Source organism: Scyliorhinus canicula, chromosome 17 (genome assembly GCF_902713615.1).
Source record: "Scyliorhinus canicula chromosome 17, sScyCan1.1, whole genome shotgun sequence".
NCBI lineage: Eukaryota > Metazoa > Chordata > Chondrichthyes > Carcharhiniformes > Scyliorhinidae > Scyliorhinus > Scyliorhinus canicula.
In genome coordinates, this window is record NC_052162.1 from 97,734,968 (window position 1) to 97,975,406 (window position 240,439).

At 49.0% G+C, this 240,439-nt stretch overlaps 3 protein-coding genes and 1 pseudogene across 8 annotated transcripts; 2 read left to right on the forward strand and 2 right to left on the reverse strand.

Annotated features, from left to right (window-relative positions):
* The first annotated feature begins 14,919 nt into the window (after positions 1–14,919).
* Positions 14,920–19,039, forward strand: LOC119951488 (interferon-inducible GTPase 5-like). The gene is made up of 2 exons (XM_038774700.1): positions 14,920–15,924; positions 18,826–19,039. Exons 1-2 carry the CDS (start codon positions 14,927–14,929, stop codon positions 19,037–19,039), a joined length of 1,212 nt encoding a protein of 403 aa, XP_038630628.1. The 5' UTR covers positions 14,920–14,926.
* A 60,491-nt stretch (positions 19,040–79,530) lies between these two features.
* LOC119952069 (interferon-inducible GTPase 5-like) lies at positions 79,531–86,775 on the reverse strand. The gene is made up of 2 exons (XM_038775605.1): positions 86,595–86,775; positions 79,531–81,188 (listed from the first exon to the last, which is right to left on the reverse strand). The coding sequence occupies exon 2, from the start codon at positions 81,179–81,181 to the stop codon at positions 79,991–79,993; it is 1,191 nt and encodes a 396-aa protein (XP_038631533.1). The 5' UTR covers positions 81,182–81,188; positions 86,595–86,775; the 3' UTR covers positions 79,531–79,990.
* A 17,081-nt stretch (positions 86,776–103,856) lies between these two features.
* LOC119952363 (sodium- and chloride-dependent neutral and basic amino acid transporter B(0+)-like) lies at positions 103,857–213,461 on the reverse strand. Of its 6 annotated transcripts, none has more exons than XM_038776064.1 (14): positions 213,355–213,461; positions 203,264–203,417; positions 183,280–183,411; positions 176,359–176,526; positions 163,530–163,668; positions 162,362–162,494; positions 157,154–157,294; positions 156,147–156,375; positions 133,133–133,258; positions 128,420–128,538; positions 116,372–116,471; positions 115,790–115,899; positions 115,512–115,682; positions 103,857–104,044 (listed from the first exon to the last, which is right to left on the reverse strand). In XM_038776064.1, the coding sequence occupies exons 3-14, from the start codon at positions 183,383–183,385 to the stop codon at positions 103,907–103,909; spliced, it is 1,680 nt and encodes a 559-aa protein (XP_038631992.1). In that variant the 5' UTR covers positions 183,386–183,411; positions 203,264–203,417; positions 213,355–213,461; the 3' UTR covers positions 103,857–103,906. The 6 variants fall into 6 exon arrangements, with proteins under 6 accessions (XP_038631992.1, XP_038631987.1, XP_038631986.1 ...); XM_038776059.1 differs by lacking the exon at positions 213,355–213,461 and adding an exon at positions 204,350–204,429 and having other exon boundaries at positions 128,420–128,535; XM_038776058.1 differs by lacking the exon at positions 213,355–213,461 and adding an exon at positions 204,350–204,429.
* Positions 213,462–213,531: 70 nt separating this feature from the next.
* LOC119951489 lies at positions 213,532–227,263 on the forward strand (annotated as a pseudogene).
* Positions 227,264–240,439: the final 13,176 nt, after the last annotated feature.

A 240,439-nucleotide genomic window follows, 5' to 3' on the forward strand; every position in this document is an offset into this window, starting at 1 on the left:
CGGCGTCAGGCCTAACGGAGAATTCCGCCCATTGCCCTCTGCTTTTGGCAGATTTCTCCCAGGGTACTGAGTATGGACAGAGGTTTCTCGGCCGGGATTCTCCCCTACCCGGCGGGGCAGGGGATCCCGGTGTAGGGGAGTGGCGCCAACCACTCCGGCGTCTGCCGGCGAATTCTCCACACCTTTGGGGGTTAGGCCCGCGTCGGAGTGGTTGGTGCCATGCCGACTGGCGCCAAAACCAGCACCAACGCCCTTTGACGCTCGCCGGCCGGCATCGGGGCTGGCCAAAAGTCCTTCTCCGGTTGGCGCATGCGCCGGTGCTTCAGCTGCCACTGACATCACCACCGGCGCATGCACGCTGGGGGATTCTCTTCCGCCTCCGCCATGGTGGAGGCTGTGGCGGCAGCGGAAGAAAAAGAGTGCCCCCACGGCACTGGCCTGCCCGCTGATCGGTGGGCCCCGATTGCGGGCCTGACCACCGTGGGGGTACCCCCCGGGGACCGATCATCCCGCGCCCCCCCCCAGGACCCTGGGGGCCCGCTCGCGCCGCCAATCCCGCTCGCACCAGAGGTGGTTGAAACCACAGCAGTGGGAGAGGCCCATTGCGGGCTGGAGAATCGCCGCAGTGGGCTCGCCGATCGGCGGGGCACGATTCCCGCCCCCGCCAATTCCCGGCTGGTAGAGAATTCCGGCCACGGCGGGGCTGGGGTTTTCGTCGGTCCCGGGTGATTTCACCCCTCAGCCTCTAAGCAGTAATCCCAGTGCCTCCAGTTCCTGCAGCAACAGTGGGCATGCTGCCCCTTCAGCATGTGGGGCTCACCAGGCCTCAGGTCTCCCTCAATGGGCTCTCAATATTTAAGTAGGCCATTGTGATAGCTCAGACAGTCATGCTGGTGACTTCAGTATAAAACAAAATGGGTTTACTGAAAGTGAATAAAGGCAAGTATGCTACAGGCACAGAGTGACTATTTGCAAATACCCGCCAGCTCTGGATTTCACGCTGCCCGGGCCCCCAGTAACCCGGCCCCACGCTGGCATGCCATTGGCTTATGATCATGCGCTCCTATGCCCCAGGCCCATCACATGGGCATTCAAACCCGTCCCTTAAAGGGGCCGTGCTACTACATCCCGCTTCCCTGAAGTCCCTCACAACAGAGCCCATGCAGCTATTTAGAACACTGCATATATACACACAGTGAAAACAAATATCTGAAGGGAGAGACAGAGAGTCCATCAAAGAGGCAATTGGACTGCAAGCTCCTAGTCCGACCGAATCACCACAGGTTCAGTTGTTTCAGAAATAATCGAATTAGCATGAACAGATAAAGGTTCCTGGGTGTCAATCAAGAACCTCACCATTGGCCTTGGCAATCTCTGCCGGCACCACCTCCAATGCCCCCGATTCTCCTTTCACCAGGGTGCTCACTGAAGCAATCACAATCCTAGCGAGATCCACCTGTTCTGGGCTGGGTGTCGCTGCCCTGCTGCTCCTTAAGTGGTCAACGTGTTTACTTAGAAACCTGCCATCCAGCTCCACAACATATGACTCAGTAAGAAGTCTTACAACACCAGGTTAAAGTCCAATAGATTTATTTGGAAACACTAGCTTTCATGCGTAGCTCCTTCATCAGGTGAGTGAAGAGGTAGGATAAACAAACACAGCATATAAAGACAAAGCCAATAATGCAAGATGATACTTTGAATGGGAGTGTTTGCAGCTAATTAAATCTTTACAGGTCCAAACGGTGCGACTGGAGAGAAGGGTAATTACAGGTTAAAGAAGCGTGAATTGCCTCAAGCCAGGACAGTTGGTAGGATTTCGCCAGCCCACGCCAGATGGTGGTGGACTAAATGTAGCGTAATGTAGTGAGACATGAATCTAAAATCCCGGTTGACTTGAAGGAGGTTGTTCATGTTTTTCCGGTATTGCATGTTGGGTCTTTTGGTGAAGCTGCCAACATTAACTGCCTCTGTCACCTCCTCCCAGGCATTGACTACTGAAAAATGTGGGGCGGGATTCTCCCCTACCCGGCGAGGTAGGCGGTCCCAGCGCCGAAGAGTGACGTGAACCACTCCGGCGTCAGGCTGCCCTGAAGGTGCGGAATCTTCCGCACCTTCAGGGGCTAGGCCGGCGCCGGAGTGTTTTGCGTCCCGCTGGCCAGAGCGGAAGGGGCTTAGCGCCATGCCAACTGGTGCCGAAGGGCCTCCGCCGGCCGCCGTGAGTTGGAGCATGCACGGGAGCACCAGCGTGTGCTGGCGTCATCCCACCGCATGCGCAAAGGGGTTCATCCCTGCGTCGGCCATAGCGGACTTTTACACCAGCCAACACGCAGGAATAGAGTGCCCCATGGCGCAGGCCCACCCGTGGATCGGTGGGCCCCGATCGCGGGCCAGGCCACCGTGGGGGCAGCTCCCGGGGCCAAATCCTCCCAGAAATACCTCCTCTAATTTACGCCGGCGGGACCGGCCATAAACGGGCGGCCACTCGGCACATCGCGGGCCGGAAAAATCACGGGCGGGGCGCTGCTAGCGGCCGCCGACCGGTGCTGTGCGATTCACGCCCCAGCGAAATTCCACACCACCGGAGAGTTTGACAGCCGGAGAATCCCGTCCGTGCTGTTTGGTAATTTGGACATTCTGAATTCTCCCCCTGTGTACCCAAACAGACACTAGAATGTGGTGACCAGGGGCGTCAATCCCGCCCCCGCTGTTTCCCGAATTCTCCGCCACCCGAGATTCGGCGGGGTCAGAAATAGCGTCGCGCCGGTCAGCGGGCTCCCCATGATGGTCGGTGGGCCCACCGCGGCGATTTTCTGGCCCGCAATCGGCCAAAGTCCCGCCGCTGACAAGCCTCTCCCGCCGGCGTGGATTAAACCACCTCTCTTACCAGCGGGAGCAGGCGGTGCGGGCGGGCTCCAAGGTCCTGGGGAGGGGGGGGGCACGGGGCGATCTAACCCTGGGGTGTGCCCTCACGGTGGCCTGGCTCGCGATCGGGGCCCACCAATCAGCGGGCGGGCCTGTGCCGTGGGGGCACTCTTTACCTTCCGCCTTCGCCATGGTCTTCACCTTTCCGAGGCGGAAGAGACCCCCTCTCCTGCGCGTGCGCCGGTATGACGTTGGCAGCCGCTGTCGCTTCGGCGCATATGCGGACTTACACCGGCTGGCGAAGTCCATTCGGCCCAGGTTTGTGTGACGCCAAAGGCCGTTCACGTCAGCCGGTGGAGTGGGAACCACTCCGGTGCGGCCTAGCCTCTCAATGTGAGGGCTTGGCCCCTAAAGGTGCGCAGACTTCTGCACCTTTGGGGCGGCCCGACGCCAGAGTGGTTCACACCACTCCAACACGCCGGGACCCCCCCGCCCCGCTGGGTAGGGGAGAATCCCGGCCGAGGAGCTTTTCACAGTAACTTCATTGCAGTGTTAATGTAAGCCTACTTGTGACAATAAAGGTTATTATAAAAAAATTAAAACCGCTCCAGCTCATCAGCCTCTCTGCGAGCTTCCTGACGCTGGCGAATCAGACGCCTAGAGATTTAGGACTTGGGTGAGATGAACGTGGGCAACTTGCTGGCCATTAACATATAGTAAATAGCGACAGACACACACACACATATATACGGCGGCATGGTGGACAGCACGGTAGCTCAAGGCAGCACAGTGGTTAGCACTGTTGCTTCACAGCACCAGGGTCCACGTTTGATTCCTGACCTTGGTCACTGTCTGTGCGGAATCTGCACGTTCTCCCCGTGTCTGCATATTGGTTTCCTCCGGCTGCTCCTTTTTCCTACCACATGTCCCGAAAGACGTGCTTATTAGGTGAATTGGACATTCTGAATTCTTCCTCAATGTACCCAAATAGGCACCGGAATGTGGCGACTCGGAGATTTGCACAGTAACTTTATTGCAGTGTTAATATAAGCCTACTTGTGACACTGATGAAGATTATACACACACAGGCAATTTTCCAGGTTATTACGGGTGGTTTCTCAGCACTGGTCTGGGGATCTATTGGGGATGTCTGAACAATTTTGAGGCAAACTTTGAGAATATCTTGCAGGCAGTTGATTTCAGAGTTGACAGTGACTGTGGAGCAGCTTCTGGACTGGGTTTTCTCTTTGAGGAGCGATGGTTATCTTTGCACAAACTATCCACTTCCTTCTCCACTGCAAAAACCTTCATCAGCCTTTCAGACTGTGGGAGGAAACTGGAGCACCCGGAGGAAACCCACGCAGACACGGGGATAACGTGCAGACTCCGCACAGACAGTCACCCATCAACCTTTCAAAATACGGTTTTCATCGCATTCCTTTGTTCCAAAGCCACAAAGCACCATGTGATCTTTTTGTAACATGGTGTTTTGCAGCTTCTTTTAAAAAAACTGTTTAATTACTTTTCCTGCAAAATGCATTTCTCGGCACTTGTCTGGGGAGTTATTTCTCGGCACTGGTCTGGGCATTTATTTCTCAGCACTGGGCTGGGCATTTATTTCTCAGCACTGGGCTGGGCATTTATTTCTCAGCACTGGGCTGGGGATTTATTTCTCAGCACTGGTCTGGGCATTTATTTCTCAGCACTGATCTGGGCATTTATTTCTCAGCACAGATCTGGGCATTTATTTCTCAGCACAGATCTGGGCATTTATTTCTCAGCACTGAGCTGGGCATTTATTCTCAGCACTGGGCTGGGCATTTATTTCTCAGCACTGATCTGGGCATTTATTTCTCAACACTGATCTGTGCATTTATTTCTCAGCACTGGTCTGGGCATTTATTTCTCAGCACTGGGCTGTGCATTTATTTCTGAGCACTGGGCTGGGCATTTATTTCTCAGCACTGGTCTGGGCATTTATTTCTCAGCACAGGTCTGGGGATTTATTTCTCGACACTGGGCTGGGGATTTATTGGGACTACTGAACAACTTTTTAGGCAAACTTTGAGAATATCTTGCAAACAGTTGGTTTCAGAGTTTACAAGTGACTGTGGATCAGCTTCTGGACTGGGTTTTCTCTTTGGAGAGCGATGGTTATCTTTACACAATCAATCCATTTTCTTCTCCGCAGCAAAAACCTTCACCAACATTTTTAAAACACGGTTTTCATGGCATTGCTGTGTTTATAAAGCCACAAATCACAATGTGATCTTTTTGGAAACAGTCCACCAGGGTCACATGGTTTTCTCTGCTTCTTTAAAAAAACTGTTTATTACTTTTCCTGTAAAACGCTGCCTTTTCTGGGAACAGTAGCAACTCGAGTCCCTGCATTAACCCTTTAAGGGTTAGTGTCTTTCCAAAACCACAAATTCTCCCAGAATCTCCTTAGTCCTTGAAGATCAACCATTTCCCATGATTGACGTGTTTATACAAAGAACATACAGTGCAGAAGGAGGCCATTTGGCCCATCGAGTCTGCACCGACCCACTTAAGCCCTCACTTCCACCCTACCCCCCTCAACCAACAACCCCTCCTAACCTTTTTGGTCACCAAGGGTAATTTATCATGGCTAATCCACCTAACCCGCACATCTTTGGACTGTGGGAGGAAACTGGAGCATCCGGAGGAAACCCACGCAGACACGGGGATAACGTGCAGACTCCGCACAGACAGTGACCCAGCGGGGAATCGAACCTGGGACCCTGATGCTGTGAAGCCACAGTGCTAATCACTGTGCTACCGTGCTGCCCACAGTAGCACAGTGGTTCTATGATACAACAGAATGAATAATGTTGGGCAACCAAATTGACTGCTGGGTGTGACCAAATGAGCTTCTTGCAGAATCTCAAATTGACATGTCCTCAGAATGATTAACCTGTCATTAAAAACAAAGGCTTCCTCTATGATTATGAGATGCTTTCTTTGCTCCGAGTGCTAGTGCAGTATTGGATTCATTATCACAGTATATTCGGTCATCCTTTCAGACAGTATTCATTTACCTCTCGGAGTGAAGTGAGGAACTGCTGTCTGCTCTGCTTCACTGAGACATGGCTTACTCCGGCCACACCAGACTGCGCCATTCAACCCGAAGGCATCTCGATCCACCGGATGGACCACATGATGGCCTCAGGCAAGGCGAAGAGAGGGGGAGTTTGCCTCCTCATTAACATCTCCTGGTGTTCGGATGTTGTGTCCCAGCGTGCCACTGATCCCCAGACCTAGAATACCTGACGGTGAAGTGTCGTCCTTTCTACCTCTCACGTGAATTCACCTCTATACTCATCACAGCTGTCTACATCCCACCCCAGGCGGAAGTGAAGAAAGCACTTGGCAAACTAAACTCCACCATCAACAACCAAGAAATAAATTGCCCTGACAATCGAGGCTGGAGACTGTGGTGATATGCATCACTGTAAATACACAAGGTGTTAATGTAAATACATGTAGACTAGGTCAACACTAGAGGGAGCACCAGAGACATCATGATACACAGACATTCAACCAATAGGTCATTAAGATAGGACACGACCAATGGGCAGTCAAGACACACACAGAGGTGACACTACCACAAGGGGGATACCCATATAAAGGACAGGGCACACATGCTCTTTCTCTTTCCAGTGTAGACTCTTAGTGAGTACAGACAGGTTTGATTGATACACATCACACCCACCACATGGATTGTAGCAGACTGGTTAGTTTGTCTGAGTAGCTATAGCAGGATTAACAGGTGAGTCGAATCCAAGAAGGAGCATCGTTAACAGTTTAATAAATGTGTTCAAGCTACCTCCAGGTCTGAACCTTCATTTGTCAGAGTGTACATCAAGGAAGCAGCTTATGCTACGTCAAGAGCATAACAAAACAGAGACTTCAATCATGTCAACCACAGGAGGGTTCTACCTAAACTCCATCACCATATCTCCTGCTCCACTAGGGGTGCAAACACCCTGGACCACTGCTACACAAGCATCAAAGGTGCCTACCGCTCCATTCCCTGACCACACTTTGGCAAATCCGACCACAACTCTTGCTTCCGGCTTACAAACAGCAACTCAAGCATGCTGAACCAGTCAAGAAAACCATGTAGCAGGCAGCACGGTGGTATTGTGGTTCGTGCTTCTGCCTCACGGCGCCGAGGTCCCAGGTTCAATCCCGGCTCTGGGTCTCTGTCTGTGTAGAGTTTGCACATTCTCCCTGTGTTTGCATGGGTTTTGCCCCCACAACCCAAAAGATGTGCACGGTAGGTGAATTGGCCATGTTATATTGCCTCTTAATTGGGAAAAATTAATTGGGTACTCTAAATTTATTTTTTAAAAACATGTAGTGCCGGTCCGAGGCATCCTCTGTGATTGCTTGGAGTCTGTGGACTGGTCCATATTCAAGGCCATGGCAGCTAACCTGGACAAGTATGCAAACATCATCACAGACTTCATCAGTAAGTGTGTCGAGGACTGTGTACCAAAGAAGACAATAAGGGTGTTCCCCAATCGGAAACCCTGGCTTAACCAAAAGGTCCACTCCCTGCTACCGTCCCGGACGGAGGCATTCAAGTCTGACGACACTGACCTACACAAGAAATCCACGATGTACGTAAAGCCATCAGGGATGCCGAAAGACAATACCAGACCAGACTAGAGTTCCATGCCAACGACTCAAACCCACGACGTCTATGGCAGGGCTGAAACAGACTACAGAGTAAAGCCAGGCAGAATCTCTTGTGCTGGAGTATCTCTCCCCGATGAACTGAATGAGTTCTATGCCCGCTTTGAATAGTCAGCCAATACATCAGTGCCATCTGACCCAACAGCCCTGGACACACCCATACCCCCTATTACAGCCCCAGAGGTAAAGAGCTGCCTTCTTGAAAGTAAACCCGCGGAAAGCGATGGGCCCCGACAGAGTCCCTGGGCGACCACTCAGAGCCTGCGCAGGCCAGCTGGCAAGTGTGTTCGCAGACATCTTCAACACCTCACTTCTCCGCTCTGAGGTCCCTACCTGCTTCAAGAAGACCACCATAATACCAGTACCAAAGAAGAACAAGGTAGCATACCTCAATGACTGCCTTCAGGTGGCCCTGTCACCCGTTATCATGAAATGCTTCGAGCGGCTAGTCATGAAATGGATCAATGCCAGCCTCCCAGACATTCTTGATTCATTGCAGTTTGCTTATCGCCGTAACCGGTCCATAGCAGATGCTATCTCCCTTGCCCTACAATCAACACTCGAACACCTTGACAATAAGGACACCTATGTAAGACTACTGTTCATGGACAACAGCTCAGCCTTCACCACCATTATCCCGACAAGACTAATAACCAAACTCCGCAATTTTGGACTTGACCCCTCCCTGTGCAGCTGGATCCTTGACTTCCTCAACAACAGACCGCAATCTGTCAGGTTACTAGCAACACCTCCTCCACAATAGTCCTCAATACCGGGGCTCCGCAAGGATGTGTACTCAGTCCTCTACTATGCTCCCTATACACACACAACTGTGTGATTTAACTCCAATTCGATCTGTAAGTTTGCGGATGATACAACTGCAGTGGGTCGTATCTCAAACAATGACTATCCAGACTACAGAAGGGAGATAGACCACTTGGTTACATGGTGTACCAAAAACAACCTCTCTCTAAATGTCAGCAAAATCAAGGAACTGTGCATCGACTTCAGGAAGCGTAGTACGACACGTGCCCCCGTCTACTTCAATAGCTCCGAAGTGGAGATGGTCGATAGCTTTAAGTTCCTGGTCATCTTCACCAATAGTCTGTCCTGGTCCACTCACATTGATGCAACAGTCAAGAAAGCCCAACAACGTCTTTACTTCCTACGGAAGCTAAAGAAATTGGGCTTGTCTGCATCGACTCTCACAATCCTCTACAGATGTGAGAGCATCCTATCCAGCTGCATCACAGCTTGGTATGGCAACTGCTCGGTCCAAGATCGCAAGAAATTGCAGAGTGTGGTGAACTCAGCCTAACGCATCACACAAGCTTGCCATCCTCCCAGTGATTCAGTCTACGCCTCCTGCTGCCTCAGGAAGGCAGACAGCATTGTCAGAGACCACTCCCATCATGTTTTGCCCTCTTCCAGATCCCTCCATCAGGCAGAAGTTACAGAAGTCTGAAGACCCGCACCTCCAGACATAGGAACAGCTTCTTCCCCACAGCTACTAGTCTCCTCAACGACTCTCTCTCTCGGACTGATCCATTCCCTGTAAGACAATATTCATGATGCCCTATGCTGCTCTTGCACATGTTGTATTTACTTTGTTTGGCCCCTTGTTCCGCACTGTAACCAATTACTTATTTGTCAATGTACTCTGTTGATTATTGTTTTTGTCTATTATGTGCATACTGTGTGCGTTCCCTTGGTCGCAGAAAAATACTTTTCACTGTACTTAGGTAGATGTGACAATAAATCAATCAAATAATCAATCAATCAATCAATAGATTCTCAAGAAAAACCACAAACAAGAGGAAGACGCTTCCAAGGTGTCCTGGAGGCAGATTCCAGAATGTTGAGCATTACCTAAAAGTTACGGACATCCGTCTGAGAGACTGTCTGATTGAGTGTACCTTTTATTAAATAACATAAAGTTGTAAAGTAATGTAATGGATATTTACTGGGGCCTGTTGTTGAAGTGTTAAAAGAAAAGTGGTTTCCACTAAAGGAGCAAATAGGGAGGGGTGTTATATATTTAAGGAATACACCCTGTTGGTGGAGTGTCACATTATCTGTCGTGACTTCAGCAGAATTTTTGATAAGACTTTCAGTTCACCATCTTGTACTGTAAGAGCAACATTCCCGAATAAACCCTGCACTGTGTTGTGACAGGTTTAAAGCGTGGCACCTTGCCATCTTTTCTCTTTGCGGAAACGAGGGAACTATCCCACAATATCTGAAGGTCAGTCCAGCGTTTAGATTGTGTGAACGTTTTACATAGTTCTTTCCCTGCTGTCTCTGTAATGACTGTAATTGCAGCTTAACGAAAGGAAATTCCACTTCCGGCTTTGTATTACACACTCCTCTTTCATAATTCCTTCAGTCGCAGTTTGACTTCTAATTTTAATTTTAACGAAACCTCCTCCAGCTTCCAAACCCTCAGAAAAACATTCTAATTTTCTGAGTTTGCATCCAGAATCGGAAGAGAAAAGCATTGAAGGGAGTGCACAAAGTAAGTACCTCTATCCTCACTCCTGTCTGACTGGTGAGATCAGCGACAGGTTTCTGTGCGTTATGTGTCCATGCGTTGTTTATTTCCTGTTTAATAACGGGTGCCATCGCAAACCTGAAACCCAGGAGTGTGGTGTATGGACTCTGAGATTGGACACACTGTGGGTGAAGGGTGCAAGATGTTCCTATAGCTCCCCCTGTGTGCATGGGTTTCTTCCGGGTTCTCCGGTTTCCTCCCACAGTCCAAAGATGTGCGGGTTAGGTGGATTGGCCATGCTAAATTGCCCGTAGTGTCCTAATAAAAGTAAGGTTAAGGGGGGGGTTGTTGGGTTACGGGTATAGGGTGGATACGTGGGTTTGAGTAGGGTGATCATGGCTCGGCACAACATTGAGGGCCGAAGGGCCTGTTCTGTGCTGTACTGTTCTATGTTCTATGTTCTATAGCTCGCCTTATCACTCCTCAGACCCTCTCCAATCTTATCTTGTCCGTGAGACCCAGCTCTTGCCTGCTCGATGTGATTCTCATAGGTTGAATCTCTTTCCTTTGATGCTTCCCAACTTACTCAGTGCGAGATGCACTTATCCATTTTTAAAATATTTATGGGCTATTAGAATACAGGGAAAAGAATTGCTGACGATTGTGGTGATCTTTGTACTATTACATTCAGGATGGTTGGTGTAATGTTCACAAAGACCACAAAATAGCTTGAACATGAACAAAGCTATAAATTTATTAACACGCCTAATTTGGATACAACACATACTCCTAAAGAATACACGGTTGATTATTAATATATAAACTACACTTATCTACAACTAATCTTTATACGGATATGAATTATGATCTGCTCTTACTCACACTATCTGTACTTCTGACTCTCTCTAGCTGACTCCTGCACACTCACTTCCACAAGGCTTAGCATCAATGCCTTATATACTTGTAACTATAGCTCCCTCTAGTGGCTACTCTAGAGACTTCATTAACCCTTGCAGTCCTTACATTTATGATAATACCACAATTATATGACACTTGCAAGTGCATTAAACAAGGATGATACAAATCAATTACAAGAGATATTAGTCTCGCAGAGTCTTGAGGCAAGCGATGGATGAAATTTAACACGGACAGGTATGATATGATGCCATTTGGTAGAAGGAACAGGAAGAGTCGATGGCTCAGACCTACTCATCAGTGTTGAAGAGGTTGTGTCTGACTTTGACCATGATTTACTCTGCACACTGAAGCATTTGCACCCTCTGATACTAGCTCCAGCATGGATGCTGGGATGAACAGACACAGTAAGCCTATTTTGTCAGCGTGATATTCTTTCCCAACTATGACACACCCCTTAATATCTCTATTCAGTAATCAATTACTGCTTTGAATGGTAAGTGTTAATCCTAGCACTGCATGTCTTCAAACTCCAATCCTACCGAACCTACGACAATACTGACTCTCCCCTCGCCTTCCTCAATGGTATTTGTCCTCCCCTCACCCTCTATGACAATGCTCACCTCCTCTTGGCCCACAAAAATACTCGCCCTCCCCCCCATTCTCACTGCCTGGACTCCATAATAATGCTGACTCTTCCGATATTGGATAGACAGAAACCAGGGATTTTGTCAGGTGAGTCATGAGAGTGGGTGCGCACTGGCTGGGGCATTATGGTTGGTGCAAATGCCCAATTAACTGGGCATTTGCACCAGTTTTAGGACTGTCTGGGACTGAATTTGCAAGGTCACATGATAAGCTGAAACTACCTTAAAAGTTTTGCGGCTGTTTTTGAAAATACAGCTTTAAAAAATACAATACTTTGATGCTGGGCTTGGCATTCTAGCAAATCTCCCAATATATCAATTCTCATAAAATAGAGAGAGTTTACACTTGAATACATTGTTAAAAAATAAGATGGGGTATACAGGCAGAAACCGAATAGTTAAATTAACAGATTGTCGGGCAGCACGGTGGCGCAGTGTTAGCACTGCAGTCTCACGCGCCGAGTTCCCAGGTTCGATCCCGGCTCTGGGTCACTGTCCGTGTGGAGTTTGCACATTCTCCCCGTGTTTGCATGGGTTTCATCCCCACAACCCAAAGATGTGCAAGGTAGGTGGATTGAACACGCCCCTTAATTGGAAAAATTGAATTGGGTACTCTAAATTTTTTTTAAATGAAAAAGAAATTAACAGATTGTCACCACCATTTGAGACTGTAAGCAACTGGCTTCCTTTCCGAACCAGGTTTCAAAATCCATCTGAAGCTGTTTGCTTGTGTCTGACAGTGAGTGTATCAGTATTGATCACTGGCGCTTTAAAATCTCAAACATATTTTCAAATGACTTCACATTTGTTTTTATAATTAAAAATACTTATGTTTGTATCTTTTTTTTATTTACGGGCAATGTGTGTCACTGGCTTGGCCAGCATTTGTCGACCGTCCCCAATTGCTCTTGTGAAGGTGATGGTGAAATGCCTTCTTCAACTGCAGTAGTTCCTGTGGTGTAGGTCTATGTGATGAACATGGTGACTTGGCCACTACATGTTTGGTGAGCATCAAAATCATAATGGACAAATCTGCTTTAAGTAGTGCAGGCAAGTTTTAAGTGGTGCCTGGCTTACAGAAGTCAGGCCCCTTGCTGAACCTGGGCCTGTTAAGGAGGGGCCACCCCTTGTCTGCCACCAGGGAAACTCGCTGAGCTAGGTGTTCGGCATAGGCCTCTGCTGCTACTGGTTAAATTCCAGCCCACAACAGGGTGAAGTTGTAAATTGGACTTTAACTACCCAGTTAAGGACCTCAATTGGCCCCATGACAGATGCACCATGGCAGCAATATATACCACCTACAAGGTGCACTGCAGAAAATCAACAAGATTTTGTCAAGAGCAGCTTCCAAATCTTCAACCTCTGCCAAGGAGAACAAGTAAGAAGTCTTACAATACCAGATTAAAGTCCAACAGGTTTGTTTCGAATCACTAGCTTTTGGAGCACTGCTCCAAGGCTTCTTACTGCGCTCACCCCAGTCCATTGCCGGCAACTCCACATCATGGAGAACAAGGGCAGCGGATGCATTGGAACACCACCACTGTAATTTCCCTCCGAGTCATACAACATCCTGACTCGGAACTATTTTGATATTCATACAAGCTTATAAGGCGTATGGATGGGCAGGCATTCTTTCCCAGGGTGGAAGGGTCAGTCACCAGGGGGCATAGGTTTAATGTCCGTGGGGCAAAGTTTACAGGGGACGTGCGAGGCAGGTTTTTTTACACAGATGGTGGTGAGTACCTGCAACGTGTTGCCAGTGGAGGTAGTGGAAGCAGATACATTAATGGCCTTCAAAAAGCATCTTGACAAAGACATGGATAGGATGGATATAGAGGGATACAGCACTAGGAAGTGCTGAGGGTTTTTGCCAAGGGTGGCATCATGCCAGGGGATGATTTAGCACAGTGGGCTAAACAGCTGGCTTGTAATGCAGAACAAGGCCAGCAGCGACGGTTCAATTTCGATACCGGCATCCCCGAACAGGCGCCGAAATGTGGCGACTAGGGGCTTTTCACAGTAACTTCAATAAAGCATACTTGTGACAATATGTGATTATTATTATTATGACCGGTGCAGGTTTGGAGGGTTAAAGAGCCTGTTCTTAAACTGTATTGTTCTTTGTTTCTTCACTATTGCTGGGTCAGTACCTTGCGAAGCTAGGCGCAGATCACAAGCAAGGTGCAGTGATATACGTTTGGTGAGTGGGGCGTTTTAAGTATCGTTATTTTTATAAATGTCTTGTTTGCAGTTAGTATTTAACTAATATTTACTTAAAATATGTTAGCAAACTAAAGTGTGTTTCCTTCTGTCTTTGTCAAAGATAAACAAGCTCTGCTGGAGACCAACTACTTAGTTAATTTTCTAACTAGTCCAATCTAACTTCTGTAGTCCCAGCTCCATGGAGATTTGGGTGAAAATGGAGTGCAAATTGCAAGCACTATGAGCTGATACGGGCTTGGTGATGGGAAGATAAGTGAGGGCAGGGAGGAATGCTCTTTTTTTCGACTTCTTTATTAATTCTATGTAGCCGAAGGAATTGTATTTTAGTATCTGATAAGCCAAAAAGGAAGCAAAAACGCACAACTTTCAGTTGAAGACGGTATGAACATTTAATAGACCATATGACCATAAGATGTAGGAGCAGATTTAGGCCATTCGGCCCATCAAGATTGCTCCGCCATTCGATCATGGCTGAGATGTTCTTCGGCCATATTCTACTGCCTTCTCCCAATAACCCCTGATCTCCATATTAATCAAGAAATCCCCTTATTATTCATGAACAACAGATTTGTGCTTGAGGTGTTGCTACCTACTGAGCTACAGATCAAGAGCTGGAAGGTGGAATTAGACAGAATAATTATTTTTTAGAACATAAAAACATACGAACTAGGAGCAGGAGGAGGCAAGTTAGCCATGTGATCCCTCAAAGCTGTGTTGGACTACAGCCCAATTTGACACTCGGTGTTTGATCTGTGTCGGGATTTCAATCATTTAATTGATAATGGGTTTCTGTGGTGGATGAAAATATGTGTCAAAGCCATTCAATACGGTCTCAGTGTCTGTGGTAGACTCCTCCATTCCCTGCCTCAAGAGAACGTTGTCTGCTATTGGACCCAAAGCATAAGGAAGCAACTGACTTGAGGGAGTGGGGAGTGAGGACTGGTGCTCCCATCCATTGGTACAGGCTGGCTGTAAGATTTCCCATGGTAAATGGCACAAACATTCCTCAACCATTCCTGACCTAGTCTAACATTTATATATTTATTTCATTTTCAGAGATCAAATGGCCCAGTCCACTCTCACCAAGTTCTTCACCGCTCAGGAACGCAGGAACCTGCAATCTCTTTATAACACAGGGGAATTGGAAGCAATGATTCTTCAGATGAAGAGTAAGTCAGACCATTTAGACAAAGTGCAGCTTAACATTGCAGTGATGGGTGATGTGGGTTCAGGGAAATCCACCTTCATCAACGCTATGAGAGATCTTCGGAGCAATGATCAAGGAGCTGCTCCAACTGGGAATGAAGAAACCTGGATGGAGCCGACCAGGTATCCTTATCGAGCTCTGCCCAATGTCCAACTCTGGGATCTTCCAGGAACAAATTCCTTTGGTTTTGAACTAAATAATTACCTGAAGCAGGTGAAGTTTGAAAGTTTTGACTTTTTCATCATTGTGTCCCAGGCCAGATTCAGAGAGAACGATGCAGTAATTGCCAAAAAGATTCAGGAACAGGGTAAAGAGTTCTACTATATCCGATCCAAAATAGACAATGATACTCGCTCACTGAAGATGCAAGGTGCTGATCTGAATGAAGGCTGGAGCTCAATCCGCAGGGATTGTATCATTAACTTCCAAAGTGTTGGGGTGACACTGCCAGACATTTTTCTGATCTCTAGTTTTGAGCGGGAGCAATATGACTTCCCGAAATTAAAGTCCACCCTCGCCAGGGATCTCCCAAACATTCAATCAAATGTTTTCTCTCTCTCAATCCCAAAGATGATGCTGGAAATCACAGAGCCCAAAGGAAGCACATTGATGACCAGAGTCCTGTTATTGGCCATTCTCTCCGGAATAGTGGGTGTAGTGCCAGTGTTGGCACCATTTCCTGTGCCAATGTTAGTGCCAGTGTGGTATTTATTTACCACCATCGTGATCACAGTTTCTGGGTGGATATACCTCCGGAAACAGCTGGGGCTCAGTGACAGGTTGGTACCAAGTCTGGCCAAGCGAGGGAAACGCAGCGGTCTGCAGGTTAGACTGAAGGAGCGCGGTTTCAAGACCCCTCTCCCCAGCATACTCCTAGCAAACGTCCAAGCGATTGAAAACAAGCTGGATGAACTTAACGCCAGACTTACCTCTCAGAGGGAAGTAAGAGACTGCTGTGTGCTCTGTTTCACAGAGACATGGCTCACCCCCGCCTCACCGGACTGTGCCATACAACCTGAAGGCTTCTCTATTCACCGGGCGGACCGCACGGCATCTTCAGGCAAAGCGAAGGGTGGAGGGGTTTGCCTCCTCATCAACTCCTCCTGGTGCTTGGATGTGGTGACCCTGGCGACCTACTGCTCCCCAGACCTGGAATACCTGACCATAAAGTGCCGCCCATACTATCTTCCACGTGAGTTCACTTCAGCCATTATCACAGCGGTCTACATCCCACCCAAGGCAGAAGTGAGGAAGGCGCTGGATGAACTGTACACAGTCATAAACAACCATGAAACAGAACACCCGGAGGCCCTGTTCATTGTGGCCGGAGACTTCAACAAAGCCAACCTCAAGAGTGTACTGCCAAAATTCCACCAGCACATCTCCTGTACCACCCGGGGCGACAACACTCTTGACCACTGCTACTCAAAAATCAAGGGCGCCTACCGTTCCATCCCCCGACCGCACTTTGGGAAATCAGACCATAAGACTGTGCTCCTTCTCCCGGCTTACAAGCAGAAACTCAAGCGGGAGAATCCAGCTAAGAAGGTTGTGCAGTGCTGGTCTGAGAAGACAGAAGAGCTCTTACGTGACTGCTTGAAGACAGTGGACTGGTCCATATTTAAGAACTCAGCGACTAACTTAAATGAGTATGTCACCACCGTCACAGACTTCATCAGCAAATGTGTGGACGACTGCGTGCCAAAGAAAGCAGTACGTACGTTCCCCAACCGGAAACCATGGCTCAACCGCGAGATTGACTCCCTACTGAAGGACAGATTTGAGGCGTTCAAGGCAGACGACCCTGTCCTATACAAGAAATCCAGGTACGACCTCCGCAAAGCCATCCAAGATGCCAAGAGAGAATATCAAACTAAGCTAGAGTCACAGACAGACTCTCGGCGGTTGTGGCAAGGACTAAGCAACATAACGGGCTACAAAGCGAAGCCGAGCAGTATCTCTGGCAGCAGTGCACCCCTCCCCGATGAACTTAACGCATTCTATGCTCGGTTTGAGCAGGTAACCAACAACCCGCTATCAAGTGCCCCAGCAACCCATAATTCACCCATACCCACCATCACAGTTTCCGAAGTCAGATCGGCCTTCCTGAAAGTGAACCCACGGAAGGAGATGGGCCCGGACGGGATCCCTGGTCGTGCACTCAGAACCTGCGCGGACCAGCTGGCAGAGGTTTTCACAGACATCTTTAACCTATCCCTACTCCACTCCGAGGTCCCCACCTGCTTCAAGAAGACCACCATCATACCGGTACCAAAGAAGAACCAGGCAACGTGCCTCAATGACTACCGCCCGGTGGCCCTGACGTCAGTTGTAATGAGGTGCTTTGAGAGGCTGATCATGAAGCGCATCACCTCCATACTCCCGGAACGCCTTGACCCACTTCAATTCGCATACCGTCGCAACCGGTCCACATCAGACGCCATTTCCCTGGCCCTACACTCATCCCTAGAGCATCTCGAAAACAAGGACTCCTACATCAGACTCTTATTTATTGACTACAGCTCCGCCTTCAACACCATAATCCCAGCCAAGCTCATATCAAAGCTCCAAAACCTAGGACTTGGCTCTCCACTCTGCAACTGGATCCTTGACTTTCTGACCAACAGACCACAGTCAGTAAGAATGAACACCAACACCTCCTCCACAATAGTCCTCAACACCGGTGCCCCGCAAGGCTGCGTACTTAGCCCCCTACTCTACTCCCTGTACACACACGACTGCATGGCAAAACTTGGTTCCAACTCCATCTACAAGTTTGCTGACGATACGACCATAGTGGGCCGGATCTCGAACAACGACGAGTCTGAATACAGGAGGGAGATAGAGAACTTAGTGGAGTGGTGCAACGACAACAATCTCTCCCTTAATGCCAGCAAAACTAAAGAGCTGGTCATCGACTTCAGGAAGCATAGTACTGTACACACCCCTGTCAGCATCAACGGAGCCGAGGTAGAGATGGTGAGCAGTTTCAAATTCCTAGGGGTGCACATCACCAAAAATCTATCCTGGTCCACTCATGTCGACGCTATCACCAAGAAAGCACAACAGCGCCTTTACTTCCTCAGGAAACTAAGGAAATTTGGCATGTCCACATTAATCCTTACCAACTTTTACAGATGCACTATAGAGAGCATCCTCTCGGGCTGCATCACAGCCTGGTATGGCAACTGCTCGGCCCAGGACCGCAAGGAACTTCAGAGAGTCGTGAATACCGCCCAGTCCATCACACGAACCTGCCTCCCATCCATTGATTCCATCTACACCTCCCGCTGCCGGTGGAAAGCAGGCAGCATAATCAAGGATCCCTCCCACCCGGCTTACTCACTTTTCCAACTTCTTCCATCGGGCAGGAGATTCAGAAGTCTGAGAACACGGACGAACAGACTCAAAAACAGCTTCTTCCCCACTGTCACCAGACTCCTAAATGACCCTTTTATGGACTGTCCTCATTAACACTACACCCTGTCTGCTTCATCCGATGCCAATGCTTATGTAGTTACATTGTATATATTGTGTTGCCCTATTATGTATTCTCATGTATTTTCTTGAATTCTGTTCAATTCCCTTTTCTTCCCATGTACTGAATGATCTGTTGAGCTGCTTGCAGAAAAATACTTTTCACTGTACCTCGGTACACGTGACAATAAACAAATCCAATCCAATCCAATCCAATCCAACAAAGTCACTAAGCTCAGTTCAGTTCTGAAAGCTGAAATGAATCATCGATTTCCAAGAAAGATATCACCAGCAGTTACCAACGTGCTTTTCGGAATCACCACCGTCACCTGTATGATAACTGGGATCAAACATGGCTTCAGTCCAATGGGCATCTCTATCTTTGGGACTGTGTCGTCCTTTGCTTTTACCTGCAAGTTACTGAAGGATTCACTGAACGACCGCTTGGAAACTGGACAACGGCTGGTTCAGGCTGCGCTGAGCAGAGATTGACATGAACCTCGCACATTACACGATCAACATTACTGCTAAGTTTTTACAGGCTGCAGTGATGCCTTATCTAAATGGACCTGATCAGCTCAGGGGTCCAACTCATTTTCTATTCTGTGCCTAATCCAATATCCTGGATTTTGTCTCGATTGAACTGAATTAAAATAGAAATAGATTACAACCATTTCCTTTGGTATTTTCTTATATTTGAAATTAGTTCACTTTCTTCTGCTGCTCCTTGGTACCTAGGTCCTCTTCACTTGAAAACATGAGGATTACTTGTCACTGTTGAACTTTGTGCCTTAATTATTGACCCTACAATTAAATCCCACAGCTTCACGACTCCCTGTGGAAATAAGTTTCTCCAGACCAATGTTCTAAATTGTTTACATTCAATCTTGTTTCTGATGGTCTTTTCCTTTGACTCCTCAATCATTGAAAACAGCCTGCTTCTATCCGCCCTTCACACCTTTTGTCATTTTAAACATTTCTATTATGTCACACTGTGGCATGTTGGATTGGATTGGATTGGATTGGATTTGTTTATTGTCACTTGTACCGAGATACAGTGAAAAGTATTTTTCTGCAAGCATCTCAACAGATCATTCAGTACATAGAAGAAAAGGGAATTAAACAAAATTCAAGAAAATACTTGAGAATACATAATAGGGCAACACAAGATATACAATGGGCGCGATTCTCCGCACTCACGATGGGTCGGAGAATAGCGGGCGATGCAAATTTTCACGGCGACGCTGGTCTGACGCCCCCCCGCTATTCTCCGAACCCCGCACAAACTCCAAGTCGCCATTCCCGTCAAAAACCTCGAACGCGCCCCCGACATGACCAGAATCGCTAGTTTTTGGCCCCCCGCTATTCTCAGACCCGGATGGGCCGAAGTCCCGACGTCATCACGCACTGTTTACACGGCATCCAACACACCTGCTTTTCAAGTTCGTCAACCAGTCGTGCTGGCTGACGACAGCTTCGAGGAGGTGAGCGCACTGCTCAGCGCACCGCTCAGCGCACTGCTGGAGTCTGGCCACAACGGGGCAGGCATCCCTGAGAACGGGAGGGGGGTCCAGAGCGGGGGGGGAGTGGGGGAGACGGAGGGGGGGAGTGGGGGAGATGGAGGGGGGAGTGGGGGAGACGGAGGGGGGAGATGGAGGGGGGGAGAGTGGGAGTGGGGGGGGTGTTAGGGAGAGAGTGAGCGAGTGACCGGTCCAACGCAGTAACAAAATGTCTACCAGCATGCCATGGCGTGCCGGTCACAAGGACAAGGTCGCTGTTTGCCCTGTGGCTTACGGCCACAGGCCACTGACGCACCGGTGAGGAGGACATAGTTAACTGCCCGTTGGATGCAGAAAGTGACCAGGCGTGTCAGCAGCGCGTCCAGGCCACCTGGACACACAGGTATCCCGTGGCAGGCGGCTGCCGAGGTGTCGACTAACCTCCGTCTAACATGTCCCGTTTCTCTGCCCCCCACCACCCTTCTGTAGGTTAGCACAATGTCTGCGAACAGAACGGCTATGTTCTGCGCAGTGGTTGGGGCCGCTGCACTGCATTTGGTGAAGCAGCAGCATCCACACCCACAACCCGCAGTGGATGCAGGGCCAGCTGCAGCAGCAGAGGAAAGGGCCGAGGAGTTGCCAGTCGTCGAGCAGCATGGGGAGGAGGAGGAGGAGGAAGAGGAGAGAGTGAGGGTGCAGCCACGGCGGCAGAGGCGACGACCAAGGCCGAGGGTGTACCGTGTCCGGGTCTCTTTCCTAACAATGACGGACATCACCTGCAGGAGGAGACTCCGGCTGAGTAGGCGGACGGTGATACGTATCTGTCACCTTGTGGCGCACCTCGCCCCACGTGGAACGGGGGGAGAACACGCGATCCCAGTTGCCATCAAGGTGACGGTCGCTCTTAACTTCTATGCGACCGGCTCCATCCAGTCTCCGAGCGGGGACGTCTCCGGGATCTCCCAGTCATCGGTACACAGGTGCATCCGGGATGTGACCGACGCCCTCTATGCCATCGCGGACCTCTACATCACCTTTCCCGAGGACCGAGCAACTCAAGACTCACGAGCTCGTGGATTTGCCAGCGTGGCCGGGATACCGATGGTGCAGAGGGCAATCGATTGTGTTCACGTCCCCATGTGCCCGCCTGCAGGGGACAGGGATGTGTTCACAAACAGGAGGGGGACATACTTCATGAATATCCAGGTGGTATGCGACCCCCACATGAGGATCATGAATGTCTGTGCAAGGTTCCCAGGGAGTGTGCATGACTCCTACATACTGGCGCAGTCGTTCATCCCTGCGACATCCCCCCTGGCTGAGGGGCTGGTTGCTAGGCGACAGGGGTTATCCGCTGAGGTCTTGGCTGATGACGCCTATACGGAGGCCTCAGACCAATGCGGAAACCCGATACGAGGCCCATGCAGCAACCAGGGGTGTGGTGGAGCGCTGCCTTGGCCTCCTGAAGATGAGATTCAGGTGCTTGGACCGCTCCGGAGGGGCCCTGCAGTACCAGCCTGACAGGGTCGCTCGCATTGTTGTGCGCTGCACAACATCGCGATGCAGAGGGGACATGACCTGCTGCAGGAGGCGGAGGGAGAAGCCAGTGGCAGTGGTGCCAGCACAAAGGAGGAGGAGGAGGAGGAGGAGGAGGAGGAGGAGGAGGAGGCTGGTGGAGTGGCGGGCGCAGCACGCAGACACGACCCAGGTGCTGGTGATGTCCAGGAGGCGGCACGACGGACCTGGCGAGGACGGCGGGCACGCAACGCCTTGGTGGCAGCACGGTTCACGCGTCGCATGTGACGTCCCCGCTGAACACCAAACCTAGTCGTGCAGAGAGTCAACACACAACTGCCACCACCCCCCCCCCCCCCCCCCCCCCCCCCCCCCCCCCTCTCAGTGTACACTGCTCCACTTCGACATCACCCTTACCACTGGGTCCAGACGGTATGGCACAACATTGATGGCTGTGTCAGCGGGTGTGATCAGTGCCATGTGGAATGATGACAGCCCGCTCTGCGAAGGGCTGTGAGCTCAGAATCGTTAGAGAGAGTCTGACCCATGGCAATAGCTGAACCATCCACCTCGGTGGCCGCTGAGATCGTCACTGACACTCCATCACGTGCCCGCGTGGGCTAGCTGTGGGAGGGGGTGGGGGAGGAGCAGGGACTGCACACCCTGCACCGAAGTTTCACCGCTCGTCAACCCCAGCGACACTCGGTCACCATCACAAATCCTGTGGCTGTGGAACAATCACACGGTTTTACAAGTAAGGTGGAACAGTGCGTTTAATGTTAACAATAATTTACAGGTGCCCTAGCCCCTACAACTAAACTGTGCCCTTTACCCGTGCCAACTTACTCAGTGTCTATCTTAGTTGCCTTACGGGCCCTAACACTACATCTACGTGACTCCCCAGATGATACAGCAGGAGTGGAGGAGGATTGCTGCGAATCGCCCCCTTCGACTCGTTTCTCCTTGGCCAAGCGTTTCCTGGGGCGACCCGGCCTTGATGGGCCAGGCTGCTCTGCGGGCGTCTCGGGTGACGTTGTGCCACCCTGCTCTGCCTGCTGCCCACCCGATGCACCAGGGATGGGACGGGGGAGGCCGAGAATTCCGGGACGTCCCGTGGTGGACTTAATGGGACGGGCCCCGAAACCTTCTCCTCCCTCGGGGAGCCCGGTGGCCCCCGGGCCTCACTTTGGGACTGAGGTGCGAGCGGGGAGGTGCCCCGTCGTGCCACCGACACCTGGCGCTGCCAGTCCTGGAGGCCTGCGACGGTATCCACCAGGATTCGAAGGTTTGCAGACACGGAGTCCAGTGAGTTAGACATTCCCGCCAGGGACTGTGCGACCTCAACCTGTGAGTGCACGACGCCATCCAGCACATGTGTCAGGCGGTTGATGCTCTCGGCGACTGACTGCTGGGACTGTGCCATCAACTGCTGTGACTGTGCCATGGCGTGCTGCGACTGGGCAATGACCTGGTGAGACTGGGCCAAGGCACACAGGGCGCCGGCAATGTCGTTTTGGCTCTGGCACAGCTGCCTGTGAGGGCAACCTTTCCAGGGCCGAGGATGACGCGTGCACATTAACCCCAACGCCTTGCATAACCTGACCCATTGCGTCCACCGCGGATGCCATCCGTGCGGTGTCGGACTGGGTCGCTGCCATGAGCGGCACCACTCCCTGCTCGTGGACGCGGTTCTACTCCTCCAACAGCGTCTGCAGAGCCAGGAAAACAGCCCTCATCCCGTCATTGTTTCCCTGGGTTTCTTGAGGCATCGGCTGTGCGGGTGGGTTGAGAAACACCAGGAACTCAGAACTCCGTCAGTCTGGGCCCTCGTCTGCTCCAACCTCCACCTGCTGTACCTGCTCAGCTGTGATGTGTGACCCAGACTGTGACCCAGGAGCCTCATCACTAAATAGGCCAGCCGGGGTGAGTGTCTCTGGGATGGTGGATGGTGTGGGAGATAGCAGTGCCGCAAGCTCGAGGTCGTCTTGGGTTGATGCCTCCTCTGTGTCATCGTCCAGGTGAGAGGCCGCAGGGTGTTGGCGGACCATTTCTGTTTCCTGCTGTGTCACTGTGCAGGTTGGGTGGATTGGCCATGAAAAATTGTCCAAAATTCTATGATTAACCTGGGACAAAAGTTCGGCGCAACATCGTGGGCCGAAGGGCCTGTTCTGTGCTGTATTTCTCTATCTCTATCTCTATCTTTGGACTGTGGGAGGAAACCGGAGCACCCGGAGGAAACCCACGCACACACGGGGAGGACGTGCAGACTCCGCACAGACAGTGACCCAGCCGGGAATCGAACCTGGGACCCTGGAGCTGTGAAGCATTTATGCTAACCACCATGCTACCGTGCTGCCCAAAATCTTTCTTCAACTTTCAGTTGTCTCAGTTGCTTGCTGGTGTGAACACTGGACAGTGGATTGTCTCCTCTTCTGAAGCTGCATAGGCCACAGTAGTATTGACTAATGAGCATAGCCTATTGAAGTGTAAGTAAGTTATTTTATATTTTTTATCAAGTAGGGGTTTATCTGGCGTTCCTTCAAGTTATTCTTGCAATCATCAATATTCATTTTTCCCAATGTGGGCTATTTTTAATTAAGTTTTTATTTCAGGAATATTACCCCTACCAGAATGGAAAAGAAAAAGCATAAATCTGGGTCACTAAAACGCAAAGAACAAAAAGAAACATAAAGGAAGGAATCAGCCAAGCGATGCAGGCCTATTACAGAGTTTATAATACCACAAGCACAATCCACATCAATATCCAGTTCTGCAACAAATAATCAAGAAGCAAGAAACAATGCTCATGGTGATGATGCAATGACATGCGAGTTACAAGAACAGAGAAGAGCTACTATGAATGTAGAGATAAATACAAGTGCATCCATTACTAATCCACCCAGGCCCAATATTTCTTCTGGCTTCCTTGTTCCGGTATCTGTACTGCCTGTAGTTGCAACATCTGAACACATAGCTTCAACTAGTGACAGGGAATCAGATATTCCTTCAAGCATAAATGACTTGGTTTCTGAAGCACATCTGTAAATGAACCTACGCAAGAAAATGAAAGATCAATTACTGGAATCTTCCAATATCCATCACGAGTAAATGCTCAGCAATATATCAGTGTGGTTAATGATGGCACCTCAGATACATTTTTTGCAGCATCACTAATTAAAAGGAAAGAAGAAGTATTGAAGCAGAGAAGTATTGTCATGAGGATTATAGACATCATAAAGATGTTAGGCAAGCAAGCACTTCCTTTTCGAGGTCACAGAAATGAATCGGCCTACACTCTAGATAATGAGGTTCTGAATCATGGCAATTTTTTAGCTACAGTGCAGTTGATGGCAAAATATGACCCCATTATGGCAGCTCACGTTTCTGCAGTGCAAAACAAGTCTAAACAAAGAATCAAACGATTAGAGCAACAAGGAAAGGCTCAAAGTAAAGACCGTGGTGGACTTGTTACATACCTGAGTAAAACAACTATAAACATGTTAATCAAAATTATGAAGAATATGAGACAAGAAAGAATTAGTCATGGAGTTTCTCAAGCAAAATATTATTCTATTCAGGTTGATTCAACACAAGATAATTCATCCATCGATCAGTTTAGCATTATTATTCGGTATGTGCTTAAAGGTATTATCTATGAGCGACCACTTTCAGTTGTGCCAAGTAATGATGGTACAGGACAGGGACTTTTTGATCTATTGATTGAAACATTACAGCATCTTAAAATTGACCCCCAAAAATGTTTATCTGAGAGCACAGATGGCGCTGCAAGCTACCATGGCCAGTATAATGGTTTACAAAGTAAAATTGCTGATGTGGCTGATCAACATGTTCATTTATGGTGCTATGCCCATGTCTTGAATTTGGTGATAACTGAAACAACAAAATGTTGTGTGCCTGCAGTTTCTTTTTTCAATTTGCTCCAGAATATAGCAACTTTTGTGAAAGCATCATACAAGAGGATGGCTGTATGGATAGAAGTTGTTGGAAAACATCTAGGACAAGAAAAAATGAAATGATTAAAGCTAATTGGTGAGACCAGATGGTCAGGAAAATCCAATGCAGCAACAACTATATTTGGACGTTTTGATGATGCCGCTGCCAGTACTTTCGTAAATCTATTGACATGCTTATCAATGATACAAGATTCAGAAAAGTTTGATGCAAAAACAAAACATGAAGCAAATGTTTTACTTCAAAGTCTTCTAATGTTTGACAGCATTTACTTGTATATATTTGAAACTACAACCCCGTTATCAAGTTATCTACAGACAAGTCGTTTAGATATGTTTACTGCATGGAGTTTGGTAGATTCAGCTACAACAAAGTTGAAGGAACAGACAAGAACATTTGATAACATTCACAGCAAGGCTTTGGAATTTGTAAATAAATGTAATGACAGGATTTCACAGATGAATATGGATGAAAATCAAACTTTGGAAATTGATACGTTGGAAACAGCATTGCCAGTTAACAGGCAGAGGAAGAAGAAAAGAATGGCAGATGAGCTTATTGATGATGAAAGAAATTCCTCAGATTCTCTAGCTGATTTTCGAGTAAATGTGTTTAACCTAATAATGTATCGCATTGTCCAGTCACCAGAATCACGCTTTCTATAACACAAACAGTTGTATAAAGATTTGTCTTGCTTGGACCCAGCAAAGTTTAAAACTATTGCAGAGAAGGGCCTTGAAGATGAAGCATTGGAAGGTATTATTAAGCTGTTTCCACAAATCAGCAAAGATTTTTTTTTCTTTTTTTTAATATAAATTTAGATTAGCCAATTATTTTTTCCAATTAAGGGGCAATTTAGCGCGGCCAATCCACCTACTCTGCACATTTTTGGGTTGTGGGGGCGAAACCCACGCAGACACGGGGAGAACGTGCAAACTCCACACGGACAGTGACCCAGAGCCGGGATTGAACCTGGGACCTCAGCGCCGTGAGGCGGTTATGCTAACCACTAGGCCACCGTGCTGCCCTACAAATCAGCAAAGATCAAGTAATATTGGAATTGTTTTCTTTTGCTTCAAACTTTGATGTATTAAAGCTATTGCTTAATGATGATGAGAATATGGATTCCAGTTGCAACAATTGTAAAATTTGCAGCACTTGCCCATCGTGTGTACTAAAAATTCTGGCATCCAACAGACTTCATGACAAGGCATATGATAACCTTTATGAATTTTATAAAGTCATCTGCACACTATCAGTTACTCAAGTCCAATGTGAGAGGATATTTTCAAAGCTAAAGATCATAAAGACAAGGTTAAGAAATTTGCTGTCTGAGGAGAATTTGGAATCATACATGTTGCTATCCATTGAAAAGGAATTGTTAGATGAATTGGATGCAGAAGCAATTATTGGCAGATTCGCACAATCATCTAGCGAACACAAATGATTGCTCTTAATATAGTGGACTGCATGCAATGCTCTATTGTGCTTTTGAACTATCTGTTAATGTGTAAATTGTGCAGTAAACTATTTAAAAATATCAACCAATTACTTAAAATTTTAAAAAATAAATAAAAAATTCAATTATAACATTCTGTATTTACATTTGGTATCTACTGCCAGTAATATGTACAGTACATGTACACTGTAATTACTAAGAAATACACATTTTTTCCACAAAAATTTTAATTGTACCCTTTTTTCCATATGTATTTTTCGGAAATTTTATTTATTCGTTATGAAAATTAAATGATAGCATTGTAGTTGTGGGTGGGCCCCCGTTCTCTTCTGGCAACCAATATTTTTAGACCCAGTCTGCCACTGGTGTTGGTTGATGGGAAATGTTCAGCCTGGAGTTCAGTTACTAGTGGAGTACCACAAGGATCTGTTTTGGGGCCACTGCTGTTTGTCATTTTTATAAATGACCTGGAGGTGGGCGTAGAAGGATGGGTGAGTAAATTTGCAGATGACACTAAAGTCGGTGGAGTTGTGGACAGTGCGGAAGGATGTTGCAGGTTACAGAGGGACATAGATAAGCTGCAGAGCTGGGCTGAGAGGTGGTAAATGGAGTTTAACGCAGAAAAGTGTGAGGCGATTCATTTTGGAAGGAGTAACAGGAAGACAGAGTACTGGGCTAATGGTAAGATTTTTGGTAGTGTGGGTGAGCAGAGAGATCTCGGTGTCCATGTACATAGATCCCTGAAAGTTGCCACCCAGGTTGCTAGGGTTGTTAAGAAGGCGTACGGTGTGTTAGATTTTATTGGGAGAGGGATTGAGTTTCCGAGCCATGAGGTCATGCTACAGCTGTACAAAACTCTGGTGCGGCCGCATTTGGAGTATTGGCTGCAGTTCTGGTCGCCGCATTATAGGAAGGATGTGGAAGCATTGGAAAGAGTGCAGAGGAGATTTACCGGGATGTTGCCTGGTATGGAGGGAAGATCTTATGAGGAAAGGTTGAGGGACTTAAGGCTGTTTTCGTTAGGGAGAAGAAGGTTAAGAGATGACTTAATTGAGGCATAGAAGATGATCAGAGGATTAGATAGGGTGGACAGTGAGAGTCTTTTTCCTCGGATGGTGATGGCTAGCACAAGGGGACATAGCTTTAAATTGAGGTGTAGCCATCTAAGATGGACACCAGTGAATACAAAATGGAAGACTGCAAAGAGTGCAGGGAAAACGGACATGGTCAAAAGCAAACAGCTTGCAGAAGCATTAAGCATTGGGACAATTGCAGAAACCAGTTTCCCGACAGCTGCAGAGTTCAGGCAGCGCTGTAAATGGGAAAACAGTTTACATAGTAATGAGGTGATACCGGCCGTCCCAGATACAATGGATACACTTAGGTATCAATCGATACTTTTAATAGAGAACCAGACACAATGGAGCCAGCGAAACCAGGACAATGAGTCCTAAGAACCGCCCCAGCCATCAAGGAATGGCCCTAGAAAGGGGGGTTCAAATCATATCAATTGGGAAAAGGCCCAATCGATCCCCAGCAGGTGAGGAAGCCCGCCCCAGGGGCACGGACCCATTGGGACCTATAAAAGAGAGGTTCCGCACATGGTTCAGTCTCCTGTCTCCGGCCTCCGACTCCAGCCTCCAGACTCCTGTCTTTTACGCCAGCCGTCGAGCAGCAGCCATCGATAAGTAAGTGCCAAACGACGATCGCTACTTGACCCAGGCATTACTTATACCCTTGCTGACCAATAGTAACCCAGAGTTGCAGACCAGAACGGAACAAAGGCCTTGTTCCCTGACCTTGCCTGTTCCTTCTTAGATAAGTATTAGTCATTTAATGGTAGAAGTAAGTTAGTCTTTAGCGTGTGCATGAGTGTTATTATAATTGTTTTATAATAAACTCTAATTGTTTTGGACTTACTAATTGGTGTACAGCTTTATTGCTTTGAACTTGACCTTGATAATTGTGACGGTGTCTTTTACGGCACCTGGCGACTCCAGAGCATAGAGAGAGAAACAGAGCCAAGTGAGTGTTAAGCACACTTACTCAAAACGAGCAACAGAGGGGAGACAGATATAGGATAGATGTCAGAGGTAGGTTCTTTACTCAGAGAGTAGTAAGGGCGTGGAATGCCCTGCCTGCAACAGTAGTGGACTCGCCAACACTAAACGCATTCAAGTGGTCATTGGATAGACATATGGATGATAAAGGAAAAGTGTAGATGGGCTTTAGAGCGGTTTCACAGGTTGGCGCAACATCGAGGGCCGAAGGGCCTGTACTGCGCTGTAATGTTCTATGTTCTATGAATTATGGTACTTCAAAAACATTGTTTATGCTATGAACTCAAGTTAACCCTTTTAAAACAAACAGTGAATATCTTTGCAACCATTAATTCAAAGATAACCCCCAAAGAATACAACACTAAGTAATCCTTTAAGCTGTACTTTTAACATCCAAAAGACTTAACAACCTTAAAGCAGAAGCAAATCAGAGTTTACAGTCAATACTGAAAACATTTATAATTCTTCTGAATTCACCAAATGATCAAGAGATATTCCTTCATGGCAGAGATCAACATTACATCTCTTTGTTTAAACTTCAGATGCAGTCCTTTGAAAAACACAGACACACCCAAGCTTTTTCTCAAACTGAAACTAAAAAGCAGAAGTAGAGTTTTTTAGAGCAGTATGTAAATAGTCCAACTCGGGAGGGGGCCATACTGGACCTGGTATTGGGGAATGATCCCGGCCAGGTGGTTGATGTTTCAGTCGGTGATTACTTTGGGAATAGCAATCACAATTTTGTAAGTTTTAGAATACTCATGGACAAGGACAAGAGTCGTCCAAAAGGAAGTGCTAAATTGGAGAAAGGCATAGTATGACAAAATTCGGCAGGAGCTAGGGAATGTGGTCTGGGAGTAGCTGTTTAAGGGTAAATCCACATTTGAAATGTGGGAGTCTTTTTAGGAAAGGTTGATTAGAGTGCAGAACAGGCATGTCCCTGTGAAAATGAGATAGAAATGGCAAGATTAGGGAACCATGGATGACGGATGAAATTGTGAGACTAGCTAAGATGGAAAAGGAAGCATTCAAAAGATTGAGGCAACTCAAAACTGATGAAGCTTTGGAGGAATATCGGGAAAGTAGGACGAATCTCAAACGCGCAATAAAGAGGGCTAAAAGGGGTCATGAAATATCTTTGGCTAACAGGGTTAAGGAAAATCCCAAAGCCTTTTATTCGTATGTAAGGAGCAAGAGGGTAACTAGAGAAAGGATTGGCCCACTCAAAGACAAAAGAGGAAATTTATGCGTGGACTCAGAAGAAATGGGTGAGATTCTTAATGAGTACTTTGCATCGGTATTCACAAAGGAGAGGGACAAGACGGATGTTGAGGCTAGGGATGGATGTTTAAATACTCTAGGTCAAGTTGTCATACGGAAGAGGGAAATTTAGGATATTCTAAAAGACATTAAGGTGGACAAGTGCCCAGGACTGGATGGGATCTATCCCAGGTTACTGAGGGAAGCGAGGGTCGAAATAGCTGGGGCCTTAACAGATATCATTACAGCATCCTTGAGCATGGGTGAGGTCCCGGAGGACTGGAGAATTGCTAATGTTGTCCCTTTGTTTAAGAAAGGTAGCAGGGAAAATCCAGGGAATTATAGACCTGTGAGCTTGACGTCAATGGCAGGCAAACTGTTGGAGAAGATACTGAGGGATATGATCTATTCACATATGGAAGAAAATAGACTTATCAGTGATAGGCAGCATGGTTTTGTGCAGGAACGGTCATGTCTTACAAACCTAATAGAATTATTTGAGGAAGTGACAAAATTAATTGATGAGGGAAGGGCTGTAGATGTCGTACACATGGACTTTAGTAAGGCATTTAATAAGGTTTCCCATGGCAGGTTGATGGAAAAAGTGAAGTTGTATGGGGTTCAGGGTGTACTAGCTAGATGGATAAAGAACTGGCTGGGTAACAGGAGACAGAGAGTAGTGGTGGAAGGTAGTGTCTCAAAATGGAGAAGGGTGAAGAAGTGGTGTTCCACAGGGATCCGTGCTCGGACCACTGTTGTTTGTGATCTACATAAATGACCTGGAGGAAGGTATAGGTGGTCTGATTAGCAAGCTTGCAGATGATACAAAGATTTGTGGAGTTGCAGATAGTGAGGAGGACTGTCAGAGAATACAACAAAATATAGATAGATTGGAGACTTGGGCAGAGAAATGGCTGATGGAGTTCAATCCAGGCAAATGCGAGGTGATGCATTTTGGAAGATCAAATTCAAGAGCTGACTATATGGTCAATGGAAGGGTCCTGGGGAAAATTGATGTACAGAGAGATCTGGGAGTTCAGGTCCATTGTACCCTGAAGGTGGCAACGTAGGTTGATAGGGTGGTCAAGAAGGCATAGAGCATGCTTGCCTTCATCGGACGGGGTATTGAGTACAAGAGTCGGCAGGTCATGTTACAGTTGTATAGAACTTTGGTTAGGCCACATTTGGAATACTGCGTGCAGTTCTGGTCGCCACATCACCAGAACGATGTGGATGCTTTGGAGAGGGAGCAGAGTGTAGCCACCAAAGTTGGCCACTCCCTCAATACAAAATGGAGGAACGCAAAGCTTGCAGGGTAAAATGGACAAAGTTTGCAGCACAAGCAGGCTGCAACAATCCACTGTGTATTCTGTCTGCTAAGAGAGCAGACAGCACCGAAACGAACATTCCGCATACTAATGAAGCAATCTCCGGAACAGTTAGCATAGTAATGGAACGATCCCAGGGACAAAGGACACAAATAGGGAAGTGATTGCAACATTGTATGGGAAGCCAGACACCCTGGCACCAGCGGGGTTCGAAGCACCTGAAGGCCCGCCCAGTAGCCGAGGGACAGCCTCAGTATTGGGGGGGATTCAAACAAATCGATTGGGAAGAGACCCAATCGATCCCCAGCAGATAGAGGGTCCGTCCAAAAGGGCGCAAACCCCTGGGACCTATAAAAGACAGGTCCCAAACTCAGTTCGTTCTTCTTGACCAGCCCACCTTTCTTGACCAGCCCTCCTCTCTTGACCAGCACTCTCGATCAGCCTTTACCGAAGAAGACCTTGACTGAGAGAGAGAGGTTCGGACAGCAGCCGCCAGCAAGTAAGTGTCTCACAACGATCGCTACCAGAGATAGACACTCCTGACCCCTTTTTAACCCGTACCAACCTGAAGTCTGCGGACACAGTGCAGAGCAAGAGGCCCTTGTCCCCTGATCCGGCAGTTCCTTATTCAGATAAGTATTGGTTTATTTAGTGGTAGGAATAGTTTAGTCATCTTAGCGTGTGCATGAGTAGTTTATAATTGTATTATAATTAACTCATTTATTTGAACTTACTAATTGGTGTACGGTTTTATTGCTTTGAACTTGACCTTGAAACTTGTGGAGGTATCTTAACGATACCTGGCGACTCCAAAGCTAAGTAACGAAACAGAGCCAAATCGAGTGTTAAGCACACTCACCCAGAACGAGCAATTAGAGGAGGTTCACCAGGATGTTGCCTGGTATGGAGGGGGCTAGCTATGAAGAAAGGTTGAGTAGATTAGGATTGTTTTCATTGGAAAGACGGAGGTTGAGGGGGGACCTGATTGAGGTCTACAAAATTATGAGAGGTATGGACAGGGTGGATAGCAACAAGCTTTTTCCAAGAGTGGGGGTGTCAGTTACAAGGGGTCACGATTTCAAAGTGAGAGGAGGAAAGTTTAAGGGAGATGTGCGTGGAATGTTTTTTACGCAAAGGGTGGTGGGTGCCTGGAACGCTTTACCAGCCGAGGTGGTAGAGGTGGGAACGATAGCATCATTTAAGATGCATCTGGACAGGTATATGAATGGGCAGGAACAGAGGGAAGTATACCTTGGAAAATAGGAGACCGGTTTAGATAAAGGATCTGGATCGGCGCAGGCAGGGAGGGCCGAAGGGCCTGTTCCTGTGCTGTAATTTTCTTTGTTCTTTGACTGCTCAAAAGCTAAAGTAAAGCAGACAGACAGCCCAGCTCCACCACTCTCTGACATCACTGCAGCTCTCTGATAGACACCCATTTCTTAAAGGTACACCCACTAGTTATTCTATAAAAACACCCATTTCTTAAAGGTACTCTCACATGACAATATCCACACACCATGTAATGGATACAGTAAAAGCTGAATCTTTTTATTTTAAAGATTGTGATGAGTATTTATTTGTCATTCACTACTTGCTACCGTGTTGTGCAATTATATATTTAACACCCTGCCCAGCTCCACCCACTCTCTGACATCACTGCAGCTCTCTGATAGACACCCATTTCTTAAAGGTACAATTATATATTTAACACCCTGCGTTCCCCCTGGCATCATGTGCTGTTTAGTGTTCACTATTAAACAGCACAAAATGTCCTCCCCATTGTGTTCAACAACCGTTACTGAAAGGGTAGAATGGTAGAGTTCAGAAACACCTGAATACTGTTGATTTATATTCACAGCAAATATAATTTGTGAGATTGTGCACTTATTAGTAAATAATAACACATTAACACATCTGACATAACTTATAACCAAAGTCACAGACTACTCCATCAACAGCATTGAGTCTATCCTCTTCCAACAGCAGTGCAGACCCAACAGAACCGGCAGCAACAATATGGAAGGAGTGGATCGCCTCCACGTTGTCCCTGGATCTGTAAGGTCTTGTGCAAGAAAACCTCCTGTGGATGACCATTAGCTGAGGAATCAGTGCTCCCAAATATTGGACACCACTTGGAAGAAACATGGAGGGTAGTAAAGGCACAGAATGATCTCTGGGTGGGGACTCCAATGTTCATCCTGAATGGGGCCTAGATAGAACCAGTATTGACTGAGCAGGTTATGTTTTGAAGGGCAAATCTGCCAGACTGGGCCAGGTGGTGGAAGGACTGGCGAGAGGGAAAAGTGCACTTGACCATATTCTCACCAATCTCCCAGTCATAGATGTTGATTAATTCCCCGAGATAAACGCCAGCCCAAGAGAGAGAGAGAGAGACGGCATCTCAGGATGGTTCAGGCTGGGTCTTGGACTGTTGCTTAACGTGGGGCAGCACAGTAGCACAATGGTTATCACAGCTGCTTCACAGCTCCAGGGTCCCAGGTTTGATTCCTGGCTTGGGTCACTGTCTGTGCGGAATCTGCACATTCTCCCCGTGTCTACGTGGGTTACCTCCGGGTGCTCCGATTTCCTCCCACAGTCCAAAGATGTGCAGGTTAGATTTGCATTAGTGCCCCAAAAGGTTAGGCAGGGTAATTGGGTTAAGGGGATAGGGTGAAGGTGTGGGGTGTTCTCTCTAAGGGGCTCGATGGGCTGAATGGCCTACTTCTGCACTGTAAATTCTATGTCTATGTCTAACTACTTTTGACTCACGTTTTCAGGACTCCTCATTGACTACAACATTGGCAACCAGGAGAAAACAGAATTACAGATGGCACTGCTGGCCACTCAGGCTGCGGCTAATGCGCAACACAAAGGAACAAGACTTGCACTGTTTCACAAATGTCGTTCTTTGGTAGATTCAATGCGTTTGATGCAAGTGTGGAAGACTGGGCTCACCACGCGGAGTGTAAGCGCATTTCTTCAGGGTGAAGGCTATTACTGGGGAAGACTGCCAGAAGCTGATTCTTTTGACTGCCTATGGGGCCCCCATTTTCAGCATCATTGAAAGCCTAACCTACCCTAGGCCATAGACTCCAAGATGTTTGAGGAGTTGGTGGTACTCATAATGAACTCCTATGACCTAAGCTGTTGGTCATTGTCCAAAGATACCGATTTAATATGGCCAAGAGAACCCCGAATGAGTTGTTCTTGAGTTTCTGGCACTTTTACGCAAACTGACAGAACACTGCTGCTACAGGCCATCCCTATGGGCCATGATGTTTCGAGGCCACCTTGTATGTGGAGTAAACAACATGGCAAACCAACAGAAATTGCTGGGCGAAGCATCCTTGGATCTATAAAGAGCCATCGAGTGCGCAGAGAAGGAGGTCCAGGAGCATGCAGGGTATGTAGGGATGGAGGTGAACATTGGAGGGCGCCCCCCTCATTCAGATAAATGCTGCCTCCTAGGAGCAGGCTATCTGGTGCTGAGCCCTTGCCCGAACACCTTCGGGGCCAGGCCCATTGTCTGCGGGTCACTGCAGCTTGGTGAGAAATCTCCACGGAACCACTGGAGGAGGATTCACAGAGGTGCGGTACCAGTAGCCGGAGAATCTGCAGGGACAAGCAACGCCAGGTTGGCCAACAAATGCATCACCCTGGGCGAGGGAGGTGCCTGCCAAGAGCCAGGACCCCACACTTTGAGCTGCCCAACGAAGGTGAGTGCAAGCAATTATATTGCTGAGCCACGGATTTCCCCCTATCAAAATCAATGTCCAGGTCACCCACTAGAAATGGAGCTTGACATGGGCTGCAGTCTTAGTAATAGGATAGCCGATGTTTGAAAAGATCAGGAATGGGAATCCCACATTTAAACTTATGGACACGGAGGGGTTGGCAACATACACGGGGAAACCATGAGCCATTGTGGGTCATTGTGAGCCATCAACAATGACCCTGGTTGTCCACAGGCAGCAGTCCGCCAAGTTGTCCTTGATAATAGTACCGGGCCCCAGCGGCCCGAGTCTGCTGGGCCGTGATCGGCTGCAGAGATTCTGTTTGGACTGGCAGCGGATTTTCAGGATGGGTACTGGAAGATTATACAAAGTCCTGGGGAAGTACCCAACGGTTTTCCAGGAGAGCCTGGGTAAGATCAAAGGTGCTAATGCCAACCTCTGGTGGCGGGCATGGAGCGAGTGTAGCACATTGGGTGGCTCCAGCTCAAGGTAGATTCTTTTCGGCCTTCTCCGCTCGAATGTTGTGGTGTTTGAGGGCAAAAGATCCATGAGTGCCCGGGGAAGCTAATACTCCTCTGTTCCGGTTGGTGGATGGATCAACGGGCGAGAAGAACCGAGCACTGATAACGGGAGAAGCTCAGATACCAGCCCTCCCCCTCAGACTCAGGAGACCTGGTGCTCGCGTCGGTGGATGACACAGATTTCCTATCACAGCTGTCTCCAACACCCTCCATCCCAGAGACACGCACCTCGGTTGGGCACTTTAATAAAGAGGCTCCGAAGACACTATCTGGTGCTCACCACACAGCTGATCAGGTACAGCAGGTAGAGGAAGGAACACCCATGGGGTGGACAGTCGGAGGGCAGGCAGACCCCAGGAACCAGCTGCCGTCCAGACGGGTCTCAAGCTTCTGGAACAGACAGTCCCATTGATTGTGGAGATGCCGTCGCAGAGCCAGGGACGACATGGGGTTGTCGCCGAGTATCCAGCATCTGCAGGTGCAGGTGGAGGAGTCCGACCGAGGGCAGCAGCAGAAGGTGGTGCTGACCATGCGTGCTAACCAAACCGACACCGCACACGTGGCATGCGCAGTGGAGGCATTGGGGGCAATGGTTTCAGCTATGGATCAGCATATCCAAGACCTGGGGCATTCTGTGCAGGTGCTGGCCGAGGCCCAGGACAGGGTTGCCGCCTCAATGGCAACCATGTCCCAAAGCCACTTAGAAATTGCGGCGGCGCTCCTGAGCATGGCACAGTCACAGCAGGCCATGTCTGGGAACATGGCGGCATTGCCAAGGTGCTGGCCAACATGGCGCAGACACAGAGGGATGTGGCTATGCCCCAGACGGAGATAGCGTAATCACTGGCTGATGTGACACAAACCCAGAGGTGGTGGCACAGTTGCAGCATGATGTGGCGCAGTTCAAGACGGAGATGGTCCACTCCCTGTGCTCCATGGCTGCGAGCGTGCAGACCCTGGTCGAGACCAGAACGGTCCTCCAGGACTGGCAGCGCAGGTGGTGGGGGAGCCTCAGTGGATAGCGCCGCTCACACCCCCATCCCATCGAGTAGCGTAGGGGCCATCGGGCATCCCGATGGAGGAGAGGTTGATGGGGCCCATGCCGGCGACTTCCACAGGGGAGGTGCTGGAACGCTGCAGCACCTCGGATTTCCCCTCCTGTACCTGTGCATCTGATGAGCAGCGGGCAGAACAGGGTGGCACCATGCCAACTGGGAAGCCCGAGCAGCAGCCAGGCCCAGCCAGGCCCGGTCGCCACAGAAGACGCTCGCCAATGGGGATGCTGGGGATCTGAGGAGGAGGCCGAGATGGATCATCCACTCGGCACTTCTGGCTGAAAGTGCATCAGCCATGTCTTTTACACTGATATGCTGGGCTCTTCCATCATTGAGAATAAGTTGTGTATGGAATCTCCTCCTCCTGTGAGTTGTTTAATCAACCACTAATGTACATGACTGGATGTGGCAGAACTGCAGAGCTTAGACCGGATCTGTTTGTTGTGGGAGTACTTGGCTCTGTCTATTACTTGCTGCTTATGCTGCTTGTCATGCAAGTACTGCTTTGTTGTAGCTTCACCAGGTTGACACCTCATTTTTCGGTATGCCTGTTGTTGCCCTTGGCATGCTCTCCTGCACTCTTCATTGTACCAAGGTTGATTCCCTGGCTTGGTGGTAATGGGACAGTGGGGGATGGGCTGGGCCATGAGGTTACAGATTGTGTTTGAATACAATTCTGCTGCTGCTGATGGCCCACAGCGCCTCATGGATACCCAGTCTTGAGTTGCTAGATCTGTTCAAAGTCTATCCCATTTAACACAGTGCCAGTGTCACACAACACGATGGAGAGTATCCTCAATGTGAAGATGGGACTTTGACTCCACAAGGGCTGTGTGGTGGGCATTCCTACAGAAACTGTCATGGACAGATGTATCTGCAGCAGGCTGGTTGGTGAGGATGAGGTCAAGTATGTTTTGCCCCCTTGTTGCAGCTATGTCTTTAGGGCCCGGCCAGCTCGATCTGTGGTGGTACGACTGAGCCACACTTCATGATGGATGTTTAAGTTCCCCACCCAAAGTACATTCTGTGCCTTTGCTACCCTCAGTTCTTCCTCCAAGTGGTGTTCAATATGAAGGAGCACTGATTTGTCAACTGAGGGTGGCTGGTTTGTGGGACACAGCAGGAGGTTTCCTTTGACCTGAAGCCATGAGAATTCATGAGTGGATGTTGACGATTCGCAGGGCAACTCTCTCTCAACTGTATACCCCTGTGGTGTCACCTCAGCTGGATCTGTACTGCTGGTGGGACAGGACATACCCAAGGTATTCCGGTGCATTTCAGATGCATTTAAGTGTCAACCACATTTCTGTCAGACCATGTTTCCCACAAAGGACACTATGGAAACAGTGGGTTTATGTGGCAAACGAGAATGGTTTCATGGCCATCATTAGACTTTTCATTCCAGCTGATTTATTGAGTTTAAATTCAGTGAGTTATAGAAGCAGAGACTCTACAGCGCGGATTCAGGCCCTTCGGCCCAAACTTGGGTATGTCCATGTCAAACAAAAAGCTCATCTAAGCTAATCTCATTTACCTGCATTTGGCCCATATCCCTCTAAACCTTTCCTATCCTTTCCCAGGGCAGCACAGTAGCACAGCGGGTAGCACTGTTGCTTCACATCTCCAGGCTTCCAGGTTCGATTACCGGCTTGGGTCACTGTCTGTGTGGAGTCTGCACGCTCTCTCTGTGTCTGCGTGGGTTTCCTCCGCGTGCTCCGGTTTCCTCCCATAAGTCCCGAAAGACGTGCTGTTAGGTGAATTGGACATTCTGAATTCTCCCTCTGTATACCCGAACAGGCGACGGAATATGGCGATGAGTGCTTTTCACAGTAACTTCATTGCAGTGTTAATGTAAGCCCACTTGTGACAATAAAGGTTGTTATTATTATCCAAGTATCTATCCAAATGTCTTTTAAATGTTGTCAATGACCCTGCCTCAACCACTTCCTCTGGTAACTCATTCCGCATATGTACCACCCTCTGTGTAAAAAAGTTGCTCCTCAAGTTCCCATTAATTGTTACCCCTCTTAACTTAAACCTATGCCCTCTAGTTCTCGATTCCCCAACTTTGGGAAATAGACTGAGTGTATTCACCCTATCCATGCCTCTCATGATCTTATACACCTCTATGAGATCACCCCTCAAAGAATGTGGGTCCTTTCTATAAGTGGGTCCTCAGCACCACCCTTCCACACACACACACACACGCTCCACCTCACCTGGACCTGAGCGTAATCCCTAGTGCAGGAAAAACACCATCCTGGCAGTACCCTGCCAGCTGGCCATCCCACCTGGGCAGTGTCAAGCTGGCACGAAGGCGACACTGACAGGGTACCAGGCTGGCAGTGCCAAGATGACACCAGCAGTGCCAAGTGCCATCCTGCCCAGAGGGAAACCACCTGGTGGACTCTGTACCTTTGGGAGACACTACCAAGTGCTGCTTCGTCTGGTCCCCATTTGTGGCGACCAGCACCTGCCTTAGGTCTCCAAGACAAAGGGGTCAGATCCCAGAGCCCCAGTTGATCAGGCGGGATTCCGATCCCGAGGTATTGCAAGATCCTGTTACACCTTGCGAAGCGCGGCGAGCCGGGTCTATCTTGGAAGAGGGATCTCCCAGCCGCTATTGGCCGTGGACGGGGGTGCGGTGTGGCCTGTTGATCACACACACTCTCTACAAGATGCACCATCTATAAGATGTACTACAGCCACTCACCAAGGTTCATTGAATAGCACCTTCCAAGCTCTGACCTCGAGTCCTTCGAAGGACAAGGGCAGCAGATACCTGGGAACACCACCACCTGATGTTCCCCTCCGAGCTACTCACTATCCTGACTTAGAAATATATCACTGTTCCTTCACTGTCACTGGGTCTAAAATACCAGTTTAATAACATCTATCCAATACCCCAAAGAAGTTTAATAACATCGTTCCAATGGAAAGGCGACCAAAACTGAACACAATCCTCCAGGTGCAGCTTAACCATGTGCAGGGGATCCCTCTTGCAGTTTTATAGGTAAGGCTTTGTTTGACAATTGTCCTGTGTTGGGAACCATCTGTAAATGCAATTTAAATCTCAAAGTTTCGAGGTTTTTGCCAGGGCTACACCAATCGTTACACTGAGCAAGTTAGAAGAATTAAAACCCTTTCCAACTTCTGGGTTACTGTTCTAAACAGCTGGACCCATTGCCCCAAGGGATATCCTCGCAAACCTAACTATCCCCAACCGTGAATTAACCTGCCCCCAATTACCCTCTGCCAACACCCAATTTCCCTCCTCCCAACACACAATTACCCTCCTATCAACCTCCAATTAACCTCCCCCCACAATCAGCCTCTTCCCAACTCTGGATTACCATACCCCAATTAACCTCCCCGAAACGCCCAATTACCTTTCCAATTACCCACCCCACAGTTACATTCCTTCCACCCCATTGCCACCCCCTCCCCCCCCCCCACCCATTAACCACCCCTCAAGCGAGAGAGCTGTAGCTGGTTTCAGCAACGAGACATGTTTGGATGTGGAGGCACTTATGTTGAAGAGTTCCTTCAGTGTCTGCGATCCCTATTTCTCTTCAGATTCTGGCTGTATTTGAAATGCAAACTCCAACAATTAGGGTGTTTTTGTAAGTGTTTGTTAGCTGCAAGTGTTTTCCAATAAAACGAAACTCAGAAGTGAAACTGCAAAAATATCAAAGTTTGGCCTGATATGTGAAAGGAGTGTCCTGTAGATTAGCAAAACAGGAAGTAGGAACCACTCCCTCCGGACTTGAATTCAGAGAAAAACTAATTGTACACACTTCCCAGAAACTGAATTAGGAGTTCCCAAATGTTTCAGTGACACGGCACACTTCAATTAGAAAACAATTCCACGGCACACCCTCTTCTTTTCAGCTGAATCAATTGCTCATAAATGTCACATTTTACTTACATTTACGATGGTTACCATCTTACCAGAAAGGTTAGCAACATATAATTGAAATTCAATGATGCAAAATTGAGTAAATAGCAATTTGGCAGGTTAGTGGGGAAACTGCATTTGCCGGGGTGCACAGAGACTTTTAATCATGGGAGGAGTACAGTAGAATTGTGGATAGCATAATTGCTTCACAGCTCCGGGGTCCCAGGTTCGATTCCGGCTTGGGTCACTGTCTGTGCGGAGTCTGCACATCCTCCCCGTGTGTGCGTGGGTTTCCTCCGGTTTCCTCCCACAGTCCAAAGATGTGCAGGTTAGGTGGATAGGCCATGATAAATTGCCCTTAGTGTCCAAAATTGCCCTGAGTGTTGGGTGGGGTTATGGGTTATGGGGATAGGGTGGAGATGTTGACCTTGGGTAGGGTGCTCTTTCCAAGAGCCGGTGCACACTCGATGGGCCGAATGGCCTTCTTCTGCACTGTAAATTCTATCTATCTATGAATAGAGGAGAGGGCCACAAGGGCCACCCGCAAATCTTGCTCCACTAACAAGTTGTTTTTTTTACATTGACCATGTTGGAAATGTTAGTTCATAGAGGTATGTTCTCAGAAACGGCAAGAGTACAGCAACAGCACGGTCAGAGATTGGAGAATATTCATATACTGCAGTCAACCCAGAGACATCAGGTGAGTCCTGATAAAGGAGCTATGCTCCGAAAGCTAGTGATTCCAAACAAACATGTTGGACTTTAACCTGGTGTTGTAAGACTTCTTACTGTGCCCACCCCAATCCAACACCTCCATCTCCACACCTTGAAAAGAAACAAACTGCAGGGTTATGGAGATAGGGCAGGAGAAAATTAAGAGGGGAATCAGGTGAATTGGATTGTTCTGTCAAAGATTCAGCAATCAGCCCTTGTTCTGTTGCTGAATCATTCACTGAGTCTCAGCAGCACCCAGAGAGTAAATAGCATTATTGATGCACCATCAATTGGACACGAGACGAAGATGTGATCCAAACAAAAGGCTTTAATGCACAAGATGTGTGCCCGGCAGCAGACGTACAGAAGAATGGCCGACTGCTGGGGAACAGGGTTCTTGTATCCCGCCTTGTAGGCGGAGCTACCTACCTCTCAGCCAATCGGCTGAGAGGCACATGACTTACCCGGGCCAATGAGCAGCGAGTCCTCTGCACCAATAGCAGCTCACTTCTGAGGTACCGTAATACCCCTAGTCATACCACCATATTCACCCCTTGTTGAAAAGGAAGCCGGGGTGGCGGGGGGGGGAACGCGGACACGAGGGTGGGGGGGGGTCCCGTGAGTACGTGAGACTGGTAGTATGACTAGAGATGTTTAGGCCGTACCGTTGCATTGATGGCTGCCCACTGACCCGTAACTAATGTGCAAGAGGAGAAAAAACAACAACTATGTACAGTGTGCATAATCGGGGGGGGGGGGGGGGATGGGTGAACAGGTAAAGAACCAAAAAAATCACAAGAGTCCATCCGCAGGCAGAAGTCCACCCGTAGGTCACATCGATTCAATCAGTCAAGTGGGCGCCCTCGATGTCCTGCTTGACCTGCGTAGTGGTGCCGGTGACGTCGGAGCAGGTGGTCGTCCGTGACTCCGGGAGCGATGATCTTGTTTCTGTGTCCGTACCACTGGTCGGAGCTAGCGGGGGCCAGGCCGGGGGAGAGGGTCCCTGTCCGCTGAGCTGTGGGTGCGTCGTTGCTGGGGACAGTGGGTGTCGGGGAAGGGTGGCTGGTGCTGAGGGGTGTGGCCGAGATCCGGCGGGTGCCAGGTCCCGGAGGGAGACCGTGTCCTGTTGGCCGTCGGGATACTCCACATATGTGTATTGCGGATTTGCGTGGAGTGGCTGGACTCTTTCGACCAACGGGTCCGACTTGTGCACCCGCACGTGTTTCGGGAGCAGAATGGGCCCGGGGGTAGCCAGCCAGGTGCGGAGCGGGGTCTCTGAGGAAGACTTCCTGAGAAAAACAAGAAGACGTTCGTGAGGTGTTTTGTTAGTGGCGGTACAGAGAAGTGACCGGATTCAGTAGAGGGCGTCAGGGAGGACCTCTTGCCAGTGGGAGACTGGGAGATTTCTGGACCGTAGGGCCAGCAGGACGGTCTCCCAGACCGTACCGTTCTCCCTCTCGACCTGTCCGTTACCCCGGGGGTTGTAACTGGTCATCCTGCTGGAGGCGATGCCCCTGCTGAGCAGGAATTGACGCAGCTCATCGCTCATAAATGAGGACCCCCGATCGCTCTGAATGTATGCGGGGTAACCGAACAGGGAGAAGATGGTATGCAGGGCTTTGATAATGGTGGCCGTGGTCATGTCAGGGCAGGGGATGGCGAAAGGGAAACGGGAGCACTTGTCAATCACGTTGAGGAAATACATGTTACGGTTGTTGGAGGGGAGGGGACCTTTGAAGTCCATGCTGAGACGTTCAAAGGGGCGGGAAGCCTTTATCAGGTGCACTCGTTCAGTGCGGCAGAAGTGCGGCTTGCACTCCGCGTAGATGTGGCAGTCCCTGGTCACTGTCCTGACCTCCTCGATGGAGTAGGGCAGGGTGCGAGTGTTTATGAAATGGAAAAAGCGGGTGACCCCCGGATGGCAGAGGTCCACGTGGAGGGTCCGGAGGCGGTCCACTTGTGCGTTGGCACAGATGCCGCAGCACAGGGCATCGGGAGGCTCGTGTAGCTTCCCAGCACGATACAAGATGCCGTAGTTGTACGTGGACAACTCAATCCTCCACCGCAAGATTTTATCGTACTTTATCTTGCCCCTCTGTGTATTATCAAACATGAAAGCTACTGACCATTAGTCTGTGAGGAGGGTAAACCTCCTGCCAGCCAGATAGTGCCTCCAATGTCGCACAGCTTAAACTATGGCCTATGCTTCCTTCTCGACTGAAGAGTGGCGGATTTCGGAAGCGTGGAGGGTATGGGAGAAGAAGGCCACGGGTCTGCCCGCTTGGTTGAGGGTGGCCGCCAGAGCAACATCAGACGCGTCGCTCTCGACCTGAAAGGGGAGGGACTCGTCGATAGCGCGCATCGTGGCCTTTGCAATGTCTGCTTTGATGCGGCTCAAGGCCTGGCGGGCCTCCATCGACAGGGGAAATGTGGTGGACTGGATAAATGGGCGGGCTTTGTCGGCCTAATTGGGGACCCACTGGGCGTAATATGAAAAGAAGCCCAAACAGCGATTGAGGGCTTTGAGGGAGCGGGGGAGGGGGAGCTCCATCAGGGAGCACATGCGTTCGGGGTCGGGGCCTATTACTCCGTTACGCACTACGTAGCCGAGGATGGCTGGACGGTCGGTGCTAAACACGCACTTATCCTTATTGTAGGTCAGGTTAAGGAGATTTGCGGTACGGAGGAATTTGCAGAGGTTGGCTTCGTGGTCCTGCTGGTCGTGGCCGCAGATGGTGACATTGTCGAGATACGGGAAGGTGGCCCGTAAACCGTGTTGGTCGACCATTCGGTCCATCTCCATTTGGAACACCGAGACCCCATTCGTGACACCGAAAGGAACCCTTAAAAAGTGTTAGAGTCGCCCATCCGCTTCGAACGCAGTGTACGTTCGGTCACTCGTGCGGATGGGGAGCTGGTGGTAGGCGGACTTAAGGTCCACCGTGGAAAAAACCTTGTACTGCGCGATCCTGTTGACCAGGTCGGAGATACGTGGGAGAGGATACAGCTGCATAAACCTGTTGATGGTCTGACTGTAGTCTATGACCATCCGATTTTTCTACCCGGTCTTAACCAACAGCACTTGTGCTCGCCAGGGGCTGTTGCTAGCCTCGATAACCCCTTCCTTCAGAAGCCTTTGGACTTCGGACCTGATGAAGATCCCGTCCTGGGCACTGTACCGTCTGCTCCTGGTGGCGATGGGTTTACAATCCGGGGTGAGGTTTGCAAACAAGGATGGGGGATCGACCTTGAGGGACGCGAGGCTGCAGAGAGTAAGGGGGGGGGGCATAGGGCCGTCGAATTTGAATGTTAAGCCCTGGAGGTTGCACTGGAAATCTAACCCCAGGAGTGCTGCCGCGCAGAGGTGGGGAAGGACGAAGAGCTTATAGTTTTTAAACTTCCTCCCCTGGACCGTGAGGTCCGCTATGCAGCACCCTGTGATCTGGAGCGAGTGCGGACCGGAGGCCAGAGCGATTCTTTGTTTTACCGGATAAACGAGAAGTGCGCAGCGTCTCACCGTGGCGGGGTGGACAAAACTTTCCGTGCTCCCGGAGTCCAACAGGCAGCTCACCTTGTGACCGTTGAGGAAGATCTTCATGGTCGCCGTGGAAAGCGTGCGGGGCCGTAACTGATCCAACGTTACTGAGGCGAGTCGTGGCAGGAACTCCGAGTCGTCATCCGGCAGGGAGTGGTCACTTGCAGTGTCCTCGGTGCCGATCCAAGATGGCGGTGCCTGTCGGCCGCATGTGGTGGGGGGTGAACAAAATGGCGGCGCCCGGGGATCGTACGTGGCGTTGTGGGCCCAAAATGGCGTCACCCGTGATCACTCGTGGCGTTGGGGGGTGGGGGCAGAGAGGTCCGCGGGCCGTGCGGGGTGCGTGAGGAGCATGGGGGGGACCCGTGGTCGCTGCGCGGGACTGCAGCGACCGCCTTGGACTGGCAAACGGCCGCAAATGGCCCTTTTTGCCGCAGCCCTTACAGGTTGCGTTGCGGGCCAGGCAGCGCTGACGGGGGTGCTTGGCTTGGCCGCAAAAGTAGCAGAGGGGGCCCGGCGGTGCCCACGCACGAGTGGAGGATATGTAGTTTTTGTTCCCTCGTCGTGCGGCTTTCGGCTGTGCTCAAGTAACTATTGAAACACGCCAGCCAGTGTTTAAATGCAGCTGTTGCATTTGCTGCATGCGGGCTGAGTTGAAGGCACTCCGGCTTGATACGAAGCTCCACCTTTTAAAACTTGTGTATTAAATTGATGCACCATCAATTGGACACGAGACGAAGAGAGAGCTGAGACGAGCAAGGAGGGGACATGAGAAGTCTTTGGCAGGTAGGATCAAGGAAAACCCAAAAGCTTTCTATAGGTATGTCAGGAATAAAAGAATGACTAGGGTAAGAGTAGGGCCAGTCAAGGACAGTGGTGGGAAGTTGTGTGTGGAGGCTGAGGAGATAAGCGAGATACTAAATGAATACTTTTCGTCAGTATTCACTCAAGAAAAAGATAATATTGTGGAGGAGAATGCTGAGACCCAGGCTATTAGAATAGATGGCATTGAGGTGCGTAGGGAAGAAGTGTTGGCAATTCTGGACAAGGTGAAAATAGATAAGTCCCCGGGGCCGGATGGGATTTATCCTAGGATTCTCTGGGAAGCCAGGGAAGAGATTGCTGAGCCTTTGGCTTTGATTTTTAGGTCATCATTGGCTACAGGAATAGTGCCAGAGGACTGGAGGATAGCAAATGTGGTCCCTTTGTTCAAGAAGGGGAGTAGAGATAACCCCGGTAACTATAGGCCGGTGAGCCTAACGTCTGTGGTGGGTAAAGTCTTGGAGAGGATTATAAAAGATACGATTTATAATCATCTAGATAGGAATAATATGATTAGGGATAGTCAGCATGGTTTTGTGAAGGGTAGGTCATGCCTCACAAACCTTATCGAGTTCTTTGAGAAGGTGACTGAACAGGTAGACGAGGGTAGAGCAGTTGATGTGGTGTATATGGATTTCAGTAAAGCGTTTGATAAGGTTCCCCACGGTCGGCTATTGCAGAAAATACGGAGGCTGGGGATTGAGGGTGATTTAGAGATGTGGATCAGAAATTGGCTAGTTGAAAGAAGACAGAGAGTGGTAGTTGATGGGAAATGTTCAGAATGGAGTTCAGTTACGAGTGGCGTACCACAAGGATCTGTTCTGGGGCCGTTGCTGTTTGTCATTTTTATAAATGACCTAGAGGACGGCGCAGAAGGATGGGTGAGTAAATTTGCAGACGACACTAAAGTCGGTGGAGTTGTAGACAGTGCGGAAGGATGTTGCAGGTTACAGAGGGACATAGATAAGCTGCAGAGCTGGGCTGAGAGGTGGCAAATGGAGTTTAATGTGGAGAAGTGTGAGGTGATTCACTTTGGAAAGAATAACAGGAATGCGGAATATTTGGCTAATGGTAAAATTCTTGGTAGTGTGGATGAGCAGAGGGATCTCGGTGTCCATGTACATAGATCCCTGAAAGTTGCCACCCAGGTTGATAGGGTTGTGAAGAAGGCCTATGGTGTGTTGGCCTTTATTGGTAGAGGGATTGAGTTCCGGAGCCATGAGGTCATGATGCAGCTGTACCAAACTCTGGTACGGCCGCATTTGGAGTATTGCGTACAGTTCTGGTCGCCTCATTATAGGAAGGACGTGGAAGCTTTGGAACGGGTGCAGAGGAGATTTACCAGGATGTTGCCTGGTATGGAGGGAAAATCTTATGAGGAAAGGCTGATGGACTTGAGGTTGTTTTCGTTAGAGAGAAGAAGGTTAAGAGGTGACTTAATAGAGGCATACAAAATGATCAGAGGGTTAGATAGGGTGGACAGCGATAGCCTTCTCCCGCGGATGGAGGTGGCTAGCACGAGGGGACATAGCCTTAAATTGAGGGGTAATAGATATAGGACAGAGGTCAGAGGTGGGTTTTTTACGCAAAGAGTGGTGAGGCCGTGGAATGCCCTACCTGCAACAGTAGTGAACTCGCCAACATTGAGGGCATTTAAAAATTTATTGGATAAGCATATGGATGATAAGGGCATAGTGTAGGTTAGATGGCCTTTAGTTTTTTTTTTCCATGTCGGTGCAACATCGAGGGCCGAAGGGCCTGTACTGCGCTGTATCGTTCTATGTTCTATGTTCTATGTTCTATGTGATCCAAACAAAAAGCTTTAATGCACAAGATGTGTGCCCGGCAGCAGACGTACAGAAGAATGGCCGACTGCTGGAAAGCACGGGTTCTTATATCCCGCCTCCTAGGCAGACAATCGGCTGAGAGGCACATGACTTACCCGAACCAATGGTCAGCAAGTCCTCTGCACCAATAGCAGCTCACTTCTGAGGTACCGTAATATCCCTAGTCATACTACCACAATTATTAAGTAAGGGTTTCTCTCAAAAGTGAGGTGTAGATGTTATTGAACAATGGTAAGAGAACTCAATAGTATTGAACATCAGGAACTGTAAACTTTCACTGTGTTACTAATCACACCTTCTGTGATTAATCTGTTTTCTGCAGCTTGATGCACCATCGATTGCACGCGAGGCGAGTGATTTACCAATGTCAGGCTTTAATTAACTAGAACACAGCCTGGCGATCGTCTACAGTGGAAAGGGCGATCGTCAGGCTTCTGAGCATTTATACCTCGTTGATAGAGGCGTGGTTAACTCAGCCTCTCGGCCAATCGGTCGAGAGGCACATGACCGACCAGGGCCAATGGTAAGCCGACGTTCTGGCCCAATGGCAGACGAGTATGCAGATCATATCATCACATTCACCCCTTACGGAGAAGGAAGGCGGGGGGGGGGGGGGGGGGGGGGGGGGTGAACGAGACCCGGGGTGGGGGGGGGGGGGGGGGGGGAGAACTGATGATATGAGTAGCCGTCGGGAGAATAATTTTCTCTCTGTACTCTTGTCGAATTTGGGGGCTTGCCACTGGCCCAGACATAACAATATTTACAAAAGGAAGTCCATGGGACCGTAGAACTCTAGATGGATTCGATCAGTCGTTTGGTGGTCCTCGACGTCCTGGCCGAGCGCCGTAGTGGAGGAGGTGTCGTCGGATCGGCTGATGGTCCTGCTGATGTCCTGGAGTCCGGGAGCGATAGACCTCGAGTAGTCTCCGTCACCTGAGCTGGCCGCGGAGACGCCATGGATGAGGGATGGGGAAGCTGAGTGGGGTGCTGGGGTGAAAAAGGGGAGGGGGGGTCTGTGGTGGGGGGGGGCTGCACGCCGGCGGGTGCCAGGTCCCGGAGGGAGACCGTGCCCTGCCGACCGTCGGGGTACTCCACATACGCATACTGCGGGTTGGCGTGGAGTAACTGGACATGCTCCACCAACGGATCGGACTTGTGCACCCGCACATGCTTCCGGAGCAAGATGGGTCCGGGGGTGACCAGCCACGTCGGGAGAGGGGATCCGGAGGACGACTTCCTGGGGAAAACAAGAAGACGCTCATGAGGTGTCTGATTAGTTGCAGTACAGAGGAGTGAGCGGATAGAGTGCAGTGCATCGGGGAGCACCTCTTGCCATCGGGAAATAGGGAGATTTCTAGACCGGAGGGCTAGTAGTATGGTCTTCCAGATGGTACCATTCTGCCGCTCGACCTGTCCGTTACCCCGGGGGTTATAGCTGGTCGTCCTGCTAGAGGCGATGCCCCTGTCAAGCAGGAATTGACGCAGCTCGTCGCTCATAAATGAGGACCCCCGATCGCTGTGAATGTACGCGGGGTAGCCGAACAGTGAGAAGATGGAGAGTAGGGCCTTAATGACGGTCGATGTGGTCATGTCGGGACAGGGAATGGCGAAGGGGAAGCGGGAGTGTTCGTCGATAACCGCCAGGAAGTAAATGTTGCGGTTGTTAGAGGGAAGAGGCCCCTTGAAGTCAATGCTGAGACGTTCAAAGGGGCGGGATGCTTTGATCAGGTGTGCGCGCTCGGGGCGGTAGAAGTGCGGTTTGCACTCGGCGCAGATGTGGCAGTCACGGGTTACTGTCCTGACTTCCTCGATAGAGTAGGGCAGGTTGCGGGCCTTAATGAAGTGGTGTAGGCGGGTCACCCCTGGATGGCAGAGGTCCGCGTGGAGAGAGCGGAGGCGGTCTATCTGCGCGCTGGCGCAGGTACCGCGGGACAGGGCATCAGGAGGCTCATTGAGCTTCCCAGGACGATACAAGATATCATAGTTGTACGTGGACAACTCGATCCGCCACCGTAAAATCTTGTCATTTTTGATCTTGCCCCTTTGTGCATTATCAAACATGAAGGCTACTGACCGTTGGTCTGTGAGGAGGGTAAACCTCCTGCTAGCCAAATAGTGCCTCCAATGTCGCACGGCTTCGACTATGGCCTGGGCTTCCTTTTCCACAGATGGGTGGCGGAGTTCGGAAGCCTGGAGAGTTCTGGAGAAGAAGGCCACGGGTCTGCCCGCTTGGTTCAGGGTGGCCGCCAGAGCTACTTCTGATGCGTCGCTCTCGACCTGGAAGGGGAGGGCCTCGTTGATGGCACGCATCGTGGCCTTTGCGATGTCCGCTTTGATGCGGCTAAAGGCCTGGCAGGCCTCCGTCGACGGCGGGAAGGTCGTGGTTTGCATGAGGGGACGGGCCTTGTCCGCGTAGTTGGGAACCCATTGGGCGTAGTATGCGAAAAACCCTAGGCAGCGTTTGAGGGATTTGGGGGTATTGGGGAGAGGGAGTTCCATCAGGGGGCGCATGCGTTCGGGGTCGGGGCCTATCACTCCGTTACGCACTACGTAGCCGAGGATGGCTAGGCGGTCAGTGCTGAACACGCATTTATCCTTATTGTACGTGAGGTTAAGGAGTTTTGCGGTTTGGAGGAATTTCTGGAGGTTGGCGTCGTGGTCCTGCTGGTCGTGGCCGCAGATGGTGACATTATCAAGGTACGGGAAGGTAGCCTGTAATCCGTACTTGTCGACCATTCGGTCCATCTCCCTTTGGAAGACCGAGACCCCATTCGTGACGCCAAACGGAACCCTAAGGAAGTGGTAGAGGCGCCCGTCAGCCTCGAACGCGGTGTACAGTCGGTCACTCGCGCGGATGGGGAGCTGGTGGTAAGCGGACTTAAGGTCCACAGTTGAGAAGACCTTGTATCTCGCGATCTCGTTTACCATGGTAGAGATACGGGGGAGAGGATACGCGTCCAGTTGCGTAAACCGATTGATGGTTTGGCTATAATCGATGACCATCCGGTTTTTCTCCCCCGTCCGGACCACCAGCACTTGGGCTCGCCAGGGACTGTTGCTGGCCTCGATGACCCCTTCCGTCAGCAACCTCTGGACCTCGGACCTGATGAAGGATCGGTCCTGGGCGCTGTACCGTCTGCTCCGTGTGGCGACGGGTTTGCAATCGGGGGTGAGGTTAGCAAACAGGGAGGGAGGGTCTACTTTGAGGGACGCGAGGCTGCAGACAGTGAGGGGGGGTATAGGGCCGCCGAATTGAAAAGTCAAGCTCTGCAGGTTGCACTGGAAGTCCAGTCCTAGGAGTGCCGGTGCGCAAAGGTCAGGGAGGACAAGGAATTTATAATTTTTAAAAACCTTCCCTTGGACCGTGAGGTCCGCGATGCAGCACCCGGTGATGTGGACGGAGTGCGAACCTGAGGCTAAACCGATTTTGCGTGTTACGGGATGGACAGGGAGCGCGCAGCGTTTTACCGTGTCAGGGTGAACGAAGCTTTCCGTGCTCCCGGAGTCCAGCAGGCAGTCCGTCTTGTGGCCGTTGAGGTGGATCAGCGTAGTCGTTTTGGCGAGCGTGCGTGGATGAGACTGGTCGAGTTGAACGGCCGCGGGCCGTGGAGATAATCCGTCGTCGCTGTCCGATTCCATGCTGGAGGGACCTTGCGTGGCAGATGTGGAAGCCGGTGGCCAGGATCCCCAGGTGAGGTCTGTTCCCCAAGATGGCGGCGCCCAGGACCCGCACGTGGGGTCGGGGCCCCAAGATGGCAGCGCCCAGGAAGCCCTCGTGGCCGCTGGAGGCGGAGCTAGCGTTGCCGGCGCTGTGAGCGGAGAGGCGCGCAGGCCGGCTCCAGGAGGTGAGTGACCGGCATCAGCTGCGGGGATGCACAAGCCGGCTCCAGGACGCCGGCTAGGTGCATCAGCTGTGGGGATGCGGAAGCCGGCTCCAGGACGCCGGCTAGGTGCATCAGCTGCGGGGATGCACAAGCCGGCTCCAGGACGCCGGCTAGGTGCATCAGCTGCGGGGATGCACAAGCCGGCTCCAGGACGCCGGCTAGGTGCATCAGCTGCGGGGATGCACAAGCCGGCTCCAGGACGCCGGCTAGGTGCATCAGCTGTGGGGATGCGAAAGCCGGCTCCAGGACGCCGGCTAGGTGCATCAGCTGTGGGGATGCGGAAGCCGGCTCCAGGACGCCGGCTAGGTGCATCAGCTGTGGGGATGCGGAAGCCGGCTCCAGGACGCCGGCTAGGTGCATCAGCTGTGGGGATGCGGAAGCCGGCTCCAGGACGCCGGCTAGGTGCATCAGCTGTGGGCGGAGGTAAGGCGCGCAGGTCGGGTGCGGGGGGCCGGGGGCGGGGGGGAGCCGAGTTGCGCTGCGGGCAGGCAGGGACCGGGGGGCCCGGAGAGGCGAGCCGGTCGGGCGCCGGGGCCCGGGGGTGGGGGGAGCCGGGGTCCGGGAGCGAGGGAAGCAGGGCCGCTGCGGGCAGGCAGGGACCAGGGGGGCCCGGAGAGGCGAGCCGATCGGGCGCCGGGGCCCGGGGGCGGGGGGGAGAAACGTGCGCGGCGGGCAGGCAGAGGCCTGGAGGGGCCGGGGAGGTGCGCATGTCGGCCGGCGGGGCGCGAGTCGGGAGCAGCTGGGGCGGCCCTGGGGGAGAGAGGGAGGCACACAGGCCGTTTGCAGAGGCCTGGGGGAGGGGGGGGAGAGTGCTGTGCAGCTTCCAGAAGCGCTGCAGCCAGCGTTTTGGCCTGGCAGACCGTGGAGTAGTGGCCCTTCTTCCCGCAGCTCTTACAGAGGGCGGAGCGGGCTGGGCAGCGCGAGCGAGGGTGCTTAGCGTACCCACAAAAGTAGCAGCGGGGCCCCGCGGATTTATCGGGGCGCCCCGCGGCACAAGCCTGAGGGAGGCCGGGAGCGGTGGGTAGCTGGTGGGAAGCGTGCCAGGAGGCGGCCTGGCCAGGGTCATAGGTGCGAGCGCTTTGATCTGCGACCTCCAGGGAGGCGGAGAGAGTCAGTGTCTCCGTTAAACTGAGTTCGTCTCTTTCCAGCATCCGCTGGCGGATCACGGGGGACAGCATCCCAGCCACGTAAGCGTCTCTGACGAGTAGCTCCATGTGCTCTGTAGCGGACACCGCTTCACAGGCGCAACCTCTCCCCAGGGCACAGAGGGCCCGGGCGTATTGGTCTAGAGACTCACCGGGGACCTGTTTTCTGGTGGCCAGCAGATGTCGAGCGAATACCCTGTTGATTGGTTTGAGGAATTGTTCTTTTAGCTTCCGTATAGCTTCATCATAATCTGTTTCGTCTTCGATTATTGAGTAAGCGGCAATACCCACGCTGGAGTGGAGGACGTGCAGCTTCTGTGCCCCGGTGGGGGGGGTGGTTGTAGATGCCAGGAACCCTTCGAGGCAAGTCAGCCAGAGTTTGAAAAGTTCTGTAGAGTTCGGAGTTTGCGGGCTGATGCGGAGGCATTCGGGCTTGATGCGGAACTCCATCTTCAAGGTTGTAGTTAATTAAATTGATGCACCATCGATTGCACGCGAGGCGAGTGATTTACCAATGTCAGGCTTTAATTAACTAGAACACAGCCTGGCGATCGTCTACAGTGGAAAGGGCGATCGTCAGGCTTCTGAGCATTTATACCTCGTTGATAGAGGCGTGGTTAACTCAGCCTCTCGGCCAATCGGTCGAGAGGCACATGACCGACCAGGGCCAATGGTAAGCCGACGTTCTGGCCCAATGGCAGACGAGTATGCAGATCATATCATCACACAGCTCATCTTCCAGGTCCTTTTCTCACAATTGTCTCTAGTGTCTCACTTGGAGTTGCAGAGCTTCCTGTTTGTCAGCAAGCAGGGTGACGGTTCTTTCTCTCTAAGATCGGAATTCTCCTCTCTGGGATTAAGACCCATTGTAGGGATGGGAACATGGAATGTTTCCCGTGGGGATATCAGGCGGGAAACTACGCCATATCTTTCAGCATGGTCCCAATGAATTATGCACCTGGAGATTTAGCGTCATGTTCCAAGCTGGGAAAGGAATGATGCTGCATGAATCTTGCCACCATATCTGGGTGCCATATGAATAAGGTGCCCAACATCACTGACCCATCATTGATGAAAGAGGAGGGACCCCCTGATAAGAAATGGATCTCCAATAACATTCTGAGGCTGGAGGATAGGCCTCCTGTAGCCACCGAAGTTGGCCATTTCCCTAAATACAAAATGGAGGAACGCAAAGCATACAGGATAAAATGGACAATGTTTGCAGCCCCAGCAGGCTGCACCTAGCAGGTGTGGATTCTGTCTGCTAAGAAAGCAGACAGCACCGAAATGAACATTCCGCATACTAATGAGGCAATCACCGGGATAATTAGCATGTTAATGGAACAATTCCAGGTACAATGGACACAAATGGGGAAGCAGCTGCAACATTGTAAAGGATACCAGACACTCAGGCACCAACAGGGTTCGAAAACAAAGAGCCTGAGAGCCCGCCCAGTAGCTAAGGAACAGCCTCAGTATTGGGGGGATTCAAACATATCGATTGGGAAGAGACCCAATCGATTCCAAGCAGGTAAGGGAGTCCAAAGGGGCGCGGATCCCTGGGACCTATAAAAGACAGGTCCCACACATGGTTCAGTCTTCTCGTCCAGCCCTCCTCTCTCTTTGACCAGCACTCGTCCGTGGACCAGCACCTCGACCAGCTTTTGCCAAGAAGACCTTGAACGAGAGAGAGGAGAGGGTTTGGACAGCAGCCGCCAGCAAGTAAGTGCCTCACAATGATCGCTACCAGAGATAGACACTCCTGATCCCTTTTAACTTATACCAACCTGAAGTCTGCAGAGCAAGAGGCCTTGTTCCCTGACCCGGCAGTTCCTTCGAGATAAGTATTAGTTTATTTAGCGGTAGGAATAGCTTAATCCTTTTAGTGTGTGCATGGGTAGTTATTATAATTGTATTATAATAAACTCAGTTGTTTGAACTTACTAATTGATGTATGGTTTTATTGCTTTGAACGTCACCTTGAACTTGTGGCGGTAACTTAACGATACCTGGCGACTCCAGAGCTAAGTAAAGAAACAGAGCCAAATTGAGTGTTAAGCACACTCACCCACAGAAGTCGCAACACTCCTTGATGACACTGATGCTGAAAGATCCACCAGTAGATGCTCCGCACCACCCCGCCACCCATAGATGTGGTGTTGCGGGGTCCATTTTGTTGGTAGCCTCCATGCCAAACTCCAGAGCCAGCCCCAGACATTGTTCCGGTAAGTCCCTACTTGTGCATGTCACGTTGTTCCAGATGTGTGCTGGACTGGGGTGTTTTCCTGATGACATCATGGAGAATCGGCCGTGGGTGTAAGATGAAAGAAGATTGAGTTGGGATCTTCATCTGCATCCCATGAGCGGAATGCAAATGAGGTTTCTGCCACCCCCCAGTGGGATTCCTGATCCGCTATGGCAGGTATCAGCGGAAGAGCCTGTGGGAAAATCACATCAATGTCAAACCGATGTTTGGACTCCTGCCAAATTCTACCCCCCCCCCCCCAAGTAAACTATCGGCACAGCATGGTGGCACAGTGGGTATCGCTGCTGTCTCAGTGCCAGGGACCTGGATTAGATTCCAGCCTTGGATGACTGTGTGGAGTTTGTAGATTCTCTCTGTGTCTGTGTGGGTTTCCTCTGGATGCTCCAGTTTCCTCCCACAGTCCAAAGATCAGCATGTTAGGTGGATTGGCCACGCTAAATTGTCCCTTAGTGTTCAAAGGGGTTATGGGATAACGGGGATGGGACGGGGGAAGTGGACCTGGGTGAGGCCCTTCCTCCTCATCCTCCTCCTCCAGCACATCGCCCCTCTGCTGTGGTATATTGTGGTGGATGCAGCAGACTAATACGATGCGGACGACCCTCTCAGCATCATACTGGAGGACCCCTGCAGACCGGTCCAGGTACCTGAAGCGCATTTTGAGGAAGCTGAAGCACCGCTCGATCACACTGTAAGGTGTTATTGCATCGGGTCTCTACATCGGTCTGTGGCCTTCAGATAGGCGGCATCAGGCACGACCGCAGTGGGTAACCCATGTCGCCCAGCAGCTAACTGCTCAGCCGGGGGTGGGTGCCGCTCGAACATGTTGGGGAACACCGAGTGTGCTAGGATGAATGAGTCATGTACACTGCCCAGGTATCGGGCGCAGACGTGCATGATGTGCATTTGTTGATCACAGACCTGCTGTATATTCCTGGAGTGAAATCTCTTTTGGTCGGTGTGCAGCGAGCGCCTGTTATCCACCGCTGCCCGCAGAGCGACATGCATTCTGTTGATCACCCCCGGACCCGGAGCATCCCGGCGATGGCAGCGAGCCCTGCTGCCCAGGCATCCTGGTGGGCTTGGTCCATATGGAACTGGATGTACTGGGCCGCTGGGGCGTATAGGGCGTCTGTGATGGCGCGTATGCACCTGTGCATCGAGGCCTGCGAGATCCCAGACAGGTCCCCACTCGGTTCAGGGCAGCCTTGATGGTCACCGGGAGCGGGTGTCCTCCCCCATACCCCTGCGGTGCCAGGTGTGCCATCATCTGGCAGATGTGTCGCACAGTCCCTCTGCTCATCCGCAGTCTCTGTCTGCATGCCCGGTCCGGCAGGTCCTCAAATGACATGCGGCACCGGTAAACGCAGGACCTCATGCGCCGCCTCCATGGCATCTCCTCCTTGGCCTGTTGGGCGGCCGGCCCTCCAGCCTGTGTGCCCTCCACCGACCCCTCTGCAGCCTGGGGAGGGGGTGGAGTTGCGGGGGGGGGGGGGGGGACCCATATGGCTGGTGCAACTGTGTAGAACCAGGGGCCGGGATGGGTGGTCAGTAGGTGTTCAGCAAGATGGCGGTCAGTGCCTGGGCACCGCCCCAGTCCTGTGGGGGGGGGGCACCCCTGCTGCTCAGCTCACCCTCCCCTCTCCCCCCTTCCTCAACCCTCTCCCCCATCTCTCTCCCCCTTCCCCCATCCCCGTGGTACCCCCCGCCGCAGCCAGCACAGCCGGTGTCCAGGCCAGCAGCCCACAGTCACTCCACGCCATTTCCTACCTCCTTTCTCTCGCTCAGCAGCCAGAACGCCAGGTTTACGATTTTTATAACCACATGTGAACCACGCCGTTGGGAATTGGTCCATCGGAGGCGGTGAATCTTGGAGGCCACAGAGCATAGGGAGTCAGGCCCTCTAATGATATGTCTACAGTACTTTTATCCCGAGCAGCGAGCGATGCATTTACACCATTTACGGGGTGCCGGAGCATCCCAATTTGGCGACAAAGTGGCACCTACCCTGATTTCGGTGTCGGAAGCTATTCTCCGCCCAATCATGTTTCGCGAATTCGGAGTCGGCAAACGGAGAATCCCGCCTCAGGAATCTGCCCAGTGATTTAACACAGAAGGATACAGAATGGTATGGAAGAACCAATTCAATCAATACACCCGGCGATACAGTGAGGATATCACTCCCTGGTCAGAGAATGTACAATGCTGGGATGTGGACACATTGGCTCCGGGATAATATGAGGTGTACATCATATCAACAGGATTTATGTTGATGGGCCACCTGTAAACAACAGGCCTGAGACTGATGTCCTCAGTGACTCTCTAAACTCCCTGTGGTCTCCAAAGTGAATGACAACTCCAACATTCAAAACTCCTGGTGGTCAGACCCCACGTGTCTGCATGTGTAAGTCTGAGTGTGCATGTGAGTGTATAAGTATGTGTGTGTGTTTGCGTGTTCGTATGTGTGTCAGGGTGTATATGTGTGTGAATGTATGTGCATTTGTCTGTATGTGCACAGTATGCTTGATCAGCACAGTAGCAGAGTGGTTAGCACTGTCGCTTCACAGCACCAGGGTCCCTGGTTCGATTCCTGGCTTGGGTCACTGTCTGTGCGGAGTCTGCACATTCTCCCTGTGTCTGCCTGGGTTTCCTCCGGGTGCTCCGCTTTCCTCCCACAAGTCCTGAAAGACGCACTGCTAGGTACTTTGGACATTCTGAATTCTCCCTCAGTGTACCCGAACAGGTGCCAGAGTGTGGTAACTAGGGGCTTTTCACAATAACGTCATTGCAGTGTTACAGTAAGCCTACTTGTGACCTGAGTTCAGCAGTGGCTTCTGAAACCCCATTCATAGAATCATAGAATTTACAGTGCAGAAGAAGGCCATTCAGCCCATTGGGTCTGCATCGGCCCTTGGAAAGAGCACCCTATGCCTCCAACTTATCCCCATAACCCAGTCACCCCATCTAACTTTTTGGACACTAAGGGCAATTTAGCATGGCCAATCAACATAAGCTGCACATCTTTGAACTGTGGAAGGAAACCGGAGCTCCCGGAGGAAACCCACGCAGTCACGGGGAGAACGTGCAAACTCCACACAGTCACCCAAGGCTGGAATTGAACCCGGGACCCTGGAGCTGTGAGGCAGCAGTGCTAACCGGTATGCCATCGTGCCTCCTATTATATTGAACTTGTTATATATTCAATAAAGCATTGATACCTGGACCACTCATACAAAGTCCCAGACTGATGCCCGATCATTCCTAATTTATTTATTAAACTCTCTTCCACATGATGGAGCCAAAGTTTGACAGTCACCCACAGTCGATACGTTGGGTTCCTTCTCTATCTTCACAGATGCTGTCGGACCTGCTGACATTTTCTGTTTTTGTTTTAGATTCCAGCATCTGCAGTAATTTTCTTTTATCCACCAGATGTGAGCCTGTTTGAGTTGAAATACACAATCCCCACCATGGTAGAAATTGAAAGTAAATGTCATTTTTTAAAAAACAATTCAGTATTGCAGTGAATTTCCACAAGGATTTATTTTTCAGCAAAAGTCCTTGGAAAGAATTTGCTCAATTTTCAGAGGTTCCGCTGGCTCCTTTGTGAAGTTGTGAAGGGTGAGTGGGAGAATCTTGGTGTGAATTCACTCTGGGGTGGTTTTAACGTTGCTGTTCTGGCCACTGTTTGAAAAGGCAGCAGATCCTGAGTCACATTCAGTGCTCGGCCAGTCTCCTCCCTTTCTGACTCTGTAGTCGCCCTGCTGACAGCCCACATTTAGGGCAAATTCTCCCAGGTCCTCACTGGTGAGTTAATAGAATCATGGAATATCTGCAGTACAGAATGAGGCCATTCAGGCCATTGAGTCTACACTGACCCTTCGAAAGAGCACCCCACCCAGGCCGACGAGGAGGATAGTGGGAGAGGGATGATGAGTAGAACATGGGGCCCAGGCAGGCACGGGAGGCCGCACAATGCCATCACCAGGGCCAGCGTGCACGGGCGCGCCCTCATCGTAACACAGTTCACAGACTAGGAGTTGGGGGTGGGGGGTTGCTGGCCAGGGACATGAACATCACATCCTAGATCCAAATTCCCTCATGTCCCACACCACGAGACCGCCCACATGCACACCCCCTCCATGACACATACCTGAGGCGTGCCGAGCTGGGGGCCATGGGGTTGCGGTAACTGCGGGTCTGGTCGATGGGATGGAGGACAATGATAACTCGCTCTGCGATGGGCTGCGAGCTCCACATCGCATGAGAATGTCTGATTCATGCCCACAGGAGCACCTTCCACATGGGTGATCCCAGCCTGCGAGCTGGCCAGCCCATCACATGGTCCCGTCGGATCCCTGTGGTGGAGGTGCTGGGAACGGTCGAGGCAGGAGGGGAGGAGGGAGGGGAGCATGGTCCACCCACAGGGCCTGCACTGGTCCCCCCTCACCACCATCCCGGCCAGCACTGATCAGCCCACCCCCAAACCCATCAGACAGAGCACCGAGGCAGGTTATAACGGTGTTAACAGGTGTTCATTGTGAAGAAATATAAACAGTCTGTGCCTTAGCCCCTATAACTCAACTGTGCCATGCAACTTAACTGGTGTCTAACCTTCTGGCCTTACGGGCCCTAACACTACACCAAGGTGGTTCCCCAGACGGTACAGCAGGAGTAGAGTTGGCCTACTGTGACTCTTACCGTTGGCACACGTCTCCTGGGGCGACCCGGTCTCGATGGGCCCGGCCGCTGCTCAGCTGTCCTGGGTGGTGTGGTGTCGCCCTGTTGTGCCCGCTGCCCACCAGGCATCCAAAATTTAATGAAAGGTCATCTTAGTTAATGGGTGTAGTTTAATGAGTAGCCCCATGTATCATTGCACAGAGAGATAAGTCTTGTGTTTAATAATAAACTGTCTTTTGAACTAACATACTGGTTGTGTGGTCATTTGGGCAATGTAAGAAACATACTCGCTGCTTGTGGTTTGTGAATAAAGATAGCAACATTATTGGCGACCCAGATGGGACTCAACTAGAAGTGACTTTGTTACTCCGAGAGAGCCCACAACTTTGAATCAAATTGGAAAAGGGAAAACAAACCACAAGCGCAAGTTTTGTATTGGCCAAGTAACAGAATTTTGGGAGTGTGCACGAACTGCATGCGTAACTAACAGGGAAGGGTAGGGTAAACTCGCCAGACTTGCATGCAAATCTAGAGGGATTGTGATCTGGAATATAGCCATAAGCCGTACCCGGTGTTCGATCGACTCCTTATTCCTCCTGTTCCAAATTAAAATTGGAGAAGAGATGGCAGCGCAATTAGTGGAGAAGATGGTGAATCCGCAGCAGCAAATCGAGATTACAGTAGTTGATAAGTCAGAGCAGTGCCCCACATGGGAGGATGTGTTGAGGAAGTATTTAAAGGGGAAAGGATGGTCGAATTTTTGGGCAAACACCAAGTCAGTTCCAGGAAAGATAGGACAAACTTGGTGGGAGAATCTGTGTGTGATTTACAAGAAGAATGTAGTTAAGTTTAAAAAGACAATGGCAACAGTGTGTTACTTGGCTCAATTACGAGGAACCGAGGAGGTTGTAGAGACACCCCGCGTTCAGTTAATAGAGAAGGAGGAGGAGAATAAGGGAAACAATGGGGAACTCCGGGAGATGTTAGCCGCTAAGGAAAGGGAAATCGCCGATGTTAAACGCGCCCACCAGTCTTTTGTAGTACACCTTAGCAGCTTCCAAACCCAGTACGACAAGGCCTATTAAGACGCATAACGTGTGGTCTTGGTTAGAGAGGAGACTGAACAAAAGGTCACTCAGCTAACAAACAAATGTGCCAATTTACAGGCAGCTTTAAGAGTGCTCCACCAGGCCACTAAGTAGCAAAGGCAAAGTAACGTTGGCCATACCAAGTGCCAGCGAGAGATAGAACATAGAACTGTACAGCACAGTACAGGCCCTTCGGTCCACGATGTTGTGCCGAACTAGTCTGAAGATCAAATCAACCTACTCCCAATCATTCTAGTGCCCTCCATATCTCTCTCCAATAACCGCTTGAAAGTTCCTAAAGTGTCCGACTCCACTACCATAGCTGGGAGTGCGTTCCACGCCCCAACCACTCTCTGTGTAAATAACATACCTCTGATATCCCTCCTATATCTTCCACCACAAACTTTATAGTTATGCCCCCTTGTAACAGCTACATCCATCTGAGGAAAAAGTCACTGAACGTCCATCTATCCCTCTCATCATCTTATACACCTCAATTAAGTCACCTCTCATCCTCTTTCACTCCAATGAGAAATCCCTAGCTCCCTCAACCTTTCCTCATAACACCTACCCTCCAATCCAGGCAGCATCCCGGTAAATCTCCTTTGCACACTTTCCAATGCTTCCACATCCTTCCTATAATGAGGTGACCAGAACTGCACACAATACTCCAAATGTGGTCTAACCAAGATCTTGTCCAGTTGCAGCATAACCTCACGGCTCTTAAACTCAATCCCCCTGTTATTAAATGCTAACACACTATAGGCTTTCTTCATGGCTCTGTCTACTTGGGTGGCAACCTTCAGAGATCTATGGACATGAACTCCGAGATCTCTCTGCTCCTCCATATTCCTCAGAACACTGCCATTAACCCTGTAATCCGCATTCAAATTTGTCCTACCAAAATGAATCACCTCACACTTATCAGGGTTAAACTCCATCAGCCACTTTTCAGCCCAGCTCTGCACCTATCAATGTCTCTTTGCAGCCTACAACAGCCCTCCACATAATCCACTACTCCACCAAACTTGTTGTCATCAGCAAATGTACGAGCCCAACCTTCAACTCCAGCATCCAAATCATTGATGAAAATCACAAATAGCAGAGGACCCAGCACTGATCCCTGTGGTACATCGCTGGTGACTGGGCTCCAGGATGAAAACTTACCACCTACCACCACCCTCTGTCTTCTATGTAATAGCCAGTTACTGATCCACTCGGCCAAATTTCCCTCTATGCCATGCCTCCTTACATTCTGCATGAGCTGATCATGGGGCACCTTATTAAACATCTTACTAAAATCCATGTATATGATATCAACTGCTCTACCTTCATCTATGTACTTAGTTACCTCCTCAAAGAATACAATCAAATTTGTGAGGCAAGACTTACCCCTCACAAATCCGTGCTGACTATCCTGGATTAAGCTGTATCTTTCCAAATGATCATAAATCCTATCCCTCAGGACCCTTTTCAATAATTGACCGGTGATCCAAGTGAGACTAATCGGCCCTAGGTTATACCTAGACCCTTTCTTGAACAAGGGGACAACATTCGCATCTCTCCAGTCTTCTGGCACTATTCCTGTAGACAGTGAGGACATAAAGATCAAAGCCAAAGACTCTGCAATCTCATCCCTCGCTTACCAAAGAATCCTAGGATATATCCCATCAGGCCCAGGCGACTTATCTATCCTCAGGCTTCTCAAAATTTCCTCCCGAATATCTACCTCCTCCAGCCTACCAGCCTGTATCGCACTATCCTCCTCAACAACATGGCCCCTCTCCTTTGTGAACACTGAAGAAAAGTATTCATTTAGAGCCTCTCCGAGATCTTCAGACTCCATGCACACGTTCCCACTACTGTCCTTGACCGGCCATAACTTCACCTTGGTCATTCTCCAGACAAATTCCAATCACTACTTTCAGTTCAAAATGGCTTTATGTGTACCTTTGGGACAGTAGGGACAGAGGAGGAAGAGATGGCCGATTTGGCAGAGTTAAAGGAGAGCGCGCACATATACGTAGACAGAACCAAAAGTAGAAAGCAACCGCCACCCATCACAAAAAGAAAAGCACGCACCAACCCCAACGAGTAGTCAAACTGCCCCGGCACCCATGAATCCGGTCACTCCAGAAAGAAGGGTAAGGGATCATATAGGTCCAGCTATCATCTACTATACCATCCCACTCATGATAACCCAGTTAAGGGACGCCTGCAATAAGATCGCACCATTTGAGACCACTGCAGACCCGCATAGCTTCTTTGAGGAGGTGCGCCAACCGAAGGTTATGTATGGTTTAGATGAGAGGAAGTAAAATTAATTGTAATGAGCCTCAGCCAGTCTGTAAGATCAGCTTTACCTGAACCCCAAACCGTAGGAGGGGGAACCCTGGATGAAATGAGGGACTCCGTATTAGCTGCTATTGGGTATAATAAAGGGGATCCAGTAGAGGGTTTGAACAAATGTAGACAGAAGAAAGGGGAATATCCGACTGCCTTTGCCGGTCGCCTCTGGATACATTTCAAGGCAGTTTTTGGGGGATTAAACCGCGCCAACCTCGATGCTGAAGAAACCACTGAATGGTCCCGCATTTTAGTTTCGCATGCCACAGAGGCAAGAAAAAGGGCTTGTGCAAACTTTGACCCGGCAGATCACACACATATTGAGGTATGGGTACAAAGATGTCTCTCTAGGGCATGAGAACAGTCACCTAGGAACAGATTGAACAGAATGGATTAGAAGGCACCATGCACCCAGTTAGACCAAGTCAGGAATCCACATGGATAAATGAGGGTAGGAGGGCACAATACCCCGGAGAACAATACCCCAGAGCACAAAGTCCACCCCACGCGCCACGAGGATCATGTTATACTTGTGGACAAACGGGACACTTCGCCTGCAATTGTAGACAAAATCCCCCACCCAATTCTGATACCAGAGACCACAGGAACAACTCAACCCCCGCCCAGAAACAATAGGCCAGATCACGATCGCCAGCCACGCCAGCTAGAAGGCAATGCTTGTCCCATGCATAAATGTAAATGTCCGCTCAGATAATCTTGCATACAACTCCCTTGACTGACGGTGTGCGGCATCTCCAACTTGGGTCTGCGACACGCGCTGGGATAATGTTGTGTGACTAGTAGTCACAGGCAAAGTCCGGGGACATTCCAGCAATTTTCTCTGGGACACAGGAGGCTCCCGGACCACGCTAAATTCCTCAACCCTGTTCCTAGAAACCCCCTGACCAAATACAGACACCATTACACTAACATAGGATCTGCTCAGTAGGGGACTATTGGTTCAATCCCTCAGCAATTAGCACCAACGCGACCATTAGAGAGGTGCTAACCAAACACAAAGACACTTTCGCCCAGCAAAAACATGATTGTGGGCAAATAAAAGACACAGTCATGATCTCAGGTCCCAATCCCAAACAGCAGAAACAATACGGCCTTCCCCAGAAGGCTGAGAGCGAGATTTCAAAGGTCATCATCAGCTTACTGAAACAAGGAGTAATTCGACCAGTAGCTTCCACAAACAATGCCACGATTTGGCCAGTAAAGAAACAAGATGACTCATGGCTACTCATAATTGATTATCGCAAATTAAATAAAGTTACCCCTTTACTAGCCCCCACCATTGCCATGAGTCCCGCGACCATGCTTAAACAGGGAGTGCAAGAGAGGTATTTCACCGTGATGGACATTAGCATGGTTTCTGGTCCATTCCTCTAGACCGAGCTTGCCAATACAAATTTGTGTTCACATTTCAAGGTCAACTTTACACATGGGCTTGTCTCCCATAACTCCCCCTCCATTTGCCACAGACAGCTAGCTGCTGATCTCTCTAAATTCTCCCGCCCCGAATGCCTCGTTCAATATGTAGACGACCTGCTCCTGCAAACTGACACCAAGGAAGAGCACGTAGCTCTTGTAGCCGAATTGCTAGCCCTGCTCCAGACCATCGGATAGATAGATAGATAGAGAAATACAGCACAGAACAGGCCATTCGGCCCACGATGTTGTGCCAAACTTTTGTCCTAGGTTAATCATAGAATTTTGGACACTAAGGGCAATTTTTCATGGCCAATCCACCCAACCATTGGATGTAAAGTAAACCCCAAAAAGGCTCAAATACTGAGGGAGAATTAGGCACAATTATCACCACAGCAAAAGAGAGATTGAACAGAAGTGAATAGACGCCATAGTAAAATTGCCCCTGCCCTGTAATGTAAGTGCACTCCGTTCATTTAGTGGGATACTGTGGGAATCACATAGATGGGTCTGCCACCAAGGCCGCCCCACTCTCAGAGCTCTTGAAAAACAACATACCCTGGAATTGGCTTCCGCAGCACACAGACACCATTAATGATTTAAAGCGCACCTTAGGAACAGCGCCCGCTTTACGAGTTCCCGACCATGACTTGCCATATGCCATAGAAGTAGCAACCACCGACCAAGCACTATCAGCAGTGCTCCTACAGGAATGCCATGACCGATTAGGACCCGTGGCCCATGCTTCCAGAGTTTTATACCCCGTAGTACAGGGATTTTCTGGCTGTAAATGACAGGCCTCAACTATTCTCACCGAGCACACCCCCACTCAACTTTTGTTAGACGGCAGACTAAAGGACGGTTCAGTTAGCCAGGTCAGAGCAGCTCGCTGGACACTATTACTGCAAGGCAGGGACATCTCCGTAAAGCGCACCAAGGCCCACACATTTTTAATGGACAATTTACAATATGCAGGGACCCCACATGAGTGCCAGATCATTACAACCAAACACCACACAGGACCCTTTATTCCCAAGTCACTACAGCCACACGCAGGCAGCGAGAAACCATGTTCCTAAATCTTCGGGGACACATTTAAAATCTATATGGATGGCTCCTCCATTGTTGAGCATGGTGTTAGGATAACTGGATGCAGGATTTATATGGAGGATTCAAAGGGACATTCACTGGAAGAGGTATCTTTAAAATTGCCAGGACATTTAGGAGCCCAGGCAGCAGAGCTTGCAGCGATAGCCTATGTAATTGACCACCTGGACTCTTTCCCCTGCGGACATACACTCAGGCAGCCTGGATGTCTGCAACAGTTTAACCAAATTCTTCCCCCTATGGGAAGCTCGTGGTTTTTGGTCCGCCGACGGAAAACCCCTATCCTCTGCTCCTGTACTGAAACACATCCTTAAAGAAGCCGCCGGCCGCACATATGGCATAATTAAAGTGAAAAGTCATCACCGCACCTCCCCACCCGGTAATCTCAAGGCAGATGCCTTAGTTAAAGCTGGAGCCCGCAATGGTCACTTCTGGCAATCACCCGTAGGTGATCAGATGCATACACTTCAGGTACCCCAAACCAATATCGAAGATCTGTCCCAAGTACAGAAGGCAGACGAGTCCCTTAAGCAGGTTTTGAATGGCACCTACCCATCCCCTTGTGATAAATGGAAGGACTCACTCACTGTACAGAACGGCATAGTTTTAAAGGACGGAATTTATGTGGTCCCCACCCAGGACAGAAACCGGTTAATATACCATTTCTATGATCGAAATGAACATCAGGGAATAGACACTACCAATGCCCATTTAAAACCTCTGTGTTGGTAGCCTGAATTGAAAAACGACGTCACCCATTATGTTTTGAATTGCCTCATTTGTGTTCCAACCAATCATGACCATTATGTGAAGAAGGGACAATTAAGACACACACGACCTGTAGAGGGCCCCTGGACAAATCTTCAAATCGATTACAGTGGTCCCCTCCCCCCCCCTCCCCACCCCCTGCAGAAATGGTTTCAAATATGGTCTGGTCATCATCGATACATTCGCTAAATGGGTCGAGGCATTTCCCACTCATTCCAACACAGCAAAGGCCACCGCTAAAATCCAGACCCATCAGATATTCACGCGCTGGGATCTTCCACGCAGCATTGAGTCAGACCAAGGTTCCCACTTCACCGGCAGGGTAATGGAAAACGTAATGACGATATTTGGCATTAATCAGAAATTCCATATAGCATACCACCCCCAGTCCATTGGCATCGTCAAGCGCATGAACCACACTTTAAAAACGACTATTAGGAAAATGGTGCAGCAGAACAACACCACTTGGAAAGCAGTACTTCCCTTCGCCCTCATGTTCATTAGAAACATGATTTCCAGTTCTACAGGTTTCACCCCCCACCACACACACCTATAACTGGGAGACCCATGAAAGGCATTGAGTATTTACTGGGACTTGACTTGGCCAACCCCGCAGTGACCGCTCTAACCCACGAAAAAGCAATGCAACAGGTCACTGAAAACATTAAAGCGGCACAACTGGCTGCTGCTGTCTGACTAGGCGCTAGGAAAAGGCAGAGTAAAGTCAGCATTGACAAAAAGGTCCACCCCATAGAATACATTGTTGGCCAGCAAGTTATGATCTCGTTGTACAACCCAAGCTCCTTCCTTTCCCCTAAATTTGCAGGCTCCTACTCCATTTCTGACAAAGTAAGCCCCTCCGTTTACAAAATAGCGCACCCTAACGGTAAGACTGGTTGGTTCCACATCAACCAATTCAAAGCCTACAGAGCCCAACGTAACCATGCCCACCACGTCACCTTGGCAATTGGAGATGACGACACCCCGCCCATTGAAGCCCCCTGTGGTGAATGTAATATATGTTAATATAATGTTAATTCACACTGTTGTTGTAAGCGCAGTAGTGCAGTCCTACCACTAGGGGGAGTAGTGCTGGGAGAACTTAGGAACTTGTACTGGGCTCCACCCTTGGTTCCGCCCATGACTCCTCCCCCTAGTGCAGCTGTATAAATACCCCTGTCCAGAGTCAGCCTGAGTTCACTACGAGTTCATCGACAGGTAACAGGCTGGCTCTGAAGTAAGTCGATTAAAGCCTAGATTCACATCAGAAACACGTGTCTGGTGAAGTGATGGTTCCATCAATTTAATTGACTTAAGAACAGTAAAGATCGAATATGGAATCGGCCCTCAAGCCTGGACGCCTGGAACTCAACCCGCAGGATGCAGAGGCTAAAGAAATCTTCGAACTAATTCGAACTAAACTATGAACTCAGACGGCAGTCATCACGGGGCCACTCCAGCACAGCTGATCGAGCCGCTGACTACCCGCAACTCAACGCAGTCACCCTGGACCAATCACGACCAAAGAATCTACGAAACTCGATGGCAGAGGTCCATATCAACGGGTACAAAACGCCATGCCTCTTCGACTCCGGGGGCACAGAGAGCTTCATACATCCAGACCTGGTAAGACGCTGTCCGCTCCCCGTTTTCCCTGTGCAGCAAACTATTGCGCTCGCTTCAGGCTCCCACTCGGTCCAAATCCAGGGGCGCACCGCCGCGACACACAATCCGAGGCGCTAGTTACTCGAAGTTCAAACTCTACGTTTTGCCCGAACTCTGCGCGCCACTCTTATTAGGCCTAGACTTCCAATGCAACCTCAAGAGCCTCACCCTCAGCTTCGGAGGGCCCCTGCCCCCACTCACGATCTGCAACCTCGCTACGCTCCTCTCTTTGCCAATCTCACTAAGGACTGTAAACCCGTAGCCACTCGTAGCAGATGGTATAGCCTGCAGGATAGGGTATTTGTCAGAGCAGAGGTCCGAAGGCTACTCAGTGAGGGGGTTATAGAGGCCAACAATAGTCCCTGGAGAGCTCAGGTGGTGGTCGTTAAGACCGGGCGAAAATTCCGTATGGTGGTTGACTACAGTCAGACTATAAATAGATTTACGCTCCTTGACGCGTATCCCCTCCCCAGGATTGCAGACATGGTAAACCAGATCGCCCAGTACCGGCTCTTTTCCACGGCTTGGGTCACTGTCTGTGCAGAGTTTGCACAATCTCCCCGTGTGTGCGTGGGTTTCCTGCGGGTGCTCCGGTTTCCTCCCACAGTCCAAAGATGTGCAGGTTAGGTGGATTAGAACATAGAACATTACAGCGCAGTACAGGCCCTTCGGCCCACGATGTTGCACCGTCCTGTGAAACCCTTCTAAAGTCCCTCTACACTATTCCCTTATCGTCCATATGCCTATCCAATGACCATTTGAATGCGTTTAGTGTTGGCGCGTCCACTACTGTTGCAGGCAGGGCATTCCACGCCCTTACTACTCTCTGAGTAAAGAACCTACCTCTGACATCTGTCCTATACCTATCTCCCCTCAATTTAAAGCTATGTACCCTCGTGCTGGACATCACCATCTGAGGAAAAAGGCTCTCGATGTCCACCCTATCTAATCCTCTGATCATCTTGTATGCCTCAATTAAGTCACCTCTTAACCTTCTCTCTAACGAAAACAGCCTCAAGTCCTTCAGCCTTTCCTCATATGATCTTCCCTCCATACCAGGCAACATTCTTGTAAATCTCCTCTGTACCCTTTCCAATGCTTCCACATCCTTCCTATTATGTGGCGACCAGAACTGCACACAATACTCCAAATGTGGCCGCACCAGAGTTTTGTACAGCTGCAACATGACCTCATGGCTCTGGAACTCAATCCCTCTACCAATAAAGGCTAACACACCATAGGCCTTCTTCACAACCCTATCAACCTGGGTGGCAACTTTCAGGGATCTATGTACATGGACATCGAGATCCCTCTGCTCATCCACACTGCCAAGAATTTTACCATTAGCCAAATATTCCGCATTCCTGTTTTTCTTTCCAAAGTGAATCACCTCACACTTCTCTACATTGAACTCCATTTGCCACCTCTCAGCCCAGCTCTGCAGCTTATCTATGTCCCTCTGTAACTTGTAACATCCTGCTGCATTGGTCATGATAAATTGCCCTTAGTGTCCAAAATTGCCCTTAGTGTTGGGTGGGGTTACTGGGTTATGGGGATAGGGTGGTGTTGACCTTGGGTAGGGTGCTCTTTCCAGGAGCCGGTGCAGACTGTAAATTCTCTGATAATCTATGATATGCTATTTACACTTAAGAATTACTGCTGCTGTACACGGAACCCCTCTGTGCCCCTGGGATGAAACTTTATAAAACTGGCCGCCTTGAAATTTGGCTGGTTAAGCAAAGCCCCAACCTCCCATGGTTGTGAGTAAAGCTGGAGACTGGTCAAAGAAAGTATCCGCCCACTCCGAGCATCGACCACATAAGCTGTGAGATACTCGAACAATGAAAATTCTGCACTTTAATTTGCATTTATGGTCTCTCTCCAAAATCTATTGAAAACAAAATGGGGGAGTCACACATGGTGACAATCATAAAGGGTAAATGGAATTCAGAGAGAAAGACTAATAAAATACAGATCTTAACCAAAGATAATAACACGATACTATAAGAACATAAGAACATAAGAACTAGGAGCAGGAGTAGGCCATCTGGCCCCTCGAGCCTGCTCCGTCATTCAATGAGATCATGGCTGATCTTTTGTGGACTCAGCTCCACTTTCCGGCCCGAACACCATAACCCTTAATCCCTTTTTTCTTCAAAAAACTATCTATCTTTACCTTAAAAACATTTAACGAACGAGCCTCAACTGCTTCACTGGGCAAGGAATTCCATAGCTTCACCACCCTTTGGGTGAAGAAGGTCCTCCTCAACTCTGTCCTAAATCTACTTCCCCTTATTTTGAGGCTATGCCCCCTAGTTCTGCTTTCACCCAGTGGAAACAACCTGCCCGCATCTATCCTATCTATTCCCTTCATAATTTTAAATGTTTCGGTAAGATCCCCCCTCATCCTTCTAAATTCCAACGAGTACAGTCCCAGTCTACTCAACCTCTCCTTGTAATCCAACCCCTTCAACTCTGGGATTAACCTCGTGAATCTCCTCTGCACACCCTCCAGTGCCAGTACATCCTTTCTCAAGTAAGGATACCAAAACTGAACACAATACCACAGGTGTGGCCTCACTAACACCTTATACAATTGCAGCATGACCTCCCTAGTCTTAAACTCCATCCCTCTAGCAATGAAGGACAAAATTCACTTTGCCTTCTTAATCACCTGTTGCACCTGTAAACCAACTTTCTGTGACTCATGCACTAGCACACCCAGGTCTCTCTGCACAGCAGCATGCTTTAATATTTTATTGTTTAAATAATAATCCCGTTTGCTATTATTCCTACCAAAATGGATAACCTCACATTTGTCAACATTGTATTCCATCTGCCAGACCCTAGCCCATTCACTTAACCTATCCAAATCCCTCTGCAGGCTTCCAGTATCCTCTGCACTTTTCGCTTTACCACTCATCTTAGTGTCATCTGCAAACTTGGACACATTGCCCTTGGTCCCCAACTCCAAATCATCTATGTAGGTTGTGAACAATTGTGGGCCCAACATGGATCCCTGAGGGACAATACTAGCTACTGATCGCCAACCAGAGAAGCACCCATTAATCCCCACTCTTTGCTTTCTATTAATTAACCAATCCTCTATCCATGCTACTACTTTACCCTTAATGCCATGCATCTTTATCTTATGCAGCAGCCTTTTGTGTGGCACCTTGTCAAAAGCTTTCTGGAAATCCAGATATACCACATCCATTGGCTCCCCGTTATCTACTGCACTGGTAATGTCCTCAAAAAATTCCACTAAATTAGTTAGGCATGACCTGCCCTTTATGAACCCATGCTGCGTCTGCCCAATGGGACAATTTCTATCCAGATGCCTCACTATTTCTTCCTTGATGATAGATTCCAGCATCTTCCCTCCTACCGAAGTTAAGCTCACCGGCCTATAATTACCCACTTTCTGCCTACCTCCTTTTTTAAACAGTATTGAATCACCCTTCTCGTCCACTATATTTGTAGAAACTTTTACTATAGAACATAGAACAGTACAGCACAGAACAGGCCCTTCGGCCCTCAATGTTGTGCCGAGCCATGATCACCCTACTCAAACCCACGCATCCACCCTATACCCGTAACCCAACAACCCCCTCTTAACCTTACTTTAATTAGGACACTACGGGCAATTTAGTATGGCCAATCCACCTAACCCGCACATCTTTGGACTGTGGGAGGAAACCGGAGCACCCGGAGGAAACCCACGCACACAGGGGGAGGACGTGCAGACTCCACACAGACAATGACCCAGCCGGGAATCGAACCTGGGACCCTGGAGCTGTGAAGCATTTATGCTAACCACCATGCTACCCTGCTGCCCCCTGTTTTTATATTCTGAGTAAGTTTACTCATACTCTATCTTACTCTTCTTTATAGCTTTTTAGTAGCTTTCTGTTGCCCCTTAAATATTTCTCAGTCCTCTAATCTCCCACCAATCTGTCACTTTGTATGCTCTTTCCTTCAATTTGATACTCTCCCTTATTTCCTTAGATATCCACGGTCGATTTTCCCTCTTTCTACCGTCCTTCCTTTTTGTGGGTATAAACCTTTGCTGAGCACTGTGAAAAATCACTTGGAATGTTCTCCACTGTTCCTCAACTGCTCCACCATAAAGTCTTTGCTCCCAGTCTACCTTAGCTAGTTCTTCTCTCATCCCATTGTAATCTCCTTTGTTTAAACACAAAACACTAGTATTTGATTTTACCTTCTCACCCTTGTATTTTAAATTCCACCATATTGTGATCGCTCCTTCCGAGAGGATCCCTAACTATGAGATCATGAATCAATCCTGTCTCATTACACAGGACAAGATCTAGGACCACTTGTTCCCTCATAGGTTCCATTACATACTGTTCTAGGAAACTATCGCGGATATATTCTATAAACTCCTCCTCAAGGTTGCCTTGACCGACCTGGTTAAACCAATCGACATGTAGATTAAAATCCCCCATGATAACTGCTGTACCATTTCTACATGCATCAGTTATTTCTTTGTTTATTGCCTACTCCACCATAACGTTACTATTTGGTGGCCGATAGACTACTCCTATCAGTGACTTTTTCGCATTACTATTCCTGATTTCCACCCAAATGGATTCAACCTTATCCTCCATAGCACCGATATCATCCCTAACTATTGCCTGGATGTCACCCTTAAATAACAGAGCTACACCACCTCCCTTACCATCCACTCTGTCCTTCCGAATAGTTTGATACCCTCAGATATTTAACTATGCTTGATTCCCTAGGAATACACAGAAATACGCAGAAGACAGACCAACTACAGAATGAATCCATGATCCCTATTCTTCGCAATGATCATCACTGGACTTACTGAACTCCGAGCACAACAAAACATGGACTTACTCCATGCTGGACAACTGTGGTTTGCCCCACCAAATGCAGTGGAATGTGAGGACGGTAAGACCCAACAGAAGCATCCTATTTGGGTGTAACTATCAAAGGGCAATGTACAAAAGGCCCAACGGGAACACATCTGCATGCTACATCAGCACAACTGGAAAAGGGGATTGGTGGGAACTTATGAATGGTGTCCCGAAATTGGATGTTTAAGGAGAAGCTCAGGGAACACATTAGGAATCGGACAAAACTGCCCCGGGACACCCACTAAAGGTAATTTGGTATTGCACAGAATTAGATACAGACATCAGCCAACCCCAAACACCACCACCCAACAGACCACCCCCAATCAGGATACCAACCAGCAACTGTTAAAGATTGAGACCAAAACTTTTTGGTGGGAAAACTTTGCAAAATGGAACCCCCTCTCCTACGTAGTCGAGCCGCTCCTCCTGATTGCAGTAATATATATTGTCATCCTCACATTCCAACTCCATAAATGGAAGGCAAAAGCCTCCCATCCACAGATATACATGGTCCGAGCTCCCCTTTCTGGAACTCAATAAGAAGGTATCCGAAAATGTACAACTTATAATCAAATGTAACAATGGCGACTGAAATGAACCATTTGTGCCTTTGTATTAATGATAGGGATCAGTAGAATGAAGGAGGTGCTGCTGCTTTAAATTTTTGTGTTGTAATAAGTTCTTCAAGCAGCATGAGAGTAGGTTAGCTTAGAAAAGTTAGTTAGAAATGAACTGTCTTTATATGAATGTAATTTAAAATGAGATAATAATTAGCAATGGATTTAATTTTGATGAACTGTATGTAATAGTAGTGAATGAGGTAAAACTGTGCAATTAATGTAGGACAGAGTAGAGTAGGACCTGAACTGACCAACAGGTGACCGGGAGAATAAGGTAGACATGGGCTCGAGTCTGTGATCCACCACGCTTCGCGTTCAGGTTCAAGAGGATGGATATGTGGCCATCTAAAATGGCCGCCCGCAAAGGATACTGGGAACTATGATCAAGTTGGGCCTCAGACAGCACACAGCCCTTGTGTATTGAGCAAAGAAAAACCAGACCAGACTGAAACTTGCACCTGTTAAAGGTCAATCACCAATTTCCCCAGGACAATAGACTCAAGTTAAGGAATAGCAACAGCAGCAGACTCACCGGCGCCACTTCCCCTTATTTGGAAAGGCCTATGTACTTGGGACAATGGTAACTAGGTCCCGCCCAACCATCGGGGTACCCGCCCCTAATTGGCCAGAATCGATTAGGGTGTTCGAGACCCTATCAATCCATTGGATCCTGAGTTAGCCCCTCCCAAAGCAGCGCGAGAAAGGAGAAGGATAAGAGGCACTGCACAACTAGGGATCAGTCTCTCTTGAGACCGGCCTGTGCCCACACCAACTGCAGCATATCGACCAGCCAAGCTCAAGACCCGCGATTGCTACCTGAAAGAGACGAGCCGCAGCCGAGACGTATCTGATGACTTCCAGCCGACACACGTGGGGTTCCAGATAAAGGCCTTATCGACCTGCACATGGCTGGTCATCCAGAAGTTAAGTAAAGGTCATCTCAGTTGATAGGTGTAGTTTAATGCGTAGCCGCTTGTATCATTGTTAGAGAGGAGAAGGCTGAGAGGTGACTTAATAGAGACATATAAGATAGTCAGAGGGTTAGATAGGGTGGACAGTGAGAGTCTTTTTCCTCGGATGGTGATGACCAACACAAGGGGACATAGCTTTAAATTGAGGGGTGAGAGATATAGGACAGATGTCAGAGGCAGTTTCTTTACTCAGAGAGTAGTAGGGGTGTGGAACGCCCTGCCTGCAATAGTAGTAGACTCGCCAACTTTAAGGGCATTTAAGTGGTCACTGGATAGACATATGGATGAAAATGGAATAGTGTAGGTCAGATAGGCTTCAGATGGTTTCACAGGTCGGCGCAACATCGAGGGCCGAAGGGCCCGTACTGCGCTGTAGTGTTCTATGTTCTATGTTCTATTGCATGTGGAGACAAGTCTTGTGTTTAACAATAAACTAATAATTTCACTAACATACTGGTTGTGTGGTTGTTTGGGCAATACAAGAAACATACTCGTTGCTTGTGGTTTGTTAATAAAGATAGCAACACTCCGACCCCGACCGACGGAGTTCCCTATGGCGTGGGACATGTATGGTCCAATCCGTCGGGAACTCAGTCCAGCTGTATACTCAGTCCAGCTCCGCCACAGTTGGGGGAGGGATGATCCGAGGCGGGGGGGGGGGGGGGGGACATTATTTGGGGCTGCGGGTACTGTGTGGGGGGGGGGGGGGGGGGGGGCGTCCAGCGCACCCGAGCCGGCGTACGGGAGCAACTATTTTGCAGGCGGTTCCACAAGCGGCCTCCGCCATGTAGCATGAGGAGCCACAGACCTGGCAATTCTCTGGGCCGTATCTGTAGCTAGAGCCGGGTGCTCTACGTGACCTTCCTGCTAGCCCCCAGCAAAAGGGGGAATCGCTGGCCGTTTTGCACCATTTTGTCTGGCGTAAAACACCGCCATTCCCACGTTGGCATCAGGACATAGAACCAGAATCGGAAAATCCAGCCCCACAGCACCAATCAGTGACAGCTTTAAGAGTTATAGTTTGGGAATCAGAGAATAACAAATAGAGATTCAACTTATAAATGATTTTCAATGGTTTTTTAATAAAATTAACAGCTTAAATATGACTCATCAGCTGAGTAGAGAGGAAAGACAAAAGTCCATGACAAATTGGTGCAGTTTACCAGTCTTGGAGAGCCGATAAATGGATGAAGCTGATTTCTGCAGCTGGAGGCAACAATCTCTTCTCTGTTCTGTTCACAGTTCCTCTCTTTCGTTATCTATCTTCTTGAGCTGACCTAGATGCTCGGACTCCCACTTCCTGTCTGAAAACAACTGAGCAGCATGGATAACTTCAAAAAACTCTTTTCTAACCAAAGGGATTTCTTTTCCTTTTGGAGAGCCTGTTTTAACCATTTACTCAGAGGTTTGGTTCATGTGTGGGTCACGATATCCAACCTACTCAGGAATGTCTGTGCTACAGACCTTGGCAGAGATAACAAGCGTTTTTGAGCCAGTAAGCTGCTGTGGGAGCTTCAGATATCTATAATATTAAATTTAATCCATAAAATGTTATAAAGTTATTGTTCAGCAATTTCTTAAACATCTCTAAAGCTACTGGATCTTAACCTAGATCTACACAAAGTTCTTTCCTGCAGTAACACATCCACTCAAAGGTATTTCTTGTCTACACTGTTCCGCATCGTTCATGTTTGGTGCTGCACCATGTTCATTACAGTGATCTAGAAAAGTTTCCAGATGTTTAACATGAACATGAGTTGAACCTTCAAGCATTTCTTCAAAACCAACCATTACAAATACCCCAGCACTGAGCTGCTCTCCTTGGAGTGGGTCCAACAGCTGAAGTACTTCACATTGGAGAACTTCACAGTCAGTAAACTCCTCCTGATTAGATCCGCTTCCAATGGTATTGGCCAAGAAATGTGTGTAATGTGGTTGGATATGATTGACCAACAAGGCTCATGTACCGAAACCCCACTGAAAATGTCAAGGATCAGAAAGACATTCGCACTCTGATCTTTAACAGTTCAGTGGAGGATAGCATTATTGATTCATCTCCTTGTTCTAGTCTTTGAGATCTCAGCAAATGTGCTGCGAGTCATTCATCTGACATACCATGGAACTGATCCATGATGTTAATGTTGGATTTCTAGAATCTACAGTCAGAATATAGCAGTGAGGAAGGAACCAGTGTTAGGTAAGTGCATGTATTTTTCAATGTTGTGCAGTTCATAAAATCCCTACCTCGCACAAGGAGGCCATTCAACCCATCAAGTCTGCACCAACCCTTCGAATGAGTACTCTACCTATGGCCACCCGCACTATCCTCATAACCACATAACCTAACCTGCACATCCCTTGACACTAAGGGGCAATTTAGCATGGCCAATCCACCTAACCTTCACATATTTTGGAGGAGGTTACATAGATAGGGATATAAAAGGTCTTGGAGGAATTTGAAAATAAGAATGAAAATGTTAATATTCAGTCATTGCTTAATCGGGAGCAAAAGTAGATTAGCGAATGCAGGGATGATAGGTTACTTGGTGCGAGTAAGATGATGTCATGTTTACAGAGGGTGCAACATGATTAGCTGGCTGGGAATGGTAAAACTTGGACTGAGGGTTTCAGCAACAGTTGAGATGAGCTAGAAGTGGAGTTATTGATGTTATGGAGGTTGCCTCAACGACCTGGGTCGGAATTCTCCCGTACCCGGCGGGACGGGGGGGTCCCAGCGCGACGGAATGGCATGAAGCACTCCGGCGCCGGGCCGCCCCGAAGTTGCGGAATCCTCCGCACCTTTCGGGGCTACGCCCGTCCCGGAGTGGTTGGCGTCCCGCCGGCTGGCGTGGAAGGCCTTGGGCCGAAGGGACTCCGCTGGCCGGCGTGAGTCCGCGCATGCGCGGGAGCATCAGTGGCTGCTGACATCATCCCCACGCATGCGCAGGGGGGGTCTTCACCTATGCGTCGGCCATGGCGGAGGCTGTCATGGTCGGTGCGTAGGAAGAGTGCCCCCATGGTACAGGCCCACCCGCGGATCGGTGGGCCCCGATCGCAGGCCAGCAACCGTGGGGGCACCCCCTGGGGCCAGATTGCCCCGCGCTCCCCCAGGACCCCGGAGCCCGCCCGCGCCACCAGGTCCCACTAGTTCGGGACCTAGTTCAATTTATGCCAGCGGGACTGGCACAGAGCTGGCGGGACTTCGGCCCATTACAGGCCGGAGAATCGCTGGGGAGGGGGCGCGACTAGTCGCCCCTGCCGAATCGCCGGTGCAGGAGTATTCGGTGGGCGAGGGGGGCAGGATTCACGCCGCCCCCCCCCCCGGCGATTCTCTGACCCGGCGGGGGGTCGGAGAATCCCGCCCCTGATGTTGATGGGGCTGGTTTAGCACAGTGGGCTAAACAGCTGGCTTGTAATGCAGAACAAGACCAGCAGCGTGGGTTCAATTCTTGTAGGGGCAGCACGGTAGCATGGTGGTTAGCATAAATGCTTCACAGCTCCAGGGTCCCAGGTTCAGTTCCCGGCTGGGTCACGGAGTCTGCACGTCCTCTCCGTGTGTGCGTGGGTTTCCTCCGGGTGCTCCGGTTTCCTCCCACAGTCCAAAGATGTGCGGGTTAGGTGGATTCGCCATGCTAAATTGCCCTTAGTGTCCTAAAAAGTAAGGTTAAGGGGGGGCTTGTTGGGTTACGGGTATAGGGTGGATACGTGGGTTTGAGTAGGGTGATCATTGCTCGGCACAACATCGGGGGCCGAAGGGCCTGTTCTGTGCTGTACTGTTCTATGTTCTATGTACTGGTCTCTCCGAACAGGCTCCGGAATGTGGTCACTCGGGGCTTTTCACAATAATTTCATCGAAGCCTACATGTGACAATAAGTGATTATTATTCTGTGAATGGAGGCACATCGCAGGATCCATTATGACACAACGGGTGCGATTCTCCCAAAAGAGATCAAAGGTCCCCAGTGAACGCGTTTAGGCGCATGTTTCCCGGCGCTCTCAGTGCCGAGAAAGACATGGCTATTCAACCCGCCTCACGTTGAATAAGGGGCCTTAATGGGAATGTACAGCTGAGGCAACACAATAGAACATAGAACATAGAACATTGTGGGTTTGAGTGGGGTGATCATGGCTCGGCACAACATTGAGGGCCGAAGGGCCTGTTCTGTGCTGTACTGTTCTATGTTCTATTACAGCGCAGTACAGGCCCTTTGGCCCTCGATGTTGCGCCGTCCTGTGAAACCCCTCTAAAGTCCCTCTGCACTATTCCCTTATCGTCCATATGCCTATCCAATGACCATCTGAAAGCGTTTAGTGTTCGCGAGTCCAATACTGTTGCAGGCAGGGCATTCCACGCTCTTACTACTCTCTAAGTAAAGAACCTGCCTCTGATATCTGTCCTATATCTATCTCCCCTCAATTTAAAGCTATGTCCCCTCGTGCTGGACATCACCATCCGAGGAAAAAGGCTCTCACTGTCCACCCTATCTAATCCTCTGATCATCTTGTATGCCTCAATTAAGTCACCTCTTAACCTTCTCTCTAACGAAAACAGCCTCAAGTCCTTCAGACACAATGCCCCATATTTTACAGTGGGGTGCTCCATTCACCGGAACCCCCCATTGTAGCGTGAGATCGGGACGCCATTTTTAAATGGCACCCCAATCTCTGTGGTCTCCGACACAATCCCCGACCTCTCCCCCAGCTCAAACGTACTATGGAGGTCCCAGGCACCTGTCCCCAACACACACGCTGGGAAACCCTGGCCCGATTGAGCACGCACAAAAATGCCAGTTTGTCACCTTGGCAGTGCCAACCTGGCACCCTGGCAGTGACCATGCCAGCTGGCAATGCCAGGCTGGCATCCAGGCGGCATTGCTAAGGTGGCAGGCTGACAACTAAAGGGAGAGAAAGTAAGTTGTGTGGGGAATGAAATTGCTGCAATTCTGGAAGTTCCTCTCTCATTAATTTCAGAGAATTGAGAAAACTGTCACATCAGTGCAGAGGTACCAGTTCACAAATCACCCATCAAATCAAGATCCCATCTGTATCTCCAAGTTGATGTAAAAGACCCTGCAGATCCTATGGCAGCTTCTGAAGAGTAGGGGGCTTCTCCCAATGTTTTCAAAGCATTCATCCCTCAACCAATACCACCAAAAACACAATAACTGATCAGTCACCTCAATTGCTGTTTTTTGAGGTCTTGCTGTGCACAAAATGGCTGCTGCATTTGTCTACATTACCACAATGACTGTACTTCAAATGCAATTCATTGGTTGTGGAACTATTGGCATTGCCTCAAGGGTGTGATTTATAGGACACAGTATTCCGATGTTTTAGTGCCGACCATTTTAATCAGTCCCAAATGCAGCTTTCACCACTCTCTGTGCATTCTCCGTCAGCTCATCCAGTGCATCACTCAGCAACCTGTAGGTCACAAAATATGATGATCCTGCTCCAAAGATGGTACCAATGACTGGGATGAGATCTACTACTTCAGCTGCTGAAACAATACTCAAATTGTGCATTCTTTTGATCACTTCTACATTTGTTTCACCCACCAGGGGAGTCTTTGCCACGGCTTTCAGATCTTCCACAGGTTTCCCTGCCATCTTCGCCAGTCTTTGAAGAGAGGCATCATCCAGACCCATGGATTTACAGAAATCTACTATTACTCCCATCAGTGAGGTAACGTCACAACCTCTGAGAATACCTCTGAGAATATATGGTTCCGCTGATCTCCTTAGTCCAGAATATGTTGCCAACACATGAATTTTTCCCTTTAGCAAATTTCTTTTCTTCTCTACAATCTCCAATGTTGTGTTTGGAAGGGAAAATATGTAAACAGCCTTTTCCGAGTTCTTAGGGATATCTGGGAGGCTTTTGTTCAATGCTGGGAAATCTAATTCATTGACTTTAAAGTTTGATATCAGGAAAACAGTGGGCGATACTATCCCCTCTTCTTTGAAACTGTCCACATAATAATTCCTGATCTTGTCAAGTACTTCAGCTGTGTTCACCTTCCTATCTTCCATTTCAAAAGTATGTAAATCACCATCAATTTTAGATCGAATGAAGTAGAAACTCTTCCGCAGACGTTTAATCTCTTTGGCGAGTTTTGCATCATTTTCTGTGAATCTAGACTGTGAGATGATGAAGAAGAAATCGTATCTTTTAAATTCCATTTTCTTCAGGTATTTATCTGCTGGGAAATGTTTGGTTCCAATTCCCGGAAGCTCCCACAAATAAACATACGGCAGGTTAGGATACTTGTATCCGATTGGCTCCATTGTGGTTAGAGTGGTCCCAGTTTTAGCAGCTGCCTCATCGTCGCTCTGCAAACCTCTCATTGAATTGATGAATGTGGATTTCCCTGCACCTGATTCTCCTGTCACTGCGATGTTGAACTCTGTGTTGTCCAATTTGTATAAATTCTTCTGCACCAATAATGCAACTGCCTCCAGCCCGTCTGTTTTACAATCAGTCTTCACTTTGTTGAGTTCTTCCTCACTGAAGAATGAAGGGTTGGAAGATTGAGCCATCGGGTCTCTGTGGAAAAGAATTAGTTCTTTACACTGTGCACAATTTTGCCAATCTGACTCTTTATTCAAAGATAGAAGAACAATTTGAATCAGAATTTATTGATTAAAATCTGTATTGGGCCGAACTAATACAGTCAATTCAAAAACAAAAAGAGATTTTCGCTCTATATCTTGGCTCCTGTGACATCTGCTGTAAAGATGCTCTTGATATTTAACTAACTTCTGTTAACTTTGGCGTTTTGCATAAGATAGAATATAAACCATAACGTGTACTCAAGGGCCAACGTGCATGGGACGCTCTGATAGCCTCCAGATTCACTGACTAGGGGGCCTGGCTAGCAGCAAGGTTTAGCTAAATCACTGGCTTTTAAAGCAGACCAAGGCAGGCCAGCAGCACGGTTCGATTCCTCTGCCAGCCTCCCCGGACAGGCGCCGGAATGTGGCGAATAGGGGCTTTTCACAGTAACTTCATTGAAGCCTACTCGTGATGATAAGCGATTTTCAATTTTCAAGTATGTCCGAATCCACTCCACGCCCTCTCCGGTCAGCCACCCTCTCGCATGAACACTCTCCCTGCGCAAGCCACCCCCCCCCCCCCCCCCCACCCTCCTGCGTGATTCCAACCTGCCTTGCCACGGGGTGTTGGGTTGGCAGTGACAGTGGGTCAGGTCCATGGGATGGAAGATGATGACAACCTGCTCTGTGATGTGCTCTGGTGCATCTCACCACTTAACAATGTCTGACTCCTGCCCATGGTCGCACTTTTCAGCATACACCTGCATGCGAGCTGGTCAAATCATCACACAGTCCCACTAAACCCTTGGGGTGGCGGAGATGGCGACGGTGTGTTTGGCGGGGGGGGGGGGGGGAAAGAGAGGTACGGGGGTGGGACACCGGAGCGGTGAGCGCTGGCTAAATTGGGGTCTCTGCGGGGGTGGTGGGGTATGGGCACTCAGACAACCGGTGTCACTCTGTGGAACCACGGGCCAGGGTGGGTTGTCAATGCAGTATGCAGCATGATGGCTGCCTTGCAGGCTGCGGTAATGGCGGTCCATGCCTGGACACGGCCTTGGTCCAGTGGGAGGTCACCCAGGCAAATGGCCCTCCCCCCCATAACCACCATGCCCCCCCATCCCTGTCCCCGTCCCCCACCAGCCAGCCCTGCTAGTGTCAGGAACAACAGCCCACGGTCGCGCCTCTGCATGTCCTACCTCGGCCGGGATTCTCCCTCAATTGGGGGGTGGAGAGCACCCTACCCAAGGTCAACACCTCCACCTTATCCCCATAACCCAGTAACACTACCCAACACTATGGGCAATTTTGGACACTAAGGGCAATTCATCATGGCCAATCCACCTAACCTGCACATCTTTGGACTGTGGGAGGAAACCGGAACACCCGGAGGAAACCCACGTACACACGGGGAGGATGTGCAGACTCCACACAGACAGTGACCCAAGCCGGAATCGAACCTGGGACCCTGGAGCTGTGAAGCAATTGTGCTATCCACAAGGCTACCGTACTGCCCATTGTGTGGGAACATAGTCCCAAAAATGGAGAATCAAGCCCTATGTTTCCCACAAAGGACAATAATGAACCAGTTGGGTTTATACGGCAAACAAGATTGGTTTCATGGTCATTATTAGACTTTAAATTGCAACTGTTTATTGGGTTTAAATTCCAGTGAATTATTTAATCATCCTCAATGTTTCACTGGATGTGGCAGGATTCCAGATCTGTAACCCGATCTATTGATTATGGGATCACTTAGCTCTATCACATGCTGCTATGCTGTTTGGCACATGAATAATCCTGTGTTGTAGCCTCATTATGCTGACACCTCATTTTCAGCTATGTCTGGTGTTCCTGGCATGCCCTCCTTTCGTCCTTATGCACCTGGTTTATTCCCAGCTCGATGATAATAGAACAGTACAGCACAGAACAGGCCCTTCGGCCCTCGATGTTGTGCCGATGATCACCCTACTGATATATGACAAGAGAGAATCTAACCACCTCCCCTTGACATTCAATGGAGTCAGCATCACTGAAAACCCAACATTAACATCCTGGGTGTTACCATTGACCAGAAACTGAACTGGACTACCATATTAACACTGTGGCTGCAAGTGCAGGTCAGAGTCTGAAGTGAGTAGCTCACATGCTGACTCTGAAAGCCATCTACAAGACGTGACAAGTGCTCTCCAGGTATCTTTTTAAGGATGTAAGGCAACCTGCCTCTACCACCCTCCCAGACAGTTTCCAGACCATCAACACCCTCTGGATCAAAACGTTTTTCGTCAAATCCCCCTGAACCTCCTGCCCCTCAGCTTGAACATGTGTCCCCTCATAGCCGACCCTTCAATGAAGGGAAACAGCTTTTCCCGATCCTCCCTGTCTCTCCTCCTCATAATCTTGTACACCTCGATCAGGTTGCCCTTCAGTCTTCCCTGCTCCAGCAAAAGCAACCCAAGCCTATCTAAACCTCTCTTCATATCTTAGCATGGTAGCACAGTGGCTAGCACTGTGGCTTCAAAGCGACAGGTACCAGGTTCAATCACCGGCTAGGTCACTGTCTGTGCAGAGTATACACGTTCTCCCCGTGCCTGTGTGGGTTTCCTCCGGGTGTTCCGGTTTCCTCCCACTAGTCCCGAAAGACGTGCTGTTCGGTAATTTGGGCATTCTGAATTCTCCCTCCATGTACCGAACGGGCGCCGGAATGTTGCAACTAGGGGCTTTTCACAGTAACTTCTTTGCAATGTAGGCCTACTTGTGACAATAAAGATTCCTAACACTATGCTGGAAAGTGGATAGCACTGTTGCTTCACAGCACCAGGGTCCCAGGTTCGATTCCCGGCTTGGGTCACTGTCTGTGTGGAGTCTGCATATTCTCCCCGTGTCTGTGAGGGTTTCCTCCGGGTGCTCCGGTTTCCTCCCACAAGTCCCGAAAGATGTGCTGTTAGGTGAATTGGACATTCTGAATTCTCCCTCAATGTACCCGAACAGGCACCGGAGTGTGGTGATGAGGGGATTTTCACAGTAACTTCATTGCAGTGTTAATGTCAGCCAACTTGGGACAATAATAAAGATTATTATTAAAATGTTCCATCCCAGGCAATATTCCAGTGAATCGCTTCTGCACCCGCTCCAGTACACTCACATCCTTCCTATAATGTGGCGACCAGAATTGCACACAATACTCCAGCTGTGGCCTCACCAATGTTCTATACAATACCAACATGACTTCCTTGCTTTTGTAATCTATGGCACGATTGATAAAGGCAAGTGTCCCATGTGTCTTTTTCACCACCATGTTAACCTGCCCTTCTGCCTTCAGATATCTATTTACAAACACGCCAAGGTTTCTTTGTTCCTCAGGACTTCCCAGTGTAGTGCCATTCATTGAATATTTCCTTGTACATTTGCTCCTTCCAAAGTGTCACATCTCACACTTTTCAGGGTCCTCCCTCATGTCTTTGTAGTTACCCTTATTTCATTGTAATACCATTACATCTGATTCCAGTTTCTCCCTCTCAAACTGCAGGGTAAATTCTGTCATATAGTGGTCACTGCTTCCAAAGGGTTCCTTCACCTTCAGATCCCTAATCAAATCTGTCTCATTACACATCACCAAATTCAGAGTTGCCTGTTCCCTCGTGGGCTTTCCCATAAGCTGTTCCAAAACACCATCTCTTAAACGTTCCACAGAATCCTTTTTTTGGGATCCACTACCAACCTGATTTTCCCAGTCCACCTGCATATTGAAGTTCCCCATGATTATTGTGATATTGCCTTTTTTACATGCTTTCTTGATGACGCTGTCTAGCACAGGGCTAAATTCGCTGGCTTTAAAAGCAGACCAAGACAGGCCAGCAGCACGGTTCAATTCCCGTAACAGCCTGCCCGAACAGGAGCCGGAATGTGGCGACTAGGGGCTTTTCACAGTAACTACATTTGAAGCCTACTTGTGACAATAAATGGTTTTCATTTTCATTTCATTTCTCCTGTGATGCCCACAACATCAGACGGGCCAATTTCAATGTGCGCAACAAGCTCATTTACCTTGTTCTGTATACTGCGCGCATTAAGCGACAATACCCTCAGTCCTGCATTGACCACCTCCCCTCTCACACTGGTCACCTTTTTTGCTCTTCCTGAGGGTGATGTTGTTCTCGTATTTTTGTTCTCTATTTCCCCTTCAGTTATGATACCTTCCAGGCTAACACTCTGGTTCCCATCTGCCTGCCATACTAGTTTAAGTCCTCCCATGTGACACGAGCAAACCTCCCAGTTAGGATATTGGTGCCTCTCCAGTTTAGATGCAACCCGTCCTTCTTGTGCAGGTCACACCTGCTCCGGAAGAGATCCCAGTGGTCCAGAAATCTGAAACCCTCCCTCCTACACTACTAGTTTAGCCTCATGTTTAGCTGCACTATCCTCCTATTTCTAGCCTCACTGGCACGGAGTAATCCTGAGAATACAACCCTAGACGTCCCGCTTTTTAGCTTACTGCTGAACTCCCTGAAATCCTTCTGCAGGACCTCGTCGCTCTTCCTGCCTATGTCATTAGTACCTATGTGTACTACGACCTCTGGCTGTTCACCCTCCCACTTGAAATAATAAAAGAATGAAGAGATTTGGGAGCAAAACTGAAGAAAATAAAAAGCCATAACTTCTGAGCTCCCCAGATTGGATTTGTGAGGGGGGCATGTGGCACAGTGGTTAGCACTGGGACTGCGGCGCTGAGGACCCGGGTTCAACTCCCGGCCCTGGGTCACTGTCCATGTGGAGTTTGCACATTCTCCCCATGTCTGCGTGGGTTTCACCCCCCCCAACGCAAAGATGTGCAGGATAGGTGGATTGGCCATGCTAAATTGCCCCTTAATTGGAAAAAAATACTTGGGTATTCTAAATTTATTTTAAAATGATTGGATTTGTGAGATAACCCAAAGATGTGCTGGGGCGTCCCTCTCAGAGCATTACAAGGCTCTTTGCATTCAAATCGCAACATTTGGATGGTTCTGCCAGGGCTACCAATAGTTACTCCGAACAAGTTAGAAGAATTAAAGTCCTGTCCAACTTCTGGGTAACTGTTGTAAACATCTGGAACCACTGCACCACGGGATTTCCCTGCACACCTGACTGTCCCCAACCGTGGATTACCCTACCCCCAATTACCCTCACCCAACCCCTAATTGCCCTCCTCTCAACCTCCAATTAACCTCCCTCCACAATTACCCTCTTCCCAACTCCGGATTACCATCCCCGAATTACCCTCCCCCAAACCTCAATTACCTTCCCAATTACCCCCCTCCCCCCACAATTAGACACCTCCCAATCCCACCCGCCTATTACCCCCCAAACCCCTCAACACACAGAGAGCTGTAGAGACACGTTTGAATGTGGAGGCACTTACGTTGTAGAGTTCCTTCAGTGTCTGCGATCCCTATTTTTCTTCAGATTCTGGATGTATTTGAAATGCAAACTCCAACAATGAGGGTGTTTTTGTAAGTGTGTGTTAGCTGCAAGTGTTTTCCGATAAAACGGAACTCAGAAGTGAAACTGCAGAAATATCAAGGGTCGGCCTGACATGTGATAGGTGTGTGCTGTAGATTCGCAAAACAGGAAGTTGGAAGCATTCCCTCTGGACGTGACATTAGAGAAAAACTAATTCTCAGTAGTTCCCGATATGTTTCAGTGACACGGCACACTTCAATGAGACAAACAATTCCACAGCACACCCTCTTCTTTACAGTGGAATCAATTGCTCATAAATATCACATTAACTTACATTTACCATGGTTACAGTCTTACTAGAGAGGGTAGCAACATACAATTGAAATTCAATAGATCAGGGCAAAACGGAAAATTGAGAAAATAGACACTTTTAAAAATAATAATCTTTATAATAATAATCTTTATTAATTTAGTCATACGTTATTAGTTATTAAATAGTAATAATCTGGTAGGTTATTGGGAAACCTGGGGCTGTTTAGCACACTGGGCTAAATCGCTGGCTTTGAAAGCAGACCAAGGCAGGCCAGCAGCACGGTTCGATTCCCGTAACAGCCTCCCCACCTTCATCATGGCGGAGGTGGAAGAGACCCCCTCCCCTGCGCATACGCCGGGATGATGTCAGCAGTCGCTGACGCTCCGCGCATGTGCAGACTTACGCTGGCCGGCGAAGTCCTTTCGGCCCGGCCGGCATGGCGCCAAAGGCCGTTCACGCCAGCCGGCGGAACGGGAACCACTCTGGCGCATGCCTAGTCCCTCAATGTGAAGACGTCCGCACCTTTGGGGACGCCCGACGCCAGAGTGGTTCACGCCACTCTGACACGCCGGGACCCCCCGCCCTGCTGGCAAATGCCGGGAGAATCACGGCCGTTGTTGTTTTACAAAGACCATGGCCGGGATTCTCCCCTACCCAAAGGGGCGGGGGGTCCCGGCATATTGGAGTGGCGTGAACCACTCCGGCTTCGGGCCGCTGCAAAGGTGCAGAAGACTTCGCACCTTTAGGGGCCAAGCCCTCACATTGAGGGACTAGGCCTGCGCCGGAGTGGTTCCCGCTCTGCCGGCTGGCGTGAACAGCCTTTGGCGCCACGCCAGCCGGGGCTGAAAGGACTTCGTCGGCCAGCGTAAGTATGTGCATGCGCCGGAGCGTCAGCGGCTGCTGATGTCATCCCGGTGCATGAGCAGGGTCTCTTCCGCCTCCGCCATGGTGAAGACTATGGTGAAGGCGGAAGAAAAAGAGTGCCCCCACAGCACAGGTCGCCCGCCGATCGGTGGGCCCCGATCACGGGCCAGGCCACCGTGGGGGCACCCCCCGGGGTCAGATCGCCCCGTGACCCTCCCAGGACCCTGTCGCCCGCCGCGCCGCCTGCTCCCACCGGTAAGGTAGGTGGTTTGATCCACGCCGGCGGGAGAGGGTTGACAGCGGCGGGACTTCGCCCCATCGCGGGCCGGATAATCGCCGCAATGGGCCCTCCGACCGGCACGGCGCGATTCCTGCCCCCGCCGAATCTCCGGTGGCGGAGAATTCGGACACGGGGTGTGGGGGTGGGGGGGGGGGGGGGGGGATTGATGCCGGCCCCGGGCGATTCTCCAACCCGACGGGGGGGTCAGAGAATCCTGCCCCTGGTTGGAAATGTTAGCTCATAGAGGTATGTTCTCAGAAACAGCAAGAGTACAGCAACAGCACAGTCAGAGACGATAGGATATTCATGTTCCACAGTCAACCCAAACCATGTCCAAGGACACCTCTCCAAATTTCAGCTTCATTGCGGGATCCAGGTATAGCTCTGTGTATTCCTCTTTGTCTTTAATGGCAGCTTTTGTGATGGAACAGAAGAAAGTGAATTAATTGGATCACCTATCCAATTATAGTTTTCCGTATCTGTACAGGGGAGGTAGACTTCAAACTTCTCTTGTAGCATTTTGAGATTAGAACATTAGAACATTACAGCGCAGTACAGGCCCTTCGGCCCTCGATGTTGCGCCGTCCTGTGAAACCCCTCTAAAGTCCCTCTACACTATTCCCTTATCGTCCATATGCCTATCCAATGACCATTTAAATGCGTTTAGTGTTGGCGAGTCCACTACTGTTGCAGGCAGGGCATTCCACGCCCTTACTACTCTGAGTAAAGAACCTACCTCTGACATCTGTCCTATATCTATCGCCCCTCAATTTAAAGCTATGTCCCCTCATGCTGGACATCATCATCCGAGGAAAAAGGCTCTCAATGTCCACCCTATCTAATCCTCTGATCATCTTGTATGCCTCAATTAAGTCACCTCTTAACCTTCTTCTCTCTAACGAAAACAGCCTCAAGTCCTTCAGCCTTTCCTCATAAGATCTTCCCTCCATACCAGGCAACATCCTTGTAAATTTCCTCTGTACCCTTTCCAATTCTTCCACATCCTTCCTATAATGTGGCGACCAAAACTGCACGCAATACTCCAAATGCGGCCGCACCAGAGTTTTGTACAACTGCAACATGACCTAATGGCTCCGAAACTCAATTCCTCTACCAATAAAAGCTAACACACCGTTCACCTTCTTAACAACCCTCTCAACCTGGGTGGCAACTTTCAGGGATCTATGGACATGGACACCGAGATCTCTTTGCTCGTCCACACTACCAAGAATCTTACCATTAGCCAAGTACACTGTCTTCCTGTTATTCCTTCCAAAATGAGTCACCTCACACTTTTCTGCATTAAACTCCTTGACAACTGCATCTGCTGCTGCCGATGTTAGTGGAAATAACTCATGAAGCCCCTGCCACTGTCAAAGGCCTAGTTTTGACCTGCAATCTTGAAGCATATGTGATGGTCAGGACGGTCCTGTTCTCCCCCTGCATTTTAGTATTCAGCACATTCACGTGGCTGTGGTGAATTATAAACACTAATAATCCACACTGTATTGTACAACATGTGTTGAGCCTGTACCTTGTACTAGATCATGTGTAGTTGCGCGGCTCTACCCATAGGGGGAGATGAGGAGCTTGTACTGGGCTCCACCCTTGGCTCTGCCCATGGCTCCGCCCATGGCTCCTCTCCCTAACCGGAAGTATAAAGGTTGCTGTTGTGCGCCTGCCAGCCAGTTCATCTAGAGCTCATCTCGTCACAGGCAGGCTCTGTTGTAAGACGATTAAAACCACTGTTCGCTGCTAACCACGTGTAGCGTGAATTGATGGTCTCTTCAATTTAATCGTCTTAAGAAACAGTAAGGAATGACCATGGAATCAGCCCTGAAACCTGATCGACTGGAACGCGACCCACAGGATGCAGAGGCGAAATAAATCTTTTCACACTGACTCCGATGTTTTAAGGCCGACCTGGCTGAAGCAAGCACTACAGAAACTACGGAGGAGCAGAAACTCAGCCTACTGCACGCAAGGGTGAGCCATCGTATATCTACTCAACTTAATTGTACCGGCTCATATACAGGGGCCCTGGCCTACTCGACAGAATGTACATGAGGCCCGTCAATGTGGTCTACGCGCGCCACGTTTTTACTACTCACCACCAGCGCCCCACAGAATCGCTAGAAGAATTCCTAAGAGACTTAAAAACCTTATCCCGGGACTGTCATTACCAAGCTGTAAATGCTGCAGAACATAGGGAACTCGCTGTCCGCGATGTATTTGTTTCAGGCCTCAGATCCAATTACTTGCACCAGCGGTTGCTTGAGAAGGGGGCCCAAAACTTAGAGGACACTGTAGAACTCGCCACTACGATGGAGGTCTAGTTCCGCAGCCTCACCTCGTTCCCCGCGGACTCCGCGACCCCGTCATGGGCCCCCGACCAGCAACTACCCCAGGCCTGCGCCGTGTGGCCACCCAGCCACAATGCTGCCCCAGCCTGCCACTTTTGTGGCCAGCCCCAGCACCCGCGGCAGCACTGCCCGGCCCGCAACGTGACCTGCAGCAGCAGCGGTCGCAAAGGACACTATGCCAGAGTATGTCTGGCGAAGAAAGCTCCAGTTTTAAACCCTCTCGCAGCCCAGAGCACTCGCTCCCTGAATTTGCAGGCCCGCAGGCTCCGTAACGCTGCGGCCTGTACTCTGACTCCGCCCCCACGCATCACGTGCGACCCATGGGGGCCGCCATCTTGGCAAACCCCCACCATGCGGCCGGCCACGTGCGACTCATAGGGACTGCCATCTTGGATGCCATATTCCTTGCCGCCGACCACGTGCGATCTACGGGGGCGGCATCTTGGGCTCCACCTTGGGCTTCCCGTAACAGCCTCCCCGAACAGGCGCCGGAATGTGGCGACTAAGGGCTTTTCACAGTAACTTCATTCGAAGCTTATTCGTGACAATAAGCGATTTTCATTTTCATTTTTTCATCCTCTCCAAACTCAGCAACCCAGATTGAAGCCTGCGACCTCAGCGGGCATTCATCATGGGGCCACTCCAGCACAGCTGATCGAGCCGCCGACTACCCACAACTCAGCGCGGTCAAGTTGGACCAGTTGCGTCCGAAACACCTCCGTAACTCCATGATGACCGTGAAAATCAACGGGTACAGTACACCATGCCTCTTCGACTCCGGGAGCACTGTGAACTTCGTAAGACGCTGTTCGCTCCCTGTTTTTCCTGCACGGTAAACTATCTCCCTCGCTTCGGGCTCCCACTCTGTTCACCTCCAAGGGCGCACCATCGCGACTCTAACGATCCAAGGCGCTAGCTAATCTAATTTTCAACTATATGTCCTGCCCGAACTCTGCGCCCCATTCTTACTGGGACTCGACTTTCAGTGTAACCTCAAAAGTCTCACCCTCAGCTTCGGTGGACCCCTACCCCCACTCACCATCTGCAGCCTAGCCACGCTGCGAATCTCCCCCCCCTCAACTCTTTGCCAATCTCACTCCAGACTGTAAACCCGTAGCCACTCGCAGCAGGCGGTACAACCTGCAGGACAGGGTGTTTATCAGAACCGAGGTCCAGAGGCTCCTACGTGAGGGGATCATAGAGGCCAGTAACAGCCCCAGGAGAGCTCAGGTGGTGGTCGTCAAGACCGGGGAAAAATTCCGCATGATTGTGGATTATAGTCAGACCATTAAATCTTTTACGCTCCTCGATGCGTACCCCCTCCCCAGGATTGCAGACATGGTGAATCAAATCGGCCAGTATCGTATTTTCTCCATGATGGTTCTGAAGTCTGCATACCACTAGCTCCCAATCCGCCCGGAGGACCGCCACTACACGGCGTTCGAGGCCGATGGCCACCTCTTCCATTTCCTCCAGGTTCCCTTTGGCATCACGAACGGGGTCTCGGTGTTCCAACGAGCAATGGACCGAATGGTGGACTAGTACAAGCGGCGGGCCACGTTTCCGGACTTGGATAATGTCACCATCTGCGGCTATGACCAGCAGGACCACGATGCCAACCTCCATTGATTTCTCCAGACGGCCCAGAAACTCAACCTCACTTACAACATGGAGAAATGCGTTTTCAGCACGTCCAGGCTAGCCATCCTCGGCTACGTCGTGGAGAACGGAGTCCTGGGCCCCGACCCGGACCGTATTACAACTCCCTCCCCCTCATTGTCCCAAGGCCCTCAAACGGTGCCTGGGATTCTTTTCATACTATGCCCAGCGGGTCCCTCAATATGCAGACAAAGCCCGCCCACTATTTAAGGCCACACTTTTCCCCTGTCGGCTGAGGCTTGCCAGGCCTTCAACTGCATCAAGGAGGACATCGCCAAAGCGGCCATGGGGGCGGTGGATGAATCCGTCCCTTTTCAGGTTGAGAGCGATGCCTCAGAGGTCGCTCTTGCAGCCACATTGAATCAGGCAGGGAGACCAGTCGCCTTTTTCTCCCGAACCCTCTGCGCTTCAGAACTTCGACACTCCTCGGTCGAAAAGGAAGCACAAGCCATTGTGCAGGCTGTACGTCACTGGAGGCACTACCTCGCAGGTAGAAGGTTCACCCTCATCACCGACTAAAGATCGGCTGCCTTCATGTTTGACAACTCGCAAAGGGGCAAAATTAAAAATGATAAAATCTTGAGGTGGAGGATCAAACTCTCCACCTACAATTACGACATTAAATATCGACCCGGGAAGCTCTACGAGCCCCCAGATGCCCTTTCCCGTGGCACGTGCGCCAGCACGCAGAACGACCGCCTGAAAGCCATCCACAGTGACCTCTGCCATCGTACCCCAACTAACCGTGATCATCCAGCCACCAGAAGAGGCTGCAACCCCGGTGCTCCGACGATCACAACGGACAACTTGACCACCGGACAGACTCAATTTGTAAGCCATCACCCCCGCCGGACTTGATTTTTCACACGGGGTGAATGTGGTGAATTATAAACACTAATAATCCACGCTGTATTGTACAACATGTGTTGAGCCTGTACCTTGTACTAGATCATGTGTAGTTGCGCGGCTCTACCCATAGGGGGAGATGAGGAGCTAGTACTGGGCTCCACTTGGCTCCGCCCATGGCTCCGCCCATGGCTCCTCCCCCTAACCGGAAGTATAAAGGTTGCTGTTGTGAGCCTGCCTGCCAGTTCATCTAGAGTTCATCTCGTCACAGGCCGGCTCTGTTGTAAGACAATTAAAACCCCTGTTCGCTTCTAACCACGTGTCGCGTGAATTGATGGTCTCATCATGGCTGAAATGTTTTCCAGCAGAGGCAGGTTTACAGTGAGCGAGGCCCCTGCTCACCTTCGTTTCTTCCTCACCCCCAACCTCACACCCACCCACCCACCTTGTCCCATACAACGCAAAGGCAGAAGCCATACATACCTTGATCACTGCTTTTTCACTTGTATGAAAAAATTGCTGAATTGCTGCTTCGAGCTCGGCAAAAATGGGATTCATCTTTGAACTATGAAGCTGTAATTCTGTTCATGGATTTCAAACTACACTCGCTCTACTCTCCTCCTGGATTCCCCCCTCACAAACACCCCTCTGTGTGGACCTCACAACCACATCATACATTCTCCCTCCCTGCAGGCGAGATTCTCCCATATGGGGAGAAATCGTAAGGCTGGCGTCAAACCCGGGAGGGTTTGACGCTAGCCCCCCCCTTCCCGACCGGGAACCGATTCTGGTCCCCGGTCGGGGCTAGCAGCCCGACGCCGTAAACTCCGGCATCACGGGCTTAACGAATTTCGTTAAGCCCGCTTGCCGGAGTTAGCGCCGGCTGATGCGTCATATGACGTCAGCAGCGCATGCGCGGATTGGAAGACTCCAACCCGCGCATGCGCGGATGACGTCTTCGCGCATTTGCGCGAAACCCGCGCATGCGCGGGCTGGGTTGCCCCTCAGCCGCCCTGCGAATGGATACTGCGGGGCGGCGGAAGGAGAAATAGTGCGCGGGCATCGGGCCCGCTGCCCGCGACCGGTGCCCACCGATCGCGGACCCATGGCACCCTTGGCACGGCCGTGGTACTGCCGTGCCAATCGGTGCCATGATTATAAAATGCGAGTGTTTACGGCCGTTTTTACGAACGGCCAGACCAGGTGTGTTTGCCGTTCGTAAAAACAGCCGTAAAGGGCTGGGAACTCGGCCCATCTATCAGCTGTGAATCGCTGCCGGCCGTAAAAAAACGGCGGCAGCGATTTGTGTCGGGAGTTGGGCGTGGGGGGGGGGGGGAGAATAGCAGGAGGGCGTCGGAACAGCGTGGCCGTAAAATTTTACGAGCCACGCTATTCTCCGCACCGTCGGGAGTGCGGAGAATCTCGCCCTGCATGTCTGCAACACAATCCCTCAAACCCCCCCCCCCCCCCCCCCCGGCCCTCATTGAGGCCCTGTGCCGAGGCACAGTGGGCGCGATTCTCCCAAAACGGGAGAAATCGTAAGGCTGGCGTCAAACCCGGGTGGGTTTGACGCTAGCGCGCCCCTTCCCGACCGGGAACCGATTCTGGTCCCCGGTCGGGGCTAGCAGCCCGACGCCGTAAGCTCCGGCATCACGGGCTTAACGAATTTCGTTAAACCCGCTTGCCGGAGTTAGCGCCGGCTGACGCATCATATGACGTCAGCCGCGCATGCGCGGATTGGAAGACTCCAACCCGCGCATGCGCGGATGACGTCATCGCGTATTTGCGCGAAACCCGCGCATGCGCGGGCCGGGATGCCCCTCAGCCGCCCCGCGAATGGATACTGCGGGGCGGCGGAAGGAGAAATAGTGCGCGGGCATCGGGCCCGCTGCCCGCGATCGGTGCCCACCGATCGCGGGCCCATGGCACCCTTGGCACGGCCGTGGTACTGCCGTGCCAATCGGTCCAATGGTTATAAAAAGCGAGTTGTTCCCGCCGTTTTTACGAACGGCCAGACCAGGTGTGTTTGCCGTTCGTAAAAACAGCGTAAAGGGCTGGGACTTCGGCCCATCTATCAGCTGTGAATCGCTGCCGGCCGTAAAAAAACGGCGGCAGCGATTCGTGTCGGGAGTTGGGCGGAGGGGGGGGAGAATAGCGGGAGGGCGGGAAAAATGTCGGGAAGGCCCTCCCGCTATTCTCCGACCCGTCGTGGGGGGCAGAGAATCGCGCCCAGTGTGTTTCATTGTAAGTTTGCCTCTGTCTGTGAAATATGCAAGCTTAGCCCACCAGTAATGAGCAGACAGTAACTCTTTCTAAAGCATTGCATTGTTGCATTTTTCAAAACTCTGTCAGTTCTCTCCGAAGCTCATGAACATGGTAAAGAACATTCCCCCCGTGATATTCACTACACCTCAGTGTGCAGCAGTAAACTCAGATGCTCGGCCCCATCTCTGCATACAAAATAGTGAACAAACATGATTTCAACGGCCGTGATTTTATCTCATTTACAATTTTCATGGCTTGCTCTAAGTATTTTGTCTACAAGAGTTTCACGGTGGAAGATACAATGGTTGATAAAAATCTCAGGATATTGCTCTTTCACCTTACTTACTGATAAATCCTTTGACTTCCGCGTCATGCAGGCTGAAATGGAGTCACTACATTGTCACTGGTTTATTCCCTTCCTGCTCACCAGACTGGATATCACCATCTCACCCCCCCCCACCCCCCTCGCCCAAAGTCCGCAGAGACAGAAAAGATAACTTAATGTGGTGGATTTTACTCGCCTCTGATTGGACATTTCCTTCAATCTGAAACACCAATGATTCAGGAATTGGTGCCTCAAACAGAACATGCCCTTTCGAAAGTCGGGGCTTGGAGTCTGCACGGCTACGGCCATATACTTAGCATTCCCGCAGTAGTGCATCAGAGGAAGCTACAAATCTTTGCAGCATGATGCTCGTGGCTCACCAGTTGAAAAGCACTGACCGAAACCTTCTGATCATGATACTTCTGATCATGATCTGATACTCCTGTTTGTGGTGGTGTGCCTATGGGCGATATCATAGTTCGATGGTGTGCGCCCACCAACCAGTAGGTGGCGGTACAGACACACCATGTGATCTCAAGACCAAGGTCATGTGACCTGTGACTCAGACATAATGGGAGACAGATCGGACCATCTTCAGAAGAAGATTGAGAGGGTAAAAAGACATACATGTGAATGATCAGTGCTAGATGCAAATTCCAGAGGAGTAGTTAGCAGACTCCATGATAACGTGCTCTGTACCAGATTGTTATCTTACCACACAAGACTCCATAAAGGATTCTGGTTTGGACAAGTCGAAGTGTTTGGTGAGTTCCTTCGTGAAGTATAAAGGACCAAACTCAACAGTGTTGACAACAGGACAGGTTCAGCAAGTGACTGGAAATTTGAAATTCAGATTGTTTGTCACCCATTCTGTAAATTAGGTGTTTCAGAATCTTGTGCTCTGGTTAGAGTTTGAGCTGTTCAATTGTGGTTCCATGTCAGCACTATTGCTCCGTATCCCTGGATGCACTCACCAAGCATTCCATCCAACACACACTTAACATCCAATTGTTCACAAGTTTTATGGAGAGTTAGTTCCACATTTACACACTTTTTGTGTTGAACTATGTTCCCTGATTTATCCCTTGTGTTTCTGATTCCCCACCATCAGGATGGCCAGACGCCTGGTTTTGTAGACAGCATCATTTTTATGCCACCATCTTATAACTGCTAGTAATTCTAACATAATTATAGATTCTGATTGTAACTCAATTAGTTTGAGGAAGGCACTTTGGCAAGGTGGTTAGCACTGCTGCCTCACAGCTCCAGGGTCGTGGGTTAAATTCAGGCCTGGGGTGACTGTCCTTGCAGTGTCTGCACTTTCTCCCCCTTTCTGAGCAAATTTCTTCCGGATGCTCCGATTTCCTCCCATAGTTCAAAGATCTGCCGGTTAGGTGGATTAGCCATGTTAACCTGCCACTTAGTTTCTAAAATGTCAGGTCGGGTTACTCGGTTAGGGTGGATGCATCGGCTTAAGTAGGGTGCTTTTTCCAAGGGCCAGTGCAGACTGGAAGGGCCGAATGACCTCCTTCTGCACTGTAATTTCTATGATTTTTTGATTCTATGAATGAAAAGCTAGCTTAAAACCAAGGTTGTTTTGGTTTTGTCCAACCAATTAGATTTTAACAATCCATCCTTACCAGTTGAATATTTTAGGTGATTTATGTAGATAAGTTGAGGACAGCACGGAGGCCCAGCTGCTTCACAGCTCCAGGGACCTGGGTTCAATTCCGAACTCGGGTGACTGTGTGTGGAATTTGCACATTCTCCCCATGCCTGTATGGGTTTCCTCCGGGTACTCCGGTGTTGCTCGTTCTGGGTGAGTGTGCTTTACACTCAATTTGGCTCTGTTTTATTCCGTAGCTCTAGAGTCGCCAGGTATCATTAAGATACCGCCACAAGATTCAAGTTCAAGTTCAGACCAATAACTCAATACACCAGTTAGTAAGTTCAAACAAGACATGTTTATTATAATAGTTATCTACTACTTATGCATATAAAACTAAAAGACTAGGCTATTCCTACCACTAATGGGCCAATACTTATCTGGAATAAGAGAACTGCCAGATCAAGGAACAATGGCCCCTTGCTTTGTCCTGAATCCGCAGGCTTCCAGTTGGTGTGGACTACAGGTGTCAGGAGTGTCTACTCTCGTAGCGTGCATTGTATGACACTTACTTGATGGTGGCTGCTGACCAGGCCTCTCCTTCACAAGGTCTTCTGCTGCAAAGGTGTTCTGCTGGGAGGGCCGGCTGGTCAAGAAGAAAGAATCAGTCCTGGGACCTCACATTTATAGATCCCAGGGGCTTTGCGTCCTTCTGGGCGGACCCTCTCTAAACCTGCAATCGATTGGGTCTCTTCCCAATCAATTGATTTGAATTTCCCCAATAACGGGGCCATTCCTCGATCACCGAGCGGTTCCTTCCACCTTATTGGTGTCCTTTGTCTCAGACTCCACTGGCACCGGGATGTCTGACCTTCTATAGAATGTAGCGATTGCAGTTAACTTGTGTCCATTTTGCCTGGGAATCACTGTGAATCGCTCACTTAAAATGCGCAGCTCGTTAGTTATGATTCTGTCTGGTTTCTTTAGCAGCTAGAATACAGGGGATTCTGCAAACTGCTTGTTTCTTTGCCAATGTCCATTTTTCCCTTTAACCTTTGTGTTCTTCCATTTTGTGTGAGTAAGTGGCCAACCCAGGTGGCTACACCGGCTTCCTCCCACAATCCAATGATGTGCAGGTTAGGTGAGTTGGCCATGGCCCTTTAGTGTCCAAAGGATAGGTGGGGTTACAGGGATAAGGCGGGGTTTGAGCCTAATTAGAGTGTTCTCTTGGAGGGTCGGTGCAGACTCGATGGGCCGAATGGTCTCCTTCCGCACTGCAGGGATTCTATGACTTTAATGGAAGGTTTTCATAGTCCTGGAGAGGGATAGGGAGGGGACATTGTTTTTGAAAATTTGCTGTCTCATCCTCAATACAAGGGGAATTAGGGAGGGACAATAAATGCTGGCCTAGCCAGCAATGCCCATATCCCATAAATAACTGGCCCCAATCTGTAGTCTGCGGAACACTGCTGGCCCACGAGGGTTCGGCAGGTGGTCTGTGGAAAAAAAATACAATTGCATGTACCTTGTATGCATCATAATCGATGTTACATTATTGCTCACAATGTAATTTGCTTCACAAACATCCTTGTGTAATATAATCAGCAATGTGTTTGTGACTTGAAAGTGGAGTCACAGGTGGGCAGGGTGGTGAAGAAGGCATTTTGCATGCTTGGTTTCACACATAGATACATACATAGAACATACAGTGCAGAAGGAGGCCATTCGGCCCATCAAGTCTGCACCGACCCACTTAATCCCTCACTTCCACCCTATCCCGGTAACCCAATAACCCCTCCTAACCTTTTTGGACACTAAGGGCAATTTAGCATGGCCAATCCACCTAACCTGCACATCTTTGGACTGTGGGAGGAAACCGGAGCACCCGGAGGAAACCCACGCCGAACGTGCAGACTCTGCACAAACAGAGACCCAGCGGGGAATCGAACATGGGACCCCGGCGCTGTGAAGCCACAGTGCTAGCCACATGTGCTACCGTTCTGTTCATTGGTCAGAACATTGAACATAAGAGTTGGGACTTGTTGAAGTTGTACATTAGTAAGGCCACACCTGGAATACTGTGTACATTCTGGTCACACGATTATGGAAAAGATCTTATTAAACTTGAAAGAGTGCGGAAAAGATTTACGAGGATGCCACCATGACTTTATGGTTTGAGTTATAAGGAGAGGCTGAATAGACAATGTAAGAAGTCTTACAACACCAGGTTAACGTCCAACAGGTTTGTTTGGAATCACTAGCATTCGGAGCACAGCTCCTTCCTCAGGTGAATGTGTTGTTTCACATCACTAGCTTTCGGAGCACAGCTCCTTCCTCAGGTGAATGTGTTGTTTCACATCACTAGCTTTCGGAGGACAGCTCCTTCCTCAGGTGAATCATTCGGCCCATCGAGACTGCACCGATCCTTGGAAAGAGTACCCCACTTAAGCCCCACACCACCCTAAAACCCTTAACTCCACCCTACCTTTTTTAGACACTAAGGGAAATTTATCATGGCCAATCCACCTAACCTGCACATCTTTGGGCTGTGGGAGGAAACCGGAGCACCCGGAGAAAACCCACGCAGACACGGGGAGAACGTGTAAACTCCGCACAGACAGTGTCCCAAGCTGGGAATCGAACCTGGGACCCTGGCACTGTGAAGCAACTGTGCTATCCACTGTCCTACTGTGCTATGGTAAGAAGTTGTAAGACTTCCCATATTATTAGGTTTTATTGCACTGGGTGTACTCATCCTTTATTTACTGTACTTGCCTAGAGAATGAGGAAGGTTCAAATTATTTTTAAGGAGCTTAATACTCCAAGATTAATATAAATGCATTGAAATTGTGCTTCAATATTTTATTAGTTGTTAGTGTCGAGGGGTGATGGGTAAATTCACTGCTGTTGGAGATGACCGTGGAGTGGCACTTGTGTGATGTGAACATCACTTTCCACTTGTCAGCCTAAGCCTGAATGTTGTCCAGGTCTTGTTGTGGGTGGACATGGCCTGCTTTAGTATCTGAGTAGTTAGTAAATGGTGTTGAATACTGCAATCATCGGCGAGCATATCCACTTCGGCCCTTATGATGAAAGGAAGGTGGGGTAGCTGAAGGTGGTTGGGCCTAGGATGAAATCTTGGGGAACTCCTGCAGTGATATCTCGGGGTTGAGATGATTGACTTCCAGCATATAACAAACTTCTTCCTTTGTGGTAGATCAGACTCCAACCAGCGTAGCGTTTTCCCCCTGTATCCCATTGAGTCCAATTTTGCTAGGGCTTCTTGATGCCATACCCGGCATCAATGCTGCCTTGATGTCAAGGGCAGTCACTTGCCTCTGGTTTTTGTCCATGTTTGAACTGAGGCTGTGGTAAGGTCAGGAGCTGAGTGAACCTGGCAAAAGCCAAACTCAGCGTCCGTGAGCAGGCTATTGCTGAGTAAGTGCCACTTGACAACATTGTTCATGACTCCTTCCATCATTTTGTTAATGATTGAGAGTTGTCTGATGGAACAGTAATCAGCCAGGTTGGATTTGCCCTGTTTTTTGTGCACAGGACATACCTGGGGAATTTTCCACATTGCTGGGTAGATGACAGTGTTGTAGCTGTACTGGGGTGCAGCACGTTCTGGATACAGTGAATTCCAGACACCCACCACCCTCTGGATGAAAAGGTTTTCCTCTATCAATCACTTTAAATCTATGCCCCCTGGTAATTGACCCCTTAGCTGGTGAAAATAACTCTTTCCTGTCTTCCCTCTCATCATTTTGTACCCCTCAATTACATCACCCTTTTGCCTCCTCTGTTCGAAGGAAAACAGCCCAAGCCTATCCAATCTCTCCTCAAAACTGCAAGTTAAAGACCTGGCAACATATAAATATGTCCTTCCTGTAATGCGGTGACCAGAACTGTGCAAAACTCCAGCTGTGGCCTAACCAGCGTTTTATGTAGTTCCATCATTACATCCCCGTTTTTGTATTCCACACCTCGTCCAATAAATTAAATCATTCCATATGCTTTTTTTCCCACCTAATGCCACCTTCAGGGACCTGTGGACATGCACTCCGAGGTCTCTTTCGTCCTCAACCCCTCCCAAAATCATCCCGTTTATTGAGTGTTCCCTTGCTTTGTCCTCTGCAAATGCATTACCTCACACTTCTCCATTTGCTACATTTCTGCCCACTCAACTAAACCGTTGATATTCTGGAGTCGACAGCTATCCTCTTCACTATCAACTACCTGACCAATCTTTGTGCCATCTGCAGATTTCCCTATCATGTCTCCCACATGTAAGTCTGACAGATTAACATAAACAATAAATAGTAAGAACCCCCGGCCAGGTTCTCTGATCCGAGTTCCCCCAGCCATCACCACTGTCGATGAGAAAATTCCATTCACTGCAGTAGCACTAGAGAATCACGCCGACATGAATGGATGGAGAATTCCGGCCCCCATATTGAATCTTTTTTTTAATATAAATTTAGTGTGCCCAATTCATTTTTCCAATTAAGGGGCAATTCAGCATGGCCAATCCACCTAGCCCGCACATCTTTTGGGTGGTGGGGGCAAAACACACACAGACACGGGGAGAATGTGCAAACTCCACACGGACAGTGACCCAGAGCTGGGATCGAACCTGGGACCTCGGCGCCGTGAGGCAGCAGGGCTAGCCCACTGTGCCACCTTGCTCCCCGTATGGAATCTTCTGGGGCATCACTGGACACTGCTTACCCTGTGCAAAACATTGACCATTCTTGTTTTTTTCCTGTCATTGAGCCAATGTTGGACCCAATCTGCCACCTTCCCTGTATCCCACGAGATCTCACTTTTCTTTCCAGTCTACCATGTGGCACTTTGACAAATGCCTCACTAAAATCCATGTAGACCACATCCACTGCACTACCCTTATCAATGCTCCTTTTACTTACTCAAAAAATTTTGATTACATGACACATCATCTTCCCTTAACAAAGCCACACTCACAATCCCTGATTAATCCATGCTTTTCGAAGTGACAGTTTATTATGTCTCACAGAATTGATTCCAATTATTTGTCGATCACGAAAGTTGAGACTGACCGGCCTATAATTTTCAGGCGTATACCTTGCATCCTATTGAAATAATGGTACAATGTTTTTTTTTTTAATTTAGATTACCCAATTATTTTTTCCAATTAAGGGGCAATTTAGCGTGGCCAATCCACCTAATGTGCACATTTTTGGGTTGTGGGGGCGAAACCCACGCAGACACGGGGAGAATGTGCAAACTCCAAACAGACAGTGACCCAGAGCCGGGATCGAACCTGGGACCTCAGCGCCGTGAGGCGGTTGTGCTAACCACTAGGCCACCGTGCTGCCCTATAATGGTACAATGTTAACGGGCCTCCAATCTTCTGGTGCCTCACCTGTATCTAGTCAGGATTGGAAAACTATCCTCAGAGCATCCGCTAATTCCTCCCGGGCTTCCTTTAACAGCCTGGAATGCTGCCCTGCCATGTACCCTACCACCCAGCAACGATTGCCTCTGCACCCAACCCTGGCGGGCTCCAGGTGTGCATCTAGGGTCGCTCTTGAGGGCTAATGTGTGTGGGGGAGGGGGTATAATCAAACAATCTCTATAGGCCCTCTGAAGCAGGCAGCAGCTGGCTAAAAGAGGCTGCTAAAAGTCAATGGGGTGTGAAATTCAATATAAACAAACAAGTAAAAAGGGATAACAGAAGGCATGCTGCAATATTGAAACCACCTTCAGGGACCTGGGACATGACCGGTCCAACCTAGGGTCCAGAACCCTAATAAAATCCCCCCCACCCTCTAATCAGTAGGTTCGGGATCTTTGTCAAAACCCGTACCAGCCTCCCCGAACAGGCGGCGGAATGTGGCGACTAGAGGCTATTCACAGTAATTTCATTTGAAGCCTACTTGTGATAATAAGCAATTTTCATCTCATTTAATTTCAAAACCCGCCTCAAAAATCCTACATCATCCCAATTTGGGGCATAGACATTCATCAGCTTCTGCTGGGGGGGGGGGGGCTTCTGCCAGGGTCAAGTGGAGTAGTGGGGGGGGGAGGCTAGGAAGTGGGCGTTGGGGTCGGGGTGGACGGGCATGGAGCACCATTGGCATGGCCTGCAAGGCAGCCATGCAGCTGACTGCCCACTGTGAATTTCAGGCCACAGATCGTATAGATGCCCCCCCCCTCCCCCTCTGGGTGCCCTCGGGCCTCAGCCGACCTATCGGTGGGATGGACACTCCAGCGCAACCAGTGCAATCTTGTTGGCAGGGATGAGGGTGTGTGGGGAGTGAAATGGATATATTGGGTCAGTGTCTCTGCGGAGTCTGCATGTTCTCCCCGTGTCTGCGTGGGTTTCCTCCCACAAATCCTGAAAGACAAGCTTGTTAGGTGAATTGGACATTCTAAATTCTCCCTCTGTGTACCCGAACAGGCGATGGAATGTGTCAACTCCCGAGTGTCCCACTGAATCCCGCACCATTTTTCATTGGAATTGATTGTGTTCCACATGGCACCAGTGCTAGCCCCTCCATGGTCACTGAATAAGTTCAGGTGCGGCACCAGTTCTGCTGTCGTGGAACTCCGCGAATCCTGCCCCGGTGTCAACACTTAGTCTCAGGAACGGAGAATCCCGCTACCTGTGTCTCACTGAAGACCCAATTGAGACATAACAGAGGGAGTACACTGTGACGGGCTTTCAGGGCAATGTTTATAAATTGTACAGCAATTTTCATACATTTTTTACATCTCAGACATAGTCAGACGTTGCATACAGTTCGAATCTTCTGCAGCATCAGGCTTGTTTCTGTATCTTTCCCCTCTGTGTTCTTTTAAGTAAGGGCCCCAATCAGGAGCTGATGTGCAAGCGGCAGAAATTTTCTGTGAAAATAAAAGTGAAATGTTTAGGGTGGACATTGAGAGCCCTTTTCCTTGGATAGTGATGTCTAGCATGAGGGGATATAGCTTTAAATTGAGGGGAGATAGATATAGGACAGATGTCAGAGGTAGGTTCTTTACTCAGAGAGTAGTAAGGGTGTGGAATGCCCTGCCTGCAACAGTAGTGGACTCGCCAACACTAAACGCATTCAAATGGTCATTGGATAGACATATGGACGATAAGGGAATAGTGTAGATGGGCTTTACAGGGGTTTCACAGGTCGGCGCAACATCGAGGGCCGAAGGGCCTGTACTGCGCTGAAATGTTCTATGTTCTATAATTTCTGTCTGATTTGTATCCACAGCTAACTTCCAACTGGAGAATAACCCTGATCTTAATCATAGAATCATAGAATTTACAGTGCAGAAGGAGGCCATTCGGACATTGAGTCTGCACCGCCTCTTGGAAAGAGCACTCTACTTAAGCCCACGCCTCCACCCTATCCCCACTTCATCCTTTTGGGCAAAAAGGGCAATTTATCATGGCCATTTCCACCTAACCTGCACATCTTTGGACTGTGAGAGGAAACCGGAGGAGAAGATGGAGGAGTCGGTGGTCGATCATGAGGGCCAAGTTGGGTGTTGAGGAAGAGGCCAAAGGCGGGAGAGCAACCGAGGGTGATGGTGGTGCAGTTGCATCTTTTGTTGGATAAAGAAAAGATTCTGCGGTGGGCGAAGGAGACGAGGGAGTGTACTTGGGACGGAAACGTGGTGCGAATCTACCAGGACTTGGGTGCAGAGTTGACCAACTAGCGGGATGGGTTCAATAGAGTTAAAACGGCCCTCTATAAGAAAGGAATGAAACTCAAGAGTGTTATATCCTGCTCGTCTGTGGATCACACATGAGAATCAGGAATGTTTTTTGATACGCTGGAGGAGGCAAGTCAACTTATGAGAAAACATGGACTAGGGGACCTGCGAGGACATTGAACTTTGGAGATGCCAGTTCAGGGAATATGGGGGTGTATGCCATGTGGATTATGGTATTTACTGTGTTTGGGCATGGACTGGGTAAGTGTGTACAACTGTTCTTGGGGTAGCACAGAAGGGGGGTAGGTCATTTCTCGAGTTGGGGCCACCATGCCAGTAGGTAACCACCTTGGAGGGTGTGGGGTAAAGGGGCTGGGGTGAGTTGATTTTCTTTCACTTTGTGTATTGAGGAGCGGCGAGGGAGGATGCTGAGGACGTAAATAGAGTTGGTGTGGAGCAGTTGGTTAAGGTGGAATGGCAGCGGACATCTTGGGTAGGCCCGAGAGTGGGAAAGGCGTGGACCTGAGGCAGCTGGTTAAAGAGTTGCAGTGGCTGATTCGGGGGAGGGGGAGATAGAGCCCCCCGACCCGGTTGATTACTTGGAACGTTCAGGGATTAAATGGGCCGATTATGAGGTCTCGCCTTTTGGCGCGAATAAGGAGTTGAAAGGTGAACGTGGTTTTTCAGGAGATGTGTTTGAAGGTGGGGGACCAGACGAGGTTGAGGAAGGGCTGGATGGGGCAGATAGTCTGTTTGGGGTTGGATATGAAGAGAAGAGGGGTGGCAGTCTTGATCACTAAGAAGGTGGCTTTTGAGGTGCGGATTATAGTGACAGACCCTGGGAGTAGATTTGTGATAGTGAGTGGATGCTGGTGAATGTCTATGCCCCAAATTGGGAGGGGGGAATTATAATAGGGTTCTGGACCCTGGTTGGACTGGTCATGTCCCAGGTCCCTGCAGGTGTCCACCATGGCAAAGGATCTGTTTGGGTTTATGGAATGCATGGGAGGGGTAGACGCGAGGCGGTTTGAGAGGCCGAGGACAAAGACATTTTCTTACTTCTCGCACATTCACCGGGATCACGCGCCGCTTTGGGTGGAATTGGGGGTGGCAAAGGGAAGTCCCCAAAGGCCGCAGTGGAAATTGCGTGTGGGTTTATTGGCGGATAAGGGGGTTTGCGAAAAAATCCGGAACTATGTGGAGCAGAATAAGATGGGGCGGTCTCCATCTCCAATTTTTTGGCTTTGCAGGTGGTGGTAAGGGGGAATTTATCTCGATACGGGTGAACGAAGAGACGGTGGTATGGGCTGAGAGTTTGAGATTAGTGGGGGCCATTCTGAGGGTCGACCGGAGGTACTTGGCGGCACCTGAAGAGGCACTGTTGAAGGAGAGACAGAAGCTCCAGATGGACTTTGGACTTGTGTCCATGGGAAAGGCGGTGGGGCAACTGCTAGGGCCAGGGGGACTGGATTCGGCTGTTGTATGAGGTGCCGAAGGTGAGTGTTCAGAGTAACAAGGTCAGCTCGGAGTACTTTGGGTTGTATTGGAGGACGAGGCAGCAGTGCCACTCTCCCTGCTGCTCTTTGCCCTAGCAAAGGCTCTTCGGGTCTCGGGGGAGAGGGTGGGGAGCACCGTATTTCTTGGCATGGGGACGATCTCCGGCTGTATATTTCTGACCCGTTTGGGAACTTCGACTTGATCATGAGATTTTGGGAGAGTATAGCCTTTTTTCAGGCTATAAGATCAACATAGGGAAAAGAGAGATATTTACAATTAGTGCCGGGTACAGGGGAGGAGTTTGGGAGAACTGCCACTACTGCTGGTGGTGGTGTGTTTTCGTTATCTTGGAATATAAGTGCCGCAGAGTTGGGCCCAGCTACCTAAGATGAATTTGGCGCGGTTGGTGGAGGGAATGAAGACGGCCTTTAAGAGGTGGGATGCGCTGCCACGGTAAAGATGACGGTGTTGCCGAAGTTTCTTTTAGTGATTCAGGACCTCCTATTCTTTGTGCCCAAATTCTTTTTTAGAAAGGTTAACAGAATGATTTTGAGGTTTGTGTGCGTGGGTAAGGCTCCGCAGGCTAGAAGGGTGTTCTGAGAGAGGGATCAACGGGGTTGGAGTAAGCGTTGTCAAATTTGCAAAACTATTATTGGGCAGCAAACATTGGAATGTTTAAAAAATGGGCAGTGGAGGTGTGGTTGGTGTGGGGGCGGAAGGAGGCAGCCTCGTGTAAAGGGACCAGTTTGTAAAGGATATGAAGGGCGGCACGGTGGCACAGTGGTTTCACAGCGGCAGGGACCCGGGTTTGATTTCCAGCTTGGGTCACTGTCTGTATGGAGTCTGGACGTTCTCCCCGTGTCTGCTTTGACAAAGGGTCATCTAGACTGGAAACATTAGCTCTTTTCTCTCCCTATAGATGCTACCAGACCTGCTGAGATTTTCCAGCATTTTCTCTTCGCTCCGCTTGTCTGCGTGGGTTTCCTCCGGGTGCTCCAGTTATTTCCCACAAATCCCGAAAGATGTGCTTGTTAGGTGAACTGGGCATTCTGAATTCTCCCTCAGTGTACCCGAACAGGCGCCGGAGTGTGGCGACTAGGGGATTTTCACAGTAACTTCATTGCAGTGTTAATGTAAGCCTACGTGATGATAATAAAGATTATTATTGAGGGCACTATTGCTGGCGCCCCCTCCATTCTCGCACACCAGATACTCCACGAGCCCTGTGGTGGTATCAATGTTGTGAGTGTGGAACCACTGGCAGCAACATCTTAGAATGGAAGGCATGTCCCTTGGGGGTACCAATTAACGACAATCATAGGATTGCGCCCGCAGGATTGGAAGTGACGTTCCAGGGACAGTGGCAGGTGGGAATAGAACATTTTATGGGGTTGTTTGTTGGAGGGTCGTTTTCAGACCTGGAGGAGCTGGCAGGGACATACCAGTTCAGAGGAGGTGTTCACCGCGAGGTGGAAGCTGTTTGTCAACTTCCTTTAGGAGCATTGAATCGTCGGGCAGAGGGTGGGGGGGTCGGGAGTGGGGGTGCGGAGGGTGGTGGGTGGGGGGGGGGGGTATTAATTTTCTGTTTGGGCTGTGGCTCTTGTCGGGTGTTTTTTATGCTTTGTTATGTAGATATATGAAAATGCCTCCAACAAAATATTTTTCATACAACGATATGTATAGGTTCTTGATATTTTTTCAGTAATCAGAAATGATAAAGGCGTGGTGGGGCGGGGAGTGGCACGGTTGATTATTGTAATGTTACCGTTCCAAATCAAACAGATATTCCACATGATTCTAGAAGTAAATCTTCCTGAGCAAAGGAACATGGAGAGTTTCTGTATTGCTGAAAATTTTCATTTGAAGTATTGTTTCAGATTAGTAAATCCATTCGCAAATTCTAAAATGTTTAACAAAATTAGAACAGTAAAATTATGTGACTTTAATTTTTCGAATGTAGATTGGCAAAAGGCTATTTTCAAGGGTAGGGAACGACCAGATTTCGAAAGTGTACACAGAGGAGGTTTGTCACCATTCTGTCTCTGGTCCAACCCAGCGACGGAGATGCATTGGATTTGGGTTAGGAAAATGAAGCAAATCAAACAGCTAACAGTGACCACCACATAACTTTGTTGACAGCAATTATTGAAAGGCACCAGAATATATTAAGAGCAAAAGTACTCAATGAAGGAAGAAATAATGATTTAAGTGATCAGGCTCAAATAGATTTGAAAAGTGATTGCAGTGTGAAGGAACAATGGAATAATGAGGACTTTTCGGAGAAATAGTTCAGGGTTAAACAAGGCAAACTCCTTTACAGGGAATAGGCAGAATATTCAAAGATAATGCATCCTGCGTGACAAAGGAAGTTAAAAGTTGGATAAAACAAATAAAGGAAGCTTGTGATAAATATCAGCAGCAAAATTTAGGTACAAAACTAGAAAATTATAAGTGCAGGGTAGGATTGAAAAATACAGGAAGAAAAGAATGGTTATTGGATTATCAGGGAGAACTGGATTGAATCCTAAAACATTTTATAAACACAGGGGCCGGGATTTCCCAACATTATTCCTGGCACAATGGCACAGTGGTTGGCACTGCTGCCTCACAGCTCTAGGGTCCCGGGTTCAATTCCAGTCCTGGGTGACTGCATCGTTGGAGTTTATATGTTCTCCCTGTGTCTGCGTGGGTTTCCTCCGGGTGCTCCGGTTTCCTCCCACAGTCCAAATGTGTGCAGGTTAGATGGATTGGTCATGATAAATTGCCCCAAATTACCTGGACTATATGCACGATATAGCACGGTAGCATAGTGGTTAGCACTGTGACTTCACAGCGCCAGGGTCCCAGGTTCGTTTCTCCGCTGAGTCACTGTCTATGCGGAGTCTGCATGTTCTTCCCGTGTCTGCTTGGGTTTCCTCCAGGTGCTCCGGTTTCCTCCCACAGTCCAAAGATGTGCAGGTTAGGTGGATTAGCCATGCTAAATTGCCCTCAGTGTCCAGAAAGGTTAGGAGGGATTATTGGGTTCAGGAGGGTGGAAGTGAGAGCTTAAATGGGTCGGTGCAGACTTGATGGGCCGAATGGCCTCCTTCTGCACTGTATGTTCTTTGTACGCGGGGCATACTTTTCACTGTTCCTCCGTACACGTGACAATTAATAAACCTAAATCTGAATCTGGGGTAGGGTGGGGCCTGGGGCTCAGTAGACTGCTCATCCAGAGGGTCAACACATACTTGATGGGCCAAATGGCCTCCTTCTGCCCTGTAGGGATTCTACAGTTCTATGGACATTAGGCATTTATAAGATGATGCAAGTTTTTTGACAGAGTAGAGCGAATAAAACTATTCCCTCTGGCATGTGGTCAACAACCAGCTCAATGGATTAAAAATATTTGTCAAGATCTGTCCAAAAAGATGTTGAAAACTGATTCCATAAATAATTTAAAAGTGAGGAATTTACAGGCTTATGAACAAGAAATATTTGGATTTGTATCATTAATGCAACATATTGTAGATGCTGGAAATCTGAAATAAAGACAGCTCCACAGATTCCGTCAAGCCTGCCGAGTTTTTCCAGGTTTCTTTATTTTTATGGCATTTGCATAGCACCTTTCATGGTCACCTGGCACCTCAAAGCACTTTACAACCAATGAAGTAGTGGGTAGCACGGTAGCACAGCGGATAGCATTGTGGCTTCACAGCACCAGGGTCCCAGGTTCAATTCCCTGCTGGGTCACTGTCTGTGTGGAGTCTGCACGTTCTCCCTGTGTCTGCGCGGATTTCCTCCGGGTACTCTGCTTTTCTCCCAGAGTCCAAAGACATGCAGGTTAGGTGGTTTGGCTATGCTAAATTGTCTTAGTGTCCAAAACGTTTAGAAGGGGTTATTGGGTTAGAGGGATAGGATGGAAGTGAGGGTTTAAGTGGGTCGGTGCAGACTCGATGGGCCAAATGGCCTCCTTCTGCACTGTAGGTTCTATATTCTATGAAGTATAGTTACTGTTGCCATCGATGTTGGGTAAGGACCAGAGCAACGTGGCTGATACCCCAACACTACTTCAAAAATGCTGATGAGATCTTTTACGTTTACCTCAGAGAGTGGACCGTTTAACATCTCATCCAAAAGTCCACCCAATACCGCACAAGATTTTCCATCTTGATTTTTCTGCACAAGTCCTGGATGCTGGATCGAACACACAACCTCCTCATTGAAAGGTACAATGGCTAGAATCATAGAATTTACAGTGCAGAAGGAGGCCATTCGGCCTATTGAATCTGCACCGGCTCTTGGAAAGAGAACCCTACTAGCCCATCTAACCTAAGAGCAATTTATCATGGCCAATCGTGGAGAATGTGCAGACTCCGCACTGTGACCTAAGCCGGGAATTGAACCCGAGTCCCTGGCGCTGTGAAGCAACTGTGCTAACCACTGTGCTACTGTGCTGCCCACTGAACCACAGCTGATGCACACACAAAGCAAACATGGCCTGGCAGTAACCACAAGTCCTCTTTGAAGGAGCATTGCTGCCTTCACAGCACTTGGGACCCAGTTTCAATTCTGGCCTTGGGTGAATGTCTGTGTGGGGTTTGCACACTCTCTCCCCCCCCCCCCCCCCCCCCCCCCGCAACCCCATGCCTGCATGGGTTTCCTCCAGGTGCTCCGGTTTGTGGTAAACCCCTGTTGCACCTCTATTACGTGATGTTGGTAGTTCCTGCCTGCTGACTCCGCCCAGTACGCGGAGTATAAATGTGTGTGTCCTCCAGCATGCAGCCATTTCGCCAGCTGCTGTAGGAGGCCACACGTCTTAGAGCAATAAAGCCTCAGTTGTATTAAACTCGTCTTTATGCAACTGATTGTGCATCGATTTATTGCTCTAAGATTTTCAAAAGCTGGACCTCCGTATCAAGCCGGATCGCCTGCAGCTGGATCCGCAATCAAGCGACGCCAAAAAGGACTTTCAGCACTGGCTAGCTTGTTTCGGGGCGTACATCAACTCAGTGACCAACCCTGTCTCAGAGGCTCAGAAAATACAGATACTGTACTCAAGATTGAGCTCCAATGTCTTTCCGCTGATCGAGGACGCGCCAAACTACGCCAAAGCCATAACGCATCTCAAAGAAAATTACGCTCAGAAGACGAACATGTTATTCCCCAGGCACGTAATTGCCACTCCCTCTCAACTCCCTGGTGAGTCCATAGAAGACTTCTGGCGGGTCCTAATCCCACTCGTCCGGGACTGTGACTGTTAGGCCGTTACGGCCACAGAACATTCAAACGTCCTTATGCGGGATGCGTTTGGTACGGGGATTGGGTCGGACCTCATACGCCAGCGACTGTTAGAAGGAGCCACGCTCGATCTAGCAGAGACAAAGAAGCTTGCGCTCTCTATGCCGGTAGCCTCACGCAACATTCAGGCCTACACCCCCAGCCGCATGGCCCACCCCTCCTACATATCGTGGACCCTACAGACGGCCGCCCCAGCGGGGGCCTTACCCTGCCAGTACGCCTGCGCCACACGCCGGCCAGCGAACCCCGGGGTTCCCCAATGTTACTTTTGCGGCCAGCAGAAACAACCCCGCCAATGCTGCCCGGCCCGCGATGCCCTTTGTAAGGCTTGCGGTAAGAAGCAGCACTTCACCGCGGTATGCCAGGCTTGTGCAGTCGCAGCTATCACCCCCTCGTTTACGGACAATGGGCACCACCGTCTTCACCTTCCCGGACCACATGCGGCCAGTGGGCGCCACCATCTTCTCCTCCTCAGACCACACGCAGCCAGTGGGCGCCGCCATCTTCTTCTCCTCAGACCATGCGCGGCCAGTGGGTGCCGCCATCTTCCCCTCCGCGCAACACGTGCGGCCCATTGGCGCCGCCATCTTGTTCAACCCCCGCCACGTGTGGCCGATGGACGCCGCCATTTTGTCCTCCTCAAGATCTTCAGGCGCCGCCATCTTATCTCCCCCAGGGCACATGGGTACCGACAGCATTCCAGGACCTGTGTACCCTGGACTCCCCATCATCCGACACCAGCGACGACCGACAATGACTCGCCTCAGTGACCATCGACCAGTCCGCACAACCTGGCCACCGCATCGACCACCGTCAAAATCAACGGACACGTTACCTCTTGCCTGCTGGACTCCGGGAGCACCAAAAGCTTCATCCACCCGGATACAGTAAGGCACTGCTCCCTCGCAGTACACCCCGTCAACCAAAGAATCTCCCTGGCCTCCGGATCCCATTCCGTGCCGATCCGGGGGTACTGTACGGTCACACTCACGGTCCAGGGCGTAGAATTCAGCGGCTTCCACCTCTACGTCCTCTGCACTGCCCTACTACTCGACCTGGACTTCCAGTGTAACCTCCAGAGCCTAACCCTGAAATTCGGCGGGCCCCTACCACCACTTATTGCGTGCGGCCTCGCGACCCTAAAGGTCGATCCGCCCTCCCTCTTTGCAAATCTAACCCCGGACTGCAAACCCGTCGCCACCAGGAGCAGATGGTACAGCACCCAGGACAGGACCTTCATCAGGTCAAAGTTCCAGCGGCTGCTTCGGGAAGCCATCATCGAGGCCAGCAAGAGCCCCTGGAGAGTCCAAGTGGCAGTAGTTAAAACTGGGGAGAAACACAGAATGGTCGTGGACTACAGCCAGACCATCAATTCCTACGGTCCAGGAACCTCCCGGCCTCCCTGTGGTAGTATGACTAGAGGTATTACGGTAACTAGCAATGCTGAGACACCATTGGTGGAGAAGGCTCGCGGCTCATTGGCCCAATGGTATGTAACACTAGGCACCCATTGGCTAGAGCTGTAAGGTAGCTCCGCCCTGTAAGGCGGGGTATAAGAGCCCCGTGTGTTCCCCACATTTTCCTTTCTGTACCTGAGCTGCTGTGGAAACATCTTGTCTATTAAAGCCTTCAGTTCAGACTACAACCTCACTTCTGTGGTCAATTGATAGTGCATCACTCCCGCTGGCAGGAGGCTCTCCCTGTAGCACTGCACTCCATTTGGTCACTACTGTGCACCGCCACTAACAACACACCCCATAAACGTAAATTTGCCTTCCCCAGGAAATCCATATACGGGGTGTCACTCCCGACTTGGCTCGCAGCTCCAGGACCCATCCTGCTCCGTAAGCACGTTCAACTCCACAAGGCGGACCTGTTGGTGGACAGGGTGCAATTGCTCCATGCAAACCCCCAGTATGCCTACGTGGCATACCCCGGTGGCCGCCAGGATACTCTCTCCCTCAGGCACCAGCAAGTTCCACACACACATACTCCCCTCCGGCCCGGCGCCACCCTGGCCTCCCCTACACTCCCAGCAGTTACCTCCCCCAGGACCATCCATCCTCCCCCTACCCACGGCCGAGGATGAAGAGGATTTTGGTACGCTCCTGGACTCACCGAAGACCAGACCAGCATCAGCACTGCCGCCACCACTGCAACGCTCCCAGCAGCACGTCAAGGCCCCGGACCGGTTATACGTCTAACTGGTCCACTGGACTTCAAAGGGCATTTTTGTTCTCTCAAATATTGTAAATGTAAACTCATTTGTTGTATATAGTTCTCCACCACCCCCGCCGGACTCAATTTTAACAGGGGGTGAATGTGGTAAACCACTGTTGCACCTCTATTAGGTGATGTATGGTAGGACCTGTACTACAGGTACATTGGTAGTCCCTGCCTGCTGGCTTCGCCCAGTAGTTGGAGTATAAATGTGTGTGTCCTCCATGCTGCAGCCATTTCGCCAGCTGCTGTGGGAGGCCATACATCTTAGAGCAATAAAGCCTCAGTTGTATTAACTCAAGTCTTTGTGCAATTGATCGTGCATCACGGTTTCCTCCTACAGTCCAAAGATGTGCAGGTTAGGTTGATTGGCCATCCTAAATTGCTCCTTAGTGTCCAAAGATGTGCAGGTTAGGAGGGGTTATGGGGATCGGGCGAGGGTGTGGGCCGAGTTAGGATGCTCTTTTGGAGGGTCGGTGCAGACAGCATGGGCCGAATGGCCCCCTTCTGCACTGTAGTGATTCTATGAAATACATATGCCAGGCTGAATGGCATCCTTCTATGCTTTAAATTTAAATGATTCAAATCACAATATCTATACTATTTTCCTGGTTGAGGTGTTGCTGGAGTAGAGATTGGGGAACCTCCGTAGCCACCTGGGATGGCCACTTGCAAAGGGAAACCTGGCCACTTGCAAAGAATCACGGGAAATATGGCCAATGCAGGATCCAGACGAACTCAGAGCTTAAGGGGGGGGGGTTGTTGGGTTACGGGTATAGGGTGGATACGTGGGTTTGAGTAGGGTGATCATGGCTCGGCACAACATTGAGGGCCGAAGGGCCTGTTCTGTGCTGTACTGTTCTATGTTCTAAGTGTATATTTGCGACTAGACAACCAGACACTATCGAAAACCCCAACCGATTTGCATTCCAATGGCCCATTTCCCCAGAACAAAAGACTTGTACTCGGGTATCAGATACAGATCCAGACGCATCGGCGCCACTCCCTTCACCCAGGAAGCCCAAACAGCCAAGGTCAATACCCGCTCAGGACAGACCCAGCCATCAAGGCACCCGCCCATTTATTGGCTAAAATCTAAGGCAGTAATCGAAGCCTGCTGAATTATTGGGTCCAAAGCTAAGGACCGCCCAAAAGCGCGCAAAACCCCCGAAGGATAAAAAGAGACACTGTCATGTGTTCAGTCTCTTTTGGCCCTGGCGCCCAGCACTCTCTTGGCCCCGGCTTGTGCCCAAAACCAATTGCAGTACCAAGATCAGAAGCAAGTTCAAGACCAACGATCGCTATCAGATGGATGAGCCCTGCAGAAACAAAGTCACTTCTCCAGACCCAGCCACGCCAGATCCGAACAAAGGCCTTGTTCCTCTGCATAAAGCCGGGTGCCTGCAGTTAAGTACAGGTTGTTGTAGTGTTAGGTGTAATTTAGCTTGCAGTGTTTTATGTTGCATGTCCGGCGAAACCTTGTGGTGGTATCGCCTGATACCTGGCGACTCTAAAGCAATATCATCATTAATAACTGTCATATTAGTATCCAGTTAAAAAGAGCAACATTATTGGTGTCTCCGGTGCAAATTGGCAACATTATTGGCACACCTCACAGAAATTCTGCTTGACGTATGCCGAAAGAATCATTGTGTTCCCTCACCTGACACAAGGTGGAGCCCTCAGCTTGGATCACCTTCACAATGGCCACAATGGGGATCCACATGATACAGAAGATCATCATACACCAGCCAAGTGCTGTTGACCAGATAGGATACTCAACAGATCCATAGGTTGGTGGGGTGAATGTTGCTAATGACGAGAACAGGATTACCTGAAGGCAATAAATGTACAAAACAAGGTCTGAAATGTGATGAGACAGGTTATCTACAGAATGATTATTCTCTGTTCAAATCACTGAAAGATGTAACATCTCCTTACTGCCAGCAAACACGGAGAGATAAAAACCCAACACGCCCTCCACCACAGCCAGAAGAGCCAATTCCGTTCCCCAATCATCATCTCAATGTCCTTGATGAATCTGTTTACCCCTGCGTGAACAACAAACAGAGACGCACAATCATTTGGTGTGTCCTGTCTTCAGGGCAGCTCGGAGTGAAGATATTTAGACAACGTCCCCATCGGCAACTGACAGGAAAATGGCTGCAGTAAAAATTATCCCAACAAAAATTAGCCCAACAAGAACAAGAGGGTAAAAGCAAATTACTGCAGATGTCTGACAACTTCTGTGGAGAGAAAGGGGAGCTAACGTTTCGAGTCTGGATGACTCTATGTCAAAGCTGAACAAGAGGGCAATAGATACAGGAAACTCTGCCCTTGTCTTATTGAGCTTTGGAACCAATTGAGGAAACATCTTTGATAATTGAGGACAATGACGTCCCAGAAGGACTATCTGCTTTGAGACAACCAACTCATGTGTCTTGGTTCTTCTGACAATGGAAGTGCTCATTCTAAAAAACAATTATTTTACTTGATTTCATTTTTTTTCTCTGTGGTACTTACCATAGATCCAGCTGAGACCAGTAACTTCCAACAGTGCGGCTATAAGAATGCCCCAGCCAGCACAGAAATGATCAATTAATTTTATCCAGTAAATTCCAGCCTATAAAGAAAAGATGCTGCATATAAAATTATAAAACTCTCCATTCAACAGAAGTGATGACCGGGACACTAAATCACCACTTTGACTCAACTGCTAACTTGCTGCCACTGTCACATTGCTATCTCTCTGATCACGATGAATACATTGGAGATATTTACACACCCAGTAAACTCTAATCTGCCTTTTACACTCCATCCAGTGTCTTGAACTGAGCCTAGGCAAATTGCATTATGATCCAAATCTTCCGATTGGCATTGCTGCCGCTTTGTCTGGCGTTGAGCAGACGGAAAGCAGCCCACTTACCTGAATATGGGTTTTCTGTCCAAATGTCCAATGCAGGATCCCAAAGAACTCCCTCAGCACAGGAATCCACAGAGAGAGTGGCTCCAAGAATCAAGGTATAACTAAGGTTAATTACTTAAAGAAAAACAGAAAATACTGGACCATCGCAGCAGGTCTGAGAGCATCCGTGGAGAGAGAAAGGAGCTAACATTTTGAGTCTGGATGACTCTTTGTCAAAGCCAGAGACAACAGGAAATAGGATCAGATCTGTTTCAATGTATACTGTTGTTAGAGAGGGGGGGGGGGGGGGGGCACATGGAACAGTGGGATTGGATAGAGGGCCAGCGGTAGTTGGTGATTGACAAAGATGCCGTGGACAAAAACTCAAAGGGTATGAAAATGGTGAAGGTAATGACTAAGAAAAATGCTGATAGTGGCACATTAAGAGATTAGAATGTGTTACTAACAGAAGAAAGGTAAGCAGTGTGTCGAAGGACAACCTGGAACAGGGAACAGTTGGCCAAAGTGGGATGGGGTGAGGGGAGGGGGGCAATGGTGAAGGAAAAACGGACCAATGGAAGATATCAAAATGAATTGATAGAATTTCGGGGCAGCACGGTAGCATGGTGGTTAGCATAAATGCTTCACAGCTCCAGGGTCCCAGGTTCGATTCCCGGCTGGGTCACTGTCTGTGCGGAGTCTGCACGTCCTCCCCGTGTGTGCGTGTGTTTCCTCCGGGTGCTCCGGTTTCCTCCCACAGTCCAAAGATGTGCGGGTTAGGTGGATTGGCCATGCTAAATTGCCCGTAGTGTCCTAAAAAAAAGTAATGTTAAGGGGGGGGTTGTTGGGTTACGGGTATAGGGTGGATACGTGGGTTTGAGTAGGGTGATCATTGCTCGGCACAACATCGAGGGCTGAAGGGCCTGTTCTGTGCTGTACTGTTCTATGTTCTATGTAAATAAAAATTGGGTGAATCATAGAATTTACAATTCAGAAGGAGACTATTTGGCCCATCGAGTCTGGATCGACTCTTGGAAAGATCACCCTACTTAAGCCCACACCTCAACCCTATCTCCTTAACCCAGCAACTCCACCCAATACATTTTGGACACTAAGGGCAATTTAGCATGGCCAATCCACCTAACCTGCACGTCATTGGACTGTGGGAGGAAACCGGAGCACCCAGAGGAAACCCACGCAGACACGGGAGAATGTGCAGACTCCACACAGACAGTGACCCAATGTGGTAATCAAACCTGGGACCCTGGAGCTGTGAAGCAACTGTGCTAACCACTGTGCTACCATGCTGCCCAAAGTGGAGTTATCACTACCTATCACTGGCCCTCCAACCAGTTCCACTGCTCCACACCGCCACAACTGTATAACTCTGATCCTATTTACAGTTCTCTCTAGCATTGACAAAGAGCCATCCAGACTCGAAACGTTAGTGCCCTTCGCTCTCCACGGACGCTGTCAGACCTGCTGCGATGTCCCTTTTCTTTCTATTTATGTTTCAGATTCCAGCATCCGCAGTAATTTTCTTCTATCTAAGTATTTACAGATCCCACTTACTAATGAATGAGTGCCTGGGTGGATGGGTGAGTGAGTAGAGGAGCAAGTTAGTGAGGTAAGTGGACAGGTTGACAGGTAGATAGGATGGCAGGTGGGTAAGGAGGCAGGGGGATAGGGAGGCAGCTGGATAGGGAGGCAGACAGGTAGCGAGGTAGATGGGTAGGGAGGCAGGAGTCGAGTGATCAGTTAGTTGGGTGTCTGGTAGGAGAGTGGGTAAGTGTCCAGGGTCAATTGTCCAGGTTTTTTGGGTCGGTCTTCACAGTGGAAGACACAAATAACATGCCAGCGACTGATAGAAATGAGGATATGACAGGTGAGGACCTTGAGAGGATTGTTATCACTAAGGAGGTAGTGATGGGCAAGCTAATGGGGCTAAAGTAGATAAGTCTCCGGGCCCTGATGGAATGCGTCCCAGAGTGCTAAAAGAGATGGCTAGGGAAATTGCAGATGCACTAATGATGATTTACCAAAATTCACTAGACTCTGGGGTGGTCCCGGTGGATTAGAAATTAGCAAACGTAACACCACTGTTTAAAAAAGGAGGTAGGCAGAGAGCAGGAAATTATAGGCCGGTGAGCTTAACTTCGGTAGTAGGGAAGATGCTGGAATCTATCATCAAGGAAGTAATTGCGAGGAATCTGGATAGAAATTGTGACATTGGGCAGACGCAGCATGGGTTCATAAAGGGCAGGTCGTGCCTAACTAATTTAGTGGAATTTTTTGAGGACATTACCAGTGCAGTAGATAATGGGGAGCCAATGGATGTGGCATATCTGGATTTCCAGAAAGCTTTTGACAAGGTGCCACACAAAAGGCTGCTGCATAAGATAAAGATGCATGGCATTAAGGGTAAAGTAGTAGCATGGATAGAGGATTGGTTAATTAATAGAAAGCAAAGCGTGGGGATTAATGGGTGTTTCTCTGGTTGGCAATCAGTAGCTAGTGGTGTCCCTCAGGGATCCGTGTTGGGCCCACAATTGTTCACAATTTACATCGATGATTTGGAGTTGGGGACCAAGGGCAATGAGTCCAAGTTTGCAGATGACACTAAGATGAGTGGTAAAGCGAAAAGTGCAGAGGATACTGGATGTCTGCAAAGGGATTTGGATAGGTTAAGTGAATGGGCTAGGGTCTGCCAGATGGAATACAATGTTGACAAATGTGAGGTTATCCATTTTGGTAGGAATAACAGCAAACGGGATTATTATTTAAATGATAAAATATTAAAGCATACTGCTGTGCAGAGAGACCTGGGTGTGCTAGTGCATGAGTCACAGAAAGTTGGTTTACAGGTGCAACAGGTGATTAAGAAGGCAAATAGAATTTAGTCCTTCATTGCTAGAGGGATGGAGTTTAAGACTAGGGAGGTTATGTTGCAATTGTATAAGGTGTTAGTGAGGCCACACCTGGAGTATTGTGTTCAGTTTTGGTCTCCTTACTTGAGAAAGGACATACTGGCACTGGAGGGTGTGCAGAGGAGGTTCAGTAGGTTAATCCCAGAGTTGAAGGGTTGGATTTTGCGGAGAGGTTGAGTAGACTGGGACTTTACCCGTTGGAATTTAGAAGGATGAGGGGAGATCTTATAGAAACATTTAAAATTATGAAGGGAATAGATAGTATAGATGTGGGCAGGTTGTTTCCACTGTCGGGTAAAAGCAGAACTAGGGGACATTGCCTCAAAATAAGGGGAAGTAGAATTAGGACTGAATTTAGGAGGAACTTCTTCACCCAAAGGGTTGTGAATCTATGGAATTCCATGCCCAGTGAAGCAGTTGAGGCTCCTTCATTAAATGTTTTTAAGGTAAAGATAGATAGTTTTTTGAAGAATAAAGGATTGAGGGTTATGGTGTTCGGGCCGGAAAATGGAGCTGAGTCCACAAAAGATCAGCCATGATCTCATTGAATGGCGGAGCAGGCTCGAGGGACCAGATGGCCTACTCCTGCTCCTAGCTTTTATGTTCTTATGTTCTAATTGGATTTGTTTGGGTCCGGGGGAGTCAAGTCAAGTCGGTGGGTGATTTGGGAGGGTGAGGGGGATAGTTGGGGGACATACATGAGGGATAATTAATGGGGTTGAGGCTAGTGAGTGGGTCAGTAGGAGTGAATTGGGTAAGGGCAGCACGGTGGCGCAGTGGGTTAGCCTTGCTGCCTCACGGCGCCGAGGTCCCAGGTTCGAATCTCGGCCCTGGGTCACTGTCCGTGTGGAGTTTGCACAATCTCCCCGTGTCTGCGTGGGTTTCGCCCCCACAACCTAAAGATGTGCAGTCTAGGGGGATTGGCCACACTAAATTGCCCCTGAATTTGAAAAAAATAATTGGATACTCTAAATTTTTTTTTTAAATGAGTGAATTGGGAGGGGGGGGGGGGGGGAGGGTCAGTTGCACATTACCCAGGAGTTGGATTGTTATTTTTCTGCCTAACATTTCCTTGGTAACTAATCAGTGAAGTAAATCAGGATTATCTGAAGTATCTGACTGTAACTCAGAACAGGAGACTTTTTCAAGGATTCCAAGGAACAGTGGACTTGCCCATCAGAAACTCAAACTTACTTCCACAAAGTCAGTGATTGAGAACTCCTGAAGGGTTCTCCTGAAGGGATCCTGAAGGGATACACCCATCCTGGGATGTCCACAGCTCTCTGATCCTGTGGAGACTGGAAGATCTGTATTCCATGACTATGGTGATGTGGGTAAATACAGTATTAGAGACCATGGGCGTGATTCAGAAGACAGAAGTCTACGTGTGGATGTGTTTGGCGGGGAGATCACGTTGGCCGCAATAGTGAGATCATGGCCTGTGTTTAATGACGCTTAGTCCCAAAAATTAGGTCCCGCATGAATCTTACCAATACTGGCCCCCTCGCCGTCTGATTCGCCGAACTCACACCTCAGCTGCTCGCCGCTAACAAGAGGGAGCTGCTTTTAAACGCTCCCTCACCACATACTCCAAGTCAACACATGAGCAGAGCAGCCTGCAGATCTGCTCCTCACTGTGGCAATGCCAACCTGGCCAGGCTTCTCGATGCCGTCGATGAGAGGTGGGACACTTTTCCTCCATTGGACAACCAGCAGCAGGGTCAGCAATGCCACCTGGGAGGCAGTGGCAGCGGCTGTCAGTGTGGGCATCATGACCAGCAGGACCGCCGTCCAATATCAGAGGAAGATAACTACCTCTACCTCTAACTTGCAGGGTAAGTTACCACCTCTCTCCTACCATCAGTTCCATCTGCCACCTCTCAAATTTCCAAACTCCCCTTCCTCCGCCCCCAATCCACTGGCTGACACCTCGTACCCTCCCCACATTCAATCGATCTTCAATCTTGTTCCTCAGAACACCCTGGCACCCACCCTTCATACCTAGGTGTGGTGCCCACACATGCCACCTGCTATAGGCCCTCCGATCCATCAAACGTGCGACTCACAACGCCCTCCCTTTGTCCCCGCAATAGAAGATAGCCCATAATAAGGGGGAAAGGGAGAAGATGGACAGGGAGGAGTCCCAGAGACCTCAACCTTTATGAGGAACGGGCCATGGATATCACGGGATTGCCTGAGGAGAAAGAAGTCACCGACAATGAAGGATCCACTGCCCCTTCACCCAGATGACCTGCCTCAAATGAGCTGTTGATGTCCCACAAAATTATCTTTCCTTCTCACTGACCACATGTCCATTGTCTTGTAGGATCACTATCTGATGAAGCCAGACCATCCGGAGTTGTACCGACCTGCTGCCACCCAAGAGGACACCCCGAAGGAGAGCTACAAGGAAAATATAGGCTATGCATCATAGTTTACACCAGCACCTTCCACCAGCGCAGAGACACATGCCTTGGTGGTGAGACATTATTGGAAAGGCTTCGAGGGCACTATCAGGTGAGCACCACACATTTGCCGATGCATATCAGGCGGAGAGAGGAACATCCGAGGGAGTCAGCAGTCGGTGATCGGCTGGGTCCAGGACACAGCTGGATCCCTGTCAGATGTTGAGCCTCTGGCCAAGGTCCTCCCTGAGCTTATTCTGAGACAGGACAGATCCGTGAGAATCAGGAGGGGGTGTCAATGTCATTCCTGTGACTGCAAGGCTGATTGGAAGAGTCCCATGACATCCACTCCTTGAGTGCTGCTGTCCAAGGCATGGCTCAGTCTGTGATGACCATGGCTGAAGGCTTCGACCGCATGTCCCAGCCGATGAGGGACGTGTCCCAGGTGCAGGTGGACATTGCCGAGGTATTCATTGAGGACCATGACTAAGGGCGTCGATACCATGATACAGTCAATGTGGAACCTCCAGGATTGGTGACTCAAAGTTCTCTGGAGCTCACTCCAGCTGCCCCTCCATCCCATGGAGTCCCACAAGGCTCCATGGGCACCATCAGGGAGGTGGACATGCTGGAGGCCAACCCCTGGCCTACCATCAAGGAGACGACGGCAGTTTCCAGTCCTTCTGAATCCCGCCTTCCTGACACCGATGCAACTCAAGGGCAGAACACTTTGGCATGGCAACACCAGTGACGCCGTTCGGTCGGTTAAGGGGGGCTTCAGGAACTTCAGAAGACGTCCGCCAAAGGTATCAAAGGCCACAGTGCATAGAAAGCAGCAGGCTGCCTCCACCTCTGAGATGTATCCTGGAGACACGCCTTGACGTAGCAGTAGACCATGGCTGATCAAGAAGACTGAGGATCTCTGAGTGAGCTCTGAGGGGGAAGGCAAATCTGTCACAGTGAAATGTTCATTATTAAAACATTTCACACCTCGTACATATAAAGCCTCTGTCATGTCAATCTTCACAGCAAGCCTGTCCGCATCCCTGCCCTCCTGTTTTCCTCCACATCCCTGGCACAGTGATTCAAGATCAAACAATCCCGATACAGACACCGCTGTGTGGGCGCACTGTCAGCAGAAAAACAGGAGTCAGACTTAACCAGGTCCTGAGGAGCACCAGAGCTTTCCTCAATCTCCTGCCTTGGATAGTGACCCGCTGACAGTGCAACACAGGCCCATCAGCCTGGTGAAGCCACACAGACCCTTGCAGGAGAGAACAGGGTGGTCAGGGAGGGGAGGGTTTGGGTGGGGGGCAGGAAATGGAGAGGGTAAAGGGGAGGGAGTGGGAGAGGAAATTGGATGCGGGGTATCGAGCTGACGGACACAGCTTCATCCTAAGAGAATCTGGAGAGAATGAGTGCCTCCTTGGTCCTCCTCACTGGAGCCTGTCCTCTATCCTTCACCTCCTCCTCGGGTTTGGCCTTCAGTCCCTCCTGGTCTGCCACCTCCTCCTCAGGTGAGCTTGCATGCCTCTCTGCCTCCTCCTCCTCCAGCATGTTGTCCCACTGTTGTGACAGATTGTGCAGGGCACAGCAGACCACACCAAAGTGGGAGAACCTCTGGGGGTACACTGTAGGGCACCGCCAACGAGGTCAAGGCTTTAGAACTGCATCTTTAGCAGACAGTTGAACTGCTCAATGACAGCACGAGCAGCAGCGTGGGTCTCATTGGAAAGGGCCTTCGCCTTGACCTTAGGCCTCCATACGTGTATCATCAATTTGACCTCAGCGGGTATCTCTTGTCCTCCACCAACCCATCATTGTTGGGTGGTCCTCGAAGACATCAAAGATCTCGGCATTCCCCAAGATATACCGGTCACGCACGCTCTCAGGGTAGCAGGCACACAATCTGAACTTTCAGGGAGCGGTATCCCTTCCTGTTAATATAGTGAGCTGTTGCCACTTTATTAACAAACCACAAGCCCCAGTATGTTTCTTGTATTGACCAAATGACCACACAACCAGTATGTTAGTTCAAAGACAGTTTGCGGCTATGTATTAAACTACACCTATCAACTAAGATGACCTTTACTTAACTTCTGGATGACCAGCTCTGTGCAGGTAGATAAGGTCTTTATCTGAGTCCCCACATGTGTCGGCTGGAAGTCATCCGGCTCGTCTCGGCTGCGGCTCATCTCTCTCAGGTGGGGATCGCTGGTCTTGAGCTTGGCTGGTTGTTATGCTGCAGTTGGTGTGGGCACAGGCCGGTCCCAAAAAAGGCTGATCCCTGGTGTGCAGGGTTTCTTATCCTTCTTCTCTTTCACGTACTTTTGGGTGGGGTTAACTCAGAATCCAATGGATCGATAGGGTCTCCATCACTCTGGTCGATACCGGCCAATTAGGGGTGGGTACCTTGATGGCTAGGCGGGTCCTAGTCGTTATTGTCCAAGTGCGTAGGCCTTTCCAAATTAAGGGAGGTGGCACTGGGGCATGTGCTCCTGTTGCTATTCCTTAATTTTAGTCTATTGTCCTGTGGAAATCGGTGATTGAACTTTAACAGGTGCAAGTTTCAATTCGGTTTGGTTTTCCTTTGCTCAATACACAGAGGCTGTGCACTATCTGCATCCTGACTTGACCACAATTCCCTTTATCCTTTACGGGCGGCCATTATTGATGGCCACAGCGCTCTCTGATTCATCGGTGTGCAGTGAGACATAGAACATAGAACGATACAGCGCAGTACAGGCCCTTCGGCCCTCGATGTTGCACCGACATGGAAAAAATCTAAAGGCCATCTAACCTACACTATGCCCTTATCATCCATATGCTTATCCAATAAATTTTTAAATGCCCTCAATGTTGGCGAGTTCACTACTGTTGCAGGTAGGGCATTCCACGGTCTCACCACTCTTTGCGTAAAAAAACCCACCTCTGACCTCTGTCCTATATCTATTACCCCTCAATTTAAGGCCATGTCCCCTCGTGCTAGCCACCTCCATCCGCGGGAGAAGGCTCTCGCTGTCCACCCTATCACATGTGTGCCATCAATCTCCCCCTAGACCTGGGATACCCCAGTGATAGCAACAACTCCTGCAGTCTGGGCGTGTTGATGAGCCTGGTGCAGGTCGAAGTTGATATAGTATAATGCCTGGGCATACAGAGCAATCATCACCTGCTGGATGCACTTGCAGTGGAATATTGTGATATGCCACACAGCTCCCCGCTCAATCCCTAGAATGACCCGGTAGCATACATGTTTAGGGCTGCTGTGATATTTACGGCCACCGTGGGAAGGTGTCCACCTCCTCTAATGGCTGCCATGTCTACGAGGCCACAGTCTTCTGCCCCATATGCTGTCCATTAGCTCATGAGAGGACCAACAATGTCTGCACAACTTGTGTTGTCACTGGACTCGCCTTCTGGGTCCTTCCTCAGCCTGAAGGGTGACCAGACCGTCAGGGGGTGTAGCGGACCCCTTCACCTCCGACCTGTGTTAGCGTTGCTGCTTTAATCATCTGCCACAAACACAGTGAGGGCAGCCTCCGCGCCATCCACACCAGCAAAACATTGTTTTATCTGGAAGGAATAGGAGAAAGAGAGAGACGGAGAATCAGTTAGGTCTTCCATCCCGGGATTCTCATATCTCCCAAGCCTCCCCCACCTTTACACATGACAGTCCCGCTTTCTCTCAGAGTGCCAGCCAGTGAGTCAGTATGTGCTGGCAAACCTCGCTCTGCACAGTCACCACAGTCACGTCCGGAGCCCCCTGACCCCAGACCTCTGCCAGGAACATTAGGCAGCTCGTGTTCAGCTGCCTTCCGCTCATCCACTATCCTTTGGCCATGGGAGGATCCTCAATCTTGAAACCCTGCTCTTCACTGTTTGATTGTTGGCAGCTGCCTCTATACTGCTGATGCTCCTAGAGTAATGATAATCATCTTTATTACTGTCACAAGTAGGCTTACATTCACACTGGAATGAAGTTACTGTGAAAAGCCTCTAGTTGCCACACTCCGGTGCCTGTTCGGGTACATAGATGGAGAATTCAGAATGTCCAATTCACTTAACAGCATGTCTTTCAGAACTTGTGGGAGGAAACCGGAGTAGGCGGAGGAAACCCATGTAAACACGGGGAGAACATGCAGACTCCACACAGACGATGACCAAGCTGGGAATTGAACCTGGAACCTTGGTGCTGTTTTGGTATCAAAGTTTTTTGGACATGCAATGCACTAATCATTTTCTGATACAGGCCACCTGTGCCTTTGAGGAAGCACTTGAGAGTTGAGCAGCGTGAAGCTCTCACAACAAACTAGGCTAATTCCTCATTTGAAATAGCCTTCAACTGTGCAGCGAGAGGCTGCTCACGGCCAAAGGGGGTGAATTTGACTCATGACAGAAACTGTAACAGGGCTCTGTCCTGGGTCAGTTTGGTTGGACAGACAGGCTGCACATGCAAAACTATTCACCCCCCTGGCCCAGGGTGACCCCCAACCTGGAACGCCATATCCCTCCGACCAAGCCATTCCCTCTGAAGGGTACGCCCCCCCGCCCGACTTCTGGGGCACTTGATCTGTATGCCCAAAAATAGAAATGGCTACTTACCTCCTCACCACCTCAGCAGCCATTGTGCCAATTTCACGTTTTTGAAAACGAGTACTAAACGACGCCCGCTTGACTTTCCGCTGGGGAATCGGGAAATTCCTGGGAGTTGATTAAATTCAACTTTAATCTCACTAATGGGGCAGCACGGTAGCATTGTGGATAGCATAATTGCTTCACAGCTCCAGGAGCCCAGGTTCAATTCCGGCTTGGGTCACTGTCTGTGCGGAGTCTGCACATCCTCCCCCGTGTGTGCGTGGGTTTCCTCCGGGTGCTCCGGTTTCCTCCCACAGTCACAAAGATGTGCGGGTTAAGTGGATTGGCCATGATAAATTGCCCTTAGTGTCCAAAATTGCCCTTAGTGTTGGGTGGTGTTATTGGGTTATGGGGATAGGGTGGAGGTGTGGGCTTGGGTAGGGTGCTCTTTCCAAGAGCCGGTGCAGACTCGATGGACCGAATGGCCTCCTTCTGTACTGTAAATTCTATGATTCCATGAAGTGAACGCAAATTAGGGTTAATGATAGTCTTGCCATTTTTGGGTGAGATTCAGAACACACCATCAGGATCAAGCCGGGTGACTTGCTAAATAGTTTGCGCCAGGCGCAGATCTCAATTTTGCCCTCACCTGGCCTCTTCCTGCTCCTATTTTCTCCATTTCTACATTCACCCAGCATGGCCAGAAATTTGTTCGGCACAACGTGGTCGCTGAATCGCGCCCTATATTTATGTCTCAGGAAGGTCATTTAATTCATCTTTATTAAAACCATTAAGTGATTGCTAACATCCTATCTTCACAACAGCTTGTTTCTGCTTTTCCCATACCAACCTCCCCGAACAGGCGCTGGAATGTGGCGACTAGGAGCTTTTCACAGTAACTTCATTTGAAGTCTACTTGTGACAATAAGTGATTATCATTTTCATTTTTCATTTCTTAATTGTCTCAAGCATTTTGCCTTCAGATTGCCATTCACTGTGTCTGTGTTGAAGGATGTCTGCATACACTCGAACCCTTGCCTCAATCTTCTGATTTGAGTGGTGAGTGTTACTAACCGACTGAAACAAACATGAAGACTGCAACTTACTGCAAGTGATCATCCCTTCACTGAAAGAAACAATTGCAAATAATGGTAGCATGGTAGCATGGTGGTTAGCATAAATGCTTCACAGCTCCAGGGTCCCAGGTTCGATTCCTGGCTGGGTCACTGTCTGTGCGGAGTCTGCACGTCCTCCCCGTGTGTGCGTGGGTTTCCTCCGGGTGCTCTGGTTTCCTCCCACAGTCCAAAGATGTGCGGGTTAGGTTGATTGGCTATGCTAAATTGCCCTTAGTGTCCTAAAAAATAAGGTTAATTGGGGGGGGGGGGGTTGTTGGGTTACGTGGATAGGTTGACTTGAGTAGGGTGATCATTGCTCGGGGGTGATCATTGCTCGGCACAACATCGAGGGCCGAAGGGCCTGTTCTGTGCTGTACTGTTCTATCTATCTATCCCGCTGATAAATCGAATTCACAGCCCATTAATTAAACTAAGATCCATCTCTTTAAACAGGCTCTGCATTTAGTAACAGCGATGAGGAAGGATATGCTAATCCCATACCCAGTGCGCAATATTAAACAAATGGAAGAAAAAAACGGGCCAAAATACAATCTCTTTCTTTACCACTGAACCCTGTGCGATTTCTGGTTCCGTAGTCAGCACGACACAGAAACATAGCAAACGATTAAAGGGCAACTTACCTGTGTTACACATTCGAGACCAAGGATATATAATGAAAACCAAACACCCATTATCAGATAAAGGCGCTTTGGTCGCAGAAACGTGGGGAACTGGTCCAGCAGGGTTGTTATAATTGCTTCTGATTAAATAAAAGTTCAATGAAATCAGTTATTAATAAATAATGCACACAGTCTCAGGAAAACCCACCATGGGATACATGAAAGCCCCTGACCAGAGGAGTAGTTAGGGTTGGATTCCTCTCCACTCTTTGTAACACTGGAGGGAAGTCTGCCCATTATAAGATTACAAAGCAGAATATCACTACTGTACAGTACAACGTTTGCTTGTGCTTAAGCTCTGTTTGTGCCAGGAGCAGGAATCTGATGATCTCCCCCTGCTGGGGCAGATTGAGAACTTCAGAATCTCTGTTCTCATGCAGTTCTTTCAAACCATTTGCAGCAAACTCGAGGGGTCAGTGTTGCAGCACTACAACACGTGGTGAAATTTGAATTCAATAAAAAATTCTGGAATCAAAAGTGTAATGATGACAATGAAACCGTTGTTGATAAAAAAAAACCCCATCTGGTTAACTGATGTCCTTTTAAGGAAGGAAATCTGGGGTCCTTAACTGGTTTGGCCTACATGTGACTCCAGGCCCACTGCAATGTGGTTGACTCTCAAAAGGACGAGCAAGCCACTCAAGGGTAACTAGGGATGGACAATAAATTCTGGCCCAGCCAGCGATGCCAACATCCTTGAATGATTTAGGAAACAAGAGGACAGAAGGCCAAATGCCATTGATGAGAGGGCATCTCAACCTTTCCTGCAGGACGCTGGGAGCTGTAATAAGGAGGATGAAAAGGAGAATTGGAGGAAAAAGCTTGCTTCCGTGTACCCAGCAAGATGTTTCAGGGAGAAGCGACGTTCCAAACAATGGCCCCGAGTGGGAGACTCAGTCGTACTCTCACTTGGAGAGTTAAAGCCATCCGTCAATGGATTAACTCTGCACCAAATAGATGAGGAAGCAATCAGAACGAGGGTTGAAATTGAATAAACAATATCCACGCAGAACAATAATAATAATCGCTTATTGTCACAAGTAGGCTTCGATGAAGTTGCTGTGAAAAGCCCCTAGTCTCCACATTCCGGCACCTGTTCGGGGAGGCTGGAATGGGAATTGAACCATGCTGCTGGTCTCGTTCTGCATTACAAGCCAGCTGTCTTAGCCCACTGTGCTAAACCAGTCCCTGAGCCCCAAAATGGGGTTGGGACTCACACCTTTATTGCGTGTGTTATCTCAAAGCAGCGAGATGGGCATTTCAGATACTAGAAACTCCTTCCTTTCGTAGAAGAAAATCTAAATCAAATCAGGATTTAAGACAGAGGTCACAACGAATGGCTTCCAACCATTCACTAAATGTCTTTGCTGCTGCAGCTTTTCCTGGTGTGAATTCCAGAGACCAACTCTTCATGAACCCCAGTCAGCAGAATATTAACCAATGTCAGAATAAAGGGTTATGGAATTGACTGCTTCACACAATCCATAGTGAGATTGTTATCAATATGGATGATTGCCCATCCCTATTTGCCCCTGGACTGAAGGGCCTTTGGGAATCAATCACATTGCTGTGGGTTCGGAGTCACATGGAGATCAGAAGGACAACAGGTTCCTTCCCCAAAGGGAATTAGTAAGTCAGATGAGGTTTTTAATGACAATGGTTTTATGGTCATCGTTAGACATTTAATTCAAGGCAAATTGGATTCAATCTGCTGTGCGGGATTTGAACTAGGGCCCCCAGAACATTGCTTGGATCTCTGGATTAATAATTCAGTGACAATACCACTACATCCCCACCTCCCAAAATATAAAGAGATCCAGGGATCAGATAGAGATCTTTAAAGGTGGTATATGGATTAAAATGGCCGTGAAAATTACTCTGGACTTTTACACTCGGTACTACATATAAGTAGGAAGTGCAAACATTTCTAAAGGACATTGTTTCGGACAAAAGTGGAAATGTGTAGCACTGGCAGTCCCACTGTCAGCAAGATATTGAAGCCAGTGAGAAAGTATACAAAGAAGCTGGATCAGGATGATGCCCTGAATTTGAGGTAAAAACGGAAAGTGTTGGAAAAACCCAGTCGGTTTGGAAGTATCTGTGGAGAGAGAAACAGAGCCAACTCTGCTTCTCTCTCCAAAGATGCTGTAAGATCTGCCAGCACTTTCCGCTTTTAATTCAGATTTTCTAGGATCTGCAGTGTTTTATTTGACGGTCATAAAGAAAGGTTTGGAAAATTGAGGCTTTTTCAGGAATCAAGAAAGATTGAGGGAAGTTGAGGAAGAATTCTAAACTAATAATAACAGGAAATTATGACAGATTGTGTTAGTGGCTATTAAATTGTTCATTAATATAGGAATATAGATGGAGAATGATCACGAAAAGTTCAACGGGCGAGGTTAGGTGAAATATTATGAACATTAGAATAAGAACGGTGGCGCAGTGGTTAGCACTGCTGCCTCATGGTGTTGAGGTCCCAGGTTCAATCCCGGCCCTGGGTCACTGTCCGTGAGTGTCTGCACATTCCCCCTAGGTAGATGGCCATGCTAAATTGCCCCTTAATTGGAAAAAATGAATTGGGTACATTAAAAATTAAAAAAAAATAGAATTAGAATTGTTTTACCACAAATGAATTTTGGGAAAGAGATTGTGGATCAGTAAAAACAAAATTGTATCAGTAACTGAAAAGGAAGAATGCTAAAAGCTTAGGTGGGAAAATTAAATTAGTTAACAGCAGCCCCCAAATGGATATTTAATGACTACTAATATGTTACCCACCGCTGCCAGTCAGGCTGGTAGCTGATGGCAGTCAGACTTTGTCTCTAGCAAGAGTTTTAGGAGGTGGGATCAAGTCAGGGAGATTTCCAATAAAAGATTTTCTAATTTTTCCCCCAAGCTCGCCTCCAGAACCATCTCTGTGGGACCAGAAAAATTCCACTTATGGAGTGGGCGGGGCAACGGATCAGACTGGATAACAACAGCTAAAGAGATGGCACTGACACAGTTGGGCTGGGCTGAATGGATTGGCCTCTATCATAGTTTCATAGAATTTACAGTACAGAAGGAGGCCATTTGGCCCATCGAGTCTGCACCGGCTCCTGGAAAGAGCACCCTACCCAAGGTTAACACTTCCACCCTGTCCCCATAACCCAGTAACCCCACACAAACTAAGGGCAATTTTGGACACTAAGGGCAATTTATCATGGCCAATCCACCTAACCTGCACATTTTTGGACTGTGGGAGGAAACCGGAGCACCCGGAGGAAACCCACGCACACACGGGGAGGATGTGCAGACTCCGCACAGACAGTGACCCACGCCGGAATCGAGCCTGAGACCCTGGAGCTGTGAAGCGATTGTGCTATCCACAATTCTACCGTGCCGCTATCATGCAATTAGAATTTTTCTATATTAAACAAATTGGATTACAATTGCTGAATGCCAAAATGCCTCAAAAGTCGGCACGTCCGATTGATTTGAATATGGGGTTTGATCCTGATATTTATAGGGAGGGAGGCAATAACAATGTCTGGGGAATAGATCAGCTCGAAATGAACGCTCAACCTCCTGGTTCAGGGGTGAGAAACCTCCGAAATGAAATACGACTAGAAATTCTTCCAGGTTATGGGGTGATATATGTATGGCTCTTATTTAAATGCAGATGTTAGCCTATTTAAAATGCACAGGTAATTAAAATAACGAGCAGACTGTCCCAAAGAAACATTACACATTCATCCACTAACAATACTGTAATTTCACACCTATGTTATCAACCTGAGACTCTGGTGTTGAAATTTGTCGCACTAATTTTACAGGCATGAAATGGGTGTAAGAGGGGCTTGCATGGAAAACAGCGATGTCCATTCAGCAAGTGAGCTGTCAGCTTGTCATTGAAAGTCCCTGTTTAGGTGTTCACGACCTGGCCTGAAACTGCTGTTAAGTTCTTTGCATATGTAAAACAACAGTCCCATTGGCTTCTTGAGGCTGCCTTCACACAGGGTGTTGGTCAAATGTGTTAGTCAGGGCTGCATGTGGTGCAGTGGTTAGCATTGGGACTACGGCGCTGAGGACCTGGGGTCGAATCCCGTGGAGTTTGCACGTTCTCCCTGTATCTGTGTGGGTTTCACCCCCACAACCCAAAGATGCACGGTTAAGTGGATTGGCCATTCTAAATTGCCCCTTAATTGGAAAAAAATAATTGGGCACTCTAAATTTTTTAAAAATGTGTTAGTCAAGTGAATGACTCCAGTACATTACAAGCACACTGCTGTAATATTCTCAGGGACTTGGAGGTCGACTAATGGTTGTTCCAGGGACAGCTACAGCCCTCTCGAAAGATAAGTTAAAATTTTTGTCCCATGTAACTCATTACGAAGCCATGAGACACATTTTGCACTCCCAGGTTCTGCTCACATCCGATCTCCGTTCTCCTGGGATTGGCAAGCTCCCTCTGGAGCTGTACGTGGTGTAGCCAATTGCAAACTTGGAACATATAAATGACGCTGGAAGACTAATTCCCCATGGTGCTGGCACTGGCCTCATCAGAAGCGTGCATTATCAGCAGCACTGGGATTGCCCACCAATTAACACCCAATCACATTCCTTGGTTTATATGACTTCCTTTTCATAAAAATGGAGAGAGAGAGTAGTAAAATAAAGCAATGTCACTCTTACCGAAACCTGCAAACAGAGTGCTGAGTCCCAGAGTAACCAACATGAAGAAAAATAAAGCAGACCACAAAGGTGCCCATGGCAACTGTGCAAGAGTCTCTGGGTAGGCGATGAAAGCCAAACCGAAACCTAAACAATGGATAACAGTGAAATTATAAAATTATTGGTGCTTGCAAGAAAAATACTGAAAACTGATAGTATTTATTTATTTCATACGTTCATAAGATAGCGGAGCAAAATTAGGCCATTCGGCCCATCGAGTCTGCTTCGCCATTCTATCATGGCTCACCATCTGCTACCTACAATGTTATTTAAAATCCATCAATTGATTTACACTCTAGTTCATTAAAATGGACAACATTTTATTCAGTATTTATGTTTTAGAACAAAGAACATTACAGCACAAGAACAGGCCCTTCGGCCCACCAAGCCTGCGCCGACCCAGATTTGTTATTTAGACCTACTACATATTGCCCACATTATTTTGTGATTTCTTCTTATCAAGGTGGGTAATGTCTGTGATGGAGAACAAGGTAGAGAACAAGGTAGAGAACAAGGTAGTTTCCATTTACGAGACCCAGGACGCGATCCAATGGCCTTGTTGTGTCCGACTCGATGACGAGACGAGGGCGTTAAATCTCGTGAGATTCATTTTTTTTTTTTTTATAAATTTAGATTACCCAATTATTTTTTCCAATTAAGGGGCAATTTAGTGTGTCCAATCCACCTACTCTGCACATTTTTGGGTTGTGGGGGTGAAACCCACGCAGACACGGGGAGAATGTGCAAACTCCACACGGACAGTGACCCAGAGCCGGGATCGAACCTGGGACCTCAGCGCCGTGAGGCGGTTGTGCTAACCACTAGGCCACCGTGCTGCCCTTATCTCGTGAGATTCATGATGCTCACAATCTGGATCTCGCCCTCACTGAGTCAGATTCAGATTCATTTCTTTAATTGAGCTATTCGGCTCATTTAAATCTGTCTGCACCTGATTGTCCCGAGGTCCGGGAACTGGGAGAACTTGCAGTGGCACCATTTAGCACTTGTCCACACAAATGTGGACCAAGCGTATCAGCACCTGGGGGGATCACCCAGGCCATCCGAGGTCCCCAGTGTGCCAGGTTGGCAGTGCCAATGAGCCCAGGTGCCAGGTTGCCTGTATCAGGGAATAGGCCTGGGGCTGCCCTGCCCTGGGGTGAGTGATGATTCGAGCACACCGTAAGAGATAATTTGGGGCAGTGGGGGCTGCGGAGGCAGCAGTGGGGATTCCGAGAGGCGTCAAAAGATCAGACACCATTTTTAAATGCCACCCCAATATTCTCCTCAGTTTGTCGGTGCAGGAAGTGAGGTAGGTGCTGTTAAATAGCGGGGTCATTTTCAGCGCCCCAGGCACCAAAATGGGATTCTATTTTTTGCACGTTAAATCATGCCATCTGATTCTTGTGCATTAAATATTTCTTACAGTTATCTACAGAAAAATAGCAGTGGCTGCAATTGTCTCAGCAAATGCTGATCTTCAAGATGGCTGGAGCTCAAACATGAAGGAGGCCCCAGCACAGAGTTTACAACACTGCCTCAGTTGGCATGGGCTGTCTCAGCCTCCTGGAACAATGGCGTGAATTCTTTGGCTGGTGGACTCTTGTTTCCTGCCATCTGAAGAGTTGACAAGGAGCACATCCCCGCCTACTCTGGCTGTCCCTCAGCCTGTGAACACTAAACTGGTATTGAATGGCTGCAGGCAGGACTTCCGCCCCTCGCTCGGATATCTCTCCTCAGAGAGCTGCTTGTGGATCCGATTGACTGGCAACTTCCCACATCCTGCAGCAACAGCGCTGCAGTAGACTGGAGAGGTCGCTCAACAAAATATCAGAGACAGTTCAGGAACAAAAGGCCCAGGTAACATCAAGGAGGGTAGAGAAGACCTAAGGAGCGGGGCCTGAGAAGGGCGATCAGGGTCTTGGCCGAGAGAGTGCTGGGTAGGGAAGTGAGGAAGCCATCGGACCTGAAGTGGGGAGGGGTAACTCGACGTAGATGGGGGCTTCAAGTGGGGGCTCTTCCTCCCCAAAATGTACTTCAGCTATCTTTCTGGCTTCTCCCATGGAGGTTCAATTTTCCTGTCAGCCTAAAAATTGGGGCAAGGTAGCAAGCGGCCATTAAGTGGCCATTTATTTGTGACTTAAGGGTCTCAATTGCGACAATGGTGGGCTTTTCCGCCAAGGCCTTGCCCGCCCCAGCGTAAAATTGCTGTATGGTCAGGGGGGGACACAAACACGGGGATGGGGGTGGGTGGTGGGGGGGGGGGGGGGGGGGGGGGTGGATTTCCATCCCTCCAATTTCACCCTCCCCATATCCCTCAATTTTGTCCATGGTGCACACTGCTGTCACTGCAGCGGTGGTAGAGTGAGTAAATGTTGGAGTAAAGGTGGCCAATGCGGTAGCCATCATGTTGATGACTTTGTCCTGGATGGTGTCGTGTTCCTTGAGTGCTGATGGAGAACGTGGCAGGATTGAAGCTAAGGAGTTGACTCCTCTGGCTGTAGAGTTTAAGACTAGGCTCGGGATATTCCGGCCCTGTCATAGCGGGAGATTCGACGGCCCAACAAAATAGAATTTTGGTAAAACTGGATGAACTGGCGGAGGGTGGGACCTGAAAATTCCACCGTAAGGATAAGGGGGCGGGATTCTCCCATACATCGGCAAAGTGTTGATGCCAGTGTCAAAACGGGAGTGCTGCGGGCCGGCGTCAACGGTCATTTCGAGGCCCCATTCTCCGGTCCACACAGGGGCAAATACGGGCGCGGCGGAAAGCGCGGGGGCGTGGCCGCAGAGGAGCATCAGAGACGCAGCGCCAGCGAAGTAGTGCCACGCAATCGACGCGGCGCCGTGGAGCACTTAAGGCGACGCGAGTGCACAGACTGCCAACAGAGCAAGATGGTGCCACGCCGAGCGCCGCCCCGGTTCACGGACCACGACCTGGAGACGCGCCTGGACACCCTCGAGGAGACCCAGACAGAGGGTCCCAACCAACCTGATCCGGTGACTGTGGAGGGAGGTGGGCGTGGCCGTCAGTGCCATCGCAGTGACACCCAGGACTGGCGAGCAGTGTAAAGATGAACGACCTACTCAGGGCAGCCAGGGTGTACCCAGCAATGTGCCTTTGGCACCAACCCCTTTACCCCCCACACATGTGACACCCATCCCCTCCCATGGGGGACGATACAACCACAGCCATGACCCACATGGCTGCAGCCAACCATGCAAGTTGGCTGTGTGCCCTGTGCACCCATTCCAAAATAAACCCAACTGCCGCGCTGTATGCATTGGGGCGCGTAACAATGCTGTTGTTTGTGTGCCCCCCCCCCACCCCAGGAGAAGGGTGCCCATAACCAACGAGAGCGGGCCCAAACCGGAGGGGGCGAACCCGACTTATGGCCCCTCACCGCGCACGAGCAGCGGGCACTGGGCATAGCTGGTGCACCTGAGGACCGGGAGATTGCCCATGCCGAGATCGGGGGCGTGCAACCAAGTGAGATCCCCCCTGCTTGGCCCTTTTCCCTCAGCCCTCTTCCCTCAGCCCTCTTGCCTCAGCCCTCTCCCCTCAGCCCTCTCCCCTCAGCCCTCTTCCCTCAGCCCTCTCCCCCAGCCCTTTTCCCTCAGCCCTCTTCCCTCAGCCCTCTTGCCTCAGCCCTCTCCCCTCAGCCCTCTCCCCTCAGCCCTCTTCCCTCAGCCCTCTTCCCTCAGCCCTCTTCCCTCAGCCCTCTTCCCTCAGCCCTCTCCCCCAGCCCTTTTCCCTCAGCCCTCTCCCCTCAGCCCTCTCCCCTCAGCCCACTCCCCTCAGCCCTCTCCCCTCAGCCCTCTCCCCTCAGCCCAATCCCCTGAGCTCAGCCCTCTTCCCTCTCCCCTCAGCCCTCTCCCCTCAGCCCTCTTTCCTCAGCCCTCTCCCCTCAGCCCTCTCCCCTCAGCCCTCTTCCCTCAGCCCTCGCCCCTCACCCCACTCCCCTCAGCCCTCGCCCCTCACCCCACTCCCCTCAGCCCTCTCCCCTCAACCCTTTTCCCTCAGCCCTCTCCCCTCAGCCCTTTTGCCTCAGCCCTCTCCCCTCAGCACTCTCCCCTCAACCCTTTTCCCTCAGCACTCTCCCCTCAGCACTCGCCCCTCAGCACTCTTCCCTCAGCACTCTCCCCTCAGCCCATTCCCCTCAGCACTCTCCCCTCAGTCCATTCCCCTCAGCACTCTCCCCTCAATACTCGCCCCTCAGCCCTTACCGCAACCCACACCCCTGACCTCCTGCCTAACCATGATGGTGTATTGTGTCTTGCAGGGTCACACGGCGACCGACCAGGCCCACCTGGCAGACTCCGCCCGCACCCAGCACCTGGCTGGCCAACCGACACAGATCAACCAGGCCCACCTGGCAGACTCCGCCCGCACCCAGCACCTGGCTGGCCAACCGACACAGATCAACCAGGCCCACCTGGTAGACTCCGCCCGCGCCACGCGCCTGGCCGGCCAGCCGACGCAGGTCGACCGGGCCCATCAGGCGTACACCGCCCACAGGGACTCGAGCAGCGATGGGGAGGGCAGCTCCTACAACAGCCCTCCGGCCCAGTCCAGTGACGACATGACAACCCAGGACACCAGTACACAGGGGACAGACAGACACAACACATCGACACAGGACACAAGCACATAGAGGACAGACAGACATGAAAGAACACAACACGACACCAACACGGAGGGGATGGACAGACAGGACACCGCACCCGAGGGGACCCCCGACCACAGGTCCGATGAAGACACCGAGGTTGCGTCACAGCTGTCTCCCACACCCTCCGCCACTGCAGAGACTCTCACCTCGGTTGGCCAATTTAGTGATGAAGCTCCTGGGACACTAACTGCTGCGCACCACACAGCCGCTCCGGTACAGCAGGTGGAGGTAGGAGCAGCCGAGGGGCCGGACGGTCGGGGGCAGCTCGGCTCCAGCAAACAGCTGCCGCCCAGACGGGTCCCGAGTTCCTGGAATTCCCTCACCACCCATAGATCCGATGCAGTCAGGGACCCAGGGACGTGAGAATGGGATGACGGCCAGTTTCCAGCACCTGCAGATGCAGGTAGAGGAGTGCATCCACATCCAGGAGCAGGAAATGGTGCCGCACAGGCCCACACGGGTGGCGTCTGCGGTGGAGGCAATGGTGGCGACGGTGTCGGTCATGGGTCTGAGTTTGCAAGGCCAGGGGCTATTTGTGCACGAGGTCTCCACGGCCCAGGACAGGGCTGCCCTCTCACAGGCAGCCATGAGCCAACTGAAAATTGCAGAGGCGCTCAACAACCTGGACCGGTCTCAGCAGGCCATTGCTGAGAGCATCAGCGCCATTGCCCTGGTGCTGGCTGGCGTAACACAGAGCCAGACAGGGATGGCCGAATCCCTGAGCACCATGGCTGCCAACGTTCAGACCCTGGTCGATACCAGTGCGGGCCTCCAGGACTGGCAGCGTCAGGTGACAGGAGTGCCCTGGGTTCTGGATCCACTTGCACCCTGGTCCCATGGAGAGCCCCGGGGGCCACCAGGCACCCCAAGGAAGGAGGAGGGGATGCGGCCCGTTCCGGGTCCCCCTGCACGGGAGGTCCCAGAACTACGCGCCACCTCGGACTCCCCCCCCTACTGTCCCTGGTGCATCTGGTGGGCAGTGGGCAGAACACGCCATCCCAATCACCCGAGGTGCAGCCGGCCCCATCCAGGTTGGGCCGCCCCAGGAAACGGCCGCCAAAGGAGACCGAGTCACAGGGCAGGGGTCACAGGAGTCCGCCTCCAGTTCTGCTGTACCATCTGGGGAACACCTAGACTTAGTAATAGGGCCCGTAAAGCCAGAAAGGTAGACACTGATTAAGTTGGCACGGGTGCAGGGCACAATGATACATAGAAGGTAGGAGCAGGAGGAGGCCTGTTGCCTCTTCGAGCCTGCTCCACCATTCATCACGATCATGGCTGATCATCCAACTCAATAGTTGGATGAATGGGGCAGCAGGGTAGCATGGTGGTTAGCATAAATGCTTCACAGCTCCAGGGTCCCAGGTTCGATTCCCGGCTGGGTCACTGTCTGTGTAGAGTCTGCACGTCCTCCCCCTGTGTGCGTGGGTTTCCTCCGGGTGCTCCGGTTTCCTCCCACAGTCCAAAGATGTGCGGGTTAGGTGGATTGGCCATGCTAAATTGCCCGTAGTGTCCTAATAAAAGTAGGGTTAAGGGGGAGGTTGTTGGGTTACGGGTATAGGGTGGATACGTGGGTTTGAGTAGGGTGATCATGGCTCGGCACAACATTGAGGGCCGAAGGGCCTGTTCTGTGCTGTACTGTTCTATGTTCTATGTTCTATGTTCTATGTTCTAATAGCCTAATCCTGCTTTCTCCCCAGAGCCTTTGATCCCATTCTCCCCAAGTGCTACATCCAGCCACCTCTTGAATATATTCAAAGTTTTAGCATCAATTACGTCCTGTGGTAATGAATTCCACAGGCTCACCACTCTTTGTGTGAAGAAATGTCTCCTTACCTCTGTCCGAAATGGTTTACCCTGAATCCTCAGACTGTGACCCCTGGTTCTGGGCACACCCACCATCGGGAACATCTTCCCAGCATCTACCCTGTCTAGTCCTGTTAGAATTTTATAAGTCTCTATGAGATCCCCCCTCATTCTTCTAAACTCTAGTGAGAACAATCCCAACCTGGTCAATCTCTCCTCCTATAACAGTCCCGCCATCGCCATCCCTGGAATCGCTGCATTCCCTCGAGAGCAAGAACATCCTTCCTCAGAGAAGGAGACCAAAACTTCACACAATACTCCAAATGTAGCCTCACCAAGGCCCTGTACAATTGCAGCACCACATTCCTGCTTCTATACTCTAAACCTCTTGCAATGAAGGCCAACATACCATTAGCCTTCTTTACCGTCTGCTGCACCTGCATGCTTATCTTCAGCGACTGGTGCACAAGGACACCCAGGTCCCACTGCACACTCTCCTCTCCCAATTTACAACCATTCAAGTAGTAATTTGCGTTCCTGTTTTTGCTTCCAAAATAAATAACCTCACACTTATTCAAATTATACTGCATCTGCCATTGGTTTGCTCACTCGCCCAACCTGTCCAGATCTTGCTGTAGGATCCATGCATCCTCATCACAACTCACCATCCCACCTAATTTGGTATCATCTGCAAACTTTGAGATGTTACATTTTGTTCCCTCATCCAAATCCAAATATATTGTGAATAGCTGGGGTCGCAGCACCGAACCCTGTGGTATGCCACTGGTTACTGCCTGCCAATTTGAATAGGACCCATGAATCCCTACTCTTTGTTTCCTCTCTGCCAACCAGTTTTCTATCCACCTCAATACATTTCCCCCAATCCTATGCGCTTTAATTTTGCACACTAGTCCCTTTTGAAAGTCCAAATATACCACATCAACTGGTCAACCCTTGCCGACTCTACTGGTTACCTCTTCAAAGAATTCCAACAGATTTGTCAAGCATGATTTTCCCTTCATAAATCCATGCTGACTCTGACTGATCCTGCCACTGCTTTCTAAATGTTCCGCTATAAAGTCTTTGATAACGGATTCAAGCATTTTCCCCCACTACCAATGTTAGGCTTACTGGTCCCTAATTCCCTGCTTTCTCTCGACCTATATTTTTTAATATTTAACTGACGTGAGCTACCCTCCAATCTGCAGGGACAGTTCCAGAGTCTATAGAATCCTGGAAGGTGTCACCAATGCATCCACTATTTCCAGAGCCACCTCCTTAAGCACTCTGGGATGCAGATTCTCAGGCCCTGGGGATTTATCTGCCTTCAATCCCATCAGTTTTCCCAGCACCATTTCTCTACTAATGATGATGTCACTCAGTTCTTCCCTCTCACTAAACCTTTCATTCTCCAACGCTGGGATCTGATTTGTATCCACATTTGTGAAGACAGAACCAAAGTATGTATTCAATTGCTCAGCCATTTCTTTGTCCCTTATTGTGCATTCCTCTGTTTCTGTCTGTATGGGGCCTACATTTCTCTTTACCAATCTCTTTCTCTTCACATATCTCTAGAAACTCTTAGTGTCAGTCTTTATGTTCCCTGCAAGCTTCCTTTCGTACTGTACTTTCCTCTTCTTAATCAATCCCTTCGTCCTTCTTTGCTGAATTCTAAACTGCCCCCAATCTTCAGACCGATTATTTTTCTTTGCCAATCTGTGTGCTTCTTCCTTGGATTGGATACTATTTCTAATTTCCTTTGCAAGCCATGGATTGGCCCTCTCACCCCCTTTGCTTTTGTGCCAGACAGGAATGAACAGTTGCTGTAGTTCCTCAATGCGTTCCTTGAATGTTTGCCATTGTCTATCCCTTTAAGTAACTCTCCCCAATCTATCAGGGCCAACTCATGCCTCATATCCTCAAAGTTCCCTTTATTAAGATTCAGCACCCTAGTCTCCGAATCAACTACATCACTCTCCATCTTGATAAAAAATTCTGTCATGTTATGGTCGCTCATCCCCAAGGGGTCTTGCACAGCCAGATTGGCAATGACTTCCCTTCTCATTACACAATACCCAGTCTAAGATGGCCTGCTCTCTAGTTGGTTCCTCCACATATTGGTCAAGAAAACCATCCCATATACATTCCAGGAATTCCTCCTCTACGGCATTGTGGCTAATTTGATTTGCCCAATCTATGTGAAGATTAAATCATCCATGATCACCGATATTCCCTTATTACATACATCACTAAATTCTTGTTTAATGCCATTCCCAACCTTACCAGTGTGGTTTGGGTGTCTATATATTACACCCACTAATGTTTTTTGTCCCTTGGTATTTCTAAACTGCACCCATACAGATTCCACATTGTCAGAGCTAATATCCTTTCTCACTATTGTGTTAATTTCCTCTTTAACCAGCAGTGCCACACCACCACATTTTGTTTTATGCCTGTCCTTTCTAAATACTGAGAATCCTGGTACATTCAGTTCCCATCCCTGTTCACCCTGCAGCCATGTCTCCGTAATCCCAAATATATCATATCCATTTAAATCTATGTGCGCGATTAGTTCATCCACTTTATTGCAAATGCTCCATGCATTAAGGCACAGAGCCTGTACGTTTGTCTATTTCACATTGTTTGTCTTGCTCCCAATATTTTCTCTTTTGCCCTGTCTGAATTTTGCCCTTGGTTTCTCCACCTATCACTTTTCTTATTCACTTGTCTACCTTTTGCTTTTGTCAACCGCTTGCCGCGATTCTCCGTGTGATGGGGCGCCCGTTTTTTTCATCTTCGGAGAATCGCGTTCCGGCGTCAGAGCGGCAGGGCGGGATTGGCGAGACACTCCAGGGATTCTCCGACCCGGCGCGGCGTCGGAGAATCCCGCCCAGGCACTGAGATGAGAAAAAAACTCCTTCCCGCGGAGTTGTAAATCTTTGAAACTGCATACACAGTGAGCTATGGGTGCTCGTCAATGAGCGTGTTGAAATGGATGAGATCAGTAGATTTTTGGGCATTAAGGGAATATGCAAATTGGGCAAAGCAGTGGTAGCCAGGTGAATGTTAGTGCATTTCCTTATTGAATGATAGGGCAGTCTCAAAGGGCTTTTGGATGATTCCGGATCCTATTATGTTTTATAAATGATCATTGGTCATATATGCAAAGGTTAATTACTGGCTATATATATATATTATATATTATTATATACATATGCATACAATGTATATAATATGCATTGGCTGGTTTAGCTCACAAGGCTAAATCGCTGGCTTATAAAGCAGGCCAGCAGCACGGTTCGATTCCCGTACCAGCCTCCCCGGACAGGCGCCGGAATGTGGCGACTAGGGGCTTTTCACAGTAACTTCATTGAAGCCTACTCGTGACAATAAGCGATTTTCATTTCATTTCATTTCATATGCGTATGTACAACAGGAATTTAGATCTCAGTGGTGAGTCAGTTAGTAGCTGCACTCTTCCATCCCAGTATGAAAATGGTCAGTTCTCGCTACACCCCGGAGACTGTAGCGCTGAATAATAACTTTGTGACAGACAGGGAGCGTGAGGCTCTGTACCCAATGGAAAATCTGGCCTGTCTGCGGCATGTTAATGTCAGGACCTCAGTGTCTTTACCCCTCTGGATTTGGTGTTGATTGCACAAGTGTGATGAGGACTGCTAGGGTGACATTGCAACTCCAGTGTATAAACAAAGATGGGATTTGGAGATGGGATTTGGAGGGGTTGGAGACATTTCGAGAAAATTTAGAGAAGTATCGATCTCCAGACATTCCAACTCACCTTGACAGTATGTTATACGCTAGGGGCTGAAAACAGGATTGCTGCTATAGTCTAAGTGTTGAGAAAGCTTCATTGTCATGCCTGCACAGTGGAACAATTGTCTAATTTCATACTGAACAGATTGTGAGAAGGTTAAAGCTGTATGCGCCTGATAGCTTTCCATTTCAGCTTACACCTGAGGTTATTCATGAAGCCTTCTCAACCTTGCCCCTTTTCTGAGGTGTGGTCATCCTCAGGTTAAACTACCATCAGTCAGCTCTCCCCCTCAAAAGGGAAAACAGCCAATGGTCATCTGGGACTATGGCAACTTTCACCTGCTTGAGATTTGCAAGCAGTTGATTAGTGCAGCAGTTATTTTTGAAAACTATTGTAAGAATATATCAAATTATTCCCAGTTATAAACTATTGGATCCAGATATTACTGACCGGAAAGGGAGGCTGAGTGTGGTGCTTGACCCCTTTATGGGGTGAGCCGCCGAGTGAGAGGGTCACATGGCTGAGGTAACCAATCAGGGACCAGGGTGGATGACCCCCGCAAGCGTCAGTTTCTGTATCAGTTTGATCCTCGAAGCTGCCTCCCAGTCACAAGGCTGCAGACCTCTGCATTGTAGATATATGTAAATAAACACAGGTGAACTGGAAATATTACATTGGCGATGAGGATTTAAAAAGCACAAGTCACATTGAAGTTTAGTTTGAGTTGAGAAACAAAAGAGTGCTTGCAGATATCCCATTATTATGATGGAGGATCGGTTCTGATGCCTCTTTGGAGGATTGGACACAAAACATTTGTGTTAAGTTTTCAAGCCTATGAATAAGAGCAGGAGGAGAAGAGAAAGGCAATCTTTGAAACCCAGAGTGGATATGAAGCCCAGATATTATGTTCACCAAAAGGAAGGAGCGCACATTGAGTTGAGAGGTTAAACAGGAGGTTTCTTTCAAAGTTCAAGCAGAGAGTCCAAGCAAGTGAGACCCAACCGAGTGAGAGCCGGCTGGTTCTAGGCCAGGCGGTTTTATACTGGAAGCTCAAGATAGCTCCTTCCTTTTCACGGGCGCGTAACTATTCTCCTAGGAATCTGGAAGACCAGATGCCCTCGGCTTCAGCAGAGCCTAGGCTATGACACCAGGCCTACAGTTTAATACATAGCCCCACATCCCTAAGCACACCTAACCCCAAGTCATTGACTGAGATAGTTCAGACAATGAAAATGGAGAACCACCCGAAGCCATCAATGATACTGCATTAATAATAACTTAACTGGGAGAGCACCTGGGGAAACTATTGCAACTTATATTACCAGGTTAAGGCAGATTGCAGAGCACTGCGCTTTGGAGCCACTCTTAATGATGTGCTGAGGGATCATTTATTCTGTGGGGTAAATAATGAGATCGTGCAATCAGCAGAGGCACATGTAAATTTTTTGACGGTGCTGGATGGAATATTCTTGTCGATGGCCTTATTTATTACAAGAACACTTATAGTTAAAGCTATAAACGATTTATTAACATTCACTATGGGTAAATTATAGCAAAAGAGAACAGATGAAAAAAACAGTAAAATCATGCACAAGCAGCTTCTCTCTTTGACTTCTCGCCAGTCTGAGGGGTCAGCTGACTTTAACATTCACTTATATACTAGTGCGACTCCTACTGGTCAGTCAGTGAATTACATCTCAACCATGCTATCACTGCACTGGAGAGAGCGTAGGCGATGGAGAGTGCTGAGAAGGGCGCATGGGGGCTTTAGAGCTCGCAAAATGGTGCGGTTCCAGCAGTGATGGCAGGAAGCTGCAATTAGCACTGGCGTCAAATACAATGATGTAATTTTAAAACGTAAGAACTCGGTACCTGATTCCTTTTCGGGACAGAAGCCATGTAAACCCCCGCCAGACACAGCCACGAATAGAGCAGGAAGATTTAAAAGAGCCAATTAAACACCTAGGATTGAAATAGAATGTTACCGGTGCGGAGGTAATCTGCTGATTATAGTATAGTATAGATTATGGTATAAAGAAACTGAATGTTTTTTCTGTCACAGGAAAGGTCACTTAATGCACCAATGTGAAAGTCAGTCAAGTCTACCCAGTAACACAGTTAGTAGCACATAGCAAGTGCTTAATATGGAAGAGTCCAGTACTACGGATGTAAATGTTCACTCATTCTTCAATGTGAAAGCGGGAAATGTAGCCCGCACCACTGTGACGTTTTTGATAAATGATAGGCCCTTAAATATGTAGTGGAGATGCCGGCGTTGGACTGGGGTGAGCACAGTAAGAAGTCTTACAACACCAGATTAAAGTCCAACAGGTTTGTTTCAAATCACTAGCTTCTGGAGCACTGCTCCTTCCTCAGGTGAATGAAGAGGCATGTTTCTTAAATATACCAAAATATGGAAATTGACACGGCAACCTCTGCCATGGTGATAGGGAAATATACATTTACAGAATGTATCAGATTTCTGATATTTACAGAAATCAGTCCAGCCATTGAGTTTGAGGGGTACCACAGCAAAACTAACAACTTACACAGGAGAAGCCATCAAATAAAGCTACCACAGTACCAGCAAGCTATCAGCAGGAGTACGCTCAGCTCCCAGTAACAATAGCGTCAGGCCAAGGACCAAGTCATTTGGACTGTGATTGGCTCAAGGTAATCAAGTTAACTGGATGGAGATCTTCCAACTACGGGAGGGAGGACGACGGGAGTTAATGAAGAAGTATGAGAATGTCTTTCGCAATGAGTTAAGTTCAGTAAAATAAAGGGCTTCCAGGCAAAGATCGACGTAGATCCAAAGGCAACCCCCCCATTTTTTAGAGTGAGACCAGTACCACAGTAAAGTCGCCATCGGCCCAGATGACCATAGGCTGCTTTCCCCCTTGACGCAGAGAGCTGACTGCTGGTGATTTTTTTTAAAGAAAATATTTTATTGAAGCATTTGTAATTTTCACAATTTAACATGTTGACGTTTCTAAAACAACCGCGCGGGTCGATGCACAAAATACCCCGTAAAAGAACAACAAACAATAAACCACGTCCCCCACTTCTCCCGCCCTGTCTCCAATTACCCATACACTAAGTTCCCTGTCCTTATTTAACATTACCATACCTCCTGTTTTCCTTCCCCCCCCCCCCCCCCAACCTTTTCCCTTTCCCCCCTCACTGCTGACGTTCAATTTTTGTTAAAGAAATCAATGAACGGCTGCCAACTCCGGGTGAATCCCTGTATTGATCCTCTTAGAGCGAACTTGATTTTCTCCAGACTGAGAAACTGCACCACATCGCTGACCCACACTCCTGATTGCGGGAGCTCCGAGTCCCTCCATCTCAGCAAGATCCGTCTCCGGGCCACCAGGGAGGAGAAGGCCAGGATATTGGCCACCCTCCCCCCCTTTGCCCCCCGATCCCCCACACCCCAAATATTGTCAATTCTGGCCTCGGGGGTTACGCTACCTTCCAGGACTTCTGACATAACATCTGCAAACCCCTGCCAGGATTCCCTCAGTTTCGGACATGCCCAAAACATGTGAACATGGTTGGCCGGGCTACCCCCACACCGCCCACATCTGTCCTCCACCTCCTCGAAGAACCTACTCATCCGGGCTACCATTATGTGGGCCCTGTGGACTACCTTGAACTGAATCAAGCCGAGTCTGACACAGGACGAGGATGCATTTACCCTTTTCAAGGCTTTTTCCTCACAATTCAGTTTCCAGCTCCCCTCCGGGCTCCACTTACCACTTCCTCTTCACCTCTCTGATAGGGGCCCATTCCCACTCTAACAATTCCCTGTATATGTCCGAAACCTTCCCACCTCCAACCCCTGTTTTTGAGAGCATTTTATCCTGTAGTCCCCTCAGGGGGAGGTGAGGAAAGCTTGGAATCTGCCTCCGTAAAAAGTCCCGCACTTGAAGGTACCGAAACCCGTTCGCACCCGGCAAATCAGACTCCTCCTCTCATGTCTCCAAGGTTGGGAAGCCCTCCTGGATGAATAGATCCCCAAACCTCTCAATCCCTGCCCGCTGCCATATCTGAAAGCCCCCATCCAGCCCCCCCCCTGGACAAACCGGTGATTGTCACAGATCGGTGAACACACTGATGCCCCCTCCAGTCTCATAAGCTACCTCCATTGCCCCCACCCCCTTAGGACTGCCACCACCACAGGACTTGTAGAATATACCGAGCCGGCGAGAATGGCAGGGGCGCCGTCAGTAACGCCTCCAGATTCGTACCTTTGCAGGATGCTTCCCCCATCCGCTCCCAGGCCGACCCCTCTCCCACTACCCACTTCCTGACCATCTATATGTTGGCAGCCCAGTAATAGTTAATAAAGCTCGGGAGAGCCAATCCCCCTTCCCCGCGGGCCAGTTCCAGGAGGGCTCTCCTTACTCCTGGGGTTTTACCCGTCTATATAAACCTCGATATAGCCGCATTCATACTTCTGAAAAAAGCTTTTGGGACAAAAATCGGGAGACATTGAAAAAAGAAAAGCAGTCCAATCTACGGAAATCCCTTCTCATTTGATCCACTGCTTTTCCCAAATTTAACTTGTGAAGCTGTCCCCAATTTTTGGCCACTTGAATCCCCAGATACCTAAAACTCCTCCTAACCAGTTTAAAGGGTAGCTCCTTCAGTCTCCTTTCCTGTGCCTGGATCACAAACATCTCGCTCTTTCCCAAATTTAACTTATAGCCTGAAAATCACCCAAATTCTCCTAATACCTCCATGATTTTGGTCATCCTCCCCACCGGGTCCATGACATAAAGCAGCAAATCGTCCGCTAAGAGGGAGACACTATGTTCCACAACCCCCCCCCCCCCCGACCAACCCCCCACCTCACTATACCTTGCCATGCATTCGCTGCTCTCATTGCTAAGGGTTCTATGGCCAGGGCAGAGAGTAATGGGGAGAGCAGGCAACCCTGCCTTGTTCCCCGAGATAGACTAAAGTATTCCGACCAAAATCTTACATTTACCACTGGGGCCTGGAACAATAACTGGACCCACTACACAAATCCCTGCCCAAACCCAATCCTGCCTAAAATATACCATAGATACTTCCCCTCCACCCGGTCAAAAGCCTTCTCCACGTCCATGGCAACTACCACCTCAGCCTCGCGCCCCTCCGCTGGCATCATAATTACATTAAGAAGCCGTCTAATGTTGGATATCAGGTGCCTGCCCTTTACAAATCCCATCTGATCCTCCCCAATTATCTCCGGGATGCAATCCTCTATTCGAGTGGCCAGGATCTTTGCCAATAATTTGGCATCTACATTCAAGAGGGAAATTGGCCTGTACGATCCACAGCTCTCCGAATCCTTGATTCGCTTCAGGATGAGAAAAATTGATGCCTGTGATAACGTTGGGGGGAATATTCCCAGCTCCTTGGACTCGTTAAAAGCCTTAACCAGTAGCGGCCCCAGTAACCCAGAGAACGCCTTATAAAATTCCACTGGGAATCCGTCAGGTCCCGGGGCTTTACCCGATTGCATCGCCCCAGTCCCTCTATCACCTCCCCAAGCCCAATCGGTCCCCCAGGGCCTCCACCAGCTCCTCATTTATCTTCAGGAACTCGAGCCTCCCCAGGAATTGATCCTTGCCCTCTTCCCCAACCGGGGGTTCCGACTTGTATGGCTGGCTATAAAATTCACAGAACACTCATTCACCGCCCCCGTGTCTGTCACCATCTTCCCCCTCATATTATTTATTTTCCCTATTTCTCTTGCCGTCTCCTGTTTCCTCAGCTGCTAGCTTTCTCCCCATGCTCATATGTTGCCCCTTTTACTCTACTCAGCTGATCTTTCCTGTGAAAAGGAGCCCAAACTCCATTTGAAGTCTCTGATTCTCCCTCAGGAGCTCCTCATTTGGATACTCCGAATATCTCCTTTCCACCTGTAAGATTTCTCCAACTGCTCAGTTTTATCCCTGTGGGCTCGAATCAAAATACATTCCCTTCTAAAAACCGCTTTCAGTGCCTCCCAGACCATCCCAGCCACAGTCTCTCCCGTGTCATTAATCTTTATGTACCCCTGAATGGCCTCTCCCATTTGCTCACAGATCTCGTCATCCACTAACAGCTCTGTATCTAGTCTCCACTGTGGGCGCTGGGTCATTCCCGTGCCTGCCTGTAGGTCTATCCAGTGTGGTGCGTGATCTGAAACCACAATTGCTGAGTATTCAGTGTCCTCAACCCCTGCTAACACTGGTTTTATCGAGCATTAAGAAATCTATCCTGGAGTATGCCTTATTTACATGGGAGTAGAATGAATATTCCCTGCTCCTTGCTCTCTCAAATCTCCACGGATCCACCCCTCCCATGCGCTCCATGAACCCCCGCAGTTCCTTTGCCATTGCTGATAGCTTCCCCGACCTAGCACTCGACCAGTCCAATCTCAGGTCCAGGACCGTATTAAAGTCACCACCCATGATCAGTCGGTGCAGGTCAAGATCTGGAATCTTTCCCAGCACCTTCCTGATAAACGCAACATTTTCCCAGTTTGCGGCATATATATTCACCAGCACCACTGCCATTCCCTCTAGCTTCCCGTTAACCATAACAAATCTGCCTTCCCGGTCTGCCTCTATCCTCCCCACCTCGAATGTCACCCTTTTGTTAATCAGGATAGACACCACCCCCTTGTTTTAAAGTCCAGTCTTGAATGAAACACTTGCCCGACCATTCCCTTCTTTAAACTAATTTTGTCTCCAGCTTCAGGTGTGCCCCCTGTAACATGGCCATGTCCGCTTTTAACTGTCTCAGGTGTACGAACACACGGGCTCTCTTAACTTGCCCATTCAGTCTACGAACATTCAATGTAACCAGTCTGGTCAGGGGGCGAGGGGGGCTTTCCCCCCTCCCAAGTCGATCATCCATGACCTTTCCTAGGCCAGCTACTATCCCATGTTCCACACCTGACTTGATCCACCCCTTGGCAGCAACTGCCATCTGATCTCCATCTCCAGTCTCCTAGCTGTCCTTTACTGCTTACATATGTTGAGAAATTTCCTGAAAAATCCATCTTAAAAACCATTTTAAAAAACCACAAAGGGCGAGAGCTGCTGAATGTGCGACCGTTCACTCCATGGATGTCACCGGAAGACCACTGGTGGTGATTTTAACCTGTGTGGGTCACCACACCTCAGGCGAGGGCAAGGTTGAGAAGGTCGGGCCTTCATTAATAACCTCAGCCAGTTCGGGAATTGAACCCGTGCTGTTGGCCTCGCTCTGCATCATGAACCAGCTGTCCAGCAAAATGAGACAAACCGCCCCCAATACCATACATCTTGCGAGAAAGGGTGGACACAGAATTGAAGAGATTGGAAAAACTGGGTATTATCCAGTCAGTTCAATTCTCAAAGTGGGCTTCACCCATAATCCCTGTGTTAAAGCCTGACAGGTTTGCCCACATCTGTGGAAATCCAAAATGAACAGTTAATCAGGCTAATAAAAGGGGCAGCACGGTAGCATGGTGGTTAGCATAAATGCTTCACAGCTCCAGGGTCCCAGGTTCGATTCCCGGCTGGGTCACTGTCTGTGCGGAGTCTGCACGTCCTCCCCGTGTGTGCGTGGGTTTCCTCCGGGTGCTCCGGTTTCCTCCCACAGTCCAAAGATGTGCGGGTTAGGTGGATTGGCCAGGCTAAATTGCCCTTAGTGTCCTAAAAAATAAGGTTAACGGGGGTTGTTGGGTTACTGGTATAGGTATATGTCGGCTTGAGTAGGGTGATCATTGCTCGGCACAACATCGAGGGCCGAAAGGCCTGTTCTGTGCTGTACTGTTCTAATTCTAATTCTAATTTACATACATATCCAATCGCCAAGATTGAAGACTTGTGCACAAAGCTAGCTGGAGGTCAGTCTTCTACAAACCTAGATATGAGATATCAGCAACTTGAGTTAGATGAGGCCTCCCGATGTTATGTTACGCTAAGCAAAGTACAAAGGTTTGTTTCAGTACATGCACTTATCCTTTGGTGTGCCATCGGCATGTGCTATTTTGCTGAGAACAATGGAAAGTCTATTGAATGGTCTGCCATGAGTCGGAGTATACCCGGATGATGTTTTGGTAACTGGATCGTCAGGAAGTTGAGCAACTATCTGACTTAGGGAAGGTGTTAAAAAAAGTTCAAGAGGCTGGAATACGTAGCAAGGAGGAAAAATGTACTTTTCAAGCCACAGAGGTAGCCTAGCTGGGTACCATGTAGATGCATAAGGATTACACCCCATAGAAGACAACGGCAGAGCAATAAAGGAGGAACCGCCTCCAGACACATACCTGAGCTCACATCATTCTTAGGAATGGTGAATTACTATGGGCATTTTCCACCAAATTTGTCGACACTATTGACCCCTTTGTATATACTACTAACCAGCGTTGGCTTTGGAAGACACCCCATGTAATTGTTACGTTAATCAAGTTTATTGGTACATTCAGACTTGTCTAAGGAATTGGTGTTAACCTGTGACTCCTCTCCATCTGGCGTCAGTGCAGTACGGCCCATTGTGTAGACAGCTTTTATAGTACACCTTGTTAAACGACTTAGAGGCTGAAAAAGTCTACTCTCAGATTGATAAAGAAGGCTTGTCATTGGTATATGGAGTAAAGTTATTCCACTCAGTATGTATATGGGAAGAACTTTACACTATTATGGACCGCAAACCACTCTCAAGTCTTTTTAAAGATAAGGCTTTTTCCCCAATTGCATCCGCAAGAATTCAGCACTGGGCGTTAATTGTGTCTACGAATGGATATACATTCAAGCAGCAGCCTGGAACACATATTGTGAATGTGGATGCTCTTAGTCACCTGTAGCACCTCCCCCCGTACCGTAGGAAATTGTTACGGTGATGCGTTTCTTGAACACCTTGCCAGTTTCGATGCAGAAAATCAAGTATTGGACAAGCAGGGATCCACCTGTTGTCCAAAGTGAGGCACAGGATTCTAAGGGGCCAGTGAGCCACTTTCTGAAGAGATGAACCCATACTATATACAAAAGGATGAACTACGTTGTGAAGATGGCATCATACTTTGGGTTCCAGAGTAGTCAACTCTCTACCTGTAAGGGATTCGCTCAGTGCCCAACAAGGAGTACTGAAGATGAAGATGCTCACCAGGAGTTATGTCTGGTGGTCTGGCATCGATATTGACATTGAGAGTCTGGTGAAGCACTGTGAGCCGTGCCAAATGCAGCAAAGGTTGCCTGCTACGGCCCCACAGCACCGGAATGGCCAGGCCGACCACCGGAAACAGTTCATCGGAAACAGTTCATCGGAAACAGTTCATGTTGATTTGTGGGGCATTTTTGGGCCCAAAATGTTTGCTTCTTGTTGATGCCCTTTCAAAGTAGATGAAAGTGTTTGTAACAAAGTTAATGATGTCTCACAATTGAGAAATTGCATCAGTGTTTTTCCGACCCACGGGATATCTGGGGCGGAATTCTTCCCCCCCCCACACGCCGGGTGGGAGAATCAGCGGGGCGCCGAGCGAGTCCCGCCACGCCGCCCTGGCACCCACACGCGATTCTCCCACCCCCCCCCCAAACCTGCGCGGCGAGATTCACGGCTGGCCGCTCGGAGGATCGCCGCTCGCCATTTGTAACGGGTGAGCGGCGATTCCCCGGCCCGGATGGACCAAGAGGCCTGCCCAACACAACACTTTCCCACCGCCGCCATCCACACCTGGTCGGTGCCAGGGGTAACAGCGCGGGTAAGCTGGGGAGGTTGCCTGTGGGAGGGGATATCCTGCACGGGGGGGGGGGCTCAAAATGGGTCTGGCCTGCGATCGGTGCCCACCTATCGGCGGGCGGGCCTCTCTAAAGGAGGACCTCCTTTCCTCCGCTGCCCCACAAGATCGATCCGACATTTCTTGCGGGGCGACCGCGGGGAGGACGGCAACCGCGCATGCGTGGGTTGGCGCCGGCCAACTTGTACATGCGCGGGTCATGTCATTTACGCGGCACCGGCCGCGTAAATGACATGACCCGCGTATGTACAAGGGGGCGGTTAGCAGCCTCCGACGCCAGAGTGAAATTTGCCCCTGAAGTCCAGGTGGAAAATGGAACAGCCTTTACGAGTGGTGAATTTCAACGTTTCGTCTCCTTAAATGGTGTCAAACACATCAGGACTGTGTCTTACCACCCAGTGTCCAATGGACTGGCTGAATAAGTAGTCCAAACCTTCAAGACATCTCTTAAGCAGCAGACATGGGTGACCCTGGAGACCAGAATCTCACAATTCCATCTGAGCTAGAGAACGACTCTGCACTCTGCGATGGGAGAGTCGTCAGTGGAGTTGTTGACGGACTGGCGTCTTAGAACTGTGATGAATATCACGTTCGCCATAGAATTCGGTTTGAAATAAGGCATTAATACAAACAGCATTTTAATTCAAAGTGGAATAAAACCACTTCAGCTAAAGGTCAGGTAGAGGTTATCACCTGATGGGGGAAACTCGGAGCTGGTTTCAAAGGCTCATTATACAAACAAATACAAGATAATAAAGGCCTTTCTTTGACAGACCATAAATTCTTTGGGATCACTCCCTACACCTATAAATATTCAAAACATGAGGACAATGAATTCTTCAGAGAGATAAGTACACAAATCCTTTCATAACTATACCTCTTGACACTGAGAATAACACCCTCACAAAAAGAACACCCTATCTAAAGAACATGACAACCCTGAAAAAAGACAGGCCTCTATATGAGTCCCCTTTGCCAATATATCTTAAGACACCTGACATTTACACAGACGCTACGATCATTAAAATATGTATTGATGATAATACATCCAATTAGCCATTTGACTGTAGGTAATTAACCAATAATAAGTGACAAGATAACAGATGCAGTCCTTGACTGATAGGAGAATTTTATGTACATAAAAAGAGGGGCATTTTGGCAGAAAGGTACCTTCTCACTCCCCTGCAGGAGTTTGGGTCAAAGCTCTGTTCTTCAAGCTTGCCTCGTCAGACAAAACCTCAGATTTTGTAAGTATGTTTTTGTTTAACTTGTTAAAAAATGTATTAAGAAATTGATTGGAGATACTTTGGGATTTTCCATGTTTCAGATATATCTCATTCTATTGAGAGAAGTTAGTGTGTTAGCAGATAACATAGGACTGTTAACGATTTTGTATTGATAAACGATAACCAAAAAGACTGTTAGTCAACTTATATTTTTTAACTCTGCAATTCTGTATGTATCTATTGTGAGTATTTTTACAAGAAAAATACTTTGATGAAAATTATACTGTGTAAGAATTACTCTCAAAGTTTAAACACCTAGACACTCATTTAGGAAGCCTTAAAAGGCTAGGACCAACGACGATAGAGGTAAAGATTTAGTTATGAGTGACATATCTGAACTTTCCCCATAAAAAGTAACTGAGGTCCTGTTTAACTGTCTGAGACCTGGAAAAGCATTCTCCCTTCGTGAGATCTATTCTGAGCCTTGGCAGGAAAACAGGTTTCCCTCTTTTGGTGGGTTAATCTAGAGCATAGGTTATCAATAAAGTATTATCAGGTCCGGAATAACCTAAATCTTTCACAGAACCAGACTACTCCTGATGTTTCCGGATTTTCCAGGGAGGGTAGAGAACAGTCCGTGCAGCCAGAAGAAAAATCACGATTCTGGCAAATCAACTTTCTGTGGAGGAAGTCACGTATGTGAAATATTTTGGCAGTGGAACGTGTTAGGTCCCAGGAGATATTTTATCAAAAACAGAACCTTTGTCTTATGAATTGAATGTACAAGGAAGAATGGTCCAGAAGCAAATAGACCATTGACAAGGGTAAGAGTGTCCCAGCAGCCAGTCCTGCCACCTGAAACCATGTTGCCAGCAGGAAACATTGGCTATCCAAGCAGTAATGAGCCAGCCTGTGACAGGTGAGTCCGTCATCCCCATGGAAACAGATATAGCTGAGGATGGAATGGGTATTGTGGTTTCTGCAGAAAGCACCTCTAGTATCACCCCTGTCAGACCAGTTAAGCCTCTCCACTAGAAGTCGGAAACCGCCTTTATGATGGACTCATTGCTCCAATTAATGAGCAATGAGCGTGGCCAATCCACCTACCCTATGCATCTTTGAGTTGTGGGGCCGAAACCCACGCAAATTCGGGGAGAATGAGCCAGCTCCATCTGGACAGTGACCCAGAGCTGGGATCAAACCTGGGACCTCGACCCCGTGAGGCAGCAATGCTAACCACTGCGTCACCGTGCTGCCAAGAGAGGGAGGGATTTGATGTTCGTCCACTTTGTGGGCATCTGCCGAGAGGGTCACGTGGCCCCGGGTAACCAATCAGGGACCAGGGTGGCAGATCACCCTAGCAAGCGGGGGTTTCTGTATCAGTTCGATCCTGGAGGCTGACTCGCAGCCATGATGCTGGACACCTGAATGAAATGAAATGAAAATCGCTTATTGTCACGAGTAAGCTTCAATGAAGTTACTGTGAAAAGTCCCTAGTCGCCACATTCCGGCGCCTGTCCGGGAGGCTGGTACGGGAATCGAACCGTGCTGCTGGCCTGCTTGGTCTGCTTTATAAGCCAGCGATTTAGCCTTGTGAGCTAAACCAGCCCCTCTGCATCGTAGTCATATGTAAATAAACTTTGCAGTTGTTATTCACCTAACTGGCGAACAAGAAATATTCCACTGAGATTCATTCATCTTCAAATTAGAATCACTTTAACATAATGCTTGTATTTACCAGATTGCACAACCTCAGAAATGGGCTTGTCTTGTACATGAGCCATGTGTCCCAGGACGGAGAAGATGGCAAATCCGGAAAACACACTCGTAGCACAATTAACAACACAGACAACGATGGTATCGGTGTAACAGTTGTTGTGGAATTTGTTGTAGGATGACAGTGTGAGTAAACCTCCCCAGCTGATGGAGGTAGAATAGAAAATTTGTATTGCAGCATCTTTCCAGACCTGGGGAATAGAATGGAAAATTATTCAGCACCGGGAGATTTCAATAAAGACCTTGCCATTAATTTGATTCTCATCTTATATATTACTGTACCAAAAATAAATGATCCACACACATGGATTGATACAATATTTAAATAAAACATTTTCTCATTTAACCTTTTACAGACGACTGTATTGAATCATAGCATTTACAGTGCAAAAGAAGGACATTAGGCCCATCGAGCCTGCACCAGCTCTTCAAAAGAGGTATTGAAACAGGTATCGAAGAGTGGATGGCAGCCATTACACTTCATCATGATCCCATGACATCCTTTCATTACCCATCGTGCCCCATCCTGCCTCCCACCATCTATCCTGTCCCATCATAACCCCATGGGGTTACTGGGTTATGGAGCTGGGGTGGAAGTGTGGGCTTGGTAGGGTGCTCTTTCCAAGAGCCGGTGCAGACTCGATGGGCTGAACGGCGTCCCTCTGCACTGTGAATTCTATGATTCTATGATGATGATAATGATCACATCTTGCTCCACCTTATTCCTTTCAGTCTGTTACCATCGAGAAGCCAAAAATCATAAATTAACCACTCTGGCGTATCCTCAGGATTGAGGTGAAACTTTCACCCGATTCTCTTAAAATCTGGCCCAGAAGCGAAGAATCCAAAAGCAACACTCAGGCTTTTAACTGTTCATCCCCAAGGTTCAGGAGACAAATAAACAGAAACCAGAAACAGTTTGAGTGAAAATTACAGCTGGGATTCTATGGATTATTCTGGTGTGTTTACCTCAGCATCAGCCAGTTTGGAGAGGTCTGACTGGCTTCCAATGTAGAAGTCAATTCCTTTGTAGGCTCCCTCCAGGGTAAGACCTTTGATCAGGAGTATGGTCAGGACCACATAAGGGAACGTCGCAGTGAAATAAACCACCTGACCATGGAGAGGAGCTTGTTAGAGTTTCCTGTATTACTGGTACAACATTTACAGCACTGAATCCAATTGAATGCTAAACTGGCAGCGGAGAATGATCCAAAAGACAATTGGGGTAGTCAATATATACATGAAAGAGTGAGTTAAAACCTGAGCTGCAAATTAGAACTGAGTTTAAATCGTACTATTAGATTATATACATTATTTCTAGCCCAGATTGAGGATAGTTTCTCCTTTGTCCAGGAAAATTGAACATAGTTTGATGAATATATTTAACTGCGCACCATGACTCCTCGGAGTTTCTTTGTCATTTCCATTTTTCAGACAAGTCAATTCACTCAAATAAAACCATGACCCTAATCTGCCCAATGACTGAGCCAGTCCTGCCCAGCTCTGAAATCCCCGAGAATGAGGGGCACATTTCAAGGTTTTGGGAGCGTTGCTGTTGTTTCACTCAGGAGGAAGATTATCAGATCTCACTCAGGCCCAAAAATGCTCATGAATTATGGATCTCGCATTTAACAATAGCAACCAAAGTCTCTGTTCGCACAGCACCTTTAATATCATGAAATATACCAAAGCGCTTCACAGAAACATTATCAAACAAAATATGACACTGAATCGTATAAAGAGGTATTGGTTGGACATGGAAGCACGCCCCTGCCAGCCCCACCTCATCAGCTGAAAGTCATGGGTGAGCCCACATCCGAGAAGCCTCAAGCTGTCTGTCTTGACAACAACATATTATTACAATCACCGACCAGACCCCAACATTCAACGTAGTTGAATTTTGGAAGTTATCCATTCTTGACCAAGATTGACACAGGGGCAAGTGCCAACATACTACCTCTGCCAATTCTAAAATATGATGTGTAGATGCAGGCGTTGGACTGGGGTGAGCATAGTAAGAAGTCTTACAACACCAGGTTAAAGTCCAACATGGACTTCAGGTGAGGAAGGAGCAGTGCTCTGAAAGCTAGTGTTTGAAACAAACATGTTGGACTTTAACCTGGTTTTGTAAAACTTCTTACTGCAATTATAAAATACAAACGGATGGTCATGGTGAAGCCTACTGCTGTGCAACTTTCAGTGTAAAATGGTTCATTAATTCCACGTGCAAGTATGAAATGAAATGAAATGAAATGAAAATCGATTATTGTCACAAGTAGGCTTCAAATGAGGTTACTGTGAAAAACCCATAATCGCCATATAATCATCGCTTGGCATTCTGTGAACTCTAACTGGTGATAATCCATTGAATCAGTCAAACCCCACACTGCAGATCAACCTCAGGAACCAATCCAATCACCTTAGTTCAAACCTAACATTGAAGTATCCTGAACGTTTTGACAAAATTGGCAGTGGTCAATGGAGCTGCAAAGTTACTTTTCCAGGAGAATACAAGTCCGCCCATTGATTTGGTGCATATTTTGTATTTTTTGAACTGTGAAAAACCGTGATTGAAGGATAAAAGCAAATTACCATGGATGCTGGAATCTGAAACCAAAGGGTCACCTGGACTCGAAACGTTAGCTCTTTTCTCTTCCAACAGATACTGCCAGACCTGCTGAGATTTTCCAGCATTTCCCTTTGGTCATTGAAGGATGGCCTGAATCAACTCAGCATGCCCACGAGCACCTGAGACCATTTTCTCTTCATTGAGAATTCATCTCCCAGCGAGTAATTTTTAAAGATATAACATCACACTGGAATCTTTGCAACGTGACATTCTTCAACAACTTCATTGCTCAGACATGGACATTTGGGCAGCACGGTAGCACAAATGGTTAGCACTGTGGCTTCACAGCGCCAGGGTCCTAGGTTCGATTCCCTGCTGGGTCATTGTCTGTGTGGAGTCTGCACGTTCTCCCCGTGTCTGTGTGAGTTTCCTCCCACAGTCCAAAGACGTGCAGGTTAGGTGGATTGGCCATGATAAATTGCCCTTAGTGACCAAAAGGGTTAGAAAGGGCTATTCGGTTGTGGGGATAGGGTGGAAGTGAGGGCTTAAGTGAGTCAGTGCAGACTTGATGGGCCGAATGGCCTCCTTCTGCACTGTATGTTCTCTAAAACGATTGGATGAGAAGACTCATAAGAGACACAGTCTATTGGCCGGGCATGAACAATCAAATTGACATCATCATCAAAAAGTGCTAAGCACGTCCAGGGCATTTGCCAAGTCAGCAAAGGGCCATTAATTCCACATGAAATTCGTACCCATCCTTGGTCCAAAGTCACATCTGGCCTGTTTCATCTCCATGGCACTGACTTCATCACCATGATGGGGTACCGAGTACCCCATTATTCAACAATTGCACAATACATCAGACCAACTGTCACGAACAATCTAAGTACTTAGGGGCAGCACGGTAGCATGGTGGTTAGCATAAATGCTTCACAGCTCCAGGGTCCCAGGTTCGATTCCCGGCTGGGTCACTGTCTGTGTGGAGTCTGCACGTCCTCCCCGTGTGTGCGTGGGTTTCCTCCGGGTGCTCCGGTTTCCTCCCACAGTCCAAAGATGTGCGGGTTAGGTGGATTGGCCATGCTAAATTTCCCGTAGTGTCCTAATAGTAAGGTTAAGGGGGGGAGTTGTTGGGTTACGGGTATAGGGTGGATACGTGGGTTTGGGTAGGGTGATCATTGCTTGGCACAACATTGAGGGCCGAAGGGCCTGTTCTGTGCTGTACTGTTCTATATCTATATCTACTCTTTTCTGTTCATATACAGTCGACAATTTATTGGTAAGCCAGTTCAGGATATATGTGCAAAGTGGAATAGCACTCACACCAGTTGATTTAACTGCCAGCGACCATTAGCTGCCTTGGACCCAGACTTCCAAACATATCTTGGAGGAAGTCCAACCTCTGGGGTCTGCTGGCCAATCAAACAGGAAAGGTGGACAATGCAGGGCTTGGTCCCCAACAAACAATATTCCTGCAGCTAGGTAAAGGATGATATTGGGGTGGGGTAGGGATTTCACCGGGTGAATCTGACAAGGACCACACGAGGAAATGCGCTGGCTGTCATTGAGAGGGCAGATCGACAACAATGAGGGGGTGTGGGTGGGGGGGGGGGGTACCATGGCGGGGCACCTCCATTGGTTCAGGATGAACTCCCACTCCAGCCACAGCATGCAGCAAGGCTGCCGCAGGTCATTTAGCATCCTCACCAACACGGTTTGGACACCCACACCACTGCTGGTCAAATACCTGCAGTGAGATGATGCCCTGAAGTGGACATTAGTTGGCATTGTTGCCTTTTTCTTTTACTTTGTCTTTTCTGTGGCTCTATTCCAATTATGGCAATCAGTGAGTTTGCCCTTCTTTCTATGTTATCTACGTCCGAATGCTTAGAGTCGCCAGGTATCAAATGATATCACCACAAGTTTCAACCGGCTATCGATCAAAAAGCCAAACACCAGTTAGTTAGTTCAAGGTCAAGGGTACTTTATTTACACACAATTAGTCATGCAACATAAACACTACTAGTTAACTACACCTATCGACTAAGACGACCTGTACTTAACTTCGGGCACCTGACTTCGGTCAGAAAACAGTGGCCGCTGTTCGCTTCTGGATCTATCGTATTCGAATGAGTAACTTCTGCTCAGCTAGACTCATCTGTATGGTAGCGAGCGTTGAACTTGGACTCGCTTCTGGTGTTGCTGCACTTGGCGATGGGCGTGACCGGGGTACCAAGACCAAGAGAGCGCGAACATATGGCAAACTTTTCTTCTTATACTCGAAGGGGGTTTCACACACTCTTGGGCGGTCCTTCGATTTGGGCCTTACTAATTGGGTGATCCCTGATCACTCCGTTTGATTCCTTAGCCAATAAGTGGGCGGGTATCTGGATGGCTGGGCGTGTCCCAAGCATTGACCCCATTGTTTGCGTTTCTCTTGAACTGGGAGTGGCGCCGAAACGTCTGTGACTGTACTGGTTGCTCGAGTACCAGTCCTTTGTTTTGGTGAAGATGGGCAATCAAATGCTAATAAGGCCCCATTAAAATGCAAATTGGAAGGAGTTTCAATACCATCTGGACTCCTTGCTGACAAATATGCATTTCAGAATCTGAGCCTGTCTGAGTCTTGGCTTGTCCATTTTACCCGTCAGGCTTTGCGAGTTTCTCTGTACCTAGTTGGAAGTGGCCAACAAGATCCCAACATCCAAGAATGACAATGGCACAGATCACTCTGAACAATTAAAGATTCCATACCAGGTTAAAATTAATAGATTTCAGAGATTCATCAGTTATATAGACTGAGGTAATTGTGACTAAACATGAACATGTAATATAAATAGTTATACTTCTTTGCAAACAGGGAATGTATCTTTAAAAGGGAGATGGTGTAATATACCTTTAAGGGAGATCAGCATGACACCGCCAGCAGGACGCCATGCGGCCCTGACTTAGATTCGCTTTCGCTTCTGAATAGAGCACACACACACAGCTCTGCTGCTGAGGTCTTCATGCTTTCTGCCTTTGTATAAATGTGCCTGATGTACTCTGGGATAACACAGGCTGCAACTCAATGCAGCTTTGACCAAACGATACTCCAGACTTTGAAGTAAGTTCAGTGATTTATTGAACCATTAGCACTTCTCTATGAGTTCGACTCTCCTGCTAATCTTGCTATAGTAACTCAGTCGAACTAACCAGCGTGCTCTCAGCCATGTGGTGGGTGTGATGCTTCTGATCTGCCCCTATCCTACTCTCTAAGTGTCGCCTGTGGGAAGAGACAGAGCATGTCTGCCCTGTCCTTATATATGGGTTGTGTAGTGCCCCCTTGTGGTAGTGTCACCTCTGGGTGTCTTGACTGCCCATTGGTCGTGTCCTATTCTATGTGTTCATTAGCTGTATGTCTGCATGTCATGACGTCTCTGGTGCTCCCTCTAGTGTTTACTTAGCCGTAGTGTATTTACATTAACCCCTTGTGTATTTACAGTGATGCATATCACCACAGTGCCTTGTGTTAATAATGGATCCCGCACTTGTTCACACAATCCCTTCTGAGCAATTGTTGCTTATATCAGTGTCACAACACGTCATTCACAGTCAACTTATCTTACCTTTCCTGAAGATTTGATTCCTTTTGATAGCGCTGCCCCAATTATCAACCAGGTTAGAAGCAGACAGAGGGCCAAGTACCACACTACCTCCCCAGTCTCATCCACTGAATGGCTCCGGTTTAAAGCCACTTTACTAAATAAAATGACAACAGAAATTATTTTGTGCAAAAATACTGTTCATTACATATTTGTGCACTATTAGTTACAACATACTAAATAGTCAAATGGTCATGGGCATTTGCATAATATCCAATTTAAACAGAATCAGTTCTACTTTTAAAGTAAATTTTTGGCAAGTTCAGAGAATAATTTTTATATCCGTCATGATTTTTTCGTCCCAATTTTTATCGATTTTATTTAAAATCCAAAACGATTAATACATCCTGATGTAGAGCTGATTTAAATTGGAGGAGTTCCAAACGGTCCTTCACTGACTGTGTTACATTGCACTGTTAAAGCTACCTGGGTTAGTCTGTGTCTGCCAAATAATTCAGCTCCTTCATATTGTTTGTGGCCATCTAAGATGGTCACCTACAAAGGACCATGGGAATTATGGCCAACCCAGGACTCAGACAGATACAGAGCCTATGAGTATCTCAAACAGAGGTAACCAGACCTGATTGAAACCCCCGCTCATTTGATTTTAATGGCCCATTTTCCCAGGACACTAGAACTCCAATCAAGCAACCGGTACAACCACAGACTGATCGGTGCCACTCCCCTTACTCATTAAACAGGACAAACAGGGGTGGCACGGTGGTTAGCACTGCTGCCTCACAGCTCCAGGATGCCAGGTTCAATTCCGGCCTTGGGTGACTGTCTGAGGAGTTTGCATTTTCTCCTCGTGCCTGCGTGGGTTTCCTCCGGGTGCTCTGGTTTCCTCCCACAGTCCAAAGATGTGCAGGTTAGGTGGGAGGTTGGCAATGCTAAGTTGCTCCATTGTGTCCAAAAAGATTGGGCGGGGTTGATGGGTTACAGGGATAGGGTGATGGCGTAGGCTTAAGTAGGGTGCTCTTTCCAAGGGCCAGTGCAGACGCGATGGGCTGAATGGCCTCCTTCTGCAATGTAAATTCTATGATCTATGATTCCCCCAATGAACCTTCCCAAGAGAAAGCTAATGCTACAGCTGTGCAGGTTCTGGGTGCAGCTATTGTACTCATTTACTTACTCCCAGTATTGCTCACTTGGGCCCTGGTGAGGAACGTAGATTTCTGATCCATTTGGACAAGTTTCATTGTTTACATGCAGCCATGTTGTATTCACAATTTCAAAACATCCATCATCCAGAGTGAGATTGCAGAGTGGATCTAGAAATGGGAAATGTGTTTTAGAATTACATTTCACTGGGAATGATGCTGTCATTTCTCGGGATATAATCAGGATCACTGTTTCACTGTTAACTGAATCAGCCCATCCACATTTATGACATGGTAGGGGTTACCGATGGGTCAGAGCACAAAGATACAGTCTGTACACTCCACTGACAGCACAGTCCTGCTCCAGTACTCACTCTTTGTGTGATGGTAGATTTTATTTAATGATGTGTTATCCGTGTTGGTCTGACATCGACTGCAACTGGATGTAGTAAAACGAGAAGCAGGCTTCCGACACAGGAGATGGTCCAACACTGTTTTATTGAATCTGTTGATTGCTGCACACAATCTGCTGTGGGTTGACACTCTATTAACCTAACTTATAACCTCCTACAGGCTTGACCAGACTAGCTCTCTATCACATGGTGATGATGTTCATTGGCCTGTGAACTGCGACTATCTCCCTAGCCGTGTCCTGTAAGAGAGGAAGAGCCTTCATGCCCTGTGGGCTTTATAGTGGTGGTGTCCTGTCTGGTGATTGGTTGTTCTGTGTCGTGTGTGTTCATTGGTTATCCTGTGTGTCAATCACTGCCTGTCTGCATCTCATGATATACATGAGTGGATATTATGACATTCAGCAGATACGCTCCTACCCAGATTAAAAGATTGAAGTCAGAGGGAGACTGTCCCTGAGTGACTCAGTGAGCCTATTTGGGAAATTAGGTCAAAGTGGGAATGGGGGAAAGAGTGCTTTAGGGTCTGGTTTACTGCAAGAAGTGTGACTTAGAATGTGGCAATTGGGTAATTTTTGATTTCTAACTTTCTGAGCCTTCAGGAAGTGGTTTTACTCTGCTACAGGAGAAGAAGATTGGGCAGCAGGGTAGAATGGTGGTTAGCATAAATGCTTCACAGCTCCAGGGTCCCAGGTTCGGTTCCCGGCTGGGTCACTGTCTGTGCGGAGTCTGCACGTCCTCCCCCTGTGTGCGTGGGTTTCCTCCGGGTGCTCCGGTTTCCTCCCACAGTCCAAAGATGTGCGGGTTAGGTGGATTGGCCAGGCTAAATTGCCCGTAGTGTCCTAATAAAAGTAAGGTTTAAGGGGGGGGGGTTGTTGGGTTACAGGTGTAGGGTGGATACGTGGGTTTGAGTAGGGTGATCATGGCTCGGCACAACATTGAGGGCCGAAGGGCCTGTTCTGTGCTGTACTGTTCTATGTTCTAAGATCGTCATTTGGTGAGTATCTGGTTTCGTCTATTCTTAAGGTTCAAAATAGTCTAGCAACTGGTGGCAAGATTAATAAAGCAAAAGTAAAATATATAATTGAATAAAAGAAATAAATAGTTAATGAGAATACATTAAAGATGGCGGGAAGGGTGATATATCACAGCTGCAGCATGTGAGAGCTCCTGAATGCCAGGGTGATCCACGACAAACATGTCTGTCATAAGTGTTTGGAGTTTGAACAGATTTGGCTCCAGGCCTATGCGCTGGAGGCTGAACTAAAGACACTGCAACACATCAGGGAGGGAGAACGTTACCTGGATGCTTTGTATCTGGAGGCAGTCACACATCCTGGATGTGGTCTTCCAATTTGGTCAGGGGCAGGAGAATGTGATTGAAAATGAGACAGGTAAGAGCATCCAGCAGACTGAAGCACAATTGCCTTTACAATTGTCCAAAAGTTTTGAGGTTTTTTTCAGCTTGTTTGAATGAGACTGGGGCTGTAGGGTAGATGAGCTGCCTGGTCCACAGCACTGTGGTACGGGAAGCCATTAAAGTGGCTGGAGCAAAACAAATGTGATGGTCGCAGGGGACAGTATAGTCAGAGGGATTGACACCGTTCTCCGCGTGAGTCCAGGTGGCTGTGCTACCTGCCCGGTGTGAGGGTTTGAGGCATCTGCTCAGGGCTGAAGAGGAATTTGCAGTGGGAGGGGGGAGGGCCCAGTCATCATGGTTCATGTAGATACCAACACCATAGGCAGTGCAAAGGAGGATGTTGTACATAGTCACTATGAGGACCTGAGTGTAATATCCCGCACGAGACTAGCGTGGTGGGAGTGATTATCTTCCCCATGGCTCTCATGGAATACGAGCTCCCCCACTGAGGGTGGGAGGAACTCCATTTAGCATTGTATAAAAGGTCGGGCAGTAAGACACCGACCAGGAAAAAACAGAATCTACAGGAAAGTGTGTATACCGTGATAGTAAACAAATCAAAGCCTTTTATTTTAAGCAGCGTGGACTCTCCGTGTCCTTATTAAATTGGGCACCAAATTCAGAAGCAGAACCTCAAAGGTCATAATCTGTGGATTCTTATCTCAGCTAAATGCAGATTGTCATCGGGCAAATCAGATTACAGAGAACAATGCGTGGCTCAAAGACTGGTGTGGGAGAAGTGGGTTTTGGTTCCTGGGGCACTGGCATCGGTACTGGGGAAAGTGGGATCTATACCATTAGGACGCCCTGCAGAGACCAGCGTTCTAGCAAGCCGCATAAGCTGGGAAGTAGAGGGATCTTAAACTAAATAGTGGTGGCAAGGGGTCAAATCTGGGAAGATGTGGAAATCAAAGAGCAGAGGCAAGATAAAAGGGAAAGGTATTACAGGAAAACTGAAACAGACCATGAAAGGAAGGGATAGGGAGTACAAATCGAACACTAAATCAACAAATGGGATCAGAGGTTATAGAAAGCAGAAAAGGATAAACCTCAAGGCTCTGTATCTGATTGCACAAAGTATTAGAAACAAAACAGATGAAATGAGAGAGCAAGTAAAAATAAATAAGTACGATTTGGTAGTCATTACGGAGACATGGCTGCAGGCAGACATGGATTGGGAACTGGTTATTGAACAGACGTGATATTTAGGCCCGACAGGAAGTCAGGAAAAGGTGGAGGAGTGTCTTTGTTGTTTAATGATGGTATCAGCACCATAGAGAAGGAGGACCTAAATTCAGGAAACTAGGATGTGGAAACGGTTTGGGGCAAGGTAAGAAATCACTTGTGGGAGTCATGTGCAGGCCCCCTCAGAATAACCGCATGGCAGGGTGGAGCCTAAAGGAATAAATAATTGAAGCTTGTCAGAAAGGCACAGCAATAATCATGGGAGAATTTGGTTAACATATAGATTGGATAAACCCAATGGGTAATGGTAGTCGAGATGAGGGATTCATGGGATTTTCAGGGATCGCTTCTTCGAATAATATATTTTGGAGTCAACAAGAACATAGAACAGTACAGCACAGAACAGGCCCTTCGGCCCTCGATGTTGTGCCGAGCAATGATCACCCTACTCAAACCCACGTATCCACCCTATACCCGTAACCCAACAATCCCCCCATTAACCTTACACTAAGGGCAATTTACCATGGCCAATCCACCTAACCCGCACATCTTTGGACTGTGGGAGGAAACCGGAGCACCCGGAGGAAACCCACGTACACACGGGGAGGACGTGCAGACTCCACACAGACAGTGACCCAGCCGGGAATCGAACCTGGGACCCTGGAGCTGTGAAGCATTGATGCTAACCACCATGCTACCGTGAGGCCCTAAGAAAGTAGGTTATACTGGACCTGGTGTTGTGCAATGAGATGGGAGTAATCAGTGATCTTATTGTGAAGGTGCCCCTAGGTAGCAGCAATCATGTACATTCAGTTTGAGGGAGAGAGGAATGGGTCTGAGACTAGGGACGGGATTCTCCCGAATCCCCCGATGGCCCGACGGCGTCGTAAAAAAATGTTGTGAACCGCTCCGGCGTTGGGCCAACCGGAAGTTGCGGAATCCTCCCCTGAACTGGTGCCGGGATGTGGCGACTAGGGGCTTTTCACAGTACCTTCATTGAAGACTACTTGTGACAATAAGCAATTTTCACTTCTGGGGGCGAGGCCGGCAGTGGAGGGGTTGGCGCGACGCCGAAGGGCCGGCGCAAGTTAGCGCATGCGCAGAACCGCTGCCGTGGATCCGCGTATGCGCAGACCGGCTGGCGTATTCTTGCACGTGCGCAGGGAGATGTCTTCTTCATGCCGGCCATGACAGAGCCCTACAGAGGCCGGCGTGGAAGGAAGGAGTGCTCCCACGGCACAGGCCCACCCACAGATCGGTGGGCCCCGATCGCAGGTCAGGCCACCGCGCCCACCCCCCGCCCCCCCCCCGAGTCGGATCCCCCCGCGCCCTCCCGAGGGTCGCACCAGCCAGCCTACCAGCCAGGTCCCGCCATGTGGGACCATGTCCATTTCACGCCGGCGGGATTGGCCAGAAACCGGCGGCCGCTCGGCTCGGGGCGTGGAGAAATGCTGGGGGGGGGGGGGTCCGATTCCAACGGCCCCCGACCAGCAGGGCGTGATCCCCTCCCCCGCCTGAAAACCGGTGACAGAGAATACGGCAGCCGGCTTCGGAAGGGCGGGGCAGACCAGAAAGGTTAAAGATAGAACTTTGACCAAAGAGTCATCTGGACTCGAAACATTAGCTCTTTTCTCTCACTACAGATGCTGCCAGACCTGCTGAGATTTTCCAGCATTTTCTCTTTTGGTTTCAGATTCCAACATCCAGAGTAATTTAGTTTTTAAGATAGTGTGGACTGGTGCCATGTGGGTGCTGGAATCACACAGGTACAAACGGAGTCATGTGTTATGTTGGGAGTGTGGGAGTCTCCTCTGGGCGTGTGGAGGCACACAGCATGTAAGAACTGCTCAGTATTCTCAATAATTTTTTTTTGTTGTTACCTACAGGGCACCAGCTATAGCAACCCTGTACTTCATTGCTTTTATATTCATTTACGGGATGTGGGCGTCGCTGGTTAGGCCAGCATTTATTTCCCATCCCTAGTTGCCCTTCAGAAGGTGGAGGTGAGTTACTTTCTTGAACCGCTGCAGTCCTTGAGGTGTAGGTACACCCACTGTGCTGTTAGGGAGGGTGCTCCAGGCTGTTGCACCAGTGACAGAGAAGGAACAGCGATATATTTCCAAGTCAGGATGATGAGTGACTTGGAGGGGAACCTGCAGGTGGTGGGGGTCCCAGGTATCTGCCGCTCATGTCCTTCTCGATGGTAGTGGTTATGGATTTTAAAGGTGTTGTCAGAGGAACCTTGGTGAGTTACTGCATCAAACCGTGGTGGAGGGTTTGAATGTTTGTGGAAGGGGGAGCAATCAATTGGGCTGCTCTGTCCTGGATGGTGTTGAGCTGCTTGAGTGTTGTTGGAACTGCAGTAATCCAGGCAAGTGGAGAGTTTCCATTTCACACCTGACTTGTGCCTTGTAGATGGTGGACAGGCTTTGGGGGATCTGGAGGTGAGTTACTTGCCATAGGATTCCTAGCCTTTGGCCTGCCCTGATAGCCACAGTATTAATGTGGCTAGTCCAGTCCAGTTTCTGATCAATGGTAACCCCCAGTATGTTGATTGTGGGGGATTCAGCGATGGTAATACCATTGAATGACAAAGGGTGATGGTTAGATCCTCTCTTGTGTAGGTCATTGCCCGGCACTTGTGTGGTGCAAATGTAACGTGCGACTCGTCAGTCCAAGCCTGGATATTGTCCAGGTTTTTCTGTATTGTGACATGGACTGCTTCATTATCTCAGGAGTCACGAATGGTGATAAACATTGTGCAGTCATTCGCAAACATCCCCACTTTTGACCTTATGATGGAAGGGAGGTCAATGATGAAGCAACTGAAAATGGTTGGGCCTCGGACACTACCCTGAGGGACTCCTGCAGTGATGTCGTGGAGCTGAGATGATTGACCTCCAGCCACTAAAATCATCTTCCTTTGTTTCAGGTATGACTCCAACCAGCGGAGTGCTTTTCCTCTGATTCCTATTGACTCCAGTTTTAGAGATAGATAGAGATAGAGAAATACAGCACAGAACAGGCCCTTCGGCCCACGATGTTGTACCGAACTTTTGCTCGGGCTTCATACTTGGTCAAATGCTGCTTTCGCGTCAAGGGCAGTCACTCTCACCTCACCTCTGTCATTCAGCTCTTTTGTCCATGATTGAACTAAGGTTGCAATCAGGCCAGGAGTTGAGTGACCCTGGCGGAATCCAAATTGTGCATCCGTGAGCAGGTTATTGCCAAGTAAGTGCCGCTTGATAACACTGTTGATGACTCCTTCCATCACTGATAGGGCGGGAATTGGCTGGTTTGGATTTGCTCTGTTTCTTGTGTACAGGACACATCTGGATAATTTTCCACATTGCCGGATAGACACCAGTGTTGTAGCTGTACTGGAACAGCTTGGCTGGGGGTACAGCTTTGGAGCACAAGTTTTCAGTACCATTGCCGGAATATTGTCAGGACCCATAGCCTTTGCAGTATCCAGTGCCTTCAACCATTTCTTGATTTAATGTGGAGTGAATTGTATTGGCTGAAGACTGACATCTGTGATGCTGGGGACCTCTGGAGAAGACTGAGATGGATCATCCATTCGGCACTTCTGGCTAAAGATTGTTACGAAAACCTCAGCCTTGTCTTTTATACATATGTGCTGGACTTGTCCATCATTGAGGATGGGGATATTTGTGGAGCCTCCTCCTCTAGTGAGTTGTTTAATATTCCACCACCATTCATGGCTGGATATGGCAGGACTGTAGAACTTAGATCTGATGCGCTTGTTGTGGAATCGCTTAGCTCTGTCTATTGCTTGCTGTTTATACGGGTTCACACACAAATAGTCCCGTGTTGTACCTTCACCAGGTTAACACCTAATTTTTCTATATGCCTGATGTTGCTCCTGGCATGCTCTCCCTGCATGCTCTTTATTGAACCATGGTTGATCCCTTGGCTTGGTGGTAATGGTGGGAGGGGGAGGGGGGGGGGTATCCTCAATGTGAAGACGGGACTGTCTCCACAAGGACTGCAGGGTCAAGGGGGAACTGCGCATCTACTACAATGCCGACCTATCAGACAAATTAAATAAGGTCCTGGCATACACTCTCTTGAATTTATCAGTCCCCGAAGTGGTCAAGAAATTTGAGTCTTTTGTTTCTCAAATGGAGGAAGAGAAGGAGGATCCTGAGATATTGTTGAAAATGTTCGAGCATTCATCATGCTAGTAAAGAATTATATTGATAGACACATGTTCAATATACCAACCAAAAATGTGATTTATCAGTGACACACAGCGACACTAAAAATCCAAAGAAATGCACAGCTCCTTTGCCAACAAACTTGTGAGAGATCACATTCTGTACGGGATCCACAATGGTGTGAGCTACAAGCAGATTCTTCTCTAGAGATATCTAACGCTGAAATCTGCCATCAGCATCTGTATGCTGAACGAGCAGTCACAAAGAAGAAGCAAGGAACTAAGGCAGGAAACAGATGTTTTTGCAGTGCAGTGTCCTACCTCAACTGCAGTGGCCATCACTACATGTCTGACATTGAGTAAACACTGCAACAAATGCAACAAATGGAACCATTTTGCAAAATGCTGCAGATTCAAGCCACAGCAGCCTGCCTATACCACCAGCCACATCGCAGCCAGTCACTCCTCCAGGGTTGAGAGCACAAACAGGGTAAATGAACTGGAGCTCAATCAGAGCAACTAAGCTACTGAGCCTGCAACAACACTCTGCTGTGAGAGTATCAACACCACTACGGAGAAGGGTGAGATGTTGCCTGGCTTAAACATTGCCTGTAGCAGCGCAAAACTAAAAGTAAAGATCGACGTTGCAGCAAAGTGCAACGTTCTGCCCGGGCAGTTGTTGCAGCAAATCGACCCACATTCTGCACCAGATCCTAACACCCGGGTGGACCTCATGGTATATGGCAGACAAACTATCCACATGGAAGGCGTGGCCACTCTCGGTTGCACACAGGGCAGCTTCCAATTTCATGTTGCTAACCAAAGTATAAGACCACTACTGGGTCTTCAGGACAGCATCTGAGGTTAATCCACCTTGGTCCAGACATCCACACTCTGCAACGCTGGGCCCAGCGATGATCGAATATAAAGACCCATTCAACTGCGACACTATTGGAAAGATACCTGCAATATACCACATGAGACTAAATAACTCGGTATTTAACTCCGAGAATACCACCAATAGTCATGAAGCAGAAAGTTGTTGATGAGCCGGATCGAATGATGACATGTCCTAACTCCCATAGACGAGGCCACAGAATGGGTTTCAGCAATGGTGGCTGCAGTAAAGAAAGATAGAACAGTCAGGGTCTGTATTGATCCAGTTCACTTCAACAAGGCGCTGTTCAGGCTTCATCACCCCACGAAGATGTTTGAACAGGCGATGGCAGACATGCCCAATGCCAAAGTTTTCAGCACCCTGGATGAGAAATGCGGGTTCTGGAAACTCCTACTGGATGAAGAATACTCACTACATTTATTTCTCTGGTGGACAGCTACCATTTCCTCTGCACGCCCAACGGGACCTCCACTGGCAGCGAGGTCTTCCAACGTCTCTGCAGGACAACCCCCTGTGAAATCATCATCGATAACATCTTTGTCTCGTCCTCAACAGAATTAAACCATACAGCTGATGCTTAACCCTGCTAAATGCAGATTCAGGGTCAGGCAGATTCACTTGATCACAGCTGATAGTGTGAAGTCAGGTCCAGACAAGACAACGGCTATACGACCAACCCCATGAACAAGCACACTTTGCAGCGCTTCCCTGGTATGATGAATATGATGTTACAGTGAAATCACCAGACCCCTTCATCAGCTCCTCCACCAAGATGTTGACAAGAGAACCACACTTTAGTGTTCAACAAACTCTAACAGGCACTCTTAGCCCCTCTGGTGATAGAGTACTTTGATGTTTGAGCTCCTGTATTCCGATCAGGAGATGCCTCACAGCACGGACTTGGTGCGGTTTTCACCCAGAATGGCAGACCTTCGCATCAAGGTTCCTCACTGAGACTGAGACTTGTTTTGCCCAAATCGAGAAGGAATATCCTGCCTGTCAGAAATTCCATTGCTTTATTACGGTCATCCTGAAGTGTTGCCACTCATCATAATTCTAAAAAAGCCTCTTCACACTGAGTCTGTCTGACTGCAGCGCATGGTGCTCAAGCTGCCGCCTCAATGTCATCTGCAAATGTGGTGAAGCGCTGTTCTTGGCAGAGGACCTTTCCAGAGCCTTACTAACCACCACTGACTGAGCAGATTAGCAGGAGGACATTGACATCATGACCATTCTTTCCTCTTACTGGATCGAGGAACTGAAGGAAATCCTACAGGCGAATCTCACATGCAGGCAGCTCGACGATATCATTGTGAAAAGCTGGCCTGAGTCCTCAAAGGAGCTTTCCCATGAGCTCCACACATTTGGTTCTATGAGAGAGGAGCTAATTGTACAAGATGGACTGGCACCGTGTAGTCGGCGATTTGTCTTCCTCACCTCTCTGCAGAGGTACTCCAACAAGCAGTCTACTAAGGAGGCAGCCAGATACAGGGTAAAGAAATCCCTATGCTGGCCCTCAATGTGCGGACATGGAGAGGGAAGTATCGAGATGTACATCATGCAACGTATTAAAGCCGCATCAAACCTCAGACACACTGCACCAACGTGAGGTCTTGGATCTCCGATGGTCATTTACAGAGACTGATATCATAGAATTTACAGTGCAGAATGAGGCTATTCGGCCCATCGAGTCTGCACATGCCCTTGGAAAGAGCACCCAAACTAAGCCCACACATCCACCCTATCTCCAAAACCCTGTAACCCCACCTAACCTTTTTTTGGACATTCAGGGGCAATTTTGCATGGCCAATCCACCTAACCTGCACATCTTTAGACTGTGGGAGGAAACCGGTGCAGACTGTGGGAGGAAACCGGACCAGAATCCCTGTCTCTAAGATCTTCTTGCAACCGAAAGTTGAAATCAATGTAAGTGGTGCCCTCGGTAAGCAGCGACGAAGAATAAACAGATATTATAAGCGAAATGCTCGCACACTCTGTCCTTTAGAATCTGGGGCGAAATTCTCCGACCCCCCGCAGGTCGGAGAATCGCCCGAGACCGGCGAAAATCCCGCCCCCGCCGTGGCCGGAATTCTCCGCCACCCAGGAATTTGTGGGGGCGGGAATCACGCCGCGCCGATCGGCGCGCCCCCTGCGGCGATTCTCCGGCCCGCGATGGGCCGAAGTCCCGCCGCTGAGAGGCCAATCCCACCGCCGTGGTTTCAACCACTTCTGGTGGTGGCGGGATCGGCGGCGTGAGCGGGCTTCCAGGGTCGTCTGCACGTTCTCGCCGTTTGTGCGTGGGTTTCCTCCGGGTGCTCCAGTTTCCTCCCACAGTCCAAAGACATGCAGGTTAGGTGGATTGCCCATGCTAATTTGCCCTTAGTGTCCAAAATTGTCCTTAGTGTTGGGTGGGGTTACTGGGTTATGGGGACAGGGTGTAGGTGTTAACACAGAACACAGAACACAGAACAGTACAGCACAGAACAGGCCCTTCGGCCCTCGATGTTGTGCATAGCAATGATCACCCTACTCAAACCCACGTATCCACCCCATACCCGTAACCCAACAACCCCCCCCCCCTTAACCTTACATTTTAGGACACTACGGGCAATTTAGCATGGCCAATCCACCTAACCCGCACATCTTTGGACTGTGGGAGGAAACCGGAGCACCCGGAGGAAACCCACGCACACACGGGGAGGACGTGCAGACTCCGCACAGACAGTGACCCAGCCGGGAATCGAACCTGGGACCCTGGAGCTGTGAAGCATTTATGCTAACCACCATGCTACCGTGCTGCCCGTTGGGTACCTTGTCCTCTCCCATCTCATTCACGAGATGGACGCCTTATGTAGCGGCTTCCTTGGGTCTAACCGGCACCCCTGCAAGTGGTCACCTAGGCACCGATTAGTATCCTAGGCGTCACAGCACCTGGGAGGTCTCCCAAGCCATAAGAGAACCCTGGGTGGTCAGGAACAGGGTAGAGTGGCACCCTAGCTCTCCTCTTGGCACCCGGGGACCTTGGCACTGCCCAGACGCCAGAAGCACTGTCATGGTGCCTGGGTGTCATCCTGTCACTGCCTTGGGTACCCAACCTTGGGTATGGTGCTCTTTCCAGGAGCCGGTGCAGAATCGATGGGCCGAATGGCCTCCTTCTGCACTGTAAATTATATATTCTGAATTCGCCCTCTGTATACCCGAACAGGCGCCTGAATGTGGCGACTAGGGGCTTTGCACAGTAACTTCATTGCAGTTTTAATGTAAGCCTACTTGTGACAATAATAAAGATTATTAGATTGTTATTATTACTAAGGCTGCATGCTGTCTGGGGTTTGCTCTGCGGGACCGGTTTAAGTTCTGCTCCCCCTCGTTAGCGGGGACCTGCCGAGCACCCGTTCATCTGTCCCCGACAAATCAGCCGGCGGGACACTCATTTGCGGCATAAAGTCTGTGAGGCCTCATTATGTTGCCTAATTAACGTTAGATACCGGTGATGATCACGCCGGTTCAGCCGTCAGGACACACCCAGTAGATCCCATTCGTTACCACAGTTAGAACAAATTCGATCAGAACACACCCAGAAAGAATGAGGGAACAAATGAGTAACAACAATAGCACATAGTGTGAGTAGAGACAGGAAGAGTCATTCCATGGGAGATCAACAAGTCATTGCTTGTTCATAAATATTGATTATTGACAATCCAAAATTCCAAGCAACTCAGTAACATGATTCCTGCTGCTGATCTTTATCCCAGTAGGCACGATTTAATGGCCACATTGCACCTGGCGTGGATCACAGGAGAGGCCGAAATCAGGATCTGCGCGAGGCGCTAGCTCGTTTGCAAACTCACCAGCCCGCTCCTGTTGCTGGGTTCTGTATCCCACCTGGACCTGCAAATATGACCAATTAAAGACAATCTCCCATCTCATTCACGAGATGGACGCCTTATGTAGCGGCTTCCTTGGGTCTAACCGGCACCCCTGCAAGTGGTCACCTAGGCACCGATTACTATCCTAGGTGTCAGCACCTGGGAGGTCTCCCAAGCCGTGAGAACCCTGGGTGGTCAGGAACAGGGTAGAGTGGCACCCTAGCTCTCCTTTTGGCACCTGGGGACCTTGGCACTGCCCAGACGCCAGAAGCATTGTCATGGTGCCTGGGTGTCAGGCTGCCACTGCCAAGGGCCAGGACCTGAGGGGTGCCACACCCATGAAAGGGGGAATAAAGGGGGTGAAGGGTGGGGGATTGAAGGGCAGCTGAAGGGTTGGGCATTCTGAAAGAGGAAGAGCCCAAAAGGGAGCATGGGGAGGCCTGAAAAGGGAGGGCCCTCAGCAACCCCATAGCGTCCTTAGTTGGGGGGCTGGGGTGTTAATGCACATCTGTGTGAGGGGTTAGATTGCCCGTGGATGGGAGTTGGGGTGTGGCACTCTTAATCCCACTTCGAGATCGTGGTACCCTTTCAAAATGGCGGACTGATCTCTGAGGAGCCGGTCTGGCCGGCAAGTTCAGCTTCCCATTGCTGAAAAAATTTCTGTGTGAACTGGACCGGGAAGAAACTCCCCAAGGCCCCAAAAAATGACTAAGTGTAGTTCAATAGTGGTGTGGATCTCACCGATAAAGCCAAGGGGAAACATACCCGAAATGAAACTTTCCCGTTAAACCGTGCCCGTCTCTAAAAATATTGTCCATTTTCCTCTCTCATTCAGACTGACAGACTGAAGAATGAACAATCGGTCTGCATACTTTACCCAATAGACGTTCAGACAGTACCTTTGGGAGTCCTGCTGCATGTTTCATCTGCGCCCCACCAACTGAAGCAGTCTGTCCACGGCAGGGGGGATTGGAAAGAGGCGAACAAGTAGTACAGGCTGTAGGCGATGATGCAGGTGTAGGAAATATGAGAAATTGAACCAAAAAGGATCATAGTTACACCCACACCTTGAAAAGGGACAAGGAAGTGTAGAAACCATTATTTTGAAATTCATTCTTTACAATCAATTTTTCATTACAATTGCTTGCTGTGGTAACGTCTGCCATTGTCTGTATGTCCACAATTGTCTGGGATTATTGATAGACTGCTGGTTTATATAAACTAGTATTAGTTACATTTTTAGCATTGATATATTTACATTTTGAGCCAATCGTGCTTCAGATGTTACAATTTTGTTTTATTCATTAAGCTAATGGAAAAGATAACATACAGATCAGGAGAAGAGGCAGCAGAGTAGCATAGTGTTTAGCACAATTGCTTCACAGCTCCAGGGTGCCAGGTTCGATTCTCGGCTTGGGTCACTGGCTGTGCGGAGTCTGCACATTCTCCCCGTGTGTGCGTGGGCTTCCTCCGGGTGCTCTGGTTTCCTCCCACAGTCCAAAGATGTGCAGATTAGGTGGATTGTCTGTGTTAAATTGACCTTAGTGTCCAAAATTGCCCTGAGTGTTGGATGGGGTAACTGGGTTATGGGAATAGGGTGGAGGTGTGGGCTTGGGTAGGGCGCTCTTTCCAAGAGCTGGTGCAGACTTGATGGGCCGAATGGCCTCCTTCTGCACTGTCAATTCTATGAACAGAGCTAGTTATTTCTTCCTTATTTTCATGCTTTTAAAAAGTCAAAAATTGACAACCAGGTGATGTTAACAGAGATTATCATTATCCAATCTGAATAAAAGTTCACTTATCACAATCGTCACTTTTTCAGCTGCTGCCTCCGTTTCATTTGCTGAGTTTTTGGGAGAAAGTCCTTGTGTGATGCCAGCTTTGTTCATGCTTGGCAGATTTCAAATCGACAAGATCACAGTAAGAGCGAGTTGGACGCGTTTGACTAAAGAACAAAGAACAAAGAACAGTACAGCACAGGAACAGGCCCTTCGGCCCTCCAAGCCTGCGCCAACCATGCTGCCCGTCTAAACTAAAATCTTCTACACTTCCGGGGTTCGTATCCCTCTATTCCCATCCTATTCATGTATTTGTCAAGATGCCCCTTAAACGTCACTATTGTTCCTGCTTCCACCACCTCTTCCGGCAGCGTGTTCCAGGCATCCACTACCCTCTGTGTAAATATCGCCACCGCCATCTATGTTGGCCAAGACATGCTGTGATGGGATCAGCCTGTGCACAGGGAGAGAGGTGCACATGATGGTGATACTGGAACGAGGCGTATAGGAAGTTGGGGGAGAAATACTCTCGCTGACAAGCCATCTTCATAACACTGGGGCAACGTTGCACATTCAAAGGTAACAACATCCTATGAGGAATCTTCCTCATGCACAATATGCAAGATTTGTTCATTGGTGAAGACCCCGGATGATAAAAGAAATGTATATGATTTACTTGTGTCAAAGTCATTATCTTGGCAATCATCAGATTCAGCCTCTTCATGGTTCACTCGATGATGAAATAAAATCAGAACCTGTGAGATATCTGTGCGCTCCCTCTCTCTCTGTTTCGCCTAAGAGACACACTGATGTGCCATTTATCTCCAGGGCATCCTCCACTGCAATGGTTTGATTATTTAGGGTGGACGTTTCCTGTCCAACTCCCTCAAATTTGTGCTTTTTTCAGCTACAAAGGGCAAGGAGTTAGTCCTGTGAGTGAGTGAAGGTGAGGCATTAACCTGATGGGCTTATTAATTCAGGGTGACCAGGAGACGGATGCATCACATCGCGTAAAGATTGGGGTAAGTTGCAATGAAGGATGGGGAGTTCTCTGGTCCTCAAAGCACCAGGGAGCCAGGTGCAAATCCAACTTTGGGTGACTGTGTGGAGTTTGCACATTTTCCCTGTGTCTATGTAGGTTTCCTCTGGATTCTCTGGTTTCCTCCCACAGTCCAAAGATGGGCAGGTTAGATGGACTGACCATTCTAAATTGCCCTTTAATATCCATAGGTTCAGTAGGGTTAATGGATTGCAGGAAGAGGGCAGTGGAATGGGCCTAGGTAGGGTGCTCTTTCAGAGGATTACTGCAGCCAAATGGCCTCCTTCTGCATATTAGGGATTCTACGGTCTTTAATGAAGTGTCCTCTGCTCCCTGACAGAATTTCTCCACTCGTGTCTCGGTTTCTAATATCTGTTCCTGCTCACCCAAGTTGCACGCTTTCTCGTGTGACAACCTCGCTATCTCCACCGCGTACTCACCGAGGTGAGTCTCTGCACCGCTGGACGGTGTGCAAAAGTCATGTGACAGTGATTCCTCAGTGTGCTCAACCTCCTCTGAGGAGTCCTTAACCTCCTCAAACTGCAGCTCCCTCGTCACTATTGAAGCACCTGTAAGAGATGCAAGACTTGCAATAGTGGTTAGCACTGCTGCCTCACGGCACCGAAGAACCGGGTTCGATCCCGGCCCCGGGTCACTGCCCATGTTGAGTTTGCACACTGTCACCCCCAGAACCCAAAGATGTGCAGGATAGGTGATTTGGCCACGCTAAATTGCCCTTTAATTGGGAAAAAAATTGGGTGCTCTAAATTTATTTTAACATTTTTCGAAAAGGAAAAGGATGGGTGGATCAGAGGAGCGCTGGGAAGGGCACAGCGTGACAGCTGCTACCTGAAAATGATATAACACCCACCTTTGACAAAGAGCCGGTGAAACTTGAAACGTTAGCTCCGTTCTCTCCCGACAGACGCTGTGGGACTTGCTGAGATTTTAGATCATAGATCATAGATCATAGAATTTACAGTGCAGAAAGAGGCCATTCGGCCCATCGAGTCTGCACCGGCTCTTGTAAAGAGCACCCTACCCAAGATCAACACCTCCACCCTATCCCCATAACCCAGTAACCCCACCCAACACTAAGGACAATTTTGGACACTAAGGGCAATTTTATCATGGCCAATCTACCTAACCTGCACATCTTTGTGACTGTGGGAGGAAACCGGAGCACCCGGAGGAAACCCACGCACACACGGGGAGGATGTGCAGACTCCGCACAGACAGTGACCCAAGCCGGAATCGAACCTGGGACCCTGGAGCTGTGAAGCGATTGTGCTATCCACAATGCTACCGTGCTGCCCATTTTCCAGCCTTTTCTGTTTTTGTTTCAGATTCCAGCACCATGGTACTTTGCTCTTCAGTCATCTTTCCTGTCCTAAGGTCATTAAACCTTTTCCAACACTGTATCCAGGTTCTGCTGCTTCCAGCCACCACGAGCCGGCCTGTTTTATCAGTGTGGCCAAGGCTCCAGGCCAGAAGGAAGATAATTTCCCTTCTCGTCCTAACATCTCCAGCATTATCTCCAGGGAAGAGTCAAAGGCCAAGGGCCAGCCTTCTCACCTTGTTCTTTCATTTTCAAGCCACCAGTAGCTTTCACAAGGTCTCCTGCAACTGATCTGACATACAAATTAGAGGCAGGAATAGGCCACTTGGCTCTTCCAGGTTTGTCTGTAAATTTTGAGCCGTCATTCGCGGTCGTTATCACACTTGGAATTGAAGAACCATCAAATCCGTAGAATCCCTACAGGCCATTCTTCTAATCAAATTTGCACCGACCCACTGAAAGAACATCTCACCTAGGTCCAATCCCCGTAATCCACCTGATCTTCACATCTTTGGACACTAAGGGGCAATTTTAGCATGGCCACTCCACCTAACCCACACATCTTTGATCACTAAGGGACAATTTTAGCTCGGCCAATCCACCTAACGCACCTGTGGTAGTATGACTAGGGGTATTACGGTACCTGGAAGTGTGAGCTGCCATTGGTGCAGAGGACTCGCTGCCCATTGGCCCGGGTAAGTCATGTGCCTCTCAGCCGATTGTCTGAGAGGTAGGTAGCTCCGCCTATGAGGTGGGATATAAGAACCCGTGCTTCCCGGCAGTCGACCTTCTGTACGTCTACTGCCGGGTACACTTCTTGTGTATTAAAGCCTATTGTTCGGACTTCATCTATGTTTCGTGTCCATTGATTGTGCATCAGCACCAAAGCAAACCCACTGATAAACAAATGTATTCTCAACTAAGTACCACTGTATGCAGATCTCAAGTTAGAAAATTCCACCAGTGGGGGAATTATCCTAAGATGGTCACAACAAAACAACGCAGGAGATACGTCTTTCGCCAGAGAGTGATGATAATGTAGAGCTTAATGCTTAATGCCACTGATTAAGCCATATAGATACGATGCATTTAAGAGGCTTGATAATGATATGAGGGAGATGGAACAAAAGGGTTTGCTGGCAGGGTTAGATAAATAAAGAATGGAGGAGGCTCAAATGGAGCATAAATGGGACAGGTTTCGCAAACTGGCTGTGCTGAATGTCCAATGTCATTCCACGCAATCAGTTCACTGAAAGAGACTGAATGCCCTCCTCTACAGATTGAGAATGAATGTTTTTATTCCAATCTTTCAACTTCAAACACCTCATGGGCCTGCAGTAGCATCTACAGAATGAAACAAACGCAATTTCTTTTTAAAAATCTTTTTATTGGCATTTCTCATATTTATAAACAGTTGTATATATACACATCACATTTGTCTCGCACATGCTAATGTCCTTTATTATACAGAGAGGTTTATTTTGTCCTTCATTTAACTGACCCGATGTGCATTGTGTTGCCCTCTGGATGGGTCTACGGTTCCTCCCCCTCCTAGGGTTTTTTTTTTAAACAATTTTTTTGCTAAGAAGGAATTTTGTTTAAAAAGTTTTTTTTTTAAAGTTTTTTAAATTTTCAGGAGAAAAAGAAAGTTGAATAAAAATTTCAGGCTGTTTGTTGTTGTGATCCCCACTCCTACTCCAAGTACAGCACAGCAGGAACAGTCTCTCCTCTCTCACCTCTTTTTTTCTTCTTCATGTGCGGAATTCTCCGACCCCTCGCAGGGTCGGGGAATCGCCCGGGGCCGGCAGGGCCGATTTCGCGTGACATTAGTTTTTTTAAAAGACCCGCCGGGAAACCCCCCCCCCCCCCCCCCCCCCCGAAAAAGGCCGCAATTTTGTGGACCCGCGGAAGCCTCTTTGCTCTGGCCTCTCTGTTCGCGAACGCCACCGGAAGTCACAAACACAATTTCAATCAATCAACATCTCATTCAGATAAATGAATGCTGAAAACCAGCGTACAAAACCGAATGTCACAAGAGTTTTCTCCAAGTGTTTTGTCTAATGTCAGATTAAATTTAGACCAAGGGAAGAAACTTTCTCACTCTCAGTGTCTGCCTCTCCATGGCCTGTATTGGTCTTTGTGAAACAAATGACAGAACAGATTGTGAACAGCAACAGCATGACTGGCTCAAATTCGACTGACAATGAAATTATTAACAAGGCATTAATATGATTTAAACAATATTAGTGTACTTTTCACTTTGCATGAGAGTGTAAAATGAGCGTTAATGGGCACGACCTAACCAAATTGGAACAGAGAGCCGTGACGAGCGGGTTTACCGGGTGTATCACTCTATCTATCTGGTTGAATTCATGGCCTCAGCGGGCAATGCCCCCTGATGCCACACTTAGTCCCATTTCCTGCACTGAGGTGTTCTGGATTGGGACACCATTTAAAAATGTGGTCCCGAACCCTTAACCTCTGTGCCTCCCAACACTCCAATACCTTGAAGGCTCCAACTCCCCTATAGGAGGGGCCCTCGGGCACCCTCCAACGCCACCTTACATGCACAGGGCAACCCTGGGCCCGATACCAGCACTGGGACTGATGCCAGCCTGGTCTTTGGCCCTGCCAGCTGGCAGCGCTAACTGGGCATCTTGGCAGTGCCATGGTGCCAGGCTGGCATTGCCAATGTGCCGGTATTGGACTAGCAGTGCCAGGGTGCCACCCTGCCCAGAGGGCAAGCAACTGGGAGACCCCCATGAGTGCCATTCCATCTGGCCCCCATTTGTGGGGACCAGTACTGAACGGCACTCGCCCGAGGTCTCCAATGCAAAGGGATTTAAAAGACATTTGGGCAGATACATGGATATGAAAGGTTTAGAGGGATATGGGCCAAATGCAGGCAAATGGGGTTAGCTTAGATGGGCTTTTTGGTTGGTATGGACCAGCTTTTGCCTAAGGGCCAGTTTCCATGCCGTCGATTCCATGATTAGATCCCAACACCTCGGGTAGATCAGGGGAGTGCATATGAGCTGTCTGGGTCACTGTCTGTGCAGAGTCTGCACATTCTCCATGTGTCTGCGTGGCTTTTCTCCGGGTGCTCCGATTTCCTCCCACAAGTCCCGAAAGACGTGTTTGTGAGGTACATTGGACATTCTGAATTCTTCCTCTGTGTACCCAAACAGGTGAGTGTGAATATCAGGGGATTTTCACAGTAATTTAATTGTAGTTTTAATGCAAGCCTACTTGTGACAATGAAGATTTTCATTATTATATGCTGATTTGGTAAATACTAATCCCACCCACAATGGACAGGGTTAAGATTGCGATGTCTCGCGAGGTCCCATTGGATCTCGAGAGGTATGGCGAGCTGGGGAGATTCCAGAAGAAGGATTTCCCGGCATCTAGCGGCCGTGCCGCCTTTCGTAATAATATAATAATCTTTATTGTCACAAGTAGGCTTACATTAACACTGCAATGAAGTTACTGTGAAAAGCCCCAAGTCGCCACATTCCGGTATCGGGCATGACGCGGCCGGTAGATCGTGCCCAATAATTCAGCTGACTGAGAAATATGTCTTCTCTATCACCCAGAGAGAAAACGGCCTCCTATTACAGAATTAAACTGTTGCCGAGTTTTGTGTTGATGAATGAACACTAACCTTGTAGCATTGGCACAGCTTTCCACACCGCAATAGGCCCAAGGCTGGCAAACTGACCAAACGAAGATTCCAGAAAAAACATTGGTATCCCAACCAGTGCCAGCATGAGTGTGTAGGGAATAAGAAAGACACCTGTAATATATAGTTAAAGGAAAATGCAATAGCTTCTCTGGGTGCTTGAGAGACCAGTTTTATTAGTGCAGTTTTGGAGATGATTTCAAACAACAAAGTACTGGATTACATATTAACGTGGGCACTAAATATTATCATTGGCAGTATGACAGCAGATTGCTGTTTATTCAGTATCTGAATCCATAAAAACAGAGTAAATGCTCTGCTTCAGCAAAGTCACACTTCTGGGGAATTCATCACAGGCATTTTTTGCTGGAAGTGAAAACATAATCTGTGACCCCAGCAGAAACACTAAAATGAAATTGTTCAAGGAGCTGGACGATTGATTATTCCTTTCAAAAGTGTTGGTCGAGCATCCTCTATCAAAAACCCTCAGGGCAATAACGTTTCAGATTTCGGATAATTTTGGTTCATGGACTGTGCTTAAAAACGTAAAATAAAATAGCCGAAGCTTAAGCTAGCTATAGTCTAAAGTCAATAAAATGGCGAGAAAAGTAAGATGTCTCACTGAATGATAAATACCAGTAATATATTTCTCTTTTGACATGCTCACTACAAGAATCACAACGGCAGCGAGGTGGCACAGTGGTTAGCACTGCTACCTCACAGCACCAGGGATCCGGGTTCCATTCCGGCCTTGAGTGACTGAGTGAAGTCTGCACATTTTCCCCATATCTGCGTGGGTTTCCTCCGGGTAATCCGGTTTCCTCCCACAGTCCAAAGATGTGCAGGTTACGTGGGACCACGGGATGGGGCGGAGGAGTGGGCCTGGGTGGGGTACTCTTTCGGAGGGTTGGTGCAGCCTCAATGGGCCGAATAGCCTCCTTCTATACTGTAGGGATTCTATGATCTATGATCAGTGAAAACAAACAAATAGACATCCCATGCTTAATGTCGATGAGGTTCAAAAAAAGTGTCTTCAGAGCTGGGTATTCAGATTATGATTTAAGGATAAAAGATACTTGCCCTGTACATAACCGGGCACCTCACAGCACCAGGAACCCAGGTTCAATTCCAGTCTTGGGTGACTGTCTGTGTGGAGTTTGCACATTCTACCTGTGCCTGCGTGGGATCCTGCGGGTGCTCCGGTTTCCTCCCATAATCCAAAGATGTGCAGGTTAGGTGGATTAGCCATGGTAAAATTGCCCCTTCGTGTCCAAAGATCCGCAGGTTAGGTGAGGTTATGTATGGGGTTATGGGGGTAGAGCAGGGCAGTGGGCCGACTTAAGGTGCTCCTTCAGAGGGTTGGTGCAAACCCGATGGGCTGAATGGTCTCCATCTGTACTGTAGGGATTCTATGACGTATGACTATGGCATCAAATATCTTTACTATTTATAGATCAAACCTTAAGGTTCATGTTGGACTTTTCGCTGGATTTTATATCTTATCAATTTTCCATTCACTTTGCCCCCAGTTAAATTGCTGGTGTAAATGCAGCCCAGTGCTTCCAGCACCTTGTCGGATGGTGCAAGAGGGAGGGATTAAGATTCTTGGTACATTGGAATCGGTTCTGGGGGAGGTGGGGCCATTACAAACCAGACGGTCTGCACCTGGGCAGGACTGGAACCAATGTCCGAGGGGGTGCTGTTGGGAGGGTTTAAACTAATGTGGCAAGGGGATGGAAACCGATGCAGGAAGTCGGAGGGAAGTAAAATAGGGTCAGAAAGAAAAAGCAGTAAGGGGAAAAGTGAAAGGCAGAGAAATAAAAGTCTAAAATCAAAAAGGGTCACAGTATAGAATAGAGACAGGCTGTGGATAACTCAGTGAATGGGTCCAGTAGGGCTAAGGAAAAAAAAAAGACAGGGAGAGTGTGCAAAGCATGACCGGACAGATGGTCTGAAGAAGCAGGGCAAGAGAGCAAGGGAAGTCGAGATTAAACTGTGTTTATTTAGATGCAAGAGACCTGACAGGCAAGGCAGATGAATGCGGCATGGATGGGTACATGGGACTGGGATATTACAGCTATTACTGAAATATGGTTAAGGGAGGGGCAGGACTGGCAGCTCAATGTTCCGGGGTGCAGACGCTATCGGAAAAATAGAAAAGGAGGTAAGAGAGGAGGGGGAGTTGCGTTTTTGATTAGGGACAGTATCGCGGCAGTACTGAGAGGAGGTATATCCAAGGGTTCGCCCACTGAGTCTATATGGGTAGAACTGAAAAATAGGAAGGGAGAGATCACTTTGATAGGATTGTACTACAAGCCCCCAAATAGCGAGAAATTGAGGAGCAAATATGCAAGGAGATTACAGATAGCTGCAAGAAAAATAGGGCGGTAATAGTTGGGGACTTTAATTTTCCCAACATTATCTGGGACAGCCATAGCATTAGGGGCTTGGATGGAGAGCAATTTGTTGAGTGTATTCAGGAGGAATTTCTCATTCAGTATGTGGATGGCCTGACTAGAGAGGGGTCAAAACCTGACCCCCTCTTGGGAAATAAGGAAGGGCAGGTTGAAGTTGTACGAGACATTCGTCAGGCCACACTTGTGTCATGTGAGTTGGAATACTGTGTACAGTTCTGGTCACCCTATTATAGAAAGGATATTATTAAACTAGAAAGAGTGCAGAAAAGATTCACTAGGATGCTACCGGAAACTGATGGATAAAGTTATAAGGAGAGTCTGGATAGACTGGGACTTTTTCCCTGGAGCGTAGGAGGATTAGGGGTGATCGTATAAAATTATGAGGAGCATAGGATAAGCTAGATAGTCAACATATTTTCCCAAAGGTAGGGGAGTCTAAAACTAGAGGCCATAGGTTTAAGATGAGAGGGGAGAGATTTAAAAGGGTCTAGAGCGGCAATTATTTCACACAGAGGGTGATGAGTGTCTGGAATGAGCTGCCAGAGGCAGTCGTAGAGGCCGGTACAATTTTGTCTTTTAAGAAGCATTTAGACAGTTATATGGGAAAGCTGGGTTTAGAGGGTTATGGGCCAAATGCAGGCAATTGGGATTAGCTCAGTGGCAAAAACTGGGCGGCATGGACAAGTTGGGCCGAAGGGTCTGTTTTCATGCTGTAAATCTCTATGACTCGATGACACCTCCCCTCTTATAGAATAAAACCGAATGGTGGCAACAAGATAAAGACAGGAGTCCAAATTCCGATCATTACTGCCCCATTACACTAAAAACAGCCATATCAATATTACTTTATAGACACTCTAGCTCACAGAGGGTGAGGGCCAACTCTCCTCCTACCTTCCCTTGGACTATGGCCCGACCACCAAGCAACAAGCCATTGTTTCCACGACTGCCACTGACCTCATCTCTGGATGCCTTCCCTCCACAGATTCCAACCTCATAATCTCCCAACCCCAGACAGCTCCCTAATGCCTCCTCCCCAAAATCCACTAACAGGCCTGTCCCGGTAGGTCCATCATGTCAGCCTGTTCCTGCCCGACTGAACTCATTTCTTCCCATCTTGACACCATCCTCTCTCCTCTTGTCCACTTCCTTCCCCCCCCACATCTGAGTTTGCTCTGATGCCCAACAATATATCAACAATATCAACAGGGCAGCACGGTAGCATAAGTGGATAGCACTGTGGCTTCACAGCGCCAGGGTCCCAGGTTCGATTCCCCGCTGGGTCACTGTCTGTGCGGAGTTTGCTCGTTCGCCCAGTGTCTGCGCGGGTTTCCTCCGGTTTCCTCCCACAGTCCAAAGACGTGCAGGTTAGGTGGATTGGCCATGATAAATTGCCCTTAGTGACCAAAAAAGGTAAGGTTGGGTTTTGGGTTACGGGGATAGGGTGGAGGTGGGGGCTTGGGTGGGTCGGTGCAGACTCGATGGGCTGAATGGCCTCCTTCTGCACTATATGTTGTATGTTCTAATTGCAGTTCCCCAATCCGAAGTGGCTCCACTTTACCATGGATATCCAATCCCCATCCAACACCACTCTCCTCCATCTGGCTGAATCTGTCCTCTCACTCCACAATTTTGTCTTTAACGTGTCTCACTTCCTCCAAAACCAAAGATGTAGCTATGGTTACCCACATGGGCCCCAGTTTTGTCTGTCTCTTTATGGGGTATCCAACTCCAGCCCCATCCTGCAACTTCTTTATTGGTACATCAAAGACTGTTCCGGTGCTGCTTCAAGTTCCCGTCTGGATGACTTTCGGTGGCGGCTATGAGGGAGTAGGTCGCAGGCTGGCTCCCGTTTCGGTCGGACTTTTGGACCTTTTCCCCTGACTTTTTTGCGCTTTTGAGCGCAGAACTGGAAAGCAATAGTACTCAGTCACAGGACCCATACAGAATTGTATGGACCTAAGAAGCCGGAGGGACCGTAAACAGCAGAAGTGGTCAATTAAGAGCACAGTAGAGGCTGTGAGAGACCAGCATGGCTGGTGTTCAGAGCAAGGTGCCGACAGCCCAGCCCACAATGGAGCAGCTGCTGCAAACTATGCAGGAGGCCTTTTTGGCTCTGAAGCGTGATAACTTGGAGCCGCTACAGAAGTCGATTGACTGGATGGGAAAAAGGCTGGATAATCAGGCTGAGAAGCTACAGCAGTTGGAGAAGTCAGTGGAGGAGCAGGCTGACTTTCAAACGGTGGCAGATGTGGAGATTCGGAGGCTGAGGGACCAGCAAAAAGTGCCGCTGGAAAGGCTGGGGGACCTGGACAACACATCTTACCGGCAGAACGTGAGAATCGTGGGTCTCCCGGAGGGGGCAGAGGGGCTAGACTCTGCCGCATATGTGGAGGGTGTGTTTCAGAAGTTGCTGGAGAACGAGGGGTCCCCACGATCGCCGGTGGTGGACAGGGCACACAGACGGCAGGTGAGGCAGCCGCGAAGAGGGAGTCCCCCACGAGCGATGGTGGTATGCTTTCACAGGTACCTGGACAAGGAACGGGTGCTGCAATGGGCAAAGAGCATACAAAGCTGTACTTGGGACAATACCACCCTGCGTGTTTCCCAAGATTTGAGCACTGAGGTGGCCAGGAGGAGGGAGGCTACAGGCAGGTGAAGGAGATACTGTATAAAAACAAGGTGAAATTCGGGCTGCTTTTTCCGGCGCGACTGTGGGTTACGTATGAGACTCAGCACCACTATTTTGAGGAACCCGAAGATGCAATGGACTTCGTTAAGAAGCAAGGGCTGGCCCTGAGTTGAGGACGTTTGGACTCATGTTAGAGCTTTTAAGTATATGTGGTGTCTCTCCCGTTTTGAAAAGCGCCTGCATGTTTGGGTCCGTTTTTGTCATTTCTTTTTTTGACCTTTTTCGGGGGTTGGAAGATGGTAGGAATGTGGGGTTTTTTGTGTACTTTTTGCATAGTTTACCTAAATGTTTCCTGTTTGGGCTCTTTGATTAGTTGGAGTTTGGCTGGGGGGGAAAATAATAAAGAAAACAGTTACAAGGGTTGGGTTAAAATGGATGCTTCAGGGGAACTTGGTGCAATCTTTTTCTGTGTCTGTATGGGAAGGACTGAGAGTGCCTGTTATTTCTTATCTCTTTTTTTTCTTGTTTAACTTGAATTGTGCTTTGTGGGGGTTGTTTATGACTTGTACAGAGTGTTTGCTTAAGTAGGGCTGATCTGGGGCAGTGGGTCGGGGGTAGGGTGACTGGGAACAATGGGTGGGAGACGTGCTGGCGCCGAGGCTGGGAACCCCAGGCTAGCTGAGTGCAGCTAGTCAACAGGAGCCGAGGTGGAGGGTGTGCATATAGTTAGATTAGAGCAGGGGTTAGCTGATAGGATGGTGTTGCTGGGGGGGGGGGGGGGGGGGGGGGGGGGAGGTGGGGGAGGGGGGGCTGGGAGTAATTCTGCTGACGGGGATGGAAACTGGTAATGGCAACAGTGAGGAGGTCATGGGTGGAGCCGGTCAGGAGGTGGGCCAGATGAAGCGCGACACATGGCTGGGGGGCTGGCCAAAGAAAGGGGATGGCTGATCGGCAAAGGGGGGGAGCAAAGTGCCCCCCAACCAGGCTTATCACCTGGAATGTTAGAGGGTTAAACGGGCCAGTGAAGAGGGCGCGTGTGTTTGCACATCTGCGGATTCTGAAGGTGGACATAGTCATGCTGCAGGAGACGCACCCGAAAATGGCAGGCCAGGTTAGGTTCAGGAAGGGCTGGGTCAGTCAGGTCTTTCATTCGGGGCTTGATTCTGAGACAAGGGGGGTTGCGATCCTGATTAATAATAGGGTACAATTTGAGGCGGAGGGCACAGTCGTGGATGGGGTGGCAGGTTCGTTATGGTGAGGGGTAAGCTCGAAGTGGTGAGAGTAGTCCTGGTCAGTGTGTATGCCCCTAAGTGGGACAATGCGGATTTTATTAGGAGGATGCTCGGGCAAGATCCCCGATTTGGACTCGCGCAAGCTGATCATGGGTGGGGACCTTAATACAGCCCTGGACCCTGGACCTGAGCCTGGACCGGTCATGTTCAAGAACGGGCAGGTTGCCAGCGATGGCAAAGGAACTGAGAGGGTTCATGGAGCAAATGGGGGGACCAGATCCGTGGAGATTTAGCCGGCCGACGGCGAGGGAGTTCGCGTACTACTCCCACGTCCACAAGGTGTACTCCCGAATTGACTACTTTTTTGTGAGTAGGAACATGCTGGCCGGAATGGCGGGGGTAGAATATTCGGCAATTGCCATATCGGATCATGCTCTGCACTGGGTAGACCTGCAATTTTGTAAGGACAGCTTTCAGCTCCCACCATGGAGTCTGGAAGTTGGACTACTCGCGGACGAGGCGGTGTGCAAGAGGCTGAGGAAATGCATGCAGAATTACCTGCAGGTGAAGGATACTGGAGAAGTCTCGGCAGTGGTGAGAGGGGAGCTGATTTCAATCTGGGTATACAGGGACAGGACAGATAGGGCAGAGACGGACCGACTGATTAAGGAAATTCTACGGATGGACAGGAGTTACGCGGAATCCCCGAGGCCAGAGTTACTCAGGAAACGACAGAGGCTGCAGGCCGAATTTGGGGTTCTGACTACAGGCAAGGCTGTAGAGCAACTTAGAAAGGTAAAAGGCGCGATTTATGAGCATGGGGAGAAGGCCAGTAGAATGCTTGCGCAGCAACTGAGGAAGAGGGAAGCGGCTAGGGAAATAGGGAGGGTAGTGGATGGGGAAGGTAATCTAGTAGGTGACCCAGCAGGGCTAAACAAGGTCTTTAGGGACTTTTATAGGAAGCTTTACACTTCGGAACCACCCGGGGGACCCGGGGGGGGGGGGGGGGGGGGGGGGGGGGATGAGGCGATTCCTGGACGCACTGACCTTCCCAAGAGTGGAGAGGGGGTTGGTGGACGGACTGGGAGCCCTGGTCAGGATCGAAGAGGTATTGGGGGGCCTGAAGGTCATGCAGTCAGGTAAAGCCCCAGAGCCAGACGGGTATCCAGTGGAGTTTTACAAAACATTTGCCGGGAATGTGGGGCCGGTGCTGGTCAGGGTCTTTAACGAGGCAAGAGATAGAGGGAGTTTACCTCCGACGATGTCGCAGGCCACCATCTCGCTCATTCTGAAATGGGATAAGGAGCCGGAGGTTTGTGGGTCATACAGGCCGATCACTTTGATCAACGTTGACGCCAAGTTACTGGCCAAGATTTTGGTGACCAGAATTGAGGACTGTGTACCGGATGTAATTGTGGAGGACCAAGATTTGTAAAGGGGAGGCAGTTGGTGGCCAACCTAAGAAAACCGCTCAACATGATTATGGTGCCCCCGGAGAGTAGGGAGGTAGAGATAGTGGTAGCCATGGATGCTGAAAAGGCTTTTGACCGGGTCGAGTGGGATTATCTGTGGGAGGTACTAGGACGGTTCGGGTTCGGGGCGGGGTTCATCGACTGGGTTCGGCTATTGTATCAGGCCCCGGAGGCGAGTGTAAGGATGAACAGGACGACATCGGACTACTTTAGACTGCACCGTGAGACAAGACAGGGCTGCCCTGTCTCCCCACTGATGTTTGCGCTGGTCATAGACCCGCTGGCAATTGCACTGGGAGCTTCTCGGGGCAGGAAAGGGCTGGTCCGGGGGGCAGGGGAGTGTTGGGGGGGGGGGGGGGGGGGGGCTGAGTGCAACATAAAGTCTTGTTATACGCGGATGATCTGCTGTTATATGTATCGGACACAATGGTGGGGATGGACGGTATTATGGCAACCCTGAGGGAATTTGGCCGGTTCTCCGGATACAAACTGCACATGGCTAAGAGCGAGTTGTTTCTAATTCAGGCGAGGGGGCAGGAGAGTAAGCTGAAGGGGTTGCCGTTCAGTCTAGAGGGGGAAGAGTTTCTGCTATTTGGGGATTCAGGTGGCACGGGACTGGGGCAAGTTGCATAAGCTCAACCGGTCCCGACTGGTGGAACGAGTGAGCGAAGAGGTCCGGAGGTGGGATGTGCTCCCACTGTCATGGGCGGGGAGGGTGCAGACTGTTAAGATCATGATTTTCCCGCGGTTCTTGTTTCTTTTTCAGTGTCTCCCCATCTTTATCCCGCGGTCCTTCTTTAAGAGGCTGAATAAAATTATTCTGGGATTTGTATGGGCAGGGAGGTCCCCGCGGGTGAAGAGGGTGATTCTTGAAAGGAACAGAGGGGAAAGGGGGCTGGCGTTGCTGAACATCAGCAACTATTACTGGGCGACCAACAGAGCGATGATAAGGAAATGGAAGGTGGGTGCGGGGTCGGTTTGGGAGCGGATGGAGGCTGCTTCGTGCAGGGGCACTAGCTGAGCAGCCCTGGTCACGGCGCCTCTGCCGCTTCCGCCGGCACGGTACTCCACCAGCCCGATAGTGGTGGCGGCTCTTCGGATCAGGGGCCAGTGGAGGAGGCATTTACAAAGAACAAGGAACAAAGAAAAGTACAGCACGGGAACAGGCCCTTTGGCCCTCCAAGCCCGTGCCGTCCATGCTGCCCAACTAAACTACAATCTTCTACACTGCCTCGGTCCGTATCCCTCTATTCCCATCCTATTCATGTATTTGTCAAGATGCCCCTTAAATGTCACTATCGTCCCTGCTTCCACCACCTCCTTCGACAGCGGAATCCAGGCACCCACTAACCTCTGTGTAAAAAAACTTGCCTCGTACATCTACTCTAAACCTTGCCCTTCGCACCGTAAACCTATGCCCCCTAGTAATTGACCCCTCTACCCTGGGGAAAAGCCTCTGACTATCCACTCTGTCTATGCCCCTCATAATTTTGTAGACCTCTATCAGGTCACCCCTCAACCTCCGTTAGTCCAGTGAGAACAAACCGAGTTTATTCAACCGCTCCTCATATCTAATGCCCACCATACCAGGAAACATCCTGGTAAATCTCTTCTGCACCCTTTCGAAAGTCTCCACATCCATCTGGTAGTGTGGCGACCAGAATTGAACACTATACTCCAAGTGTGGCCTAACTAAGGTTCTATATAGCTGCAACATGACTTGCCATTTCTTATACTCAATGCCCCGGCCAATGAACGCAGGCATGCCTTCTTGACTACCTTCTCCATCTGTGATGCCCCTTTCAGTGACCTGTGGACCTGTACACCTAGATCTCTCTGACTTTCAATACTCTTGAGGGTTCTACCATTCACTGCATATTTCCTACCTGCATTAGACCTTCCAAGATGCATTACCTCACATTTGTCCAGATTAAACTCCATCTGCCATCTCTCCGCCCAAGTCTCCAAACGATCTAAATCCTGCTGTATCGACAATCCTCATCGCTATCCGCAATTCCACCAACCTTTGTGTCGTCTGAAAACTTACTAATCAGACCAGTTACATTTTCCTCCAAATCATTTATATACTACGAACAGCAAAGGTCCCAGCACTGATCCCTGCGGAACACCACTAGTCACAGCCCTCCAATCAGAAAAGCACCCTTCCATTGCTACTCTCTGCCTTCTATGGCCTAGCCAGTTCTGTATCCACCTTGCCAGCTCACCCCTGATCCCGTGTGACTTCACCTTTTGTACCAGTCTACCATGAGGGACCTTGTCAAAGCCCTTACTGAAGTCCATATAGACAACGTCCACTGCCCTACCTGCATCAATCATCTTTGTGGCCTCTTCAAAAAACCCTATCAGGTTAGTGAGACATGACCTCCCCTTCACAAAACCATGATGCCTCTCACTAATATGTCTATTTGCTTCTAAATGGGAGTAGATCCTGTCTCAAAGAATTCTCTCCAGTAATTTCCCTACCACTGACGTAAGGTTCACCGGCCTGTAGTTCCCTGGATTATCCTTGCTACCCTTCTTAAACAAAGGAACAACATTGGCTATTCTCCAGTCCTCTGGGACCTGAAGACAGTGAGGATCCAAAGATTTCTGTCAAGGCCTCAGCAATTTCCTCTCTAGCCTCCTTCAGTATTCTGGGGTAGATCCCATCAGGCCCTGGGGACTTTTCTACCTTAATATTTTTCAAGACGCCCAACACCTTGTCTTTTTGGATCTCAATGTGACCCAGGCTATCTACACACCCTTCTCCAGACTCAACATCCACCAATTCCTTCTCTTTGGTGAATACTGATGCAAAGTATTCATTTAGTACCTCACCCATTTCCTCTGGCTCTACACATAGATTCCCTTGCCTATCCTTCAGTGGGCCAACCCTTTCCCTGCATACCCTCTTGCTTTTTATGTACGTGTAAAAAGCCTTGGGATTTTCCTTAACCCTATTTGCCAATGACTTTTCATGACCCATTCTCGCCCTCTTGACTCCTTGCTTAAGTTCCTTCCTACTTTCCTTATATTCCACACAGGCTTTGTCTGTTCCCAGCCTTCTAGCCCTGACAAATGCCTCCTTTTTCTTTTTGATGAGGCCTACAATATCTCTCGTTATCCAAGGTTCTTGAAATCTGCCGTATTTATCCCTCTTCCTCACAGGAACATGCCGGTCCTGAATTCCTTTCAACTGACACTTGAAAGCCTCCCACATGTCAGATGTTGATTTACCCTCAAACATTCGCCCCCAATCTAGGTTCTTCCGCCTAATATTGTTATAATTTGCCTTCCCCCAATTTAGCACATTCACCCTTGGACCACTCTTATCCTTGTCCACCAGCACTTTAAAACTTACTGAATTGTGGTCACTGTTCCCGAAATGCACCTCTACTGAAACGTCTACCACCTGGCTGGGCTCATTCCCCAATACCAGGTCCAGTACAGCCCCTTCCCCAGTTGGACTGTCTACATATTGTTTTAAGAAGCCCTCCTGGATGCTCCTTACAAACTCTGCTCCGCCTAAGCCCCCAGCACTAAGTGAATCGCAGTCAATATTGGGGAAGTTGATGTCTCCCATCACAACAACCCTGTTGTTTTTACTCTTTTCCAAAATCTGTCTCCCTATCTGTTCCTCTATCTCCCGCTGGCTGTTGGGAGGCCTGTGGTAAACCCCCAACATTATGACTGCACCCTTCTTATTCCTGATCTCTACCCATATAGCCTCGCTGCTCTCTGAGGTGTCCCCCGCAGTACAGCTGTGATATTCTCCCTAACCAGTAGCGCAACTCTGCCACCCCTTTTACATCCCCCTCTATCCCGCCAGAAACATCTAAATCCTGGAACGTTTAGCTGCCAATCCTGTCCTTCCCTCAACCAGGTCTCTGTAATGGCAACAACATCATAGTTCCAAGTACTAATCCAAGCTCTAAGTTCATCTGCCTTACCCATAATACCTCTTGCATTAAAACATATGCACTTCAGGCCACCAGACCCACTGTGTTCAGCAACTTCTCCCTGTCTGCTCTGCCTCAGAGCCATACTGGCCCTATTCCCTAGTTCTCCCTCAATGCTTTCACCTTCTGACCTATTGCTCTGGTGCCCACCCCCCTGCCATACTAGTTTAAACCCTCCCGTGTGGCATTAGCAAACCTCGCGGCCAGGATATTTATGCCTCTCCAGTTTAGATGCAACCCGTCTTTCTTATACAGGTCACACCTGCCCCGGAAGAGCTCCCAGTGGTCCAGATAATGGAAACCCTCCCTCCTACACCAGCTGTTTAGCCATGTGTTTAGCTGCTCTATCTTCCTATTTCTAGCCTCACTGGCATGTGGCACAGGGAGTAATCCCGAGATTACAACATTAGAGGTCCTGTCTTTTAACTTTCTGTAGGAGAGGTAAGAACATCGATGTGGACCCCAATCTTCGGCAACCACTGATTTGCCCCAGGGAACATGGACGGGGGGATATCGACTGTGGACGAGGGCGGGGATTGTGAGGATGGGGATCTGTTCCTGGAAGGGAGCTTTCTGAGCATGAGGGCACTGGAGGAGAAGTTTGGGCTGGTGAGAGGGAACAACTTTAGATACTTACAGGTGCGGGATTTTGTACGCAGACTGGTGCCGTCCTTCCCATGTCTCCCGCCGAAGGGGAGGCAGGACAGGGTAGTTTCTAGGGGAGAGGTGGGAGAGGGTAGTGTCTCAGATGTCTACAAGGAGCTAATGGGAGCTGAGGATATGCAGATCGAGGACCTGAAGCTTAAGTGGGAAGAGGAGCTTGGGGGGAAGATGGAGGACGGTGTCTGGGCAGAAGCCCTAAGCAGAGTAAACACGACCGCAACATGCGCCAGGCTCAGCCTGATCTAGTTTAAGGTCGTGCACCCAGCCCACATGACAGTTGTCCCAATGAGCAAATTCTTCGGGCTGGAGGACAAGTGTGCTAGATGCACCGGAGGGCCGGCTAACCATGTACACATGTTCTGGTCATGCCCTAAACTCAGGGGGAGAAATTCTCTGCCCCCCACGACGGGTGGGAGAATAGCGGGAGGGCCTTCCCGACATTTTTGCCACCCTCCCGCTATTCTCCCCCCCCCCCGCCGAAGTCCCGACCCGAATCGCTGCCGCCGTTTTTTTACGGCCGGCAGCGATTCTCAGCTGTTAGATGGGCCGAAGTCCCAGCCCTTTACGCCGTTTTTACGAACGGCAAACACACCTGGTCTTGCCGTTCGTAAAAACGGCGTCACAAACTCGCTATTAATAACCATGGCACCGATTGGCACGGCGTACCACGGCCATGGGCCCGCGATCGGTGGGCACCGATCGCGGGCAGCGGGCCCGCTGCCCGCGCACTACTTGTCCTTCCGCCGCCCCGCAGTATCCATTCGCGGGGCGGCTGAGGGGCAACCCGGCCCGCGCATGCGCGGGTTTCGCGCAAAAACACGATGACGTCACCCGCGCATGCGCGAGTTGGAGTCTTCCAAACTGCGCATGCGCGGCTGACGTCATATGACGCGTCAGCTGGCGCTAACTCCGGCAAGCGGGCTTAACGATTTTCGTTAAGCCCGTCTTGCCGGAGCCTACGGCGTCGGGCTGCTAGCCCCGACCGGGGACCAGAATCGGTCCCCGGTCGGGAAGGGGCGCGCTGCCGTAAAACCCGCCCGGGTTTTACGCCAGCTTTACGATTTCTCCCGTTTTGGGAGAATCGCGCCCAGGGGGTATTCGCAGATGTCATGTCCCGGGTATTGAAAACTGGGATGGTAATGAGCCCTGAGGTGGCAATCTTTGGGGTTTCGGAGGATCCGGGAAGAGAGAGGCCGACGTTCTGGCCTTTGCTTCCCTGGTAGCCCGGCGATGAATACTATAAGCATGGAGGGACTCAAAGCCCCCAAGGGCTGAGGTATGGCTATCGGACATGGCGAGCTTTCTTGGCCTAGAGAAAGTCAAGTTCACCTTGAGAGGTTGGCTACTAGGGTTCGCCCGAAGGTGGCAGCCATTTATTGACTTCTTCGCGGAGGAGTAAGCGTCAGCTGGGAGGGGGGTGGGCTAGGGTAGTAGCGTAGAGTCAGGGGATATTGAGGCAGGTCCGTGCGTGAACAGAGCCGTGGTTTGCACTATGTTTAATTTGTGTCTTGACGTCTTTTTTTTTGTACTGTAAAATGTCACTTTTCTATATGCCTAAAATATCTCAATAAAATTGTTTGTTAAAAAAAATGTTCCCGTCTGGACCTGGAAAAATTTATCAATTTTGCTTCCAATTTTCACCCCCCTATCATCCTCATATGGTCCATCTCTGACACTTCCCTTCCTTTCCTTTACCTGTCTACATTTTTGGGATAGACTGTCCACTCATATCCATTAAAAACTCACTGGGCGAGATTCTCCCATCGGGAGACTAAGTCCTGACGCCGGAGTGAAAACCGGAGTCTTTCATTCCGGCATCGAAGGCCGCTCCTCGTCCCCTATTCTCCCGCCCCCGGGGGACTAGGAGCGGCGACGTGTCATTTACGCGTGCCGGGCCTTGGCGCCGCGTAAAAGCGGCGCTGCATAAATTACGCGGTGAAATGACGTCACCCGCGATGTGCAGGTTGGTCGGCGCCAACCCGCGCATGCGCGGATGCCGTCCTCCCTGCGTTGTGGGAAGAGGGTACGCTTTTGTGGGTGATGGAGGAGTGGATCAAGATATCCCGGAGGGAAAATCCCTGCGGGGTATACTGACAGGGGGAGTGAGGGGAAGATGAGTTTGGTAGCCGTATCATGCTGGAATTACCATGTTGTGGCTATCAGAGAAACTTGGTTCAAGGAAGGATTGGCAGCTGAACATTGGAGGATATCGATGCTTCAGGAGAGATAGATGGGGATATAAAGAGGGTGGGGGAGTAGCATTACTGGTTAAGGAGAATATTATAGCCGTACTGCAGGAAGACAACTCAGAGGGCTCAGTGGTGAGTAGGGGATTTTCATAGTAACTTCATTGCAGTGTTAATGTGAGCCTAATTGTGAGAACAATAAAGATTATTATTACAATCTGGGTAGAGCTCAGGAACAGGAAGGAACATTGCAATCACAATGTTTGGCATTCATTACAGCCCCCACCCCCCCAAACTGCCAGCGAGAGATAGAGGAGCAGATAGGTAGAGCGATTGTGGATAGATGCCAAAGTAACAAGCTTGTTGTGGTAGGGGATTTTAATTTCCCCTACATTGACTGGCAGTCACTTAGTGCTCGAGGCTTGGATGGGGCTGTGTTTGTAATGTGTATCCAGGAAGGCTTCTTGATGCAATATGTGGATAGTCCAACTAGGTAAGGGACAGTACTGGAACTGGTATTGGGGAATGAACCTGGACAGGTTGGTTGAGGTTTCAATAGGGGAACATTTTGGGAGTAGTGACCACAATTCCGTAAATTTGAGGTTACTTTTGGATAGGAATGAGGGTAACCCTCGCGTTAAGGAGATAAATTGGAGAAAGGCAAATTACGATAACATTAGACAGGAATTGAAGAATTTGAATTGAGTGTGGCTGTTGGAGGGCAGATCAACAACGGACTTGTGGGAGTCTTTAAAGCGACAGTTGATTAGGATTCAGGAAAGTCACGTTCCTGAGAGAACAAAGGATAAGTGTGGGAAGTTTAGGGAGCCTTGGATAACGATGGATATTGTGAACCTGGTCAAAAAGAAAAAGGAAGCTTTTGTATGGTCTAGAAGGGTGAGGACAGTCAAAACCCTTGAGGAATATAAAGAAAGTAGGAAGGTACTTAAGCGGGAAGGTAGGAAAGCTAGGAGGGTTCATGAGAAGTCCTTAGCAAGTAGGATTAAGGTGAATCCCAAAGCTTTTTATTCAAAAGTAAAAAGCAAGAGGGTCAGCAGGGAAAGCAATGGACCACTTACGGACGGGGTGGGGGGTTATCGATGTGTTAAGCCAGAGGAAATGTGCGAGGTAGTAAATTAATACATCAGTGTTTACCAAAGGAAAGGGCTTTGTGGAAGATGATTCTTGGGTATGGTGTTGATAGTCTGACATCGAAAAGGAGGAGGTATTGGGTCTTTTAAAAGTAATTAAGGTAAATAAGTCTCCTGGGCCGGATGGGATTTACCCGGGAATACTGAGGGAAGCACGGGAGGAAATTTCTGGAGCCTTAACTGGCATCTTTGTATCCTCATTGGCTACAGGTGAGATCCCAGAGGACTGGAGAATAGCTAATGTGGCACCGCCGTTTAAGAAAGGTGGAAGGGATAATCCAGGAAACTATAGGCCAGTGAGCTTCACATCGGGAGTAGGCAAATTATTGGAGAGGATTCTCAGGAACAGGATTTTACCCATTTGGAAACAAATGGACTCATTAGCTGTAAGACAGCATGGTTTTGCGAAGGGAGGTCGTGCCTCACTAACTTGATCGGGTTTTTTGAGGAGGTGACAAAGATGATTGATGAGGGGAGGATGGTGATGTTGTTTACATGGACTTCAGTAAAGCCTTTGACAAGTTGCCTCATGGCAGACTGGTACAAAAGGTGAAGTCACACAGGATCAGAGGTGAGGTGGCAAGATGGATACAGAACTGGCTTGGTTATAGAAGGCAGAGGGTAGCAGTAGAAGGGTGGTTTTCTGAATGGAATTCTGTGGCTAGTGGTACTCCACAGGGATCTGTACTGGGGCATCTGGTGTTTGTAGTATACATAAACTATTTGGAGGAAAATAGAGCTGGTCTGATTAGTAAGTTCGCAAATGACACCAAGGTTGGTGAAGTGGCAGATGGTGTTGAGGATTGTCCGAGGATACAGTTGGAGACTTGGGCAGAGAAATGGCAAATGGAGTTTAATCCAGGCAAATGTGAGGTAATGCATTTTGGTAGTTCTAACATGGAGGGGAAATATACTGTAAATGGCAAAACTCTTTGGAATATAGAAAGTGGCAACACAAGTGGACAAGGTAGTCAAGAAAGCCTATGGAATGTTGGACAGGGCATCGAGTACAAAAACTGGCAAGCCATGCCACAGTTGTTTAGACCTTGGTAAAGCTGCACTTGGAATATTGCGCACAATTCTGGTCGCCACACTACTAGAATGATGTGGAGGCTTTGGAGAGGGTGCAGAGGGTTTACCAGGATTTCGCCTGGTCTGGAGGATGTTAGCTATGCGGAGAGGTTGAATAGACTCGGACTGTTTTCATTCGAAAGACAGAGCTTGAGGGGTGACCTAATAGAGGTCTACAAGATTATGAGGGGCATGCATAGAGTGGATGGGCAGGCACTCTTTACCAAGGTGGAGGGGTCAGTCACCAGGGGCAAAGATTTAAGATCCATGGAGCAAAGTTTAGAGGAGATGTGCGAGGCAGTTTTTTTACGCAGAGGGTGATTGAGTGCCTGGAATGTGTTGCCAGGGGAGGTTGTGGAAGCAGATACATTAATGGCGTTCAAAAGGCATCTCGCCAAATATATGGATTGGATGGGTTCTAGAGGGATATGGCACAAGGAAGTGCTGAGGGTTTTGGCTAAGGTTGGTATCATGACCGCTACAGGCTTGGAGGGCCGAAGGGCCTGTTCCTGTGCTGTATTATTCTTGGTTAACCCACTTATGAAAACATCCAAACCAAGCAAGATATGAGGTAGGTGTGGCCTTCTGCCTGCACCATGGAAATGCCCAGCTATGAAAAGCATGTGGCAGAAACAGCCACTGGAAGTGGCAGTGAACTAGAGAAAGACTGATGCAGCTACAAAGAGCATTGATCCAACCAGACCATACCTTCAAACAATAAGAGTGATCATCTGATGTCTCATCATAAATATCTATGTGAGCTAACTGATAAACTAAAACATGATGATGAAGAACAGTGACCGCATGTTTCACACCATCAATCTTGTGGGAAAAAAAATACTTTTTCACCATCCATTAGCCTGCCAACATTCAATGTAGTTCATTTTGGAAATTATTAATTCTTGACTAAGATTGACACAGGGTTATTTACCAACGTACAACCTCTGCCAACAATAAATTACTTGTATCCACACACAGGTCATGGTGAAGACTACGGCTGCTCAACTTTCAGTGTAAAATGGTTCATTAACTCCACGTGCAGGATCCTGCCGCACAAGTACAATCATTCCTTGGCATTCTGTGACCTCTAACTGGTGAAAGCCATTGAATCAGTCAAACCCCACACTGCAGATAAAACTCAGGAACCAGTCCAATCACCTTAGTTCATACCTAAAATCGGGATATCCAGAATGTTTTGACAAAATTGGCAATGGTCAAGGGAGCTGCAAAGTTACGTTTCCAGTAGAATGCAAATCCGTCCATTGATTTAGTGCACATTTTGCATTTATACAAACTGTGGGAAAACCTTCATTGAAGGATGGCCTGAATCAACTCAGCACGTCCATCGGCACCTGAGACCATTTTGGCTTAATTGAGAATTCATTTCCCAGTGAGTAATTTTTAAAGATATATCATCACACTAGGATCTTTCCAACCTGACATCCTTCAACAAATTCATTGCTCAGACATGGACATAGATTGGATGAGAAGACTCACAAGAGAAACAGTCTGACCACTGTGCTACCATGCCGTCCATGGAAGGTCTAACATAGAGGGGTAATATACAGTAAATGGCAAAACTCTGAGGAATATAGAAATTCAGAGAAATCTGGACGTACAGGTCCACAGATCATTGAAAGTGGAAACAAGTGGACAAGGTAGTCAAGAAAACATATGGACTGCTTGCCTTCTTGGATGGGGCATTGAGTATAAAAACTGGCAAGCCATGCTGCAGTTGTATAGAACCTTGGTAAGGCCGCACTTGGAATATTGCACACAATTCTGGTCGACACACTATCAGAAGGATGTGGAGGCTTTGGAGAGGGTGCAGAGGAGGTTTATCAGGATGCTCCCTGGTCTGGAGGGCGTTAACTCCGCGGAGAGGCTGAATAGACTCGGACTGTTTTCTTTAGAACGTCGGAGGTTGAAGGGTGACCTGATAGAGGTCGATAAGATTATGAGAGGAATGGATAGAATGGGTGGGCAGGCATTCTTTACAAAGAACAAAGAAAAGTACAGCACAGGAACAGGCCCTTCGGCCCTCCAAGCCTGTGCAAACAATGCTGCCCGTCTGAACTGAAATCTTCTGCACTTCCGGGGTCCGTATCCCTCTATTCCCATCCTAGAACATAGAACAGGCCCTTCGGCCCTCAATGTTGTGCCGAGCCATGATCACCCTACTCAAACCCACATATCCACCCTATACCCGTAACCCAACAACCCCCCCCTTAACCTTACTTTTATTAGGACACTACGGGCAACTTAGCATGGCTAATCCACCTAACCTATTCATGTATTTGTCAAGATGTCCCTTAAACGTCACTATCGTCCCTGCTTCCACCATTTGATCGTGCAGTGAGTTCCAGGCACCCACTACCCTCTGTGTAAAAAACTTGCCTCGCACATCTCCTCTACCTTGCCCCTCGCACCTTAAACCTATGCCCCCTAATAATTGACCCTTCTACCCTAGGAAAAAGCCTCTGACTATCCACTCTATCTATGCCCCTCATAATTTTGTAGCCCTCAATCAGGTCGCCCCTCAACCTCCGTCGTTCCAGTGAGAACAAATCCAGTTTATTCAACCGCTCCTCATAGCTAATGCCCTCCATACCAGGCAACATCCTGGTAAATCTCTTCTGCACATTCTCTGAAGTCTCTGCATCCTTCTGATAGTGTGGCAACCAGAATTGAACGCTATACTCCAAGTGTGGCCGTACAAAGGTTCTATACAGCTGCAACTGACCCCTCAAGGAGGGGTCAGTTACCAGGGGGCAATGAGTTAAGTTTTGAGGAGATGTGCAAGGCAGGTTTTTCATGCAGAGGGTGGTGAGTGCCTGGAACCCGTTGCCAGGGGAGGTTGTGGAAGCAGATACATGAACGGCTTTCAAAAGGCAGCTCGACAAATACATGGATAGGATGGTTATAGAGGGATATGGCACTAGGAAGTGCTGAGTGTTTTGGCCAAGGGTGGTATCATGACCAGTACTGGCTTGGAGGGCTGAAGGACCTGTTCCTGTGCTGTATTGTTCTTTGTATATAACAGATTAAAACTGTGAGATTCATGTTAGTGTTCCCTATTCCAGTAACTTTCAACTTTATTATTTGTATTGAATTTTTGTTCGAAATCCATGAATTTATTTCTGCCTTTCTCTCTCGACTGTATTTTGCATTTCACTACATTACCTCCTCCATTTTTGTAAGCCAGGTAAGGGAATCTCCAGACGTTGCCCAGACCCACAGCACAGCCGACCACCGAGAGCAAGTAGTCAGTCTTCGAGGACCAGTTACCTCGCTCCACATTCTCGTCACCTTCAACCACGTGCCCATTTTTGACAGACTGGGGGAGGAGGAAAGAGAGGAAATGGCTGACTCAGGAATTAACTTTCTCAAACTGGAGCTCAAACAAAAAGTACAGTTTTCATCAACAGCAAAAACATTGGGCGGATTCTCCGAAATAGAAAGAAACAGCCGACGCCGGAGTGAAACCAGGAGTGTTTCACTCCGGCATCGGAGGCTGCTCCTCGCCCCCTATTCCGCCCCCCCCCCCCCCCCCCCCCCCGGGGGGGGGCTGGGAGCGGCAGCACGTGAATCCCGAGCGCCCGGCCTTGACGCCTCCATCAAAGCAGCGCGCCGGGAATGACGCGGCCGACGGCGCCTAAGTGACGTCAGCCGCGCATGCGCAGGTTGGCCGGCGCCAACCCATGCATGCGTGGTTGCCACCTTCCCCTCCGCTGCCCCGCAAGACATGGCGGCTTGATCTTGCGGGGCGGCGGAGGGAAAAGAGTGCGCCCTTTAGAGACGCCGGCCTGACGATCGGTGGGCACCGATCGCGGGCCAGACACTCATGAGCATGCCCGTGGTGCTCGATCCTCCCTCCGCCCCCACAGGCCCCACACTTACCGGTCGTGCAATGTTCACGCCAGCAGCGACCAGGTGTGGTTGACGCCGGCGTGAAACGATCGGGTTCGTCAGGCCATTCGGCCCATCCGGGCCGGAGAACCGCCGGTCGCCGTGAGATTCTGGGGGGGTGGGAGAATCGCGGGGGGTGCCAGGGCAGTGTGTCGTGATTCGCCCGGCCCTCCCGCGATTCTCCCACCCGGCGTGGGGAGCGGAGAATTGCGCCCACTGTATTTAACAGCAATTGGTTAGGGGTTTGGAAATACCCAAAACTTCACAGAGAGACTCTCAATATCACAACAACCAAAATCCTCAAATCATCTGCACTTCCCAGAGTTTTTCGTGAATTTACTGCCATGAATTGATACTCACTGTGTCCTCTGGATGGTCATTCTGTGAGAACACAGATAGAACACATTCTCTCCGACCCATTGTTGGACAATTCTATCACTGGTTCGAGGGTTGAAATTTGGGACATCGATGAACTTTGTACAACTCCGTGACATTGGTATCTGATTAATAATTTCCAAACCAGGCAATGACCCACCCAATTTCAGAAGTTTGCCTATTTACCTAAGGAAAAGAGCGAGAGGAGCCAGGAGTCTAAAAGAGCATGAGATAAGACAGGAAAAAATAAAAAGGAGTACAGATTGGTACTGCACAATTATAATAGAAGTGTTTGGGAACAAACAAGGTTCCTAGTTAATGTAAATAAGGGCCCCAGCTCCCTGTACTACACTGCTGGTGACTGGGCTTCAGGATGAAAATTTACCATCTACCACCACCCTCTGTCTTCTATGTGATAGCCAGTTACTGATCCACTCGGCCAAATTTCCCTCTATGCCATACCTCCTTACTTTCTGCATGAGCCGACCATGGGGCACCTTATCAAACGCCTTACTAAAATCCATGTATACGACATCAACTGCTTTAACGTCATCTATGTACTTAGTTACCTCCTCAAAGAATACAATCAAACTTGTGAGGCAAGACTTACCCCTCGCAAATCTGTGCTGACTATCCTGGATAAAGCTGTATCTTTCCAAATTATCATAAATCCTATCCCTCAAGGCCCTTTCCAATAATTTACCTATGACCGTAGTGAGACTAACCGGCCTATAATTCCCAGGATTATACCTATTCCCTTTCTTGAACAAGGGAACAACATTCGCCTCTCTCCAGTCTTCTCGCACTATTCCTGTAGACAGTGAGGACATAAAGATCAAAGCCAAAGACTCTGCAATCTCATCCCTTGCCTCCCAAAGAATCCTGGGATATATCCCATCAGGCCCAGTGGATTTATCTATCCTCAGGCTCCTCAAAATTTCTAAAACATCTTCCTTCTGAATATCTACCTCCTCCAGCCTACCAGCCTGTATCGCACTATCCTCCTCCACAACATGGCCCCTCTCCTTTGTGAACACTGAAGAAAAGTATTCATTTAGGGCCTCTCCTATATCTTCAGACTCCATGCACACATTCCCACTACTGTCCTTGACCAGCCCTAACTTTACCTTGGTCATTCTTTTATTCCTCACATCAGTGTAAAAAGCCTTGGGGTTTTCCTTGATCCTTCCCACCAAGGACTTCTCATGCCCCCTCCTGGCTCTCCTAAGCCCTTTCTTGAGTTCCTTCCTAGCTATCTTGTATCTCTCAAGTGCCCTAACTGAATCTTGTTTTCTCATCCTTAAATAAGCCCCCTTTTTCCTCTTGACAAGACATTTAACCTCTTTTGTAAACCATGGTTCCCTCACTCGACCATTTCCTCCCTGCCTGACAGGGACATACATCTCAAGGACATGTATTTGCTCGTTGAACAAGCTCCACATCTCAATTGTGCCTATCCCTGACAGTTCTTGTTTTTATCTTATTTTCCCCAATTCTTGCCTAATTACACCATAATTATCCTTCCCCCCGTTATAAACCTTGCCCTGCCATATGTACCTATCCCTCTCCATTGCTATAGTGAGAGTCACCGAATTGTGGTCACTATCTCCAAAGTGCTCTCCCACAACCAAATCTGGGTAATGGCCCGGTTCATTACCCAGTACCAAATCCAATGTGGCCCCACCTCTTGTCAGTCTATCCACATATTGTGTGAGGAAACCCTCCTGCACACACTGGATAAAAACAGCCCCATCCGAACTATTTGAATTATAGTGGTTCCAATCAATGTTTGGAAAGTTAAAGTCACCCATGACAACTACCCTGTGACGACCGTACCTATCCAAAATCTGCATTGCAATCTTTTCCTCCACATCTCTGTTACTGTTTGGGCGCCTATAGAAAACTCCTAACAAAGCGACCGCTCCTTTCCTATTTCTAACTTCAGCCCACACTACCTCAGTGGACAGATCCTCCTCAAACTGACTTTCTGCAGACATTATACTATCCTTGATTAACAATGCTACTCCTCCACCTCTTTTACCACCTTCCCTAATCTTACTTAAACATCTAAACCCCAGAACTTCCAACAACCATTCCTGCCCCTGTTCTATCCACGTCTCTGAAATGGCCACAACATCATAGTCCCAAGCACCAATCCATGCTTCAAGCTCACCAATCTTATTCCTGTTGCTTCTCGCATTGAAGTAGACACACTTCAAACCACCTTCATGCCTGCAGGTCCACTCTTGTGACCTTGGTACCTTCCTCAATACTGCACTACCCTCAACTTCCTGAACTCCTGAACTTCCTGAAGGGCAGCACGGTAGCATGGTGGTTAGCATAAATACTTCACAGCTCCAGGGTCCCATGTTCGATTCCCGGCTGGGTCACTGTCTGTGCGGAGTCTGTACGTCCTCCCCGTGTGTGCGTGGGTTTCCTCCGGGTGCTCCGGTTTCCTCCCACAGTCCAAAGATGTGCGGGTTAGGTGGATTGGCCATGCTAAATTGCCCATAGTGTCCTAAAAAAGTAAGGTTAAGGGGGGTTCTTGGGTTACGGGTATAGGGTGGATACGTGGGTTTGAGTAGGGTGATCATTGCTCGGCACAACATCGAGGGCCGAAGGGCCTGTTCTGTGCTGTACTGTTCTATGTTCTATGTTCTAACTCCAGCAATTCCATCTCCTGGACTACAAATCAGTTTCCCATCGCCCTGCCAAATTAGTTTAAACCCCCCCCCCCCCCCCCCAGAAGATCTGTAGCAAATTTCCCTCTCAGGATATTGGTGCCCCTCTGGTTCCGGTGTAACACGTCCTGTTTGTACAGGTTCCACCTTCCCCAGAATGTGCTCCAATTATCCAAGTAATTGAAACCCTCCCTCCGACACCATCCCTATAGCCACGTGTTTAACTGCAGTCTCTCCCTGTTCCTCACCTCGCTAGCACGTGGCACCGGCAGCAAACCAGAGATGACAACACGGTCTGTCCTGGCTCTCAGCTTCCACCCGAGTTCCTGAATTCTTGTTTTACATCCCTATCCCTTTTCCTACCTATGTCGTTAGTACCGATGTGTGCCTCGACTTGTGGCTGCGCCCCCTCCCCCTTAAGGATCCTGAAAACACGATCAGAGATGTCACGGACCTTGGCACCCGGGAGGCAACACCAACAGTGAGCCTCTATCGTTGCCACAGAATGACCTATCTGTACCTCTAACTATAGAGTCCCCAATAACTAACGATCTCCTGCTCTCTCCCCTTCCCTTCTGAGCCACAGGGACAGACTCAGTGACAGAGACCTGGTCACCGTGGCTTACCTCTGGTAGCTCAACCCCCCCCCAACAGTATCCAAAACGGTCTACCTATTATTGAGGGGAACAACCGCAGGGGATCCGTGCACTGACTGCTTCTTCCCCCTCCTTTTAAACATCACCCAGCTACCTTCATTCTTAGGAGTAACTACATCCCTGCGGCTTCTTTCTTTAACCGACTCTGCCTCCCGAATGATCCTCAGTTCATCCAGCTCTAGTTCCCTAACACAGTCTTTGAGGAGCTGGAGGATATATATTCCTCCTACACAATGTGGGAAACGAGGGATGCTTCCAGCATCCCAGCTGACCATGAGTGCAGAAGGTGTGTCCAAATGCAGCTTCTAGCTAACCGACTTTGGAGCTGCGGGTGGACTCAGTGTTGAGCATGCGTGTGCTCAGGAAGTCATGCATGTCATGTTTAGCGAGGTGGCCACACCGCAGGTGAGGATTTTGCACGCAGAAAGGGAATGTGTGACCATTTGGAAGAGTAAGGCACTCAGGGAGGTACTGCAGGAGTCCCCTGTGGTCATCCCCCCCCCCCTCAGATACAGAGCAAGTTATCATCGAGTCACTTTAGACTCTCCTGGAACTACCCCTATCCATGGCTGTCCTGAGGGGGACTGACCAGCACTGCTAGAGGATAAATCAGTGGGTAACACTAAAAAGAGAGATCCTAAATGTACAAAGTACAAGTCCCCTCCAAAAATAAGAGTGATGCTGCCAGATCTAGACCGTGGAGGCTGTTATTAATAAGTTGTTGTTTCGAGTTGTGCAGCATCAGTACACGAATTTAGAGCTCTTGTATTTGGCATTGGGGGTGTTTGTTTCTGTTAATAAATGTCTTTGTAGGGCAGCACGGTGGCCTAGTGGTTAGCACAACCGCCTCACGGCGCTGAGGTCCCAGGTTCGATCCCGGCTCTGGGTCACTGTCCGTGTGGAGTTTGCACATTCTCCCCGTGTCTGCGTGGGTTTCGCCCCCACAACCCAAAAATGTGCAGAGTAGGTGGATTGGCCATGCTAAATTGCCCCTTAATTGGAAAAAATAATTGGGTGATCTAAATTTTAAAAAAAAAAAAAAATGTCTTTGTACCTCTGTTAATAAATACTTAAAACACTCGGGAGGGGGGATGGGAAGCCTTAGCAGGCTTCAGTGTCATACTGGACGGGTTAGTTTGGGTTTTTGAGATAGAGTGGAGGGAGTCACGTTGGGACTTGGGGGTGGATTGGGTTTAGGGGATGGGTCAGGCTGGGTCTCAGGGAAAGATGGTTGGGTCAGGCCAGTGGACGGACCGATCCACCTGGGAAGGGGGCAGCTGTGGGGTGCGCCGGTGGGGGGTAGGGTGGAGTTGGTGAGGGGGTGTGGGTGGAGATCCAGCGGACGCCAGGTCTCGCAGGGAGACCATATACTGCCGGCCGTCGGAGTACGCCACATAGGTGTACTGAGGGTTAGCGTGAAGTTGTACCCTCTCGACCAACAGGTCCAATTTGTGCACCCGCACGTGTTTGCGGAGCAGAATGGGTCCAGGAGCTGCCAGCCAGTTTGGGAGCGAGGTCCCGGAGGAGGACTTCCTAGGGAAGACAAAGAGACGTTCATGAGGTGTTTCGTTGGTCGTGGTACACAGTAGTGATCGAATGGAGTGGAGTCCATCGGGGAGGACCTCCTGCCAGAGGAAGACTGGGAGATTCCTGGACCGTAGGGCCAGTAGAACGGTCTTCCAGACATTCTCTCTCTCTTCCTGCCCGTTTCCCCGGGGGTTATAACTGGTCGTCCTGCTCGAGGCAAAGCCCTTGCTGATCAGGAATTGAAGCAGTCCGTCGCTCATGTAGGAGGACCCCCTGTCGCTGTGTATGTAGGCGGGGAAACCAAACAGGGTAAAGATACTGTGGAGGGCTTTAATGACCGTGGCCGCAGTCATGTCGAGACAGGGGATGGCGACTGGGAACTGGGAGTACTCGTCAATAACATTCAGGAAGTACGTGTTGCGGTCACAGGAGGGGAGGGGCCCTTTGAAGTCCATACTGAGGCCTTCAAAGGGGCGGGAAGCCTTCACCAGGTGCACTTTCTCTGGCCGGTAGAAGTGCGGCTTGCACTCAGTGCAGATTTGGCAGTTCCTGGTGACAGTCCTGACCTCCTCAATGGAGTAGGGCAGGTTGTGGGCCTTGATAAAATGGAAGAATCGAGTGACCCCCGAGTGGCAGAGGTCCTCGTGGAGGGTGCGGAGTTGGTCCACATGTGCGTTGGCACATGTGCCGCAAGATAGGGCATCAGGAAGCTTGTTTAGCTTCCCGGGACGATACAAGATCTCATAGTTGTAGGTGGAGAGCTCGATCCGCCACCGTAAGATCTCATCGTTCTTTATCGTGCCACGGTGTGCATTATCGAACATGAAAGCTACCGACCGTTGGTCAGTGAGGAGCATGAATCTCCTGCTGGCCAGGTAATGCCTCCAATGCCGCACAGCTTCTACTATGGCCTGGGCCTCCTTTTCAACGGAGGAATGACGGATTTCTGAAGCATGGAGGTTGCGTGAGAAGAAGGCCACAGGCCTGCCCACTTGGTTAAGGGTGGCCGCCAGAGTTACGTTGGACGTGTCGCTGTCGACTTGGAAGGGAAGGGATTAATCGATTGCGTGCATCGTGGCCTTTGCGATGTCTGCTTTTATGCGACTGAAGGCCTGGCAAGCCTTGGCCGACAGGGGGCAAACTGTGGCTTAGATTAGTGAGCGGGCCTTGTCCACATAATTGAGGACCCACTGGGCATAATATGAAAAAAACCCCAGGCAATGTTTCAAGGCCTTGGAGCAGTGTGGGAGCGGTTGCATGCGTTCGGGGTCAGGGCCTATAACTTCATCTTGCACTACGTAGCCGAGGATGGTTAGACGGTCAGTGCTAAATACGCACTTCTCCTTATTGTTGGTCAGGTTAAGGAGATTGGCGGTATGGAGAAATTTGTGGAGGTTGGTGTCATGGTCCTGCTGGTCGTGGCCGCAGATGGTGACGTTGTCGAGGTAAGGAAACGTAGCTCGCAAACCATACCGGTCAATCATTCGGTCCATCTCCCATTGGAAGACCGAGACTCCATTTGTGACACCGAAGTGAACCCTTAGGAAGTGGTAGAGCTGCCCATCTGCTTCGAATGCAGTGTACTTGCGGTCGTCCGGGTGAATGGGGAGCTGATGGTAGGCGGATTTGAGGTCCACCGTGGAAAAGACCTTGTAGTGTGCAATCTGATTGACCAAATCAGATATGCGGAGGAGAGGATACGCGTTGAGCTGCTTATACCTGTTGATGGTCTGGCTATAATTGATGACCACCCTGTGCTTCTCCCCGGTCTTTACAACCACTACTTGAGCTCTCCAGGGGCTGTTGCGAGCCTCGATAATGCCTTCCTTCAGTAACCACTGGACTTCCGACCTAATGACCTGTCCGGTCCTGGACACTGTACCGTCTGCTCCTGGTGGCGACGGGTTTACAATCAGGGGTGAGATTTGCAAAAAGGGAAGGCGGGTCGACCTTGAGGGTCGCGAAGCTGCAGACAGTGAGGGGGGTATAGGGCCGCCAAATTTAAAGGTTAAGCTCTGGAGGTTGCATTGGAAGTCCAATCCCAGGAGTGTGGCAGCGCAGAGGTGAGGGAGGACATAGTGTCGGAAATTCTTAAATTTTCTTCCCTGGATTGTGAGGGTAGCTATGCAGTACTCCTTGATCTCTGCAGAGTGAGACCCGGAAGCCAGGGAGATTCTTTGATTAACTGGGTGTATGGGGAGGGAGCAGTGCCTTACCATGTTGGGGTGTATGAAGCTCTCTGTGCTCCCGGAGTCAATCAGGCAGGATGTCTTGTGTCCGTTGATGGGCACAGTCGTCGTGGCGGTTGAAAGAGTTCGGGGCTGAGACTGGTCCAGTGTCACCAAGGCGAGTCGTGGCAGAAGCTGAGTTTCCTCGGGCGGTGTGCGGTCATCCAAATCGGGGTCCTGAGACTCTAGCCAAGATGGCAGCGCTCACGGGTCGCACATGGCTGGGGGTGGGCAAGATGGCGGTGCCCATGTATCGCACGTGGTCCCTGGGGAACAAAATGGCAGCACCCGGGGTCCGCACGTGACTAGCGGAATCGAAGATGGCGGTGCCCACGGGCCGCACGTGGCCTGCGATGGGAATTGTGGCGGCGGTCCAGGTTCGCCACCGGATACAGCAGCGACGGCCCGGGCCTGGCATACCGCCATGAAATGACCCTTTTTTCCGCAGACTTTGCAAATGGAGGAGCGGGCTGGGCAGCTTTGCCGGGGGTGCTTGGCTTGCCCGTAAAAATAACAGCAGGGCCCTCCTGGATTGCCTGGCAGCCATGCGGCACAAGCTTGTGGGGGGTTGGGGGATGCATCGGGGTCGGCCGCGGGTGGGTTCCACACTGCCCAAGGGGCTGCTGCGCGGTCGGAGACGTATGCTCGGGCATTGCGGGAGGCCACATCTAGGGAGCTTGGGAGGGCCCGTGCCTCCTTGAGGCCTAGTGTCTCTTTCTCCAGCAGCCGCTGACGGATTTGGGAGGACAGCATACCTGCAACGAATACGTCCAGGATTATAAGTTTGGCGTGGTCACTGGCTGAAACTTGTGGACAGTCACAGTTCCTACCTCGTACCAGAAGTGCGCAGTAGAATTCGTCTAGCGATTCCCCTGGGATTTGTCGCCTGGTCGCTAGCAGATGTCGGGCATAAAGCTGATTTACTGGGCGGATGTTGTGTCCTTTCAACAGGGCCATCGCGGCCTCGAAATCATCCGCATCCTCGATGAGCGTGTAGATTTCTGGGCTCACCCTTGAGTGGAGAACTTGTTTCTGATCCTCCGTGGGTGTAGTTGTGGCCGTCTTGAGGTAGCCGTTGAAGCACGCCAGCCAGTGCTTGAAGGTCGCCGCTGAGTTTGCCGCGTGGGGGCTAAGTTGCAGGCACTCCGGCTTGATACGGAGCTCCATTCTTCAGATCTAGTCCAATAAATTGATGCACAATCAATAACTCTCGAAGCGAGATAGTCGGACAATTGAAGGCTTTATTGAACTAGATGTTTCCCCCAGCGGCGCAGGTACAGAATGCAGCAGCCAGGGAGATACAGACTCTTATACTCCGCCTTACTGGGCGGAACCAGCAGGCAGGCTTCACCAATGATCTTACAGTATCAGGTACCTCCAACACCAATAGTCTTACAGCATCGGGTACCTCCAACCTCGGTACCGTAATACCCCTAATACCGACTAACACACCTGGATGCGTCAGTGTAGGGTCTGCACATCAGTTGCCCTGAAGCTAGAAGTCGTTTTAATTCTTTTAACTTTTTTTCTGGTGAGCTATTGATGTAACCATCCGAAATTTGAGATTTAAATCGCATTTTCGGATGGCTTCCAGCGCAGCACAATTTCCCACTGGAAAATTTGCACTTGCTGGCAATTGCCATGCAATCCTTTGATGGGAACCTGGGGGGAGGGTCTTCAGCTTATCTTTGGGGTCCCTACCACCACCGTTACACAGCCCTGGAGCTCGGAATTTACAGCCCATGAGATTTGCTTAAAAATGAAACAGCCTGTTGTAATTGCAGAAATGTAAAGATAATCGCCGAAAACCAGACTGGGTGCAATATTCAACATTGACCATTCGTCTCGTTCAGTCAGCCACTCTGAAATAGATCATCTTTTTAAAAAAGCTAACTCACAAAATGGTTGTCTGAGTGATTCAGCAACAGCAGACAAACTCTGAATTTACAATTTTCAGTCTCTGCGGAACCTTCAGTAACAGTGTCTAAAGGTCAGCCCTAGGTAGAAATCGAGTGCCTGTCTGTAACTGCACCTCCTGCGAGCGCGCTTTCCACTTCCTGCCTTGTCAGAATAAAACTCCTCCCCTTTTCCCCTTGAGAGTTTTTCCAGTTGCAGTTTCGTTTGTGCATTTTGCAACTGTCGAGCCCTCACAAGAACATCCTAATTTTAGGCGTTTGTGCTTCAAATACGTCCAGAATTTGAAGAGAAACAACAGAGGAACTGTCCAATGTAAGTATCCCCAACCCCGGATCCATGGTGAGGACAGTTACAGATCTCAGTTTCTCTTTGTACTGTTTAACTTATTTAAAACTGGTGTCCTCGCAATCCTAAATCCCAGAGCTCTAAGTGCAGGCTCTGAAATTGTACACGGTGGGTGAACGTTTAATTGTGGCATTTTTACTTATTTCTCGCCTGTTTTCCCTCGTATTGTGTCTGAGACACGCCCCTTGCTGCCTCGACACAATTCTGATGGTCTAACTTCCTTTAGAGGCTCCAATACATTATTGGTGTTATAATGCTGTATAAAATGTTGATTAGGCCACAGCTAACTGTGTGCAGTTCTGGAATCCACGTTTTAGGAGGGACGTGATAGCAGAGGAGATTTACCAGGATATTACCTGGGCTCAAGAGTTTTAGTTATGAAGAGAGATTGGATAGACCGGGGTTGTTTCCTTGGAGGAGAGGAAGGAAACTGTGAACATAGAACATACAGTGCAGAGGGAGGCCATTCGGCCCATTGAGTCTGCCCTCACTTCCATCCTATTCCCGTAACCCAATAACCCGTCCCAACCTTTTTGGGCACTAAGGGCAATTTATCATGGCCAATCCATCTAACCTGCACATCTTTGGACTGTGGGAGGAAACCGGAGCACCCGGAGGAAACCCACGCAGACGCGGGGAGAACGTGCAGACTCCGCACAGACAGTGACCCAGCAGGGAATCGAACCTGGGACCCTGGCGCTGTGAAGATGTAGTGCTAGCCACGTGTGCTACCGTGCTGCACTGAACTACCATGTGAGGGGGGCATGATTGCGATGTATAAAATTGTGAGGAGTAGATAGGAAGAAATGTTTCCCCTTGGTGGAGGGATCAATTACATGGGGCAGGAGGTTGAGACGGGATGTGAGTAAAAACGTTTTTACCCAGAGGGTGGTGGAAGTCTGGAACGTGCTGTGTGAAAGGGTAGTGGAGGCAGAGACCCTCAACATTGAAGTAGAATTTAGATGTGCACTTGCGATTCCAAGTCCTACAACGCAAAGGGTGAAGTGCTAGAAATTGGGATTAGAATAGTTAGGTGGGTTTTTGACTGGCGCAGACAGGATGGGCCGAAGGGCTCAATGGCCCTAATATTAGCTGATATTAGTTGTTAACTGCTGTCTCCTCCTCAGCTGTCACATCTACTCTCACTTCAAAAAAACACCCAGGACCCCTTGGTCCTTGCAAATTATTGCCCCAGGTCCAAATTCCCTGCTCTCTCCAAAGTGCTTGAATGTGTTAGTTCCTCCCATGCCCATCTTTCCCAGGACTGCCATGTTTAAATCCCTCCAATCCGGTTTCAACAGGTGGTGGCTCCGGGCACCAGCATTGGCAATGTGTGTGCTGGGGGGGGGGGGGGTGTGCTTGAAGGAGTAATCATAGGCCTCCAACAATAATGCCCATTACTGAATCCGAGCCACGGCAATGGGAGGAAATCACTTTGTCCTCTTTAAAAAGGCCCAGCATGGGCTTATGGTCTGCGATGATCATAAAGTGCCGGCTGTAGACAGCGGGTGAAATGTCTTTGCTCCCACATCACAGCCAGTCCCTCCTTTTTTGATTTGGGCATACCGCCTTTCTGTACCTGCTAAGATTTGATTATGGGTACGCTATGGGTCACTCAGTGCCATTGTCGCAACAGTGGGAAAGGACTGCCCGAACTCCGTATGGCAAGGCATCGCACAAAAGTCCCAGCTCTCTTGTGGGGTCATCGTGCATCAGGATGTTGGGTAATTGTAGTTGTTGCTTTACTTTTGTGAATGCTCGTCTTGTGACGCCTGCCACAATCACGTCTGGTGCTTCTTCAACAGTGTGTGTAAGGGTGCCAGTAACACAGACAATTATTTATAAGGCCTCCAGCTTAATTTGGGTCATGTTTCGCAGAGTGGGTGCTTCGTTGATGGCCTTCACTTTGTCCTCTCCAGGGTGCAGGCTGTCTAATTCAACCCAGTACCCAAGGTAGGTTACTTCACCTACTTTGAACAAGCACTTTTCCCGCTTGAGACAGACACCGGCATTGGATTGGATTTGTTTATTGTCACGTGTACCGAGGTACAGTGAAAAGTATTTTTCTGCAAGCAGCTCAACCGATCATTCAGTACATGGAAGAAAAGGGAATTAAACACAATTCAAGAAAATGCATAATAGGGCAACACAAGATATACAATGTAACGACATAAGCATTGGCATCGGTTGAAGCATACAGGGTGTAGTGTTAATGAGGTCAGTCAATAAGAGGGTCATTTAGGAGTCTGGTGACAGTGGGGAAGAAGCTGTTTTTGAGTCTGTTCGTGCATGTTCTCAGACTTCTGAATCTCCTGCCTGATGGAAGAAGTTGGAAAAGTGAGTAAGCCGGGTGGGAGGGATCCTTGATTATGCTGCCCGCTTTCCCCCGGCAGCGGGAGGTGTAGATGGAATCAATGGATGGGAGGCAGGTTTGTGTGATGGACTGGAATCCAGTCCATGGAATTCAGAGAATCATCTCAGGACCTCCTCCAGATTTATAGAATCCTAGAATTGTAACAGTGCAGAAGGAGGGCCTTTGGCCCATCAAGTCTGCACCGATTCTCCAAAAGAGCACCCAAGCCAGGAATACGTCGTCCGTCCGTCCGTTTCTCCCCCCCCCCCCCCCCCCTCCCAAACCCCAGCACTATTGCCATAACCTAACCTGCATGTCCCTGGACAGATTTATGGCGCTCCTTTGATCAACACATCGTCTGTGGTACCTTCCAGCACTTCACCCTCTGCCACCTTAGGCAACCCTTGGAGGATATTTTCCATTACAACCTGAAAAATTATGTATATTGAGACTCCAAAAGATAGGTGAGTGTGTTCATACATGCCCGTATGGATATTGATGCTTACATAAGGGGCAGCACGGTAGCATGGTGGTTAGCATAAATGCTTCACAGCTCCAGGGTCCCAGGTTCGATTCCCGGCTGGGTCACTGTCTGTGTGGAGTTTGCACGTCCTCCCCGTGTGTGCGTGGGTTTCCTCCGGGTGCTCTGGTTTCCTCCCACAATCCAAAGATGTGCGGGTTAGGTGGATTGGCCATGATAAATTGCCCGTAGTGTCCTAATAGTAAGGTTAAGGGGGGGGAGTTGTTGGGTTACGGGTATAGGGTGGATACGTGGGTTTGAGTCGGGTGATCATTGCTCGGCACAACATCGAGGGCCGAAGGGCCTGTTCTGTGCTGTACTGTTCTATTCTATAAATAACAGGCAGCACGGTAGCATTGTGGATAGCACAATCGCTTCACAGCTCCAGGGTCCTTGGTTCGATTCTGGCTTGGGTCACTGTCTGTGCGGAGTCTGCACATCCTCCCCGTGTGTGCGTGGGTTTCCTCCGGGTGCTCCGGTTTCCTCCTGCAGTCCAAAGATGTGCAGGTTAGGTGGATTGGCCATGCTAAATTGCCCTTAGTGTCCAAAATTACCCTTAGTGTTGGGTGGGGTTACTGGGTTATGGGGATAGGGTGGAGGTGTTGACCTTGGGTAGAATGCTCTTTCCAAGAGACAGTGCAGACTCGATGGGCCGAATGGCCTCCTTCTGCACTGTAAATTCTATAATTTCTGGATGCCGTATTGAACTCTAGCTGGAGGTACACATGGCTTATCTCAAGCCTTGGTAAAAGCATGGCCCCCTGCCGGATTAGCATCATGGTTCTCAGTATCGCTCGAGGTGGGAAGCTTTGTTAATGGTTAGTTTGTACTCGATGCAAAGGCGAACCACCTTTTCGGCATTGACGACTAGGACTGCTGCTGTGGCCACTCTGCAAACTGCACTGGGCGAATGAACCCAAGGCTCTCTAACTGCTCGAGTTTGGACTCCACCTTGGCGTGCACGATTTATGGGACTGGCCATACCCAAAGTACTTGGGTAGGACGTCGGGAATGTGTGGATCTTCGCCCTTGCTCCTCCGAAGCCTTCCTGGAATATCTCAGGATATTTCCTGCTGACCTCGTATAGATTCCCAATTTTAAAATTTGTTGCCAGTCCAGGCTAATTCTTTGGGACCAGTCTCTGTTCAGAAAACTGGGCCCTGATCCTTGTACGACTATTGTGGTGTCGGACCATCTGCTGCCCGCGGTTATCCAGGGTCACGCTAGTTCCTACGATCCTCAGAGCTTCCCTTGGATACATGGCCAACCTGGCCCTGGTGTCTCGCAGGCCCAGGGGAACTTTCAGAGACACCTTAAAGTCAGCTCCCCAATGATGGCTCCTGTGTCCACTTCCATTTCCAGGAAGTCGACTAGGCGTTTAATTTTGATAGGCGCAACATTAGGGTGCTGGTAAAGTATAATTACATCATTTTGTCCTGTTCGGGCTGTAAGACCCAGAGCTGAGGTAACTTTGGTGGCACACATACTGTCGATTCTGGCAGCCTTGCCTGGGTCAAGTCCTTACGTCTACAACACTACAGCAGCCTTGCACTGGACACTTCTAGTCCTCCGGGGAGGCTTCCCTAGAATTTCTGGGGCTATCGGAAGTTTTGACCGTGAAATGCCATGGCCGAATGGTAAACAGGCGGTCGGGTGGGGCACATGGTTGCCTTTGGTGAGGAAACTGGTCATTCTGCCTGGAGGTTCTCCTGTGCATTGATCCATAGAATTTCATAGAAATCATAGAATCTACAGTGCAGAAGGAGGCCATTCGGCCCATCGAGTCTGCACCGGCTCTTGGGAAGAGCACCCTACCCAAGGTTAACACCTCCACCCTATCCCCATAACCCAGTAACCACACCCAACACTAAGGGCAATTTTGGACACTAAGGGCTATTTATCATGGCCAATCCACCTAACCTGCACATCTTTGGACTGTGGGAGGAAACCGAAGCACCCGGAGGAAACCCACGCACACATGGGGAGGATGTGCAGACTCCGCACAGACAGTGACCCAAGCTGGAATCGAACCTGGGACCCTGGAGCTGTGAAGCAATTGTGCTATCCACAATGCTACTGTGCTGCCCACGTTCTTGGTCCCCTTGGCATTTTCCAGGGCCAGCTTCAGGTCGATGACTTGTTTAAGGTCTCGAGTGGTTTCTGAAAGCAGTTTTTTCTGCGTCGCAACAGTATCTATTCCACCTAACAACTGATCTGATAGCATCTCAAGTAGGGATGGGCCAAACTTGCAGTGCTCCACCAGTTTGCTGAGCCCGGTCAGGAATTCCGCCATGGATTCTCTAGGGCTCCTTCCAACTGTGTCAAATCTGTAACCCTGGAGAATTGATGGTCTTGGGTCGGAGTGGTTTGCCACTAACTGTACCAGATCGTCAAAGGTTTTGTGTCGCTGATGCAGGGCATGTCAGGCACTTAATGATGCCGAATGTCAGGGATCCACAAGTATTCAGAAGCATTACCTGGTGTCAGCTGTCACCGTCTATGCCGTTGGCATAAAAAAACCACATTCAGCATACTGGAGGTGATCATTTATGCCCTCATCATGCGGCGCGAGCTTCCCGAACACTGGCATTTTCTTCACCAGAGTTTAGAAAACACCAAAATATATTGTGGAGTTCACCTGACCTATAACTGTTTATTGATTTTGGTTACAATGAGCACAACAGTCTGCCTTTCAGTTGTTATTCAACAGAAATCTTGGTGCTTTTAATCAAAAATAAAGCTTTATTCCAGGAATTTAGTTAACATTTTTATAAATGCATGCAGTAAGAATTTTTATCAACTACAAACATAATTACCTCACACAGCTACAGTAATCTATGTATAACCCTTAATGAATTCCCCTTTTACTGTTCCAATTTAATAACAAGGTCCAAGTAAAAGCCAGAACCCCCTTTAAATAAGACTTGGTATTGATGCCCCACTGGAGCTTCAAGGAGGCTGTCCAGAATCCATACTTGATTCTCGGCGCCATTGTAGTGAGTCTAAGAGACAAAGAAGAAGGCCAAACTAATTTATTTTAAATTCAAAAGTTAAGCCGTACAACACAAATGCCCCAGCCCGGACTCCTGGTCTGGAAACATTATTTAATGGTCTGCTGATGTGTCCCAGCTGGGTGTGCTTCCACCCACTACATGGGAGCCCATACTTGACAAATCCCAATGTCCTCATGTGGGTTATCACAACAATCAATAAGATTCTAAATTTTTATCGAACATATAACTCAATCTTTCTAATATAACCATTATTGATTCATTAATTGTAACTTAAGGCACACCACTGATTCAATTATCAGTTGCTAACCCGTAGCCAATTAATACAATCATCTTTAATTAATACATCGGTTTGCTAAAAACAGTTTGAAGAAGTTAATTGTTTTGTTACTTACTAATTCCACTTGCTTTGAGCATGGAGCCTTATTCTTGAGCCAGATCTTGGCAGAATATGATATTCTGTAACTTATCAAAATTGGAAGGGAATGTATGTATTTGAACAATTCTGCTAGCTCTCCAGTTTCTGAAAGCACTCTGTCAAGTCTTTACAATAGCAATTATTTACTGCATCATTTCACTAATTTCAACTTAACCAAAGGACATTTTTTTTAAAATCATGTTCTTTCTGACTTGCTTTGAATACTTTGATAGATTGAGTGCTTTGATAGATAATAAAGAAAAGTAACAGTATATGAAATGGCCGCAGAGAGCCACATGTTATCTCTCTGTGTTCTCACAGTTTACCTTCCCATCTAGCCTACATCATGAAAATGAAATGAATGAAATCGCTTATTGTCACGAGTAGGCTTCAAATGAAGTTACTGTGAAAAGCCCCTAGTCGCCACATTCCAGCGCCTGTTCGGGGAGGCTGTTACGGGAATCGAACCGTGCTGCTGGCTTGCCTTGGTCTGCTTTCAAAGCCAGCGATTTAGCCCAGTGAGCTAAACAGCAAACATAAATACATGACTCATTGTCTCTTCATCTAAGTCATTAATAAAGATTGTAAAAAGCTGAGGCCCCCAGCACTGCAATAAAAGGCAAAGTCACCATAGTCAGATATGGCCTTTGAGAGGGAGAGCTGACTGGTGGTGATTTAACCCGAGGATCACCACACCTCAGGCGAGGGTCAAGGATGAGAAGGCAGGGCCTTCATGAATAACCTCAGCTGGTACGGGATTTAAACCCACTCTGCTGGCCTTGCTCGGCATCATGAACCAGCTGTCCAGCCAACTGAGCTAAACCGGCCCCTATTCACTGCCAACCAATGAAAGAAAACCTTGCTCTTTTCCACTTTATGCTTCTCGTCCTTTACCCAAACCTCTATCCATGACAATATATTACCCTTGACTCCATGAGCCTTTGTCTTGCATATTAAACTTTTATGTGGCACCTGATCTGATGCTTTTTGGAAATTTTCCCCCAACATCATTTGATGTTTGTCTTGGTGTGCATCCCTGAGTACAATCTGGAAAGCACAAAGTCCTGTGTCATGGAGATGCTCAGGGTGACCCTCGACAAAAGCCATTGCATCTCTCTCCACAATGTATTTTTGCAAAGGTACAGTCCAGGAGGAGGATGGTAGTCTCTTCCCCATCACAGCCTCTTTGAGAGCAGCAAGTGGAGGCGCGTAGAAAGGACCTGATGGTAAGTAACCCTCTAATCACCAGCTAAGATACATCTTGGTGCTTATTTGAAAGTCGCGCGAATGAGGTCTACTGCCAAATACCTTTGATAATCTGCTTAGGGAACCATCGGACAACATACATCGTGAGGGTGTTACGCATGGAACAATGCCAGATGAATTTGTGTCAAAGGCGTTTTCTGCATAAATATTCCCACAAAGGACAGGTGATGCAACATGGTCCATGGGTGACAATGTGGTCAGACCCATCCTTCACAATACCAGCTGCAGATAGAACCTCAGCATGTAGCGACACTTGCTGTTTGCATACCTAGGGTGCACTCACAGCCTGACGCAGCCGCACACAGCAGTGGCCATCAGGATCAGGGTGATGTTGGGGAGATTTTTTTCCCTTTTATCTAGAGATTTGTTGACTGTATTTTTGCATATTATTTCTCCAGATAAAGCAGGAACCATTTCATCTCTCTCCACAATGTTTTTTGCAAAAGCACATTCCAGGAGGAGGGTGATAGTCTCTTCCCTATCACATGCTGAGGTTCTATCTGTAGCTGGTAACTGTCGCGGTGGAAGAGTTGAGTATGAGCCAGACCAGAGCAACACTGAGAGTGCCTTGTTCCTGATGACCAAGTTCTTACCTGCGATGGAGAGAGAGCTTGCTTTGTTTCTGTTTCACCTTGGCAACACATTCGTCCGGTTTTCGGCATACATTCCAACCCCTATAAACTTATCTCCTGCACCTTCAAGGTAGTCTGAATCAACAGTGAGAGTTCAGGATCAGTTATTCCTGTTTCCAGAGAATAAGGCCTCGCCGTTGCTATGAGTTACCTTGGCTCATGAGGCGGTTTGAACTGGTCACAGGATGCTCATCAGTCTGTGCACTGACAGTGGGTCTGAGCAGGACAGTGACATCTTCCATATAATGGAGGCTTTGATCTGAATGCCTCTCATGCCTGGGATTGTCATCCACAATTACATCTGCATTCTCCTGCTGGACTTTGCAATAAGGCCTTTTAAACATGCTAAAGTTTTTAGAGGACAGCCCTGTCTGACTCCAGATTTGATTGAAAAACTTTCCAATTCCCTGGATGTTTATTTTGAGTAAGTGGATCCCCAAACTTCATTTTGGAGAGTACATCCATTGTGTGCGTGTGTGATATTCTGCCAAGACCTTCCCTGGTCTAAGATGATGAGACCGGTTACCCCATTTGTCCTGAACATAGATGATGGTTATTCCTGAGTAAGCTTGAGGCACAGTTTCCTCTCAAGAGATGACTGAGAAATAACTTTCAGGCTGTGGAATTATCCCATTCTGAGTTGGGTGTGTCATGATTGGATCTTAACGAACACTGAACGCTTGTTGTGGGTGGACTAACTTTAACCCGAGTGAGTTTAACACGGGAACCAAACTGAGTAGCAGGAAAAGTGGAAACCCAAATATGTTTTCCAACAGCCTGAAAAACTGGAAACATATACAACCGAGCAGGAGTTAGATCAAAGGCAGCACGGTAACACAGGTGGCTCGCACGGTGGCTTCACAGTCGCAGGGTCACAAGTTCAATTCCCCGCTGGGTCACTGTCTGGTGCGGAGTCTGCACGTTCTCCTCGTGTCTGTGTGGATTTCCTCCGGGTGCTCCGGTTTCCTCCCACAGTCCAAAGATGTACAGGTTAGGTGGATTGGCCATGATAAATTACCCTTGGTGACCAAAAAGGTTGGAGGGGTTATTGGGTTACGGGGATAGGGTGGACGTGAGGGCTAAAATGGGTCGGTGCAGACTTGATGGGCCGAATGTCCTCCTTCTGCACTGTATGTTTTATGTTCTATTTGGCCCTTCAAAGCGGTTCCTCTGTGATCGCGGCTGATCTCTATCACAAACCCATACTCCCTTTCTCTCCCTTTGCCCTGAGATACCTTTCGAGTCCTAGAAATCGAGCTATTATTTCTTAGGTATATTCCAGTGACTTGGAACTCCATAGCCTTCTGTGATGGAGAATGCAACAAGTTCACCCATCTGAGTGAAGAGGTTTCTCCTCATCTCTGTTCTACCCTGTATCCTGAGACTGCGACCCCTTGTTCTAGACCCCCCTGCCCAGACAGAGGAAACATCATCCCTGCATCCAATCTGTCCAGCCCGGTCAAATTTCATATGTTTCAATTAACGCCCCTCTTGTTCTTCCAAATTTGAGTGAATACGGGCGAAGTTGACCCAATCTCTCCTCATACGACAATCCTGCCATCCTAGGAATCCATCTGGTGAACCTTTGCTGCACTTCCTCTATGATCAGTCTATCTATCCTTTCTGAGATAAGGAGACCAAAACTGTGCACAGTAATCCAGGTGTGGTCTCACCAAGGCCCTGTACAACTGCAGTTGTATCCTCTTTGCTCCTGTTATCAAGTCCTCTTTCAATGAAGGCCAACATACTATTTGCCTCGCTAACTGCTTGGGGTACCTGCACGTTTGCTTTTACTGACTGGTGTACTGGGACACCCAGGTCCCTTTGTACGTCAACATTTCCCAATCTATCTCCATTTAAATAATACTCTCCATTCTGTTTCTCCATCTGAAGTGGAGAACTTCAAACGTACCCATGTTATACTGCATCTGCCATGTATTTGTCCACTCGCTCAACTAAATCACCTTGAAGCCTGTTGACATACTACTCACACTCCCACCAGGTTTCATGTTGTCAGCAAACTAGGGAACATTAAATTTGGTTCCCTCATCCAAATCATTGATATAGATATTATGAGTAGCTGGGGCCCAAGCGTTGTTCCTTGTGGGGACCCCACTAGTCACCGCCTGCCACTTCAAAAAAGACCCATTTATTCTTACTCACTGTCTCCTGTCTGCTAACCAATTCTGAATCCATCCATGCCAATATATTAACCCCAATCCCATGTGCTTTAGTTTTGTACAGTAACTCTTATGTTCTCTTACTAGGGGCTGTTTAGCACAGGGCTAATTCGCTGGCTTTGAAAGCAGACAAAGCAGGTCAGCAGCACTGTTCGATTCCCGTAACAGCCTCCCTGAACAGGCGCCGGAATGTGGCGACTAGGGGCTTTTCACAGTATCTTCATTTGAAGCCTACTCGTGACAATAAGCGATTTTCATTTCCATTCATTTCATTATGTGGGACTTCATCAAAAGCCTTGCCCAACTGCTGACACAATTCTACATTTGTGTCAATACAAAACCCAATTACAGCGGATCCTGGAAATAGGAACAAAAACAGAAAATGCTGGAAAGCTCAGCATCAGTGGATTGAGAAATAACGCTTTAGGTCTTCCTTCAAAATGCCATTTTTGTTAAACTTTGCTCGATAGAGTAACACGATGCCAGGTAACACCTGCAATAAAGTTCTGAGACTTATTAAGTATTCCTGAATGTGAGGACGGGATTTTCCGGCCCCCCCACGGCGCACTTTCTGGCTGTGGAGGTGGCTCGCCATTGGACGCTGGTGGAACCTTCCGATCTCGCTGACATCTATGGCATTTTGTATGGCTCATCCGTTTTGCCACTGGCGTAACTGCCTGCCGCGGTGGGGGAGCCTCTTTGGCAGGAGTGGAAGATCCCACTGGTGGGAAGGGCTAGAAAATCCCGCCCCGTGTCTAACATTTATATACTTATGTTCATTTCAGAATTCAAATGGACCAGTCTACTCTTGCCAAGTTCTTCACTGCTCAGGAAAGAGCAAAGCTACAATATACATGTAAGACTGAATTAGAATCAGTGATTCTTCAGATGAAGAGTAAGTCAGACCATTTAGACAATGTGCAGCTTAACATTGCAGTGATGGGTGATGTGGGTTCAGGGAAATCCACCTTCATCACACGCCATGAGAGACTTCAGGGCGATGATCAAGGAGCTGCTCCAACTGGGAATGAAGAACCTGGATGGAGCCGACCAGGTATCCTTATCGAGCTCTGCCTAATGTCCAACTCTGGATCTTCCAGGAACAAATTCCTTTGGTTTTGAACTAAATAATTACCTGAAGCAGGTGAAGTTTGAAAGTTTGACTTTTTCATCATTGTGTCCCAGGGCCCGATTCAGAGAGAACGATGCAGTAATTGCCAAAAAGATTCAGGAACAGGCGTAAAGAGTTCTACTATATCCGATCCAAAATAGACATGATGCTCGCTCACTGAAGATGCAAGGTGCTGGCCTTAATGAAGGCTGGAGCTCAATTCGCAGGGGACGGTATCAGTAACTTCCAAAGTGGTGGGGGTGACACCTCCAGAAATTTTTCTGATCTCCAGTTTTGAGCGGGAGGAATATGACTTCCTGAAATAAAGTCCACCCTCGCCAGGGATCCTCCGAACATTAAATCAATGTTTTCTCTCTCACAATCCCAAAGATGATGCTGGAAATGACAGAAGCCAAAAGAAGCACATTGAAAAAGAGAGTCTGGTTATTGACCATTCTCTCGGAGCAGTGGGTGCAGTGCCAGTGTTTGTTCCAGTGTCAAGCCTGTGCCAGTGCAGTACCAGTGTTGTCTTCCTTTACCACAATTATGATCACATTTGCTGGGTGGATATACCTCAGGAAACAGCTGGGACTCAGCGACAGGTTTGTGCAAAATGTGGCCGACAAAGTCACTAATCCCAGTTCATTTCTGAAAGCGGAAATGAATCGCCGATTGCCAAGGAGGATATCACCAGCAGTTACCAACGTGCTGTTGGGAATCACCATCGCCAGCTGTACAATAACAGGGATCAAACACGGCTTCAGTCCAATGGCCGTCTCTATCTTTGGGGCTGTGTCGTCCTTCGCTTTTACCTACAAGTTACTGAATGATTCACTGAACGACCGCTTGGAAACTCAACAACGGCTGGTCCAGCTGCGCTGAGCAGAGATTGAACTATTCCTGCACCAATCAATGTATTTTGGAAAGAATTTAGTCATGTTTTGATCTTGAATACGTCATATTAACTTGATCAGGTCAGAAGTCCAAACTCATGTTCTATTCTGGGCCTAGTCCAATTTCCTGGAATCTAATTATTATTAAACTTCATTAAATAGAAATAGATGAAGATTGTCTACTATTGATATTTGCTTGCATTTAGATTAAATTTACTGTTCCTGCTGCTCCATGATCCCGAGCACCTCTCCGCTTGGATGACTGAATTAACATTTGGAGCTAATGATTTGACTGAGGCTGGCCTTGGGCTTCAACACGAGGGTCACTTGTCCCTATTGGATTTTTGTGCCCCATTCACTGACCCTGGAAGTGACTCCCACAGCTTCCAAAGCTCCCTTGTGAAGAAATTTCTCCTAATCACTGTTCTGAAACTCTTACATTATATTTGTCTCGGGTCTTCGTGGCTTGCCCCTTGATCCTGGGAAGCAAGCTGCTTCAATCTAACCACTCCTTTCATCATATCTATCATATTGCACGTAGAATATTGTTCGATAAGAGAAGAAAGAGCCCTGACAGAAAGTTAGAATGAGGCCGAGACTGAACCACTTGCCTTATTGGACAGGAATGCACTAGTCCTGTTTGACGTCTTGTATTCCTGGAGGTGGATTCTCTCTTGCCCCGACGTCAGGGTCGGGTTTCTTGATCAGGCAGAGTAGAACGTCCCCGAAAACAAGCTTGGCGCCCAGCTTAGGAAATGATGGCCTGATACCGAGATTCTGACGGAATCTGGTGAAACTCCCCTCCGTGCATATATTTGCATTGTTCAGGAGAGACTTGTACCTGAGTCCGACTCCCAGTGCCAGTGGAGACCAGTCCCGATTCTCCGCTGCCGGGAGCAGTTCAACTCCAAACTGAGAAGCCCGGCCCTGATCTATTATTATACCATAATTACTGTCTTAACGATTGTTTGCTGTAATCACTAGCACACAATACAATCTGCTGTGCACACCATATAATATTTATCTCTTGAGTCCTCCAGAGTGAGGAGGAAAACTGCAAGAAGATGGGAAAACTGAGAGTTCTTCCTCGGCAATCTGTGTGTGTTTTTACTCTGTCATCTTTACTGTTCAAATAAAGTATCTCGCTTTGAGCTTTATCATGATTTCCTTTGGAAGATATTTTCTCCTTGTTCAAGGGAGAATAACAGCAACCTGCATTCATATAGCATCTTTTAATGTGGTAAAAAAAATTGAAACTGTTTGACGGGAGTGATTATTACCACAATGGCCGCGATCGTCCCAAAAGTGAACAAAGTCCCCGAGCGCGTGAGTTTAGCCACGTGTTTTCCCCCGCTATGCCTGAACTCCACATTGTAGCGAGTGATCGGGACGTTATTTTTAAATGGCAACATGGGAGGGGCACCCCCCAACACCCGCATGTCAGCCCCGGCCAGTTCACGTGCTCAGAAAATGCCAGCTTGGCAGTGCCCCTGCCAGTGCCACCTGGACACCATGGCAGGGCCAGGCTGGCACTGCCAGGGCACCACCCAGTCCAAATGGCATGCAGCTGGGGGCCTCCAATCCCCTCGGATACCCCCAAGAGTGCCATTCCTTCTGGTCTCCGTTGGTGGAGATGAGTACAAACAGCGCTTGCTTGAGGTCCCCAAGTGAAAGGGGTTGAAACCCAAAGCCTCTGGTACCTTGGGATCTGCATATTGCAATAATGCTTACTGCTTCGCTCTAATATGCAGATTTCCTAAAACCTGATCCCGCCCATTATGGGCAGGATTCTCTGGCGAGATTGCGTTGCCGGGTAAATCTCGAGAGCGGGGTGTCACGGCTTTCACTGGCCGTGCTGCGCTACGGCGAGATGCTTCCCCAGCGCAGGGAGACTGGAGGATCGCGCCCAATAAGACATAGTGACACATAAGGAGGTATTCGAGCAGGTGAACAAATGTTTGGTCCAAGAGTTAGGGTTTAAGTTAGCATCTTAACAAAGGAAAGCAAGAAGAGAGAATCAAAGGAAAGTGAGTAGAGAGCAGGAAAAGGTTTAGGGCGGACACAGCCAACAATGGTTTACTGACTAAAAATTGGGAATGTTCAAAATTGGAGGCATGCAAAGATTTTGGAGGGCTGTAGGTTTGGAGAGATAAGGCCATGAGGGATTTGAAAGCAAGGTTAACAATTTTTAAGTCATGTACAGGGTTGATGGGTGTGAGTTGGGATGTCGATGAGCTCGGGTTTATGGAGGTAGAATGTGTTAGGCCAGAGATTCTATTGGAAACGTGAGTATAAAGTTAACTAATGCATGGATGAGTGCTTTAGGTACAAGTTTTGATGGGATAGATGTGTTATCATCTGAAGGGCAATCACCAAATTTGCAGGGTCATTATTAGCCTCTAGAGAAAGTGATGCAGGCAGTGCCTATGAAATCAATCAATGGTGATCAAAGACATCCCTTTGGTCTTCCCAATGTTTATTTGGAGGACATTATTGCTCATCCATTGAATGGCAAGCCCTGTAGAGACAGTAGAGGGGTCAAAGGAGGCAGTGGTGAGATAGAGCAAGGTGTTATCGGCATACATGTGGAGTCTGATACGCTTTTTGTTTTAAAAAATAAATTTAGACTACCCAAATCTTATTATTTTCCAATTCAGGGGCAGTTTATCATGGCCAATTGACCTACCAAGCACATCTTTTTGGGTTGTGTGGGTGACGACCTGCAGCGGCCGTACAACATAACCCCTGCCGTGCGCAGACCCACCCCGCCATCTGAAACCCCACAACCCTCCCCCTGACCAGCCCCCATGAGTCCATCCAGCCCTCGGAGAAGTTCCCCGGCCAGCGGCACGGAACCCGGCCGAATGTGGAGGCGCTAGACACTATCCGTAGCCGCCACGCCGGGTTCCCTCACGACTGAGACCACTCGTGTCGGGAACCTGGCCCATCGGGGACGGGAGGGCCGACTGATGATGCCTCAATACCATTGCAGCGGCACGTGATGCGATGACGCCATTTCGGAGAGGGTGGAAATTTGCCACCTTGGTTTAAAAGGTTTTTGTTAGACCTAGGGTGGGATTCTCCGTTGCCCGACGGCGATATCGTATTCGGCAATTGTGCGAAGCATCTACTCCGCTGCCGAAATCGGGGCCGGCGCCAGTTTGACCCCGGTCGGCCATGCTCCGCCCTCTCCAAAATGGCTGCAAGTCGTCAGCTGTGCACATGTGCGGCCAGGGACCCGGCCGTTTTCGGCACAGGAGCCGGGGGTTTAACCCGGTGCTGGTGCTAGCCCTTCACCCGTCCCGGAATCGGTGAGGGTTTCACACAAATGTTTAGTCATAAAAGACCACGGGCCAGATTCTCCGATTATGAGGCTAAATGCAGAGGATCTGTGACATTTCATGTGTAAAAAAATCGGCGATACCCCCTCACCGATGCTGTAGCCAGTGAAAGACTAGCAGCCACGCCATGTAAAACTCACGGCATCCATGAACGAAACAGCCGGAGAATGGTCGGGTCCGTGACCGCGCATGCACACGGCGATGACCGACAGATATTGCCCCCCGGCCAGCGCTCTCCCCACATCTGCTCCGCTGGCATCAGCACTTAGCCGCTGAAACGGGGAATCCAGCCCGCAATCTTTGCTCAAGGTGGTATGGTAGCACAGTGGTCCGCACTGCTACTTCACAGCACCAGGGACCTTGGTTCGATTTGTTGCTGGGTCACTGACTCTGCGGAGTCTGCATGTTCTCCCCGTGCCTGCATTGTTCCTCCGGGTGCTCCGGTTTCCTCCCACAAGTCCCAAAAGTCGTGCTTGTGAGGTAAATTGGACATTCTGAAGGTGTAGAAGAGAGAGTCAGACCTGCCCACCTGCTAAGCAGATAGCAAACCATGATGGCGGCACATGAGCTGGTTAGAAGGCACTTTGCAGTTCTCTACAAATTGGTCTCAGTTGTTTTGAAAGCTGTTGGACCCACTAGCCCTCAACACTCACACCTCCCCACCACCACCCACCCACTTGGAGGTGGTGGTTTGATGGTGGGGTCTAGTTGGGAGCCTGGAAGAATTCTCATGGGGACAGGAGACGGGTGTAGTCAGGCGGTCAGATGGAGGTCGGGGGTGAAGAGGTTGTTGGATAATTGGGGGTGAGAGGGGTAATCATGGGTTCTTAGTTTAAACCCAACAACCAAACCAAGAGCAACACCCGCAGAGCTGACAAGAGTTCATTATTTGCTCCTCTGGACAAGGAAGCGGTTTTAACATCAATCACAAGTTACCTTTTCCTTCGACTAAACATTGTCAGACAAGCGACAAACACGGTCATTAACTTAACTTTTTTCAACAAGAGTCACATTTTCTTGACACAATTTCGGAATTTGTCCGCTGTTGGCCCGGCTGGAATAATGGCTTGGGTCTCTGTCTGTGTGGAGTCTGCACATCTCCCCTGTGTATGTGGGTTTCCTCCGGGTGCTCCGGTTTCCTCCCACAGTCCAAAGATGTGCAGATTAGGTGGATTGGCCATGATAAATTGCCCTTCGTGTCCAAAATTGCCCTTAGTGTTGGGTGGGGTTACTGGGTTATGGGGATAGGGTGGAGTTGTTGACTTGGGTAGGGTGCTCTTTCCAAGAGCCGGTGCAGACTCGATGGGCTGAACGGCCTCCTTCTGCACTGTAAATTCTATGAAAGATATTGCCCATGGCTCGAAGCCCTGAGACTGAGAGACTTGCTGGTTAATTCCAGTGGACTGTAACAAGTCGAGCACATCGGTGTGACGACTGGTATTACACATGATCCAGACTGGAAACGGAAGGCAGGGTTCCTTCCTGAGAGGACGTGAGGACACCTGCTGGGTGTTTGTGGCACAGCAGCAGGATCATATTCACTGACCCCAGCTTTTGATTTCCAGAATTTAACAAAAAAAAGAAATGGAAACAAAGGAAAGAAACAGAGCAAATCTCACATTGATGTCTTGTATTGTTTTTTTTTGTAAAACATTTTTAAGGTAATTAGAATTTTATAATAATAACAGTAAACAGTAAAAAACAAATATAAACATAATGCATTAACCACCTCCATCCCCAACAAATCCCACCACCCGCCCTGCCCCTTTTTTTCTTATTGCCTCTGCCGACAGTTAGTTTTCCTCAATGAAGTCGACAAACGGTTGCCACCTCCGACGAGCCCCAGCATTGATCCTCTTAAGGCAAACTTCATTTTCGCAAGAGAAACCCGGCCATGTCGTTCACCCAGATCTCTGATTGAAGCAGCAAGACTGTTTTCCTGTTGAAATTAAGGCCAACATCCCATTTGCCTTCCCTATTACCTGCTGAACTTGCATGCTAGCGTTTGTGATTTATCCACAAGGACCTTCCAAATCCCTCTGTGCTGCAGCTTCCTCTGTCTTTCTCCATTGAAATCATGTTCAACTGCTTTATTCTTCCGACCAAAGTTCAGAAATTAACATTTTCCTGCATTAAATACCACCTGCCCTGTTTTTTCCCACTTATCTAACCTGTCGATATCTTTCTGTAGACTCTTTGGGTCCTCCTCACCACTTACCTCCCCACCTATTTTTGTGTTGCCCACAAACTTGCCAATAGTACATTCCGTCTGATGTGAGCCACAAGTGGTATTTGTCCAAATTTGAAGCGGTGGTAAAAACACGCATTCATATCGTGCCTTTCTTTACATCTGAAACTCCCAAAGTACATCACGGTAAATTCAGCAGTTTGGATGTGTAGCTATTGTTGTCAGGAGGTGTTGGAAGTGAATCTCATCCAGAAACCTGAATCCAAAGTACAAGCCAATGCTCTAGTTCAGAACTGAGAGAGTGCACACTGTTAGAGGTTCAGACGGGCTTCATCTCCCATTCTGATGCCCTGGACAATGTTTATCCCTCAATCGATATCACTAAAAGCAGATTTATTTTAATATTGATAGTGGGAGCTTGCTTTGTACACATTGGTTATTGATGCGGAGGCCCATTACAACAATGCCCATGCAGCAACCAGGAGCGTCATGAGCAATGCAGCTGGTGAGACTCTCGAATATAGCCCCCAGAGGGTCTCGAGCATTATGTTGGCTTGCTGCATCCTGCACAACATCTCGCAGCAGAGACGCGACATCCTGGAGGATGAGGAAGAATGTCAGGCTTCATCTGATTAGGAGGTTGTTCAGGAAGAACCATGCTAGGAGCCCTGATTGTCCAGGCAGGCTGCCCAAAGTGTGCTCCAGGGCCGCCACACAGGGGACAACCTCATCACCGACCTATCAGCCAACTCAGAGGCTGGCAACCGGCAGCTCTGTGTCCCTGTGCCACCTCGCCATTCGACCCTGCGCCACCCGTCCAAATGGAAGCATCCTTCCCATAATCGCTCAGCCATTCCTTGTCCCTCAGCGTTGTCCCTGTCTTCCCTTCACCTTCACTGTTCCTCCTTCCTTCACTCCAACTCCTATCCCTCCTTCATTCACTGCTCCTTCCCTGTCCCTCCTCCATTCCACCTTCCCTGTCCCTCCTCCCTTCACTGCACCTTCCCTGTCCCTCCTCCCTTCACTCCACCTTTCCTGTCCCTCCTCCCTTCACTGCACCCTCCCTGTCTCTCGTCCCTTCACTGCACCTTTCCTGTCCCTCCTCCCTTCACTGCACCCTCCCTGTCTCTCATCCCTTCACTACACCATTGCTGTCCATCAGCCCCCTCCCCCTCCCGAGGGTCCTACCAGCATCACCGCAGGGTATTGGTCCTGCATTGGCAGTATCAAATGGAGGATGATGGAGTGCCTTTACTTCCTCAGGAAACTAAGGATATTTGCATGTCCACACTAACCCTTACCAACTTTTACAGATGCACCATAGAAAGCATCCTATCGGGCTGCATCACAGCCTGGTATGGCAACTGGTCGGCCCAGGACCGCAATGAACTTCAAAGGGTCGTGAATACCGCCAAGTCCATCACACGAATCTGCCTCCCATCCATGGATTCCATCTACACCTCCCGCTGCCGGGGAAAGCGGGCAGCGTAATCAAGGATCCCTCCCACCCGGCTTACTCACTTTTCCAACTTCTTCCATCGGGCAGGAGATTCAGAAGTCTGAGAACACGCACGAACAGACTAAAAACAGCTTCTTCCCCATGTCACCAGACTCCTAAATGACCCTCTTATTTATTAACTGACCTCTTATTTATTGACTGACCTCATTAACACTACACCCTGTATGCTTCATCCGATGCCAATGCTTATGTCATTACATTGTATATCTTGTGTTGCCCGATTATGTATTTTCTTGTATTTTCTTGAACTGTGTTTAATTCCCTTTTCTTCCATGTACTGAATGGTATGTTGAGCTGCATGCAGAAAAATACTTTTCACTATACCTCGGTACACATGACAAGAAACAAATCCAATCCAATCCAATGATGATGACTCGCTGTGAGTTGAGCTCTGGTGCTCCTCATCATTTGATAAAGTCTGATTTCTGCCTCCAGGATCACATACCAGCATCAGCCCGATCACCCCTGTATGTGTGCTGATCATTCCATCTCACGGACCCATATACCATTGGATTGGGGAGGGGTGGGGAGTGGAATTAGGGAGATGCTAAATGATTAGGGATCGCTCACTTGGTCAGCTATCATACAAGGTGGATTCACATTTCTGGCCATGTTTATCTGAGGGAGACACCATGTGGAACGTTCAAGCCATGGGAGCCCTACTCTGTGCCAAACCCCCCTCCGGCACACCCTCTACACCGAGGACTAGCCCTCTCCCGAACACCCATCAGACAGGGGTTGAGGCAGGTTGGACTGTTGGACCAAAAGTGTTTAATGGTGAGAACAAACATTGTTGTGCCCTGACCCTAATTATCACCGATATGCTACACCCATGCCAACTTTCATTTTAAAATTTAGAGTACCCAATTCATTTTTTCAGATTAAGGGCAATTCCGCGTGGCCAATCCACCTACCCTGCACATCTTTGTGTTGTGGGGGCGAAACCCACGCAAGCTCCACACGGACAGTGACCCAGGATCGAACCTGGGACCACGGCATTGTGAGACTGCAGTGCTAACCACTGTGCCACCGTGCTGCCTACACCTATGTCGACTTCAGTGTTCTCTAACATTCCAATTTTGCGTTGCCTAACTGCTCCCTCAAGGTGTTACCCTGGACAGCACATCAGAAGTCAAGTTGGGCTGCTATGTGTCTTGATCTCTGCCCTATGATGCCTTTGACGGCCGTCCTCTGGAGGGGCTGGACCTGGATGGGCCCCGACGACTTGCAGATGTCACTGGTGATGAAGTGCCAGTCTGTTCTGCCCATTGCCCATCAGATGTGCCAGTATCAGGTGAGAGGGATACGGAACCTATCCTGCAAGAGGCAACTGCAAATGCCCCTTCACATCCTCCTCCCTCTGGGTGCTCAATGGCTCTGGGCTACTCCATGGGACAGAAGTGAGGTTGGAATGAGCTCCAGAGATCCACCGTCACCTGCCGCTGCCAGTTCTGGTGCAGTTCGGGTTGGATCCAGCAGATGGCAATATCTCCACAAAGTATCGAGACTGGGATCTCCAGACGGCAAAAAGCGAATAAACCGGGTGTTTTTTTTCCCAGATTTCTTTTATTAGCTATTGCACATTAAATTTGGTCTGAAAACTATCTCAGCCAGCTGTGTTTTGTTTTGAAGTAGAAGCCCCCTGTTGTGACCTCCCGTCATGTATAACAGGCACACAGAGCCGGTTTTAAGCCTATTTGACCAATTTCATCAAATTGGGCCCGCACCTTAAGGAGGCCCCGTGCCAGCGGCGACAGAGTTACCGTTTGAAGCCTTTTCTGTATTCTAACAGGAACTATAGGGTAGTTTTTACTTTTGGGGAACGCACCGCATTACCGTCGACAAATGCTTCAGCCCTGCGCCGCCAAATCCGCCGCTGGGTAAGTAAGTTTCAAAATTGTAGTATATCAAGCATTTAATGTTTTTTTTTGGTTAAAGACAAGCATACTACACGAAATAAAACATACATAAATTTTTACTTTTGTAGAGTAGGGGCCCCGCCATCACTTTTCTAATTGGGCCCGCAATTCCTAGCTCCGGCCCGCAAGCACATCCTCAAGTAGTCCCAAACTCAGCAAGAGCAGCCTCTGGCGCATCCTAACCTGCAGGGAGCATGGGCGATGATTGACAGCCCTGCCATCCAATTGGAGCGAGGTTTTCTGAGCGGAGTCCCTCCCATTTCAGGTTAGGTTGAGCTGCAGAGTCTGGAAATAAAAGGGAGTGAATGGGGAAGAGCAGAGTCAGAGAGAGGGACAGAGAAGGATCAACATTTACACTCCTGCTAGCAGCACAGGTAAGGACAAGACAGGACATCACAACTTTAATAGCAATTCAATGTTAATCATAGAACAATCTTAGCTTTGATGCTGTAAGATTAATCGCAGATACATATTGCTATAAATTTGAATAGATTTCAAAAAAATTTCATTTCCGATTTTGCATTGCAGAGAGTTTTCAGACCAAATGCAATAAATGTTTTCCATGTCTTTGAAACCCTGGGGACATTCGCCATTCAATCTGTGATCTAATCTGATGGTATTAAAAACAAATTGGAAGATTGTTCCAATATTCATTGCAAGCTCTTGCAAAAGAATATTCAAAATAATGTTTTTTGTCAGTGTTGCACTGTTCAAACTGTTTGTCGAAAGCAATGTTTCAGACATTAAGATTGTGTGAATTTTTCTGGACTCTCCCAGAGTTTCCAGCTCAGTTTATTTTCTACCTTTCGAACTAAAGAGGAGAGATTTATTAAGACATCGTTGATTTTTTTTACTTTCAAGGAGATCAGGATGATATGTTGCACAGTAGTTGGACTAACTCTTTTCGAAGGGAAGCTTGTTGCTGTTGAAGCAAATGATAGCATCTTGAAAGTGGGTGTGTCACAGGAACCCTCATTTCTTTTCTATACCAAATATTAATCCAAAACATGAAACGTTCCTGACTTTAAAAGAAGCAGCCAGTGTTTAGAGCAAATAAATTCTATTCAAGCCAACGGATAACTTCACAGCTTCAGTGCCTCACACTGGAGAGGAGACACCTTGTTTTCTGAAATTGTTTTCTGAGTACAAACTCACTCGCTAGCCAATAATTCTCAGTTACTGAGTCTTAGTAAGACAGCATTAGAAGAATGAAGAGTTAAGTGCACTGACTGGTTTCAGTCCTTCAGTCAGTGACCGTACCCACACTTGACTAGAAAATCCAGAGTCCTTAAGGAGATGGAAGAAGTTGATCATTTGTGTTTGGACACAAGCTCTTATGCCCTCCCTCGCTTCTCTTCCCTCTCTTGCTCCTCCCTCTGTGCCACTCCGACCTGCTCCACCCTCTGCTCTCTTAGTCCTCATCCCTCTCCTCTCATTCCTTCTTCTCTCCTCCCTCTCCTCTGCCCTTCCCCTCCCCATCTATAACATTCCCTCTGCTCAATTGTCTCCTGGTCAATGTAACGAGCCACACGCCCAATGATACAGAGTGCAACTTTTACTGGCCTGCACCATAAATAATGGCATGAAGCAGGACACATGCGTGATTACACATACACACACATATACACACAAAAATACACATATGTATGTACAAACATATACTATATGTACACACACATTGAAATTCAGGAAGGTCCTACTTCAGAGCACAGCTAGTTTATTTTACATTATCAATATCAACAGGTATTTAGATGACATTTTAATGGAGTAAAACTCTCATCGGTGTCTATATAACAAGATGAAATTTAACACTGGGCCAAAGAAAGATATTAGGACAGTTGACTAATGACTTGGTCAAAGAGAGCGATTTGAAGGAATACTTAAGGGTGAGAGAGAGAGAGAGAGAGAAGCTGGAAGCCACAACCTCCCATTTGAAAGCCAAGTGCTGCCACCAGTGGCTAAACCAGAGTGGTTTCCACTGGGATCATTGCCGAGGGAGGATTCCTCCCCTTTAGTCCGGTGAATTGTGCGTAGCGATGGGCGTGCTGGCTGGCCTGCACTTGCTGACCTTGGGGTGCCATTTTTCACAGGCGCCCCGATCATAGTGTCTATAAACATGCCCCCCCCTCCCTACCAGGGAAATGATGCCCCCCCCCCCCCTCCGCCCCGGTTTCCCACACAGCCCAAAGACGTGCAGGTGAGGAGGATTGGCCATGCTAAATTGCCCTTAGTGTCCAAAAATGTGAGGAGAGTTACTGGGTTCGGGGGATAGGGTGGAATAGAGGGTTTAATTGGGTCAGTGTGTACACGATGGGCCAAATGGCCTCCTTCTGCACTGTATGTTCTATGTTATCCTATGTAAAAATGAAAAAACCACCAGCAAAACTCCTCAACCCATTCTTGATAGCGTTTATAAACTGGGATTCAAATGGTGAGATCATGTGGTCCTGTTGCTATGTAACCAATCATCCAGCAATGCCATTGGCGCCATCAGATAAAATGGTTGATTCTTAATACTGAGCAAGTCGCTCCGTTGTTTTGTTTTGGTCCATTTTGATCTGAAAATAATGGTCAGTCCACCGTTTTGCATTCCTGTCAGCTTTTGGGGGTTTGCCCTTGTCCCACTCTTTTGCGGCGATTCCACGCTGCTGGCTGGTTCATGCATTTCCCCATCCCCCTCAGTCTTTCCCCTTGGGAATGTTCTCACAAAGGAAAAAAACAGGATATTGTTTTCTTTTCAGTAAATTGCAAGACATGCCGGACAAACCAGCAGAGGGTCAGAGAAATGACTTGTTAGAGGTCACACAATTCCAAAAGAGCGGGCTGAAGAAGACTGAAACAGTGGAGAAACCCCCTGCCAACAAAGGACAGTAAGTACAATTCACACGTCCTTGAAGCACTTCCATATTTCACACAGGAATCTATCCTGCCGGTATCCAATCCACCTGTTTGGTGTGTTCTCAAATGTCCCCTTAAATGCCTGCCACTGTGTTTCTATCTACCTATCACTTAATCACATTTGCCAATTCACTTTACTTAAGTTCTGTTTCCACTACCTCACAATTACCCAGACTTAACTTTAAAATACTAGTCTTAGACCCACTCTTTCCTCCCTCAATCTGAAAGTAAAATTCAATCATATTATTGCTGCTACTCGGGGGAACCTTCACGATAAAATGATTCATTAATCCTGCTTTGGGTGCACAATACCAGTTCTGGTATTGCGTGCTGTCTTGTTGACTCCAGAACATGCTGTTGTAAATCTATCCAGAAGGCATTCTATGAACCCCTCACCCACGCTACCTTCGCCCATCTGATTTTTCCAGCCGATATGATTATCACTGCACCTTTGAACAAGCTCTTATTATTTCATCCTTTATCCAGTCCTACCATGTGGGTGTTGTTAGGTGGTCTGCACACCACGCCTGCAACTCACTTCTCACCTTCATTTCCGATTTCTACCACGGATTTCATGACGGCATGGCTGTGGCCATAATGGGAAACACCATTATCTGGCTGCACAGACGGAGGAGCCCACTGCCGTTGGCGGGGGGGAGGGGTGGGGGGGTCACCGCGCCACAAAACGTGTCTGACAAGACGGAGAATCCCACCCCATATGTTTTGTTTCAGCTTCTATGTGTATTCAGATAGCCTTTAGTTTGCTATTTCTGTAACTTAGCTTGAACTTTGTTAATCTATTGAGAAAATAGTGCAAGGGGAAAAACTGGTTTCCTGACAGCGGGAAATGACAATGGGAACTGGAACTTGCAGTCCTGAACATCATAGCCAGATAGCGACCCATCATTCCCGCCAGAAGCCATTCAGAATGACATGGGATTCAAATTGAAACCCAACCAAAACCGTTCGCCCCATGTCCGAAGGCCCTTCCTGCCAGAATGAGTTCACACCGGTCTGAAACACAACCAAACTAACATGTCAGGACATACCGGGGTGACTGCCTGGGCTATGGAAGGGTGGACCATGTGGATGGCTGATGTGGGGGAGCAGATGGACGGTGGGAGCAGATGGACACTGGGAGCAAAAGGACGCTGGGAGCAGGTGGACAGTGGGAGCCATTGGACACTGGGAGCAGATGGACGTTGGGAGCAGATGGGCGGTGGGAGCAGATGGATGGCGGGAGCAAATGCACGGTGGGAGCAGATGGGCGGTGGGAGCAGATGCACGGTGGGAGCAGATGGACATTGGGAGCAGGTGGACAGTGGGAGCCGTTGAACACGGAGCAGATGGACGGTGAGAGCAGATGGACGGTAAGAGCAAATAGATGGTGGGAGCATGGATGGTGGGAACAGATGGACACTGGGAGCAGATGGACACTGGGAGCAGATGGACAGTGGGAACTGTTGGACACTGGAAGCAGATAGACAGTGGGAGCAGATGGACAGTGGGAGCAGATGGACGCTGGGAGCAGATGGGCAGTGGGAGCAGATTGATGGCGGGAGCAGATGGACGTTGGGAGCAGATGGACGGTGGGAGCAGATGGACAGTGGGAGCAAATGGACACTGGGAACAGATGGACAGTGGGTGCAGATGGGCAGTGGGAGCAGATAGACAGTGGGAGCAGATGGACAGTGGGAGCAAATGGACACTGGGAGCATTGGACAGTGGGTGCAGATGGACAGTGGGAACAGATGGACAGTGGGAGAAGATTGATGGCAGGAGCAGATGGACACTGGAGGCAGATAGACAGTGGGAGCAGATGGACAGTGGGAACAGATGGACAGTGGGCAGATGGACAGTGGGTGCAGATGACAGTGGGAGCAGATTGATGGAGTGAGCAGATGGACAGTGGGAGCAGATGGACAGTGGGAGCAGATAGACAGTGGGAGCAGATTGATAGCGTGAGCATATGGAAAGTGGGAGCAGATGGACAGTGGGAGCAGATGGACAGTGGGAGCAGATGGACGGTGGGAGCAGATGGACACTGGGAGCAGATGTGGTGGGAGCAGATGGACGGTGGGAAAAGATGGACACTGGGAGCAGATGGACACTGGGAGCAGATGGACAGTGGGAACTGTTGGACACTGGAAGCAGATAGACAGTGGGAGCAGATGGACAGCGGGAGCAGATTGATGGCGGGAGCAGATGGATGTTGGCAGCAGATGGACAGTGGGAGCAAATGGACACTGGGAGCAGATGGACAGTGGGTGCAGATGGGCAGTGGGAGCAGATGGACAGTGGGAGAAGATTGATGGCAGGAGCAGATGGACACTGGAGGCAGATAGACAGTGGGAGCAGATGGACAGTGGGAGCAGATGGGCAGTGGGAGAAGATTGATGGCAGAGCAGATGGACACTGGAGGCAGATAGACAGTGGGAGCAGATGACAGTGGGAGCAGATGGCAGTGGCAGA

Coding starts and splice junctions, on each gene's coding strand:
- LOC119951488 (XM_038774700.1), top strand. CDS start 14,927: ATGGCCCAGTCCACTCTCACCAAGTTCTTCACCGCTCAGGAACGCAGG. Junction 15,925..18,825: donor AAGGAGCGCGGTTTCAAGAC/CCCTCTCCCCAG, acceptor TCGATTTCCAAG/AAAGATATCACCAGCAGTTA.
- LOC119952069 (XM_038775605.1), bottom strand. CDS start 81,181: ATGGCTCAATCTTCCAACCCTTCATTCTTCAGTGAGGAAGAACTCAAC.
- LOC119952363 (XM_038776058.1), bottom strand. CDS start 204,409: ATGGGTCGGAGAGAATGTGTTCTATCTGTGTTCTCACAGAATGACCAT. Junction 157,295..162,361: donor GAATCAAATCTTCAGGAAAG/GTAAGATAAGTT, acceptor CTCCATGGTCAG/GTGGTTTATTTCACTGCGAC. Junction 156,376..157,153: donor CCAAACTGGCTGATGCTGAG/GTAAACACACCA, acceptor TCTATTCCCCAG/GTCTGGAAAGATGCTGCAAT.